This window comes from Crinia signifera, chromosome 9 (genome assembly GCF_055691185.1).
Source record: "Crinia signifera chromosome 9, ASM5569118v1, whole genome shotgun sequence".
Classification (NCBI taxonomy): domain Eukaryota; kingdom Metazoa; phylum Chordata; class Amphibia; order Anura; family Myobatrachidae; genus Crinia; species Crinia signifera.
Genome location: NC_139225.1, coordinates 13,995,148 through 14,209,707, shown reverse-complemented (window position 1 = coordinate 14,209,707; position 214,560 = coordinate 13,995,148). Strand labels below are relative to the sequence as shown.

The following is a 214,560-nucleotide window of genomic DNA, read 5'->3' as shown; positions in this document are numbered from 1 at the left end:
TAGTACTGTCAGCCCAAAATGTACCAATAACTGCAAAATATCCACTGTACTGTTCTATATTCCATCTTAAATAGAGTTTAAATGGATAGGACATGCAGATACTGCCCCTATAAACTGTCCTACTTAGTAAACATTATTGTTGTGCCTAGGGGCGCCCTCCTCCCTAAATCCGCCCCTGCAGGTGACCCCTCATTGTCCGGTCTGTCAGTGTCTCTTATGGTATTTATAGATGACCTTACTGTGCTCAGTACACAATGAGGCAGAAGAGACGCCTTTATTGTCCATTGAACAATTTATTATCTTTCCCATGTTTACCTGTCCTTCAGATACCTTCATGTTATCGGAAAAGGGCAGTTACGGGAACTGGTGATGACAGATGTTGACACTGTGTGTTTGTTATAAGGCTGCGCGTTTCACCAGACACATCAGTCAGCAGCCATGAGACCACTGTCCCAATTGTCGTTCTTCTTCGGGATAGTCACAGTGTTGTGTGTGGCAGACAAAGAGAACTGTCCAGGTGAGTGTTGTACACACATTGCAGGATAGTACATATCACACACACACACACACACACACACACACGGATAATATATATCAAGCACACACACTGCTGGATAATATATACTGTATCATGTGCACACACACATGGATAATACATATTGGGGGTTATTCTGTTCACTCGCAAAGGCAAATTCACTCTCATATGGACAAAACCATGTGCACTGCAGGTGGGCAGATGTAACATGTGCAGATAGAGTTAGATTTGGGTGAATTATTTTGTTTCTGTGCAGGAAAAATACTGGCTGCTGTAATTTTACGAAGCTGCTTTCATCTTTGCAGGGACTGGCAGTAGATTCGCCACGAGCCAGCCCCCGCTAGCCACCGGAAGGCTCCCCCCAGGTCCCCGTCCCCCCCCCCCCCAAATCACCCCCCTTCAATTGTAGAAGTTTAGTAAATGTCCCCCTTGTCTATGCTATGGTCACATGTATCCAGTACTAGTCACCAGCCCTTCAAAATGGCGGCACAACAGAACAGTAATATGAGTGTTGGCGGCTTGCGCGTCTCATGTGTAGCAACACTCGCTCTGACGGGCGCCATAACAATGTATGGCGGCATCATGCCACTACTTGCTGTGAGAGGGACGTTCAGCGAGCACCCACCGGCCCTCGTTGAGCACGTCGCAGAACGCTGTGGAAACAATTCTCTCTTTTTCTCCATTAGAAATAAAGATCCTTGAAGTTGGCGATACTGAAAGTCTTTCCGTCCTGCGAGGATGTCCCGGGAAACCCGGCACTCCAGGGTTCCCTGGACCAAGGGGCCCACCTGGAATGCCAGGTAACGCAACATTACCCTCTTCTTACCCTGACGCCCTGACCTCTGACTGATTGTGGCGCTAAGAATACAGCCCAATGAGTTGCCCACGTGGGGGCTGATTTATCAGAGAGTTTTATCCTAAGCAATGAGCGGCCAGTGCGCAGCAGCAATAGCGGCCAGTGCGCAACAGCAATAGCGGCCAGTGCGCAGCAGCAATAGCGGCCAGTGCGCAGAAGCAATAGCGGCCAGTGCGCAGCAGCAATAGCGGCCAGTGCGCAGCAGCAATAGCGGCCAGTGCGCAGAAGCAATAGCGGCCAGTGCGCAGCAGCAATAGCGGCCAGTGCGCAGCAGCAATAGCGGCCAGTGCGCAGCAGCAATAGCGGCCAGTGCGCAGCAGCAATAGCGGCCAGTGCGCAGAAGCAATAGCGGCCAGTGCGCAGCAGCAATAGCGGCCAGTGCGCAGCAGCAATAGCGGCCAGTGCGCAGCAGCAATAGCGGCCAGTGCGCAGCAGCAATAGCGGCCAGTGCGCAGCAGCAATAGCGGCCAGTGCGCAGAAGCAATAGCGGCCAGTGCGCAGCAGCAATAGCGGCCAGTGCGCAGCAGCAATAGCGGCCAGCGCGCAGCAGCAATAGCGGCCAGCGCGCAGCAGCACCTGATTCAGGGGCCACTATACGTCGGGTTACCACCCCCAGACGCCTACTTCTTGTCACTCACCATGCATACGGCTAGCGAAGGAAAACCGCAGCAGGGATTCGTTGCACACGCGCATTGCTTCCCAGATGCATTTGCAGATTATCGATTATTGTCCACTGTGTGAGGTCGCAGCTGTGCGTTCAGGTCTGAATCGGACTCATTGTGGCTAATGTACATTTACGTTTCCTCTTGTGATTCTCTTGTTATATGTACAAGGTCTGCCAGGATTTCGAGGAAGCCCCGGGCCCCCTGGAGAGAGAGGTAACTAATGACACTCCATCTAATTATAATGCTAGCGCAAGGGGAGGAGTTTGTAGTAGATAGATGCCATAGTGCTGCCTCCTCTCTGCTCTCCCACAACAAGGGGCTGTAAGTGACATCACAAGACCTGTTCTGTACCTGAGCAGACCCCAAGACATCGTATGTGTAACCATCGGGCCTGCCTATAAACATGAATTAGGCCCAGTGTCTGCTATTAGTGATGGATGTTCATGAGAATGCAGCCTAGTACCAGGAGCCAGAGCCCAGGCCTAGCTGATGTCTTCATGATATTGCTGCCTCTATTGTGTGTGAGCGACAGGCCCAATTCCCACAGAATCCCAGCCCATGCCCTCTTTGTGATACTGTGGCTGGCCCCACCCTCTCTGCGTGATACTGTCACTGGTCCCGCCCTCTCTGTGTGATACTGTGACTAGCCTCAACCTCTCTGCGTGATACTGTCACTGGTCCCACCCTCTCTGTAGAATGCTTTGATTGGCCCCACCCACTCTGTGTGATACTGTCACTGGCCCCACCCTCTTTGTGTATACTTTGACTGGCCCCACCCTCTCTGTGTGATGCTGTGACTGGCCCCACCCTTCTGTGATGCTGTGATTGTCCCCACCCTTCTATAAGGCTGTGATTGACCCCACCCCCTCTGTGTGATGCTGTGACTGGCCCCACCCCCTCTGTGTGATGCTGTTACTGGTCTCATCCCCTCTGTGTGATGTTGTGACTGGCATCACCCCCTCTGTGATAATGTGACTGCCCCCCCCCCTCTCTATGGTATGCTGTGATTGTCCCCACCCTTCTATAAGGCTGTTATTGACCCCACCCCCTCTGTGTGATACTATGACTGGCCACACCCTCTCTGTGGGATGCTGTGACTGGCATCACCCCCTCTGTGATAATGTGACTGCCCCCCCCCCTCTATGGTATGCTGTGACTGGCCCCAATCCTCTGTGGGACACTGTGACTGGCCTCATCCCCTCTGTGTGATGCTATGACTGTCCCCACCCTTCTGTGATGCTGTGACTGGCCCCACCCCCTCTGTGTGATACTATGACTGGCCACACCCTCTCTGTGGGATGCTGTGACTGGCCCCATGCCTCTGTGGAATGCTGCGACTGGCCCCATCCCCTCTGTGTGATGCTGTGACTGGCCCCATCCCCTCTGTGTGATGCTGTGACTGGCCTCAACCCCTCTGTGATATGCTGTGACTGGCCCCACCGCCACTTTGTGATGCTGTGATTGGCCTCACCCCCTCTCTGATATGCTGTGACTGGCCTCAACCCTCTCTATGTGATGCTGTGATGCCCCCCCCCCCTCCCCCCCACACACACACGCAGTATCCTCCTGGCAGTTATGATGCACCCTGAAGGCATCTGGTGACAGCTGATCTCTTACACATGGCAGCAGGAGTGCCATCATCACCGCCAAAAGTCAGGTTATGGTCAGTTGTCATGTTTATTCCCTACTGTTCTGCTGAATACAAGCGGCCGTCATCAGAGTTCATTCGGTACTTTGTATTTCAGGTGAACAAGGACGTCCTGGGGACAGAGGGAGTACAGGAGCCCCGGGATTACGAGGTAATTGGAAACTCCTATGCAATGCACAATTGTTACCAGCCAGCGGCTCTTTCTGTATGATAGCTGCTAGTAATGCACATTGTACTTATATAATGTCCTCATTCATTGCAATGTTACATTGGGGCTGGCAGAGAACAGTTTCCAGCTCTCCTCCTAGCACGCCAGCCTCCCAGTACCCTGATACTGGTATTACAGTGTTAAATCCTATTATTTTGTAAAACGATGGACAATAAGTCAGTTGCACTGGTTACGCAATGCTACACAAACCTGTCAACCTTTATTCCTAACTACGGGCATACCTAAGCACATCGCCGCGTAGCGTACCTTATCCGCATCCTTGGCGCTCTAGTTATACCCTTATGGTGGTATCTTTGGTAACAACAATTCACTCACTCAAACCTTAATATGTATATAAGGAAGAGGCTTCAATACATGTATTATGTAGTGTGATGTCGGAACGGACAGGGGGTGACGAAGACTACGGTTGAAACGCGTTGGGCGTGGCCTATGCGGTGGACGTGAGAATGTCATCCTGTGTGTTTGGTCGGAGATGGAGATAGAGACGGAGCGTGGAGACCGGCATATTCCAGCGTGAGAGGCTGTCTGAAACCGAGTATCCCCTGCGCCCGTGTCCTGTGAACTGGTCCGTTCCGACATCACACTACAAGCTTGGCAAGCTGTTATATCCTAACCCACATGTATGTGAGCTTATATTATCAGTAAAGGAACTGTATTTTACCTTGCTCATTGTGCGCTTCTCCATTCTTTTGCATATATATATATATATATATATATATATATACAGCTGATGAGTGATATTAGCACCCTAGGGTGAATCACTCGCACGGCACTTCCAGGGTTTGTGATGAAGGAAAAAGAAGCATTTATTGGTGCGACAGTTTTGGGGGGTGAGGCATAAATACATTGACTCATATACCAGGAGTGCTAGGTCGCCTATCTATCTATCTATCTATCTATCTATCTATCTATCTATCTATCTATCTATCTATCTATCTATCTATCTATCTATCTATCCTTATCTATCTTTATCTATCTATCCATCTATATCTATCCATCTCTATCTATCTATCTATCTATCTATCTATCTATCTATCTATCTATCTATCTATCTATCCTCTCCAAATGTATCAACATCAGCCGGGGTGCCCCCTTCCTGCTCTCTCCAAACTGGAGAGAGCAGGAAGGGGGTCTTGAAAAAGGTCCTGCACTGGACCGAAACGTCGACCTGTACCCACTGTAATGCACTAATGTACTGGTGAGATTAAACAAGCTTCGAGCAAGTCCGGTGAGTTTCTCCATTTTTCTCTGGGTATATATATATATATCTAGAGAGGGACAGAAGAAATGCGCTTCATAGTGCAGTATGTAAAAATAAAACACACTTTAATATTTTAGGGTCCACAGATAGAACAGCAGGGACTGTACCAAAAGGTAAAACACTGTGGGCTGGATACCACACAGAATGGATGCAATAAAAGCATAGGCAAGAGCTGCTCACGATACGCCCGGGATCATCATATATATATCAGGGAGCGTCCCTAACACTCCATCAGATAACAGTAATAACTTAGATGAGAGTGATGGATACGTTTAGATTAAAGGTCCAAACCAATAATCATATGAATTTAGTCCCTAGCGGACACAAAGGGGTAACAAAGTAACAGAATAGTAACACAGTTTAAATCACAGATGCAATATTACAATATCAACTATACAACCACACCAATACAAAAAGTAACAGTTATCGTCATCCATCGCAGCGTATCCTGGACCGGGAGACTGTAGTCAAGATTGAACACAGCATACTGAGCCCCTGGCCCAGGGAGCAGCATTTTAAAGGGAAATAACAATAGGATTCAGCAGGTCTTCCATTGGTCAGGGTGTCGGCTTTCACCTCTTCTGGTTGGTTTAATCCAGATGCACAGCTGTGTCTTTGTTTGCTCATCACCAGGACCAGGTCCTGGGGGTTCCGCTGTGCAGCTGGTTCGATCTGGTTATCATATGTCCCCTTTCCACGTGTTATTTCTATGGTTCATAACCTGCGAATGATACATGTTACTATTTCCCTTCAAACACCGGAACGCTGCGCATGAGGCGGCAACCACACTGATACAGGCACAGCTATTAGGCTGGGGGCGGTTGTGGCTAAATCCAAGAGGTGTGGCAATGTCCCGTGCACATCATGTAAGGAGAGTGGAGTGGTGGCAGCATCCCTGAACCCTCCACTGCCCCGTACACAGTAGGGATAGACGTCATAGAACGATGGTTCTCAACCATCAATTCTTTTGTTCTGATGGTAGTGGTTTTACCATACGATGGCAGGGTCCTGATGTTTGCCGCCAATGAATGGTAAACATGTAATTGTGTTGCGATGGTCCCGCCCCCACTGCCATCCCCATTTTCTATCTAGTTTTTTGATGCAATGGTCAGTAGCCATTGCATCTAAAGATTTGATGGCGGATGCCAAGCCATCATTTAGTGGTGGGCTTCCGATGTCCATCACTAGTACACAGCAGTGTAGGCTGGGGAGAGAGATTGTGGGGGGGGGGGGGGGGGGGGCAATCCTAGGCCATCATTGGATGCTATGCATTGCCTGTGTCATATACATTATTTAATCTTTTACAGGTATTCCAGGGATGCCAGGTCTTCCGGGAGTCCCAGGTAAATATATATATATATATTACATAGCATCTCTACACAAAGATGCTATATATTACATAGCATCTCTACACAGATGCTCTACACATAGCATCTGTACATAGAACTCTGGGTTGCATCCTAGTACATCTGGTAGATAAAACTCTGGGCTTCGTCCTCGTACATCTGGTACATAGAGCTCTGGGCTGCGTCCTAGTACATCTGGTACATAGAGCTCTGGGCTGTGTCCTAGTACATCTGGTGCATAGAGCTCTGGGCTGCATCCCGGTACATCTGGTGCATAGACCTCTAAGCTGCATCCTAGTACATCTGGTGCATAGAGCTCTGGGCTTCGTCCTCATACATCTGGTACATAGACCTCTGGGCTTCGTCCTCATACATCTGCTACATAGAGCTCTTGGCTGCATCCCGGTACATCTGGTGCATAGACCTCTAAGCTGCATCCTAGTACATCTGGTACATAGATCTCTGGGCTGCATCCTAGTACATCTGGTGCATAGACCTCTAAGCTGCATCCTAGTACATCTGGTACATAGATCTCTGGGCTGCATCCTAGTACATCTGGTACATAGAGCTCTGGGCTGCGTCCTAGTACATCTGGTGCATAGAGCTCTGGGCTGCATCCCGGTACATCTGGTGCATAGACCTCTAAGCTGCATCCTAGTACATCTGGTGCATAGAGCTCTGGGCTGCATCCTAGTACATCTGGTGCATAGAGCTCTGGGCTGCGTCCTAGTACATCTGGTGCATAGAGCTCTGGGCTGCATCCTAGTACATCTGGTACATAGAGCTGTGGGCTGCATCCTAGTACATCTGGTAGATAAAACTCTGGGCTTCGTCCTCGTACATCTGGTACATAGAGCTCTGGGCTGCGTCCTAGTACATCTGGTGCATAGAGCTCTGGGCTGCATCCCGGTACATCTGGTGCATAGACCTCTAAGCTGCATCCTAGTACATCTGGTACATAGATCTCTGGGCTGCATCCTAGTACATCTGGTACATAGAGCTCTGGGCTGCGTCCTAGTACATCTGGTGCATAGAGCTCTGGGCTGCATCCCGGTACATCTGGTGCATAGACCTCTAAGCTGCATCCTAGTACATCTGGTGCATAGAGCTCTGGGCTGCATCCTAGTACATCTGGTGCATAGAGCTCTGGGCTGCATCCTAGTACATCTGGTGCATAGAGCTCTGGGCTGCATCTTAGTACATCTAGTGCATAGAGCTGTGGGCTGCACCCTAGTACATCTGGTAGATAAAACTCTGGGCTTCGTCCTCGTACATCTGGTACATAGAGCTCTGGGCTGCGTCCTAGTACATCTGGTGCATAGAGCTCTGGGCTGCATCCCGGTACATCTGGTGCATAGAGCTCTGGGCTGCATCCTAGTACATCTGGTACATAGAGCTCTGGGCTGCACCCTAGTACATCTGGTGCATAGAGCTGTGGGCTGCATCCTAGTACAGGGGATGTTATCACTGATTATCATACAGCTAATAAAGTTGGTTATTAGGGTTTTATAAAAATGTTTAGAGAACATTTTACAGAATAATATAATATAATACTATATACTGCAGTAACTTTTTCTGCTCTATTTCCAGGTGCCAAGGGTGAAAGGGGAGTCTCGTGTCCTAAGGAATTTAGCGGTAAGTCTGTGGTAGGGCTGTCTCCGTTCTGGTGTAAGGATCAGCAACCGCACATCCCTCCGGGGGGATTTATTTCAGTACAGCCAGTAGCCAGTTGAAACCCCCAGAAACAGCTGCATTCATTATCTAGTGATTTGCAGGCTCAGCATACATGGCCAGCAATGAGCAGTGATTTGGTGACTCAGCATACATGGCCGGCAATGAGCAGTGATGTGGGGGCTCAGGGTACATGGCCGGCAATGAGCAGTAATTTGGTGACTCAGTATACATGGCCAGCAATGAGCAGTAATTTGGGGTCTCAGGGTACATGGCCGGCAATGAGCAGTAAATTGGGGTCTCAGGGTACATGGCCGGCAATGAGCAGTGATTTGGTGACTCAGCGTACATGGCCGGCAATGAGCAGTGATGTGGGGGCTCAGCGTACATGGCCGGCAATGAGCAGTGATTTGGTGACTCAGCGTACATGGCCGGCAATGAGCAGTGATGTGGGGGCTCAGGGTACATGGCCGGCAATGAGCAGTAATTTGGTGACTCAGTATACATGGCCGGCAATGAGCAGTGATTTGGTGACTCAGCGTACATGGCTGGCAATGAGCAGTAATTTGGGGTCTCAGGGTACATGGCCGGCAATGAGCAGTAATTTGGTGACTCAGTATACATGGCCGGCAATGAGCAGTAATTTGTGGTCTCAGGGTACATGGCCGGCAATGAGCAGTGATTTGGTGACTCAGCGTACATGGCCTGCAATGAGCAGTTATTTGTGGTCAACAGTTGTAGAACCACAAATTGTCCAGGCCTGATGCAGGATGTCTGATAATAATAGCGATGTTTTGTGACTGCACGGCTGAGAATGGATGATTATGTAAATCTTCCATTTGCATGCCTGCGGGGAATTGCGACATGCGAGGGGGGTGCGGCCGGCCGTGCGGGTGGCATCTGGTGGACTCGCAAGGCTGCGAAATTTGAAGCTTTGCAAGTCAACCAGAAAAATGTCCACGACTCCCAGAGCCACCCCTGTATATAGAGGCCGGCATTACAAGTCAGAACAATTTAACACGGTCTCAATGAACCCTTAATAAATACTAGAAAGTGTTCTGTTTATTCCCGGGAATATTCGCTGCTCTCTTTTCCATGCTCAGCGCGGTTACTATAATGTTACTCGATGCCAGAGGTGTAAGAGGCCATTGTTCCACGAGGGTGACATTTCTGCTTTATGTATAGGTGCTAAGAACTGTAAGCAGCTGAAAGACCAAGGTTTACACCTGACCGGATGGTATACGATATACCCAGATGGCAAACGGCCCTTGGTAGTCCTATGCGATATGGATACAGATGGAGGAGGCTGGATTGTAAGTCGCAATAGATGACATACCCGCCATACCGGATCTACGTGGCCACTTCTTATTCTCTCTAATGTTCTAAAATAAACTAAGGATTGTGTTACTCTAACATTACATTAACCCAGGGCTCACGTCAGGGCAGGGGGAAGATGGGGTCCACAACCCCCCCCCACACCCATAGAGGGAGAATATAACCCGCGGCTCACGTCAGGACAGCGGGAAGATGGGATCCAAAAACCCCCCCATAGAGGGTGAATATAACCCGGGGCTCACGTCAGGACAGCTGGAAGATAGAATAGCATTTTGCCAATTCTGTCATTGCAGGATCTGTCTGCAATTTTTAAAAAACTTTTACCTTTTTCAAGGGGATATAGCATACAGATGTTATTAGCGGTTCCACAAGTCACACGATATATACACGTGGCCTCCTTTTATCCCAATCCCACACAAAAGAACACAGGGGGTAGTGCACAGAGGCTTTCTGCTCCCTGATCTCACCTAGCCCATATTATGCAGCATTTCGGGGGGGGGGGGAATCCGAGATGTATACATTCAAATGATCATCAGCGCCATTTTCCTGCATTGGCTGAAGGGCACAATGAACCCTTTGGCTAGTGCAACATACATTTTTAAAAAAGGTTTCTCGTGGCCGCTTATATGGGAGAGGCAGTGGGTAACACCAGGGAGAGGGTGACTAGCAGTGGGTGACAGGGAGAGGCAGTGGGTAACACCAGGGTGAGGTTGACTAGCAGTGGGTGACAGGGAGAGGCAGTGGGTGACAGGGAGGAGAGGATGACTGGGAGAGGCAGTGGGTGACACCAGGTAAAGGGTGACAAGCAGTGGGTGACTGGGAGAGGCAGTGGGTGACAGGGAGAAGAGGATGACAGGGACAGGCAGTGGTTAACACCAGGGAAAGGGTGACTAGCAGTGGGTGACTGGGAGAGGCAGTGGGTGACATGGAGGAGAGGATGACAGGGAGAGGCAGTGGGTAACACCAGGGAAAGGGTGACAAGCAGTGGGTGACTGATAGAGGCAGTGGGTGACAGGGAGGAGAAGATGACAGGGAGAGGCAGTGGGTAACACCAACGAGAGGGTGACTAGCAGTGAGTGACAGGGAGGAGAGGGTGACAGGGAGAGACAGTGGGTAACACCAGGGAGAGGCAGTGAGTGACTAATATACAGTATAACATTTTAATTAGCTGGGCCCAGAACCGCAGTGCGGCTCCTCCTTGGGTTTATGTCGGAACTTTAATGAGTTTGTGATGTCAGAACACCGGCACCGACAGCAAGGTCCGCCTGAGGAAGCCGGGGTTGTAGCATTAGAGATGGGAGGGGAGGAATTGGGATGAGAGCTGTAGACCAAATGACCGCATCCCCTGTTGGGTAACCACTGTCTGATCTCAGGTCTTCCAGAGGCGCATGGACGGCTCGGAGAACTTCGACCGCGACTGGTCCAGCTACCAGAATGGGTTTGGCAGCCAGCTGGGGGAATTTTGGCTTGGAAATGAGAACATCAATCGCCTGACATCCTCGGGTGAGTAACAAGTAGTCCCCATCCTCTAATGGAGGTGACAAGCAAACTGGTCTTTCATAATGTACATTTAATGCCCACAGTATATCAGTATATGTGTTACATCTGCCCCACCTGCAGCGTGGGCTTTCCCAGTGGTGCGCTTTCTTGGTTTGCGTTCAAAAGCTTACTCAGGCCCTTAAGGTGCGTGGACATTGGGCCTGATTCAGGACAACTCGATAAGCATCAGTCATTCGCTGCTCAATGCCCTCTGCCGCCTGGCCGAACGTGTGAAACTGCAGTGGACCGATCACTAATGAATCAGGTCTAATGGACCTTATTCTGGTCTGTTCGCAGGTGGCTGATATGTTCACTGGGTGCACGCAGCCATTCTTGGGGGAATTGGGGGCAGAGGGCTGGCCATTAGCATATGGAAACGCCCAGCATTTTATGGCCATACCCATATGCTAATGGACCGATGACGCAGGGGGTGGGCAGCTGACATCACCAGATGCTGCCCGCCCACTTCCCTCCGAATGTGCATGCAGATCTCAGGTTGCTCTGAGCAATATGAGATCTGCGTGCACGTTCCACATCATTCGATGGTTGGCGACCATCGAATGATGTGGGTGTTACCCTGCGGGCTGCTAAGTTTATGTAAAACATCCATTCACAACCAAGTACAGCAAATTACAGGTTGAGTATTCCGTATCCAAAATACTCGGGACGAGAAGCATTTTGGATAACGGATTATCCTGTATTTTGGAATATTTTTATATTTAATTAGATATCGGGCATTTATGTTGTGTAAACACATGAAACACTTACAAATATATTTTATTTGTGCATGAAACAATCTCAGGAACTGGATTTGAACACCAAGTAATCATTTTCTTGCACATATTTAGAGCCTGTTACATATAATTTTTCCCAGTAGTGCCAGTTACAGATGTACCCAGAAGTGCCAGTAACAGATGTACCCAGAAGTGCCAGTAACAGATGTACCCAGTAGTGCCAGTTACATATCATGTCCTCAGTAGTGCCAGTTACATATTATTTCCCCAGTAGTGTCAGATACAGATGTACCCAGTAGTGCCAGTTACATATAATTTCCCCAGTAGTGCCAGTTACATATAATTTCCCCAGTAGTGCCAGATACAGATGTACCCAATAGTGCCAGATACAGATGTACCCAATAGTGCCGGATACAGATGTACCCAGTAGTGCCGGATACAGATGTACCCAGTAGTGCCGGATACAGATGTACCCAGTAGTGCCAGATACAGATGTACCTAGTAGTGCTAGTCACATATAATTTCCCCAGTAGTGCCAGTTACATATAATTTCCCCAGTAGTGCCAGTTACACATCATGTCCTCAGTAGTGCCAGTTACATATTACTGTATGTCCACAGTGCCAGTTACAGATGTACCCAGTAGTGCCAGTTACACATCATGTCCTCAGTAGTGCCAGTTACAGATGTACCCAGAAGTGCCAGTTACACATCATGTCTTCAGTAGTGCCAGTTACAGATGTACCCAGTAGTGCCAGTCACATATATTTTCCCGAGTCGTGCCAGTTACAGATGTACCCAGTAGTGCCAGTTACACATCATGTCCTCAGTAGTGCCAGTTACAGATGTACACAGTAGTGCCAGCCACATATAATTTCCCCAGTCGTGCCAGTTACAGATGTACCCAGTAGTGCCAGTTACACATCATGTCCTCAGTAGTGCCAATTACAGATGTACCCAGTAGTGCCAGTCACATATAATTTCCCCAGTAGTGCCAGTTACAGATGTACCCAGTAGTGCCAGTCACATATAATTTCCCCAGTAGTGCCAGTTACAGATGTACCCAGTAGTACCAGTTACACATCAAGTCCTAAGTAGTGCCAGTTACATATTATGTCCACAGTGCCAGTTACAGATGTACCCAGTACTGTCAGTTACACATCATGTCTTCAGTAGTGCCAGTTACAGATGTACCCAGTAGTGCCAGTTACAGATGTACCCAGTAGTGGCTGTCACATATTATTTCCCCAGTAGTGCCAGTCACATATAATTTCCCCAGTAGTGCCAGTTATAGATGTATTCAGTAGTGCCAGTTACAGATGTACCCAGTAGTGCCAGTCACATATTATTTCCCCAGTAGTGCCAGTTACAGATGTACCCAGTAGTGCCAGTCACATATAATTTCCCCAGTAGTGCCAGTTACATATAATTTCCCCAGTAGTGCCAGATACAGATGTACCCAATAGTGCCAGATACAGATGTACCCAATAGTGCCGGATACAGATGTACCCAGTAGTGCCGGATACAGATGTACCCAGTAGTGCCAGATACAGATGTACCCAGTAGTGCCAGATACAGATGTACCTAGTAGTGCTAGTCACATATAATTTCCCCAGTAGTGCCAGTTACAGATGTACCCAGTAGTGCCAGTCACATATAATTTCCCCAGTAGTGCCAGTTACATATAATTTCCCCAGTAGTGCCAGATACAGATGTACCCAATAGTGCCAGATACAGATGTACCCAATAGTGCCGGATACAGATGTACCCAGTAGTGCCGGATACAGATGTACCCAGTAGTGCCAGATACAGATGTACCCAGTAGTGCCAGATACAGATGTACCTAGTAGTGCTAGTCACATATAATTTCCCCAGTAGTGCCAGTTACATATAATTTCCCCAGTAGTGCCAGTTACACATCATGTCCTCATTAGTGCCAGTTACATATTACTGTTTGTCCACAGTGCAAGTTACAGATGTACCCAGAAGTGCCAGTAACAGATGTACCCAGTAGTGCCAGTTACATATCATGTCCTCAGTAGTGCCAGTTACATATAATTTCCCCAGTAGTGCCAGATACAGATGTACCCAGTAGTGCCAGTTACATATAATTTCCCCAGTAGTGCCGTTACATATAATTTCCCCAGTAGTGCCAGATACAGATGTACCCAATAGTGCTGGATACAGATGTACCCAGTAGTGCCGGATACAGATGTAGCCAGTAGTGCCGGATACAGATGTACCCAGTAGTGCCAGATACAGATGTACCCAGTAGTGCCAGATACAGATGTACCTAGTAGTGCTAGTCACATATAATTTCCCCAGTAGTGCCAGTTACATATAATTTCCCCAGTAGTGCCAGTTACACATCATGTCCTCAGTAGTGCCAGTTACATATTACTGTATGTCCACAGTGCCAGTTACAGATGTACCCAGTAGTGCCAGTTACACATCATGTCCTCAGTAGTGCCAGTTACAGATGTACCCAGAAGTGCCAGTTACACATCATGTCTTCAGTAGTGCCAGTTACAGATGTACCCAGTAGTGCCAGTCACATATATTTTCCCCAGTCATGCCAGTTACAGATGTACCCAGTAGTGCCAGTTACACATCATGTCCTCAGTAGTGCCAGTTACAGATGTACACAGTAGTGCCAGCCACATATAATTTCCCCAGTCGTGCCAGTTACAGATGTACCCAGTAGTGCCAGTTACACATCATGTCCTCAGTAGTGCCAATTACAGATGTACCCAGTAGTGCCAGTCACATATAATTTCCCCAGTAGTGCCAGTTACAGATGTACCCAGTAGTGCCAGTCACATATAATTTCCCCAGTAGTGCCAGTTACATATAATTTCCCCAGTAGTGCCAGATACAGATGTACCCAATAGTGCCAGATACAGATGTACCCAATAGTGCCGGATACAGATGTACCCAGTAGTGCCGGATACAGATGTACCCAGTAGTGCCGGATACAGATGTACCCAGTAGTGCCAGATACAGATGTACCCAGTAGTGCCAGATACAGATGTACCTAGTAGTGCTAGTCACATATAATTTCCCCAGTAGTGCCAGTTACATATAATTTCCCCAGTAGTGCCAGTTACACATCATGTCCTCATTAGTGCCAGTTACATATTACTGTTTGTCCACAGTGCAAGTTACAGATGTACCCAGAAGTGCCAGTAACAGATGTACCCAGTAGTGCCAGTTACATATCATGTCCTCAGTAGTGCCAGTTACATATAATTTCCCCAGTAGTGCCAGATACAGATGTACCCAGTAGTGCCAGTTACATATAATTTCCCCAGTAGTGCCGTTACATATAATTTCCCCAGTAGTGCCAGATACAGATGTACCCAATAGTGCTGGATACAGATGTACCCAGTAGTGCCGGATACAGATGTAGCCAGTAGTGCCGGATACAGATGTACCCAGTAGTGCCAGATACAGATGTACCCAGTAGTGCCAGATACAGATGTACCTAGTAGTGCTAGTCACATATAATTTCCCCAGTAGTGCCAGTTACATATAATTTCCCCAGTAGTGCCAGTTACACATCATGTCCTCAGTAGTGCCAGTTACATATTACTGTATGTCCACAGTGCCAGTTACAGATGTACCCAGTAGTGCCAGTTACACATCATGTCCTCAGTAGTGCCAGTTACAGATGTACCCAGAAGTGCCAGTTACACATCATGTCTTCAGTAGTGCCAGTTACAGATGTACCCAGTAGTGCCAGTCACATATATTTTCCCCAGTCGTGCCAGTTACAGATGTACCCAGTAGTGCCAGTTACACATCATGTCCTCAGTAGTGCCAGTTACAGATGTACACAGTAGTGCCAGCCACATATAATTTCCCCAGTCGTGCCAGTTACAGATGTACCCAGTAGTGCCAGTTACACATCATGTCCTCAGTAGTGCCAATTACAGATGTACCCAGTAGTGCCAGTCACATATAATTTCCCCAGTAGTGCCAGTTACAGATGTACCCAGTAGTGCCAGTCACATATAATTTCCCCAGTAGTGCCAGTTACAGATGTACCCAGTAGTACCAGTTACACATCAAGTCCTCAGTAGTGCCAGTTACATATTATGTCCACAGTGCCAGTTACAGATGTACCCAGTACTGTCAGTTACACATCATGTCCTCAGTAGTGCCAGTTACAGATGTACCCAGTAGTGCCAGTTACAGATGTACCCAGTAGTGGCTGTCACATATTATTTCCACAGTAGTGCCAGTCACATATAATTTCCCCAGTAGTGCCAGTTATAGATGTATCCAGTAGTGCCAGTTACAGATGTACCCAGTAGTGCCAGTCACATATTATTTCCCCAGTAGTGCCAGTTACAGATGTACCCAGTAGTGCCAGTCACATATAATTTCCCCAGTAGTGCCAGTTACAGATGTACCCAGTAGTGTCAGTTACAGATGTACCCAGTAGTGCCAGTTACAGATGTACCCAGTAGTGCCTGTTACATATAATTTCCCCAGTAGTGCCAGTTACAGATGTACCCAGTAGTGCCAGTTATAGATGTATCCAGTAGTGCCAGATACAGATGTACCCAGTAGTGCCGTTACATATAATTTCCCCAGTTGTGCCAGATACAGATGTACCCAATAGTGCCGGATACAGATGTACCCAGTAGTGCCGGATACAGATGTACCCAGTAGTGCCGGATACAGATGTACCCAGTAGTGCCAGATACAGATGTACCCAGTAGTGCCAGATACAGATGTACCAAGTAGTGCCAGATACACATGTACCCAGTAGTGCTAGTCACATATAATTTCCCCAGTAGTGCCAGTTACATATAATTTCCCCAGTAGTGCCAGTTACATATTACTGTATGTCCACAGTGCCAGTTACAGATGTACCCAGTAGTGCCAGTTACACATCATGTCCTCAGTAGTGCTAGTTACAGATGTATCCAGAAGTGCCAGTTACACATCATGTCTTCAGTAGTGCCAGTTACAGATGTACCCAGTAGTGCCAGTCACATATATTTTCCCCAGTCGTGCCAGTTACAGATGTACCCAGTAGTACCAGTTACATATCATGTCCTCAGTAGTGCCAGTTACAGATGTACCCAGTAGTGCCAGTCACATATAATTTCCCCAGTCGTGCCAGTTACAGATGTACCCAGTAGTGCCAGTTACACATCATGTCCTCAGTAGTGCCAATTACAGATGTACCCAGTAGTGCCAGTCACATATAATTTCCCCAGTAGTGCCAGTTACAGATGTACCCAGTAGTGCCAGTCACATATAATTTCCCCAGTAGTGCCAGTTACAGATGTACCCAGTAGTACCAGTTACACATCAAGTCCTCAGTAGTGCCAGTTACATATTATGTCCACAGTGCCAGTTACAGATGTACCCAGTACTGTCAGTTACACATCATGTCCTCAGTAGTGCCAGTTACAGATGTACCCAGTAGTGCCAGTTACAGATGTACCCAGTAGTGGCTGTCACATATTATTTCCCCAGTAGTGCCAGTCACATATAATTTCCCCAGTAGTGCCAGTTATAGATGTATCCAGTAGTGCCAGTTACAGATGTACCCAGTAGTGCCAGTCACATATTATTTCCCCAGTAGTGCCAGTTACAGATGTATCCAGTAGTGCCAGTTACAGATGTACCCAGTAGTGCCAGTCACATATAATTTCCCCAGTAGTGCCAGTTACAGATGTACCCAGTAGTGCCAGTTACAGATGTACCCAGTAGTGCCAGTCCCATATAATTTCCCCAGTAGTGCCAGTTACAGATGTACCCAGTAGTGACAGTCACATATAATTTCCCCAGTAGTGCCAGTTACAGATGTCCCCAGTAGTGACAGTCACATATCATTTCCCCAGTAGTGCCAGTTACAGATGTCCCCAGTAGTGCCAGTTACAGATGTACCCAGTAGGTTTTTAGCAAAAAAAAAAAAGTACATTATGGAGACTGGTGTTTTAGGAATAATTTGGATAACGGATATTTGGATAAGGGATATTCAACCTGTGCTCGCATATCGACAGCTGCTCCCTAGCTGCACATCCAGCCATGTTCTGGGTGGCAGCATATGGTTGTGACCTCACGCAGAGACCACGGCAACATGCACGGACCGGACAAGCCCATTGCTACTTAAACTGCAGTGCCATAGCGCGTACACATTAGCCAATATGCATGATAATATGGTTATCATGGATATCATTAACAATTACCGCATAATGGGGGTTATTCTAGTTCACTCTCTAATGGACAAAACCATGTGCACTGCAGGTGGGGCTGATGTAACATGTGCAAAGAGAGTTACATTTGGGTGTTAAGTTGTTTCTGTGCAGGGTAAATACTGGCTGCATTATTTTTACACTGCAATATAGATATCAGTTTGAAGTACACCCCCCACCCAAATCTAACTCTCTCTGCACATGTTACATCAGCCCCACCTGCAGTACACATGGTTTTGTCCATTAGAGAGTGAATGTGCCTTTGCGACTGAACCAGAATAACCCCCAATGTGTACACACCTTCAGTCTCATGCTAGCTTATGTAGGATCTATACTGCAGATATCAGTGTGCCGCCTTTGTCTCCTTCCATTACCAAGTAGAATGGGACAGGTGTGAGTCTACTGGTCTTTGCTGTGGACAATGGGTTACAATAAAGGGGACCTAGTCTCCTGCACGATTCCCCGCCCACTGCACCTGGTATTTTAGCGGCCAATCAGGGCAGCTAGCTGATGAATGAGGGGGCTGTCCTTCTGGACTTGTGAACCTCATAGGCATTGCTGGGCTGATAAGAGATCGTACTGACCACTAATCCGTAATCCCCCATAATTCCTGCAGGCTCGTACCTACTGCGATTCGATTTGGAAGACTTCGAAGGCAATCGGACCTATGCAATATACAAGGATTTCCAAGTGGAGGCAGAGTCTGAGCAATACGTCTTGCGCTACAGCTCATACGCCGGGGGAACAGCAGGTAACCTGGATTCCTATGCAGATTGTAATGAGGCCTGGGTCACCATTATTGCAGCAGGTGCATTGCATCCGGGCTCATGAGGACTAAGGGGCCACTGCTGCCGCCTACTGCTGTGTGGCATATAGGGAACTTGGGCTGGAGTGGAGTTGCGGGGCCCAACTGAAATTTTTGCACCTGGGCCACCCACTCACAAGTTCCGCTACTGGCTGGGTCATTAGTATCTGTAAGCAGACTGCATCTTCTGCACCAGAAACTGCACTTTCTGCATCTTCTGCACTAGAAATGCCTAGAGGTAGATCTTAATTGGGCCACCAAGGATAAATCAACAGATAGGGTCCCAAATCTCCAGTAAGTTATGGATGGTGGAGTTTTTGATTTCTGTATATTCTAAAACAGAAAAAAGAATAGTGCACACCTTTTTCTGAAAGGGGATAACAATTTATTATGCACTCACAATTTCCAGGTTTAAAAAAGCATATAATCACCAGCCGGTGATATACTTGTGGGAGGTTACACCCAGACCTTTCTTCACCGATCCTCAGGCTCCGGAAACCTTTCTTATCGGGATGAAATGGAGTGGTGTAGATTCCAGGATCCTCCAGCGAACATACAAGGGTGATTCTACCAGCCACGGGAACACCTGCTAAATGCATCCCTCATCAGAAGCATGGTGGGATTTAAATAGCAAAAAATGGCGCCAAGGAGCATTACACTCCAGGACGCCAATACAGGAAGCGGAAGTGAGCGGGGCTGCAATCAGAAGTGGGACGAGCGTCTTTTGCGTTCCACCGGATGATGTCCTTGCGTTCCATTAGCCGGACTGTCACTTCCGGTACATTGCATATACGTATTGCACATAGCCCGATGTTACAGATTATTTACATTTGCAACAGAAATTCACATCAAAAACAAATCTTCAGAGAATGATTCTCTTGTCCTTTTTCTTCTTCAGAAGCCAATTCTTTGCAGAATATTATAGGTCTGTTTTATTTTTATTGGTCCATATACAAAAGAAGCAAGAAAGGGGGAGGAGAACAAGGGGAATGGGCTGTCAATAATAATAAATAGCAATACATTTATTATACACAATTCTTAAACATTTAAAAAGGATATAACAAGCTGATAAAACATTTAAAAAAAGGAATTAAAATTAGATACTTATAAAAACCATTTGATCTCGAATTCACTATTTATACCATTTGGCACCAGAGTATTCAGTTTAAAAATCCATTTCATTTCGGACTGAGCTAGACGGGTTTCAATATTTTTATTACGCCATGTGGGTAAAATTACTTCAAGGCCACCAAAAGATTTAATACAACATTCTTTTGAATTGTGGACCTTCTTGAAGTGTGCTGGAACCGTGTGGGTTTCTAAACCCTTTCTTATGTTATACATGTGTTCAGCTAAACGTGTTTTTAAATTTCTGGTGGTCTTACCCACGTAAAATAAGCCACAGTCACATTGTAAAAAATAAATTACATTTTTGGAATTACATGTGATAAAATCATTTAGTTTAAAACTGGTGCCATTTAACTTCTAAGTGACACAACCAGGAGGGATATAGGCAAATGTAGACATAAATACTATCTATGGGGCAATAAACCCGGCGCCATGCTGGCTCGCGCGCCCCGAGCACAAAGACTACAATCCTATGTACATGCAGTGCGAAATCCCAGCGGTAAGATGGTCCACACTCTCCCCCAAATAGCTGAATCATTCCAGCATTGTTACTCTGCTCTCTATAACTTGAGATCAGAACACCCTAACCTGCCCATACAAGATCCAAAACTGTTAGTCAAGGACTATCTCCACGAAATCAACTTCCCCGAGTTATCTGTAGACGACCTAAACTCCCTAGAAAAACCCTTTACAATAGAGGAACTTGAGGCAGCCCTGACGTCTACCCCAACGGGAAAAAGCCCTGGTCCAGACGGCCTCCCTGTCTGTTACTATAAAACTTTTAAAACATCCCTATTGCCTTTATACCTAAAGGCATGCACTCAATCTCCATAGAGTCAGGTTTCTCTACTCAAACACTAGAGGCCCACATCTCTGTAATACCTAAGGAGGGCAAGGACCCCACTCAAGGCTCGAGTTATCGACCCATCTCCCTGCTTAATTGCGATGTGAAGCTATATGCCAAGATGCTGGCAAATCGATTGAGCCCTCTTCTTCCTGAAGTAATACATGGGGATCAGGTGGGCTTTGTGCCAGGCCGGGAGGCAAAGGATAATACCTCCAAAATTCTTGACCTTCTCCATGCCGCAAGGATTGGCACTGCCCACGTGGTCTTCCTGTCCACGGATGCTGAGAAGGCCTTCGATAGAGTCGACTGGCACTTCATAGAGGGGGTCCTTGGCCATCTGGGCCTGGGGCCCCACTTGCCTCCAGCGTATATTGGCATTATATAGCTCCCCATCGGCAAAAGTTAGAGTGAATGGCACCTTCTCCAATTCCTTCGGAATAAAAAACGGGACCAGACAAGGCTGTCCTCTCTCTCCACTTATCTTTGTGCTCTGCATGGAGGCATTAGAGCTAACCCAAATATTCATGGCATAAAAGCAGGAACTCAGGAATACAAATTGGCACTGTATGCTGATGATTTACTGGCCACCATATCTGACCCTGTCACATCCCTCCCAGTGCTCATGTCCGAATTCATAGAATCAACACCCTTTCAAACTTCAAGATCAACTACACAAAATCTATCGCGTTAAATATATCTACTCAGCCACGCATCATAGAAGGGTTGAGCGGATCTTTTTCTTTCATCTGGCATCCCACACACTTTAAATATCTGGGGGTCCTTCTGTCACGTGACATAGCAGACCTTTATAGACTTAACCTACTTCCACTACTCCATAAACTCAAAACTGATCTTAATAAGTGGACAAACCTCAACCTATCTTGGATGGGTAGAATAAATACCATAAAATTGAATGTGCTGCCCAAGGTCTTGTACCTACTTCAGGCACTGCCCAGAGGCCTTTTTTAAGGAACTTCAGGCTGCGACAAACCGATTTGTATGGGGATCAAAAGGACACAGATTAGCCAAGTCGATACTAAGTAGACGACGAGAGGATGGGGGGCTACAACTTCCACATTTTATAAGCTATTATCACGCAATACATCTGGCTAGAATTGTCGAAATGACGAGTTTCACGGCCGATAAACAATGGCCACAGATAATTAGCGCCACCACAAATACACACTCCCACATACTTCCTTGGCTTTTGAAAATCCCACACCTTAGACACCCCACACTAGACCCAACCCTGAAATGTTGGAAAAAGCATAGACACCTACGCACCTTCAGCCCTAAATTCTCTCTACCCATGCCCTTACTTTCTCACCCAGACATACCACCAAATGCTCTTACTGTAACATCTCTTGCTGCGTGGTCCAAGGCTGGCGTCTCGAGACTGGCACACCTGGTGAGCCCCACGGGTCTTCATTCCTTCACAGAGTTGACCCTCACATATGACCTACCCCCCAATAGTTTCTGGACCTATTTACAAATAAGACATCTCATAACTTTCTCACCACTACGCCCGATAGGATGGTCACCCACCCCTTTTGAAAATTTATGCTTAGCCGATTCCCTACCCAAACATTTGATCTCGCAACTATACCAGCTTTGTCTATCTAGCCTCTCTCTCCCGGCTCCCAAATTTATCAAAGACTGGCACAAAGACCTACAACATGAACTCTCAGAAGATCAGTGGTACAGTATATTCAGATACACATTTGCTAGCTCGCCCTCCATTTAGGTACTAGAAACCCAATATAAAATAATGTCCAGATGGTATCGTTGTCCTGAACAAGTACACAGAATGTTCCCATCTGTATCCACTCTATGCTGGAGATTTAAACAATCGACAGGTACTCCTCTTCACATCTGGTGGCAATGCAACCTGCTATCTGGCTTCTGGCAACAAGTCCACAAAATCACTCAGGAGCTCACGGATCACCCAGTCCCAGAGACCCCTGAATTTTGGCTACTTAGTTTGATGGAGATGCCACTATCCCAATACAAAAACTCGCTGCTACGCCACTTGGTGAACGCAGCGAGAGCTACCATTCCCTGCTTCTGGATGACATCCATCCAACCACCAATATGTCGATGGCTACAAAGAGTTGATTTTTATATGAACATGGAAGATATCACCTCCACCTTTCCAAACTCATCCACTAGGTTCACTACCACCTGGGCGGCTTGGCTTACCTTTAAGGAATCACCTCTATACAAAACTCATATGACACAGACCGACTCGCTCCAGGCTTGTGTGGCCACTATCGGCGCAGAGCCACGCTCCAGGCTTGTGTGGCCACTATCGGCGCAGAGCCACGCTCCAGGCTTGTGTGGCCACTATCGGCGCAGAGCCACGCTCTAGGCTTGTGTGGCCACTATCGGCGCAGAGCCACGCTCCAGGCTTGTGTGGCCACTATCGGCGCAGAGCCACGCTCCAGGCTTGTGTGGCCACTATCAGCGCATAGCCACGCTCCAGGCTTATGCAGCCATACAGTGCAGATGATTGGTGATCCCAGCTTGTGTGGCCAATGATGAACAGAGCTTTTAATGCTTCCCTACATACAGTGGCATAAGTTCGTCCCAGTTGCCAGGAGGCAAGATAAATATCAGTGCCCGCCCCCAAACACACACACCATCTTATATAAATATATGTATGCATGTATGTATGTTATGGATATTATGTTTAGAATAAAGAGTGTGACATTTATGGTCCTGCTAGGAGGAGGAGACAGCCACAGAAGCTATATCAACGGCTTTCAATTAACTGATTCAAATTGACAGTGGAGGAGAGGTGCCCCCTTGGGAGCAGGAGCCCAGCGGCGGATGACTCAATTGCCTCCCTGAGTTCTGCCTCTGCCTACATACACCCATGGAGAAGGTTAAGGAGGAGACAGATTTTTGTACTGTAGCTAATTGGTTCCATAACGGGACATGAAATCATTATGTACAGGGCAGGCATTCCCAACTACGGCCCTTAAGGTGCACTAATGGTGCCATTTTGAACTACACCCGATTTCTGAGTACACTACAATAGTCAATTCCCGGGTACATGCGGTGTAGTACAATACCTGCCTGTACATACTACTTGGCCTTGCGATATGGACTAAGCCTGCTTCTGCAACCAGCCCTGCAATGGTAGCTGGTCGCTGGAGCATGCTTCTGCGACCAGCGGCTTCCCCCGGCAGTGTCTCGTTTTCATCAGCGACCATCGGTGGTCTCTGATGAAAACGGGACACTCAACAATTTGGTCGCTCATCGATATATCGCTCAGCGACCAATTGCTCTGTATGTACGAAGCTTAAAACCTATACCGTTAGTGTGCCTTTAGGACTGTGGTTGGGAGTGCCTGGTATATGGTTTATCAGTTATATGGCAGCGGGCACCTGGCAACCACCCACATTGCAGCGTCTTTCTCACACATACACATTATAACCTATGGTATTGGGATACTATAATCAGTGGTGATGTGTACCGGTGCACAGTGCCACCTCACATCGCCACTAAATAAATAGGTTTTTGACTGTGAGCATTTATTACAAGTTTCTTATTTAATCTGAATTTCCTTTGTCTAGGGGATTCACTCGCAACGCAGAATAATCAGGCCTTTTCCACCAGGGACCGGAACAATGACAAGTCGTCTAAGGACTCGCAAAGTTGTGCGCAATATTATAAAAGCGGCTGGTGGTTTGAGTCCTGTCATTTGTCTAACCTGAACGGGGAGTACTTACAGGGGGTACACAAAACCAAGGGCAAAGGGGTCATCTGGTACCACTTCAGAGGCAACTATTATTCTCTCAAGTCATCGGAAATAAAGTTCCGGCCAGAATATTAAATCAAACAATAAAAACTATTCAGATATCTGGTATTAATTTGATGTGTGTGATCCGATAAATAAATATGTACTAAATGTAAAGTGTCCAAACAGGATTGTTATTAAATTATCCTACAACTATGAATGCAGAGCTGGGTTATCTAATAGGCAACCTAGGCCCAGGCCAAGGGCTCTGTGGGCACCGAGTGTGTGAGATTACATCTCTCTATGACTTTGCCTTCATTTGCTAGGTGAAGGGATGGCCATACATCTTAACTAGGGCCCCATATAGATTGGGGTATACAAAAGACTGAAGGGGTGAAACTTATTAGGATGAGAGATTTAGAAGCAGAGATTTGGTAAGAAATCTCCAGTTTTTTTAAAGTGGCAATCATTTACACTGCAAAATCAAACAGTTTTTTCAGTGTAAGTGATTGCCACTTTAAAAAAAAACTGGGGATTTCTTACCAAATCTGTCACTTTCTGAATTTAAATTTCCCCCAAGGTGCCCATATACTTGTGAGATTTGGAAACTTTCCATAAAAAGCGCATGTGCTATTGAAAGCCGTCCACCCCGTTTCTCATCTGCTGGTAATACTAGCGGTGGGGCCAGTGATGATGCGGACTCGTCCATCAGCGCTCTCCAATCATCGCTGCACTGTACACTGGACGGCTTTCAGCTCAAAGTCTCCCAGTGTGACACACACAGCTGATCGCACTGGCTGGCCGGATCCATCGGACACAACAGCTGATCGTACCGGCCGGATCCATCGGACATACACAGCTGATCACATTGGCCAGGTCCATCGGACACACACACAGCTGATCACATTGGCCGGGTCCATCGGCCACACACAGCTGATCACACTGGTCATGTCCATCGGACACATACACACAGCTGATCGCACTGGCTGGCCGGATCCATCAGACACAACAGCTGATTGCACCGGCCGGATCCATCGGACACAACAGCTGATCGTACCGGCCGGATCCATCGGACATACACAGCTGATCACATTGGCCAGGTCCATCGGACACATACACACAGCTGATCACATTGGTCATGTCCATCGGACACATACACACAGCTGATCGCACCGGCCGGATCCATCGGACATACACAGCTGATCACATTGGCCAGGTCCATCGGACATACACAGCTGATCACATTGGCCAGGTCCATCGGACACACACACACAGCTGATCACATTGGCCAGGTCCATCGGCCACACACAGCTGATCACACTGGTCATGTCCATCGGACACATACACACAGCTGATCACACCGGCCGGGTTTCTCAGGCACACACAGCTGATCACACTGGCTGGGTCTATCAGACACACACAGCTGATGAAACCGGCTGGGTCCATCAGACCCACACAGGTGATGACACCGGCCGGGTTCATCGGAAACACACAGCTGATCACACTGGCTGATCACACTGGCCGGGTCCATCGGACACACACAGCTGATCACACAGGCCGGGTTCATCGGACACACACAGCTGATCACACTGGCCGGATCCATCGGACTCACACAGGCCGGGTTCATCGGACACAAACAGCTGATCACACCGTCCGGATCCATCAGACACACACACAGCTGATCACACTGGCCAGTTCCATCGGACACATACACACAGCTGATCACACCATCCGGATCCATCGGGGGGACACAGCTGATCAGACTGGCCGGGTCCATCAGACACACGCAGCTGATCACATCTGTCGGGTCCATTGGATCGCATTTCCCATTATAATTATAGGAAATTCAATCTGCTTACTAAAAATATAAATTAAAGAGTTTGGAGCAGTTTTTCATGAAAATTTTTTCAAAAACCCTTTTACTACATTCAAGTGCTACTGAAATAATGCAAAAAAGGTGTGAGAACAGAAACACCCCTTTTCACATTATAATAGCACAAATAGTGTTAGTAAATGGGCCTGTTATAAATATCAGATTTTACTGTGAAACTGATTTTAAGATATCGATATGAGGGTATATATGGACTTCAGGAGGCCACACTAGCCCAGCCCCGAGCGTCTGGTTTGTCCTTACGCTGATGTCACATGGATATGACACACACTGTCCGCTTCTTAGTAGGTCTCTACATTATGCAGCAATGATATATATATATATATATATATATATATATATATATAGCAAGGTAAGTAGACAGTGGCACTCTGGTCCAAATAAAGAGATAAGGAAGCAGCCTTATTGTAATGCAACATTTCAGCATTTAATGGCTTTTTTCAAGAACAGCAAACATAATTACATTGTGCAAAAACTCACCCTTAAGTACTGCAGGATTTAAGGGACCGTGCCTGGTTACGTCAATAGCATGAGACCGTTGCTACAGACTGTAGCTTGTTACATGTAAGTATGCATCCTTCATGGTCTGGCGACACACATGCTATTAGGGTGGAGTGTGTAAGAACCCCCGTTGCGGATGCCCAACAGTCCCATTCTCCTCCTGCAAACTAAGGCTTCACCTTTAACAGCCACATTTGTGAGGGCGAATTAGGTCCGCCCTAACTCCGGTGCCACCAGGTCTTACAAGGGACAAGGCTGCTGCAGGGGGCTAAGCACCGCAAGGATTGGGTCTGGAATGGACTGACCACACACACCGCCTTATGGAGAGTACTTCCCCACAAATGCAACAATGCACAAGTTCTAACCAGGGATACAAGTCCCAAAGGACAATGGATGTAACAATACACAAGCTGTAACTTAATAACACAATCCTAATAAAGGGAAAGTGCACAACACTGAGGATTATGCTAACACTCCCAGGCCCTCACTGGGGAATGCAACAATGCACAAAGATGGAATAATAAGTGGTAACCAAAAAGATCCTGGACTTATCTGAAGCTGTTTGTAAGAGAGCAGCGGCCAAGGATCTCCAGCATCCTGCCATGTCCCCACCAGCTTCTGTGTCTCGCCAATCCCCTGCTTTGTGTGTCACCTCCTGTGTCCATTCAGTATCCTGCCCTGTCACTTCCGGTGTCCCAACAGCCCCCTGACCTGTGTCACCTCCAGCACTATGTCACCTCCAGCTTCTGTGTCACTCCAGCCCCCTACTCCATGTGTCACCTCCTGCTTCCCGCCAGCCTCCTGCCCAATCCCCACCAGCTTCTGTGTCTATCCAGCCCCCTGCTCCATGTTCCACCTCCTGCGTCTCTGCAACATCCTGCGCTCTCTGTCATGTCCAGCACTATGTCCCCATCAGCTTCCGTGTCCCCCCCAGCCTCCTGCTCCATGTGTCACCTCCTGCATCCATCCAGAATCCTGCCCTGTCGCCTCTGGTGTCTCTCCAGCCCCCTGCCCTCTGTCACCTCCAGCACTATGTCCCCACCAGCTTCCGTGTCTCTCCAGCCCCCTGCTTCGTGTTGCCTCCTGTGTCCTTCCAGCATCCTGTCCTGTGTCGCCTCCAGCACTGTGTCCCCACCAGCTTTTGTGTCACTGCAGCCTTCTGCTCCATGTGTCACCTCCTGCGTCTCTCCAGCATCCTGCTCTTTGTCCCCACTAGCTTCTGTGTCTCTCCAGCCCCTTGTGTCACTTCCTGCATCTCTCCAACATCCTGCCCTTTTTCACCTCCAGCACCATGTTCCCACCAGCTTCCATGATCCCCCAGCCTCCTGCTCCATGTATCACCTCCTGCGCCCATCCAGCATCCTGCCATGTTGCCTCTGGTGTCTCTCAAGCCCCCTGCTCCGTGTGTCACCTCCTGCGTCCCGCCAGCCTCCTGCCCAGTCCCCACCAGCTTCTGTGTCTATCCAGCCTTATGCTCCATGTGTCACCTACTGCGTCTTTCCAATATCCTGCCCTCTATCACGTCCAGCACTATGTTCCCACCCAGCCTCCTGCTCTGTGTGCCACCTCCTGCATCCCTCCAGCATCCTGCCCTGTCTCCAACAGCTTCTGTGTCTCTCCAGTCCCCTGCTCCATGTGTCACTTCCTGCGTCCATTCAGCATCCTGCCCTGTTGTTTCCAGTGTCCCTCCAGCCCCCTGCCCTGTGTCACCTCCAGAACCATATCCCCACCAGCTTCTGTGTCTCTCCAGGCCCCTGCTCCGTGTGTAACCTCCTGCATCCCTCCAGCATCCTGCCCTGTCCCTACCAGCTTCCGTGTCTCTCCAGCCCCCTGCTCTGCGTGTCACAGGGGCACATGTTCCTCTATTTGCTCTATGAAACCATCAGACAATAGAAATTATTACACGAACACCAGCAAGTTACCGCAAAATTGCCGTCACATGTACAGTCAGTCAAAGTGTAGTGACTGCTATTGTTAGGGAGACCCTGGGTAATAGGGGGAGGGGGGGGGGTACAAAGATTAGAGGCAGTGACTAATGGGGCTATGAAAAAGCGTGATGAAATGGAATAGAGGCAGTGGGGAACGGGGGTCTGGAACAGGGTGACAGGAATGGAAGAGAGAGGAATTGGGTAATGGATGGAAAAGGGTGACGGGAATGGAAGAGAGAGGTAATGGGGGATGGAAAAGGGTGACGGGAATAGAAGAGAGAGGTAGTGGGTAATGGGGGGATGGAAAAGGGTGATGGGAATGGAAGAGAGAGGCAGTGGGTAATGGGAGGATGGAAAAGGGTGACTGGATTGGGAAGGGAGGCGGTGGGTAATGGGGGGATGGAAAAGGGTGAAGGGAATAGGAGAGGCAGTGGGTAATGGGGGGATGTCCGCCCCCCTACAGACACATTAGCCCTGCGGTCAACAACATGAAGTCGTGGCCACATGCTGACGTGGTCCGGACCCACAGTTTGAGAGCCTTTGATCTATAGCAGTGGTACCCAACCCTGCTCATGTAACATGTGGATCTTTTTAAATGTGTCTGAATAATGAGTGCACCTGCTGGGTTACCCGGAATATGTGCACTGTTAGGGGTACTTGAGGACCAGGGTTGGAAGAAAGAAGAACCACTGATCTATAAAATGAGAAGCTGCAACGTAATGATGATGTTGATACTAGGCCGTGTCACTCTATCTATGTCATCATGACTGTACAGTACTTCACGCTGCGTAGGGAGGCGGTGACGGCGCCATGTTTTTGTAGACAGGCGCGTGGTTCCTTTCACTGATAATTATACGTAACTGGTCACCGGTAAGATGGCCGCCCCCTTAGCCAGGGGACAGCAGTTTTGCATTTTGTTTATCCCGTGCCGCTCCATCAGCCACCGTGCGGAGGGGCGGGCACAGTATATAAGGGAGCGCGCAGGCGCTTTGGCTTCCTCTTTGGCGTTGGCGAGGTGAGTGAGATGGCGGCGGCAGGGCGGTCGCGGCCTCTGGCTGGTGCTCGCTGGCAGCGCTTTCACGGCTCTCTCTCTTCTGTTTCCTCAGGTACAAGCCGCCATCATGGGCCGCAGACCCGCCCGCTGGTGAGTGATTCCCGGAGCCGCCGTGTGACTGTGAGGCCTCGTCATGCGGTCGGGCCCAGGTGTACTACATGTCCCAGCCTGCACCATGCTGGGAGATCAGGGCATTGTGGCATCTGTAGCTGTTGTCAGTATTGTGCCCTGGCCCCAGGGGGTGCATGTGGGGTTGTGGTCCGAGGGGGGAAATGGCGGCGTGTAGCAACGTGTTTATAGTGATGTATGGAAGCTGGGTCCCCTAGTGGGACACTGAGGCATCATGGTGGCGTGTACCGCGGCGTCTGACACTGCTGAGCTCTGCACATTGATCTATAGAGCTAATACGTCAAGATGTGGCCACTGGTTGGTCAGTGAGGCCCTGGGGCCCCTGAGGAAACATGGTGGTGGGTAGCAGTGTCTGTAGTGATAGTATGGGGGGAATGAGGCACCGCAGCCCCTGAGGGAGCACGGTGGTGGCTAGCAGTGGGTACTCCCCAACTGCCCCATATAGGGGGGGAGGCACTGACGCCCGTGAGGGAACACGGTGTTGGGCAGCAGCTTCTGGGGGGGGGGGGGGGTAGGAAACATGGTGGTGGGTAGCAGTGTCTGTAGTGATAGTATGGGGGAATGAGGCACCGCAGCCCCTGAGGGAGCACGGTGGTGGCTAGCAGTGGGTACTCCCCAACTGCCCCATATAGGGGGGAGGCACTGCCGCCCGTGAGGGAACATGGTGTTGGGCAGCAGCTTTTGGGGGGGGGGGGGGGGTATTGAGTGAGGCATTGGGACCTTTTAAAGGAACATGGTGGTGGGGCAGTAGTGAAGTTGGGGGGGCGCGCGCGCTGAGGCATCTGGTTGGTCAGTGAGCCACTGATCTGAAACTGCGTTTGGATGTCCGCTCCTACCCCAGTCTCTGTAATGTCAGTGAGGCTTGCCTGGCGCCCAGCAGATAGTTACTATGTTATCGTTTACTTATATGGTGCCACAAAGGTTCCGCAGCGCCTAACCATACACAAATGAGCAAAAACAGATAATGAATTACAGTACAAGACAATTTAGGACAAGTACATGGTTAATATGGATAGTTAGATCAGGGAACAGGACACTGAAGCAATCAGGGTGGCAGAGGTTTATATATTCTAAGGCACATGAGGATAGAGGGCCCTGCTTGTGAGAGCTTACATTATAAAGGGGAGGGGCAGACAGATGGGTGAGACGGTAGGGCAAGAAGTGAGCATAAAGAGAAGGTTGGGGTGAGATGGTCAGGTTTTATGCAGCAGGGTGGGATGAGGTTATATATGGCGGCAGGATGTTTTCCTGCGCCTTCCCACTGTTACAGGGAAATGGCTGATCGGTAACATTTAACCAATTGATATCTTCTGTATAGTTATCTGGCAGGTTGGACATAGAGGTTTAATATGCCCGACTTAAGCTGTGATAAGGCAAACATAGGGAATGTGTTCTAGAGAGGGCTGAGACAGAATTCTGTTACCCCGGGTCTCAGGGCAGGAATGATCCCTGCAAGCAGTATCAATGAGGTATAATTGTGTTTCCCTTTCAGGTTTGACTTGTAAATGTTTCCCTTTATAGTTACAGATACTGCAAGAATAAGCCCTACCCCAAGTCCCGCTTCTGTCGCGGTGTCCCAGGTAATGGTCTCCATCTGTTAATGTAAAATCTCCCATATACTTGTTTGCTCTGGTGTCACCCGATTACCACAGATCAGGCTGAGAAATCGGTCCAAATTGGATGTTTGAAATCTGATCCGATGCTCATTGAGTTGGAGGTTGGACCTGCTTGCGGATCTAACCTCTGGTTCAGACACTGTCCCCATGGCAGGAAATGGGGTTGCATGCGATGCATCCTGCCACCTGAAGACTGGATGGTGTTGCTGGCTAGCCCCTGGGGTTCTTTTATGGCAGTGTAATCGCTGTATTGGGAGTACCAGCCGCTGGTGGTCCTGCAGAGTCTACCCCAGTGATGTCCCACACCTCATATCTGTCATGCAGAATATTGTCTGTGGGGGGGCGGCTTTCTGTACATAAGGACATCTTGGGTTGGGTTGGCATGGAAGATGGAATGGGCACTATGCCTCCTGTAGCCTAACTGTTCCTTTTTTTTTTTCTAGACCCGAAAATCAGAATCTTCGACTTGGGTCGTAAGAAAGCCAAGGTGGATGAGTTCCCACTATGTGGTCACATGGTGTCAGATGAGTACGAGCAGCTGTCATCAGAAGGTAGGCTATGAGTCCTTATATTGGGTAGGACAATGAGCCCCTGTGGTATCGCCGCTGGTCCATGCTGTTCTGCTAAACATGTAATGGGTGCATTGTCTCTTGTCCCCGCACACGTTACAGAGCAGCGTGGATGGGATCGGGAGGGTATATACTGAGGGCACTATATATTCTGGGTTTGCAGCTACTTAAGCCGACCAGCTTTTGTTGTGATCAGAAGGTGGTGTGCAATGGCTGCATACAGCAATATCCCTGGTTGTGTATGTGCTTTGTGTCACCATACAAAGTGCTTTAAGGGACCTCGGAGACACTTGTGCATTCACCTTTTTGTTACCTAGCCCAACTAACTTCTGTTTCCTTAGCCCTGGAGGCTGCCCGTATCTGTGCCAACAAGTACATGGTGAAGAGCTGTGGCAAAGATGGCTTCCATATCAGAGTGCGTCTCCACCCATTCCACGTCATCCGCATCAACAAAATGTTATCCTGCGCTGGAGCTGATAGGTAATATTACATTCTACTGAGCTGGGGCTTATGGGTAGTAAGTTATACTGTGCTATGGCTTATAGGTAATGTTACATTATACTATGTTGGGCCTGATGGGTAATGTTACACAGATAAGTGGGTAGATCCTATTAACCACAATATTTTATTAAGGGTCTTATATAGTGCACACATATTCCTCAGCGCTTCACAGAATATTATCACCAGTTATTTATATAGCGCACACATATTCCGCAGCACTGCACAGAAAATATTATCACCAGTTATTTATATAGCGCACACATTCCGCAGCGCTGTACAGAGATTATTGTTACCAGTTATTTATATAGCGCACACATATTCCACAGTGCTGTAAAGAGAATATTATTACCAGTTATTATATAGTGCACACATATTCCACAGTGCTGTACAGAGAATATTATTACCTGTTATTATATAGCGCACACATATTCCACAGCGCTGTACAGAGAATATTACCTGTTATTATATAGCGCACACATATTCCACAGTGCTGTACAGAGAATATTATTACCTGTTATTATATAGCGCACACATTCCGCAGTGCTGTACAGAGAATATTATTACCAGTTATTTATATAGCGCACACATATTTTGCAGCGCTGTACAGAGAATATTATTACCAGTTATTATATAGTGCACACATATTCCGCAGCACTGTACAGAGAATATTATTACCAGTTATTTATATAGCGCACACATATTCTGCAGCGCTGTACAGAGAATATTATTACCAGTTATTATATAGTGCACACATATTCCGCAGCACTGTACAGAGAATATTATTACCAGTTATTTAGATAGCGCACACATATTCCACAGCGCTGTACAGAGACTATTATTACCAGTTATTTATATAGCGCACACATATTCCACAGCACTGTACAGAGAATATTACCAGTTATTATATAGCGCACACATATTCTGCAGCACTTTACAGAGTATAGTTGGACACTCACATCAGTCCCTGCTCCAGTGGCACTTGCAATCAATCTTCCCTACCACATGTACACACATGCTGATGTTCTAGGGTTAATTTGTTGGCAGCCAATTAGCCTACCAGTATATTTTTGGACTGGCAGGAAACGGGAGTACCCGGAGGAAACCCACGCCAGTACGGGGAGAATATAGACACTCTGCACAGTTAGGGCCATGGAGGGAATGGAACCCATGACCTCAGTGTTAGGCAGTAGTGCTAACCATTACATCATCTGTACTGCCGACAAATACTCAACTGCGAATTACAGCCCTGAACGCACTTTAGATTGAATTGGCATAAAAGTGATCTCTGGTACCCCTAAGGAATAGAGTGATTTTGTGCAAATTTAGGCTGAAATCCGCCTGTGAAAAATTGCGCACCTCACACCCTTCACAATTATAGGATTGACCCCTAAGGCCTCTGCCATTTGGTCACATGACATGTACCATTGGGTCTAAAACCTGCTGTTTTGAGCGGCTTTCAGCTCAGTCGCCCAGTGTGTATGGGCCTTTACTCTTGCCAATTTCTGAGTGGCAATGCCAACTGTAACACCCCTCTACTTGGACCTATGTTTGCTTGCTCATAAATAGAAATATTGTGCTTGCAGCCAATTAAGCCGACCGCCTTCTGCCGTAATCAGAATGTGGTGTGCAATGTCTGCATACAGAAACTTCCTTGGCTGTGTATGTGCTCTGCCCTCCATGCAGAGCGCTCTAAGGGGCCTGGGAGACAATGACACAACCTGCTAGGCATTGTCTAATGCATCTTCCCCCTTCACAGGCTCCAGACTGGCATGCGTGGCGCTTTTGGGAAGCCACAGGGCACCGTAGCTCGAGTCAACATTGGTCAGGTCATTATGTCCATCCGTACCAAGACTCAAAACAAGGAGCATGTGGTTGAGGCTCTCCGCAGAGCCAAGTTCAAGTTCCCAGGCCGTCAGAAGGTAAGTGCGCTGCTCTAACCTCTCCCTGCAGGGCTGTGGGGGTGCTTATTGCTTGCTGGCCCATGCTAATGTCCTTCTTCTCCTCAGATCCACATTTCTAAGAAGTGGGGATTTACAAAGTTCAATACTGAAGACTTTGAGGGCATGGTGGCTGAGAAACGTCTGATTCCTGATGGCTGTGGGGTGAAATACATCCCTAACCGGGGTCCCCTGGATAATTGGAGGGCGCTGCATGCAGTATGAAGCCTTTCCTTTTAACTGGCTCGTGTTTGTTTGAGATTTTGTCAATAAAGCTCTACGTACATCCTGTCACTGTTCATTGTGTTATTGCATCTACATAGTAGGAGGTAGGAGCAAATGTAATTTGTAATTAGTCATTTTGTTTCCCAAATCTGAAAATGGACAACAACTGTCGCTCGGACAATGCACTGTAGTTGGACTTATTTAAGTTAAACAATTTCACTGAATGTTTTTGTCCATTCTCCTAACTTTTGCTTATTGGCGTTGTGAAGAAATTCCGGTCCATCCAGGCTTGTTCAGTCAGTGGCACTGGAACTTGTGATCCACCTCCGCAGGAGATTGTAATCTAGTTACATGGTGATTGTCCATACTACCTATGACAGAGCTTCCCATTTTACAATTAGTAACGGTGATACTACTGGCTAGTGACAGACCGATATAGAAGTAGGAGGGTTCTGCTCCCACGCTTGTGATTCAGACCAATGGGGGAGAGACAGCATATCAGATTGTTACATCAGTGATTACGGTGACAGTCTAGCCTAGTGGTTCTCAACCTCAGTACTCAGAGCCCCACAAAGTTCACGTTTTCTAGGTCACCCAGCAGGTGCACTCATTACTCACTGACACATTTTTAAAAGATCCATGGGTGGAGCTAAATATTTCACTTCTGTGTGGGGCTCCTGAGGACCAAGGTTGAGAACCACTGGTCTAGCTCCTTAGAGCAGCATCACAGCTGCATTCAAAATGGATTCTGGGGGTGAGTCGTGTCTTAGGAAGCCATTGCAATAATCAATGCGTGACCTAATGAAAGCAAGGATTAGATTTTGCAGTGTCTTGTGTAGGGTATGGCCATTTAGATGCATGTAACATGATTTAGAAACAGATTGTGGGGAATAAAGGACAGATCAGAGGGTGATACCTAGGCAGGGAGCTTGTGGGGTAGGGTAGATTGTCGGGTTGTTAACTGATGGAAGTACCAGGTTGGTAACTACTCTTGGCTGGTGGGAATATAATCAACTCTGGTTTGGAAATGTTGCATTTGAGGTGGCGAGATGAAATGGCAGAGGCCAATAAAGGAGTAATAAAGAGGAGTAATAAAGATGGTTATCCTTCAGGGAAGCTTTGGTTTTCAGTATCCTCTATGCTGATGATCAAAAGTTGATTAGTTTGCCAAGAGGAGGGACAGATTTAGAAAAGTAGAGGCCCATACACACTAGAAGATTGTCTTTCCTATCTGACTGGTTGGTATGAATCTGGAAATTTCTGGGAGCTAATTATAATGAACCATTCGCTCGCAAATGCTGGAAAATGGACAAAAGCAGTCATCTGGAAAGATACACTTCTAGTGTGTATGAGCCCTGAGGTATGCCAACTGATAGGAGGTAGAATCAGAAGTGAACGCTAAAGGCCCCCATACACTATGCGATTTGGTTCAGATTTCATGAAATTGGGCCAAATCGCATGTCCAGACACCCGATACGCGGTCCCATGCGGATCGGAGTCGGACCGGCTGCGCATACGATTTGCTAAATCTTATGTGCAGCCAGGCAGGGGACGCCGGAGCAGGGAGCTGTGCTCTGGGAAGGTGGAGGGAGCAGGGTGGCTGGGACGCTGCGGGGCGGATGACAGGAACCGAGGCGGCAGTATCGGAGAGCAGGGCAGGGGGAGCCGGGAGCTGTCAGTGCTGGGGAAAAAAAGCCCATACAATGAACGGGCAGCCTGTGATTGGCTGAGCGCTCTTAGCCAGTCACAAATTGGCTGAGTGCGCTCAGCCAATCACAGGCTGCCCATTCATTGTATGGGCTTTTTTTTTTCTTTCTAAGCACTGACCGATCCCGCCTCCCCCTGCCCGGCTCTGTCACTGTCCCCCGCAGCGCCCCCTGCACGCTGCCTCTGCCCTTTAAGCAGCGCAGCTCAGCAGTGACCCTGCAGCTCAACATTTTGAATAGGCTTTGCTCTCGCCGCTACACCGGACCCTGCGGCGAGCGGCAGAATAGAAAAAATCCTATTCAAAAGAATGGGTGGCCGCTGATTTTGAATAGGATTTTTTTTTTCTATGCTCTCGCCGCCGCTGACTCGATCCCTGCGGCGCCCCCTGCCACGGACCCTCTCTATTTTCATCAGCTACCAGGGATTGTCACTGATGAAAAGGAGACTCTGCCGGGGGAGCCGCAGGGGGAAACAGCTGCACCTGCAACCATTAGGGGCTGAACACGGTAGCGTGCACCCGGCGATTTATTGCCGCAGCACAAAAATCATTGGCAATATGGGCGTTCACCGACTATATTGCATCGGGTGTACACAGCTTTAGATATAGCCATTTCCGGATCATTTACTATAGCCAGTGCTGTCTCAGTGGAGTGTTGGAAGTGAAATTCTGATTGAAGTGAGTCGAATAGGTTGTAGGAGTTAGTGCGTTAGGTGCGTCTCTAAAGTAGCTAGAGAGGCCAAGGAGCTGAGAGATGCAGAGGGGTTTTTTTTTTTCCGCTCAGAATGGGAGTACCATAATAAGTGCATGTGTCAACAGAAGGAAAGATAACAGAGTTACGTTTGGGATAAGCACAGGAGACTTTACTGACTTGTAAGGGTATAGGACAGTGGTTCCCAACCCTGGTCCTCAAGTACCCCCAACAGTGCACGTTTTCCAGGTCTCCACACAGAATCACAAGTGACATAATTAACTCCACCTGTGGATCTTTTAAAATGTTTTGGAATAATGAGTGCACCTGCCGGGTGACCTGGAAAACGTGCACTGTTGGTACATGAGCACCAGGGTTGGGAACCACTGGTATAGGATAAAGTGAGGTAGTGGAGTAGGAGGATGAGTGGCGATATTTCATCCTCACTTGTGGGGTCAAATGAGTAGAAAGTGGCAAAGGGCTCAGGAAAGGAAGTGAGCAGGTCACTGGGTGAGGAAGGGCATGCCATTTCATCTTGGATGTCATCAATATCGTCCTGGGTGGGGGGTGTTCTGTGGTGAGTGATCAGCAGGTGGGATTTTAGCTGTGAGTATCTGGTTAGTTGGTTGGTTCCATGTATTTTATCTTGCATGTTGTAAAGAGCCACTGATGACCGCTCTTCTGGTACCTTCAGGGGGTAGGATCAATAAGGAACTGGTTATACACAATGGCTGCCTCGCCTCTCTATATATCCACTGTTAAATGTAGCGGCAGTAGACAAATAACACAGCATGCAGTAAATACAGGCTATAGCTGGGCCAGTTTCCATGTTACGTTTATGTTCCTGGTGTGAGACTTTACAATGCAGAAGACACATTAGACCAGCTCAGTAAATAAACTCTTTTATTGGCATGGAGGACTGACGGGGTTGGTGCGGTGCTCACAGCTCTCTGTCCCAGGCTGGGTCCGTGCGGAGATTAACTTCCACCGGGAAGTGGTCACTCACCTCCAGGGCCTGAGAGGGGACAACATGTCATTGTATGGTGATGCTCAGGTACGCTTTACAATGCAGTCTCACACGTTACAGTCCAGACTTCATTACTACCTCAGTCACTTTACTGTAACCATCTAGAGCAGGCATTCCCAACCACGGTCCTCAAGGCACACCAATAGTGCAGGTTTTGTAGATATCCAGGCTTGAGCACAGGTGACTTAATTAGTATCTGAGGGATTCTGATTAAACCATCTGTGCTGAAGCCTGGATATCACTAAAACCTGCACTGTTGGTGTGCCTTGAGGACCGTGGTTGGGAATGCCTGATCTAGAGCAGTGGTTCTCAAAACTCGATCCTCAGGACCCCACACAATTCAGGTTTTCCAGGTGACCCGGCAGGTGCACTCCTTACTGACACATTTTAAAAGATCCACAGGTGGAGCTAATTATTTCACTTGATTCTGTGGAGATCTGCACTGTGTGGGGTCCTGAGGACCGACTTTGAGAACCTGTGATCTAGACTCTAGCATGGATATTCTTAAAAGTGGATTGTAATAGCAGAAACTCTTTACTAAAAAAAAACAGTTAATTTACTTAAAAGTGGACGTGCTCCTCAGAGGGGCGTTTTTATTTTTCCCCACTAGAAGACATCACAAATTTCTTATAAGATCTGTGATCCTTGGCCATCCCTTACTGTGCCAATGTCTCGGTAATTACCCCAGCAGCCATTGTGCAGAGCTGTATAAAGCAGCAGGGCTGCCACAAGGAATTTTGGGGCACGGGACTGATTTCCAGTCTGGGCATATGTCACAGTAATCATCCCAGCCGCCAGTGGGCACAGCTGTATAAAGCTCTGGCAGTATGCAACTGACCAAAGTGCAGCTGTGACATCCAGTACAAGACACGACCGTACACCCCATTATACATGTTTCAGGCTGTGCCCTTACCTCCTCCTCAGACAGTCCAAATTTCTTTTTGAAATTGAATGGTTTGGCAGAGCCTGGCACGATGGCTCTAAGGAATTCTTCTCCGTGTACCACAATTCTGGGGATGGACACAGTGGGGTCGGTATTCTTAGTAACAGTCCTAGGTTACACTTACGTGCACACGGCACGCACATACATGTACAAACACGCAGTCCCACCACTGTAGTTACCGGTCATAGGCACAGTGTGTCTTCTGGTTCACTGTTGTGTCATCTTTATCCCCGATCAGCCAGTGGAAAGTATTGCCGCTCCGCAGGTGAATGTTCCTCCATTGCTGTGCCGTCACATAGCCGCATGCTGCGTTCAGGTCTCCCAGGAGCATGACGCTCTAGCGGAACATACATGATAAGTCATGGTGGGCAAGAAACAGAAATGACTATAGGTCACCTACTACCAGTAACAATATGGAATAAATCCCCAGGAGAGGCCGGAGGCGGAGGAAAACCTGATTAATATCCGGGTCTGGTCCCCATCTCAGGCTTACTGACCGCTAGCCCTGACTGGGCGACATGCTCCGCAAGGGGTGATATTTCTACCAAACTGGGGTGGAAAAGGAGAAGTCTCCCATGGGGAAAATCAAAGTGCACGTGACATTTTCTAGTTTAAAGAAAAATGATAAACACTCCTGTGATTGGCCGTCACAGGACACACCTGTCAAATACCCTGGTGACATTTTATAGACTTACTTCAATTTTCCAGCGCTTCTTCACCTCCAGCATTACCTCCAGGAGTCGGGTAATTTCCTTGGCAGCCTCCCGCGGACAGGTGTGGTGAGACATCAGGACAAAGTCTTTGATTGCTGCAAGTAGTAAAAAATATGGCTACAGGTCGGCCTACTCCTGACAATATTCAGTGCCCTCATTGGCTACAGAGGACTGATATAGATAGATAGATAGATAGATAGATAGAGATAGATAGATATCCCTCACTTTAAATAGCCTTGTTAGTTGCCTATTGGCTAAGCGTTGCCTATGAGTCTGAACATCATACACACATGACACTACCGGTGTCTGATTTAGCTACACACAAGCCCACGCGCTGTAACCTGTCCTTGGCGAGTGGAAGCGGACTATGAAGGGTTCCCTTGCAAAGGCTTCTGGGTGCTCTGGATGATCCTCCACGTACTGATACCAGTCAATCACTTTCACCATGTCAGCTCTGCCATGGAACAAGAGGCACAATGACAGTGAATACACGTGCGGCGTCGGTATAGTGGTGACTGAAACGTTTGCTATGTGACTGATCTCATTAATATCTCATTTGCATCTCCCCATGATTATGACATTCTCACACCTCTAACTCTAAAAATACGTTAGTCCATCAAGTACAACCTTTCTGACTTGTAACTACTGACTTGAGTAAGTCATATCTATAGGATTCCCTGAGTGGACAAAAATGTATCCAGTTTTGATTTGAGACCTTTTACTAGCTAATGCTGGGTACACGCCAGCACGATCCTGCTCATGAGTGGGTCATCACAGGAACGTACGACCCGCTCATGAGCTGAAGGAGCCACCGGCCAGCACAAAAAAAACCCTGATGTGATTGCGATCTGATCGCAACCCGCACCCACTACAATGGTTGTTTCTGAGATCCTACCTGCAGTAGGTAGGATCTCAGAAAAGACCTAACGACCCGCGGGGCCGCGCATCGGATCGGGATCGCATCAAAAGGGCAGCGAAATGGACCAAAACATGGCCGACTTACATACAATCGGTCGAGATTGTATCTAAATTGGCTCGTTTTGGGCCATATCGTCCTGGTGTGTACCCCACATTAGTCGCCCTTTTCTGTACCTGCTCCAATTCATTTATGTCCTTTTAGGGTACTGAACACAGTATTCCAAGTGCGGTATCACCAATGCCAAGAGGCACTATCATATTGGCATCCCTTGAATCCATTCCCCTTTTAATGCATGCCAGTGTCCTGTTTGCTTTTTCTGCTGCACTTGCACTATTACCCAATTTATCATCTTTGATGACCCCTAAATCCTTCTCTGCAGCAGAATTCCCTATATTAACTCCATTTAGCCTATGAGTAGCTTGTTTATTTTTGTTCCTATAATGAATTCCTTTACATTTATCTACATTCAACTGCATTCTCCACCTTTCAGTTTTCACTTTGTATATCCACATCCTCTCTGGAGTTAATTTCCTTACTCAATTTTGTGTCACCTGCAAATATTGCAATCTTACTCACTATGTCACTACCTATATCATTAATGAATATATTAAACAAAGTGGTCCCAATATTGAACCTTGTGGGACTCCACTTTGGACCTTACCTCAGCTGGAATATATGCCATTTACCACCACTCTCTGTCCCGGATTGTGCAACCAGTTTTTAATCCAATTACAAATTTTATCTCCTAACCCTAAATTACCTAGTTTTATTAATAACCTTTTATGAGACACCTTGTCGAAAACTTTAGCAAAATCAAGAAGTATTACATCAATAGATTTCCCTAAGTCCAGCCCCCTACTGACTTCCTCATAGAAGCTAATTAAATTAGTCTGACATGACCTATTTTTGACAAACCCATGCTGAGCCTTACTTATCACCTTCTCCTGGTCTAATAAAATTTGAATACTATCTCTTATTATTCCTTCTAATATTTTATCCACAATGAATGTAAAGGATGGTCAATAATTTTCAGGGTTAGTTTTGCTATCTTTCTTCCATATTGGTACTACATTAGCTATGTGCCAGTCCCTTGTTCCCATCCCGTGTTTATTGATTCATTGAGTATCAGATATAATGGTAGTGCTATGAAAAACTCTGTTGTTTTAGTATCCTAGGGTGTATTTCGGACATTATTTTGGTTCGTTCTTTCTGACAAAATCCTTCTTAGATGGACAAAACCATGTGCACTGCAGGGGGGGCAGATGTAACATGTGCAGAGAATTAGATTTGGGATTAGATTTGGGTGAGAAATTTTGTTTCTGTGCAGGGAAAATACTGACTGCTTTATTTTTACACTGCAATATAGATCTCACTTTGAAGTAAAACCCCACCCAAATCTAATTCTCTCTGCACATGTTACATCTGCCCCACCTGCAGTGCACATGGTTTTGCCCATCTAAGAAGGATTTTGTCAGAAAGAATGAACCAAAATAAGGCCCTTCGTCCGGGCCAGGAGATTTGTTACTCTCTAGGTTCTGTAATTTATTTTTGACTATTTCCTCACTTAAATTTAGGAGCAATCAAGAGCCGAGCATTTAATCTGTGGGAGATCTTCTGAAGATTATTCCTTTGTAAATACCGAAGCAAAAAAAATTATTGAATAATTCCGCTTTCTCTTTTCCTACTTTTACCAGGGTACCCTGCTTATTTTTTAGTGGGCCAATATTCTCTTTGTTATTTCTGGTTGGACGTTCAATAAATTGATACAAATAGTGGTCATTTAGGGCATCCAATAAAACATTTCCCTTAGCGGTACTACTTGACGTATGTTTCCAATTTATTTCTGGGTAGTTAAAATCACCTATAATAATAATGTCCCTTAAGCTGGATGCTTTTCCCACCTGTAGCAAGAGGTCTTTTTCCTCCTCTGTATTTATGTTGGGTGGTTTATAACATGGTTCTACTATAAGTTTTTTAGCCCCTCTAATATTTCTACCCATACCGATTTTACTGACTCCATTGTGCTCTCGTACATGTCTTCCCTTATGTGTGGTTTTAAGGATGGTTTAACATATAAACATACCCCTCCTTCTACGTAATCTATTTTTTTCTAAACAGACTATAACCTTCTATGTTAACCCCTCACCCATGTGATTTGTCCCACCAAGTCCCCATACAAATCCCCTTCTTCTAATATGGCTCCTTTAGTGCAGGGTCACAGACAATATGGCCACCTCCATGGGAAGCCCCTGTGCCCAGATGCTGCTGTACCTGTAGATGAAGACAAACTGCTCCTTGTAGCTATTCTTCCCCAGTCTCTTGCTCTCCAGGTGCTGGTAGCGATGGCCGCTGTCGTATCTTTACACGATAAACAAGATGAACAATTACACAGGAAAAGCTTATGCTCTAGTAAGTGGCGGAGATAGGCTCCTGCAAAATGGTGGCTCAAACTATCAATGGGTTGGAGTGAGAGGTCCCATATTACATTTTTTGCTGCCATCAATGGTGAGAAAACTGATGGTCATTACTAGGCCTGACTGCTGCATGTATATGTGTGGCTGAATGGTATTTGGACTAAAGTTGATGGAGCTGACGTCTGGGGGAGGTGGGAGAGGAGAGAGGATGCGGTTATGATACTGCTGGATGTGCTACAGGTGGTGGAGCTGATGTCTGGGGGAGGTGGAAGAGGGGATGCGGTTATGATACCGCCACAGGTGATGGAGCTGATGTCTGGGGGAGGTGGGAGAGGAGAGGGGATGCGGTTATGATACCGCTACAGGTGATGGAGCTGATGTCTGGGGGAGGTGGGAGAGGAGAGAGGATGCGGTCATGATACTGCTGGATGTGCTACAGGTGGTGGAGCTGATGTCTGGGGGAGGTGGAAGAGGGGATGCGGTTATGATACCGCCACAGGTGATGGAGCTGATGTCTGGGGGAGGTGGGAGAGGAGAGGGGATGCGGTTATGATACCACCAATGGTGATGGAGCTGATGTTTGGGGGAGGTGAGAGAGGAGGGGGATGCAGTTCTGATACTGCTGCATGTACTACAGGTGATGGAGCTGATGTCTTGGGGATGTGGGAGAGGAGTGGGGATGTGATTATGATACAGTTGGATGTACTACAGATGATGGAGCTGATATCTGGGGGAGGAGGGAGAGGGGATGCAGTTCTTATACTGCTGCATGTACTACAGGTGATGGAGCTGATGTCTTGGGGAGGTGGGAGAGGAGTGGGGATGTGATTATGATACAGTTGGATGTACTACAGATGATGGAGCTTATGTCTAGCGAAGGTGGGAGAGGAGAGGGGATGCGGTTATGATACCGCCACAGGGGATGGAGCTGATGTCTGGCAGAGGTGGGAGTGGAAAGGGGATGTGGTTAGGATACCGCTGGATGTGCTACAGGTGATGGAGCTGATGTCAGGGGGAGGTGGGAGAGGAGAGAGGATGCGGTTGCGATACTGCTACAGGTGATGGAGCTGATGTCCGGGGGAGGTGGGAGAGGAGAGGGGATGTGATTAGGATACCGCTGGATGTGCTACAGGTGATGGAGCTGATGTCTGGGGGAGGTGGGAGAGGAGAGAGGATGCGGTTATGATGCTGCTGGGTGTGCTACAGGTGATGGAGCTGATGTCCGGGGGAGGTGGGAGAGGAGAGAGGATGCGGTTACGATACTGCTACAGGTGATGGAGCTGATGTCCGGGGGAGGTGGGAGAGGAGAGAGGATGCGGTTACGATACTGCTACAGGTGATGGAGCTGATGTCTGGGGGAAGTGGATGTGATTAGGATACCGCTGGATGTGCTACAGGTGATGGAGCTGATGTCTGGGGGAGGTGGGAGAGGAGAGAGGATGCGGTTATGATGCTGCTGGGTGTGCTACAGGTGATGGAGCTGATGTCCGGGGGAGGTGGGAGAGGAGAGAGGATGCGGTTACGATACTGCTACAGGTGATGGAGCTGATGTCCGGGGGAGGTGGGAGAGGAGAGAGGATGCGGTTACGATACTGCTACAGGTGATGGAGCTGATGTCTGGGGGAAGTGGATGTGATTAGGATACCGCTGGATGTGCTACAGGTGATGGAGCTGATGTCTGGGGGAGGTGGGAGAGGAGAGGGGATGCGGTTATGATACCGCTACAGGGGATGGAGCTGATGTCTGGGGGAGGTGGGAGAGGAGAGGGGAAGTGATTAGGATACCGCTGGATGTGCTACAGGTGATGGAGCTGATGTCTGGGGGAGGTGGGAGAGGAGAGGGGATGTGATTAGGATACCGCTGGATGTGCTACAGGTGATGGAGCTGATGTCTGGGGGAGGTGGGAGTGGAGAGGGGATGTGGTTACGATACCGTTGGATGTGGTTGCAGCCTGGGCTGATGAGTAACGTTACATCATGTGTATACCCGTATAAGTGTGAGGCATTACCCAGGGCAGAGATGGCATCAGAGTGCACTCTGGGAAGAAGGCGGCCTGGTCCGATGAGTAACGTTACATCATGTGTATGGCCAGGTGCGCATGTTACCCAGAGATGTTGTGGCGGTTTTTAACCGCAGGACTGCAACCCCTCCAGGTAAAATCCATCACTGTGCTCAGCCCATCTGTCAGACTGTACTGGCTTCACTGTGACTGACAGTGATTTCCTATTGGAAGTCCGGGTGCCGGATGACGTTCCGACAGTGATGATCCCGACACACAGGGGCTAATCTCCCTTGTGGGGGTCCATGACCCCCATAGAGGGAGAATATAACCTGTGGTGAGGGTAGCGAGCTACCGGGCCCGCAGGGTGGCAAGCGCAGCGAGCCCCCAAGGGGCTTCTTTGCACTTGCCCCCATTGGAGCACCGGCAGTCGGGATCCTGATGTCGGGGTACTGGCTGTCGAGATCCCCACCGTTGGAGCCCTATACCACACCCGGAAGTCCTTACAATGGCCCTGGCCATGGGCCACATTATCAGAAGACTATTGAGTGCAGGTTCCTCTGTGCTTATGACCACACACACACACACACACACACACACACACTGCTCCTGGTTATACTGCCAGTGCCGCATGTCACAGGACAGATCCCAACATTCTCTCCAAACCTGCGTCACCTGTTGATCTCAGCTACAAGAGCTTGGACGGCTTCTCCTTTTGAGTCTCGGACTTCTTGTATGACGCTGATGTCACAGCGAGATATAATCTGTGGGAGCAGCGAGTGCGTGGACAGCATTAATTCCTAGGCTACAGCAAACCACAAGTCCTCCATACTATTCCTACTTATACTTGTGGTTCTAGGTCAATGGTTCCCAAACGTTCTTGAGTCACAGAACCCTGGAGAATGAACATTGCTTATAAGGCGCTGCTTGGCCATAAACTTCTTATTGCTAAGTGAAGTCACTTGTGCTATGGGTCAGGTGTGTGGTGCTATGGGTCAGGTAGAGTGGCGTAGCTATAGAGGGTGCAGGGGATGCAATTGCTATGGGGCTCGGGGGACCCGGGCCCCTGCCGGCTATCCCCTGCACCCCCTTGTTTTTTTTTAATACTGCGGCTGCTCAGAGAGTTCAGCTCTCTGCACATGTTACATCTGCCTCCTGCAGTGTAGCATTGTGTTACCCAGGTCTCTTCACACATTAATTTTAGAACACATTGTAAACTCTTCACACATTAATCTGCCTCCCTGCAAATAAAAAAAAAAGGTCTTTCCCTGGTCTAGTATCTGCCCATGATAAATCTGCCCCCTTGCAAAGCAGCATGGTGTTGCCCAGACCTCTCTCCACATTACATCTGCCCCCTGCACTGCAGCATGGTGTTAGCCAGACCTCTCTGCACCTTACATCTGCCCCCCCCCCCCCCACCCCCTTCCCCCATCCTGCTTTTTACCTTTCCTTGCAAATCTGAATAAGTCGCTTTGTTCTCTCATTCGCTGGCTCCTCTATCTCTACTGAATGCAGGATAAGTTCACCACCCTCTCTTAGCAATTCATCTCCAACCTCATTTCAGTACCCTTCCTCTGTTACTCTGCCTCCTCGCAGAGTAATTCCCATCTACCCCTCCTGCATGGGATGTCCTCTGTAACCCATTTCCACCCCAAACACAATGTCTACCAGATTACCAGACACCCATGCTTGTAACTGTCCACTAAAGCCCACCAGCCCCATTACTCACTTCTTCTGTCCTTTGTCCTCACATCTTCCCAGATCACCTCACAATTGTGTGTCCCAACCAATTAGACTGCAAGCTCTTATGAGCCGGACCCACCGCCCTCTTTAGTCTCACCCTGCATATACTTCATATACATTAGATCCTTTCTTCTTAATTTCCTGGGCACTGGGACAATAACTGTCACTTATATCGCACAAAATTACCAGTTTCATGCCGTTTTCTTGCCGGTTTGACCCGGTATTTGTTGCGATGTGAAAGCGGTTACCAGTTACAGCTAACCAGTAACAACGCGGAAATACCAACTGGGTAAAAAGCAGAGTTCTTACCGGTTTGTTGCCGTGTAGCGACCCGTTTCCCATTCACACTATGCAGTGCTTGGAGCAGCACCAGCTCTAACTGCTAACTCCTCCCCCGCCCCGATGACGCTCCACCGCGCCCCCACATGACGTCAACGAACCTGCAATATTGCAGGTTCGCTTATGCGATCTGAACAGACCGCACATGCAGCGTCGCACCGGGACTGAACCGTTTCAACGTCCCGGTGCGACTCTGCATTTGCGGTCTGAAAGCGGTATTATCTGGTTGTATCCTTATAGCACTTATTATATATTGATACATTTTTGTACAATCTGAGAAGTACAATTCCAAAATCTGCACTAAACTAGACTTCTGTTTCCCTTTTGCTTCCTAAACGCCAGTGAGGTCCATTCCTGCCCATAATTCCTTACAGCTCCAGTATGGGGCAGATATTATTATTGCAGATACACAAGCACTGCTGAATAACTAGGGTTACCGACCTTCACCAACGCGTCCATGATCTTCTTGTTGGAAGCTTTCGCCTCACCGAAACTCTTGATGTTAAAAGCACAGATTTTGAAGGTGGCCTCAGACACTTGCAGGCCCAGCAATAATATAAGCAGAACAGTGATCTTCATTACACAGCTGTGGGAACAGCAGAGCTTGCAATCTGATATTTCATTTCCACGCTTTCCTCACTGGGTCCCATAAATATTAGCACTTACCTGTATGTCCTGATTACCTGGTCACCTGGGGAATTACAATAGGTTGTCCTTGCTTCCTGCTCAGGAGAATCACATGCCAACCTGACGTTCCATCACAGAGCACTCATCGAGAGCGAAGACCCAAAGTGATGTTAGAAATGTTGGGATAATAGCCTAAAATAGTAAAGTTCTCTCTAAGATCAGACGGGAGAAGACTATGTCCGCACCCGAGCAGCTAATGTGGACGTTACTGGCCTCCACGTTATGGAAGAGAGGAGTATTAATGAAGTCCTTGGGAAAGGGGTCTCTGGATGGAGGTCACGGTCAGTAGATGCTTTGAGAACATAGAAAGATCAGAAGAACCAAAGCCACATGGAACTCTTGGCACAAGGATGTCACGAATGTTCAGGTGGAGCAGAAGACTGGACAGTATGAGACTCTTGGCACAGACGATGCCACGAATGTTCAGGTGAAGCAGAAGACTGGACAGTATGAGACTCTGGATCACTGGACGATGAACAAGAACAGCTGGACCTGCATTCAGAACTAGGGTTATAAACACACACACACATCAGGCTGCTGTGTCAGTGCACAGTCAGCAATGAGCCGTCTCTGGAACAGGAGACAATGCACAATAGGTGCAGCCTCTGTCTGTATGGGAACAATATGCCTAAAGTATGTGCACTTCTGCTATACCATCCCATGATGAGCTTCTGCCACCGACTTCTGTCATAGACCATGTGAATGAATACACAGACACTGACCATTAAGGCCTTATACCTGTATAACAAGCTTTTATTTCCCAATCACAAAGGTTGTCATTGGGTGCTCAGTTACCATATTGTCCCACAGAATTGACCTGATCATACCAGACATCTCATGGTTCTTTCCCAGTCTTTCCTCTAGGACCGAATCGTCCTTATATAAGCAGGTTCTGGTGGATAAAGTCTTCTCCACTTGGTCACCGTGGGTGAAATGGAATAGGATGAGAAATACAGAAAGTGAGAGATTTGGTAAGAAATCTCCAGTTTTTTTTAAAGCGGCAATCATTTACACTGCAAAATCAAAACTGGTTTTGCAGGGTAAATGATTGCCGCTTTAAAAATATATATATGGAGATTTCTCACCAAATCTCTCACTTTCTAAATCTCTCATCCTATTAAATTTCCCCCTTATATCCATCCTCTTTCCCTAAGGTTTCCAATTGTATGCTTGGTATAATATGGAGGTTCTCACCCACGTTACCCATTTAATGCCCTTTTTTCCCCATTCTAATATACTGTATGTTTATAGTTAACATTTTGCAGTTCCTCTCCCTGGTTTCCTGGAGCAGTGGTTCTGTGTATTGCCTGGTATTGGATATTGGAATAACTTATGTCCCATAAGACTGTATTTATGAGCAGAGGATCCTGCACATCTCCAGCCCATGGTGTGTTCAGAGTCCTTCATGCACAACACAAACACTCTTATCAGCATCATCACAGGAATCTAGACTGTAAGCTCTCTGCCCCAGTCTGCTTCTGCTGCCATTTCTCCCACGTGTGCTTCCCAGTATCATGTTCCTGCATGTTCTGGGGAATAATGGTTTATTATATACATTATCTATGATGATTGAGGTATTGCTTATGTTCTTCCTATCTGTATTTTGGGGATGATTCAGGTTGGTTTGCAAAAGCAATGGACAGAACCATGCTGCGCTGCAGGTGGGGCAGATGAAACATGTGCAGAGAGAGTTAGATTAGGGACACACACGCACACTGTGTCCCAGCATAAAACTTTTAGTGACATGCACATAAATTGTCGATATAATAGTAGGACAGTCCGGTATATGACAGTTACAGGTTAGACACCCTGAGTGATATCATCCGAGAATTCCGAGACAGCTGTGTCAGAGGTAGAGATGTCTGAGTGAGGGATTTCTACATATAAGCTGAATCTCCAAATACAAAATCTTATGTCATACATCTTGGGGGTCAGAGGAGACAGTCCTACACCTCTGGGGTCAGGGGAGACAGTCATACTGTACATCCGAAGGTCAGAGAAGAAACACAGATAAGAGCAGCAAATGCAGCATCTTAGCAATAAGGAGGAGCGCTGGGCATCACACTGAGAAGAGCGGCAGCATCTCAGCAATATGGAGGAGCGCTCAGCAGCACACGGAGAAGAGCATCAGCATCTCAGCAATATGGAGGAGCGCTCAGCACATGGAGAAGAGCGTCAGCATCTCAGCAATATGGAGGAGCGCTGGTATCACACGGAGAGAGCAGCAGCATCTCAGCAATATGGAGGAGCGCTGGCATCACACGGAGAAGAGCGTCAGCATCTCAGCAATATGGAGGAGCGCTGGTATCACATGGAGAAGAGCGGCAGCATCTCAACAATATGGAGGAGCGCTGGTATCACACGGAGAAGAGCTGCAGCATCTCAGCAATAAAAAGAAGCGCTGGCATCACACGGAAAAGAGCTGCAGCATCTCAGTAATATGGAGGAGCGCTGGCATCACACGGAGAAGAGCTGCAGCATCTCAGTAATATGGAGGAGCGCTGGTATCACACGGAGAAGAGCGGCAGCATCTCAGCAATATGGAGGAGCACTGGTATCACATGGAGAAGAGCGGCAGCATCTCAGCAATATGGAGGAGCGCTGGCATCACATGGAGAAGAGTGGCAGCATCTCAGCAATATGGAGGAGCACTGGTATCACATGGAGAAGAGCGGCAGCATCTCAGCAATATGGAGGAGCACTGGTATCACATGGAGAAGAGCGGCAGCATCTCAGCAATATGGAGGAGCGCTGGTATCACACGGAGAAGAGTGACAGCATCTCAGCAATATGGAGGAGCGCTGGCATCACACGGAGAAGAGCAACAGCATCTCAGCAATATGGAGGAGCGCTGGCATCACACGGAGAAGAGCTGCAGCATCTCAGTAATATGGAGGAGCGCTGGGTATCATATGGAGAAGAGCAGCAGCATCTCAGCAATATGGAGGAGCGCTGGTATCACACGGAGAAGAGCTGCAGCATCTCAGCAATATGGAGGAGCGCTGGTATCACATGGAGAAGAGCGGCAGCATCTCAACAATATGGAGGAGCACTGGTATCACACGGAGAAGAGCGGCAGCATCTCAGCAATATGGAGGAGCCCTGGGCATCATATGGAGAAGAGTGACAGCATCTCAGCAATATGGAGGAGCGCTGGGCATCATATGGAGAAGAGTGACAGCATCTCAGCAATATGGAGGAGCGCTGGGCATCATATGGAGAAGAGCAGCAGCATCTCAGCAATATGGAGGAGCGCTGGGCATCATACGGAGAAGAGCAGCAGCATCTCAGCAATATGGAGGAGCGCTGGTATCACATGGAGAAGAGCGACAGCATCTCAGCAATATGGAGGAGTGCTGGTATCACACGGAGAAGACCTGCAGCATCTCAGCAATATGGAGGAGCGCTGGCATCACACGGAGAAGAGCGGCAGCATCTCAGCAATATGGAGGAGCGCTGGCATCACACGGAGAAGAGCGGCAGCATCTCAGCAATATGGAGGAGCGCTGGCATCACACGGAGAAGAGCGGCAGCATCTCAGCAATATGGAGAAGCGCTGGTATCACATGGAGAAGAGCTGCAGCATCTCAGCAATATAGAGAAGCACTGGTATCACACGGAGAAGAGCGGCAGCATCTCAGCAATATGGAGGAGCACTGGTATCACATGGAGAAGAGCTGCAGCATCTCAGCAATTTAGAGAAGCACTGGTATCACACGGAGAAGAGCGGCAGCATCTCAGCAATATAAAGGAGCGCTGGCATCATATGGAGAAGAGCAGCAGCATCTCAGCAATATGAAGGCGCGCTGGCATCACATGGAGAAGAGCGGCTGTATCTCAGCAATATGGAGGAGGCCACAGGAAGCAGCATTTAGATCCCTGGCAAAGTGATTCCTTTTTCAATCTCATTGTTCAATCTAAATGAAAGTTCTGGCCCCGCTGGCTGTCAGGAGACTGAGGACAATGGCGGTAAGTGACGGAAGCAGAGCCCTAGAGCATCCCAGCACCACATTCAGGCTAACCTCCACTGGGTAATGGTCACTGACTTTCAGCGCCTACAGGAATAGGAGCATAGGTTAATTACAGAGAAAGAGGCTGCATGTTACATTTATTATCACTTACTGTAACCATGTAGTATATTGGGGCACGCAGGTGGTGACATCGCAGTACGCCCATATCTCCCCTTCTATACACACAGCAACATAGGCCCAATGGTAGCATGCTAATGAGCACAGGTCCCACCCACAAACATAGCAGCAATTAATAAAGGCCCCACCCACAAAGATGGCAGCATGCTAATGAATGCAGGTCCCACCCACAAAGATAGCAGCAATGAATGAAGGCCCCGCCCACAAAGATGGCATCATGCTAATGAGCGCAGGTCCCACCCACAAAAAGATAGCCGCAATTAATAAAGGCCCCACCCACAAAGATGGCCGCATGCAAATTAATGCAGATCCCGCCCACAAAGATAGCAGCAATGAATGAAGGTCCCACCCACAAATACGGCAGCATGCTAATGAGTGCAGGTCCCACCCACAAAGAGAGCAGCAATGAATGAAGGCCCCACCCACAAAGATGGCAGCATGCTAATGAGTGCAGGTCCCACCCACAAAGATAGCAGGAATCAATGAAGGCCCCACCCACAAAGATAGCAGCATGCTAACATACCTCCCAACATGACCCTCTCCAGGAGGGACAGAATGCTCTGCTTCTGGACTTCCCTGGTAATGTATGATTGCCATCACCTGTGGTGAAACGCCTTTCTTATTAGTAAACCTTTTGAAAACAGGTGATGGCAATCATACATTAACAGGGAAGTCCAGAATCAGAGCAATGTGTCCCTCCTGGAGAGGGTCATGTTGGGAGGTATGTGCTAATGAGTGCAAGTCCCACCCACAAAGATGGCAGCATGCTAATGAATGCAGGCCCCACCCACAAATATGGTAGCATTCTAATGAATGCAGGCCCCACCCACAAAGATGGCTGCCTCATTATTATTCAGTGTATAACATACCTGCTCCTCACTGAGCCCCAGCTCCTTTGTAAAGTTGTAAATTCCAGCAAATGTCACCAAATCTGTTAATTCCTGACCGTAAACTACGATCCTGAAAATAATGAGAGGGAGGTTTATAATGTTCTATATCCAGCTGGTGATATTCTAACTGGTTATACCCGCTCATTCGCAGGGTGCTGTGGGCATGATATCAGTGCCCCAAATCACCCCTGTATCATTTATTATTTATTACCAGTTATATATAGCGCACACATATACCGCTGCTCTGTACAGAGGATATTAGAACAGTCACATCAGTCCCTGCCCCAGTGGAGCTTACAATCTATATTCCCTACCACATGTACACGCACACACAGACATTCTAGGGTTATTTTGTTAGGAGCCAATTGGCCTACCAGTATATTTGGAATGTGGGAGGAAACCGGAGTACCCGGAGGAAACCCACACAAGTATGGGGAGAATATACAAATTACGCACAGTTATAGGGCGTACACCTGGGAGCTTATTCTGGTCCATGTGCTCCCATGTCAAGTTGTATGGGAGCACACAAACACACACATATGTACATTCATACATGCACACATGGGGGGACACATTTAGACGCAGAGTGAGACACACACACACACATACATACATACACACACACACACACACACACACACATATGTACATACATACATGCACACATGTGGACACACATTCAGAGGCACAGTAAGAGACACACACATACATACATAAATACACACAGGTGCACACACACACACTTGTAAACGTTACACCTACTGTATTAGGCCTCTGTTCTTTCCTCCCACCTCTCACCTGTCATAGGGGCAGTTTGTGCTCTCTCTCACAGTTGTATCCGAGTTGTCACTGATCAGCCAATGGAAATCGGGGTCTGTGTATAAGCGAAGAGTTTTCCTTTTCTTCTTTGAGAGGTAACTGCAGCCGGCATTAAAATCCCCCAGAAAAATCACGTTCTGTTACAGAGGAAGATAGGTAGTCAGACGTGAGTGGTACCCGCACTGGTGTGTGAGCGTCATTCCCGCGCAGGACCGGTGTGTGATTGACACTGCCACGCAGGACCGGTATGTGAGCGACACTGCCACGCAGAACCGGTGTGTGAGCAACACTGCCGCGCAGGACCGGTGTGTGAGTGACACTGCCACGCAGGACCGGTGTGTGAGCGACACTGCCACGCAGGAAAGGTGTGTGAGTGATACTGCCGCACAGGAGCGGTGTGTGAGCGACACTGCCGCGCAGGACCAGTGTGTGAGTGACACTGCCACGCAGGACCGGTGTGTGAGCGACACTGCCGCGCAGAACCGGTGTGTGAGCAACACTGCCGCGCAGAACCGGTGTGTGAGCGACACTGCCGCGCAGGACCGGTGTGTGAGTGACACTGCCACGCAGGACCGGTGTGTGAGCGACACTGCCACGCAGGACCGGTGTGTGAGCGACACTGCCACGCAGGAAAGGTGTGTGAGTGATACTGCCGCGCAGGAACGGTGTGTGAGCGACACTGCCGCGCAGGAAAGGTGTGTGAGCGACAATGCTACGCAGGACCGGTGTGTGAGCGTCACTGCCGCGCAGGAATGGTGAGTGAACGACAATGCCGTGCCGGACCGGTGTGTGAGCGACACTGCCGCGCCGGACCGGTGTGTGAGCGGCACTGCCGCGCTGGAAAGATGTGTGAGCGACACTGCCGCGCAGGAAAGGTGTGTGAGTGACACTGCCATGCAGGACCGGTGTGTGAGCGACACTGCCACGCAGGAAAAGTGTGTGTGATACTGCCGCGCAGGACCGGTGTGTGAGCGACACTGCCATGCAGGAAAGGTGTGTGAGTGATACTGCCACGCAGGACCGGTGTGTGAGCGACACTGCCGCGCAGGACCGGTGTGTGAGCGTCACTGCCGCGCAGGAATGGTGAGTGAGCGACAATGCAGCGCAGGAATGGTGAGTGAGCGACAATGCAGCGCAGGACCGGTGTGTGAGCGACACTGCCACGCAAGAAAGGTGTGTGAGCGACAATGCCACGCAGGACCGGTGTGTGAGCGTCACTGCCGCGCAGGACCGGTGTGTGAGCGTCACTGCCGCACAGTAATGGTGAGTGAGCGACAATGCCACGCCGGACCGGTGTGTGAGCGACACTGCCGCGCAGGAAAGGTGTGTGAGCGACACTGCCGCGCAGGACCGGTGTGTGAGCGACACTGCCGCGCAGGACCGGTGTGTGAGCGACACTGCCGCGCAGGAAAGGTGTGTGAGCGACACTGCCGCGCAGGAAAGGTGTGTGAGCGACACTGCCGCGCAGGAAAGGTGTGTGAGCGACACTGCCGCGCAGGAAAGGAGTGTGAGCGACACTGCCGCGCAGGACCGGTGTGTGAGCGACACTGCCGCTCAGGACCGGTGTGTGAGTGACAATGCCGCGCAGGAAAGGTGTGTGAGTGATACTGCCACGCAGGACCGGTGTGTGAACGACACTGCCACGCAGGAAAGGTGTGTGAGTGATACTGCCGCGCAGGACCGGTGTGTGAGCGACACTGCCGCGCAGTAAAGGTGTGTGAGCGACAATGCCACGCAGGACCGGTGTGTGAGCGTCACTGCCGCGCAGGACCGGTGTGTGAGCGTCACTGCCGCGCAGTAATGGTGAGTGAGCGACAATGCCACGCCGGACCGGTGTGTGAGCGACACTGCCGCGCAGGAAAGGTGTGTGAGCGACACTGCCGCGCAGGACCGGTGTGTGAGCGACACTGCCGCGCAGGACCGGTGTGTGAGCGACACTGCCGCGCAGGAAAGGTGTGTGAGCGACACTGCCGCGCAGGAAAGGTGTGTGAGCGACACTGCCGCGCAGGAAAGGTGTGTGAGCGACACTGCCGCGCAGGAAAGGAGTGTGAGCGACACTGCCGCGCAGGACCGGTGTGTGAGCGACACTGCCGCTCAGGACCGGTGTGTGAGTGAAAATGCCGCGCAGGAAAGGTGTGTGAGTGATACTGCCACGCAGGACCGGTGTGTGAGCGACACTGCCACGCAGGAAAGGTGTGTGAGTGATACTGCCACGCAGGACCGGTGTGTGAGCGACACTGCCGCGCAGTAAAGGTGTGTGAGCGACAATGCCACGCAGGACCGATGTGTGAGCGTCACTGCCGCGCAGGAATGGTGAGTGAGCGACAATGCCGCGCAGATCAGACAGCTCAGCCAGGGGAAAACATAAAGGTGGTGCTGCACAGTGTGGGATATCACTCTGGCTGGGTGGTGTATTTCTGATCGCAGGGTTCTGCACGGGGCGGGATGTCACTCTGGCTGGGTGGTGTATTTCTGATCGCAGGGCTCTGCACGGGGCGGGATGTCACTCTGGCTGGGTGGTGTATACCTGATCACAGGGATATGAAAATTAGATGCTCAGCGATCATGTGTGAATAGCCCCGAGAGTACCAACCAACCAGCACCTGTAACATGGCAGGAGATGATTAGCTAGTACTATATCTCTCTCTACTTTATCTCTCTCCAAGGCTTAGCACATTTACACCCGTCTGCACAATTAGGAGGGTCCCAAATAAATATTATTATTTTTTACTACTACTAATATTTAGGAGATTTTGATTCATACAACTCAGTACAAGAAGAAGGAAATAGGGACATTGGCGTTACTGTACTTTGCAATACCAGCGACTTCGGACATCCAAAAATACATCGTAAAGCGCCTCAATCTCCAGCGCAGCTTTCTCCGGCTCCGTGTGCTGCGGGATGAGGACCAGGTCCTGCAGGTCTGGGGATGGCAGGGAGAGATGGATTACAGGTAAGTACACACCTGGTGGGATGGGTGGGGCCTCCTGTCTCATATATATCTCATGCCTGTCCGGGCTGTTACATACTTCCCAGCATGCCCCTCTCCAGGAGGGACACAATGCTCTGTTCCTGGACTTCCCTGGTAATGTATGATTGCCATCACCTGTGGTGACGCCTTTCTTATCAATTAACCTATTCAACACAGGTGCTGGCAATTATACATTAAGAAGAAAGCCCAGGAGCAGAGCAATGTGTCCCTCTTGGAGAGGGTCATGTTGGGAGGTATGCTGTTATGTGTTGGCATCTGGATGAGACTGGGTTGCATTTCTGGCGCAGAGAGCACCCCCAGCCCTGCACACACCATGACTATGGCAGGGCCAATACTACCCCCAGCCACTGACCTGCTGACCGCACCGTGAAGGAGACCACGTAAGGTTCCCGAGCGAACACATCCGGCCTGGACGGATCATTGTCCTCATATCGGTACTGATCCCTCACTGAGACTGCGTCCGATCTGCAGGGAAAGAGCAGACATGTTGTGCTGCTGGATTACTATTATATTATTATGGTGCCAGGTGTACTCAGTGCTGTGCATGGCATAGGTACAGCCCAATACTCTTACATATATAGCTGTATGTACGCCCTGTACCCCCACCATGCCATGCTGTGCCTGCTGCTATATGGTCACATACATGTATGTACGCCCATGCTGTGCCTGCTGCTATATGGTCACACACATGTATGTACGCCCTGTACCCCCACCATGTCATGCTGTACCCGCTGTTATATGGTCACACACATGTATGCATGCCCTGTACCCCCACCATGTCATGCTGTACCCGCTGTTATATGGTCACACACATGTATGTACGCCCTGTCCCCCCACCATGTCATGCTGTACCTGCTGCTATATGGTCACACACATGTATGCATGCCCTGTACCCCCACCATGTCATGCTGTACCCGCTGTTATATGGTCACACACATGTATGTACGCCCTCTACCCCCACCATGCCATGATGTACCCGCTGCTATATGGTCACACACATGTATGCATGCCCTGTACCCCCACCATGTCATGCTGTACCCGCTGTTATATGGTCACACACATGTATGTACGCCCTACACCTCCACGATTATTTATTTTATTTATTTACAGTTTCTTATATAGCGCGGCAGATTCCGTTGCGCTTTACAATTGGAATGAAGAATATCAATGACGCTGCATCTGCAGGTGCCTTACTGCCCTCACAGTATATGCTGAGACTCACTTGTACAAGAACACATATTGCTCGGTGTAGGACTTTCGGCCAAGTGGAGGACTGCTCACGGCCAGGAACCGGTCCTGCGGGCTATGTGGGGAAAGACAAGATTAACACTTCCACAAACTCTTTTATACGACCCACTCATCTACCTCTTCCAATCACATAGTCTCCTACCTGAACCTCTCCCACTCACATAGCCTCCACCCTTAACCTCTCCCACTCACATAGCCTCCTCCCTGAACCTCTCCCACACACACACATCCTCCTCCCTGATCCCCTCCCACACACATAGCCTCCTCCCTGGTCCCCTCCCACACACATAGCCTCCTCCCTGGTCCCCTCCCACACACATAGCCTCCTCCCTGGTCCCCTCCCACACACATTGCCTCCTCCGTGATCCGCTCCCACACACATAGCCTCCTCCGTGGTCCGCTCCCACACACATAGCCTCCTCCCTGGTCCCCTCCCACACACATAGCCTCCTCCCTGGTCCCCTCCCACACACATAGCCTCCTCCCTGGTCCCCTCCCACACACATTGCCTCCTCCGTGGTCCGCTCCCACACACATAGCCTCCTCAGTGGTCCACTCCCACACACATAGCCTCCTCCCTGGTCCCCTCCCACACACATAGCCTCCTCCCTGGTCCCCTCCCACACACATAGCCTCCTCCCTGGTCCCCTCCCACACACATTGCCTCCTCCGTGGTCCGCTCCCACACACATACCCTCCTCCATGGTCCGCTCCCACACACATAGCCTCCTCCGTGGTCCGCTCCCACACACATAGCCTCCTCCCTGGTCCCCTCCCACACACATAGCCTCCTCCCTGGTCCCCTCCCACACACATAGCCTCCTCCCTGGTCCCCTCCCACACACATAGCCTCCTCCATGGTCCGCTTCCACACACATAGCCTCCTCCCTGGTCCGCTTCCACACACATAGCCTCCTCCCTGGTCCGCTTCCACACACATAGCCTCCTCCCTGGTCCGCTTCCACACACATAGCCTCCTCCCTGGTCCCCTCCCACACACATAGCCTCCTCCATGGTCCCCTCCCACACACATAGCCTCCTCCCTGGTCCCCTCCCACACACATAGCCTCCTCCCTGGTCCCCTCCCACACACATAGCCTCCTCCCTGGTCCCCTCCCACACACATAGCCTCCTCCATGGTCCCCTCCCACACACATAGCCTCCTCCCTGGTCCCCTCCCACACACATAGCCTCCTCCCTGGTCCCCTCCCACACACATTGCCTCCTCCGTGGTCCGCTCCCACACACATAGCCTCCTCCGTGGTCTGCTCCCACACACATAGCCTCCTCCGTGGTCCGCTCCCACACACATAGCCTCCTCCTTGGTCCCCTCCCACACACATAGCCTCCTCCCTGGTCCCCTCCCGCACACATTGCGTACAAATCTGAATCCAGCTCAAGGTCTTTTGAAAGTAGCCTAATACCTGTGTCACATGATGAAACTATTTTGTGTGTCCAAGCATTTTTTATTCTATCAAAGAACATCAAAGGGACTTTGGGATTGTGGGCGGGTCCATGTGATGTCATGATGTCACACGGTAGTCACGCAATGCTCCTCTGGGAATGTTTGGGGCAAATAGGATATCGTTATGGGGCACTATGTGGGTGCCTTGTGGAAAATCTGCCTCTTCCATCCCATATAAAACCTTTTGATGATCCTTGTGTGCCCTGTAATGTTTCCCTTCCTAACCCCGCTGTACCCCATCACCTGTTCAGGGCTCCCAGGAGTTTGGATAAGGCCAGCCCCTTGGGATCCTGGACCTCTTGGAGGAGACAAATGTCACATCGCTGCACAATCTGGAGAGAGACAGAGGAATTTTGAAAAGTGAAAAAGCCCCCCCCAAAATAATCATCATCATTGGCCAAATAAAAGGACAATCTCCATGTCATTATGGGCCTTATTCTGGTCGGTGCGGCCGGATCCGATTATGCGGCCAGGACCGTGCGTGCGAAACCCCGCCTTCCATACGGATCGCCAACTCCGTCCGTACGCGGCAAGAAGCTGGCCGAACGGACCGTACGTGTATTTTACACAGAATACGCCTCCTCCATCTAAGGGAACCTCCCCCATCATTCGATGGTCGCAGACCATCGGCTGCAGGACCGAGTGCTCCACCAGCTCCCGCAACCTCAGACCACACGGACATTTCTCCGTGCAAAAGCAGGGATCTGGGTGGGCAACTGACATCCGGCGATGTCATATGTCCGCCCCCTACACGTGTGTCACGGCCGCATTACCATACGTACGCCCAGCGTTTGCATGGGAACGCCCATGAAACGCGGGGCGTATGCATATGGTAATGAGCCCAAATAGCCCTTCACGCCCCTCTCCACCCCCTGTTCGGAGTGTTCACATATCATGCGGGATTTGGCCGTACGCCCCGCTCGCACATGCGCAGAGACGCCTCTGCACATGCGCAGACACAAAACATCGGCGGGCCGAACGCACGCTGATATATCCGCACCGACCAGAATAAGGCCCTATGTGCACTGCCGTGTATCGTACTGCCATGTGCACACAATGGGTGAGATTTAATGGGATGCGATTCTTCTTAGTAAGGAACCGAAATTGCACATTATCGTATTTTAAAAAATGGCTATTTTTTGGGAAGAAATCAACTATTTAATGAGATAAAAATTCATGGCAAAAAAAATGCCATATGATGCAATTTTTAGTGATGAAAATATAACATTTTTAGTGATGAAAATGTGCGATTTTGAAGTCATTTTATTTTTAGAAAATACGGCATGGAATCCAATTTTTTTTTTAAAAATCCTACACGTATCAGCCCGGTGTCCACCGGCCAGGGACGACGGGGACAGCCCCGGGCTTCAGCTCTGGATGGGTGAAGCCTTGGGGGGGGGGGACCCCTTTATTGGGGGAGGGGGTCCCCACACCCAAGGTACCCCATCCAAGTCTTACCAGCCATGGTGCGCATGGTACGGCCGGGGGGCCTTATGTAAAAAGTGTCCCCTGGCTGTGGCATGACACCGGGGGCTGTTGGAGCCCAGTGCTGGTTCCAAAATTTGGGGGGACCCCCAGGTTTTTTTGTGTCCCCCCAGTTTTTTGTGTCGACCCCATTTTGGAACCAGGGATGGTCCAGGAGTCTGGGGCTGGTTTCAGAAATATGGGGCACTCCTACGCTTTTTGTTGAAGTGTGACCAAAAATCGCCAGTTCAGAATGTGCGAATCCGTGTGAAAAAATGAGTTTTAGCACAATTCGCATCTCATTAAGTTGCCAATTTCAGAAAAACTGCGAATTCTGACTTTTTTTTTTTTTTTTTTACAAAAAAATCGCAAAAAAAACAAACGAATACACATTCCATTAAATCTCAACCAATGTTTTACTGGTTATCCCAACAGTTCTTGTGCTCAAGAAATCCCCAGGAATAATTAGTACCATCTGTAGATCTATTGAGTTAGTTATACCCCTTTCACACTCACAGAGCTGGGTCATACCCGGGAATGTGTTCCCAGATGCTTCCAAGGACTCTACACGGGAATGTACCCTTTCACACTGCACTCAGACCTGGGATCGACCCGGGACAGCCCCATTCACACTGATCCCAGGAAATCCCTGCAAATACATTAGGTGTCATTAGAAATGGACTCCAGGGCTCTGAAAGATGACATCAGCATTTGTGAGCCCAAGAAAGCTCCAATCAGCAGCTTTTTTAAAGTCCCGTGTACCCAATCCCTGGTACGGGACCATTCACAATGACCTCATCCCGGGTCGATTCCAGAATCAACCCAGGTCAGGACCTGGGTAGAAATCCTAGGATGTTCATCCCGGGATATTCTTTCAAGACCCTTTCACACTGAGCTAAATACCGAGTTGATGCCCGTTCATGTGCAAAAACCCCGGATATTTTTGCAAGTGTGAGAGGGGTATTAATTAGAACATCTGGTCTCCAGCTAGCTAATCTGGAAAACATGCACTGCTACAATTCCATGAGGACTGGGGTTGAGAAACTCTGGCTTAACCAAGTCACTAGGAATAAACATAAAAGCAGTATGAGGCACAACTGCCTCATGCCTCAATTTAATTGGTAGTTTTACATTGTTAAGTTGCATTCTCATAACGAGTGGTTCTGAATGTAGTTGCGGCAAAGTCTCCTTGTGCTAATTACGTACATGTTCCGTGTTTGGTCTTCGCGTCTATCAGACCATTTATATCCTCTTCCCATTCCTTACCTTCACCAGAACGCTCAGGACCTCAGCATTGGCCGCCTTCTTCTCTGCAAAGTGTTGGGCATTGAATGCACAAATCCTAAAGGGCCACACGCAGGGCCACAGGATGTGGAAGAGGAGAAGGTGGAACCAGGGGGACATCTCTCCTGTAACACACAATGTCATGTTTTTTTTTTTTTTTTAAACAGTTTTTATTGAGATTTTTCAATTAAATGTTATATAAAAGGTAAACAGTGTGAGACATTTACACAGTATATGAAACAAAATATCGGTCAATGTACAATTTGTTCAATTCACAGGGTATCTATCAAGGCAGACCACAGCAGATCTTCAAACCAGAAATTCAGTCCGCTGTTCCACTCCGCAATGCTGTTGTATTTCTATTTCTATTACAGTTCGCCAATGTCTAGCTTTCTATCAGCTTAATTAAAGCACATGTGAGCAAATCTTTGGACCCTATAACTTGTTTTACTTTCCCTCTCAGTCCCATTAGTTGGAGGATAATCATTGTGATTGGTTTAAACGGTTTTCAACCAACATTTAGGGATCAGTTTGGTCTCACAAAACATCTAAATTGTAATCTATCAAATAATATTAAGAGATATAGCAAGGTAAATGGGGGGGGGGGGGGGGTAAGAAAGGGGAGGTTGGGGGGGGGGAAGACAACAGACAAAATCAGAATCTATTTTAAAATTCTATAACTATCTTTTTCCTTCTAGGCTATCTAGTCACACATTCTAATTACTCATCTCGTATGTCCAAAAATCTTATCTATCTCAGCACATACAGTCAAGTTAGTTAGTTATTTGTCTGAGGAGGTACCACGTGGTAGATTCAAATATTTTTTGAATTCGGTTTTGTGTTATCTGATCTAAGCTACTAATATACAGCTCCCATTTCTTATAGAAGCGTGGAGCTCCCTTCTCGAGATCAGTCCTTAGAGCCTGTCTTTCATAAAAGAGCGTATTTAGGATAGCTTTTTTTAACTCCATTATAGTAGGGGAGCCTCTATGTATCCAGTGCGTTAATATCAGCTTTTTAGCCATTGTCAGAATGATGTTGAGCACTGGAATAATCATTCTCTTATTGGGTCCAAGATCCCAGTCTTTAAAGTATAGAAACAAACATGCAGCCGGATGCTTCCGGATTCTAAGAGAATAGGTGGTATTAATAAAATTGATCACCTTGTCCCAGAAGAACCTAATTTTCCCACATTCCCAGAAATTGTGGAAATATGTAGCATCTGTTTTGTGGCATTTGTAGCAACATCCTGTGTCGCTGGGGACGAAGTGTGCCCTCTGCACAGGGGCCACATATGCCCTATTTAGGAATTTGGTGTGGGTCTCCTGCAAAGCAACCGACTGCAAATGTCTCATGGTAAGAGGAAGCTTTTTAAGTACAATGGACATAGGTGGGAGATCTGGTATATCTTTGGCCCATCTAGTTTGGAGTTGTTGATGATGTGTCTCTATCCCTGTCGCTATGAGGGCCGAGTAGAGGTATCTGATCCTATACCCCAGGACACACTCTGGTCTCAAGAGGCTCACAATGGGGTCTATCTCTCCATCTCTCTCCATGGGTGACACTTGAGATTGTGCGAAGTGTCTCGACTGGAGGTACATGTAAAACTGGCGGTGTGGTAGCTCAAATTTCTCCTGTATGACGGAGAATGGGAGTAGTGCTCCTCCTGGGTCAAATAGCTTACGGACATTTGTAATGCCCTTGTCCCTCCAGCCGAGAAACTCCGCATTCTCCAGACCTGGAATGAACTGGGGGTTTCCCCAAAACGTGGTGAATGGTGAAGAGGAAAAGCGTCTGCGAAGGGTCTTATTAATCTGCTTCCAGGACCTGTAAGTTGCTTTGAATAGAATAGAATCTCTGACCAATTTGGGTATTAATCTTAGCGGGGCGTGTAACAGTGCTGCTGGGGAGTATTGTTTAAAAATTTGTTTCTCCAAGGAGGGGATGGTGTATTCCGATCTAGTAGTGAACCAATCTGTAATGTAACGGAAGTGTGCTGCTTGGGAGAATGCTTGTATGTCAGGCATGCCAAATCCACCATCTGATTTACTGAGTTTGAGCCTATTGAATGGGATACGAGCCTTCTTCCCTGCCCAGGTGAATTTGAGGTACAGCGATTTAAATTTCTGCAGGTCCGAGTTACTGAGCTGCAGCGGCAACATCTGCAGGAGATATGAAAGCTTGGGAAAGGCTATGGTTTTGAGTACCGTGATTCTACCCGCCAAAGATAGTGGTAGGTCTATCCATCCAGTCAGCAGCTTAGCAATCGATGCAAAGGAGGGAGTAATATTAACATTATATAGGTCCTTTAGTTTCTTAGGGATCAGAACTCCCAAGTATTTGAGTGTGTGTGGACAGATAGTAAATTGTGATGTGAGGTGAGAGGTTGTAGGTATTGCGGGGGAGGCTGATAGGGGTAAAAGGCGGGATTTATCATAATTTACTCGAAATCCTGAAAATTGGGAGAAATGGTGAATAATTTGTTGAATGGCCGGGATGGAGGTATTGGGTCTGGATATAAATAATAATATATCATCTGCGAACAGACTCAGCTTGATCTCGGAGGAGTCCATCCGCACTCCGACAAAGTCCTTCGAGGTTCTCAATGCTATCGCCAAGGGCTCAACTGCCAGTGCGAATAAGAGGGGGGACAGGGGGCATCCCTGTCTAGTGCCCCTGAACAGTGGTATTGGGTTGGACATGTAATTGTTAGTTAAAACCCGGGAGGACGATCCAGAATAAAGTAATTTAATTGTGCGGATGAACTCCCCCGGGAGCCCAAACCGCTCCAGAGTAAAGAATAAGTGGTCCCATGTGACGAGGTCAAAAGCCTTCTCGGCGTCTAGTGAGAGTAGGGCATGAGGCTCTAAAGTCCCCGAAGACTCCACCCACTGCATGGCTATTAGGGCTTTACGTACATTAAGGACCGAGTGCCTGCCCCATACAAAGCCCGTTTGATCTGAATGAACCAGGGAGGGGAGTTTGAATTTGAGTCTGTCCGCTAAAATTTTTGTAAAGATTTTATAATCTGTGTTGAGAAGTGAGATCGGGCGGTAGGATCCCGGGAGGAGCGGGTCTCTACCGGGTTTATGTATAATTTTGAGAATGGCCGAATTAAAATATAAGGGTGGGGGGGTGCCTTGTAGAATGGTGTTATAAAGGGCCGAAAGGGGTTTAATAATCTTGGGGGCCAGCAATTTATAGTACTCATTTGAGAGACCATCCGGTCCCGGTGATTTGCCTGTCTTAAGCATCTTTATCGTAGCCAGGACCTCTTCCTCTGTGATAGGCGTTATTAGGGTATTTGAGGCATCCACATCCAGTGTGGGGTGAGGGAGGGGTTCCCAGAATGTTGTCCTGTGTTGCTCATCTACCAAGGGGGGGGAATATAGGGACTCATAGAAGCCATGTAAGGTTTCAGTGATTAATTGTCCCGAATGGACTACTTTGCCATCCGCCCTGCGAAGAGCCTGAACAGCTGAGGGAGGGTGCTGGCCTCTCAATAAGTTAGACATCAGGCGATTAGACCTGTTGCCATATCTATGAAACCTGGCCTGTGTGAGAAACGTGATTTTAGATTCTAGTTGTATCAGTAGGGCATCAAAGAGGGATTTTTGTTCATTATATATGGTTTTATTCGATAGGGTGGGGGAAGTTTGAAAGTTCTGGTATGCCTCGGTGAGGCATGTCTGGGCGTCCATGTAAAGTTTTTGGGAATCTTTTCTATGTTTGGAAGTGTAAGATATAATGTTGCCTCTTATTACTGGTTTGGAGGCTTGCCAGAAAGTAGAGGGGGATGTCTCCCCTACTACTTGGTTGTGATGTGTATAGTCCATCCAGGACGCCTCCAACATATTACGAAACGATTGAGTCTCTGTTAACTGGGATGGGAATCTCCATTGTCTAATTGGTCCTCTATCAACAGATGTCGCCACCGCCACCCAGCAAACGCCATGATCTGAGATTGTGATAGGTTCTAACGCTGATCCCTCTACTTTCGGGAATAGAGAGGAGGACATTAAAATGTAATCAATTCTAGAGAGGGTTCCATGCGCCGCTGAGAGGCATGTATACTCCCTCTCAATGGGGTGGCATGCCCTCCATACATCAATCAGCTGTAACTGTGTGAGAAGGTACTGAATACCATATTTAGGGTTGGTGCGTCTGGTAGAAGATGTAGTGTTTCTGTCTAAAACCGCAGATGCAACTAGATTGAAATCCCCTGCCAAGATTATATTTTGATGAGCATAAGGGAGTAATTTGGCAGCTATAGTGATGAAGAATTGGCTTTGGTTTGCATTAGGTGCATATATATTAGCTATGGTGTAACGGGTGCTATATATAGTGGCATCAAGTATACTGTACCGGCCTTCAGGATCTGTTTGTTCTGAATGAGTAATTACTGGGATATTACGTCTGATCAATGTGACCACCCCTCTAGCCTTGGAGTTATATGGGGCAGAGGATAGAACAGCCCAGCCCAGGGTGTTTAACTTTAAGATCTCTGCAGGTACCAAATGGGCCTCCTGTATTAAAGCTATTTCAAGGCCTAACTTGGATAAGTATAGCAATATTTTTTTTCGCTTAGCTGGGGAGTGGAAGCCCCCCACATTAATTGTACCTACCCTGAGAGATGTCATTTATTGGGCAAGAGGATTGGTAACTTACAGGTCCTGGAATTTGAGATGAGCTTTGTGTTGAACCACAGTAGTCTAGTAGCAATCATGATAAATCTAAGGATAGAAAATATGACATTAGACAGATTCTGACACATAGGGGGAATAAACATGAGGGAAGAAGGGGGAATTAGTAGTGATTCTGCAATGGCTAGGCGGCCGGAAAAGGGCCTTCCCGACATCCCAGAACACCATACACAAACAAATAAACAAACAACAATTGAATGAGTAACTGAGTAACTTCCGGAAAATGGCATGTGTGGCAAGATCAGGCAGTCGCCCCAAGGATCCGAGCCAGCGGTCCGTGGGTCTCCCCTGCCTCGCATAAATGGTATATTATGGTACCCGTAAGGGCCCAGTATGAGAATTGCCTGCCATTCCAGACCCGATTAGGGAGCAGTATAACAACTAACTAATATTTTAAACCTAACATAGTAATCCTTTTTCTATTCTAAAGTGAGTTTTCCAACATCAAAAGAGGTGTCGGACGGGAAGAAGGCAGGAGGAGGGGGGGGGGGGATCCCCTGTCCCCCATCTCCCACCACCCCAGCCCCGACGCAGATTTATTAAGGTCTACAGGTATCTAATTCTAGCTTGTAACTAAATGCAGTAATGAATATCAAAGACAACTATATCTCCTTAGCCAATATTTTCATTCGGTTGGTTGGTCTTGAGTAAACAGGGGCGAGGAGGCCACTACATTGTCCTCGTCTTGTAGGAAAAGTTCAGCATCCCTCACATTGGAGAAGTCCTTAAATGATGATCCAGAGAAAAGACGTAGGCGAGCTGGGTACATCAGGGCGAATTTACGACTGCTCCTCGCCAAGCGTGAGCAGAGAGGGGCGAATTCCTTTCTCGCCCTGGCCACCTCAGCGGAGTAGTCCTGAAATATAAAAAGTCTAGTATCGTTCCAAGTGAGGTCCCTCTTGCGGCGAGAGGCAGACCACAGCGCCTCCTTGTGAATATAATTCAGACAGCGGAATATCACTGGTCGTGGGCGGGCGTCTGTAGAGGATCTCTGTGGGCCAATTCTGTGCGCTCTTTCCACTATCATCCCTGAGCATCCCTCTGAAATTTCCAGGAGCTCCGGGAGTGTGGTTTGTATAAAGACAAAGAGGGCTGTGCCCTTTAGGGATTCAGGCAGGCCAACCACCCGTAAGTTGTTCCTACGGGAACGGTTTTCCAAGTCGTCTATTTTGGCTTGCAGCTGATACTGCGTTTTCTGCATGGCTGCTGTTTTGTCTTTAAGTTCGGCAACGTCTTGGAAGACACCGCCCACTATCTGTTCGGTGTGGGATAGCCGTTTAGTGACTTGCTTGTACTGTGACTTGATATCCTGGATCGCCTGTGTGACCTTGTTCGCGTGAGCCTCCATTATGGGGCTGATAGAGTCCTGAATGGCTTTCACCATATCAGAATATGTTATTGGGCCCTCCTGGGAATGGCGGGGTGGGGGTGCGGGTGGGTTGGCGTCTTCTAAGGGGGGAGCAAGTGTGTCTGAGTCCGCATCAGGGAGAGGGTCAGCACTTACAGTTTGTGAGCCAAGTACCAGCGATTCTGCGATCTCAGCACCTCTTCTCCCTCTGCCAGATGTCTGTGGCTGCTTGTTCTGCGTCTGTAGAGCTGGGGTGGCCACCATCTTGTCTTTATTGCTACGGCTGGATGAGCGGTGTCTGGGGGTGTCCTCAGTAGACTGTGCCTTCTCCATTCTGTTGCAGGTCAGGGTGGTGAGGGAGTTATATATGTACCTCAATCTGCTGCTGGGAGGTTGATGGTATGCTGCAGCGTGTCAGTCTGCAGCAGCTATGGGATATTCCCCTGTCAGCGTCTCTTATGTGGTTTAACCTCTCCTGCCCTGGAAAGCTTCCACCCCTAGGGATATTTGTTATCTCTCCCTCCGCACTGAGAGTAGCGGGGGAGGCTGCGGGCTGAGTGCAGGGAGCGCCTGTGGGCTTTTTCTGAGCTGTGTGTGGGGACGATACCCCTATGCAGCCGCCGCGCGACAGGTCACGTGGTCGCGAGCGGCCGTGTTTAATGGCGGCCGCCTGGCGTGTAGCCGGGTGATCAGTGCGCCGGACGGCTGGAGCGGGATTCGGCCGCAGGGTGAGTGTGCCGGAGGGTGCCGCAGGGTCTTGGCGGGGTGTCAGGCTGGTTTCTGTGGGGGAATCGGGTCCGGTCCGGCTGGTTGGAGGCTGGGGCTCACGGAGCTCTAAGCCTGTGCGGCTTGTCCCTCCAGCGCCGGAACCGGAAGACACACAATGTCATGTTATCTGTACTGAGCAGTATGTCATTATCTGGGGGCAGCAGCCACAATGCCGGTACTGGTAGCTCAGATACACAGGGGAAATGGGTGGAGAAACAGATGCCAGGAACATGCAGGAACTGAGCACAGGCTAGTGTCCTGACCTTTGGGGCTAAATCTACTAAGTGGCGGTTTTGGTGTCATTCAGAAACATCAGCATACTGTGTACCTGCCTACTCTTCCGGAATGCCTGAGAGCCTCTGAAAATCAGGTGGTGCTCCTGACCCCCTGAGAATGTGGGAAAGTCTCCCAGATCCCAGCCCCAACAGCCCTTTAGAGAGGGGGAGCGGCTGCTAGGGTGCAAATGACCACCCAGGATGATGTCTTGTGAGTGTATTTCACGTCTGGTGCAAGACATCATAATCCTCTATAAAGGGCTAAGGGTCAGATGTATCAAGCTTCAGATGATAAAGTGGAGAGTGATAAACAACCAGCCAATCAGCTCCTACCTGTCATTTTTCAAGCCCAGCCTGTAATGATTAAAATGATGCCAGTAGCATAATCATATTCACATTACAGCACATGTAGTGCCCCTTATTAAAGTAATGCTGCACAGTAGTACCCCTTATACCTGTATGCCACACAGTAGTACCCCTTATAACCTGTATGCCACCCAGTAGTACCCCTTATAACCTGTATGCCACCCAGTAGTACCCCTTATAACCTTTATGCCACACAGTAGTACCCCTTATAACCTGTATGCCACACAGTAGTACCCCTTATACATGTATGCCACACAGTAGTACCCCTTATACCTGTATGCCACACAGTAGTACCCCTTATACACAATATCCACACACTTATACACATATCTGTCTGTCCCTCCTGCAGCTTCTTCACTTCTATACTGACAGATTAAAGATTAACTTTCTTTTTAATAAATTGAATGAAGCTGGATCTGTGCGGCATAACACCATACAAGGCCATGAAGACACCACACTTCCCAGTCTGCCCAGTACAGGCCATGGATGTTGAAGCCTTGGATTGCCACAGATGAATTTTGGAGTATGGGGCTGGGGGGAGACCTGGATCACCGCTGTTAGTGGGAGGGACTTGGAGATGCAAAATATCAGGGTGGGGCTTATCTACTTACCCACCTGTAGCTTATACACCTGCTCATCTGACTCGCCCACCTGTAGCTTATTATCTCACCCACCTGTAGTTTATATACTCGCTCACCTGCAGCATATACACCCGCCCATCTGACTCGCCCACCTGTAGCGTATACACTCGCCCACCTGTAGCGTATAGACCCGCCCACTTGCAGCTTATACACCCGCCCACCTACAGCGTAGACACTCACCTGTACTCATCACTGATGCCATGTAACAATATACTTCCCCCACACTGATGGCTCTGGCACATACACTGACACTTACTGCTGACTGATAAGCGTCTGTCCCTCGCACACTCACACTCAGGACTTATCAGCTGTGCTTCCATAATCTCCCGCAGCCCAGACTCGCACACATGTCTCCTGACAATGGGGCTCATTCCGTGGCTTATATCAAACACCTCATTTCTGGAGGTATGGGGGGAGTGTGCCTCACACTGGCCGGACAGCCCCTCGACACAATCAAGGTGAGTGCAGCAGGCGTGTGTATACAGCAATAGGGAGAGAGCGTTATATACATTGATTGTATATAAATGATTGTAAGCTCAGGAGCACAGCAGTGTTGGAATGTAATAATTACAGTAGTTAGCAGCCGATACGGATGATAGGTTGACACCATATGACTGACATGTGAAAAGGTTGACATTAGTTTTTCACAATTTTATTCATTTTTTAACTTTTTTACATTTACATGGAGACCACCAAGAGCTGTAATAAGCTGGGTGAGCGCAGCGAGGCACCTGGCCGGAAGCAGGGCAAGCGCAGCGAGGCACCTGGCCGGAAGCAGGGCGAGCGCAGTGAGGCACCTGACCGGAAGCAGGGTGAGCACAGCGAGGCACCTGGCCGGAAGCAGGGTGAGCGCAGCGAGGCACCTGGCCAAAAGCACGCAGATATCTCATGTTGACCTTTTCACATGTCGGACAGTTCTGTGTCAATATTTTCCCCTCGACCTTTTGGGGTGGGCCTAGACACTGCCGACCCCAGGTTTAGGGTGCAGGGCTGGCACAGAGCACACTGCTGCCCTGTTACAGTGCTGTGGGAATACAGATGATGGCATGATGTCACTGGTTTAGGGTGCAGGGCTGTCACAGAGCACACTGCCGCCCTGTTATGGTGTTGTGGGAATACAGATCATGGGCATGATGTCACAGGTTTAGGGTTCAGGACTGGCACAGAGCACACTGTAATCCCACATCACGATAACAGGGCGGCAGTGTGCTCTGTGCCAGCCCTGAATCCTAAACCTGTGACATCATGCCCATCCTCTGTAATCTCACAGCACCATAACATGGCGGCAGATGATGGGCATGACGTCATAGGTTTAGGGTGCAGGGCTGGCACAGAGAACACTGCCGCCCTGTTACGATGCTGTGCTGTGGGAATACAGATGATGGGCAGGACATCACAGGTTTAGGGTGCGGGGCTGGCACAGAGCACACTGCTGCCCTGTTACAGTGATGTGGGAATACAGATGATGGACATGACGTCACAGGTTTAGGGTGCTGTTGCAGTGCTGTGAGTAGAGATGATGGACATGACGTCACAGGTTTAGGGTGCTGTTGCAGTGCTGTGGCAATACAGATAATGGGCATGACGTCACAGGTTTAGGGTGCTGTCACAGTGCTGTGAGTACAGATGATGGACAGGACGTCACAGGGTTAGGGTGCTGTTACACTGCTGTGAGTACAGATGATAGACATGACATCACAGGTTTAGGGTGCTGTTACACTGCGGTGAGTACAGATGATGGACATGACGTCACAGGTTTAGGGTGCTGTTACAGTGCTGTGAGTACAGATGATGGACATGACGTCACAGGTTTAGGGTGCTGTTGCAGTGCTGTGAGTAGAGATGATGGGCATGACCAGCTGGCATTATCTCTGACTTCTATATGTCTCTAGGTCAATCTGCAGATCCAGGCCCGGCCCCCGCTAGGACAGACCCCCCGGTACAGAAACACTCTGGACTGCTTCCAAAAGATTGTCTCCCACCAGGTGATTATAGTGACAGTCCCACAGATAACGCTTCCGTACAAAGGGCCTGATTCAGACCCAGCTCGCAGCCCGAGCGATTATGGAATGATCGAGCACACCGGCATTTTCTGGGCATGCCATCTAAAAAGGGGTTGGGAATATTTGGTCTACAGCATGATGGTCGACAGTCATTACATCGACACCATTAGGTCGACATGGGAAAATGCCGACATGGGTCTGAGTCGACATGGAAAAGGTCGACATGGTTATAGGTCGAAAGGTCATTGGGTAGACAGTGTCTAGGTCGACAGGCAAAAGGTCGACAAGGGGTTTTTCACTGTTTTTGACCCGAATGTCAACATGGACACATATTAAAGAGCACCACATCCACTCGCTGCGCTCGCAATGCTTTGGGCAGTTATTCTCCCACCACGCCCTAGTTGATGGTAGGACATGAAATAGCGCCTGTCGGCACATGTCGGCTCAAAAAAATATTGAAAAACCCCATATCGACCTTTTGACTGTCGACCAAGACACTGTCGAACTAATGATCTGTCGACCATGATCTGTTGACCATGTCAACCTTTTCCCATGTCGACCTAGACCCATGTCAACTTAATGGTGTCGACCTAATGACTGTCGACCATCATGCTGTAGACCAAATGACTGCATCCCTATACGGGAAAACACACTGCACAGGAGGGGGATATACAGGACACACACACACACACACACACACTGCACAGAAGGGTGATATACAGGACACACACACACACACACACACACACACTGCACAGGAGGGTGATATACAGGACACACACACACACACACACACACACACACACTGCACAGGAGGGGGATATACAGGACACACACACACACACACACTGCACCGGAGGGTGATATACAGGACACACACACACACACACACACACACACACACACACTGCACAGGAGGGTGATATACAGGACACACACACACACACTGCACAGGAGGGGGATATATAGGACACACACACACACACACACACACACACACTGCACAGGATGGGGATATACAGGACAGACACACACACACACACACACACACACACACACTGCACCGGAGGGTGATATACAGGACACACACACACACACACACACTGCACAGGAGGGGGATATATAGGACACACACACACACACTGCACAGGAGGGTGATATACAGGACACACACACACACACACACACACACACTGCACAGGAGGGGATTGGTACGACCTCATCTGGAATACTGTGTCCAGTTCTGGAGGCCATATCTTCAGAAGGATATAAATACATTGGAGAGTGTACAAAGAAGGGCAACTAAAATGGTGCATGGCCTACATAACAAAAGGTACCAGGAAAGACTAAAAGATCTTAATATGTATACTTTAGAGCAGAGAAGGGAAAGGGGGGACATGATAGAAATCTTCAAATATATCAAGGGTTTTAACATAGTACAGGAGGGAAATTTTCTTCAAAGGAAAAGAAGTAATAGAACACGAGGACATGCACTGACACTGGAGGGAGGTAGGTTCAGGGGAAATGTTAGAAAGAATTACTTCACAGAAAGGGTAGTGGATAAGTGGAATAGCCTCCCATCAGAGGTGGTAGAGGCTAAGACAGTAGAACAATTTAAACATGCTTGGGATAGGCATATGAATATCCTTACAAAGAAATAAGGATTAAAAAGGGTTGAGTTTACCTGAAGGGTAAAAAAGGGGCAGACTAGATGGGCCAAATGGTTCTTATCTGCCGTCAAATTCTATGTTTCTATGTTTCTATATATAGAGCACACACACACACACACACACACACACACACACACACACACACACACACACACACACACACTGCACAGGAGGGTGATATACAGGACACACACACACTGCACAGGAGGGGGATATATAGCACACACACACACACACACACACACACACACACACACACACACTGCACAGGAGGGTGATATACAGGACACACACACACACACACACACACACACACACACTGCACAGGAGGGGGATATATAGAACACACACACACACACACACACACTGCACAGGAGGGGAATATATAGAACACACAAACTACACAGGAGGGGGATATACTGGACACACACTGCACAGGAGGGGGATATACAGGGCACACACACTGCACAGGAGGGATATACAGGGCACACACACTGCACAGGAGGGGATATACTGGACACACACTGCACAGGAGGGGGATATACAGGACACACACACACTGCACAGGATGGTGATATACTGGATACACACTGCACAGGACGGATATACAGGGCACACACTGCACAGGAAGGATATACAGGGCACACACACTGCACAGGAGGGGGATATACAGGACACACACACTGCACAGGATGGTGCTATACTGAACACACACTGCACAGGACGGATATACAGGGCACACACTGCACAGGATGATGATATACAGGGCACACACACACACACACACACACACACACACTGCACAGGATGATGATATACAGGGCATACACACTGCATAGGAGGGGGATATACACAGGGGTTAAAGTGAGGGGGAACGGGGTGTAAGTGAGTTCCACCACCTCTAATGGTGAGGTGGAACATTTTAACCTCCACATTGGCCCTGTACAGTAATTCTCACAGAAAAGCATTCGCATACCTCCCAACTGTCCCGCTACACGCGGGAACGTCACGATTTTTGGGGACGTTCCCGCGTCCCTCCCGTGGTCGTCGGTGTCCCGCTGCGGGGGGGGGGGGGGGGGGGGCAGTTGGGAGTCCCCCCAATCTGACCGAATAGACCCTGTGCGCATGCGCACAGCGTTTATTCGCGACCGAAAATGGGGGCATGGCCCTCATTTGCATAGACCATGCCCCCTTTTCGGGCGCTCGTGCAAGTGTCCCTATTCTGCTATGAAGAAAGTTGGGAGGTATACATTTTAGTTTGTAGGGGGATGCCAAAAACCCTACCCATGGCCCTGTCTCTGGCTAATGGGGGTAGGGGAAGAGGGGTAAAGGTGGCATAGAGAAATGAGTTCCCCCACCTATGCATGATCACTTTAAGCCCTGGATATACATGGGCACACACTGCACAGGAGGGATATACAGGGCACACACTGCACAGGAGGGATATACAGGGCACACACTGCACAGGATGGGGATATACTGGACACACACTGCACAGGATGGGGATATACTGGACACACACTGCACAGGACGGATATACAGGGCACACACACACTGCACAGGATGGGGATATACTGGACACACACTGCACAGGACGGATATACAGGGCACACACATACGGCACAGGATGGGGATATACAGGGCACACAGACTCACCGCAGCACACCGCTGGCTTACATCCGCACTGTGACTTCTCCTTTTATATGTTCCGTGTGTGACTCACTGGAAGTGGAACATGCACCCCCCTCGGCCTTATCCAAAACTGTAGTGGCTGCCAGACATTCATACACAGCTGCCAGGCAGGGCGGGATCTCAGGCAATCCAGGAAGAGAAGAGAAATGAATACAGCAACACATACGATGGGAACAATATATGACTGAATAATAACTATTATCCTCTATCTGTATTTATATGGTCACACAAGGGTCCTGCAGCAAGTTACAGAATACATGAACCAGAACAGTGATTACAGTGCAGGACAGGTGCAGGACAGGGATTGCAGTGCAGGACAGGTGCAGGACAGGGATTGCAGTGCAGGACAGGTGCAGGACAGGGATTGCAGTGCAGGACAGGTGCAGGACAGGGATTGCAGTGCAGGACAGGGATTGCAGTGCAGGACAGGAATTACCGTGCAGGAAAGGGATTACCGTGCAGGAAAGGGATTACCGTGCAGGACAGGCGCAGGACAGGGATTACAGTGATGGACAGTGATTACAGTGCAGGACAGGTATTACCGTGCAGGACAGGGATTACAGTGCAGGACAGGTATTACCGTGCAGGACAGGGATTACAATGCAGGACAGGGATTACAGTGCTGGACAGGGATTACAGTGCAGGACAGGAATTACGATGCAGGACATGGATTACAGTGCTGGACAGGGATTACGATGCTGGACAGGGATTACGATGCTGGACAGGGATTACAGTGCTGGACAGGGATTACAATGCAGGACAGGGATTACAGTGCTGGACAGGGATTACAGTGCTGGAGAGGGATTACAGTGCAGGACAGGAATTACAATGCAGGACATGGATTACAATGCTGGACAGGGATTACAGTGCAGGACAGGAATTACGATGCAGGTCATGGATTACAATGCAGGACATGGATTACAGTGCAGGACAGGAATTACGATGCAGGACATGGATTACAGTGCTGGACAGGGATTACGATGCTGGACAGGGATTACGATGCTGGACAGGGATTACGATGCTGGACAGGGATTACAGTGCTGGACAGGGATTACAATGCAGGACAGGGATTACAGTGCTGGACAGGGATTACAGTGCTGGAGAGGGATTACAGTGCAGGACAGGAATTACAATGCAGGACATGGATTACAATGCTGGACAGGGATTACAGTGCAGGACAGGAATTACGATGCAGGTCATGGATTACAATGCAGGACATGGATTACAGTGCAGGACAGGAATTACGATGCAGGACATGGATTACAGTGCTGGACAGGGATTACGATGCAGGACAGGGATTACGATGCTGGACAGGGATTACAGTGCTGGACAGGGATTACGATGCAGGACAGGGATTACGATGCAGGACAGGGATTACGATGCAGGACAGGGATTACGATGCAGGACAGGGCAATGCTTCTGCTACACAGAGTATTGGACGAGTTATACCCAGATAAAAACTATTATATATATAATTAGCTGGGACATAATGAACTTTGTTTCTTCCTCTTCTTAGGGCCTTTGGGGTCTCTATAAAGGGATGGGAGCCCCACTGGCTGGGGTCACCCCTATAATGGCAATCACATTTTTTGGCTTCAGTTTGGGGAAGAAGCTCCAACAGAATCATCCACAGGAATTGCTGAGGTGAGATACAGTATAAATGTGTGGCACGGACAGCATGAAGTGCATGTGAACTCTCCAGACCAGCAGCAGGAGGATTAGATCCAGTCCAGCTTTTCCCAAATAGATGATCAAGGTTTGGCTGATTAGCAGCACCTGTGGGATTCTGTTGAATCTGTGTCCAGGGCGGAGGATAAATAGGATAGAGATGGCAATAATAAAATGCGCTTTCACCCCACATTCTCTCTTCAGACTCTCTCACCTCCCCTCTCTTTCTATCCCAGGCTCACACTCAATCTCTCACTCACTCTCTCTATCCCTGACACACTGTCTTCCACACCCCTCTGTCGTTCCCTCACTTTCCCAGACATCCTCATTCTCTGTGTTCATTTGTCTCTCTCGTTCACCCTGTCTCTCTCTCTCTCTCTACCACTCTCATTTCCTAAATTTCCCTGACCCCCCCCCCCACTGACTCTTTCTCTCTCACACACATTTTATCTTTCTCTCTCTCTCTCCCTCCCTGATACTCTATCTCTCTCCTTGGGCCAGATTCTCTAAGCTTCAAAAGTGATAAAATGGGGAGTGATAAACAGCCAGCCAATCAGCTCCTGCCTGACATTTTTCAAACACAGTCTGTGACATGGCAGGTAGGAGCTGATTGGCTGGCTGTTTATCACTCTCCATTTTATCACTTTTGAAGCTTAGTGCATCTGGTCTTTAGTCTCTCATTCTAATGGTTATGGTATTTTAAATCTACAATGTCTAGGTCTACAGTCATATGGTCGACAGGGTCCAAAGGTCGACAGTGAAAAGATCCACTGGGTTCAAAGGTTGACAATGAAAAGTTTGACACGGAAAAGGTCAAGGTTATAGAGCAGAAGCAGACAAACTAATGTGATCATGGTTGGGCTGATTAGCAGCACCTGTGCTCTCCTGATACAAGTGTTTCCAGGGCAGGAGGTAATTGCTCCTGAGGGTGTAATAGCTGCCCAAGTGATAGGCCGGTGGTGCGGGCTACAGTAGGGACCACTGGGACATACTGAAGAGTTTGTAGCCTATCAGATTACTGGGAAATGATGACCACTAGGGCAAGAGGAACAAAATACTATCTGTAGTACATGAATATTGACCTAGGCCACAAGATGGCCGCCTCCTCTGTTTATCTGTGTAAGTTTTATTACAATCACCTGTAACCGATTACCACACGTGCTCCAGGCCCCACCAGGTGTTTGCGGCAGGAATGATATCGGGCCTCTGCGGTGCCGTAATAGTGACGCCAGCTGAGAGGATCAAGTGCTTGCTGCAGGTGAGAACAGAAGTCACATTGCAATGTATGATATGCGCCAGGTCCTGTACCAGCGCGATCCCCCGCAGCACGGCGAAACGCGTGACAGGAGGAAGGAACCGAAATCCAAATAAGCTCCTCTGGGAAACTCAGCATCTGCTACTTTGACACTCCAAGGGCCACAAGGTATTTTGTGCAGGAGTGGTCAACAACATCGAGATCAACCCCAAAAGAGTGAGGTCACAAGTCAGTACAAGTAAAAGGTCACTCACCATGTTTGGGGACAGGTGCCTCGGTCCTCTGCCGCTTCGTTTGCCATGCTTGTAGTCAGGTGCCTCGCTCCTCTGTCGTTTCGCTCACCATGCTTGGGGCCAGGTGCTTTGGTCTTCAAAGCAGCCACTGTGATGCCCCCAATATTGGGGATCCCCACACCTTAATATCACCTCTCTGTCTTGTCTTCAGGCGCAGGCTAACAGCCCAAGGAAACCCTTTTCTGGGCCAGGAGATTGTGCCCAGCAGCTGTACAGGACGCAGGGTATACGGGGTGTGTACCGGGGCACAGCGCTTACTATTATCAGAGGTAATGCCCTATGTTCTGCTGTCAGTATAGAGTAATAATGATATATTTACCCACTGACCACGTGTCTGTGCCCATCAGATGTCCCGGCCACTGGCATGTACTTTATGAGCTATGAGTGGATGAAGGAGAGAACATCACAAGGGAACAGGTGGGTGCGACATTGCTTGTACAATTGCGCTGTGCCATTGTGACACCTATTGGTGCTGGGGTAGTATAGGCCGGCTTACTTCTGTTCAGGGGCCGTATAGGTGCAGGGAGAAATAGGGGATGATCACCTAGCATATGGCGGTCCAGGCTACCACAGATGCTCACCCAGCGTATGGCGGTCTCGGCTACCACAGATGCTCACCCAGCGTATGGCAGTCCGGGCTACCACAGATGCTCACCCAGCGTATGGCGGTCCGGGCTACCACAGATGCTCACCCAGCGCATGGCGGTCCGGGCTACCACAGATGCTCACCCAGCATATGGCAGTCCGGGCTACCACAGACTCACCCAGCATATTGCGGTCCCAGCTACCACAGATGCTCACCCAGCGTATGGCAGTCCCAGCTGCCACAGATGCTCACCCAGCGTATGGCAGTCTCGGCTACTACAGATGCTCACCTAGTGTATGGCGGTCTCGGCTACCACAGATGCTCACCCAGCGTATGGCAATCCCAGCTACTACAGATGCTCACCCAGGGTATGGCGGTCTCGGCTACCACAGATGCTCACCCAGCATATGGCGGTCCCAGCTACTACAGATGCTCACCCAGGGTATGGCGGTCTCGGCTACCACAGATGCTCACCCAGCGTATGGCGGTCTCGGCTACTACAGATGCTCACCTAGTGTATGGCGGTCTCGGCTACCACAGATGCTCACCCAGCGTATGGCAGTCCCAGCTACTACAGATGCTCACCCAGGGTATGGCGGTCTCGGCTACCACAGATGCTCATCCAGCGTATGGCAGTCCGGGCTACCACAGATGCTCACCTAGTGTATGGCAGTCCGGGCTACCACAGATGCTCACACAGCATATGGCGGTCCTCTAGTACATATGCCCCCTTGATGTACGGGCCTCAGAGGTGGGGGAACATACTGTACAACCACCCCCCTCCCAAACTCTCCAGCCTGCATTATAATAAAACCTTTCCACTCTTGTTTTTATGGAACTTCCCCAATCTACCCCATAGATGACGCCATCTTGGCCCACATAGCACCCATGCACTAATACAGGTGTGCGTGCTCAGCCAATAAGCCCCATTGTGGAAGTGTATTCTGCAGGATCCTGATGTCACTTTCCTCTGCCAGTGATCTTAGTGCTGCGTGGATTCTGCTGTCTGGCGGTGTGGCTGGTGTGTGTAACTGGATGGTGGCCATTCCCATGGACGTCCTGAAGTCCCGCTTCCAGACAGGTATATAACTCACACATTCCAATGTCACTCTGCTGTACAGCGCCACTCTTCTAACCTCTGCTACATTCCCTGATGCTTACACATTATATCACTGCTCCAATGTCACTCTGCTGTACAGCGCCACTCTTCTAACCTCTGCTACATTCCCTGATGCTCACACATTATATCACCGCTCCAATGTCACTCTGCTGTACAGCGCCACTCTTCTAACCTCTGCTACATTCCCTGATGCTCACACATTATATCCCTGCTCCAATGTCACTCTGCTGTACAGCGCCACTCTTCTAACCTCTGCTACATTCCCTGATGCTCACACATTATATCCCTGCTCCAATGTCACTCTGCTGTACAGCGCCACTCTTCTAACCTCTGCTACATTCCCTGATGCTCACACATTATATCGCTGCTCCAATGTCACTCTGCTGTACCGCGCCACTCTTCTAACCTCTGCTACATTCCCTGATGCTCACACATTATATCCCTGCTCCAATGTCACTTTGCTGTACAGCGCCACTCTTCTAACCTCTGCTACATTCCCTGATGCTCACACATTATATCACCGCTCCAATGTCACTCTGCTGTACAGCGCCACTCTTCTAACCTCTGCTACATTCCCTGATGCTCACACATTATATCACTGCTCCAATGTCACTCTGCTGTACAGCGCCACTCTTCTAACCTCTGCTACATTCCCTGATGCTCACACATTATATCACTGCTCCAATGTCACTCTGCTGTACAGCGCCACTCTTCTAACCTCTGCTACATTCCCTGATGCTCACACATTATATCACTGCTCCAATGTCACTCTGCTGTACAGCGCCACTCTTCTAACCTCTGCTACATTCCCTGATGCTCACACATATTATATCACTACACCAATGTCACTCTGCTGTACAGCGCCACTCTTCTAACCTCTGCTACATTCCCTGATGCTCACACATTATATCGCCGCTCCAATGTCACTCTGCTGTACAGCGCCACTCTTCTAACCTCTGCTACATTCCCTGATGCTCACACATTATATCGCTGCTCCAATGTCACTCTGCTGTACAGCGCCACTCTTCTAACCTCTGCTACATTCCCTGATGCTCACACATTATATCACTGCTCCAATGTCACTCTGCTGTACAGCGCCACTCTTCTAACCTCTGCTACATTCCCTGATGCTCACACATTATATCACTGCTCCAATGTCACTCTGCTGTACAGCGCCACTCTTCTAACCTCTGCTACATTCCCTGATGCTCACACATTATATCGCCGCTCCAATGTCACTCTGCTGTACAGCGCCACTCTTCTAACCTCTGCTACATTCCCTGATGCTCACACATTATATCACTACACCAATGTCACTCTGCTGTACAGCGCCACTCTTCTAACCTCTGCTACATTCCCTGATGCTTACACATTATATCACTGCTCCAATGTCACTCTGCTGTACAGCGCCACTCTTCTAACCTCTGCTACATTCCCTGATGCTCACACATTATATCACCGCTCCAATGTCACTCTGCTGTACAGCGCCACTCCTCTAACCTCTGCTACATTCCCTGATGCTCACACATTATATCGCCGCTCCAATGTCACTCTGCTGTACAGCGCCACTCTTCTAACCTCTGCTACATTCCCTGATGCTCACACATTATATCACTGCTCCAATGTCACTCTGCTGTACAGCGCCACTCTTCTAACCTCTGCTACATTCCCTGATGCTCACACATTATATCACTGCTCCAATGTCACTCTGCTGTACAGCGCCACTCTTCTAACCTCTGCTACATTCCTTGATGCTCACACATTATATCACTGCTCCAGTGTCACTCTGCTGTACAGCGCCACTCTTCTAACCTCTGCTACATTCCCTGATGCTCACACATTATATCACCGCTCCAGTGTCACTCTGCTGTACAGCGCCACTCTTCTAACCTCTGCTACATTCCTTGATGCTCACACATTATATCACCGCTCCAATGTCACTCTGCTGTACAGCGCCACTCTTCTAACCACTGCTACATTCCCTGATGCTCACACATTATATCACCGCTCCAGTGTCACTCTGCTGTACAGCGCCACTCTTCTAACCTCTGCTACATTCCCTGATGCTTTCACATTATGGGCCTGATTTTGGTTCACTGGCAAAAGCAAATTCTCTCTAATGGACAAAACCATGCTGCACTGCAGGTGGGGCAGATGTAACATGTGCAGAGAGAGATAGATTTGGGTGGGGATTGTACTTCAAACTGATAGATAGATAGATAGAGAGACAATTTTTAGATAGATAGATAACAGATATTAGATAGATATGAGAGACAGAAAATGGGGTGTTTGGATGAAGATCCACAAACGGGTCTGCGCTATTGTTTGAGCGGCCGGATAAAAGATTTTGGAATTATGTGGGGATTGCTGGGAGGCAAAGTTTATGGAGATTTCTGCTGCGGGAAGTGGTAATGTTGGAAGAGATAAAGTATGAGATGTAGAATAGATAAGTTGGGTGATAGAGAATAAAGGATGAAATAGAGAGGATAAATAAACTAATACGGTACTCTTTACCTAGCACGGCGCCCACGATTTTGATCGTGGGCATCGCAGGTAAAAAAATCGCGGGCATCGCGGCCATTGAATGCACTAAAAATCGGGTGCGACGCGACCGACGCGATGCCCGCGATTTCCCATAGGGAACAATGTTAAATGTCTCAATTTACCCGATTTTCATGTTCAATGCCTCAATTTACCCGATTTTTCCATAGGAAACAATGTTAAATGGCCCACAGAGGCCAATTAGCCACCCTGAAGTGTGAAATGGCCCCCACAATTGTTAACGCCACCCCACGATCAACTTCAACCCGAAGCGTGGCAAGCGCAGCGAGCCCGCGAGGGGCGGCGTTACGCGTCCTACGACATTTTCATACCCCCACTATCCACGTCGGCGTGGAGTTGAGAATAGAATAGTGTGGCGAGCGCAGCGAGCCACCGAGCCCGAAGCGTGGCGAGCGCATCGAGCCCCGCGAGGGGACGCGGATACCTTCACAGGTAAACGCGTCCCTTCGCGGGCTTCACAGGTATCCGCGTCCGCTCGCCACGCTTCGGGCTCGGTGGCTCGCTGCGCTCGCCACACTATTCTATTCTCAACTCCACGCCAACGTGGATAGTGGGGGTATGAAAAGGTCGTAGGACGCGTACCGCTGCCCCTCGCGGGCTCGTGCGCTCGCCACGCTTCGGGTTCACGTTGATCGTGGGGTGGCGTTAACAATTGGGGGGGCCATTTCACACTTTAGGGTGCCTATTTGACCTCTGTGGGCCATTTAACATTGTTTCCTATGGAAAAATCGGGTCAATTGAGACATTTAACATTGTTCCCTATGGGAAATCGCGGGCATCGCGTCGCACCCGATTTTTTAGTGCATTCAATGCCCGCGATGGCCGCCGTGATAAGTAAAGAGTACCACTAATACAAATAAAAAATAAATACAATAAAAAGCAAAAATAAATAAAATAAAAATACGGATAAAATAAGAAAATATAAAATAAAATAAATTAAAGCGGCATGTTTACAATTCCTTTGTAGGAATAAGTGTGGAATGTATCAGTCCAGAGAATCTATCTCACCCTATCTATTCCTACCTGGAGTCTGTTTTCATAGATACTCCAAGCGGCAGTGGGCGGCACGGGTCTTGCGCTTTTGCACGCCGGGCTTATGTCGGGTTCTTGGTAATGGCAGAGCGGTGGTTTGCGGCTTGTGGACCTTGGCAGTGGCTATTTCTTCTTGATGCCTTCCTGAGTTTCCATCCAACGCGTTTCACATCGGGTAGATTTCCCGGTGGCTAGATCGCCCATACAAACATAGCGCTGTAGTGCAGGCGATTTCCCGGTGGTTAGATTGTCCATATACACATAGCAATGTAGTGCAGGCGATTTCCCGGTGGTTAGATCGCCCATACACACATAGCACTGTAGTGCAGGCGATTTCCCAGTGACTAGATCACCCATACACACATAGCGCTGTAGTGCAGGCGATTTCCCAGTGGTTAAATTGTCCATATTCACATAGCAATGTAGTGCAGGCGATTTCCCGGTGGTTAGATTGGCCGTACACATAGCGCTGTAGTGCAGGTGATTTCCCGGTGGTTAGATCGCCCGTACACACATAGCGCTGCAGTGCAGGAGAATTCCTGGTGGTTAGATTGCCCATACACACATAGCGATGTAGTGCAGGTGATTTCCTGGTAGTTAGATCGCCCATACATACATAGCGATGTAGTGCAGGTGATTTCCCGGTGGTTAGATCGCCCATACATACATAGCGCTGTAGTACAGGGGATTTCCTGGTGGTTAGATCGCCCATACACACATAGCACTGTAGTGCAGGCGATTTCCCAGTGACTAGATCACCCATACACACATAGCGCTGTAGTGCAGGCGATTTCCTGGTGGTTAGATTGCCCATACACACATAGCGCTGTAGTGCAGGTGATTTCCCGGTGGTTAGATCACCCATACACACATAGCAATGTAGTGCGGGTGATTTCCTGGTAGTTAGATCGCCCATACACACATAGCGCTGTAGTGCATTCGCTTTCCCGGTGGTTAGATCGCCCATACACACATAGCGCTGTAGTGCAGGCGATTTCCCGGTGGTTAGATTGCCCATACACACATAGCGCTGTAGTGCAGGTGATTTCCCGGTGGTTAGATCGCCCGTACACACATAGCGATGTAGTGCAGGTGATTTCCCGGTGGTTAGATCGCCCATACACACATAGCGCTGTAGTACCAAGCCGTCTGTGCTCAGTGTATATGAACATGCAGGCGATATATCTGGATTTTGCCTGCATGTGCTAAAGGTTTGAGCGGGCGATGTACACACCGAGCAATTTGTGCTTAATATCTAAGTGATCTAGTCAGAACACTGAGATAATAGCCAGAAGTTGCCCCGTGTGTATGCCCCAATAGACAGACAGCTATAGCACCCTATGGTCTGCACACTGTAGGAAATAAGCCTGCGCCAGTGCTGCTGCTATATTACTATAGTACATATGTCTCTATACTAGCACCCAGCTATCCCTTGTACTGACCGGCTCCTGCTGCCTCTTTTCAGCTCCTTATGGCCAATACAGTAGTGTGCTGGACGTCCTGAGAGAGGTCCTGAGAGAGGAGGGAGCCCGCGGTCTCTATAAGGGGTTTACAGCAGCCATGTTACGAGCCTTCCCGGCCAACGCGGTAAGTGCTGGGTCTGAGGAAGAAACAAAGGTCTTTTGGCAGCACAGTGGGTGTAATGGTCAGTATTGCTGCCTCACAGCACTGAGGTCATGGGTTCCATTCCCACGACGGTCCTACCTGTGTGGAGTTTGTATATTCTTCCCATTCTTGTGTGGGTTTCCTCCGGGTACTCCAATTGTCTGCCACAATCCAGAAATATACTGGTAGGTTAAGAGTGTGTATATATGTGTGCTTATTAGATTATTTTTTTTATTTAGTCTTATTGTGGTCACATTCTCTCATGCACCCTGTTTAACCTATAGTGCATAGCTTATGTTAACCAGTTCCCTAGATGATTAGTGACAGATGTGTTGGTAACTGCTCACATATAAAAGCATAGTCTGCTGTGAGCCTTAGACCAGATAGCATGCCTGGAATCAAACATTGATGTGATAGCTATGTGTATTGCAGGGTTGCCTACCCTCCCGGAATGGCCGGGAGGGTCCCGAAAATCGGATCACCCTCCCGGCCCCCCGGAAAGGTGGCCGCTCCCCCCCCCCCCCTGATTGCGGCATTAAAATGACCTTATGTCTGAGATCTCCGGGGGAGGGGGTGGGGCTAAAGTGTCATAATCACGTAATTTAGCCCCGCCCCCTCCACGGAGATAGACAAATGGAGTAACTTTCCTGCATGGGGCGGGGTTTAATGATGTCACATTTAAGCCCCGCCCCCGATCTCGTGCTGAAAGTCTCATCTCCGGTCTTCTCCCGGAGAGGAGCTTGTAAAAGTCGGCAACCCTGGTGTATTGTAGCCATTTTGAGCGATATTGTTAGGACCTGCAGAAAAGTGGGGTCCCGTGAAGGGGGCTGCAGGCTTAAATGCATTGATCAATTCATGAACCAAATCTCCACTATTTATTATCAGTTAATTTAGTGTGTGCAGAGCCCCTACAATGTATATATAAATATATATATCTCAGGGTTGCCGACCCTCCCGGAATTTCCGGGAGTCTCCCGAAAATCGGGTACCCCCTCCTGGCCCCCCGGAAGGGTGGGCAACCCTCCCGGATTCAGGGGGGACCCCCGGATTGCGGCATTAAAATGCCGCAATCCTCGGGTCTCAAAGGAGGGGGCGGAGCTAAAACGGCACAATCGCGTCATTTTAGCCCCGCCCCCTCCACGGAGATATGTGAATTTGATGCTTTAACAGCATGGGGCGGGGCTTAGTGATGTCACTCGTAAGCCCCGCCCCCTGAGCGGCTTCTGAAACTTTCCTCTTCGGGCTTCTCCCGGAGAGGAGAATCTTAAAGTCGGCAACCCTGATATATCTCCTGCTAGTCATGCAATCAGGACTCTCCTTCTAGTTATTCACCCAGTACTCTCACACAATGGCCCCCTCCTTCTAGTCATTCATCCAGGACACTCACATAATGGTCCTCTCCTTCTAGTCATTCACCCAGTTCTCTCACACAATGGTCGCTGGCATATCCTCTTTTTTTTTCTGTATACATATTTAGGGGAGGGACTACCCCATGCCAGCTGCTGCTAACTGTGCATCACACACCTTTTCTCTTTGTTTCTTTCCTTCTAGGCCTGTTTCCTGGGTTTTGAAGTGTCCATGACATTCTTAAATTGGCTGATCCCGGACGATGTATGATGTCCTGAACTCAGAACGCTCTGTGACCAATGTGACTTTTCAGCCAGTTATATCTTTGTCTTACACATACTTGCCGACTTTTGCTGGCTGCCTTCCGAGAGAGGGCAGCCAGCTCTGTTATACAGGGGGGCGGGGCTATCGCCGGGAGCGTAAAAGAGCCAGATTGGGGGCGGAGCCACAGACGGGCTTTCCTGTTGGGGGGTGTGCCTACAGTGATTGCATCATTTTAGCCACGCCCCCCGCCATGCAATGCTGGTATTTCAGGTATTGCACGGCGGGGGGCGGGGTTAAAATGACGCAATCGAGTCATTTTACTCACGACCCCCCCTCCCGCCGAGGGGCGGATCGCGGGGGATTGGGGTTAATGCGGGAGGGTTGCCCCCCTTTCCAGGGGGCCGGGAGGGGGACCCGATTTCCGGAACCCGCCCGGCCATTCCGGGAGGGTAGGCAACCCTGGTCTTACATCTACGAGTGGGCCGTAAAAGGGTTACTGTGTGTAACATAACACTGGGATCAGAGAAGGACACCCTGGGTATCTGGCCTCCAAATTTTCTAATATTTGCTGATATTCTAATTTACATAATTGCTCCAAGTGGTTTATACAGATGGAAACGCTCTTATTAAAGTGGCTCCTGGGGATTCTAGGGTCATGCGCCATCCCCCGCCTGTCTGTCAGAGTTCAACAGAATGGGGCACACGCCAACGAGACACAAGTGAGCCCCATTCTCCTGGAAGCCCTGCAGCCGTCTCCTGCTCCCTGCCTGTCTCCCTGAGGCGGAGACGGGCAGGGAAGTACCCTGTCCCCGCTGCCTTACGGAGTGGGACGCCCAAGCGAGTGAGATGTTGGCGCGTCCCTGCCATCCCCTAGAGCATCACCATGGTGAGCTGGCGGCATGGCTGAGAGTGGCTTCATCTGTAAGTGTGCTGTAACCCGCAGCAACTAATCACATTCTAATGTCATGTGCAAGTGTCTGATGGATACTGGCTACTCATGTGTACACACAACATTTATAAAGAGATATATATAAACACACACACACACATAGACAGATATACATAGCTCTGTCTATATATATATCTCTTTATAGATGCGTGTTACACACACACACACACACACACACACACACACATACATGACAGTGAGGTGCGGGGAGGTCAGTGGCTGGGGAGGCACCCACTAGTATCCATGGACGTGCGGTGAGGTAAATGGCTCAAGAGTCCCTGGCAAGTACCAGAGCCAGATATGCACACAATATATGAGCCATGTGGTACATGCCGGCATTATACACATGTGCAGCAGTGTGTATTGCTGGAGATTTACTGAGTTTTGATAAGAGATTTGCAGAAAAGGTAGCCAGGTGAGGCAGTGCCTCACCTGCCATAGACTTTTTACTCCATCGTTTTGACTATAAAAATGATTAGAATAATAAAAATAAGAATATTTCTATAAATTATTTATATTTTTGACATAATTTATCAATTCAAAGTGCCGGCATATGCGGTAGTATGACAGAAAAGGCTGTGCCTCACCCCACCGCAGTATCATACACAGAGTTACACTCACATGACAGTGAGGTGCGGGGAGGTCAGTGACTGGGGAGGCACCGGCTAGTATCATACACAGAGTTAAGGCCCCCATACACTAGCCGATTTTGGTCAGATTTCGACCAGATCAGTCGGATCTGGCCGAAATCGGACCAAAATCGGCTAGTTTAGATGTCCCCTCAGATCCGATGCGCGGTCCCGTGCGCATCGGATCTGCGTCGGGTGGTCGGACCTGCTGCACGTCCGACCACCCGACTTGGGACCTAGTGGGGCGGCGCGGCGGTGGAGGGAGCAGGGGGGGCTGGGGACACAGGCGGCATAGAGCCGGGCAGGGGGAGCCGTCAGACTCAGTACTGAATAATAAAAAAAAGCCCATACAATGAATGGGCGGCCTGTGATTGGCTGAGCGCTCTCTCAGCCAGTCAGCAATTGGCTGAGAGAGCGCTTAGCCAATCACAGGCTGCCCATTCATTGTATAGGCTTTTTTTTCTAGCACTGACAGCTCCCGACTCCCTCTGCCCGGCTCTATGCCGCCTGTGTCCCCCGCAGCGTCCCCAGCCCCCCCTGCTCCCACCAGCAGCCCTGCTCTGTAGCCCCCCCTGCTCCCCGGGTTTTTTACATGTGATAAATCGAAACGAGCAGCTGGGGAAGCTCAGGGGGGAAGTCGGGGGCGACTTGTCCTAAGGACAAGTCGCCCTAGTGTATGGGGGCCTTTACACACACATGACAGTGAGGTGCGGGCAGGTCAGTGCCTGGGGAGGCACCGGCTAGTATCATACACAGAGTTACACACACATACATGGCGGTGAGGTGCAGGGAGGTCAGTGGCTGAGGAGGCAATGGCTAGTATCATACACACACATAGATGGCAGTGAGGTCAGTGGCTGGGGAGGCACCGGCTAGTATCATACACAGAGTTACACACACATACATGGCAGTGAGGTGCGGGGAGGTCAGTGGCTGGGGAGGCACTAGGGTGACCAACTCATCCCTTTAATCCGGGACACATATTAATTACACAGGTTTTGTGGCTGGCTTTCACCTGGTTTTAAACTGCCACACCTCAAGACTCCATTTCACCTGGTTTTAAACTGCCACAGAACCAGTGTAATTAATATGTGTCCCGAATTAAAGGGATGAGTTGGTCACCCTAGGAGGCACCGACTAGAATCATACACACAGTTACTCACATACTGTATATTACATAGCAACCACTCACATTATCATTTTCTATAGAGCAATGATAGACAGCATCTGATTGGTTGCCACTGACAACATCCAATTACCGACATAAATTATCAGGTGCATTTCGAGATGTTTTGCCTTTGTTTCCCCCCACTGGTTTGGGGGGGGGGGGGGGGGAATGCGAGGAGAATAAAGAAGATTTTTGCTGATTTTGAGTTTTTCTATGGTCACATGACCAACCATAAGAATCAGCCCACAGAGGATGAAGAGACATCACTAGGATTGGGGTGACTAGCAGGGGGACTGGGGACAACGGCACTATCAGGGGGACTGGGGACAACGGCACTATCAGGGGGACTGGGGACAACGGCACTAGGAGGGGGACTGGGGACAACGGCACTAGGAGGGTGATGGAAAATCGATCATGTGCCGATGTATCGATTTCCTTATATATGCATTACCTTATTTGACCTCAGTGTGAAGACCCCTTAGAGCTCCGTGAGAGTGTAACCTTATATGATATGAGCAGTAACGAGGACCACAGATACAAGGTTTAACTCTAATTTAATAATGACAAAAGCAACATTTTTATACATAACATACGGTGCTGGTTCAATTACATGATTGGTCAATATTTGGTGCAGAGGTAGGGAAATAACAGCATCTAGGTGGGGTGGCTTATACGTCGCCTTATAGGGGAGTGTGTAGCATTCGTTAGTTATGAGAAATCACAGAATGTCCAGTTTCTGAGGGAAGTTACAAAGTACGTGATAGCAAGCGAGTACTGGAAACAAGCCAGAACATAACTTTTTGAGATAAGCAGGAACAGAAACTATAAGACAGAGAAACAAGATGGCTGATTAACCCTTTAATCCCCTCTTAGAATCAATGTCCTTTTTAGACAATTTGATTCTTGTAGATGGCATCTTGTTTGGTACGGTGAACTTTGACATATTCACCATAATCTTCTGGTGAGGGAGGGCTTTTGGCGAGATTAGTGTACATAGCAGGTGTTACATTATCCAGGTACTTGGAACCAATCTTCTTGCATATGGGAAAGACACAATATCCTACTATCATAAGTACAATAATTACAATGAGGATAAATATGCCTATTTGTGTTAGTGCGTGTTTCCAATCGTTTAACCATCCAAACCAGCTACTCCAGGGGTCCGTGACACCTGAGTTCTTCTTGAGTTCGATGGATAAATCTTCTAGATGTTTAATAGCTAGGGTAGTTTTCCCATTAGGACCTGTGTTGTCTGGGATATAAGTACAGCATCCATCAACCTTACCTATGTACACACAGGTTCCTCCTTTCTCGGCAAGCATCATATCTAAAGCCATACGATTCTGAAAAGTCATTTGAGAAGTGGCTTCTAACTGTTCAGCAATACCTTTCAAAGCATCTCTAGTATCATTAACAAAGCGCTGCTGATTATAATATATATAATTTATCCAGTTCACGTTCTTATTGATTGTCACTTGGGGAATTAGAGACTCAAAGCCAGCAGCGACTTCATCTCGAGCCTTAAATTCATCTGGAACTCCCCGAGGGACACCAATAGTATCGATATATATGTGTGGATCGAAACTTTCCTTGGGGGCATCTCTCTTAGCTCTAGAGTGTGTGTTTGTGTTGCCTGTGGGAGGAGGTTGAGGAAGGTTGGCTGGGAGGATGTGAATGGGCATGATAATCTTTGCCAGGGCACATTCTCCTTTCCAAGGGCTATTTAATTTTGTCCTCAATTTCATATCTCCACAGATAAAATAGATATCGCCTAATGATTTCTTCATGGTGGGTATGCTGATATTTCTTCGTTTAGCACAATACCCGTCAGGAAATAATTTCAATTGTACAACATTTTGATCAGTACTATTAGAGAAATAACAAGTGTAATTACCGGGGTAAATAGTTATGGTACTACCAGGGTTGGTATTCTTTGTTATAATGGGGTATTCCTTTTTCCATTGTTCACATTTGGCCTCTTCCACTATGGTATCAGTGTATAAACTAAAAAAGCACTTATCCTGATCGGGAGGTATGCGTATGGGTACAGTACCTAAATGGGGTCTGGACTTTCCACATACATAGCAATCAGTTTGATTAACCTTGCGGGCATTATACTTCATCCATTCTAACCAATAGTTTACGTCAGATGATCCAGTCTCTATGGATATAGTGTCTTCGTAAGTGGGGTTGTTAATGGCTAACATTTCATTAAAAGTAGTGACATGTGGTTTAAGGAATGATGGTGGTGTTTTAGGTTTTACAGTGGCTTTGAGGGCGGTGTATTCTGGGTTATCATACATGTCTTTTAAATGGAATCTTCCCCTTGGGCCCCCGCCTTCTCCTGATTGATATTTACCCATGACATATAGTCCGGCATCGCCGGGGGCTGGGTTTTCTAGGTTAATGATAAATTGGCTATTGCAAGTGCCCTTTTTTCGTAGGGACATACGGGTTAGTAAGGATCGACCATGGGACCATTTCTGGAGGCCAACATCGGGGCGATACCCCCAGTCTTGGCTGCTCTCAAAGACAGTGGTATCTGCTCTAGTGTTCCACCCAACAGCCCCCCATGAGTCGCAGGAATCTCCCCAGTGAGTGCTGGTGACACAGATATACACGTGACTTACTGCGTGTGGTGCGTGGTGGACATTACACAGCCATGGCAGCGGTGGTTTTCCCCGATTCCTGCCTTGATTGTTTGAGCAAGGTACAATATCACAATAAGAAAATATAAAAGTAGCGACAGTCGTGCTAGAAGAATTATACCAGAAGGTAAAGCGTCCATCATTTTGGGTTATATCAACTTCAGCAAAACAATTATAAAGAACAAGCCCGAGTAAAGTCACTAGGGCTAAGGTGGGGGGAGTCATATCCTGTAGCGTCGTCCTCGGCTTCAGAATGTTGTACCCCTGATTCCTCGTCACCTCCAGCCGGCAGGTCTTCTCCAGGTTGGAGGTCAGAGTCACTGACTCCCGTTAGTACCTCGTCCTGTTGGAGGTCAGGGCTGTCTGCCCCCGTTATCACCTCTCTCGTCCCGTCTGTGTAATTCTCTGGATCAGCGTCGGGATCAGTGTCGATCTGCGGTGGGAGTGGAATTTTCTTCACTCTGGATGCATGGATCCACGTTGGTCCTTCGTCTGTGAGGACAGCCGTCCTGGTGACTGCGACCACTTCCGTCTCTGGTCCGTAGGTGAAGTCTCCAGGGTGCTTGTTTCTCGGCAGTACCTTCACCACGACCTTGTCTCCAACCCTGAATGGGTGAGTGGGTAACTGTGGATGAGAAGGATTCTTAAAGATAACATTTTGCTCTAACTCATTAAGTTTCTCTATTAGGGATCTAATGTACTCTTCTCTTATTACGTCTAGATCTCCCTCAGTTGTAACCAGTGGTTTCTTTGCCCAGGGTGTGGGAAAAGGCCTACCCATTAGTATTTCGAAGGGGGAGTATCCTAGAGTCTTTTGTGGCGTCATTCTTATTTCAGCCAATACAATGGGGAGGATTTGTTTCCATTTAGCGAATGTACCTCCCGTGGCTTTACGTAATTTGTCTTTGACGGTGCGGTTCATGCGTTCCACGATACCGGAACTTTGAGGGTGATATGGAATGTGAAACCTCCATTCTATTTGTAAAGCTTTGACCAATTCTGCAGTAATTTTGGCCGTAAAGGCTGAGCCTTTATCACTATTGATTTGGAGCGGGCATCCCCATCGCGGAATGATTTCACGCGTGAGTATGCGGGCTACGGTTTTTGCGTCTTCTGACTTTGTGGGGTATGCCTCGGGCCATCGTGAGAACATGTCGACAATGACGAGGGCATATTCCTGTTTGCCTGCATTGTTAATGTGTGTAAAGTCTATTTGCAGGTGAGTGAATGGAGTGGTTGGGTATTCTAAGTGTTGGTGTCTTGCTTTGTCGGGGTTATTTGGGTTGTTTCTGAGACATATTATACACCTACTGATGTATTGTTTAATAAGTTCTTTCACATTTGTGATGTAGAAATCGTTTGAGAGGAGTAGGGTGGTTGTGACTATACTATGGTGTCCCACTCCGTGGTAATGTGCTATGAACAGTGAAGCACTGGTTTGGGGAATGCATGGTTTCCCCTCTTTGCAGATTAATCCAGTCCGTGGATTCTTCTGCAAAATTGGATATGTCCAGTCTGAAAGATCAGAGTTAGAGGCAGCCGCCTGTAATTCTGTGAGTAAATAGGTATCATCTAGTGATGGTGGTGAGATGATAGCAAGAATGAGGTTGTAAGTTTCTGTAGTGGCAGCTCGTTTAGCAGCGGCGTCAGCTAAGGCGTTGCCTCTGCTGATGTCGTCTTTTCCTCCAGTGTGAGCTTTACAATGGAGAATGGCGAGTTGTGATGGCAAGGTAATTGCGTGCAACAGGTCAGTGATGAGTTGGGCATGGGATATGCCTTTTCCATCAGCACCTGTGAATCCTCGGCGTTGCCAGATCATACCATGGTCATGGATAACACCGTAGGCGTATTTGGAGTCCGTGTAGATTGTTACAGGTTTGCCTGAATATAGGTGACATGCTCTGGTGAGTGCAATGAGCTCTGCAGCCTGTGCTGATTGTAAGGGAACTGCCTTTGCCTCAAGAGTGATATCAGGAAGCTTAACCACCGCATAGCCTGCTTGGTATGTGTTGTCATTTGGTCGACTGCAAGAACCGTCGACAAAGATCGTGTCAGCGTTCGGGACAGGTATAGTGTACATGTCTGTTCTGGGCGAAGTTTCTGAGTCAATAGTCAATGCACAATCGTGCTGAGGAGGTGCCTCGTCGTCAGGGCCTCTTAATCCTAAAAGGGCATTGAGTACGGGGACCGGACCTTCAGAGTTTGTTGCATACTTAATGGTGAGAGAAGGGTTACTAAGTAGGAGTACTTCATAACCACTGAGTCTTTGAGCTGACATATGTTGTGTGTGTAGGCCATTGAGAATGGAAAGGACGTTATGTGTGGTATGTAACACAGTAGGGTGTCCTAGTGTTAGTGTGGTAGACATCTCAACAACCATTGCACAGGCAGCCAGGGCTCGAAGACAAGCTGGCATTCCTTGCACAGTGACAGGCATTACTTTTGAAAAAAATGCGACAGGGCGCATTTTGCCTCCGTGAAGTTGGGTGAGCACACCCGCCATAGTCGTACATGTGTCCCTTGCAAATAAATGGAATGTTAACAGATAATCCGGGAGGCCGAGCGCGGGACTCTTTACCAACATTTCTCTTAACTTCGCAAATGCAGAAAACATTACATCCGACCATTCTATAACCTTGGGTTTGTCCTTGAGTGTACATCGTCTCAAGATGTTATCATAGTAGGAACAATCAGAAATCCACTGTCTGCAGTAATTTACCATACCCAAGAAAGACAGCATATCCTTCTGGGTAGTTGGGGTGACCAGGCCCAATACAGACTGTATGCGTTGTGGACTGATTTTCCTTTCTCCCTTGGAGAGTACAAAACCCAGATAATTGACATTCATTTTGCACCATTGCAGTTTTGCTCTTGACACCTTGTGTCCACATTCTGATAACCAGTTTAACAATGAAATTCCATCTAACCGGCTGGCCTCCTCGGTGGTACTACAGAGAAGCAGATCATCTGCATACTGTAGCAGGACAGAACCATGGGGGGGGTGCCAGGGAGCCAATGTGGCTTGGAGGACTATGCTATAGACCACTGGAGAGTCAATATAGCCTTGGGGTAAACGACACCAGGTTAATTGTTTACCCTCAAATGAAAAAGCAAATAGTAATTGGGTCTCTGTGTCTATAGGAATGCTAAAAAATGCGTTTTTCAAATCGATGACACTAAAGTGGGTTGCGTTTGCAGGGATTGCTGAGATGAGTGAGTTTACATCTGGTACTATAGGTGCAATAGGGACAATGAGGTCATTTACTTTTCTCAAGTCCTGTACGAATCTGACAGCACCGTCAGCCTTAGCAACGGGGTTGATGGGTGTCGAGTAAGGTGAGATGACGTATCGGAGTATGCCTTGTTCAAGGAATTCTTGTATCATGGGTCTAAGACCTTCTATCTTCTCAGATGAAAGTGGGTACTGTCTACAGAACACTGGCTGTGTGTCTGGTTTGAGTTTGGCTTTGTAGGGTGTGCATGGTACGAAACCAGTGTCATAAGGGCCAGTGGCCCAAATTCTATCATCAATTTGATCAAGTGAGTTGTCCAGAGTATTTTGTAGTGACACAAAGTGTGGGGAGGTGACTTGGAGCCCACTCCCTTGTGGAGAGGGTGAGATGGAGATGTGGAATTTACTAAACAAGTCACGGCCTAGTAAGTTAACAGGACATTCTGGGATGATCCTGAATTGGTGTATCCCTAAGTGTTTTCCCTTGTCAGAACGTATGATAACTGGGTCAGTCAGGTAAGTGTCTGTGGGTATCCCGTTGATTCCCATTGAAGGAGTAGTCTTTTGCAGTTCACCATCATAGTTAAGAGAACACAAAACACTGGTGGTGGCCCCGCTGTCCACTAGAAAAGACAGTTTTTTATCATCTACATACAATGTGATGAGGGGTGAATCTTCCCAATGAGTAGTGAACTGTGCAAAAGATGGGACACCCTCCTCCGGGCCCCGTCAATGGGTAGGGTCAGACCAGTCCATTCTGAATCGCACATGGTCTTGAACTGGTGTAGAACCTGGTCGGGACAGTCCTTGTTGGGGCCTTTGTGTGTAAGGTTGTTGTGGTTTCTGGGAAGGGAATGGACAGTTCCTAGCCCAGTGTGTGTTTTGGCCACAGTTAAAACAAGTTGTCTGTTTAGGGACTGTGCCAGTGTTATTATAATCCCTGTTATATGGTGGTGTACGGAACGGTTGACCTTGAGGGGGCCTGTGAGGTCTCCTGTGGTTGTTCTGTGGGAGTCCCCTATTTGATCCATTGGGTGGGCCCCTATTGTTGTTCTGGAAGTTGTGAGTAGAAGTGACAGGAGTCTTCTTCATGTCAAAACATCCTGCTGATTCTTTTTCATACAAGTGATCACTAAATTGAGTGATGTTGTCAGAGGTCCAGGTAGAGACACTCTGTTTGACAGTGGTGATAATAGATGGGTGTAAGTTATTAATGAATGTGGAGATGAGGAGTGTATCCATTCCAGGGTCTAAACCAGCCTCCTCAGACCAACATTTCTTGAATCTTTTCCAAAATTCAGTGACCGTCTCAGTTGCCTTGTGTTTACAGGCCACTGCGACGGGCAGGGAAGACTTGGTTTTAAATACTTTTGTCATTTCTGTACTTATTTCTTCCCACATGGTTTTTACGCTGTCTGTATTGTTTAAAGGATAATCCTTAGTGGACATTTTAGCTGGACAGTCGACGATGGTTTTTACGTTTTTCCAATCCCATTTGGAGTTGTGGTCAGTGACGTTGTCAATAATTAATATGATGTCATCATGTGTATAGTTACGGCCTGTACAAGCCTTTTTGAGGTATGCTACAGTGCCAGTGGGACTGACATGAGGTTTGGGACAATGTTTAATTATCTTATTTAATTCCTCAAGGTCCATAGCCTTGATGAGGAGTTGGTCTCCTATGGTCATGAAGGGGGCAAGAAAACCGGAGGCAGAGGCTCCGGAGGCAGAATCATCGTCTCCGGAGGTTCTGTTATCAGTTCCTTCCATTTTGGTGATTTTTCTACTGGCCCTACTAATACTACTTAGTGACTGTGGATTTATAATGGAATCATCAGCTGATTTTCTGGTCTTTTGTTGTTGTTTATGTTTAAGCATCTCTGTGGCATCTTTTATTAATTCCTGCAATTCCTCCTCAGTAGGTTCTGTTTTAGGGGTTTCGTCGTCAGTGTCAGATTCTTCTCCTAGTTGTTGGTTTACAGGGGGTATGACGTTATTAACAGGGGGTACTTGTCCTGGAGGTATTGTACCAGACCCCGGTACACCAGGATTGGGGGGTGGTGCACTGGGGTATAGAACCTGGTGACTAATGGCCATCAGGTCAGTATCTGTCAATGAGGGATAGACTGGGCTATAAGGGGGTGGTGATAATATTTTAACAACCTTCTTAATTCTCTTTTCCTCTTTGTCATGTAAAGATTTAGATATGAGTTTTATTTGTCTTTGTTTCTTGGTGATTGTGGTGTCATGCCAGAAGGGGGCAATGGTGAGCCATTGTTCACCTCCTGCAGACATGTATTTCATGTCCCAAGACGGATCAGCATCATACCATGGCCAGGCTTGTTTGTCTCCAAGACACAATCCCTTAACCATTTCCATGTAATAGGGGTAGTTGCCGCCATCTCTGGGAAATGCATCTTCGCTCCCACAATTTTCAGTCCATCCCGCTAGATTATCTATCCATGGGTTGATTAAAAAAAATTAGTGGGTGAGTTACGGGCTACGTAATCTTTACATGTCTCGTTAGGTAGGGGAGGTGGATATGTTACAGTCTTTTTACTTTGTTTTGAACCCATGTTTATTGTGAGTTTGTTTCTGATGTTTCTGTGAAAATAGTTTCCACTTCTTTATCTGTTGTTGGTGACTATAATCTTCACTGAAGTCTAAGAAATATAGTATTTGACTACTTTCGGGTAGTTGGTGAATCTGCTCTATTGATTTGGGACAGATAACTGGATAATTGAAGAGATTAATTGGTATATCCGTCACAAAGAAAGGGTATGGTTGATCAATGTATTTTTGTATAACGTCCGTGCGCAGATGGCAACCTAATACAAGGACCGCCTCTACAACAGTACCGTTAGAAAAGGACGTGAGTGTAGATTTGAACCTTATAAGTTCACTATTGGCAGATACTAATTTCGGCCAATAATCGTCTCTTTCAGGGTTGTGGTACCAAAGCACTATACTACACTGACAATCTTCACAAGTTCCTATTTGTGGGTGTCTAGGATGTGACATATGTGACTATGATATGAGAGCGTGAAAAATTCAAAGTGTGCAGACCAGGGGCACCGTCACAGAAAGGCAGGTACAACCTGTTGCAGCAGGCTGTGAGGGTTGGTCTTTGTCTGCTCACTTTTCAGAATTATGTATTCACTTTAGACATCTCATATAGTTTTAAATGTATAATAATTTTGTTAGTAGGGACCACAGACTGTCTACGTGACAGTGGATAGAGTCTAGTGGTTCTGATTATGAGAACTGTATATGAAGCCTCACGTTGCGTTACTCCAAGAAGGAGAGCATAAAGTCCGCAAGTCTGTTGGCATACAGTAATCAAATGGGACAAATGGTGAGATTAGTGTGCGTGAACTTACCAGCCGCACGGTTTACAAAGAAATACAGATATCACAAGTGTGTATACTTACCAATCACACAAGGATATTGAAATAAGAAAAACTTATACTTCAAACTAAACATAGTAAGGAAATTTGGCCAATGAAATAGTGGGTGTTCAAAATGAGGTTCTATTTGGATAAAGACCCGTGGTCTCTTCGTACTCCAAGTACGGTATCTGATCCTAGATCAGTGTGTACACAAAACAAAGATAGAAGATTTTAACTTCTATGAACTGACATCCGATATCCCCCGGGGATAGAGTCATAGGTTCAGGATCGAGTTTGTCCGTAACCTCACAGCGGTCTCAGAGTAGACTTTTGGAGTCTGCTGACAACCGTGTAGGAATGAACTTCGAATCCCGCGGCCGAGCCCCCATCTGATGGAAAATCGATCATGTGCCGATGTATCGATTTCCTTATATATGCATTACCTTATTTGACCTCAGTGTGAAGACCCCTTAGAGCTCCGTGAGAGTGTAACCTTATATGATATGAGCAGTAACGAGGACCACAGATACAAGGTTTAACTCTAATTTAATAATGACAAAAGCAACATTTTTATACATAACATACGGTGCTGGTTCAATTACATGATTGGTCAATATTTGGTGCAGAGGTAGGGAAATAACAGCATCTAGGTGGGGTGGCTTATACGTCGCCTTATAGGGGAGTGTGTAGCATTCGTTAGTTATGAGAAATCACAGAATGTCCAGTTTCTGAGGGAAGTTACAAAGTACGTGATAGCAAGCGAGTACTGGAAACAAGCCAGAACATAACTTCTTGAGATAAGCAGGAACAGAAACTATAAGACAGAGAAACAAGATGGCTGATTAACCCTTCAGAGGGGGACTGGGGACAACGGCACTAGGAGGGGGACTGGGGACAACGGCACTAGGAGGGGGACTGGGGACAACGGCACTATCAGGGGGACTTGGGACAACGGCACTAGGAGGGGGACTGGGGACAGGAGCACTAGCAGGGGGAATGGGCGCAGGGGCACCAGCAGGGGTACTGGGGACAACGGCACTATCAGGGGGACTGGGGACAACGGCACTATCAGGGGGACTGGGGACAACGGCACTATCAGGGGGACTTGGGACAACGGCACTATCAGGGGGACTTGGGACAACGGCACTATCAGGGGGACTGGGGACAACGGCACTAGGAGGGGGACTGGGGACAACGGCACTATCAGGGGGACTGGGGACAACGGCACTATCAGGGGGACTTGGGACAACGGCACTAGGAGGGGGACTGGGGACAGGAGCACTAGCAGGGGGAATGGGTGCAGGGGCACCAGCAGGGGTACTGGGGACAACGGCACTATCAGGGGGACTGGGGACAACGGCACTAGGAGGGGGACTGGGGACAACGGCACTAGGAGGGGGATTGGGGACAACGGCACTAGGAGGGGGACTGGGGACAACGGCACTAGGAGGGGGACTGGGGACAACGGCACTAGGAGGGGGACTGGGAACAACGGCATTAGCAGTGGGACTGGGGACAGGACCACTAGCAGGGGAATGGGCACAGGGGCACTAGCAGGGGGACTGGGGCAGGGGCACTAGCAGGGGGCAGGAGCACTAGCGGGATACTGGGGACAGGGGCACTAGCAGGGGGACAGGGGCATTAGCAGGGGGACTGGGGGCAGGGGCACTAGCAGTGGGACAGGAGCACTAGCAGGGGGACTGGGGGCAGGTGCACTAGCAGTGGGACAGGAGCACTAGCAGGGGGACTGGGGGCAGGTGCACTATCAGGGAGACTAGGTGCAGGGGCACTAGCTGGGGGCAGGGGGCATTGACAGGGAGACAGAGTAGGAGCACTGGGGCAGCAAGGGCACTGAGGGCAGAGCAGGGTGCAATGGAGGGCTGCTGGGCTGGTGGCCGCCATGTTGCCGTCAGACGGCCGGTCTACTGAGCACCATCTAGTGAGCAGCGGGGAGGCTGCAGCCGGGTGGTGACATATATAACAGGCGCCGGCAGGGAGGAGGACGAGGAGACGGGCACAGCATTTTGCAGGCAGGGTGCCATCATCTGCAGCTGCTCCCCACACAGGTAGGTGGCGCCCCCCCATGCTGCTGTGTGCCCCGGGCCTGCTCCTTTCACAGGGCGGAGGGAGGTGCAGCATGTGCCAGGGCTAGGCCAAAGCCACGGGCTTGCCTGAGAAGCTGCCCTGACAGATGTACAATAACGCCGCGACCTGCGGCATACAATGCTCCGCACCGATCCCTGATACAGGATGAGGCCTGGTACTGTGTACAGCTGTAATAGTCCTCATCTGTCCGTATTACCAGTACTGTATGTCCCCTATATGATAATATCCACATCCTATACACCCCCTCCTCCTATCCCCTGTATCCTCCTCCTATATACACCCCCTGTATCCTCCTCCTATATACACCCCTGTATCCTCATCCTATATACACCCCCTGTATCCTCATCCTATATACACCCCCTGTATCCTCCTCCTATATACACCCCCTGTATCCTCCTCCTATATACACCCCCTGTATCCTCATCCTATATACACCCCCTGTATCCTCATCCTATATACACCCCCTGTATCCTCATCCTATATACACCCCCTGTATCCTCATCCTATATACACCCCCTGTATCCTCATCCTATATACATCCCCTGTATCCTCATCCTATATACATCCCCTGTATCCTCATCCTATATACATCCCCTGTATCCACATCCTATATACACCCATACCTCCCAAAATCACCCTCTCCAGGAGGGACATAATGCTCTGTTTCTGGACTTCTCCCTTAATTAATGATTGCAATTACCTGTGTTGAAGCACCTTTCTTATCAATTAACCTGTGTAAAACAGGTCATGGCAGTCATACATTTTGAGGTAAGTCCAGAAACAGAGAAATGTGTCCCTCCTGGAGAGGGTAATGTTGGGAGGCATGTACACCCCCTGTATCCTCCTCCTATATACACCCCCTGTATCCTCCTCCTATATACACCCCCTGTATCCTCATCGGAATGGGATCATTCGTCAGAATGAACTTAGTTCTACAGTCATTAGGTCGACCCCACTAGGTCGACTGGCAGGAAGGTCGACCTGACTTAAGGTTGACATGGGCCAAGGTCGACATGACTTAAGTTCGAATTTGCATAAAGGTCGACATGATGAAGGTCGACTGGTCATAAGGTCGACATGGGGTTTTCACTGTTTTTTGATCTGAATGTCGACACAGTCGACATGGACACAGTTGGCAATGAGAATCGGACGCTCGCAATGCTTCGGGCACGGTGCCTCGCTGCGCTCGGCACACTATTTTATTCTCCCAACACGCCCTAGTGGATGGTAGGGCATGAAATACCGTCTGTCGGCTCAAAAAACAGTGAAAACCCCATGTCGACCTTATGACCAGTCGACCTTCCTCATGTCGACCTTTATGCAAATTTGACCTTAAGTCATGTCGACCTTGGCCCATGTCGACCTTAAGTCAGGTCGACCTTCCTGCCAGTCGACCTAGTGGGGTCGACCTAATGACTGTAGACCTAAGTTCATTCTAATAGATGACCGCATCCTCCTCATCCTATATACGCCCCCTGTATCCACATCCTATATACGCCCCCTGTATCCACATCCTATATACGCCCCCTGTATCCTCCTCCTATATACGCCCCCTGTATCCACATCCTATATACGCCCCGTGTATCCACATCGTATATACGCCCCGTGTATCCACATCGTATATACGCCCCGTGTATCCACATCCTATATACGCCCCCTGTATCCACATCCTATATACGCCCCTGTATCCTCCTCCTATATACACCCCCTGTATCCTCCTCCTATATACACCCCCTGTATCCTCATCCTATATACACCCCCTGTATCCTCATCCTATATACACCCCCTGTATCCTCCTCCTATATACACCCCCTGTATCCTCCTCCTATGTACGCCTGCCGTGTCCTCCTCCTATGTACGTCCTTTGTGTCCTCCTCCTATGTACGTCCTTTGTGTCTTCCTCCTATGTACGCCCCCTGTGTCCTCTTATGTACGCCCCCTATGTCCTCCTCCTATGTACGCCTGCCGTGTCCTCCTCCTATGTACGTCCTTTGTGTCCTCCTCCTATGTACGTCCTTTGTGTCCTCCTCCTATGTACGTCCTTTGTGTCCTCCTATGTACGTCCTTTGTGTCCTCCTCCTATGTACGCCCCCGTGTCCTCGTCCTATGTACGCCCCCGTGTCCTCGTCCTATGTACGCCCCCGTGTCCTCGTCCTATGTACGTCTCCCCGTGTCCTCGTCCTATGTACGCCCCCCGTGTCCTCCTCCTAGGTACGCCCCCCGTGTCCTCCTCCTAGGTACGCCCCCCGTGTCCCCCTCCTAGGTACGCCCCCCGTGTCCCACTCCTAGGTACGCCCCCCGTGTCCCACTCCTAGGTACGCCCCCCGTGTCCACCTCCTAGGTACGCCCCCCGTGTCCACCTCCTAGGTACGCCCCCCGTGTCCACCTCCTAGGTACGCCCCCCGTGTCCTCCTCCTAGGTACGCCCCCCGTGTCCTCCTCCTAGGTACGCCCCCCGTGTCCTCCTCCTAGGTACGCCCCCCCGTGTCCTCCTCCTAGGTACGCCCCCCGTGTCCTCCTCCTAGGTACGCCCCCCGTATCCTCCTCCTAGGTACGCCCCCCGTGTCCTCCTCCTAGGTACGCCCCCCGTGTCCTCCTCCTAGGTACGCCCCCCGTGTCCTCCTCCTAGGTACGCCCCCCGTGTCCTCCTCCTAGGTACGCCCCCTGTGTCCTCCTCTTATGTACCTCGTATGTGTCCTCCTCCTATGCACGCCCCCTGTATCCTCTTTCCATATACGCCCCCCTGTGTCCTCTTTCCATATACGACCCCCTGTGTCCTCTTTCCATATACGCCCCCCCCCCTGTGTCCTCTTTCCATATACGCCCCCCCCTGTGTCCTCTTTCCATATACGCCCCCCCGGTGTCATCTTTCCATATACGCCCCCCGCTGTGTCCTCTTTCCATATACGCCCCCCGCTGTGTCCTCTTTCCATGTACGCCCCCCCCCCCTGTGTCCTCTTTCCATGTACCCCCCCCCCCTGTGTCCTCTTTCCATGTACGCCCCCCCCTGTGTCCTCTTTCCATATACCCCCCCCCCTGTGTCCTCTTTCCATATACGCCCCCCTGTGTCTCTATATCCACTTCTATATGTAATCCCTGTCAGAGCCCGTGTAGTACCCAGTGCATGGGGGAGGGCACTTAATTCTGACCCTTGCTTTGCTGATTGGCTGTACCCGGCCTCTGACATAGAAGCGCTACCATAAACGTAAAATGTAACGTACTGAATGTAAAATAGCCGCAGATAGCAAATCTAATCCCAAAAATTCTATATATAGTTATATAAATGGGAAACGGTTAAGGAAGGAAAATATTGTCCCACGAAAAAAGAAAGCGGAATTATTCAATGCATTTTTGCTTTGGTATTTACAAGGGAAGAATCTTCAGAGCAGTAGTAGCCAACTCCAGTCCTCGAGAGCTATAAGTTCACATTTTCCAGACAACCCAGCTGCTGCACAGGTGCACTCATTACTGACTGACCCATTTTAAAAGATCCACAGGTGGAGCTAATTACTTCACTTGTGATTCTGTGAGGAGATCTGGAAAACATTAACTGTTGGTTGCTCTCGAGGACTGGAGTTGGTTACCCCAGCTTCAGAGGATCTCCCACAGATTAAATGCTCGGCTCTTGATTGCTCCCAACCTGTATGTTTGAGTGAGGAAATAGTAAAAAATAGATTACAGAACTTAAATAGCGCTACCATTATATCTGATATTCAAGGAATCAATCAACTCGGGGACAGTACCAAGGGACTGGCGCATAGCTAACGTAGTACCAGGTAGCAAAACTAACCCTGAAAATTATAGACCGGTCAGCCTTACATCCATTGTGGGGAAAATATTAGAAGGAATAATAAGAGATAGTAATCAAAATATCTTAGAACAGCAGAAGGTAATAAGTAAGGCTCAGACTAATTTAATTAGCTTCTATGAGGAAGTCAGTAGGGGGTGGACTCGGAAATCTGTTTATGTAATACTTCTTGATTTCACTAAAGCTTTTGACACCGTGCTGCCTCATAAAAGGTTATTAATATGACTAGGTAATTTAGGGTTAGGGAATACAATTTTAATTTGTATTAAAACTGGTTGCACAATTGGGGACAGAGAGTGGTGGTAAATGGCATATATTCCAGCTGGGGTAAGGTCCAAAGTGGAGTCCCACAAGGTTCAAAATTGGGACCCACCTTGTTTAATCTATTCATTAATGATATTAGTAGTGACATAGTGAATAAGATTGCAATATATTCAGATGACGCGAAGTTGAGTAAGGAAATTAACTCTGGAGAGGATGTGGATACACTACAAAAATGAACAAGCTACTTAACACTACAAAAATGAACAAGCTACTTAATGGAGTTAATATAGGGAATCCTGCTGTAGAGGACTAGGGGGTCATAGATGACAAATTGGGTAATAGTGTACACTGCTCAAGTGCAGCAGCAAAAGCAAACCGGACACTGGCTTGCATTAAAAGGAGTATGGATTCAAGGGATGCCAATGTGATAGTGCCTCTTTACAAGGCATTGGTGAGACCACACTTGGAATACTGTGTTCAGTTCTGGGCACCGCACCTTAAAAAGGACATAAATGAATTGGAACAGGTACAGAGAAGGGCGACTAAGCTAGTAAAAGGTCTCCAATCACTAGACTACAAAGATAGGTTAACCAGGCTGAATATGTTATCACTGGAGAAACGGAGGTTGAGAGGTGATATGATTAGTATGTTCACATACAGGATTGGGAATCATATGGAACTGGGAGATGATTGGTCTCTAACAAGCCTATACTTAGGACACGCGGGCATGTACTGAGGCTCGAGGAAAATAAATTCCGTACTGATGTAAGAAGAGGATTCTTCACCATTAGAGCAGTAACATTCTGGAACTCATTGCCGGTGGGGGTGGTTACAGCAACTACTGTTAATGAATTTAAATCAAAACTGAATATATTTTTGTCCACTAAGGGAATCCTATAGATATGACTTACTCCAGTCAGAAGTTATAAGTCAGATACAGTAGGCTGAACCAGTGGTGCAAGTAGAATTTTTTTCTTGGTGGTACTGATAGCCTCCACCAAAAATGGGCATGGTCATGTGTCATCAGGGGGCGTGGTCACACAAAGCTAGAGGAGTGACTAAATGACAATAGAGGCGTGGACACAGGAGACAGGGGAATGAGAAACTGGGAATGACTGGGGGTGGGTTGGCTCTTGCTTGGGGGAGAGCCGGGCAGCTTGTGCTTACAATAGTGGAGCCTGCTCTTCATGCTGTCGGCTCTGCTGATGCCTGTCAGTGTGACAGGCTAAATCAGCAGTAGCCGGTAGCTGCATACAGAACCAATCATAACGCTGGGTGGGCGGGCTGCGGATGCATTATATTTAGACTTAAAATGAAAATAGAAATGACAGTGGATCAGGGGTAAGTGGTACTGCGTACCTGCAACATATTTCTTACAGGTACTCCGTACCACACCGTACCCCCTTACTTGCAACACTGGGCTGAACTCGATGGACACTAACGTCTTTTTTTCAACCTTAATTATTATGTTACCCTGTACTTGCCTTACTAGATATGTAATAGATATTATTCATTCAGATATAAGTTTTAGGCTACAGAGTTATTCCTATGTGTACATGATAATGAGCATCACTATAACATGTATATTTGTATTTCAGGTAGCCGCTAGCCTATGTTGGGAAGATGCCCCTTATGGTGAACTGGCCGTTCCCTGCCAAGTCCTACCTATTCAGACATATTACCAGTACCGTGATCACTGGCCTTGTTGGCACGTACAGCTGGGTGTGGACCAGTAAGTATTTATGGGCTGTATCTTTGCTACACAGATACGGGCCACTGCAGGGTTGTGTGATAGAAGGCGCCGCTTTCTCCTGCGCGGAACAAGCGTTGTGCGCATCTGTCCTGACCCTTCGGTATCCTAATAGCTGTCATCATTATCAGCCCTATCCCTGGTGCTAATTATCAATCTACTGGTACCCACAACTGTGCGCTGACTCTCCCTACATGTCCTGTTACCCCTCCAGCCAGAAGTGCAGATGTGCATATGTCTCCGTATCGCCCGGCGTACATTCAGCTCTGCCTTGGCCCCAATACATCACACAGAAGGTTCATGCCTTGTTCCTCCATTGGCAGATTATGGTCTGATTTCTTATTTTCAATCAATACCTGCATTAGGAAAATGTTTTACCGAATAAGTCTCAGGTTTGGGTCTCTCTCCCATTTGCTGTTCTCCATCTATCCCTAATTTATGCAGGAGATGGCTAAGCCCACAATTCTCATCCTCAACCCCCAAGTGCTCCTATAACAGGTCATGTTTTCAGGAGTTCTGTGCTATTCATTGCTGACCAAATGAAATAGCTCTCCTCTTCATGATTAAGGACCCGCACAAAAACATGGCCTGTTGGGGGTCCTTGGGGACTGGAGATGAGGCTTCGTGTCTGGGTTAAAGGACACTTTTTTTTTGTTTTGTGTGTGCATTATTTTCTGTGTAATGGGAGACTCATGGGGTGAAATGTAACCAGTTTGATTTTGAAGTGTAAATGATTGCCGCTTTAAAAAAATGGAGATTTATTACCAAATCTCTCATTTTCTGAATCTCTCATGCTATTAAATCTCACCCACAGTCTCCAATATTTTGTTTGTCAGAGATGGGGCTGTTTGTTGTAGGTTGTTCTCTGCTGATGGTTTTCCCTTGGAAACAGCACAATAATCACTTTCATTTAAACTTATTTCCATTCTTTTCATTTTGTACTTCTGTTATTTTATTTACCTTACTAAAACAAAGAAATTATTGTATATCCAGGCCTCCCGTGTGTGTGTGTCCATGCCTCCCATGTGTGTGTCCGTGCGTGTGTCCAGGCCTCCCGTGTGTGTGTGTCCAGGCCTCCTGTGTGTGTGTGTGTGTGTGTGCACGCAGGCCTATCCACTGCCAGCTTGTGTCACCACGTGTGTGTGTGTGCGTGCAGGCCTCTCTGCTGCCAGCATGTGTCACCATGTAGCGTCTGTAGGATAATGCCGTGTGTGTGTACTCACGCCTATCCGCTGCCAGCATGTCACCACGTGTGAGTGTGTGTGTGTGTGTGTGTGCAGGCCTCTCTGCTGCCAGCATGTGTCACCATGTAGTGTCTGTAGGATAATGCCCTGTGTGTGTGTGTGCGCACGCACGCCTATCCGCTGCCAGCCTATGTCACCACGTGTGTGTGTGTGTGTGTGCAGGCCTCTCTGCTGTCAGCCCTGTGTCACCACGTAGCATCTGTAGGATAATGGCCTCCTGTTATTGCAGAGTACATGAACAATCTGAGTGTGCACAACAAAGAGATTTTATATGAGCTGATTGAGAAACGTGAGTCGGACACACCTCTGATCACCATCTCCAACCACCAGTCCTGCATGGATGACCCTCACTTATGGGGTAAGCACCCTTGTGTCTCTCCTACCACATCCTATGTGTTGGCACAAGCCTGGAATACCTGACGCTGAGTGATTACTGCTCTAGAAAGGGCTGAGCCCTATTATGTGAGGAGGCAGCGTGAGTCTTCAGTAAGTGATCTGTGATGATTAACCACCACAGTAATCACCAGAACCGACAGTTTGTGTTCTATATACAAAGTAATTTCAGCTTCCCCTCACCTTCCTCCCCCTGGTCCATTCCTATCTTACAGGGATCCTGAAACTCCGGCACTTGTGGAATTTGCGCAAAATGAGGTGGTGAGTAGTCCCTAACTGGGTGTGAAAGGGTTACGTATACCATCCATGCTGTGCTGTCTCCTGAGCAATGTCTGTCTTTCCCTTAGGACCCCGACAGCTGCTGACATCTGCTTTACACAAGAGTTTTACTCTTGGTTCTTCAGTATGGGGAAGTGTATACCTGTGTGTCGTGGTGAGTACCGGCCACTGACTCGTGCTCAGTAATATATACGCCTGTGTGTTGTGAGTACTGGCCTCTGACTTATCCTCAGGGGAGGGGCGCTCAGTAATACACACCTGTGTGTCGTGGTGAGTACTGGCATCCGACTCATCCTCAGGGGAGGGGCGCTCAGTAATATACACCCTTGTGTTGTGGTGGAGTACCGGCCTCTGACTTATCCTCAGGGGAGGGGCACTCAGTAATATACACCTGTGTGTAGTGGTGAGTACCGGCCACTGACTCATCCTCAGGGGAGGGGCGCTCAGTAATATACACCCTTGTGTTGTGGTGGAGTACCGGCCTCTGACTTATCCTCAGGGGAGGGGCACTCAGTAATATACACCTGTGTGTAGTGGTGAGTACCTGCCACTGACTCATCCTCAGGGGAGGGGCGCTCAGTAATATACACCTGTGTGTCGTGGTGAGTACCGGCCTCTGACTTATCCTCAGGGGAGGGGCACTCAGTAATACACGCCTGTGTGTAGTGGTGAGTACCGGCCTCTGACTCATCCTCAGGGGAGGGGCGCTCAGTAATATACACCTGTGTGTCGTGGTGAGTACCGGCCTCCGACTCATCCTCAGGGGAGGGGCGCTCAGTAATATACACCTGTGTGTCGTGGTGAGTACCGGCCTCCGACTCATCCTCAGGGGAGGGGCGCTCAGTAATATACACCTGTGTGTCGTGGTGAGTACTGGCCTCCGACTCATCCTCAGGGGAGGGGCACTCAGTAATACACGCCTGTGTGTCGTGGTGAGTACCGGCCACTGACTCATCCTCAGGGGAGGGGTGCTCAGTAATATACACCTGTGTGTCGTGCTGAGTACCGGCTACAGACTCATCCTCAGGGGAGGGGCGCTCAGTAATACACGCCTGTGTGTAGTGGTGAGTACCGGCCACTGACTTATCTCAGGGGAGGGGCGCTCAGTAATATACACCTGTGTGTCGTGGTGAGTACCGGCCTCTGACTTATCCTCAGGGGAGGGGCGCTCAGTAATATACACCTGTGTGTCGTGGTGAGTACTGGCCTCTGACTTATCCTCAGGGGAGGGGCGCTCAGTAATATACACCTGTGTGTAGTGGTGAGTACCGGCCTCCGACTCATCCTCAGGGGAGGGGCGCTCAGTTATATACACCTGTGTGTCGTGGTGAGTACCGACCACTGACTCATCCTCAGGGGAGGGGAGCTCAGTAATATACACCTGTGTGTCATGGTGAGTACTCGTCACCAACTCATCCTCAGGGGAAGGGTGCTCAGTAATACACGCCTGTGTGTAGTGGTGAGTACTCGTCACCAACTCATCCTCAGGGGAGGGGTGCTCAGTAATACACGCCTGTGTGTAGTGGTGAGTACCGGCCTCTGACTTATCCTCAGGGGAGGGGCGCTCCGTAATATACACCTGTGTGTCGTGGTGAGTACTGGCCTCCGACTCATCCTCAGGGGAGGGGCGCTCAGTAATATACACCTGTGTGTCGTGGTGAGTACTGGCCTCCGACTCATCCTCAGGGGAGGGGAGCTCAGTAATATACACCTGTGTGTCGTGCTGAGTACCGGCTACAGACTCATCCTCAGGGGAAGGGTGCTCAGTAATACACGCCTGTGTGTAGTGGTGAGTACTCGTCACCAACTCATCCTCAGGGGAGGGGTGCTCAGTAATACACGCCTGTGTGTAGTGGTGAGTACCGGCCACTGACTTATCCTCAGGGGAGGGGCGCTCCGTAATATACACCTGTGTGTCGTGGTGAGTACTGGCCTCCGACTCATCCTCAGGGGAGGGGCGCTCAGTAATATACACCTGTGTGTTGTGAGTACTGGCCACTGACTCATCCTCAGGGGAGGGGCGCTCAGTAATATACACCTGTGTGTCGTGGTGAGTACTCATCGTCAGGAACAATCCAGTATTTGTACAAATACTGAACTGTTCATACACAATCCGTCCACCTATAAGATTGACAATTCCAATATAGAAAAATACTTCTGATCACCCTTTAGGCTATTTAGGATGGGATTTCTCAGTATGTTATAGGATTGAGTAATATTTGGATAAGTCGTTGAAGGTCTCTCTCTGTGTCTAGGGGACGGAGTGTATCAGAAAGGCATGGACTTTGTCTTGGAGAAGCTGAACGATGGAGAATGGGTGCACGTGTTTCCTGAAGGTGATCTCACTAATACATCGTACAGTAATAATAATTATTTTATTTGTATAGGACTCTTTCTTCAATAACTCAAGGCGCTTAACAGAATGAATGTAATACAGTACAGGAACAACGAAGTACAGAAAAGCTTTTCATAAACAATACTTAAGGGAATGAAGGAAACGCTTGAGAAAACAGGAAAGTCTTGTCTGTTTTTGAAGCATTGTAGAGTGGGGGCCTCTCGAACTGTGCGGTGAAGTGAGTTCCATCAAGTCGGAGCGGCATGGCTAAAAGCGCAGCTAATAAGCAGATCTTCAGATGGGATTAAGTGTTTGATTCTCGCTATGTTCCTCAGATGGAAGAATGAGGATTTGATTGTGGCTGATATCCGATGTTTAAATGTCAAGCCACCATCCAGCGCCACGCCAAGATTCCGCACATGATCATAGTTCTGTAATCCTGTACCGCCAATTGTCAGTCCAGTTGGGTGGCTGTGCTGCATTCTTGTCCTTTTTTTGATGTTGAGGTCCAATCATAAGGACCTCTGTTTTTTACCGGGATTCAGTCTCAGCCAACTGGCACTCATCCTTTCCTGGACCGTAGCATTTCCCAGGGTGCTCTGCAGCATCATAGACATGTGTTTCCTGAAGCTGATGTCACTGATACATTGTTTCCCAACACTGGTCCTCTAAAGATCCTTAATCTTGGTTCTTCAGGACAACAAGTCCTGTTCTGAGGCCCATCTCCAGCTTATGGGTGGATATATGTTTTTATTACATGCGGTAAGTAAATGACAGTCGTGGTCTTATACAACTCTCTTGTTTCTCCTTAGGAAAAGTTAACATGACCCAAGACTTTGTGAGGTTGAAGTGGGGTGAGTGCTGGCGGGGTGTCTGCTAAATGTGACTGTGTGATAAAAACTCAATACAGTCTTACACCCGACTTTCTCTCTAGGCATTGGACGCTTAATATCGGAGTGCACCCGGAATCCCATCATCCTTCCTCTCTGGCATGTGGGTGAGTGCTCACTCACACTTACCACTCATGTAATGTACTAGAGTGCTTATGCTTATTGAAGCTACTACACACTGGAGGTGATTCTGGTTGGTTTGCAAAAGCAGAACCATGCTTGGACAAAAACATGTGCATGTAATGTGTTACATTTGGGTGAGTTATTTTGTTTCTGTGCAGAGTAAATACTGGCTGCTTTATTCTTACACTGCAAGTTAGATTCCGGTTTGAACAAACCCCACCCAAATGTAACTCTCTCTGCACCTTTTACATCTGCCCCACCTGCAGTTTACCGAGCTTAATCATATTCCAGAACCCCCACATAACCTCCAGTAGCTGTCATATCTAAATATATCCCATAAGGACCGTCTTGTAATCTGGCGGGACTGCCATGCTATGGAATCCTCAGCCCTGAGTAATATGGCCACCTGTAGGCTATATGTAACCTCGTGTAGGAATGTTACCTCAGCCCTGAGTAATATGGCCACCTGTAGGCTGTATGTAACCTCGTGTAGGAACGTTACCTCAGCCCTGAGTAATATGGCCACCTGTAGGCTATATGTAACCTCTTGTAGGAACGTTATCTCAGCCCTGAGTAATATGGCCACCTGTAGGCTATATGTAACCTCGTGTAGGAACGTTACCTCAGCCCTGAGTAATATGGCCACCTGTAGGCTATATGTAACCTCGTGTGGGAACGTTACCTCAGCCCTGAGTAATATGGCCACCTGTAGGCTATATGTAACCTCGTGTGGGAACGTTACCTCAGCCCTGAGTAATATGGCCACCTGTAGGTTATATGTAACCTCTTGTGGGAACGTTACCTCAGCCCTGAGTAATATGGCCACCTGTAGGCTGTATGTAACCTCGTGTAGGAATGTTACCTCAGCCCTGAGTAATATGGCCACCTGTAGGCTATATGTAACCTCGTGTAGGAACGTTATCTCAGCCCTGAGTAATATGGCCACCTGTAGGCTGTATGTAACCTCGTGTAGGAACGTTATCTCAGCCCTGAGTAATATGGCCACCTGTAGGCTATATGTAACCTCGTGTAGGAACGTTATCTCAGCCCTGAGTAATATGGCCACCTGTAGGCTATATGTAACCTCGTGTAGGAACATTACCTCAGCCCTGAGTAATATGGCCACCTGTAGGCTGTATGTAACCTCGTGTGGGAACGTTACCTCAGCCCTGAGTAATATGGCCACCTGTAGGTTATATGTAACCTCTTGTGGGAACGTTACCTCAGCCCTGAGTAATATGGCCACCTGTAGGCTGTATGTAACCTCGTGTAGGAATGTTACCTCAGCCCTGAGTAATATGGCCACCTGTAGGCTATATGTAACCTCGTGTAGGAACGTTATCTCAGCCCTGAGTAATATGGCCACCTGTAGGCTGTATGTAACCTCGTGTAGGAACGTTATCTCAGCCCTGAGTAATATGGCCACCTGTAGGCTGTATGTAACCTCGTGTAGGAACGTTATCTCAGCCCTGAGTAATATGGCCACCTGTAGGCTATATGTAACCTCGTGTAGGAACATTACCTCAGCCCTGAGTAATATGGCCACCTGTAGGCTGTATGTAACCTCGTGTAGGAACGTTATCTCAGCCCTGAGTAATATGGCCACCTGTAGGCTATATGTAACCTCGTGTAGGAACGTTACTTCAGCCCTGAGTAATATGACCACCTGTAGGCTATATGTAACCTCGTGTAGGAACGTTACCTCAGCCCTGAGTAATATGGCCACCTGTAGGCTATATGTAACCTCGTGTAGGAACGTTATCTCAGGCCTGAGTAATATGGCCACCTGTAGGCTATATGTAACCTCGTGTAGGAACGTTACCTCAGCCCTGAGTAATATGGCCACCTGTAGGCTATATGTAACCTCGTGTAGGAACGTTATCTCAGCCCTGAGTAATATGGCCACCTGTAGGCTATATGTAACCTCGTGTAGGAACGTTATCTCAGCCCTGAGTAATATGGCCACCTGTAGGCTATATGTAACCTCGTGTTGGAACGTTATCTCAGCCCTGAGTAATATGGCCACCTGTAGGCTATATGTAACCTCGTGTAGGAACATTACCTCAGCCCTGAGTAATATGGCCACCTGTAGGCTGTATGTAACCTCGTGTAGGAACGTTATCTCAGCCCTGAGTAATATGGCCACCTGTAGGCTATATGTAACCTCGTGTAGGAACATTACCTCAGCCCTGAGAAATATGGCCACCTGTAGGCTGTATGTAACCTCGTGTAGGAACGTTATCTCCGCCCTGAGTAATATGGCCACCTGTAGGCTGTATGTAACCTCGTGTAGGAACGTTACCTCAGCCCTGAGTAATATGGCCACCTGTAGGCTATATGTAACCTCAAGTAGGTGGTAATTCTACTTTTCTTATACAGGAATGAATGACGTGCTTCCAAATGACCCCCCCTATGTTCCCCGCTGGGGACAGGTGAGTAAAAGCACTAGGAGACCTCCTATAAAGGGTTCCTTCTTACTACTGTTTTTGAATAGCCTTAAAGTCAAGGCTGTATTGATAACCCCTTTTTAAGGTCTAACCCCTGATGAAGTCTATTGTGAGACAAAACGCATTGGGTATTGCTTCTTATATGGTTATCCTCTTCAAGTACAACTTTTGTTAAAGAACAAGAAGAGACCACTGAGATAGAAGGATTGTCTGCACCAGTGTTTTCATGGACTTTTTATTTCTCGCGCTCTCTCTCGCCACCGTGCTGGAAGGGAGACATCACTGATGTCTCTCGCTCTCTCCCTCACTCAGTCTCTCTCTTTTCCCCCACTCTCTTTCTGCCCCTCGCTCTCCCTCCCTCCCTCCCCGAGAGGGTCACTGTTCTGGTGGGGAGACCTCTGAATGATGTATTTTTTCTCTGTCTCTCTCTGTCTGCAGAAGGTCACTGTGCTGGTGGGGAGACCGTTCACTGTTGCCTCGGTGGTGGAGAAGCTGAGGGCCGAGGACAGGACACCGGTAAGACTGTATTGTCCATTACCGGCATTTGTTTATTGCCTAATGAGCCTCCTAGAGTGTTACTCATCTGTAGTCAAAGTCTTACAGAGTAACCGGTATGCTGCAAAGTGCACACCCACAACATCTGCCACACCCACATCATCTGCCACCCTCGCTGTTTGTGTAGAGTTTTTGTAACTTTTTGATCTATTCCTGGCTCATCTGTTAAATATTTCCCCTTCGCTCTTCTCTTCCACCCTTCTGCCTGGGGGGGGGGGGGGGGGGGGGGTGTCTGTGTGTCCTGAGGTGGGGTTGGGGTGCTGTTACTCATGGGCCGCCAATATGTCATCATATGATTTTGTCCCTGCAGGTGGAGATGAGGAAAGTAGTCACGGACTATGTCCAGGAAGAGTTCCACAAGCTGAAGTCTCAGGCGGAGAGTTTGCACCAGTCTTTCCAGGAGCAGAGATGACACCTGGCAGGTGGTATCCGCATTATAGACCCACTGATGCCAACATTCGTCCACACACACACCAGAAGCCTTCAATCCTGGTACATGAACTCCTGCATATACCTGGGTGCATGTGCCACAGTCTGCTGCTAAATGAGAGAGAGAGAGAGAGAGTGTGACCTGTACAGGGGACTCCTGCTGCTCTCTCCGCTCACCAGGACTCTCTGTAATAGCCAGGAAACCACACTCCAGTGTCCTGTACAGGGGACTCCTGCTGCTCCCTCCGCTCACCAGGACACTCAGAAATAGCCAGGAAACCACACTCCAGTGTCCTGTACAGTGGACTCCTGCTGCTCTCTCCACTCACCATTGGTTTTAATCTGGATTTGATTGTAATGATGCTGAATCAAGTCTCCATTATCCAGTTAAGGGCTGGCAGAGGTCTCCACAAAGCGCTCTGCTCATTCCAGCCCGAGACGGTTTTTATTTATAGTAATGACATGGGTCAGACGTCTGTTTTGGGCATTACCCCTTATTTGTTTTGTGGGCAGACTAATATTATTTTTATCCTATCACTGAATGTTTTATACTGATGATTTTTTGCAACTGTCTTTACAATAAAGATAGACTTTTTTCCTATGCAGTGTTGCGACGATTGTAATACACACTGTAGGGTCATTACGACAGGGTGACTGAGGCGCCTGGGGTGGCGGATGGATACACAGAGTATGGGGTGACACTGTGTTACATGCTGTAGCGTCATTGTATTGGGGTTACTGGGGTGGCGGATGGATACACAGAGTATGGGGTGACACTGTGTTACATGCTGTAGCGTCATTGTTATCGGGTTACTGGGGTCGCGGATGGATACACAGAGAGTATGTGTCGTGACACTGTTACATGCTGCAGATCAGCACATGCTGTAGCGTCATTATGTCAGGGTGACTGAGGCGCCTGGGGTGACGGATGGATACACAGAGTTTGGGGGTTACACTGTGTTACATGCTGTAGCGTCATTGTGTCAGGGTTACTGGGGTGGCAGATGGATACACAGATTATGGCGGTAACACTGTGTTACATGCTGCAGATCAGCACATGCTGTAACGTTATTATGTCAGGGTTACTGGGGTGGCGGTCGGATACACACAGAGTATGGGGGTGACACTTTGTTACACGCTACAGATCAGCACATGCTGTAGCGTCATTATGTCAGGGTGACTGGGGTGGCAGATGGATACACAGAGTATGGCGGTGACACTGTGTTACATGCTGCAGATCAGCACATGCTGTAGTGTCATTACGTCAGGGTTACTGAGGTGCCTGGGGTGGTGGATGGATACATAAAGAGTATGGGGGTGACACTGTGTTACATGCTGTAGTGTCATTGTGTCAGGGTTACTGGGGTGGCAGATGGATACACAGATTATGGCGGTAACACTGTGTTACATGCTGCAGATCAGCACATGCTGTAACGTCATTACGTTGGGGTTACTGGGGTGGCGGTCGGATACACACAGAGTATGGGGGTGACACTTTGTTACACGCTACAGATCAGCATATGCTGTAGTGTCATTATGTCAGGGTGACTGGGGTGGCAGATGGATACACAGAGTATGGCGGTGACACTGTGTTACAGATCAGCACATGCTGTAACGTCATTACGTTGGGGTTACTGGGGTGGCAGTCGGATACACACAGAGTATGGCGGTGACACTGTGTTAAATGCTGCAGATCAGCACATGCTGTAACGTCATTACGTTGGGGTTACTGGGGTGGCGGTCGGATACACACAGAGTATGGCGGTGACACTTTGTTACACGCTACAGATCAGCACATGCTGTAACGTCATTACGTTGGGGTTACTAGGGTGGCGGTCGGATACACACAGAGTATGGCGGTGACACTTTGTTACACGCTACAGATCAGCACATGCTGTAACGTCATTACGTTGGGGTTACTGGGGTGGCAGATGGATACACAGAGTATGGCGGTGACACTGTGTTAAATGCTGCAGATCAGCACATGCTGTAACGTCATTACGTTGGGGTTACTGGGGTGGCGGTCGGATACACACAGAGTATGGCGGTGACACTGTGTTAAATGCTGCAGATCAGCACATGCTGTAACGTCATTACGTTGGGGTTACTGGGGTGGCAGATGGATACACAGAGTATGGCGGTGACACTGTGTTACATGCTGCAGATCAGCACATGCTGTAAAGTCGTTATGTCTGGGGTGATGAATGAATACGTGTGTGCGGGTTAATCTGACCTTATTATGGATATGATCCTTCGCTGCGTACTATGAGGTCAGCATTACCTGGGACCGGACTGGGTCTTCACCTGTGCAAGTTACTAAAGGGAAAATATTGCTGATATCTCTTTTCTTTGACTCTCAGGATAGTTTGGGGTAAGGGGGATATAATTACTAACAGACGGAATAACACCATTAGGATACTAGCTACCAATGCCACCAATACTATAGAAGAAGACTGAGAGCAGCAGATAACTAACAACAGAATCCTGTAGAAATGAATTTTGTAATTTAATCGTCAATAAATAAAGACAACAGATCACATGCACAGGAATGGTGCCCGGGGATAGCAGACATTTAGGGAAACTTGCTGAGCTGGTATAGGTCCCATTCCTGACCAGGAATTAATCATCGACCAAATTTGCTCGTTTCTGAATAAAGATCAAGGTGGAGCACACAAGTACGAATCAATAGACCATTGTGTCAAAATTCTGTAGATTTTCCATATTCACATGGATAATTTACCATCATTCGTGTGAGCAAAGTTGTCCGATAATTTAGCTCAAAATACAAATTGCAAATAGACCAGCTACTGGGCGCCGAGTGTGAAGAAGCATCGCAGGGATCAGTCCAATCTGTGCGATCAGTCCGATTAGTCAAATCTGAGTGATCAGTCAGATCCGTGCGATCAATCCGATCCGTGCGATCAGTACGATTAGTCAGATCTGTGCGATCAGTCAAATCTGTGTGATCAGTCAGATCCGTGCTATCAGTCCGATTAGTTAAATCTGTGTGATCAGTCAGATCCGTGCGATTATTCCAATCTGTGCGATCAGTTCGATTAGTCAAATCTATGTGATCAGTCCGATCCGTGCAATCAGTCCGATTAGTCAAAAATGTGCGATCAGTCCGATTAGTCAGACCCGTGCAATCAGTCAGTTCTGTGCGATCATAAAGCAGCGCTCTCAATGATAAACAGCCATGTGAATCAAATATAAAAATATTTTTAATAAACAATATTAAATTAAATAGAATGGAATAGAATGGCAATTTCCAGAACCTGTGCAAAGATGGTAGGACCCGAGATGAATTAATATAACCTGCACTGATCATAGGCGAATCTAGGGGGTGGTCCGGGGGTGCACTGGACCACCCATTAGGCCATTTTATAGCTGAGGGATGGGGCTTTCCAACGAGCCCAGCCCCGTGTCTCTAGCCCCCTGGGAACCGGAGATACTGCCAGGCAAAGCTGGAACTTTTCCCTATAGGATAACATGGGACCCGCTAATTCCGACCCCCACCCAGTTCAACGGCTGCCAGTTCCCCCTTCGGCATCACTGAAGTTCGAGGTTGATCTCCGTCGAACCCAAATCGCTGGGCCTTCAATCTGATACCAGGCTGGATCCATATGGGTTAATTGGGTCCAGGGATATTGAGGTTAAACCGTTTTTTTTTTCCATTTCTTAAATGAGTGTAGTAATGTGTGGCTTAATGTGTAAGGGGCATTATGTGTGCAGCATCATGTGTAAGGGACATTATGTGTGCAGCATCATGTGTAATGGGTACTATGGTGTGCGGCATCATGTGTAATGGGTACTATGGTGTGCGGCATCATGTGTAATGGGTACTATGGTGCCATCAAGCAAGAACTCCCTAGCAATGAGCACGTAGGTAAGCAGCACTTATGTGGCAAATATATAATGGGCATTACGGTTTGATATATAGTATGTAATGAGCATCATGATGTGTGGCACAATGTGTAATGGGCATTATGGTGTGTGGCCTTATGTGTAATTGGCATTACGGTGTGTGGCTTTATGTGTAATGGGTATTACGGAGTTTGCTAAAATGTGTAATGGGCATTACTGTGTATGGTCTAAAGTGTAATACCACACCACTTTTTGTGATGCCACACCTCCTTCCCATGAGGCCACACCCCCTTTTTGCAACGCGGCTACGCCGCGCAAAGGTCCCCCTGCTATTGTGTCTAGATCTGGCACCACCCATTACCATAATTCTAGATTCGCCTATGGCACTGATCCAATTTAGCAGCCCCAGAATGGCATGCAGAAGTTCCGGGTGTCGCTGGAGGGATCGGCCCTGGATGGTGGTGAATAGGACCAATCTTAAACCTCAACCAGTACTGCAAACAAATTTTCCCGATAGATGTAGCCAAGTGCATCCAGTGAGTGTGGTCAGGTAGGCAGATGAATGAGCAGGTATTGGTCCACAGTGGCACCAACGCGTTTCACTGGTCAGATTGCCAGCTTTATCAAGGACAAAGCTGGCAATCTGACCAACGAAAGGCGTTTTAAACCAATACCTGCTCATTCTTCTGACCCCACTCACTGGATGCCCTTGGCTACATCTACCAGGATAATTTACTATCATATGTGATCTGGGGATGGCCATCGACCATTGATGATTTGAAATCATCGATGGTTTATGGCCCATGTCGAATATTGTTGCAATTCAAACATAATAGATGACCATCGATATGTAAAACTATCGATGGTCACCCATTGCATAGTTTTACCCTATCGATGGCCAGTTGCACTTTTGCCATCGATGGCAAAGGCACCGATGGCCATACATAATGTGATCCCTCCCCTGGGCAGCTGCTGGGTGAGATGACGGGGTATCGCAGAATGCATACTTTGCCCTAGTGCAGTGGTTCTCAAACTCAGTCCTCAGGACCCCACACAGGTCACGGTTTTCAGGTCACCCGACAGGTGCACTCATTACTGACACATTTTAAAAGATCCACAGGTGGAGCTACTTATTTCACTTGATTCTGTGAGGAGACCTGCAAAACATGCAGTGTGTGGGGTCCTGGGATGTGGGACCATTTGTAGACAACAAGTAGATAGACAGCCATTAGGACGACACCATTAGTTCGACAACTCAATAGGTCGACATGCTTTTAGGTCGACGTGTCATTAGGTCGACATGTCATTAGGTCGACATGTCATTAGGTCGACATGTCATTAGGTCGACACCGCCATTAGGTTGACAGTCAAACGGTCGACATGGTTTTTTCACTGTTTTTTGGCTGAAATGTCGACACAGTCGACATGGACACAGTTTGAAGTGAACCGCAGCCCCCTCGCTTCACTCGCAATGCTTCGGGCACACTATTTTATTCTCCCACCATGCCCTAGTGGATAGTAGGGCATGAAATACCGCCTGTCGGCACATGTCGGCTCAAAAAACAATGAAAAAAACCATGTCGACCTTTTGACTGTCGACCTTTTGACTGTCGACCTAATGGCAGTGTCGACCTAATGACATGTCGACCTAATGGTATGTCGACCTAATGACATGTCGACCTAATGGTATGTCGACCTAAAAGCATGTCGACCTATTGAGTTGTCGAACTAATGGTGTCGACCTAATGGCGGTCTATCTACTTGTTGTCTACAAATAGTCCGGATACCGGGTCTTGAGGACCGAGTTTGATAACCTGTGCCCTAGGGCAGTGGTTCTAAACCTCGGTTCTCAAGGACCCCCAACAGTGCACGTTTTCGAGGTCTCCACTCAGAATCACAGGTGAAATAATTAGCTCCACCTGTGATATTTCAAAATGAGTTAGTGCATAATAAGTGCACCTGCCAGGTGACATGGGAATCATGCACTGTTGGGGGTCCTTGAGGACCGAGGTTGAGAACCACTGCCCTAGGGTATATAGAGCCTTGGGGGAGTGTTGCCGTAGGGCGCATGTCACTCTGAGCCGCCCTGTACCGAGATGAGGTGGATGACGTTACGTTTTGCGCATGTCTGTACCGCTGGAGGGGAGGGGTGACATTCTTTTCATCCAATCACCATAACCTGTGTGCTCCGCCCCGAAGACGCTCCCTGTGTGATTGACAACCGCGGCACCCTATGTGCTTCGTTCTTGTCACCTGATCGCCGGCTAGTCATGTGATGCTGTTCCCTGTGTCAGAGAGGAAAGAAGATGGCAGCAGAGATGTGTCTGTACATGGTTCCAGTTCTCCTTATATCGGTGCTGCCGTGGTCTGTGACCCCGTCACAGCAAGTGCCCGTCCTGCTGTGGTCCAGCGAGAGGTGAGGGTGCCGTGTCATCAGTGTCACGGGGGGTGGGGGTTCCATTGGACGCACAGATGGCGTAGTGGTCGGTAGTACTGCTTCACCATAGTCATGTGTTCTATTCCCACCATGTCTATGTGTGGCTTGCCTGTACCCCCAGAGTCTGCTGGTGCAGGGACAGGTGTGACTGACATACTCACAATGCTGCGGTATATGTGTGTGTGTGCATGTGATTGGAAAGGGTACGGATTGTTGGGTAGACAGCAAGTTCGTCGACACCGTTATGTCGATATGCAGGAATGTTGACATGACTTAGGTTGACCCAAGCATTAGGTCGACATGGGGAAGGTTGACAATCAAAAAGTCGACATGGGGTTTTTTACAATTTTTTTACCCCTGAATTTCGTCACAGTCGACATGGACACTGAAACTTAGCACCGCTTGCCCTCGCATGGCTCGCTGCGCTCAGCACATTATTTTATTCTCCCACCATGCCCTAGTGGGTGGTAGGGCATGAAATGCCACCTGTCGGCACATGACGGCTCCTAAAAAATGAAAAACCCCATGTTGACCTTTTGACTGACGACATAATGCTTGTGTTGACCTAACCCATGTTGACCTAATGGTGTCAACCTAATACTTGTAGACCTAGTGACCATATCCCATGGAGAGTGTAAAGTGTAAGATCCGCTGGTGCAGGGACCGTTGTGACTGACACACTCTATGTACATCGCTGTGGTATATGTGTGTGTGTGTGTGTCCATGTTATGGGGAATATAGAGTGTAAGCTCTACTGGTGCAGGTACCGGTGTGACTGACGTACTCTGTACAGCGATGCGATGTGTTCCTGTGATGGGGAATATAGAGTGTAAGCTCTGCTGGTACAGGGACCGGTGTGACTGACGTACTCTCTGTACAGCGCTGCGGTATATGTGTGTGTCCATGTGATGGGGAATATAGAGTGTAAGCTCTGCTGGTGCAGGGACCGGTGTGACTGACATACTCTCTGTACAGCGCTGCGGTATATGTGTGTGCTCATGTGATGGGGAATATAGAGTGTAAGCTCTGCTGGTGCAGGAACCGGTGTGACTGACGTACTCTGTACAGCGCTGCGGTATATGTGTGTGACCATGTGATGAGGAATATAGAGTGTAAGCTCTGCTGGTGCAGGGACCGGTGTGACTGACGTACTCTCTGTACAGCGCTGCGGTATATGTGTGTGTCCATGTGATGGGGAATATAGAGTGTAAGCTCTGCTGGTGCAGGGACCGGTGTGACTGACGTACTCTCTGTACAGCGCTGCGGTATATGTGTGTGTCTGTGAGATTTGGAATATAGTATAACCGCTACTGATGTGACTAAGTTAGCGCTAGAACATCAAGTATGTTTTATTTTTTACGTTATGTGGCCACACTAAGATAATACGTGTGTGTGTGTGTGTGTACTGGTGGTACTGTGATAATTACATATAGGATAGTGACCTCTGAATGACAGCTATTGGCTATAGAATACCTAGGTCTTGGGTGTATAGGATGCAATATAAAGCTGTGTTGTATTGTCTGTCACAGCACTTCCTGTTTCAGCTTCCCCATAGCTGTTCCTGGAAGAAGGACGTGCTCCGGGTGCAAGGACGGGTGGTTGGCCAGCTTCCCTGTAGCTGCTCCGGGTGCAGGGACGGGTGGTTGGCCAGCTTCCCTGTAGCTGCTCCGGGTGCAGGGACGGGTGGTTGGCCAGCTTCCCTGTAGCTGCTGATAAGTTGGGAATAAATCCACTGTTAAGTTCGAGGATAAATAAATGACACGTAATTACATATTTATCCAAAATAATATATTATACAATATTGCTTAATTCCAGACAGACAGAACAGAACAGCACAGCACAGCATCCAGCAACAGGGAGTGTGGAGGAGTGTCGGGGGCAGGGCCCCAGCACTTCCCACCCTGCTGTCGTCACATCATCTAATTTATACTTTTTAAACTTCATATGGCCACAAATAGTATGGGGGTGCTTTCATATATGGTGATAATGCTAACTACCTTTGACAGCAACAACTGGTGATCCTCATAATAGCTTGTTGATTGGTCTTTGATTGACAGGAACAGGTGATAGTAGCTTGCAATAGCTTATGTCCCATTGATATGTCTTGCTGGCTTTTCACACGAAATGTTTGTACATTGATGCAACAATTAATATAATCAAAATCCATTTTATCACTGCTCCGGGTGCAGGGACGGGTGGTTGGCCAGCTTCCCTGTAGCTGCTCCGGGTGCAGGGACGGGTGGTTGGCCAGCTTCCCTGTAGCTGCTCCGGGTGCAGGGACGGGTGGTTGGCCAGCTTCCCTGTAGCTGCTCCGGGTGCAGGGACGGGTGGTTGGCCAGCTTCCCTGTAGCTGCTCCGGGTGCAGGGACGGGTGGTTGGCCAGCTTCCCTGTAGCTGCTCCGGGTGCAGGGACGGGTGGTTGGCCAGCTTCCCTGTAGCTGCTCCGGGTGCAGGGACGGGTGGTTGGCCAGCTTCCCTGTAGCTGCTCCGGGTGCAGGGATGGGTGGTTGGCCAGCTTTCCTGTAGCTGCTCCGGGTGCAGGGACGGGTGGTTGGCCAGCTTCCCTGTAGCTGCTCCGGGTGCAGGGACTGGTAGAAGGTTATTGGGTAGCTGTTGGTAGGAGGTTGGGTAGCTGTTCCTGGCAGAGGGTCGTACTCCCGTTCACCCATCTTACATGGGCTGCCTGACATTGTGGGGTGATCCCCCTAGGGTCTGCTTGCTCCGCAAGTCTGGGACCTGTGGCTCCACAACAAGACTAGAGCGCTAAAACAACAAGTTACAAAACACACTGCGCCTAGGGCTGCAACAAAGGTGCAAATCAGAAGATGAGTCCCTAGACACCTAGGCATATACACAGAAATAGGGGAGAGAGACCCTGCGCCTTCTATCTACAGAAGGGTCAAAAAGATATAAAATACAAGCGTGAAATCCTCCAGTTCACGGGAGTGTGTACAAATCGTCCTGGTGGATGGTGGCAGGTTTTCCTCAGAAGAAGATGAGTATGGGGAAATAAAGGAAAACGGAGAAGGCCACGTAATGTAGTACGTTGGTTCAGTCAGCTGGAGGTGTATCCTGTGTGTATGGATTCCTTTGTATGTATGGTGCGCTGATGTAGATCTTTATGGTGTCCCCTTCTATGTGAAGGGGACATGTGTGTCATAGAATAACTTGCTTACATGTATCCGCAGATCACGGTTTCTTTATGTGGTCTCATGAAATATGTTTATTTATAAAATAACAACAATGGCTGGGAGCCGTAGCACATACATATAAAGGGCAGAATGGAACCTGGGCAGGCTCTCCGATGGTAGTTCTTAAGTGGAGAAGTAGATGACTCAAGGGCAGCCTGGATTAAACCTCAGGAGGTTCATTCTCCCCATGTTCAGTCCTGGGCAGGGCTCTGTATTGTATGACCCATCTAGTGACTGTATGGGGCTGTACTGGTACTGTACCTGCGTCCCCATAACTTTGCTTGTTAGGGGTAGACAGACTCTCCATAGTTACATAATATAAGGGGGTAATCCAGACTGCAGCAAATTTATTTATTTATTTATTTATTTATTAACAGTTTCTTATATAGCGCAGCATATTCCGTTGCGCTTTACAATAGCAGACAGTGAAACAAAACAGGGTATTTACAGACAGTCAAAATGTAGGAGGGCCCTGCTCGCAAGCTTACAATCTATAGGGAAATAGGCATTGATACATAAGGATAGATACTGTATTCTTTATTGCATCGATTCCACCAGAACGCAAGGTTCTATGACTGGTTTTGGAATTTGATAAGCTTGCCTGAAGAGATGAGTCTTCAGGGAACGCTTATAGGTTTGGAGACTGGAGGAGAGTCTTATTGTGCTTGGGAGGGCATTCCACAGAGTGGGTGCAGCCCGAAGAAAGTCCTGCAGTCGGGAATGGGAGCGGGTAATGAATGTGGATGAGAGACGCAGATCTTGGGAGGAGCGTAGAGGTCGTGTTGGATGATATTTTGAGATAAGAGAGGATATGTATGTTGGTGTAGTTTGGTTTATGGCTTTGTGTGTAAGTAAAAGAATTTTGTATTGAATACAGTAGAATACAGGTAACCAATGAAGTGACTGACAGAGTAGCTTTGCAGACGATGAACGTCTGGCTAGGAAGATTAGCCTTGCAGCTGCATTCATTATGGACTGTAGTGGTGAGAGTCTGTATTGGGGAAGGCCAATAAGGAGACTATTGCAATAATCAATGCGTGAGATGATGAGAGCATGGATTAGAGTTTTTGCAGTGTCTTGTGTAAGGTAAGGGCGAATTTTAAATATGTTTTTTAGGTGCATGTGGCATGATTTTGAGACAGATTGAATGTGGGGTACAAAGGAAAGTTCTGAGTCAAGGATAACACCTAGGCAGCGAGCTTGAGAGGTAGGAGTGATTGTCATCTTCTCAACAGCGATAGAGATATCAGGTTGGTAACTACTATTTATTGGCGGAAATATAATTAATTCTGTTTTTGAGATATTAAGTTTGAGGTGCCGAGATGACATCCAGGATGAAACAGCAGAAAGGCATTCAGAGACACGGCTCAATACAGATGGGGACAGGTCCGGGGAGGATAGGTAGAGCTGAGTATCATCCGCATACAGATGATACTGAAATCCAAAGGAGCTGATTAGTTTGCCAAGAGATGAGGTATAGATTGAGAAAAGCAAGGGACCTAAAACTGAACCCTGAGGTACTCCAACTGAAAGAGGTAGCGAAGAGGAGGTAGAATCAGAGAAACGAACACTAAAGGAGCGGTTAGAGAGGTAGGATGAGAACCAAGAGAGGGCTGTGTCTTTAAGACCTATGGATTGTAGTGTTTGTATGAGAAGTGTGTGGTCAACAGTGTCAAAAGCAGCAGAGAGATCTAGAAGAATTAGTAGTGAGTAGTGGCCTTTAGACTTAGCAGTGACCAGATCACTACGAGCTTGGTTTATGTATGCGGCCCTGTGTTATTTGGTACAATCATCCGTTACTTGTGTACGTTTCCCCTTTTTTACACATGATAAAACCTGGAAAGGCACCAAGTATATTCTTTGCAGGACACTTAGCTGAATAACTTGTCCAGCCATCCAGCATTACATCGAGGCTATACTTTTCACCAGGGTTTATAAATGCCTCTATTGTCCTTTCCTGTATAACCACTGATGTGTGATGTTCCGTGAGTCATGTGACACGTGACCATGTGCTGGTTATAGCCCGGGCACCCCTTCCCTGCGATCATATCATTGTACGAGGTAATAGTTCCAGGTCCGGTGCTGTGTACTGCTATTCCCAGCATTTGCTCTCCGTGTTGTGTGACTTGTTCCGCGAGTCATGTGACACGTGATTATGTGTTGGTTACAGCCCGGGGCACCCCTTCCCTGCCATCCTGTTACATGGTGTCACTGGTATTCCTGGTGTTTGCACTCTGTGGTTATTGGCTATCTATCTTCTCATGTTTCCACATCTGTCTCCTGACAGTTCCCTATGGACGGCCCAGCCCAGCACCCATGGAGGCCATGTGACCACCGACCTTCAGTTGGGTCATTACTTGGACAGTGCGTTGTCCAGTGGCCCCAAGAACGTTCTGCTCTTCCTCCAGGAGAAGGTAATCCCTGCCATTTTCTGAGATCCTGAATGATGATTTACTTCCACTGATGTATACATGTTACTGTAAAGGTGCCCACACACTATGCGATTTTAGGCCGATTTCACCCAATTTAGGAACTTTGGGCCGATTCTGTGGCTGGGAAATGCCTTCTGATGGTAGAACGTATGGCTGCTTCTATGCTTATTGCAGTTCCTCGTGTTCTCGCATTCACCCTGCACAGTGTATGACTGGCATCTGCTCCACGTAACCTGTGTAACCCACATGGATGCTAGACCCCGCATGACGCCTATACTCTGGAATGGCCTATACTCTGGAATGACCTAACACGCCTGCATTATTTCCCCAGCTGAGCGTTGAAGACTTCACAGCATTTGGAGGGGTCTATGGAAACAAGCAGGACAGCGCCTTCCCGAATCTCGAGGTCAGTTGTGTCTGCGCTCGTGGATCTGTTTTTAGGCCTTTGCATTTTGTGTTACTCCACACTGGCATCGTGGTGGCATGTAACTACTGCATATCGCACTATAAACGCCATTATCTGTTCCTATTACAGAGTATTATGGAGTCGTCGCCCTCTTCCTTGGTGCTGCCCTCGGTGGACTGGTACGCCGCTAACATCCTTCCCACTTACCTGAAGGAGAAACTGGGTGTGAGCCCCCTTCACGTGGATCAGTCCACACTGTTAGAGCTGAGACTGAATGAGACGATCCCGTCGTTGCTGGTTGTGAGGCTGCCCTATACCAACAGGTGACTGATCTCTGCCTCATATCCTGATCTGTGCTATAGCTATAGATTACAAATGGTGACCAGCGTGTGAGGCTTCCCTACAGGTGCCTCCTATCCCGACCTGCTGCTGTCACTGCTCCATGTCATACCTATAGGTTACATATGGTGACCAGCGTGTGAGGCTGCCCTACAGGTACCTCCTATCCCGCCCTGCTGCTGTCACTGCTCCATGTTATACCTATAGGTTACATATGGTGACCAGCGTGTGAGGCTGCCCTACAGGTGCCTCCTATCCCGCCCTGCTGCTGTCACTGCTCCATGTTATACCTATAGGTTACATATGGTGACCAGCGTGTGAGGCTGCCCTACAGGTGCCTCCTATCCCGCCCTGCTGCTGTCACTGCTCCATGTTATACCTATAGGTTACATATGGTGATCAGCGTGTGAGGCTGCCCTACAGGTGCCTCCTATCCCGCCCTCCTGCTGTCACTGCTCCATGTTATACCTATAGGTTACATATGGTGACCAGCGTGTGAGGCTGCACTACAGGTGCCTCCTATCCCGCCCTCCTGCTGTCACTGCTCCATGTTATACCTATAGGTTACATATGGTGACCAGCGTGAGAGGCTTCCATACAGGTGCCTCCTATCCCGCCCTCCTGCTGTCACTGCTCCATGTTATACCTGTAGGTTACATATGGTGATCAGCGTGTGAGGCTGCCCTACAGGTGCCTCCTATCCCGCCCTCCTGCTGTCACTGCTCCATGTTATACCTATAGGTTACATATGGTGACCAGCGTGTGAGGCTGCACTACAGGTGCCTCTTATCCCGCCCTGCTGCGGTCACTGCTCCATGTTATACATATAGGTTACAGATGGACACCAGCGTGTGAGGCTGCCCTACAGGTGCCTCCTATCCTGCCCTGCTGCTGTCACTGCTCCATGTTATACCTATAGGTTACATATGGTGACCAGCGTGTGAGGCTTCCCTACAGGTGCCTCCTATCCCACCCTGCTGCTGTTACTGCTCCATGTTTTACCTATAGGTTACATATGGTGACCAGCGTGTGAGGCTGCCCTACAGGTGCCTCCTATTCCACCCGCCCTACTGCTTATAGTGGTAGTCACAGGGTCCACAGGGGTCCGATATAGGAGAACTGCAGAATGCTAATTTGGCATTATGATGACGATTCTATAATGTACCGTCTGTAATAAGAGATGACTGATCACCTGCTGCTCATTATAACGCACTTTTCTCTGCAGGGGCCACTGGAGTACTTTACTATGGGTATAGAGGTGTGGTTAGTGGGAGCTGGGCAATTCCAAATTTATATCTGTAACCCATCAGCCCCCAGTTATAAAAAATGTTCCCTAGGAAGCTGGTCATGCTGGACATTGCTCCAGCTTTCCAGTTATTTAATTATTTAACTTTCTTTTAAATTTTTCTTACACCAGAACCCTCCCCCACTCAATCAAGAGTGTGGGTGTCGAGCACCCCTGAATTTTCAGGCTACAGTCGGTCATGACTACTTACAAAAGGAACCTGACTTGACTCATGGGTGCCTGCAGCACCTCACCAAGGGGGCTGTCTTACCCACGTCCCAACTGAAGTCCCCTAACTGTAAGTAAGCTCTGTGTTGCGGGGTTCCCCTTATCTCCCTCCCTCCCGTTTGCTGGCTCCACTGATCACAGCATTACCCGCCCTGCTGCTACAGGGGCTTAAACCCTGCATCTTACTACCGGTAACCTGTCTCCTGCGTGTACGTGTAAATGCGGGGACAGCAGGCAGAGGCGCTGGCATCCGATGGGTTCTAATTAAGACTACCCGCTTGCTAACCCCGCGGCGATTCCCTGCTTCATCCCGATGTGATAGCGGGACTTCTGTACGTACTTCTATCCGCAGTATAACCTATTCCCGGAGTGGACATAAGGGATGCTGACTTTCTAAGTCGCCAGGATATTTGTTGCAGTGTGTAGTCTCTACACCCAGCGGTCGTTCCGGCGTGGAATAGAGGATGGAGATCTCCTGGCATCAAGGCACTATCCTCAACTATCGAGGCATGTGCCATGTACCAGGTATCTGGCTGCAGTTGCGATGGCTGCTCCTGCATCTTCCTGCTGGTCCAGGATGATATATCTCTTCCTTCACCTCCTCGGTTGGGTTCTCCACTAGCTCAAACGAGAATCTGTTATGGTAATTCTAGTGGGGCTTCACTGGCCGCGGAGGAAGAAGTTCTTGGCCCGGCAACAGCTTCAGACGGCAGAAGACCCATGTCTTCTGCCCCTAGGTCCAGATTTTCTTTAGTATGGTTTATTCGTTCATCAATCTTTACAGCTTCCCTTAAGTCTGCTGCCCTACAAAGTGGAGGACTTCTGTGTCCTCACATCCCCATGCAGAAGATGAACTCTACTTTGGAAGAACGTCCTTCATAGAACTATACTAATCGATTGGGTGACAAACAAAACACACACACATAATGTGGTGAGTTTAAAATAAGTCTGGCTCCCATTGATTCTCCTAGGGTTTATATAATCAAAAACATACATGCATATACAGTTTCCATACGTCATATAGATTACAAACTTCATTGGAAAGGCTGAATCTCATTCTAAACTGTCCTGCCCCCCACCCCCTCCCATCTTGGTGTCTTTCTGTACCAGGACATTCCTGTCCTCTGAAAGCTACTTTATGGTGAAGATCTTAATTTACTAACATGAGAACAAAGACTATAGAGTGTCAGCATTTATTATAATTTGTAAACTAGGGGAAAGTTCAAAGCAGGCAACATGGCGTCTCTTATGCTTATTGTATTGCTGTCTCTTTCACCCACAATGGCTCGTATTCAATGCGGTCGGCTGGGGGTTGAACGGCGGGGATCGCAGAAAACAAGCGATCCTCGCTGTTTAACCCCCACGCCGGCCAATCACCATGTTCAGCGCCACGTATTCCCCCAAACAGCGAGGCTCACGGCTAATGCAGGGAGCCCGCTGCATTTAGTCTCGCTGTTTCAGTGGCCGTATATGCCAGTTTCCCCTCACTCCAAAAATGGAGCGAGGGGGATACAGCGTATGCAGGGGGGTCAGTTGAATACTGACCCTGCCCGCTGTCACCGCTCACTCCCACCATTGAATACACTCCAATGTGGTGGGCTGGAGATCCTATGCGGTGTTTAGTTCACAGCTGTTCCTTTTGCAGCTTCTGTCTGTAATGCTGCGTTCTCATTGCCGCCCCTGCAAAATCCCGGGTTTTTCTTGCCGGATTTTTGGGGGGACACAGAGCTTGTCAGCTCAACAGACCCCCTTCACACTGCACCTCAGACCCGGGAATTTCCCATGTCTACCCCTTTCAAACTGCTTTCCATGGTCTGCCTTCCAACAAGTGTGTGGAATGTAATAGCAGCTTTGATTGGGTGTTGGGAAATTTGTACAAATTGCTGTGATAGGCTGTTTAAAAGCAGCTTTTATTGGCTGGCTAAAGATGTCATATATCACATGATTACATCCCCCAATGAGCTAGTTTTTGTGTGAAAAACCCGGGTCTGTGCTGTTCACACTGCCATACACCCCTGTATTACCCAGGAAAAACCCTGCAAAAAACCCGGGTGTAATTCCAGCGGCATAACACCCGGGAATTTCACAAAGACCCTTTCACACTGAAACAGGACACGGGAATTTTCAGCTTGCCCCGGGAAATACCCGGGTTTTTGTGGCAGTGAGAACGGGGTATCAGCAGGTTTAGCTATGGGTCTCAGGCGGAGAACCCTTAATGTCCTTATTTAATCTATCTTCAATTTGTTCAATAGCAATTAGCCCGGTTGCTGGATGAGGAATTTTAATTGTTGGAGTCCAATCTCCTTTTTCGTTCCCCATTGTGATCCGGGGAGCCTACGGTTGCAGAAGGTTGCCTTGACTTACTTTCCTTGTGATTCTCTGGGTTTAGGCCACACCGTGACGGGTCTCGAATCCAGAAACCCTGTCCTGCCATTAACCGTATTTACTTTTTCACAAAGATCAGGCGGAATCGCATAATCAGGATAAGGAGGTTTTTTCGTAAGTGGTTTCAGTGTTTTGCGTGATTCCGCCACTCATGGTTCTTTCTTTACATGATGTTTTCGGGTGGTCTTCTACAGGGCCGTTTACCCGTGCCTTGTGGAGAGATGTGAAGGGTATCATTAGGTGGACGGTTTGTCTCTTTGTCCTTTATGATGCTGTACGTTGCGGCTGTTCATTTTCAATAAAGCATTGGCTCGGTGGATTCAGCTGGCCATCCAGCACAGTTATGTCGTTGTCCATAGACAGCCGGCACCTTGGTTCACATGTTTGTGAAGTTCTATAAGTTTGTTTTTGTAGGTTCCTCAGAGCTGTCCCTCCCATGGGGCTAAACTTTGAAACCTCCCCATTGTACAGTACTCCAGTGACCCCTGCTGGATGAAAGAGAAAATAGGATTGTGGTACCTACCGGTAAATCCATTTCTCTGACTCCGCAGGGGCCACCGGACGCCCTCTCTGCTCTTTGTCACCTGCCAGTTTTGTTCCTTTTGACATGCCTGTGTTTCTTGTTCCTCTCAATTCCCATCTCCTCTTGGTCTACATTTTCCTAAATGGGGGAGGAGCCTTACACTAACTTGGAAGTGCCCAGTTCCCACTAACCACACCCCTATACCCATTGTAAAGTACTCCGGTGGCCCCTGCGAATTCAGAAAAACTGATCTGTCTGGTCACGTTCTAGTACTAACTTTTATTTTATTTTTTCTTCTTAGTGCTGGCTTAATGGCTGCTAAAGATATGCTCCGGGCTAATGGTAAGTACATACGCGTGTGTGGTACACGTGGTATTGTGCTGCAGGCCACGTACACAACATGGGGAAACTAGCACAATGTCCTATCACGCCAGCAATCGCAGTGTGTCCAGTTTACTGCTTCCCAAATGTCCCAGGAGAACCCTGCTTGGGTACAGGTGACAATTATTATATGATCTGTGCAGAAGAGGGTATATACCTAAAACCTGAACGGTAGGGGTGACTTGTCGGGGGGCTCCGGTGCCACCAGATCCTGAATATAGGGCTCAGGCACCTCACTTGGAGAAGGCGGTTCTCCCACTTAGGAAGGGAGATGCTATGAAAACACTTTACTTTGGGGACAGGGAATGGGCTGTATTAGAGGGTACCAGAGGTCACTACATAGACTATACGGTACTTGTGTACTAGCACAGCGCCCACGATATTCAGTCGTATGGCATTGTATTCAATTTAAAATTGTATACCATTGTATATGTCATACAATGGCATACAATGCAATGAGATGTGATTTTAAATTGTATATACAATCTTTAATTGTATAAGCACCTTAATAGGTGCTTACAATGTTAAATGCACCGCCACTGACACTATCAACACCAACCCCAAGCCTGGCGAGCGCAGCGGTACGCGTCCTCCGACCTTTTTCATACCCCCACTATCCACGTCGGTGTGGAGTCGATTTTATATAGTGTGGCGAGCCACCGAAGCGTGGCGAGCGGCCACGCATTACTTCACATATATTCCGCGACCCCTCACGGGGCTCGCTGCGCTCGACACGCTCCGAGCTCGGTGGCTCGCTGCGCTCGCCACACTATATAAAGTCAACTCCACGCTGACGTGGATAGTGGGGGTATGAAAAGGTCAGAGGACGCGTACCGCCGCCCCTCGCGGGCTCGCTGCGCTCGCCACGCTTCGGGTTGGCGTTGATAGCACGGGTGGCGTGGGGGTGCTTTTAACATTGTAAGCACCTATTACGGTGCTTATACAATTATTTATCTTATAGGGGGCAAATTTAACATTAAAAACACCCATTAGGGTGCTTATACAATTTAAAATCTTAAACCATTGTATATGCCATACAATGTCATACAATTCGATGGCATACAATTTAAAATTGTATAACATCTGCTAACATTGTATCGCATCGCATACCATCGTATGCCTTATGCGATGCGATGGGCGCCGTGCTAGGAAACAAGTACCGACTATACAGTGCCCACGCTCGACAGGGGCATCAGTAGCCATGGCAGAGCTGGTTACCGTAGGGTTAATGCTGCCAGATTACAGGTACTGTACAATAAGAGATGTTCGGTGGTCTCCAGTGTTATGGAAGATTGGTGGATGTTCTGCAGGTCGTTATCGGTGTCTTTTTTTTTTTCTCTCTCTCTCTGCAGATGAAGTTATTGGGCAGGTACTGAGCACACTGAAGGCAGAAGGAGTCCCATACACAGCGCTTCTCACCGCCCTGAGACCCTCCCGGGTATGTTCAGTCACACTGTTGGGCTATGGTGATCATGTCTACCCTTTTTAACAGTTAGTTGTTTGTTTAGTCTTGTGCCAGCCTGGTATTAACAGGGCGCCGGACTGTGGGGATCTCTGTGGTGCAGGAGTCTCCCTCTGCAGGCTGTGCTGGTTTTACCAGGGTGCCGGGCTGAGGGGATATTAGTGGTGCAGGAGTCTCTATCGGTAGGGTGAGGTGGTATTACTAGGGGGCTGGACTGTGGGCATATCCGTGGTGACTGTGGTGCAGGAGTCTCCCTCTGTACGGTAGGTGGTATTACCAGGGGCCAGGCTGTGGGGCTATCTGTGGTGTAGTAGTTTCCCTCTGTAGGGTGAGGTGGTATTACCAGGGGGCCAGGCTGTGGGGCTATCTGTGGTGCAGGAGTCTCCCTCTGTAGGGTGAGGTGGTATTACCAGGGGGCCAGGCTGTGGGACTATCTGTGGTGTAGTAGTTTCCCTCTGTAGGGTGAGGTGGTATTACCAGGGGGCCAGGCTGTGGGGCTATCTGTGGTGTAGTAGTTTCCATCTGCAGGCTGAGGTGGTATTACCAGGAGGCCGGGCTGTGGGGCTATCTGTGGTTTAGTAGTTTCCCTCTGTAGGGTGAGGTGGTATTACCAGGGGGCCAGGCTGTGGGGATATCCATGGTGACTGTGGTGCAGGAGTCTCCCTCTGCAGGCTGAGGTGGTGATACCAGGGGGCTGGGCTGTGGGGATATCCGTGGTGACTGTGGTGCAGGAGTCTCCCTCTGCAGGCTGAGGTGGTATTACCAGGGGGCTGAGCTAAGGGGCAGCGATGCTGCAAGGGAACAGTCTGCGTTATATTTGTTTGCCTATTATTTCTTATTTCTGTCCCCTTTAGGTGAACAGAGAGTCAGACTTTGCTGTGGGCAGTCTCGGGCGCCAGCTCTTGGCAACACCAACTCCAGCTCCTATTCCCACCTACCCTCCCGTTGCCTTCCTCAATGGAACACAGAGTAGTCCCTGTATTCTCTTCTGGGCCTCAAACGTATCTCTGCTTATGGATCAGACCTTTGTGGACCTCACTAATAGGACATTCAACAGGACGGACACCGCATTCACTGCTGAGTCCAGCTGCAACTCAACTGATGCAGTGTAAGCTATACTCAGATGCTAGTAACTCCTCGTGCTCTGTCGCACTGCGCTGTCTTTGTTAGTAATGCCTCGTGGTGCTCTGCTGCACTGTATATGTTTGTAGCTCCTCGTTGTGCTGTTGCACTGCGCTGTCTGTTAGGGACACCTCGTTGTGCTTTGTCACGCTGTGCTGTCTGTTAGTATTGCCTCGTGGTGCTATGGTGCGCTTTCCGTGTTGGCAGCACCTCGTTGTGCTCTGTCTCGCTGCGCTGTCTATGCTAATAGCGCCTAGTTGTGCTCTGCCGCACGGCACTGTCTGTTAGTAACGCCTCGTTGTGCTTTCTCGCTGCGCTGTCTGTTATAATGCCTCGTTGTGCTGTCTCGCTGCGCTGTCTGTTATAATGCCTCGTTGTGCTCTGTCGCGCTGCGAATACTAAGAGCACAAAATGAGGAGTTACTAACAGCACAACGTGACAGCACAACATGGCGTTTTTAGCATAGACAGCGCATCGCAACAGCACAATGAGGTGTTACTAACATAGACAGCGCAGCGCAACCGCACAATAAGGCATTGCTAGCATAGATAGTGCAGCGCGACAGAGCACAACGAGGCGATACCAACACTGACAGTGCAGCAGAGCACCACCCTCCTCCAGCCCCTGTACCATCATCCCTCCTCCTCCTCCTCCAGCCCCTGTACCATCATCCCTCCTCCTCCTCCTCCAGCCCCTGTACCATCATCCCTCCTCCTCCTCCTCCAGCCCCTGTACCATCATCCCTCCTCCTCCTCCTCCTCCAGCCCCTGTACCATCATCCCTCCTCGTCCTCCTCCTCCTCCAGCCCCTGTACCATCATCCCTCCTCGTCCTCCTCCTCCTCCAGCCCCTGTACCATCATCCCTCCTCGTCCTCCTCCTCCTCCAGCCCCTGTACCATCATCCCTCCTCGTCCTCCTCCAGCCCCTGTACCATCATCCCTCCTCGTCCTCCTCCTCCTCCTCCAGCCCCTGTACCATCATCCCTCCTCGTCCTCCTCCTCCTCCTCCAGCCCCTGTACCATCATCCCTCCTCGTCCTCCTCCTCCTCCAGCCCCTGTACCATCATCCCTCCTCGTCCTCCTCCACCTCCAGCCCCTGTACCATCATCCCTCCTCGTCCTCCTCCTCCTCCAGCCCCTGTACCATCATCCCTCCTCGTCCTCCTCCACCTCCAGCCCCTGTAGATTGTAAGCTTGCGAGCAGGGCCCTCCTACATTTTGACTGTCTGTAAATACCCTGTTTTGTTGTATCACTGTCTGCTATTGTAAAGCGCAACGAAATATGCTGCGCTATATAAGAAACTGTTAATAAATAAATAAATAAATACCATCATCCCTCCTCCCCCTCCTCCTCCTCCAGCCCCTGTACCATCATCCCTTAGGTCTTAGAGACCTTAACTAGAGCTCTGCATCATGTGTCAATACTTTTGGCCATGTTAGAAATTTGAAATGTAAGATTGAAGTATTTGTTTATAGTTTAACTGCAGACATTTGGTCCATGTTGATGTGGTGTTATCAGTGCACCGCACCCGTTATATAGCTGTTGTATGTAAAGGATTATGTATAGTAATATTGTTGTGTCTGTGTCTCACAGCCTGGTCCTGGATTACGGGAATGACCTGGAAATGCGGTAAGTGACGGCTCCTTCTATAACTGCATAGCCCTTTATAGTACATGAAGCGTGGTCCGTGGTCAGGCTGCTGGATAGGTGGTGGGCGCTGTGTCTCTCTGTATAATACGGGGAGCGTGGCCCGTGGTCAGGCTGCTGGATAGGTGGTGGGCGCTGCGTCTCTCTGTATAATACGGGGAGCGTGGCCCGTGGTCAGGCTGCTGGATAGGTGGTGGGCGCTGTGTCTCTCTGTATAATACGGGGAGCGTGGCCCGTGGTCAGGCTGCTGGATAGGTTGTGGGCGCTGTGTCTCTCTGTATAATACGGGGAGCGTGGCCTGTATTTAGGCTGCTGGATAGGTTGTGGGCGGTGTGTCTCTCTGTATAATACGGGGAGCGTGGCCCGTGGTCAGGCTGCTGGATAGGTGGTGGGCGCTGTGTTTCTGTATAATACGGGGAGCGTGGCCCGTGGTCAGGCTGCTGGATAGGTTGTGGGCGGTGTGTCTCTCTGTATAATACGGGGAGCGTGGCCCGTGGTCAGGCTGCTGGATAGGTGGTGGGCGCTGTGTCTCTCTGTATAATACGGGGAGCGTGGCCCGTGGTCAGGCTGCTGGATAGGTGGTGGGCGCTGTGTCTCTCTGTATAATACGGGGAGCGTGGCCCGTGGTCAGGCTGCTGGATAGGTGGTGGGCGCTGTGTTTCTGTATAATACGGGGAGCGTGGCCCGTGGTCAGGCTGCTGGATAGGTGGTGGGCGCTGTGTTTCTGTATAATACGGGGAGCGTGGCCCGTGGTCAGGCTGCTGGATAGGTGGTGGGCGCTGCGTCTCTCTGTATAATACGGGGAGCGTGGCCCGTGGTCAGGCTGCTGGATAGGTGGTGGGCGCTGTGTCTCTCTGTATAATACGGGGAGCGTGGCACGTGGTCAGGCTGCTGGATAGGTGGTGGGCGGTGTGTCTCTCTGTATAAAACGGGGAGCGTGGCCCGTGGTCAGGCTGCTGGGTAGGTGGTGGGTGCTGCGTCTCTCTGTATAATACGGGGATCGTGGCCCCCTGGCTAGGTGGTGGGCTCTGTGTAGCTGTATAATACGGGGAGCATGGCCCGTGGTCAGGCTGCTGGATAGGTGGTGGGCGCTGTGTCTCTCTGTATAATACTGGGAGCGTGGCCCGTGGTCAGGCTGCTGGATAGGTGGTGGGCGCTGTGTTTCTGTATAATACGGGGAGCGTGGCCCGTGGTCAGGCTGCTGGATAGGTGGTGGGCGCTGTGTTTCTGTATAATACGGGGAGCGTGGCCCGTGGTCAGGCTGCTGGATAGGTGGTGAGCGCTGCGTCTCTCTGTATAATACGGGGAGCGTGGCCCGTGGTCAGGCTGCTGGATAGGTGGTGGGCGCTGTGTCTCTCTGTATAATACGGGGAGCATGGCCCGTGGTCAGGCTGCTGGATAGGTGGTGGGCGCTGCGTCTCTCTGTATAATACGGGGATCGTGGCCTGTGGTCAGGCTGCTGGATAGGTGGTGGGCTCTGTGTAGCTGTATAATACGGGGAGCATGGCCCATGGTCAGGCTGCTGGATAGGTGGTGGGCGCTGCGTCTCTCTGTATAATACGGGGAGCGTGGCCTGTGGTCAGGCTGCTGGATAGGTGGTGGGCGCTGTGTTTCTGTATAATACGGGGAGCGTGGCCCGTGGTCAGGCTGCTGGATAGGTGGTGGGCGCTGTGTTTCTGTATAATACGGGGAGCGTGGCCCGTGGTCAGGCGGCTGGATAGGTGGTGGGCGCTGCGTCTCTCTGTATAATACGGGGAGCGTGGCCCGTGGTCAGGCTGCTGGATAGGTGGTGGGCGCTGTGTCTCTCTGTATAATACGGGGAGCGTGGCACGTGGTCAGGCTGCTGGATAGGTGGTGGGCGGTGTGTCTCTCTGTATAAAACGGGGAGCGTGGCCCGTGGTCAGGCTGCTGGGTAGGTGGTGGGTGCTGCGTCTCTCTGTATAATACGGGGATCGTGGCCCCCTGGCTAGGTGGTGGGCTCTGTGTAGCTGTATAATACGGGGAGCATGGCCCGTGGTCAGGCTGCTGGATAGGTGGTGGGCGCTGTGTCTCTCTGTATAATACTGGGAGCGTGGCCCGTGGTCAGGCTGCTGGATAGGTGGTGGGCGCTGTGTTTCTGTATAATACGGGGAGCGTGGCCCGTGGTCAGGCTGCTGGATAGGTGGTGGGCGCTGTGTCTCTCTGTATAATACGGGGAGCATGGCCCGTGGTCAGGCTGCTGGATAGGTGGTGGGCGCTGCGTCTCTCTGTATAATACGGGGATCGTGGCCTGTGGTCAGGCTGCTGGATAGGTGGTGGGCTCTGTGTAGCTGTATAATACGGGGAGCATGGCCCATGGTCAGGCTGCTGGATAGGTGGTGGGCGCTGCGTCTCTCTGTATAATACGGGGAGCGTGGCCTGTGGTCAGGCTGCTGGATAGGTGATGGGCTCTGTGTAGCTGTATAATACGGGGAGCGTGGCCCGTGGTCAGGCTGCTGGCTAGGTGATGGGCTCTGTGTAGCTGTATAATACGGGGAGCAGGCCCGTGGTCAGGCTGCTGGCTAGGTGATGGGCTCTGTGTAGCTGTATAATACGGGGAGCGTGGCCCGTGGTTAGGCTGCTGGATAGGTGGTGGGCGATGTGTCTCTCTGTATAATACGGGGAGCATGGCCCGTGGTCAGGCTGCTGGATAGGTGATGGGCTCTGTGTAGCTGTATAATACGGGGAGCATGGCCCGTGGTCAGGCTGCTGGATAGGTGACCAGCGTTGTTTCCTGCTGAGCACTCTCTTTCTTGGCCATTTATATGTATCTTAGTAATTCTGGGATTTTGCTAAGGGATATGCAGAGATTGATGCCAGTCTTGTACCCAGCCTATGGTACCAGCAGAGACCCTAATGCCCTTACCACTCTCTCCTATTCAGATTCCATCTCCATAGCCGCTGGTATCCGGTGTCGGCACGATGGTGGTTAACTCTGAACCGGGTGGAGGTCCGTAATGCCACCAGTAACACAACCTTCCTGGCTCCACAAGTGAGCACTCCCAGGAACTACTCCTACCACTGTCAGTATGTCAGCAGCCTGCCGTCCCACGGCGCTCTCCTGATCAGCAACACTACCGGCTCCAAGTGGCAGCTTCACATCACAGACTTCCAGGTGGGTGGCACTTACCGTAGGGTGTAAGTATAATGTGGAGGTGCCATAGAGCTTTTACACCTGTGCTTGTCTACTGCCAGTTGGTGGTGGTCTGCATGGGTATGGTAGACAGCAGGTAGGTCGACATCGATTAGGTGGACATGAGGAAGGTCAACCGTCAAAGGTCAACCGTCAAAAGGCAGACATGGGGTTTAAAAAAAAAAAAATTGTCCCGAATGTCGACATAGGCACTAAAACTTACCACCGCGTCCCCTCGCATAGCTCTCTTCGCTCGCCATGCTTCGGGCACGGTGCCTCGGTGCACGCGGCACACTATTTTATTCTCCCACCACGCCCTAGTGCAGGGCTGGGCAACACCGGCCCTCCAGATGTTAATGAACTACACATCCCAGGATGCCTTGCATCAGTTTCAGCATGGTCACATAGCAGAACTAATGCAAAGCATCCTGGGATGTGTAGTTCATTAACATCTGGAGGGCCAGTGTTGCCCAGCCCTGCCCTAGTGGATGGTAGGGCATGAAATACCGCCTGTCGGCACATGTCGGCTCCAAAAAAAAGGGAAAAACCATATGTTGACCTTTTGACTGTCGACCCAATGCTTGTGTCGATCTAATGACCCTGTCGACCTACTTGCTGGTGACCCAATGTCCGGATCTGGGTTTCTTACAAGAAAATAAGGATCAAAAAGGGTTGAGATTACCTGAAGGATAAAAAAGGGGCAGACTAGGTGGGCCAAACGGTTCTTATCTGCCGTCAAATTCTATGTCTCTATGTTTTAAGTTGACATGGCTTAGGTAGATAGGGTCGGAAAGGTCGAAACGAGCATTGGGTCGACATGGGGAAGATTAACAGTCAAACGGGTTGACATGAGGTTTTTCATGTTTTTTTTTCCCCCCCTCCCCCCCTTAATTTCGACTTAATTCGACATGGTATCAGTATGCCGCGTCCCCTGGCGTGGCTCGCTACACTCAGCACACTATTATATTCTCCCTGTATTCCCTAGTGGATGGTTGAGTGTGAGATACCGCCAGACGACTCAAAACGTGAAAAACCTCACGTCGTCCGTATCCCTTCTGCGTTACCGTTAGTGTCATGTGCTGCCCCCTAGCACTAGGTTCAGGAGCTTGATTCCTGACCGTGGCCCTATCTGTGGAATTTTTATTTTAATACCAGGATTGTCTTGTGCTCCCAATTCCTAGCTGACCAACTTTAAAGCTCCCAACTACTAGTGCGATATGGGCACTTTTCATGTGATTCCGGGGAATTGCTGCGTGTCACATCACATGCCCTTTTCCCGGCGATTGTGATGCCAAGCGTTCCCTTGCGCATCGCAGTCGCAGATCTCACAGGCTGCCACGAGGATCTAATCGGATCGCGCAGCCGTGACTGGGATCGCAAATGAAACGGGAGCTGCCCAGTGCCGCATATAATACCTCACGCAAGTGTTTGGCTGCCCTCACAGCTGCAGTCTGCTCCTGTAACAGACTACTTCCTTACTGGCTGTGTTATGCTGGGAGCGGGACCAATCAGAAGCTGCCATCGTGGAGGGTTTGGCTTCCGACCTCTCCCCCCCACCCCACTCACTTTACTTGAAAGGATTGGTTGCTCAGATGGTAATGCAATATAATAATGTAATATCCAACGTTGGACTATGGGGCTCATTCAGAGGTGTGCACCATAGCACAGTCACTGCGTCTTTGCATATTTTAGCATAGCTGCTGCGTACAAACGCCATAGGAGGAGACTGGTGTAAATAATTGCCAACTTCTCTGATCCTCTGCTGTGTCTGATTACCTGCTTTCGTACCCCTCTGCGTGACCCTCGGTTTACTCAGGGTGCCCGGCCAATTACGCTGCTGGTAGACGCAGCCACTGTTGCTAACGTTGATTCGAACTGTCAGCATAATGCGGCTTTGGGGCTCTGCTAGCGACATCGCAGCCTCGGATCTAAATAAATCAGACCCTTTTTACACCGTTGGAATAACGCAGAATTCCAGCTCTGTATAAAAGTAGTTCCTGGGTAATGGTACACTGGTCCCATTTACAGCATATTGGGAACTGGGTCCTCTCCATGCATCTGAAGAACAATTAGCACCCACATGCATTATAAACGGGCTCTGACCTGGGGTTTGGTGTAAAATGGGCATCAGTTTGCTGTAATTCCTAAAGTCTCCTGCAGGTGGAGCTGTTTCATGCCTTCTTCTTTCTCTCCCCACAGATCCAGGGTTTCAATGTGACTGGCCTGAAGTTTTCTTACGCCAGTGACTGTGCCGGATTCTTCACCCCCGGCATATGGATGGGTCTCATCACCACTTTGCTCTTTGTCTTCATCCTGACCTATGGGCTGCATATGGTGATGAATCTTAAAACCATGGATCGATTTGATGACCCCAAGGGACCATCGATAGCTGTACCCCAGTCTGATTAATGGCAGGCTCCTGTTCTCCATATCCTTACATCCACCCCTATCCCCACCTCCCAGCTTCATTCCACATTCTATTTTATTTCTGTTATGTAAATGAAGTGCTGCAGACCGGTACATAGGAGCCCATACGTGAGAGCTGCCACCTCAGTGCTCTCGGAGCTAGTGCCACCACCAAATCCTACTGACCGTTACCTCGACCACACAATGTCCGCTCGTCCTATTTGATGCAGAGAACATATTGGGGTGTCACCCTGCCTCTGTAAGAAGTACATATAATTATTGATGGCCGTGATGTATGATATCTGTCTCCAGCACCATTTGTACAACCGGTGGCTCTCAAGCTGTTGTGAAACTACATATCCCAGCATGCCCTGCCACACTTCTAGCATTTCCTAATAGCAATACTGTGGCATGCTGGGACTTGTAGTTTCGAAGCAGCTAGAGAGCCACTAGTTGGCCAGGCCTTATGTACATGAGCCAGGCTGGGCAATCTGAGGCTCTTCATGTGGCCGATAGCTTGGCAGGGTATGCTGGGACTTGTAGTGTCTGTAGAAGGCAGCGCCTGGGTGTATAATCTCCATAGAAGGTGTACATAATATCATGTGAAGAACTTTTATTTGTGTTTGTTGTTTGTTTAATGCTAGTGACTGCAGCTGCTGTTAGCACGCTGGGACTTGTAGTTCATGGAGTGCTGCTAAGCCTCTAGTTACGTGACTGTGTTGGATAAAGTACGGGTGTCTGGCAGTATCTTTTCTGTGAAATGTGGTTTCTTCCATGAAAATACAAATTCCTCTGTAACTATTCACTGTATAACTTATGAGAAATAAAGTGTCGTTGTGTTGGTGTTTATAATGCAGCGTTTCGTGGTTCTTATTCCAGCTCCTTCCATATCGGGGTCCTGCTATTAGTGTGGCGAGATGCCTTCGGGGTGGCCGCGCCTGTAGCGCAGCGAGGTGCCTGTAGTGCAGCCGTGCCTGTAGTGCGGCGAGATGCCGTGTCAGTAAATGATGGCGTAGTCTCAAACTGCAGCTCAGCCCATGTGATAAGTTTCTATGTTCTGGGTGTAGATGATCAGGTTGACAGACAGTACGTCGATCTAGAAATGGTCGTTTGGAGCCGGTGCCTCGCTCTGCTACCTCTGCACAGCAGCACACGTAACTATTCCCTCTAAAGACCCATACACACTGCACATACACACCACACACTACATATATACATACACACTACATATACACACCACACACACTGCATAAAAACACACACACTGGGCCACTTTGAGCTCAGTTTTGTCGTTTGAGCTGCTTTCAGCTCCAAAGCCGCCAGTGTGTATGTAGTGTGTGTATATATTTAGTGTGTAAGGGGTAACGATGAGCGCTGATGCACACTCCCACATAATCGCTGGTAGCCGCCACTCATCTGCTGGTATTAACGATGGGGTGGATGGTTTACCAGAACATCCTGCTATGGAATGTTGTCCACTCCCTGTGAAAATCGCTGGCAAGGGGGAAACGCGCCCAGTGTATATGGACCTTTAGTCCTTGTGGATGGTAAATAATAAAGAGAAAACGTGTGTTTTATTATGTCATACCGGCCATTTGAACATGCCGACCTCTCGTCCAGGAGCTGTCTCACTGTACATGTAGAGTAATATAACCCCCTCCCCCCTCTCTAAATCAGGATTTCAGTTGTAGTGTCCGATGTAGCCACAGCTAATGTTCCCCTGGCGGCTACTGAGGAGGGTTCTGCTATTTCCCTGGGTTCACGGGGTGAGGTGGAGGGCCGCACCATAAGGCAATGTGACCCCTTAGGGCCCTATAACAAAGGCAGCAGCACATGGCTGGTGCTGGGTGCAGCAGCTGTCGCTGACAGATATGAAGGTGGACATTGTGGATTAGTTTAACCTCTATGAGCTGCACTGCTGGGACTGGCAACCCAGGAAAATTTCCGTTACTTGTGTATTATCACGGCGCCGGTGCGCGCTACATCGTTGGCGTAGTCAGAGCTACGTAGTCAGCGTAGTGTAAGAACTGCTGAAGGGACACTACGCTGAATAGGACCGTATATAAACTACTTAACGGGTGCCAAGAACTGCCAAAACTACACAAATATCGCTTACACTACGCTGGAGGTACTGCCGCCGCGGTGCTGATGGGACACTACGCTGAATAGGACCGTATATAAACTACTTAACGGGTGCCATGATAATACACAAGTTCCAATTTCCCTTACACTAGACTAGATGGTAGGTGTGCACCATCTGGCAGCAAGGTTGCTCTCCTTCCCTCCACCGCGCCCTTCTCCATCACAAACATGCCTCTGCCCACAAGTCTAAGATTTTCTGGTCCATGACTGCATCCAGGACCTTTTATCATCAATCTCTACATACAGTATCCCCAGCAGTCAAGCTCCAGATGTGTGGAATTGGTTTGGGTTTACCAGAAGCTGCAATGGAGACCTTCATGTAGAGACATACCGGAGTATATGTGTGGTATGACGTCTGTATAGAGGGTAAATGTGTGGTATGCGGTCAGTGTATAGGGTATATGTGTGGTATGACACCCTTCAGCATCCTGCCATGCCCTTGGTTGCCCTGGCAACTGTTGCTGGCCCCAAAGCGGAAGTGGGCGGGGCCTGGCGCCCCCCAGCCATGCCCAGGCTTACCCTGGCAACTGTTGCTGGGCCCCAAAGTGGAAGTGGGCGGGGCCTGGTGCCCTCCAGCCCCCTGCCATGCCCAGGCTTGCCCTGGCAACTGTTGCTGGGCCCCAAAGCGGAAGTGGGCAGGGCCTGGCGCCCTCCAGCCCCCTGCCATGCCCAGGCTTGCCCTGGCAACTGTTGCTGGGCCCCAAAGCGGAAGTAGGCGGGGTCTGGCACCCTCCAGCCCCCTGCCATGCCCAGGCTTGCCCTGGCAACTGTTGCTGGGCCTGAAAGCGGAAGTGGGCGGGGCCTGGCGCCCTCCAGCCTCCTGCCATGCCCAGGCTTGCCCTGGCAACTGTTGCTGGGCCCCAAAGCGGAAGTGGGCGGGGCCTGGCACCCTCCAGCCCCCTGCCATGCTCAGGCTTGCCCTGGCAACTGTTGCTGGGCCCCAAAGCGGAAGTGGGCGGGGCCTGGAGCCATCCAGCCCCCTGTCATGCCCAGGGTTGCCCTGGCAACTGTTGCTGGTCTCCAAAGCGGAAGAGGGTGGGGCCTTGCGCCCTTAAGCTCCCTTCCATGCCCATGGTTGCCCTGGCAACTGTTGCTGACCCCTAAAGCGGAAGTGGGTGGGTCCTGGCGCCATTAAGCCCCCTGCCATGCCCAGGCTTGCTGTTGCTCGCCCCCAGAGCGGAAGTGGGCGGGGCCAGGCGCCCTCCAGCCCCCTGCCATGCCCAGCCATGCCCAGGCTTGCCCTGGCAACTGTTACTGGGCCCCAAAGAGAAAGTGGGCGGGGCCTGGTGCCCTCCAGCCCCCTGCAATGCCCAGGCTTGCCCTGGCAACTGTTGCTGGGCCCCAAAGTGGAAGTGGGCGGGGCCTGGCGCCCTCCAGCCCCCTGCCATGTCCAGCCATGCCCAGGCTTGCCCTGGCAACTGTTGCTGGGCCCCAAAGCGGAAGTGGGCGGGGCCTGGCGCCCTCCAGCCCCCTGCCATGCGCAGGGTTGCCCTGGCAACTGTTGCTGGCCCCCAAAGCGGAAGTGGGCGGGTCCAGGCCCCCTTAAGCCCCCTGCCATGCCCAGGGTTGCCCTGGCAACTGTTGCTGGCCCCCAAAGCGGAAGTGGGCGGGTCCAGGCCCCCTTAAGCCCCCTGCCATGCCCAGGGTTGCCCTGGCAACTGTTGCTGGCCCCCAAAGCGGAAGTGGGCGGGTCCAGGCCCCCTTAAGCCCCTTGCCATGCCCAGGGTTGCCCTGGCAACTGTTGCTGGCCCCCAAAGCGGAAGTGGGCGGGTCCAGGCCCCCTTAAGCCCCCTGCCATGCCCAGGGTTGCCCTGGCAACTGTTGCTGGCCCCCAAAGCGGAAGTGGGCGGGTCCAGGCCCCCTTAAAGCCCCCTGCCATGCCCAGGGTTGCCCTGGCAACTGTTGCTGGCCCCCAAAGCGGAAGTGGGCGGGTCCAGGCCCCCTTAAGCCCCCTGCCATGCCCAGGGTTGCCCTGGCAACTGTTGCTGGCCCCCAAAGCGGAAGTGGGCGGGTCCAGGCCCCCCTAAGCCCCCTGCCATGCCCAGGGTTGCCCTGGCAACTGTTGCTGGCCCCCAAAGCGGAAGTGGGCGGGTCCAGGCCCCCTTAAAGCCCCCTGCCATGCCCAGGGTTGCCCTGGCAACTGTTGCTGGCCCCCAAAGCGGAAGTGGACGGGTCCAGGCCCCCTTAAGCCCCCAGCCATGCCCAGGGTTGCCCTGGCAACTGTTGCTGGCCCCCAAAGCGGAAGTGGACGGGTCCAGGACCCCTTAAGCCCCCAGCCATGCCCAGGGTTGCCCTGGCAACTGTTGCTGGCCCCCAAAGCGGAAGTGGGCGGGTCCAGGCCCCCCTAAGCCCCCTGCCATGCCCAGGGTTGCCCTGGCAACTGTTGCTGGCCCCCAAAGCGGAAGTGGGCGGGTCCAGGCCCCCTTAAGCCCCCTGCCATGCCCAGGGTTGCCCTGGCATTCGTTGCTGGCCCCCAAAGCGGAAGTGGGCGGGTCCAGGCCCCCTTAAGCCCCCTGCCATGCCCAGGGTTGCCCTGGCAACCGTTGCTGGCCCCCAAAGCGGAAGTGGGAGGGTCCAGGCCCCCTTAAAGCCCCCTGCCATGCCCAGGGTTGCCCTGGCAACTGTTGCTGGCCCCCAAAGCGGAAGTGGGCGGGTCCAGGCCCCCTTAAAGCCCCCTGCCATGCCCAGGGTTGCCCTGGCAACTGTTTCTGGCCCCCAAAGCGGAAGTGGGCGGGTCCAGGCCCCCTTAAAGCCCCCTGCCATGCCCAGGGTTGCCCTGGCAACTGTTGCTGGCCCCCAAAGCGGAAGTGGGCGGGTCCAGGCCCCCTTAAAGCCCCCTGCCATGCCCAGGGTTGCCCTGGCAACTGTTGCTGGCCCCCAAAGCGGAAGTGGGCGGGTCCAGGCCCCCTTAAAGCCCCCTGCCATGCCCAGGGTTGCCCTGGCAACTGTTGCTGGCCCCCAAAGCGGAAGTGGGCGGGTCCAGGCCCCCTTAAAGCCCCCTGCCATGCCCAGGGTTGCCCTGGCAACTGTTGCTGGCCCCCAAAGCTTAAGTGGGCGGGTCCAGGCCCCCTTAAAGTCCCCTGCCATGCCCAGGGTTGCCCTGGCAACTGTTGCTGGCCCCCAAAGCGGAAGTGGGCGGGTCCAGGCCCCCTTAAGCCCCCTGCCATGCCCAGGGTTGCCCTGGCAACTGTTGCTGGTCCCCAAAGCGTAAGTGGGCGGGTCCAGGCCCCCTTAAGCCCCCTGCCATGCCAAAGGTTGCCCTGGCAACTGTTGCTGGCCCCCAAAGCGGAAGTGGGCGGGTCCAGGCCCCCTTGAGCCTCCTGCCATGCCCAGGGTTGCCCTGGCAACTGTTGCTGGCCCCCAAAGCGGAAGTGGGCGGGTCCAGGCCCCCTTAAGCCGCCTGCCATGCCAAGGGTTGCCCTGGCAACTGTTGCTGGCCCCCAAAGCGGAAGTGGGCGGGTCCAGGCCGCCTTAAGCCCCCTGCCATGCCCAGGGTTGCCCTGGCAACTGTTGCTGGCCCCCAAAGCGGAAGTGGGCGGGTCCAGGCCCCCTTAAGCCCCCTGCCATGCCAAGGGTTGCCCTGGCAACTGTTGCTGGCCCCCAAAGCGGAAGTGGGCGGGTCCAGGCCCCCTTAATCCCCCTGCCATGCCCAGGGTTGCCCTGGCAACTGTTGCTGGCCCCCAAAGCGGAAGTGGGCGGGTCCAGGCCCCCTTAAGCCCCCTGCCATGCCCAGGGTTGCCCTGGCAACTGTTGCTGGCCCCCAAAGCGGAAGTGGGCGCGTCCAGGCCCCCTTAAGCCCCCTGTCATGCCAAGGGTTGCCCTGGCAACTGTTGCTGGCCCCAAAAGCGGAAGTGGGCGGGTCCAGGCCCCCTTAAAGCCCCCTGCCATGCCCAGGGTTGCCCTGGCAACTGTTGCTGGCCCCAAAGCGGAAGTGGGCGGGTCCTGTCCCCTTAAGCCCCCTGCCATGCCCAGGGTTGCCCTGGCAACTGTTGCTGGCCCCCAAAGCGGAAGTGGGCGGGTCCAGGCCCCCTTAAGCCCCCTGCCATGCCCAGGGTTGCCCTGGCAACTGTTGCTGGCCCCCAAAGCGGAAGTGGGCGGGTCCAGGCCCCCTTAAGCCCCCTGCCATGCCCAGGGTTGCCCTGGCAACTGTTGCTGGCCCCAAAAGCGGAAGTGGGCGGGTCCAGGCCCCCATGAGCCCCCTGCCATGCCCAGGGTTGCCCTGGCAACTGTTGCTGGCCCCCAAAGCGGAAGTGGGCGGGTCCAGGCCCCCTTGAGCCCCCTGCCATGCCCAGGGTTGCCCTGGCAACTGTTGCTGGCCCCCAAAGCGGAAGTGGGCGGGTCCAGGCCCCCTTAAGCCCCCTGCCATGCCCAGGGTTGCCCTGGCAACTGTTGCTGGCCCCCAAAGCGGAAGTGGGCGGGTCCAGGCCCCCTTGAGCCCATGCCATGCCCAGGGTTGCCCTGGCAACTGTTGCTTGCCCCCAAAGCGGAAGTGGGCGGGTCCAGGCCCCCTTAAGCCCCCTGCCATGACCAGGGTTGCCCTGGCAACTGTTGCTTGCCCCCAAAGCGGAAGTGGGCGGGTCCAGGCCCCCTTAAGCCCCCCTGCCATGCCCAGGGTTGCCCTGGCAACTGTTGCTTTCCCCCAAAGCGGAAGTGGGCGGGTCCAGGCCCCCTTAACCCCCTGCCATGCCCAGGGTTGCCCTGGCAACTGTTGCTGGCCCCCAAAGCGGAAGTGGGCGGATCCAGGCCTCCTTAAGCCCCCTGCCATGCCCAGGGTTGCCCTGGCAAATGTTGCTGGCCCCCAAAGCGGAAGTGGGCGGGTCCAGGCCCCCTTAAGCCCCCTGCCATGCCCAGGGTTGCCCTGGCAACTGTTGCTTGCCCCCAAAAGCGAAAGTGGGCGGGTCCAGGCCCCCTTAAGCCCCCTGTCATGCCAAGGGTTGCCCTGGCAACTGTTGCTGGCCCCAAAAGCGGAAGTGGGCGGGTCCAGGCCCCCTTAAAGCCCCCTGCCATGCCCAGGGTTGCCCTGGCAACTGTTGCTGGCCCCAAAGCGGAAGTGGGCGGGTCCTGTCCCCTTAAGCCCCCTGCCATGCCCAGGGTTGCCCTGGCAACTGTTGCTGGCCCCCAAAGCGGAAGTGGGCGGGTCCAGGCCCCCTTAAGCCCCCTGCCATGCCCAGGGTTGCCCTGGCAACTGTTGCTGGCCCCCAAAGCGGAAGTGGGCGGGTCCAGGCCCCCTTAAGCCCCCTGTCATGCCAAGGGTTGCCCTGGCAACTGTTGCTGGCCCCAAAAGCGGAAGTGGGCGGGTCCAGGCCCCCTTAAAGCCCCCTGCCATGCCCAGGGTTGCCCTGGCAACTGTTGCTGGCACCAAAGCGGAAGTGGGCGGGTCCTGTCCCCTTAAGCCCCCTGCCATGCCCAGGGTTGCCCTGGCAACTGTTGCTGGCCCCCAAAGCGGAAGTGGGCGGGTCCAGGCCCCCTTAAGCCCCCTGCCATGCCCAGGGTTGCCCTGGCAACTGTTGCTGGCCCCCAAAGCGGAAGTGGGCGGGTCCAGGCCCCCTTGAGCCTCCTGCCATGCCCAGGGTTGCCCTGGCAACTGTTGATGGCCCCCAAAGCGGAAGTGGGCGGGTCCAGGCCCCCTTAAGCCCCCTGCCATGCCCAGGGTTGCCCTGGCAACTGTTGCTGGCCCCCAAAGCGGAAGTGGGCGGGTCCAGGCCCCCTTGAGCCCCCTGCCATGCCCAGGGTTGCCCTGGCAACTGTTGCTGGCCCCCAAAGCAAAAGTGGGCGGGTCCAGGCCCCCTTGAGCCTCCTGCCATGCCCAGGGTTGCCCTGGCAACTGTTGCTGGCCCCCAAGCGGAAGTAGGCGGGTCCAGGCCCCCTTAAAGCCCCCTGCCATGCCCAGGGTTGCCCTGGCAACTGTTGCTGGCCCCCAAAGCGGAAGTGGGCGGGTCCAGGCCCCCTTAAGCCCCCTGCCATGCCCAGGGTTGCCCTGGCAACTGTTGCTGGCCCCCAAAGCGGAAGTGGGCGGGTCCAGGCCCCCTTAAGCCCCCTGCCATGCCCAGGGTTGCCCTGGCAACTGTTGCTGGCCCCCAAAGCGGAAGTGGGCGGGTTCAGGCCCCCTTAAGCCCCCTGCTATGCCCAGGGTTGCCCTGGCAACTGTTGCTGGCCCCCAAAGCGGAAGTGGGCGGGTCCAGGCCCCCTTAAGCCCCCTGCCATGCCCAGGGTTGCCCTGGCAACTGTTGCTGGCCCCCAAAGCGGAAGTGGGCGGGTCCAGGCCCCCTTAAGCCCCCTGCCATGACCAGGGTTGCCCTGGCAACTGTTGCTTGCCCCCAAAGCGGAAGTGGGCGGGTCCAGAACCCCTTAAAGCCCCCTGCCATGCCCAGGGTTGCCCTGGCAACTGTTGCTGGCCCCCAAAGCGGAAGTGGGCGGGTCCAGGCCCCCTTAAGCCCCCTGCCATGCCCAGGGTTGCCCTGGCAACTGTTTCTGGCCCCCAAAGCGGAAGTGGGCGGGTCCAGGCCCCCTTAAGCCCCCTGCCATGCCCAGGGTTGCCCTGGCAACTGTTGCTGGCCCCCAAAGCGGAAGTGGGCGGGTCCAGGCCCCCTTGAGCCCCCTGCCATGCCCAGGGTTGCCCTGGCAACTGTTGCTGGCCCCCAAAGCGGAAGTGGGCGGGTCCAGATCCCCTTAAGCCCCCTGCCATGCCCAGGGTTGCCCTGGCAACTGTTGCTGGCCCCCAAAGCGGAAGTGGGCGGGTCCAGGCCCCCTTAAGCCCCCTGCCATGCCCAGGGTTGCCCTGGCAACTGTTGCTGGCCCCCAAAGCGGAAGTGGGCGGGTCCAGGCCCCCTTAAGCCCCCTGCCATGCCCAGGGTTGCCCTGGCAACTGTTGCTGGCCCCCAAAGCGGAAGTGGGCGGGTCCAGGCCCCCTTAAGCCCCCTGCCATGCCCAGGGTTGCCCTGGCAACTGTTGCTGGCCCCCAAAGCGGAAGTGGGCGGGTCCAGGCCCCCTTAAGCCCCCTGCCATGCCCAGGGTTGCCCTGGCAACTGTTGCTGGCCCCCAATGCGGAAGTGGGCGGGTCCAGGCCCCCTTAAGCCCCCTGCCATGCCCAGGGTTGCCCTGGCAACTGTTGCTGGCCCCCAAAGCGGAAGTGGGCGGGTCCAGGCCCCCTTAAGCCCCCTGCCATGCCCAGGGTTGCCCTGGCAACTGTTGCTGGCCCCCAAAGCGGAAGTGGGCGGGTCCAGGCCCCCTTGAGCCCATGCCATGCCCAGGGTTGCCCTGGCAACTGTTGCTGGCCCCCAAAGCGGAAGTGGGCGGGTCCAGGCCCCGTTAAGCCCCCTGCCATGACCAGGGTTGCCCTGGCAACTGTTGCTTGCCCCCAAAGCGGAAGTGGGCGGGTCCAGGCCCCCTTAAGCCCCCCTGCCATGCCCAGGGTTGCCCTGGCAACTGTTGCTTTCCCCCAAAGCGGAAGTGGGCGGGTCCAGGCCCCCTTAAGCCCCCTGCCATGCCCAGGGTTGCCCTGGCAACTGTTGCTGGCCCCCAAAGCGGAAGTGGGCGGATCCAGGCCTCCTTAAGCCCCCTGCCATGCCCAGGGTTGCCCTGGCAACTGTTGCTGGCCCCCAAAGCGGAAGTGGGCGGATCCAGGCCTCCTTAAGCCCCCTGCCATGCCCAGGGTTGCCCTGGCAACTGTTGCTGGCCCCCAAAGCGGAAGTGGGCGGGTCCAGGCCCCCTTAAGCCCCCTGCCATGCCCAGGGTTGCCCTGGCAACTGTTGCTTGCCCCCAAAAGCGAAAGTGGGCGGGTCCAGGCCCCCTTAAGCCCCCTGTCATGCCAAGGGTTGCCCTGGCAACTGTTGCTAGCCCCAAAAGCGGAAGTGGGCGGGTCCAGGCCCCCTTAAAGCCCCCTGCCATGCCCAGGGTTGCCCTGGCAACTGTTGCTGGCCCCAAAGCGGAAGTGGGCGGGTCCTGTCCCCTTAAGCCCCCTGCCATGCCCAGGGTTGCCCTGGCAACTGTTGCTGGCCCCAAAGCGGAAGTGGGCGGGTCCTGTCCCCTTAAGCCCCCTGCCATGCCCAGGGTTGCCCTGGCAACTGTTGCTGGCCCCCAAAGCGGAAGTGGGCGGGTCCAGGCCCCCTTAAGCCCCCTGCCATGCCCAGGGTTGCCCTGGCAACTGTTGCTGGCCCCCAAAGCGGAAGTGGGCGGGTCCAGGCCCCCTTAAGCCCCCTGCCATGCCCAGGGTTGCCCTGGCAACTGTTGCTGGCCCCAAAAGCGGAAGTGGGCGGGTCCAGGCCCCCATGAGCCCCCTGCCATGCCCAGGGTTGCCCTGGCAACTGTTGCTGGCCCCCAAAGCGGAAGTGGGCGGGTCCAGGCCCCCTTGAGCCCCCTGCCATGCCCAGGGTTGCCCTGGCAACTGTTGCTGGCCCCCAAAGCGGAAGTGGGCGGGTCCAGGCCCCCTTAAGCCCCCTGCCATGCCCAGGGTTGCCCTGGCAACTGTTGCTGGCCCCCAAAGCGGAAGTGGGCGGGTCCAGGCCCCCTTGAGCCCATGCCATGCCCAGGGTTGCCCTGGCAACTGTTGCTTGCCCCCAAAGCGGAAGTGGGCGGGTCCAGGCCCCCTTAAGCCCCCTGCCATGACCAGGGTTGCCCTGGCAACTGTTGCTTGCCCCCAAAGCGGAAGTGGGCGGGTCCAGGCCCCCTTAAGCCCCCCTGCCATGCCCAGGGTTGCCCTGGCAACTGTTGCTTTCCCCCAAAGCGGAAGTGGGCGGGTCCAGGCCCCCTTAACCCCCTGCCATGCCCAGGGTTGCCCTGGCAACTGTTGCTGGCCCCCAAAGCGGAAGTGGGCGGATCCAGGCCTCCTTAAGCCCCCTGCCATGCCCAGGGTTGCCCTGGCAAATGTTGCTGGCCCCCAAAGCGGAAGTGGGCGGGTCCAGGCCCCCTTAAGCCCCCTGCCATGCCCAGGGTTGCCCTGGCAACTGTTGCTTGCCCCCAAAAGCGAAAGTGGGCGGGTCCAGGCCCCCTTAAGCCCCCTGTCATGCCAAGGGTTGCCCTGGCAACTGTTGCTGGCCCCAAAAGCGGAAGTGGGCGGGTCCAGGCCCCCTTAAAGCCCCCTGCCATGCCCAGGGTTGCCCTGGCAACTGTTGCTGGCCCCAAAGCGGAAGTGGGCGGGTCCTGTCCCCTTAAGCCCCCTGCCATGCCCAGGGTTGCCCTGGCAACTGTTGCTGGCCCCCAAAGCGGAAGTGGGCGGGTCCAGGCCCCCTTAAGCCCCCTGCCATGCCCAGGGTTGCCCTGGCAACTGTTGCTGGCCCCCAAAGCGGAAGTGGGCGGGTCCAGGCCCCCTTAAGCCCCCTGTCATGCCAAGGGTTGCCCTGGCAACTGTTGCTGGCCCCAAAAGCGGAAGTGGGCGGGTCCAGGCCCCCTTAAAGCCCCCTGCCATGCCCAGGGTTGCCCTGGCAACTGTTGCTGGCACCAAAGCGGAAGTGGGCGGGTCCTGTCCCCTTAAGCCCCCTGCCATGCCCAGGGTTGCCCTGGCAACTGTTGCTGGCCCCCAAAGCGGAAGTGGGCGGGTCCAGGCCCCCTTAAGCCCCCTGCCATGCCCAGGGTTGCCCTGGCAACTGTTGCTGGCCCCCAAAGCGGAAGTGGGCGGGTCCAGGCCCCCTTGAGCCTCCTGCCATGCCCAGGGTTGCCCTGGCAACTGTTGATGGCCCCCAAAGCGGAAGTGGGCGGGTCCAGGCCCCCTTAAGCCCCCTGCCATGCCCAGGGTTGCCCTGGCAACTGTTGCTGGCCCCCAAAGCGGAAGTGGGCGGGTCCAGGCCCCCTTGAGCCCCCTGCCATGCCCAGGGTTGCCCTGGCAACTGTTGCTGGCCCCCAAAGCAAAAGTGGGCGGGTCCAGGCCCCCTTGAGCCTCCTGCCATGCCCAGGGTTGCCCTGGCAACTGTTGCTGGCCCCCAAGCGGAAGTAGGCGGGTCCAGGCCCCCTTAAAGCCCCCTGCCATGCCCAGGGTTGCCCTGGCAACTGTTGCTGGCCCCCAAAGCGGAAGTGGGCGGGTCCAGGCCCCCTTAAGCCCCCTGCCATGCCCAGGGTTGCCCTGGCAACTGTTGCTGGCCCCCAAAGCGGAAGTGGGCGGGTCCAGGCCCCCTTAAGCCCCCTGCCATGCCCAGGGTTGCCCTGGCAACTGTTGCTGGCCCCCAAAGCGGAAGTGGGCGGGTTCAGGCCCCCTTAAGCCCCCTGCCATGCCCAGGGTTGCCCTGGCAACTGTTGCTGGCCCCCAAAGCGGAAGTGGGCGGGTCCAGGCCCCCTTAAGCCCCCTGCCATGCCCAGGGTTGCCCTGGCAACTGTTGCTGGCCCCCAAAGCGGAAGTGGGCGGGTCCAGGCCCCCTTAAGCCCCCTGCCATGACCAGGGTTGCCCTGGCAACTGTTGCTTGCCCCCAAAGCGGAAGTGGGCGGGTCCAGAACCCCTTAAAGCCCCCTGCCATGCCCAGGGTTGCCCTGGCAACTGTTGCTGGCCCCCAAAGCGGAAGTGGGCGGGTCCAGGCCCCCTTAAGCCCCCTGCCATGCCCAGGGTTGCCCTGGCAACTGTTTCTGGCCCCCAAAGCGGAAGTGGGCGGGTCCAGGCCCCCTTAAGCCCCCTGCCATGCCCAGGGTTGCCCTGGCAACTGTTGCTGGCCCCCAAAGCGGAAGTGGGCGGGTCCAGGCCCCCTTGAGCCCCCTGCCATGCCCAGGGTTGCCCTGGCAACTGTTGCTGGCCCCCAAAGCGGAAGTGGGCGGGTCCAGATCCCCTTAAGCCCCCTGCCATGCCCAGGGTTGCCCTGGCAACTGTTGCTGGCCCCCAAAGCGGAAGTGGGCGGGTCCAGGCCCCCTTAAGCCCCCTGCCATGCCCAGGGTTGCCCTGGCAACTGTTGCTGGCCCCCAAAGCGGAAGTGGGCGGGTCCAGGCCCCCTTAAGCCCCCTGCCATGCCCAGGGTTGCCCTGGTAACTGTTGCTGGCCCCCAAAGCGGAAGTGGGCGGGTCCAGGCCCCCTTAAGCCCCCTGCCATGCCCAGGGTTGCCCTGGCAACTGTTGCTGGCCCCCAAAGCGGAAGTGGGCGGGTCCAGGCCCCCTTAAGCCCCCTGCCATGCCCAGGGTTGCCCTGGCAACTGTTGCTGGCCCCCAATGCGGAAGTGGGCGGGTCCAGGCCCCCTTAAGCCCCCTGCCATGCCCAGGGTTGCCCTGGCAACTGTTGCTGGCCCCCAAAGCGGAAGTGGGCGGGTCCAGGCCCCCTTAAGCCCCCTGCCATGCCCAGGGTTGCCCTGGCAACTGTTGCTGGCCCCCAAAGCGGAAGTGGGCGGGTCCAGGCCCCCTTGAGCCCATGCCATGCCCAGGGTTGCCCTGGCAACTGTTGCTGGCCCCCAAAGCGGAAGTGGGCGGGTCCAGGCCCCCATAAGCCCCCTGCCATGCCCAGGGTTGCCCTGGCAACTGTTGCTGGCCCCCAAAGCGGAAGTGGGCGGGTCCAGGCCCCCTTAAAGACCCCTTCCATGCCCAGGGTTGCCCTGGCAACTGTTGCTGGCCCCCAAAGCGGAAGTGGGCGGATCCAGGCCTCCTTAAGCCCCCTGCCATGCCCAGGGTTGCCCTGGCAACTGTTGCTGGCCCCCAAAGCGGAAGTGGGCGGATCCAGGCCTCCTTAAGCCCCCTGCCATGCCCAGGGTTGCCCTGGCAAATGTTGCTGGCCCCCAAAGCGGAAGTGGGCGGGTCCAGGCCCCCTTAAGCCCCCTGCCATGCCCAGGGTTGCCCTGGCAACTGTTGCTTGCCCCCAAAAGCGAAAGTGGGCGGGTCCAGGCCCCCTTAAGCCCCCTGTCATGCCAAGGGTTGCCCTGGCAACTGTTGCTAGCCCCAAAAGCGGAAGTGGGCGGGTCCAGGCCCCCTTAAAGCCCCCTGCCATGCCCAGGGTTGCCCTGGCAACTGTTGCTGGCCCCAAAGCGGAAGTGGGCGGGTCCTGTCCCCTTAAGCCCCCTGCCATGCCCAGGGTTGCCCTGGCAACTGTTGCTGGCCCCCAAAGCGGAAGTGGGCGGGTCCAGGCCCCCTTAAGCCCCCTGCCATGCCCAGGGTTGCCCTGGCAACTGTTGCTGGCCCCCAAAGCGGAAGTGGGCGGGTCCAGGCCCCCTTAAGCCCCCTGCCATGCCCAGGGTTGCCCTGGCAACTGTTGCTGGCCCCAAAAGCGGAAGTGGGCGGGTCCAGGCCCCCTTGAGCCCCCTGCCATGCCCAGGGTTGCCCTGGCAACTGTTGCTGGCCCCCAAAGCGGAAGTGGGCGGGTCCAGGCCCCCTTGAGCCCCCTGCCATGCCCAGGGTTGCCCTGGCAACTGTTGCTGGCCCCCAAAGCGGAAGTGGGCGGGTCCAGGCCCCCTTAAGCCCCCTGCCATGCCCAGGGTTGCCCTGGCAACTGTTGCTGGCCCCCAAAGCGGAAGTGGGCGGGTCCAGGCCCCCTTGAGCCCATGCCATGCCCAGGGTTGCCCTGGCAACTGTTGCTTGCCCCCAAAGCGGAAGTGGGCGGGTCCAGGCCCCCTTGAGCCCATGCCATGCCCAGGGTTGCCCTGGCAACTGTTGCTTGCCCCCAAAGCGGAAGTGGGCGGATCCAGGCCCCCTTAAGCCCCCTGCCATGACCAGGGTTGCCCTGGCAACTGTTGCTTGCCCCCAAAGCGGAAGTGGGCGGGTCCAGGCCCCCTTAAGCCCCCCTGCCATGCCCAGGGTTGCCCTGGCAACTGTTGCTTTCCCCCAAAGCGGAAGTGGGCGGGTCCAGGCCCCCTTAAGCCCCCTGCCATGCCCAGGGTTGCCCTGGCAACTGTTGCTGGCCCCCAAAGCGGAAGTGGGCGGGATCCAGGCCCCCTTAAGCCCCCTGCCATGCCCAGGGTTGCCCTGGCAACTGTTGCTGGCCCCCAAAGCGGAAGTGGGCGGATCCAGGCCTCCTTAAGCCCCCTGCCATGCCCAGGGTTGCCCTGGCAAATGTTGCTGGCCCCCAAAGCGGAAGTGGGCGGGTCCAGGCCCCCTTAAAGCCCCCTGCCATGCCCAGGGTTGCCCTGGCAACTGTTGCTGGCCCCAAAGCGGAAGTGGGCGGGTCCTGTCCCCTTAAGCCCCCTGCCATGCCCAGGGTTGCCCTGGCAACTGTTGCTGGCCCCCAAAGCGGAAGTTGGGCGGGTCCAGGCCCCCTTAAGCCCCCTGCCATGCCCAGGGTTGCCCTGGCAACTGTTGCTGGCCCCCAAAGCGGAAGTGGGCGGGTCCAGGCCCCCTTAAGCCCCCTGCCATGCCCAGGGTTGCCCTGGCAACTGTTGCTGGCCCCCAAAGCGGAAGTGGGCGGGTCCAGGCCCCCTTGAGCCCCCTGCCATGCCCAGGGTTGCCCTGGCAACTGTTGCTGGCCCCCAAAGCGGAAGTGGGCGGGTCCAGGCCCCCTTGAGCCCCCTGCCATGCCCAGGGTTGCCCTGGCAACTGTTCCTGGCCCCCAAAGCGGAAGTGGGCGGGTCCAGGCCCCCTTGAGCCCCCTGCCATGCCCAGGGTTGCCCTGGCAACTGTTGCTGGCCCCCAAAGCGGAAGTGGGCGGGTCCAGGCCCCCTTAAAGCCCCCTGCCATGCCCAGGGTTGCCCTGGCAACTGTTGCTGGCCCCCAAAGCGGAAGTGGGCGGGTCCAGGCCCCCTTAAAGCCCCTGCCATGCCCAGGGTTGCCCTGGCAACTGTTGCTGGCCCCCAAAGCGGAAGTGGGCGGGTCCAGGCCCCCTTAAAGCCCCCTGCCATGCCCAGGGTTGCCCTGGCAACTGTTGCTGGCCCCCAAAGCGGAAGTGGGCGGGTCCAGGCCCCCTTAAGCCCCCTGCCATGCCCAGGGTTGCCCTGGCAACTGTTGCTGGCCCCCATAGCGGAAGTGGGCGGGTCCAGGCCCCCTTAAGCCCCCTGCCATGCCCAGGGTTGCCCTGGCAACTGTTGCTGGCCCCCAAAGCGGAAGTGGGCGGGTCCAGGCCCCCTTAAGCCCCCTGCCATGCCCAGGGTTGCCCTGGCAACTGTTGCTGGCCCCCAAAGCGGAAGTGGGCGGGTCCAGGCCCCCTTGAGACCCCTGCCATGCCCAGGGTTGCCCTGGCAACTGTTGCTGGCCCCCAAAGCGGAAGTGGGCGGGTCCAGGCCCCCTTGAGCCCCCTGCCATGCCCAGGGTTGCCCTGGCAACTGTTGCTGGCCCCCAAAGCGGAAGTGGGCGGGTCCAGGCCCCCTTGAGCCCCCTGCCATGCCCAGGGTTGCCCTGGCAACTGTTGCTGGCCCCCAAAGCGGAAGTGGGCGGGTCCAGGCCCCCTTAAAGCCCCCTGCCATGCCCAGGGTTGCCCTGGCAACTGTTGCTGGCCCCCAAAGCGGAAGTGGGCGGGTCCAGGCCCCCTTAAAGCCCCCTGCCATGCCCAGGGTTGCCCTGGCAACTGTTGCTGGCCCCCAAAGCGGAAGTGGGCGGGTCCAGGCCCCCTTAAGCCCCCTGCCATGCCCAGGGTTGCCCTGGCAACTGTTGCTGGCCCCCAAAGCGGAAGTGGGCGGGTCCAGGCCCCCTTAAGCCCCCTGCCATGCCCAGGGTTGCCCTGGCAACTGTTGCTGGCCCCCAAAGCGGAAGTGGGCGGGTCCAGGCCCCCTTAAGCCCCCTGCCATGCCCAGGGTTGCCCTGGCAACTGTTGCTGGCCCCCAAAGCGGAAGTGGGCGGGTCCAGGCCCCCTTAAGCCCCCTGCCATGCCCAGGGTTGCCCTGGCAACTGTTGCTGGCCCCCAAAGCGGAAGTGGGCGGGTCCAGGCCCCCTTAAGCCCCCTGCCATGCCCAGGGTTGCCCTGGCAACTGTTGCTGGCCCCCAAAGCGGAAGTGGGCGGGTCCAGGCCCCCTTAAGCCCCCTGCCATGCCCAGGGTTGCCCTGGCAACTGTTGCTGGCCCCCAAAGCTAAAGTGGGCGGGTCCAGGCCCCCCTAAGCCCCCTGCCATGCCCAGGGTTGCCCTGGCAACTGTTGCTGGCCCCCAAAGCGGAAGTGGGCGGGTCCAGGCCCCCTTAAAGCCCCTGCCATGCCCAGGGTTGCCCTGGCAACTGTTGCTGGCCCCCAAAGCGGAAGTGGGCGGGTCCAGGCCCCCTTAAGCCCCCTGCCATGCCCAGGGTTGCCCTGGCAACTGTTGCTGGCCCCCAAAGCGGAAGTGGGCGGGTCCAGGCCCCCTTAAGCCCCCTGCCATGCCCAGGGTTGCCCTGGCAACTGTTGCTGGCCCCCAAAGCGGAAGTGGGCGGGTCCAGGCCCCCTTAAGCCCCCTGCCATGCCCAGGGTTGCCCTGGCAACTGTTGCTGGCCCCCAAAGCGGAAGTGGGCGGGTCCAGGCCCCCTTAAAGCCCCCTGCCATGCCCAGGGTTGCCCTGGCAACTGTTGCTGGCCCCCAAAGCGGAAGTGGGCGGGTCCAGGCCCCCTTAAAGCCCCCTGCCATGCCCAGGGTTGCCCTGGCAACTGTTGCTGGCCCCTAAAGCGGAAGTGGGCGGGTCCAGGCCCCCTTAAGCCCCCTGCCATGCCCAGGGTTGCCCTGGCAACTGTTGCTGGCCCCCAAAGCGGAAGTGGGCGGGTCCAGGCCCCCTTAAGCCCCCTGCCATGCCCAGGGTTGCCCTGGCAACTGTTGCTGGCCCCCAAAGCGGAAGTGGGCGGGTCCAGGCCCCCTTAAGCCCCCTGCCATGCCCAGGGTTGCCCTGGCAACTGTTGCTGGCCCCCAAAGCGGAAGTGGGCGGGTCCAGGCCCCCTGCCATGCCCAGGGTTGCCCTGGCAACTGTTGCTGGCCCCCAAAGCGGAAGTGGGCGGGTCCAGGCCCCCTTGAGCCCCCTGCCATGCCCAGGGTTGCCCTGGCAACTGTTGCTGGCCCCCAAAGCGGAAGTGGGCGGGTCCAGGCTCCCTTAAGCCCCCTGCCATGCCCAGGGTTGCCCTGGCAACTGTTCCTGGCCCCCAAAGCGGAAGTGGGCGGGTCCAGGCCCCCTTAAAGCCCCCTGCCATGCCCAGGGTTGCCCTGGCAACTGTTGCTGGCCCCCAAAGCGGAAGTGGGCGGGTCCAGGCTCCCTTAAGCCCCCTGCCATGCCCAGGGTTGCCCTGGCAACCGTTGCTTGCCCCCAAAGCGGAAGTGGGCGGGTCCAGGCCCCCTTAAGCCCCCTGCCATGCCCAGGGTTGCCCTGGCAAATGTTGCTGGCCCCCAAAGCGGAAGTGGGCGGGTACAGGCCCCCTTAAGCCCCCTGCCATGCCCAGGGTTGCCCTGGCAACTGTTGCTTGCCCCCAAAAGCGAAAGTGGGCGGGTCCAGGCCCCCTAAAAGCCCCCTGCCATGCCCAGGGTATCCCTGGCAACTGTTGCTGGCCCTCAAAGCGGAAGTGGGCAGGTCCAGGCCCCCTTAAGCCCCCTGCCATGCCCAGGGTTGCCCTGGCAACTGTTGCTGACCCCCGTAGCGGAAGTGGGCGGGTCCAGGCCTCCTTAAGCCCCCTGCCATGCCCAGGGTTGCCCTGACAACTGTTGCTGGCCCCCAAAGCTAGAGTGGGCGGGTCCAGGCCCCCCTAAGCCCCCTGCCATGCCCAGGGTTGCCCTGGCAACTGTTGCTGGCCCCCAAAGCGGAAGTGGGCGGGTCCAGGCCTCCTTAAGCCCCCTGCCATGCCCAGGGTTGCCCTGACAACTGTTGCTGGCCCCCAAAGCTAGAGTGGGCGGGTCCAGGCCCCCCTAAGCCCCCTGCCATGCCCAGGGTTGCCCTGGCAACTGTTGCTGGCCCCCAAAGCGGAAGTGGGCGGATCCAGGCCTCCTTAAGTCCCCTGCCATGCCCAGGGTTGCCCTGGCAACTGTTGCTGGCCCCCAAAGCGGAAGTGGGCAGGTCCAGGCCCCCTTAAGCCCCCTGCCATGCCCAGGGTTGCCCTGGCAACTGTTGCTGGCCCCCAAAGCGGAAGTGGGCGGGTCCAGGCCCCCTTAAGCCCCCTGCCATGCCCAGGGTTGCCCTGACAACTGTTGCTGGCCCCCAAAGCTAGAGTGGGCGGGTCCAGGCCCCCCTAAGCCCCCTGCCATGCCCAGGGTTGCCCTGGCAACTGTTGCTGGCCCCCAAAGCGGAAGTGGGCGGATCCAGGCCTCCTTAAGTCCCCTGCCATGCCCAGGGTTGCCCTGGCAACTGTTGCTGGCCCCCAAAGCGGAAGTGGGCGGGTCCAGGCCCCCTTAAGCCCCCTGCCATGCCCAGGGTTGCCCTGGCAACTGTTGCTGGCCCCCAAAGCGGAAGTGGGCGGGTCCAGGCCCCCTTAAAGCCCCCTGCCATGCCCAGGGTTGCCCTGGCAACTGTTGCTGGCCCCCAAAGCGGAAGTGGGTGGGTCCAGGCCCCCTTAAGCCCCCTGCCATGCCCAGGGTTTCCCTGGCAACTGTTGCTGGCCCCCAAAGCGGAAGTGGGCGGATCCAGGCCTCCTTAAGCCCCCTGCCATGCCCAGGGTTGCCCTGGCAACTGTTGCTGGCCCCCAAAGCGGAAGTGGGCGGGTCCAGGCCCCCTTCAGCCCCCTGCCATGCCCAGGGTTGCCCTGACAACTGTTGCTGGCCCCCAAAGCTAGAGAGGGCGGGTCCAGGCCCCCCTAAGCCCCCTGCCATGCCCAGGGTTGCCCTGACAACTGTTGCTGGCCCCCAAAGCGGAAGTGGGCGGATCCAGGCCTCCTTAAGTCCCCTGCCATGCCCAGGGTTGCCCTGGCAACTGTTGCTGGCCGCCAAAGCGGAAGTGGGCGGGTCCAGGCCCCCTTAAGCCCCCTGCCATGCCCAGGGTTGCCCTGGCATTTGTTGCTGGCCCCCAAAGCGGAAGTGGGCGGGTCCAGGCCCCCTTAAAGCCCCCTGCCATGCCCAGGGTTGCCCTGGCAACTGTTGCTGGCCCCCAAAGCGGAAGTGGGTGGGTCCAGGCCCCCTTAAGCCCCCTGCCATGCCCAGGGTTGCCCTGGCAACTGTTGCTGGCCCCCAAAGCGGAAGTGGGCGGGTCCAGGCCCCCTTGAGCCCCCTGCCATGCCCAGGGTTGCCCTGACAACTGTTGCTGGCCCCCAAAGCTAGAGTGGGCGGGTCCAGGCCCCCCTAAGCCCCCTGCCATGCCCAGGGTTGCCCTGGCAACTGTTGCTGGCCCCCAAAGCGGAAGTGGACGGGTCCAGGCCCCCTTAAAGCCCCCTGCCATGCCCAGGGTTGCATGGCAACTGTTGCTGGCCCCCAAAGCGGAAGTGGGCGGGTCCAGGACCCCTTAAGCCCCCTGCCATGCCCAGGGTTGCCCTGGCAACTGTTGCTGGCCCCCAAAGCGGAAGTGGGCGGGTCCAGGCCCCCTTAAGCCCCCTGCCATGCCCAGGGTTGCCCTGGCAAATGTTGCTGGCCCCCAAAGCGGAAGTGGGCGGGTCCAGGCCCCCTTAAGCCCCCTGCCATGCCCAGGGTTGCCCTGGCAACTGTTGCTTGCCCCCAAAAGCGAAAGTGGGCGGGTCCAGGCCCCCTAAAAGCCCCCTGCCATGCCCAGGGTATCCCTGGCAACTGTTGCTGGCCCCCAAAGTGGAAGTGGGCAGGTCCAGGCCCCCTTAAGCCCCCTGCCATGCCCAGGGTTGCCCTGGCAACTGTTGCTGGCCCCCAAAGCGGAAGTGGGCGGGTCCAGGCCCCCTTAAGCCCCCTGCCATGCCCAGGGTTGCCCTGACAACTGTTGCTGGCCCCCAAAGCTAGAGTGGGCGGGTCCAGGCCCCCCTAAGCCCCCTGCCATGCCCAGGGTTTCCCTGGCAACTGTTGCTGGCCCCCAAAGCGGAAGTGGGCGGATCCAGGCCTCCTTAAGCCCCCTGCCATGCCCAGGGTTGCCCTGGCAACTGTTGCTGGCCCCCAAAGCGGAAGTGGGCGGGTCCAGGCCCCCTTAAGCCCCCTGCCATGCCCAGGGTTGCCCTGACAACTGTTGCTGGCCCCCAAAGCTAGAGTGGGCGGGTCCAGGCCCCCCTAAGCCCCCTGCCATGCCCAGGGTTGCCCTGGCAACTGTTGCTGGCCCCCAAAGCGGAAGTGGGCGGATCCAGGCCTCCTTAAGTCCCCTGCCATGCCCAGGGTTGCCCTGGCAACTGTTGCTGGCCCCCAAAGCGGAAGTGGGCGGGTCCAGGCCCCCTTAAGCCCCCTGCCATGCCCAGGGTTGCCCTGGCAACTGTTGCTGGCCCCCAAAGCGGAAGTGGGCGGGTCCAGGCCCCCTTAAGCCCCCTGCCATGCCCAGGGTTGCCCTGACAACTGTTGCTGGCCCCCAAAGCTAGAGTGGGCGGGTCCAGGCCCCCCTAAGCCCCCTGCCATGCCCAGGGTTGCCCTGGCAACTGTTGCTGGCCCCCAAAGCGGAAGTGGGCGGATCCAGGCCTCCTTAAGTCCCCTGCCATGCCCAGGGTTGCCCTGGCAACTGTTGCTGGCCCCCAAAGCGGAAGTGGGCGGATCCAGGCCTCCTTAAGTCCCCTGCCATGCCCAGGGTTGCCCTGGCAACTGTTGCTGGCCCCCAAAGCGGAAGTGGGCGGGTCCAGGCCCCCTTAAGCCCCCTGCCATGCCCAGGGTTGCCCTGGCATTTGTTGCTGGCCCCCAAAGCGGAAGTGGGCGGGTCCAGGCCCCCTTAAAGCCCCCTGCCATGCCCAGGGTTGCCCTGGCAACTGTTGCTGGCCCCCAAAGCGGAAGTGGGTGGGTCCAGGCCCCCTTAAGCCCCCTGCCATGCCCAGGGTTGCCCTGGCAACTGTTGCTGGCCCCCAAAGCGGAAGTGGGCGGGTCCAGGCCCCCTTGAGCCCCCTGCCATGCCCAGGGTTGCCCTGGCAACTGTTGCTGGCCCCCAAAGCGGAAGTGGGCGGGTCCAGGCTCCCTTAAGCCCCCTGCCATGCCCAGGGTTGCCCTGGCAACTGTTGCTGGCCCCCAAAGCGGAAGTGGGCGGGTCCAGGCCTCCTTAAGCCCCCTGCCATGCCCAGGGTTGCCCTGGCAACTGTTGCTGGCCCCCAAAGCGGAAGTGGGCGGGTCCAGGCCCCCTTAAGCCCCCTGCCATGCCCAGGGTTGCCCTGGCAACTGTTGCTGGCCCCCAAAGCGGAAGTGGGCGGGTCCAGGCCCCTTAAAGCCCCCTGCCATGCCCAGGGTTGCCCTGGCAACTGTTGCTGGCCCCCAAAGCGGAAGTGGGCGGGTCCAGGCCCCCTTAAGCCCCCTGCCATGCCCAGGGTTGCCCTGGCAACTTTTGCTGGCCCCCAAAGCGGAAGTGGGCGGTTCCAGGCCCCCTTGAGCCCCCTGCCATGCTTAGGGTTGCCCTGGCAACTGTTGCTGGCCCCAAAGCGGAAGTGGGCGGGTCCAGGCCCCCTTGAGCCTCCTGCCATGCCCAGGGTTGCCCTGGCAACTGTTGCTGGCCCCCAAAGCGGAAGTGGGCGGGTCCAGGCCCCTTTAAAGCCCCCTGACATGCCCAGGAATGCCCTGGCAACTGTTGCTGGCCCCCAAAGCGGAAGTGGGCGGGTCCAGGCCCCCTTAAGCCCCCTGCCATGCCAAGGGTTGCCCTGGCAACTGTTGCTGGCCCCCAAAGCGGAAGTGGGCGGGTCCAGGCCCCCTTAAGCCCCCTGCCATGCCCAGGGTTGCCCTGGCAACTGTAGCTGGCCCCAAAGCGGAAGTGGGCGGGTCCAGGCCCCCTTAAGCCCCCTGCCATGCCCAGGGTTGCCCTGGCAACTGTTGCTGGCCCCCAAAGCTAGAGTGGGCGGGTCCAGGCCCCCCTAAGCCCCCTGCCATGCCCAGGGTTGCCCTGGCAACTGTTGCTGGCCCCCAAAGCGGAAGTGGGCGGATCCAGGCCTCCTTAAGCCCCCTGCCATGCCCAGGGTTGCCCTGGCAACTGTTGCTGGCCCCCAAAGCGGAAGTGGGCGGGTCCAGGCCCCCTTAAGCCCCCTGCCATGCCCAGGGTTGCCCTGGCAACTGTTGCTTGCCCCCAAAAGCGGAAGTGGGCGGGTCCAGGCACCCTTAAGCCTCCTGCCATGCTAATGGTTGCCCTGGCAACTGTTGCTGGCCCCCAAAGCGGAAGTGGGCGGGTCCAGGCCCCCTTAAAATCCCCTGCCATGCCCAGGGTTGCCCTGGCAACTGTTGCTGGCCCCCAAAGCGGAAGTGGGCGGGTCCAGGCCCCCTTAAAGCCCCCTGCCATGCCCAGGGTTGCCCTGGCAACTGTTGCTGGCCCCCAAAGCGGAAGTGGGCGGGTCCAGGCCCCCTTACGCCCCCTGCCATGCCCAGGGTTGCCCTGGCAGCTGTTGCTGGCCCCCAAAGCGGAAGTGGGCGGGTCCAGGCTCCCTTAAAGCCCCCTGCCATGCCCAGGGTTGCCCTGGCAGCTGTTGCTGGCCCCCAAAGCGGAAGTGGGCGGGTCCAGGCCCCCTTAAGCCCCCTGCCATGCCCAGGGTTGCCCTGGCAACTGTTGCTGGCCCCCAAAGCGGAAGTGGGCGGGTCCAGGCCCCCTTACGCCCCCTGCCATGCCCAGGGTTGCCCTGGCAACTGTTGCTGGCCAACAAAGCGGAAGTGGGCGGGTCCAGGCCCCCTTAAGCCCCCTGCCATGCCCAGGGTTGCCCTGGCAACTGTCGCTGGCCCCCAAAGCGGAAGTGGGCGGGTCCAGGCCCCCTTAAGCCCCCTGCCATGCCCAGGGTTGCCCTGGCAACTGTCGCTGGCCCCCAAAGCGGAAGTGGGCGGGTCCAGGCCCCCTTAAGCCCCCTGCCATGCCCAGGGTTGCCCTGGCAACTGTTGCTGGCCCCCAAAGCGGAAGTGGGCGGGTCCAGGCCCCCTTAAGCCCCCTGCCATGCCCAGGGTTGCCCTGGCAACTGTTGCTGGCCCCCAAAGCGGAAGTGGGCGGGTCCAGGCCCCTTAAAGCCCCCTGCCATGCCCAGGGTTGCCCTGGCAACTGTTGCTGGCCCCCAAAGCGGAAGTGGGCGGGTCCAGGCCCCCTTAAGCCCCCTGCCATGCCCAGGGTTGCCCTGGCAACTGTTGATGGCCCCCAAAGCGGAAATGGGCGGGTCCAGGCCCCCTTAAAGCCCCCTGCCATGCCCAGGGTTGCCCTGGCAACTGTTGCTGGCCCCCAAAGCGGAAATGGGCGGGTCCAGGCCCCCTTAAGCCCCCTGCCATGCCCAGGGTTGCCCTGGCAACTGTTGCTGGCCCCCAAAGCGGAAGTGGGCGGGTCCAGGCCCCCTTAAGCCCCCTGCCATGCCCAGGGTTGCCCTGGCAACTTTTGCTGGCCCCCAAAGCGGAAGTGGGCGGGTCCAGGCCCCCTTGAGCCCCCTGCCATGCCCAGGGTTGCCCTGGCAACTGTTGCTGGCCCCAAAGCGGAAGTGGGCGGGTCCAGGCCCCCTTAAAGCCCCCTGCCATGCCCAGGGTTGCCCTGGCAACTGTTGCTGGCCCCCAAAGCGGAAGTGGGCGGGTCCAGGCCCCCTTAAGCCCCCTGCCATGCCAAGGGTTGCCCTGGCAACTGTTGCTGGCCCCCAAAGCGGAAGTGGGCGGGTCCAGGCCCCCTTAAATCCCCTGCCATGCCCAGGGTTGCCCTGGCAACTGTTGCTGGCCCCCAAAGCGGAAGTGGGCGGGTCCAGGCCCCCTTAAGCCCCCTGCCATGCCCAGGGTTGCCCTGGCAACTGTTGCTGGCCCCCAAAGCGGAAGTGGGCGGGTCCAGGCCCCCTTAAGCCCCCTGCCATGCCCAGGGTTGCCCTGGCAACTGTTGCTGGCCCCCAAAGCTAGAGTGGGCGGGTCCAGGCCCCCCTAAGCCCCCTGCCATGCCTAGGGTTGCCCTGGCAACTGTTGCTGGCCCCCAAAGCGGAAGTGGGCGGGTCCAGGCCCCCTTAAGCCCCCTGCCATGCCCAGGGCTTCCCTGGCAACTGTTGCTTGCCCCAAAGCGGAAGTGGGCGGGTCCAGGCCCCCTTAAGCCCCCCTGCCATGCCCTGGGTTGCCCTGGCAACTGTTGCTTGCCCCCAAAGCGGAAGTGGGCGGGTCCAGGCCCCCTTAAGCCCCCTGCCATGCCCAGGGTTGCCCTGGCAACTGTTGCTGGCCCCCAAAGCGGAAGTGGGCGGATCCAGGCCTCCTTAAGCCCCCTGCCATGCCCAGTGTTGCCCTGGCAACTGCTGCTGGCCTCCAAAGCGGAAGTGGGCGGGTCCAGGCCCCCTTAAGCCCCCTGCCATGCCCAGGGTTACCCTGGCTACTGTTGCTGGCCCCCAAAGCGGAAGTGGGCGGGTCCAGGCCCCCTTACGCCCCCTGCCATGCCCACGGTTGCCCTGGCAACTGTTGCTGGCCCCCAAAGCGGAAGTGGGCGGGTCCAGGCCCCCTTACGCCCCCTGCCATGCCCAGGGTTGCCCTGGCAACTGTTGCTGGCCCCAAAAGCGGAAGTGGGCGGGTCCAGGCCCCCTTAAAGCCCCCTGCCATGCCCAGGGTTGCCCTGGCAACTGTTGCTGGCCCCAAAGCGGAAGTGGGCGGGTCCAGGCCCCCTTAAGCCCCCTGCCATGCCCAGGGTTACACTGGCAACTGTTGCTGGCCCCCAAAGCGGAAGTGGGCGGGTCCAGGCCCCCTTAAAGCCCCCTGCCATGCCCAGGGTTGCCCTGGCAACTGTTGCTGGCCCCCAAAGCGGAAGTGGGCGGGTCCAGGCCCCCTTAAGCCCCTTGCCATGCCCAGGGTTGCCCTGGCAACTGTTGCTGGCCCCCAAAGCGGAAGTGGGCGGGTCCAGGCCCCCTTAAGCCCCCTGCCATGCCCAGGGTTGCCCTGGCAACTGTTGCTGGCCCCCAAAGCGGAAGTGGGCGGGTCCAGGCCTGCTTAAGCCCCCTGCCATGCCCAGGGTTGCCCTGGCAACTGTTGCTGGCCCCCAAAGCGGAAGTGGGCGGGTCCAGGCCCCCTTAAGCCCCCTGCCATGCCCAGGGTTGCCCTGGCAACTGTTGCTTGCCCCCAAAAGCGGAAGTGGGCGGGTCCAGGCCCCCTTAAGCCCCCTGCCATGCTTGGTTGCCCTGGCAACTGTTTGCTGGCCCCAAAAGCGGAAGTGGGCGGGTCCAGGCCCCCTTAAAGCCTCCTGCCATGCCCAGGGTTGCCCTGGCAACTGTTGCTGGCCCCAAAGCGGAAGTGGGCGGGTCCTGGTGCCCTTAAGCCCCCTGCCATGCCCAGGGTTGCTCTGGCAACTGTTGCTGGCCCCCAAAGCGGAAGTGGGCAGGTCCAGGCCCCCTTAAAGCCCCCTGCCATGCCCAGGGTTGCCCTGGCAACTGTTGCTGGCCCCCAAAGCGGAAGTGGGCGGGTCCAGGCCCCTTAAGCCCCCTGCCATGCCCAGGGTTGCCCTGGCTACTGTTGCTGGCCCCAAAGCGGAAGTGGGCGGGTCCAGGCCCCCTTAAGCCCCCTGCCATGCTAAGGGTTGCCCTGGCAACTGTTGCTGGCCCCCAAAAGCGGAAGTGGGCGGGTCCAGGCCCCCTTGAAGCCCCCTGCCATGCCCAGGGTTGCCCTGGCAACTGTTGCTGGCCCCAAAGCGGAAGTGGGCGGGTCCAGGCCCCCTTGAGCCCCCTGCCATGCCCAGGGTTGCCCTGGCAACTGTTGCTGGCCCCCAAAGCGGAAGTGGGCGGGTCCAGGCCCCCTTGAGCCCCCTGCCATGCCCAGGGTTGCCCTGGCAACTGTTGCTGGCCCCTAAAGCGGAAGTGGGCGGGTCCAGGCCCCCTTAAGCCCCCTGCCATGCCCAGGGTTGCCCTGGCAACTGTTGCTGGCCCCCAAAGCGGAAGTGGGCGGGTCCAGCCCCCCTTAAGCCCCCTGCCATGCCCAGGGTTGCCCTGGCAACTGTTGCTGGCCCCAAAGCGGAATTGGGCGGGTCCAGGCCCCCTTAAAGCCCCCTGCCATGCCCAGGGTTGCCCTGGCAACTGTTGCTGATCCCCAAATCGGAAGTGGGCGGGTCCAGGCCCCCTTAAGCCCCCAGCCATGCCCAGGGTTGCCCTGGCAACTGTTGCTGGCCCCCAAAGCGGAAGTGGGCGGGTCCAGGCCCCCTTAAGCCCCCTGCCATGCCCAGGGTTGCCCTGGCAACTGTTGCTGGCCCCCAAAGCGGAAGTGGGCGGGTCCAGGCCCCCTTAAGCCTCCTGCCATGCCCATGGTTGCCCTGGCAACTGTTGCTGGCCCCCAAAGCGGAAGTGGGCGGGTCCAGGCCCCCTTAAGCCCCCTGCCATGCCCAGGGTTGCCCTGGCAACTGTTGCTGGCCCCCAAAGCGGAAGTGGGCGGGTCCAGGCCCCCTTAAAGCCCCCTGCCATGCCCAGGGTTGCCCTGGCAACTGTTGCTGGCCCCCAAAGCGGAAGTGGGCGGGTCCAGGCCCCCTTAAGCCCCCTGCCATGCCCAGGGTTACCCTGGCAACTGTTGCTGGCCCCAAAGCGGAAGTGGGCGAGTCCAGGCCCCCTTAAAGCCCCCTGCCATGCCCAGGGTTGCCCTGGCAACTGTTGCTGGCCCCCAAAGCAGAAGTGGGCGGGTCCAGGCCCCCTTAAGCCCCTTGCCATGCCCAGGGTTGCCCTGGCAACTGTTGCTGGCCCCCAAAGCCGGAAGTGGGCGGGTCCAGGCCCCCTTAAGCCCCCTGCCATGCCCAGGGTTGCCCTGGCAACTGTTGCTGGCCCCCAAAGCGGAAGTGGGCGGGTCCAGGCCTGCTTAAGTCCCCTGCCATGCCCAGGGTTGCCCTGGCAACTGTTGCTGGCCCCCAAAGCGGAAGTGGGCGGGTCCAGGCCCCCTTAAGCCCCTTGCCATGCCCAGGGTTGCCCTGGCAACTGTTGCTGGCCCCCAAAGCGGAAGTGGCGGGTCCAGGCCCCCTTGAGCCCCCTGCCATGCCCAGGGTTGCCCTGGCAACTGTTGCTGGCCCCCAAAGCGGAGTGGGCGGGTCCAGGCCCCCTTGTGCCCCCTGCCATGCCCAGGGTTGCCCTGGGCAACTGTTGCTGGCCCCCAAAGCGGAAGTGGGCGGGTCCAGCCCCCCTTAAGCCCCCTGCCATGCCCAGGGTTGCCCTGGCAACTGTTGCTGGCCCCCAAAGCGGAATTGGGCGGGTCCAGGCCCCCTTAAAGCCCCCTGCCATGCCCAGGGTTGCCCTGGCAACTGTTGCTGGCCCCCAAATCGGAAGTGGGCGGGTCCAGGCCCCCTTAAGCCTCCTGCCATGCCCAGAATTGCCCTGGCAACTGTTGCTGGCCCCCAAAGCGGAAGTGGGCGGGTCCAGGCCCCCTTAAAGCCCACTGCCATGCCCAGGGTTGCCCTGGCAACTGTTGCTGGCCCCCAAAGCGGAAGTGGGCGGGTCCAGGCCCCCTTAAGCCCCCTGCCATGCCCAGGGTTGCCCTGGCAACTGTTGCTGGCCCCCAAAGCGGAAGTGGGCGGGTCCAGGCCCCCTTAAAGCCCCCTGCCATGCCCAGGGTTGCCCTGGCAACTGTTGCTGGCCCCCAAAGCGGAAGTGGGCGGGTCCCAGGCCCCCTTAAGCCCCCTGCCATGCCCAGGGTTGCCCTGGCAACTGTTGCTGGCCCCCAAAGCGGAAGTGGGCGGGTCCAGGCCCCCTTAAGCCCCCTGCCATGCCCAGGGTTGCCCTGGCAACTGTTGCTGGCCCCCAAAGAGGAAGTGGGCGGGTCCAAGGCCCCCTTAAGCCCCCTGCCATGCCCAGGTTGCCCTGGCAACTGTTGCTGGCCCCCAAAGCGGAAGTGGGCGGGTCCAGGCCCCCTTAAAGCCCCCTGCCATGCCCAGGGTTGCCCTGGCAACTGTTGCTGGCCCCCAAAGCGGAAGTGGGCGGGTCCAGGCCCCCTTAAGCCCCCTGCCATGCCCAGGGTTACCCTGGCAACTGTTGCTGGCCCCCAAAGCGGAAGTGGGCGGGTCCAGGCCCCCTTAAAGCCCCCTGCCATGCCCAGGGTTGCCCTGGCAACTGTTGCTGGCCCCCAAAGCAGAAGTGGGCGGGTCCAGGCCCCCTTAAGCCCCTTGCCATGCCCAGGGTTGCCCTGGCAACTGTTGCTGGCCCCCAAAGCGGAAGTGGGCGGGTCCAGGCCCCCTTAAGCCCCCTGCCATGCCCAGGGTTGCCCTGGCAACTGTTGCTGGCCCCCAAAGCGGAAGTGGGCGGGTCCAGGCCTGCTTAAGTCCCCTGCCATGCCCAGGGGTTGCCCTGGCAACTGTTGCTGGCCCCCAAAGCGGAAGTGGGCTGGTCCAGGCCCCCTTAAGCCCCTTGCCATGCCCAGGGTTGCCCTGGCAACTGTTGCTGGCCCCCAAAGCGGAAGTGGGGGGTCCAGGGCCCCCTTGAGCCCCCTGCCATGCCCAGGGTTGCCCTGGCAACTGTTGCTGGCCCCCAAAGCGGAAGTGGCGGGTCCAGGCCCCCTTAAGCCCCCTGCCATGCCCAGGGTTGCCCTGGCAACTGTTGCTGGCCCCCAAAGCGGAAGTGGGCGGGTCCAGCCCCCCTTAAGCCCCCTGCCATGCCCAGGGTTGCCCTGGCAACTGTTGCTGGCCCCAAAGCGGAAGTGGGCGGGTCCTGGTGCCCTTAAGCCCCCTGCCATGCCCAGGGTTGCTCTGGCAACTGTTGCTGGCCCCCAAAGCGGAAGTGGGCAGGTCCAGGCCCCCTTAAGCCCCCTGCCATGCCCAGGGTTGCCCTGGCAACTGTTGCTGGCCCCCAAAGCGAAGTGGGCGGGTCCAGGCCCCCTTAAGCCCCCTGCCATGCCCAGGGTTGCCCTGGCAACTGTTGCTGGCCCCAAAAGCGGAAGTGGGCGGGTCCAGGCCCCCTTAAGCCCCTGCCATGCTAAGGGGTTGCCCTGGCAACTGTTGCTGGCCCCAAAAGCGGAAGTGGGCGGGTCCAGGCCCCCTTGAGCCCCCTGCCATGCCCAGGGTTGCCCTGGCAACTGTTGCTGGCCCCAAAGCGGAAGTGGGCGGGTCCAGGCCCCCTTGAGCCCCCTGCCATGCCCAGGGTTGCCCTGGCAACTGTTGCTGGCCCCCAAAGCGGAAGTGGGCGGGTCCAGGCCCCCTTGAGCCCCCTGCCATGCCCAGGGTTGCCCTGGCAACTGTTGCTGGCCCCTAAAGCGGAAGTGGGCGGGTCCAGGCCCCCTTAAGCCCCTGCCATGCCCAGGGTTGCCCTGGCAACTGTTGCTGGCCCCCAAAGCGGAAGTGGGCGGGTCCAGCCCCCCTTAAGCCCCCTGCCATGCCCAGGGTTGCCCTGGCAACTGTTGCTGGCCCCAAAGCGGAATTGGGCGGGTCCAGGCCCCCTTAAAGCCCCCTGCCATGCCAGGGTTGCCCTGGCAACTGTTGCTGATCCCCAATCGGAAGTGGGCGGGTCCAGGCCCCCTTAAGCCCCCAGCCATGCCCAGGGTTGCCCTGGCAACTGTTGCTGGCCCCAAAGCGGAAGTGGGCGGGTCCAGGCCCCCTTAAGCCCCCTGCCATGCCCAGGGTTGCCCTGGCAACTGTTGCTGGCCCCCAAAGCGGAAGTGGGCGGGTCCAGGCCCCCTTAAGCCTCCTGCCATGCCCATGGTTGCCCTGGCAACTGTTGCTGGCCCCCAAAGCGGAAGTGGGCGGGTCCAGGCCCCCTTAAGCCCCCTGCCATGCCCAGGGTTTGCCCTGGCAACTGTTGCTGGCCCCCAAAGCGGAAGTGGGCGGGTCCAGGCCCCCTTAAAGCCCCCTGCCATGCCCAGGGTTGCCCTGGCAACTGTTGCTGGCCCCCAAAGCGGAAGTGGGCGGGTCCAGGCCCCCTTAAGCCCCCTGCCATGCCCAGGGTTACCCTGGCAACTGTTGCTGGCCCCCAAAGCGGAAGTGGGCGAGTCCAGGCCCCCTTAAAGCCCCCTGCCATGCCCAGGGTTGCCCTGGCAACTGTTGCTGGCCCCCAAAGCAGAAGTGGGCGGGTCCAGGCCCCCTTAAGCCCCTTGCCATGCCCAGGGTTGCCCTGGCAACTGTTGCTGGCCCCCAAAGCGGAAGTGGGCGGGTCCAGGCCCCCTTAAGCCCCCTGCCATGCCCAGGGTTGCCCTGGCAACTGTTGCTGGCCCCCAAAGCGGAAGTGGGCGGGTCCAGGCCTGCTTAAGTCCCCTGCCATGCCCAGGGTTGCCCTGGCAACTGTTGCTGGCCCCCAAAGCGGAAGTGGGCGGGTCCAGGCCCCCTTAAGCCCCTTGCCATGCCCAGGGTTGCCCTGGCAACTGTTGCTGGCCCCCAAAGCGGAAGTGGGCGGGTCCAGGCCCCTTGAGCCCCCTGCCATGCCCAGGGTTGCCCTGGCAACTGTTGCTGGCCCCCAAAGCGGAAGTGGGCGGGTCCAGGCCCCCTTGTGCCCCCTGCCATGCCCAGGGTTGCCCTGGCAACTGTTGCTGGCCCCCAAAGCGGAAGTGGGCGGGTCCAGCCCCCCTTAAGCCCCCTGCCATGCCCAGGGTTGCCCTGGCAACTGTTGCTGGCCCCCAAAGCGGAATTGGGCGGGTCCAGGCCCCCTTAAAGCCCCCTGCCATGCCCAGGGTTGCCCTGGCAACTGTTGCTGGCCCCCAAATCGGAAGTGGGCGGGTCCAGGCCCCCTTAAGCCTCCTGCCATGCCCAGAATTGCCCTGGCAACTGTTGCTGGCCCCCAAAGCGGAAGTGGGCGGGTCCAGGCCCCCTTAAAGCCCACTGCCATGCCCAGGGTTGCCCTGGCAACTGTTGCTGGCCCCCAAAGCGGAAGTGGGCGGGTCCAGGCCCCCTTAAGCCCCCTGCCATGCCCAGGGTTGCCCTGGCAACTGTTGCTGGCCCCCAAAGCGGAAGTGGGCGGGTCCAGGCCCCCTTAAAGCCCCCTGCCATGCCCAGGGTTGCCCTGGCAACTGTTGCTGGCCCCCAAAGCGGAAGTGGGCGGGTCCAGGGCCCCCTTAAGCCCCCTGCCATGCCCAGGGTTGCCCTGGCAACTGTTGCTGGCCCCCAAAGCGGAAGTGGGCGGGTCCAGGCCCCCTTAAGCCCCCTGCCATGCCCAGGGTTGCCCTGGCAACTGTTGCTGGCCCCCAAAGAGGAAGTGGGCGGGTCCAGGCCCCCTTAAGCCCCCTGCCATGCCCAGGGTTGCCCTGGCAACTGTTGCTGGCCCCCAAAGCGGAAGTGGGCGGGTCCAGGCCCCCTTAAAGCCCCCTGCCATGCCCAGGGTTGCCCTGGCAACTGTTGCTGGCCCCCAAAGCGGAAGTGGGCGGGTCCAGGCCCCCTTAAGCCCCCTGCCATGCCCAGGGTTACCCTGGCAACTGTTGCTGGCCCCCAAAGCGGAAGTGGGCGGGTCCAGGCCCCCTTAAAGCCCCCTGCCATGCCCAGGGTTGCCCTGGCAACTGTTGCTGGCCCCCAAAGCAGAAGTGGGCGGGTCCAGGCCCCCTTAAGCCCCTTGCCATGCCCAGGGTTGCCCTGGCAACTGTTGCTGGCCCCCAAAGCGGAAGTGGGCGGGTCCAGGCCCCCTTAAGCCCCCTGCCATGCCCAGGGTTGCCCTGGCAACTGTTGCTGGCCCCCAAAGCGGAAGTGGGCGGGTCCAGGCCTGCTTAAGTCCCCTGCCATGCCCAGGGTTGCCCTGGCAACTGTTGCTGGCCCCCAAAGCGGAAGTGGGCGGGTCCAGGCCCCCTTAAGCCCCTTGCCATGCCCAGGGTTGCCCTGGCAACTGTTGCTGGCCCCCAAAGCGGAAGTGGGCGGGTCCAGGCCCCCTTGAGCCCCCTGCCATGCCCAGGGTTGCCCTGGCAACTGTTGCTGGCCCCCAAAGCGGAAGTGGGCGGGTCCAGGCCCCCTTAAGCCCCCTGCCATGCCCAGGGTTGCCCTGGCAACTGTTGCTGGCCCCCAAAGCGGAAGTGGGCGGGTCCAGCCCCCCTTAAGCCCCCTGCCATGCCCAGGGTTGCCCTGGCAACTGTTGCTGGCCCCCAAAGCGGAATTGGGCGGGTCCAGGCCCCCTTAAAGCCCCCTGACATGCCCAGGGTTGCCCTGGCAACTGTTGCTGGCCCCCAAATCGGAAGTGGGCGGGTCCAGGCCCCCTTAAGCCTCCTGCCATGCCCAGAATTGCCCTGGCAACTGTTGCTGGCCCCCAAAGCGGAAGTGGGCGGGTCCAGGCCCCCTTAAAGCCACTGCCATGCCCAGGGTTGCCCTGGCAACTGTTGCTGGCCCCCAAAGCGGAAGTGGGCGGGTCCAGGCCCCCTTAAGCCCCCTGCCATGCCCAGGGTTGCCCTGGCAACTGTTGCTGGCCCCCAAAGCGGAAGTGGGCGGGTCCAGGCCCCCTTAAAGCCCCCTGCCATGCCCAGGGTTGCCCTGGCAACTGTTGCTGGCCCCCAAAGCGGAAGTGGGCGGGTCCAGGCCCCCTTAAGCCCCCTGCCATGCCCAGGGTTGCCCTGGCAACTGTTGCTGGCCCCCAAAGCGGAAGTGGGCGGGTCCAGGCCCCCTTAAGCCCCCTGCCATGCCCAGGGTTGCCCTGGCAACTGTTGCTGGCCCCCAAAGAGGAAGTGGGCGGGTCCAGGCCCCCTTAAGCCCCCTGCCATGCCCAGGGTTGCCCCTGCCAACTGTTGCTGGCCCCCAAAGCGGAAGTGGGCGGGTCCAGGCCCCCTTAAGCCCCCTGCCATGCCCAGGGTTGCCCTGGCAACTGTTGCTGGCCCCAAAGCGGAAGTGGGCGGGTCCAGGCCCCCTTAAAGCCCCCTGCCATGCCCAGGGTTGCCCTGGCAACTGTTGCTGGCCCCCAAAGCGGAAGTGGGCGGGTCCAGGCCCCCTTAAAGCCCCCTGCCATGCCCAGGGTTGCCCTGGCAACTGTTGCTGGCCCCCAAAGCGGAAGTGGGCGGGTCCAGGCCCCCTAAAGCCGCCTGCCATGCCCAGGGTTGCCCTGGCAACTGTTGCTGGCCCCCAAAGCGGAAGTGGGCGGGTCCAGGCCCCTTAAGCCCCCTGCCATGCCCAGGGTTGCCCTGGCAACTGTTGCTGGCCCCCAAAGCGGAAGTGGGCGGGTCCAGCCCCCTTAAGCCCCCTGCCATGCCCAGGGTTGCCCTGGCAACTGTTGCTGGCCCCCAAAGCGGAAGTGGGCGGGTCCAGGCCCCCTTAAAGCCCCCTGCCATGCCCAGGGTTGCCCTGGCAACTGTTGCTGGCCCCCAAAGCGGAAGTGGGCGGGTCCAGGCCCCCTTTAGCCCCCTGCCATGCCCAGGGTTGCCCTGGCAACTGTTGCTGGCCCCCAAAGCGGAAGTGGGCGGGTCCGGGCCCCCTTAAGCCCCCTGCCATGCCAAGGGTTGCCCTGGCAACTGTTGCTGGCCCCCAAAGCGGAAGTGGGCGGGTCCGGGCCCCCTTAAGCCCCCTGCCATGCCCAGGTTGCCCTGGCAACTGTTGCTGGCCCCCAAAGCGGAAGTGGGCGGGTCCAGGCCCCCTTAAGCTTCCTGCCATGCCCAGGGTTGCCCTGGCAACTGTTGCTGGCCCCCAAAGCGGAAGTGGGCGGGTCCAGGCCCCCTTAAGCCCCCTGCCATGCCCAGGGTTGCCCTGGCAACTGTTGCTGGCCCCCAAAGCGGAAGTGGGCGGGTCCAGGCCCCCTTAAAGCCCCCTGCCATGCCCAGGGTTGCCCTGGCAACTGTTGCTGGCCCCCAAAGCGGAAGTGGGCGGGTCCAGGCCCCCATAAGCCCCCTGCCATGCCCAGGGTTGCCCTGGCAACTGTTGCTGGCCCCCAAAGCGGAAGTGGACGGGTCCAGGCCCCCTTAAAGACCCCTTCCATGCCCAGGGTTGCCCTGGCAACTGTTGCTGGCCCCCAAAGCGGAAGTGGGCGGGTCCAGGCCCCCTTGAGCCTCCTGCCATGCCCAGGGTTGCCCTGGCAACTGTTGCTGGCCCCCAAAGCGGAAGTGGGCGGGTCCAGGCCCCCTTAAGCCCCCTGCCATGCCCAGGGTTGCCCTGGCAACTGTTGCTGGCCCCTCAAAGCGGAAGTGGGCGGGTCCAGGCCCCCTTAAGCCCCCTGCCATGCCCAGGGTTGCCCTGGCAACTGTTGCTGGCCCCCAAAGCGGAAGTGGGCGGGTCCAGGCCCCCTTAAGCCCCCTGCCATGCCCAGGGTTGCCCTGGCAACTGTTGCTGGCCCCCAAAGCGGAAGTGGGCGGGTCCAGGCCCCCTTAAGCCCCTGCCATGCCCAGGGTTGCCCTGGCAACTGTTGCTGGCCCCCAAAGCGGAAGTGGGCGGGTCCAGGCCCCCTTAAGCCCCCTGCCATGCCCAGGGTTGCCCTGGCAACTGTTGCTGGCCCCCAAAGCGGAAGTGGGCGGGTCCAGGCCCCCTTAAGCCCCGTGCCATGCCCAGGGTTGCCCTGGCAACTGTTGCTGGCCCCCAAAGCTAGAGTGGGCGGGTCCAGGCCCCCCTAAGCCCCCTGCCATGCCCAGGGTTGCCCTGGCAACTGTTGCTGGCCCCCAAAGCGGAAGTGGGCGGATCCAGGCCTCCTTAAGCCCCCTGCCATGCCCAGGGTTGCCCTGGCAACTGTTGCTGGCCCCCAAAGCGGAAGTGGGCGGGTCCAGGCCCCCTTAAGCCCCCTGCCATGCCCAGGGTTGCCCTGGCAACTGTTGCTTGCCCCCAAAAGCGGAAGTGGGCGGGTCCAGGCCCCCTTAAGCCCCCTGCCATGCTAATGGTTGCCCTGGCAACTATTGCTGGCCCCCAAAGCGGAAGTGGGCGGGTCCAGGCCCCCTTAAGCCCCCTGCCATGCCCAGGGTTGCCCTGGCAACTGTTGCTGGCCCCCAAAGCGGAAGTGGGCGGGTCCAGGCCCCCTTAAAATCCCCTGCCATGCCCAGGGTTGCCCTGGCAACTGTTGCTGGCCCCCAAAGCGGAAGTGGGCGGGTCCAGGCCCCCTTAAAGCCCCCTGCCATGCCCAGGGTTGCCCTGGCAACTGTTGCTGGCCCCCAAAGCGAAAGTGGGCGGGTCCAGGCCCCCTTAAAGCCCCCTGCCATGCCCAGGGTTGCCCTGGCAACTGTTGCTGGCCCCCAAAGCGGAAGTGGGCGGGTCCAATCCCCCTTAAGCCCCCTGCCATGCTCAGGGTTGCCCTGGCAACTGTTGCTGGCCCCCAAAGCGGAAGTGGGCGGGTCCAGGCCCCCTTAAGCCCCCTGCCATGCCCAGGGTTGCCCTGGCAACTGTTGCTGGCCCCCAAAGCGGAAGTGGGCGGGTCCAGGCCCCCTTAAAGCCCCCTGCCATGCCCAGGGTTGCCCTGGCAACTGTTGCTGGCCCCCAAAGCGGAAGTGGGCGGTTCCAGGCCCCCTTAAGCCCCCTGCCATGCCCAGGGTTGCCCTGGCAACTGTTGCTGGCCCCCAAAGCGGAAGTGGGCGGGTCCAGGCCCCCTTAAGCCCCCTGCCATGCCCAGGGTTGCCCTGGCAACTGTTGCTGGCCCCCAAAGCTAGAGTGGGCGGGTCCAGGCCCCCCTAAGCCCCCTGCCATGCCCAGGGTTGCCCTGGCAACTGTTGCTGGCCCCCAAAGCGGAAGTGGGCGGGTCCAGGCCCCCTTAAAGCCCCCTGCCATGCCCAGGGTTGCCCTGGCAACTGTTGCTGGCCCCCAAAGCGGAAGTGGGCGGGTCCAGGCCCCCTTAAGCCCCCTGCCATGCCCAGGGTTGCCCTGGCAACTGTTGCTGGCCCCCAAAGCGGAAGTGGGCGGGTCCAGGCCCCCTTAAGCCCCCTGCCATGCCCAGGGTTGCCCTGGCAACTGTTGCTGGTCCCCAAAGCGGAAGTGGGCGGATCCAGGCTTCCTTAAGCCCCCTGCCATGCCCAGGGTTGCCCTGGCAACTGTTGCTGGCCCCCAAAGCGGAAGTGGGCGGGTCCAGGCCCCCTTAAGCCCCTTGCCATGCCCAGGGTTGCCCTGGCAACTGTTGCTGGCCCCCAAAGCGGAAGTGGGCGGGTCCAGGCCCCCTTGAGCCCCCTGCCATGCCCAGGGTTGCCCTGGCAACTGTTGCTGGCCCCCAAAGCGGAAGTGGGCGGGTCCAGGCCCCCTTGAGCCCCCTGCCATGCCCAGGGTTGCCCTGGCAACTGTTGCTGGCCCCCAAAGCGGAAGTGGGCGGGTCCAGGCCCCCTTAAGCCCCCTGCCATGCCCAGGGTTGCCCTGGCAACTGTTGCTGGCCCCCAAAGCGGAAGTGGGCGGGTCCAGGCCCCCTTAAGCCCCCTGCCATGCCCAGGGTTGCCCTGGCAACTGTTGCTGGCCCCCAAAGCGGAAGTGGGCGGGTCCAGGCCCCCTTAAGCCCCCTGCCATGCCCAGGGTTGCCCTGGCAACTGTTGCTGGCCCCCAAAGCTAGAGTGGGCGGGTCCAGGCCCCCCTAAGCACCATGCCATGCCCAGGGTTGCCCTGGCAACTGTTGCTGGCCCCCAAAGCGGAAGTGGGTGGATCCAGGCCTCCTTAAGCCCCCTGCCATGCCCAGGGTTGCCCTGGCAACTGTTGCTGGCCCCCAAAGCGGAAGTGGGCGGGTCCAGGCCCCCTTAAGCCCCCTGCCATGCCCAGGGTTGCCCTGGCAACTGTTGCTGGCCCCCAAAGCGGAAGTGGGCGGGTCCAGGCCCCCTTAAAGCCCCCTGCCATGCCCAGGGTTGCCCTGGCAACTGTTGCTGGCCCCCAAAGAGGAAGTGGGCGGGTCCAGGCCCCCTTGAGCCCCCTGCCATGCCCAGGGTTGCCCTGGCAACTGTTGCTGGCCCCCAAAGCGGAAGTGGGCGGGTCCAGGCACCCTTGAGCCTCCTGCCATGCCCAGGGTTGCCCTGGCAACTGTTGCTGGCCCCCAAAGCGGAAGTGAGCGGGTCCAGGCCCCCTTAAAGCCCCCTGCCATGCCCAGGGTTGCCCTGGCAACTGTTGCTGGCCCCCAAAGCGGAAGTGGGCGGGTCCAGGCCCCCTTAAAGCCCCCTGCCTTGCCCAGGGTTGCCCTGGCAACTGTTGCTGGCCCCCAAAGCGGAAGTGGGCGGGTCCAGGCCCCCTTAAAGCCCCCTGCCATGCCCAGGGTTGCCCTGGCAACTGTTGCTGGCCCCCAAAGCGGAAGTGGGCGGGTCCAGGCCCCCTTAAGCCCCCTGCCATGCCCAGGGTTGCCCTGGCAACTGTTGCTGGCCCCCAAAGCGGAAGTGGGCAGGTCCAGGCCCCCTTAAGCCCCCTGCCATGCCCAGGGTTGCCCTGGCAACTGTTGCTGGCCCCCAAAGAGGAAGTGGGCGGGTCCAGGCCCCCTTAAGCCCCCTGCCATGCCCAGGGTTGCCCTGGCAACTGTTGCTTGCCCCCAAAGCGGAAGTGGGCGGGTCCAGGCCCCCTTAAGCCCCCTGCCATGCCCAGGGTTGCCCTGGCAACTGTTGCTGGCCCCCAAAGCGGAAGTGGGCGGGTCCAGGCCCCCTTAAAGCCCCCTGCCATGCCCAGGGTTGCCCTGGCAACTGTTGCTGGCCCCCAAAGCGGAAGTGGGCGGGTCCAGGCCCCCTTAAAGCCCCCTGCCATGCCCAGGGTTGCCCTGGCAACTGTTGCTGGCCCCCAAAGCGGAAGTGGGCGGGTCCCAGCCCCCTTAAGCCCCGGGCCATGCCCAGGGTTGCTGGCCCCCAAAGCGGAAGTGGGCGGGTCCAGGCCCCCTTAAGCCCCCTGCCATGCCCAGGGTTGCCCTGGCAACTGTTGCTGGCCCCCAAAGCGGAAGTGGGCGGGTCCAGGCCCCCTTAAAGCCCCCTGCCATGCCCAGGGTTGCCCTGGAAACTGTTGCTGGCCCCCAAAGCGGAAGTGGGCGGGTCCAGACCCCCTTAAAGCCCCCTGCCATGCCCAGGGTTGCCCTGGCAACTGTTGCTGGCCCCCAAAGCGGAAGTGGGCGGGTCCAGGCCCCCTTAAAGCCCCCTGCCATGCCCAGGGTTGCCCTGGCAACTGTTGCTGGCCCCCAAAGCGGAAGTGGGCGGGTTCAGGCCCCCTTAAGCCCCCTGCCATGCCCAGGGTTGCCCTTGCAACTGTTGCTGGCCCCCAAAGCGGAAGTGGGCGGGTCCAGGCCCCCTTAAGCCCCCTGCCATGCCCAGGGTTGCCCTGGCAACTGTTGCTGGCCCCACAAGCGGAAGTGGGCGGGTCCAGGCCCCCTTAAGCACCATGCCATGCCCAGGGTTGCCCTGGCAACTGTTGCTGGCCCCCAAAGCTAGAGTGGGCGGGTCCAGGCCCCCCTAAGCACCATGCCATGCCCAGGGTTGCCCTGGCAACTGTTGCTGGCCCCCAAAGCGGAAGTGGGCGGATCCAGGCCTCCTTAAGCCCCCTGCCATGCCCAGGGTTGCCCTGGCAACTGTTGCTGGCCCCCAAAGCGGAAGTGGGCGGGTCCAGGCCCCCTTAAGCCCCCTGCCATGCCCAGGGTTGCCCTGGCAACTGTTGCTGGCCCCCAAAGCGGAAGTGGGCGGGTCCAGGCCCCCTTAAAGCCCCCTGCCATGCCCAGGGTTGCCCTGGCAACTGTTGCTGGCCCCCAAAGAGGAAGTGGGCGGGTCCAGGCCCCCTTGAGCCCCCTGCCATGCCCAGGGTTGCCCTGGCAACTGTTGCTGGCCCCCAAAGCGGAAGTGGGCGGGTCCAGGCACCCTTGAGCCTCCTGCCATGCCCAGGGTTGCCCTGGCAACTGTTGCTGGCCCCCAAAGCGGAAGTGGGCGGGTCCAGGCCCCCTTAAAGCCCCCTGCCATGCCCAGGGTTGCCCTGGCAACTGTTGCTGGCCCCCAAAGCGGAAGTGGGCGGGTCCAGGCCCCCTTAAAGCCCCCTGCCATGCCCAGGGTTGCCCTGGCAACTGTTGCTTGCCCCCAAAGCGGAAGTGGGCGGGTCCAGGCCCCCTTAAAGCCCCCTGCCATGCCCAGGGTTGCCCTGGCAACTGTTGCTGGCCCCCAAAGCGGAAGTGGGCGGGTCCAGGCCCCCTTAAGCCCCCTGCCATGCCCAGGGTTGCCCTGGCAACTGTTGCTGGCCCCCAAAGTGGAAGTGGGCGGGTCCAGGCCCCCTTAAGCCCCCTGCCATGCCCAGGGTTGCCCTGGCAACTGTTGCTGGCCCCCAAAGCGGAAGTGGGCGGGTCCAGGCCCCCTTAAAGCCCCCTGCCATGCCCAGGGTTGCCCTGGCAACTGTTGCTGGCCCCCAAAGAGGAAGTGGGCGGGTCCAGGCCCCCTTGAGCCCCCTGCCATGCCCAGGGTTGCCCTGGCAACTGTTGCTGGCCCCCAAAGCGGAAGTGGGCGGGTCCAGGCACCCTTGAGCCTCCTGCCATGCCCAGGGTTGCCCTGGCAACTGTTGCTGGCCCCCAAAGCGGAAGTGGGCGGGTCCAGGCCCCCTTAAAGCCCCCTGCCATGCCCAGGGTTGCCCTGGCAACTGTTGCTGGCCCCCAAAGCGGAAGTGGGCGGGTCCAGGCCCCCTTAAAGCCCCCTGCCATGCCCAGGGTTGCCCTGGCAACTGTTGCTGGCCCCCAAAGCGGAAGTGGGCGGGTCCAGGCCCCCTTAAAGCCCCCTGCCATGCCCAGGGTTGCCCTGGCAACTGTTGCTGGCCCCCAAAGCGGAAGTGGGCGGGTCCAGGCCCCCTTAAGCCCCCTGCCATGCCCAGGGTTGCCCTGGCAACTGTTGCTGGCCCCCAAAGCGGAAGTGGGCGGGTCCAGGCCCCCTTAAGCCCCCTGCCATGCCCAGGGTTGCCCTGGCAACTGTTGCTGGCCCCCAAAGCGGAAGTGGGCGGGTCCAGGCCCCCTTAAAGCCCCCTGCCATGCCCAGGGTTGCCCTGGCAACTGTTGCTGGCCCCCAAAGCGGAAGTGGGCGGGTCCAGGCCCCCTTAAGCCCCCTGCCATGCCCAGGGTTGCCCTGGCAACTGTTGCTGGCCCCCAAAGCGGAAGTGGGCGGGTCCAGGCCCCCTTAAGCCACCTGCCATGCCCAGGGTTGCCCTGGCAACTGTTGCTGGCCCCCAAAGCGGAAGTGGGCGGGTCCAGGCCCCCTTAAGCCCCCTGCCATGCCCAGGGTTGCCCTGGCAACTGTTGCTGGCCCCCAAAGCGGAAGTGGGCGGGTCCAGGCTTCCTTAAGCCCCCTGCCATGCCCAGGGTTGCCCTGGCAACTGTTGCTGGCCCCCAAAGCGGAAGTGGGCGGGTCCAGGCCCCCTTAAGCCCCTTGCCATGCCCAGGGTTGCCCTGGCAACTGTTGCTGGCCCCCAAAGCGGAAGTGGGCGGGTCCAGGCCCCCATAAGCCCCCTGCCATGCCCAGGGTTGCCCTGGCAACTGTTGCTGGCCCCCAAAGCGGAAGTGGGCGGGTCCAGGCCCCCTTAAAGACCCCTTCCATGCCCAGGGTTGCCCTGGCAACTGTTGCTGGCCCCCAAAGCGGAAGTGGGCGGGTCCAGGCCCCCTTAAGCCCCCTGCCATGCCCAGGGTTGCCCTGGCAACTGTTGCTGGCCCCCAAAGTGGAAGTGGGCGGGTCCAGGCCCCCTTAAAGCCCCCTGCCATGCCCAGGGTTGCCCTGGCAACTGTTGCTGGCCCCCAAAGCGGAAGTGAGCGGGTCCAGGCCCCCTTAAGCCCCCTGCCATGCCCAGGGTTGCCCTGGCAACTGTTGCTGGCCCCCAAAGCGGAAGTGGGCGGGTCCAGGCCCCCTTAAAGCCCCCTGCCATGCCCAGGGTTGCCCTGGCAACTGTTGCTGGCCCCCAAAGCGGAAGTGGGCGGGTCCAGGCCCCCTTAAGCCCCCTGCCATGCCCAGGGTTGCCCTGGCAACTGTTGCTGGCCCCCAAAGCGGAAGTGGGCGGGTCCAGGCCCCCTTAAAGCCCCCTGCCATGCCCAGGGTTGCCCTGGCAACTGTTGCTGGCCCCCAAAGCGGAAGTGGGCGGGTCCAGGCCCCCTTAAGCCCCCTGCCATGCCCAGGGTTGCCCTGGCAACTGTTGCTGGCCCCCAAAGCGGAAGTGGGCGGGTCCAGGCCCCCTTAAGCCCCCTGCCATGCCCAGGGTTGCCCTGGCAACTGTTGCTGGCCCCCAAAGCGGAAGTGGGCGGGTCCAGGCCCCCTTGAGCCCCCTGCCATGCCCAGGGATGCCCTGGCAACTGTTGCTGGCCCCCAAAGCGGAAGTGGGCGGGTCCAGGCCCCCTTGAGCCTCCTGCCATGCCCAGGGTTGCCCTGGCAACTGTTGCTGGCCCCCAAAGCGGAAGTGGGCGGGTCCAGGCCCCCTTGAGCCTCCTGCCATGCCCAGGGTTGCCCTGGCAACTGTTGCTGGCCCCCAAAGCGGAAGTGGGCGGGTCCAGGCCCCCTTAAAGCCCCCTGCCATGCCCAGGGTTGCCCTGGCAACTGTTGCTGGCCCCCAAAGCGGAAGTGGGCGGGTCCAGGCCCCCTTAAAGCCCCCTGCCATGCCCAGGGTTGCCCTGGCAACTGTTGCTGGCCCCCAAAGCGGAAGTGGGCGGGTCCAGGCCCCCTTAAGCCCCCTGCCATGCCCAGGGTTGCCCTGGCAACTGTTGCTGGCCCCCAAAGCGGAAGTGGGCGGGTCCAGGCCCCCTTAAGCCCCCTGCCATGCCCAGGGTTGCCCTGGCAACTGTTGCTGGCCCCCAAAGCGGAAGTGGGCGGGTCCAGGCCCCCTTAAGCCCCCTGCCATGCCCAGGGTTGCCCTGGCAACTGTTGCTGGCCCCCAAAGCTAGAGTGGGCGGGTCCAGGCCCCCCTAAGCCCCCTGCCATGCCCAGGGTTGCCCTGGCAACTGTTGCTGGCCCCCAAAGCGGAAGTGGGCGGGTCCAGGCCCCCTTAAGCCCCCTGCCATGCCCAGGGTTGCCCTGGCAACTGTTGCTTGCCCCCAAAGCGGAAGTGGGCGGGTCCAGGCCCCCATTAAGCCCCCTGCCATGCCCAGGGTTGCCCTGGCAACTGTTGCTGGCCCCCAAAGCGGAAGTGGGCGGGTCCAGGCCCCCTTAAGCACCCTGCCATGCCCAGGGTTGCCCTGGCAACTGTTGCTGGCCCCCAAAGCGGAAGTGGGCGGATCCAGGCCTCCTTAAGCCCCCTGCCATGCCCAGTGTTGCCCTGGCAACTGTTGCTGGCCCCCAAAGCGGAAGTGGGCGGGTCCAGGCCCCCTTAAGCCCCCTGCAATGGCCAGGGTTACCCTGGCAACTGTTGCTGGCCCCCAAAGCGGAAGTGGGCGGGTCCAGGCCCCCTTACGCCCCCTGCCATTCCCAGGGTTGCCCTGGCAACTGTTGCTGGCCCCCAAAGCGGAAGTGGGCGGGTCCAGGCACCCTTAAGCCCCCTGCCATGCCCAGGGTTGCCCTGGCAACTGTTGCTGGCCCCCAAAGCGGAAGTGGGCGGGTCCAGGCCCCCTTAAAGCACCATGCCATGCCCAGGGTTGCCCTGGCAACTGTTGCTGGCCCCCAAAGCGGAAGTGGGCGGGTCCAGGCCCCCTTAAGCCCCCTGCCATGCCCAGGGTTACCCTGGCAACTGTTGCTGGCCCCCAAAGCGGAAGTGGGCGGGTCCAGGCCCCCTTACGCCCCCTGCCATGCCCAGGGTTGCCCTGGCAACTGTTGCTGGCCCCCAAAGCGGAAGTGGGCGGGTCCAGGCCCCCTTAAGCCCCTTGCCATGCCCAGGGTTGCCCTGCCAACTGTTGCTGGCCCCCAAAGCGGAAGTGGGCGGGTCCAGGCCCCCTTAAGCCCCCTGCCATGCCCAGGGTTGCCCTGGCAACTGTTGCTGGCCCCCAAAGCGGAAGTGGGCTGGTCCAGGCCTCCTTAAGCCCCCTGCCATGCCCAGGGTTGCCCTGGCAACTGTTGCTGGCCCCCAAATCGGAAGTGGGCGGGTCCAGGCCCCCTTAAGCCCCCTGCCATGCCCAGGGTTGCCCTGGCAACTGTTGCTGGCCCCCAAAGCGGAAGTGGGCGGGTCCAGGCCTCCTTAAGCCCCCTGCCATGCCCAGGGTTGCCCTGGCAACTGTTGCTGGCCCCCAAAGCGGAAGTGGGCGGGTCCAGACCCCCTTAAAGCCCCCTGCCATGCCCAGGGTTGCCCTGGCAACTGTTGCTGGCCCCCAAAGCGGAAGTGGGCGGGTCCAGGCCCCCTTAAAGCCCCCTGCCATGCCCAGGGTTGCCCTGGCAACTGTTGCTGGCCCCCAAAGCGGAAGTGGGCGGGTCCAGGCCCCCTTAAGCCCCCTGCCATGCCCAGGGTTGCCCTTGCAACTGTTGCTGGCCCCCAAAGCGGAAGTGGGCGGGTCCAGGCCCCCTTAAGCCCCCTACCATGCCCAGGGTTGCCCTGGCAACTGTTGCTGGCCCCACAAGCGGAAGTGGGCGGGTCCAGGCCCCCTTAAGCACCATGCCATGCCCAGGGTTGCCCTGGCAACTGTTGCTGGCCCCCAAAGCTAGAGTGGGCGGGTCCAGGCCCCCCTAAGCACCATGCCATGCCCAGGGTTGCCCTGGCAACTGTTGCTGGCCCCCAAAGCGGAAGTGGGCGGATCCAGGCCTCCTTAAGCCCCCTGCCATGCCCAGGGTTGCCCTGGCAACTGTTGCTGGCCCCCAAAGCGGAAGTGGGCGGGTCCAGGCCCCCTTAAGCCCCCTGCCATGCCCAGGGTTGCCCTGGCAACTGTTGCTGGCCCCCAAAGCGGAAGTGGGCGGGTCCAGGCCCCCTTAAAGCCCCCTGCCATGCCCAGGGTTGCCCTGGCAACTGTTGCTGGCCCCCAAAGAGGAAGTGGGCGGGTCCAGGCCCCCTTGAGCCCCCTGCCATGCCCAGGGTTGCCCTGGCAACTGTTGCTGGCCCCCAAAGCGGAAGTGGGCGGGTCCAGGCACCCTTGAGCCTCCTGCCATGCCCAGGGTTGCCCTGGCAACTGTTGCTGGCCCCCAAAGCGGAAGTGGGCGGGTCCAGGCCCCCTTAAAGCCCCCTGCCATGCCCAGGGTTGCCCTGGCAACTGTTGCTGGCCCCCAAAGTTGAAGTGGGCGGGTCCAGGCCCCCTTAAAGCCCCCTGCCATGCCCAGGGTTGCCCTGGCAACTGTTGCTGGCCCCCAAAGCGGAAGTGGGCGGGTCCCGGCCCCCTTAAGCCCCGGGCCATGCCCAGGGTTGCCCTGGCAACTGTTGCTGGCCCCCAAAGCGGAAGTGGGCGGGTCCAGGCCCCCTTAAGCCCCCTGCCATGCCCAGGGTTGCCCTGGCAACTGTTGCTGGCCCCCAAAGCGGAAGTGGGCGGGTCCAGGCCCCCTTAAGCCCCCTGCCATGCCCAGGGTTGCCCTGGCAACTGTTGCTGGTCCCCAAAGCGGAAGTGGGCGGATCCAGGCTTCCTTAAGCCCCCTGCCATGCCCAGGGTTGCCCTGGCAACTGTTGCTGGCCCCCAAAGCGGAAGTGGGCGGGTCCAGGCCCCCTTAAGCCCCTTGCCATGCCCAGGGTTGCCCTGGCAACTGTTGCTGGCCCCCAAAGCGGAAGTGAGCGGGTCCAGGCCCCCTTGAGCCCCCTGCCATGCCCAGGGTTGCCCTGGCAACTGTTGCTGGCCCCCAAAGCGGAAGTGGGCGGGTCCAGGCCCCCTTGAGCCCCCTGCCATGCCCAGGGTTGCCCTGGCAACTGTTGCTGGCCCCCAAAGCGGAAGTGGGCGGGTCCAGGCCCCCTTAAGCCCCCTGCCATGCCCAGGGTTGCCCTGGCAACTGTTGCTGGCCCCCAAAGCGGAAGTGGGCGGGTCCAGGCCCCCTTAAGCCCCCTGCCATGCCCAGGGTTGCCCTGGCAACTGTTGCTGGCCCCCAAAGCGGAAGTGGGCGGGTCCAGGCCCCCTTAAGCCCCCTGCCATGCCCAGGGTTGCCCTGGCAACTGTTGCTGGCCCCCAAAGCTAGAGTGGGCGGGTCCAGGCCCCCCTAAGCACCATGCCATGCCCAGGGTTGCCCTGGCAACTGTTGCTGGCCCCCAAAGCGGAAGTGGGTGGATCCAGGCCTCCTTAAGCCCCCTGCCATGCCCAGGGTTGCCCTGGCAACTGTTGCTGGCCCCCAAAGCGGAAGTGGGCGGGTCCAGGCCCCCTTAAGCCCCCTGCCATGCCCAGGGTTGCCCTGGCAACTGTTGCTGGCCCCCAAAGCGGAAGTGGGCGGGTCCAGGCCCCCTTAAAGCCCCCTGCCATGCCCAGGGTTGCCCTGGCAACTGTTGCTGGCCCCCAAAGAGGAAGTGGGCGGGTCCAGGCCCCCTTGAGCCCCCTGCCATGCCCAGGGTTGCCCTGGCAACTGTTGCTGGCCCCCAAAGCGGAAGTGGGCGGGTCCAGGCACCCTTGAGCCTCCTGCCATGCCCAGGGTTGCCCTGGCAACTGTTGCTGGCCCCCAAAGCGGAAGTGAGCGGGTCCAGGCCCCCTTAAAGCCCCCTGCCATGCCCAGGGTTGCCCTGGCAACTGTTGCTGGCCCCCAAAGCGGAAGTGGGCGGGTCCAGGCCCCCTTAAAGCCCCCTGCCTTGCCCAGGGTTGCCCTGGCAACTGTTGCTGGCCCCCAAAGCGGAAGTGGGCGGGTCCAGGCCCCCTTAAAGCCCCCTGCCATGCCCAGGGTTGCCCTGGCAACTGTTGCTGGCCCCCAAAGCGGAAGTGGGCGGGTCCAGGCCCCCTTAAGCCCCCTGCCATGCCCAGGGTTGCCCTGGCAACTGTTGCTGGCCCCCAAAGCGGAAGTGGGCAGGTCCAGGCCCCCTTAAGCCCCCTGCCATGCCCAGGGTTGCCCTGGCAACTGTTGCTGGCCCCCAAAGAGGAAGTGGGCGGGTCCAGGCCCCCTTAAGCCCCCTGCCATGCCCAGGGTTGCCCTGGCAACTGTTGCTTGCCCCCAAAGCGGAAGTGGGCGGGTCCAGGCCCCCTTAAGCCCCCTGCCATGCCCAGGGTTGCCCTGGCAACTGTTGCTGGCCCCCAAAGCGGAAGTGGGCGGGTCCAGGCCCCCTTAAAGCCCCCTGCCATGCCCAGGGTTGCCCTGGCAACTGTTGCTGGCCCCCAAAGCGGAAGTGGGCGGGTCCAGGCCCCCTTAAAGCCCCCTGCCATGCCCAGGGTTGCCCTGGCAACTGTTGCTGGCCCCCAAAGCGGAAGTGGGCGGGTCCCAGCCCCCTTAAGCCCCGGGCCATGCCCAGGGTTGCTGGCCCCCAAAGCGGAAGTGGGCGGGTCCAGGCCCCCTTAAGCCCCCTGCCATGCCCAGGGTTGCCCTGGCAACTGTTGCTGGCCCCCAAAGCGGAAGTGGGCGGGTCCAGGCCCCCTTAAAGCCCCCTGCCATGCCCAGGGTTGCCCTGGAAACTGTTGCTGGCCCCCAAAGCGGAAGTGGGCGGGTCCAGACCCCCTTAAAGCCCCCTGCCATGCCCAGGGTTGCCCTGGCAACTGTTGCTGGCCCCCAAAGCGGAAGTGGGCGGGTCCAGGCCCCCTTAAAGCCCCCTGCCATGCCCAGGGTTGCCCTGGCAACTGTTGCTGGCCCCCAAAGCGGAAGTGGGCGGGTTCAGGCCCCCTTAAGCCCCCTGCCATGCCCAGGGTTGCCCTTGCAACTGTTGCTGGCCCCCAAAGCGGAAGTGGGCGGGTCCAGGCCCCCTTAAGCCCCCTGCCATGCCCAGGGTTGCCCTGGCAACTGTTGCTGGCCCCACAAGCGGAAGTGGGCGGGTCCAGGCCCCCTTAAGCACCATGCCATGCCCAGGGTTGCCCTGGCAACTGTTGCTGGCCCCCAAAGCTAGAGTGGGCGGGTCCAGGCCCCCCTAAGCACCATGCCATGCCCAGGGTTGCCCTGGCAACTGTTGCTGGCCCCCAAAGCGGAAGTGGGCGGATCCAGGCCTCCTTAAGCCCCCTGCCATGCCCAGGGTTGCCCTGGCAACTGTTGCTGGCCCCCAAAGCGGAAGTGGGCGGGTCCAGGCCCCCTTAAGCCCCCTGCCATGCCCAGGGTTGCCCTGGCAACTGTTGCTGGCCCCCAAAGCGGAAGTGGGCGGGTCCAGGCCCCCTTAAAGCCCCCTGCCATGCCCAGGGTTGCCCTGGCAACTGTTGCTGGCCCCCAAAGAGGAAGTGGGCGGGTCCAGGCCCCCTTGAGCCCCCTGCCATGCCCAGGGTTGCCCTGGCAACTGTTGCTGGCCCCCAAAGCGGAAGTGGGCGGGTCCAGGCACCCTTGAGCCTCCTGCCATGCCCAGGGTTGCCCTGGCAACTGTTGCTGGCCCCCAAAGCGGAAGTGGGCGGGTCCAGGCCCCCTTAAAGCCCCCTGCCATGCCCAGGGTTGCCCTGGCAACTGTTGCTGGCCCCCAAAGCGGAAGTGGGCGGGTCCAGGCCCCCTTAAAGCCCCCTGCCATGCCCAGGGTTGCCCTGGCAACTGTTGCTGGCCCCCAAAGCGGAAGTGGGCGGGTCCAGGCCCCCTTAAAGCCCCCTGCCATGCCCAGGGTTGCCCTGGCAACTGTTGCTGGCCCCCAAAGCGGAAGTGGGCGGGTCCAGGCCCCCTTAAGCCCCCTGCCATGCCCAGGGTTGCCCTGGCAACTGTTGCTGGCCCCCAAAGCGGAAGTGGGCGGGTCCAGGCCCCCTTAAGCCCCCTGCCATGCCCAGGGTTGCCCTGGCAACTGTTGCTGGCCCCCAAAGCGGAAGTGGGCGGGTCCAGGCCCCCTTAAAGCCCCCTGCCATGCCCAGGGTTGCCCTGGCAACTGTTGCTGGCCCCCAAAGAGGAAGTGGGCGGGTCCAGGCCCCCTTGAGCCCCCTGCCATGCCCAGGGTTGCCCTGGCAACTGTTGCTGGCCCCCAAAGCGGAAGTGGGCGGGTCCAGGCACCCTTGAGCCTCCTGCCATGCCCAGGGTTGCCCTGGCAACTGTTGCTGGCCCCCAAAGCGGAAGTGGGCGGGTCCAGGCCCCCTTAAAGCCCCCTGCCATGCCCAGGGTTGCCCTGGCAACTGTTGCTGGCCCCCAAAGCGGAAGTGGGCGGGTCCAGGCCCCCTTAAAGCCCCCTGCCATGCCCAGGGTTGCCCTGGCAACTGTTGCTGGCCCCCAAAGCGGAAGTGGGCGGGTCCAGGCCCCCTTAAAGCCCCCTGCCATGCCCAGGGTTGCCCTGGCAACTGTTGCTGGCCCCCAAAGCGGAAGTGGGCGGGTCCAGGCCCCCTTAAGCCCCCTGCCATGCCCAGGGTTGCCCTGGCAACTGTTGCTGGCCCCCAAAGCGGAAGTGGGCGGGTCCAGGCCCCCTTAAAGCCCCCTGCCATGCCCAGGGTTGCCCTGGCAACTGTTGCTGGCCCCCAAAGCGGAAGTGGGCGGGTCCAGGCCCCCTTAAGCCCCCTGCCATGCCCAGGGTTGCCCTGGCAACTGTTGCTGGCCCCAAAGCGGAAGTGGGCGGGTCCAGGCCCCCTTAAGCCACCTGCCATGCCCAGGGTTGCCCTGGCAACTGTTGCTGGCCCCCAAAGCGGAAGTGGGCGGGTCCAGGCCCCCTTAAGCCCCCTGCCATGCCCAGGGTTGCCCTGGCAACTGTTGCTGGCCCCCAAAGCGGAAGTGGGCGGGTCCAGGCCTCCTTAAGCCCCCTGCCATGCCCAGGGTTGCCCTGGCAACTGTTGCTGGCCCCCAAAGCGGAAGTGGGCGGGTCCAGGCCCCCTTAAGCCCCTTGCCATGCCCAGGGTTGCCCTGGCAACTGTTGCTGGCCCCCAAAGCGGAAGTGGGCGGGTCCAGGCCCCCATAAGCCCCCTGCCATGCCCAGGGTTGCCCTGGCAACTGTTGCTGGCCCCCAAAGCGGAAGTGGGCGGGTCCAGGCCCCCTTAAAGACCCCTTCCATGCCCAGGGTTGCCCTGGCAACTGTTGCTGGCCCCCAAAGCGGAAGTGGGCGGGTCCAGGCCCCCTTAAGCCCCCTGCCATGCCCAGGGTTGCCCTGGCAACTGTTGCTGGCCCCCAAAGTGGAAGTGGGCGGGTCCAGGCCCCCTTAAAGCCCCCTGCCATGCCCAGGGTTGCCCTGGCAACTGTTGCTGGCCCCCAAAGCGGAAGTGAGCGGGTCCAGGCCCCCTTAAGCCCCCTGCCATGCCCAGGGTTGCCCTGGCAACTGTTGCTGGCCCCCAAAGCGGAAGTGGGCGGGTCCAGGCCCCCTTAAAGCCCCCTGCCATGCCCAGGGTTGCCCTGGCAACTGTTGCTGGCCCCCAAAGCGGAAGTGGGCGGGTCCAGGCCCCCTTAAGCCCCCTGCCATGCCCAGGGTTGCCCTGGCAACTGTTGCTGGCCCCCAAAGCGGAAGTGGGCGGGTCCAGGCCCCCTTAAAGCCCCCTGCCATGCCCAGGGTTGCCCTGGCAACTGTTGCTGGCCCCCAAAGCGGAAGTGGGCGGGTCCAGGCCCCCTTAAGCCCCCTGCCATGCCCAGGGTTGCCCTGGCAACTGTTGCTGGCCCCCAAAGCGGAAGTGGGCGGGTCCAGGCCCCCTTAAGCCCCCTGCCATGCCCAGGGTTGCCCTGGCAACTGTTGCTGGCCCCCAAAGCGGAAGTGGGCGGGTCCAGGCCCCCTTGAGCCCCCTGCCATGCCCAGGGATGCCCTGGCAACTGTTGCTGGCCCCCAAAGCGGAAGTGGGCGGGTCCAGGCCCCCTTGAGCCTCCTGCCATGCCCAGGGTTGCCCTGGCAACTGTTGCTGGCCCCCAAAGCGGAAGTGGGCGGGTCCAGGCCCCCCTTGAGCCTCCTGCCATGCCCAGGGTTGCCCTGGCAACTGTTGCTGGCCCCCAAAGCGGAAGTGGGCGGGTCCAGGCCCCCTTAAAGCCCCCTGCCATGCCCAGGGTTGCCCTGGCAACTGTTGCTGGCCCCCAAAGCGGAAGTGGGCGGGTCCAGGCCCCCTTAAAGCCCCCTGCCATGCCCAGGGTTGCCCTGGCAACTGTTGCTGGCCCCCAAAGCGGAAGTGGGCGGGTCCAGGCCCCCTTAAGCCCCCTGCCATGCCCAGGGTTGCCCTGGCAACTGTTGCTGGCCCCCAAAGCGGAAGTGGGCGGGTCCAGGCCCCCTTAAGCCCCCTGCCATGCCCAGGGTTGCCCTGGCAACTGTTGCTGGCCCCCAAAGCGGAAGTGGGCGGGTCCAGGCCCCCTTAAGCCCCCTGCCATGCCCAGGGTTGCCCTGGCAACTGTTGCTGGCCCCCAAAGCTAGAGTGGGCGGGTCCAGGCCCCCCTAAGCCCCCTGCCATGCCCAGGGTTGCCCTGGCAACTGTTGCTGGCCCCCAAAGCGGAAGTGGGCGGGTCCAGGCCCCCTTAAAGACCCCTTCCATGCCCAGGGTTGCCCTGGCAACTGTTGCTGGCCCCCAAAGCGGAAGTGGGCGGGTCCAGGCCCCCTTAAGCCCCCTGCCATGCCCAGGGTTGCCCTGGCAACTGTTGCTGGCCCCCAAAGTGGAAGTGGGCGGGTCCAGGCCCCCTTAAAGCCCCCTGCCATGCCCAGGGTTGCCCTGGCAACTGTTGCTGGCCCCCAAAGCGGAAGTGAGCGGGTCCAGGCCCCCTTAAGCCCCCTGCCATGCCCAGGGTTGCCCTGGCAACTGTTGCTGGCCCCCAAAGCGGAAGTGGGCGGGTCCAGGCCCCCTTAAAGCCCCCTGCCATGCCCAGGGTTGCCCTGGCAACTGTTGCTGGCCCCCAAAGCGGAAGTGGGCGGGTCCAGGCCCCCTTAAGCCCCCTGCCATGCCCAGGGTTGCCCTGGCAACTGTTGCTGGCCCCCAAAGCGGAAGTGGGCGGGTCCAGGCCCCCTTAAAGCCCCCTGCCATGCCCAGGGTTGCCCTGGCAACTGTTGCTGGCCCCCAAAGCGGAAGTGGGCGGGTCCAGGCCCCCTTAAGCCCCTGCCATGCCCAGGGTTGCCCTGGCAACTGTTGCTGGCCCCCAAAGCGGAAGTGGGCGGGTCCAGGCCCCCTTAAGCCCCCTGCCATGCCCAGGGTTGCCCTGGCAACTGTTGCTGGCCCCCAAAGCGGAAGTGGGCGGGTCCAGGCCCCCTTGAGCCCCCTGCCATGCCCAGGGATGCCCTGGCAACTGTTGCTGGCCCCCAAAGCGGAAGTGGGCGGGTCCAGGCCCCCTTGAGCCTCCTGCCATGCCCAGGGTTGCCCTGGCAACTGTTGCTGGCCCCCAAAGCGGAAGTGGGCGGGTCCAGGCCCCCTTGAGCCTCCTGCCATGCCCAGGGTTGCCCTGGCAACTGTTGCTGGCCCCCAAAGCGGAAGTGGGCGGGTCCAGGCCCCCTTAAAGCCCCCTGCCATGCCCAGGGTTGCCCTGGCAACTGTTGCTGGCCCCCAAAGCGGAAGTGGGCGGGTCCAGGCCCCCTTAAAGCCCCCTGCCATGCCCAGGGTTGCCCTGGCAACTGTTGCTGGCCCCCAAAGCGGAAGTGGGCGGGTCCAGGCCCCCTTAAGCCCCCTGCCATGCCCAGGGTTGCCCTGGCAACTGTTGCTGGCCCCCAAAGCGGAAGTGGGCGGGTCCAGGCCCCCTTAAGCCCCCTGCCATGCCCAGGGTTGCCCTGGCAACTGTTGCTGGCCCCCAAAGCGGAAGTGGGCGGGTCCAGGCCCCCTTAAGCCCCCTGCCATGCCCAGGGTTGCCCTGGCAACTGTTGCTGGCCCCCAAAGCTAGAGTGGGCGGGTCCAGGCCCCCCTAAGCCCCCTGCCATGCCCAGGGTTGCCCTGGCAACTGTTGCTGGCCCCCAAAGCGGAAGTGGGCGGGTCCAGGCCCCCTTAAGCCCCCTGCCATGCCCAGGGTTGCCCTGGCAACTGTTGCTTGCCCCCAAAGCGGAAGTGGGCGGGTCCAGGCCCCCATTAAGCCCCCTGCCATGCCCAGGGTTGCCCTGGCAACTGTTGCTGGCCCCCAAAGCGGAAGTGGGCGGGTCCAGGCCCCCTTAAGCACCCTGCCATGCCCAGGGTTGCCCTGGCAACTGTTGCTGGCCCCCAAAGCGGAAGTGGGCGGATCCAGGCCTCCTTAAGCCCCCTGCCATGCCCAGTGTTGCCCTGTCAACTGTTGCTGGCCCCCAAAGCGGAAGTGGGCGGGTCCAGGCCCCCTTAAGCCCCCTGCAATGGCCAGGGTTACCCTGGCAACTGTTGCTGGCCCCCAAAGCGGAAGTGGGCGGGTCCAGGCCCCCTTACGCCCCCTGCCATTCCCAGGGTTGCCCTGGCAACTGTTGCTGGCCCCCAAAGCGGAAGTGGGCGGGTCCAGGCACCCTTAAGCCCCCTGCCATGCCCAGGGTTGCCCTGGCAACTGTTGCTGGCCCCCAAAGCGGAAGTGGGCGGGTCCAGGCCCCCTTAAAGCACCATGCCATGCCCAGGGTTGCCCTGGCAACTGTTGCTGGCCCCCAAAGCGGAAGTGGGCGGGTCCAGGCCCCCTTAAGCCCCCTGCCATGCCCAGGGTTACCCTGGCAACTGTTGCTGGCCCCCAAAGCGGAAGTGGGCGGGTCCAGGCCCCCTTACGCCCCCTGCCATGCCCAGGGTTGCCCTGGCAACTGTTGCTGGCCCCCAAAGCGGAAGTGGGCGGGTCCAGGCCCCCTTAAGCCCCTTGCCATGCCCAGGGTTGCCCTGCCAACTGTTGCTGGCCCCCAAAGCGGAAGTGGGCGGGTCCAGGCCCCCTTAAGCCCCCTGCCATGCCCAGGGTTGCCCTGGCAACTGTTGCTGGCCCCCAAAGCGGAAGTGGGCGGGTCCAGGCCTCCTTAAGCCCCCTGCCATGCCCAGGGTTGCCCTGGCAACTGTTGCTGGCCCCCAAATCGGAAGTGGGCGGGTCCAGGCCCCCTTAAGCCCCCTGCCATGCCCAGGGTTGCCCTGGCAACTGTTGCTGGCCCCCAAAGCGGAAGTGGGCGGGTCCAGGCCTCCTTAAGCCCCCTGCCATGCCCAGGGTTGCCCTGGCAACTGTTGCTGGCCCCCAAAGCGGAAGTGGGCGGGTCCAGACCCCCTTAAAGCCCCCTGCCATGCCCAGGGTTGCCCTGGCAACTGTTGCTGGCCCCCAAAGCGGAAGTGGGCGGGTCCAGGCCCCCTTAAAGCCCCCTGCCATGCCCAGGGTTGCCCTGGCAACTGTTGCTGGCCCCCAAAGCGGAAGTGGGCGGGTCCAGGCCCCCTTAAGCCCCCTGCCATGCCCAGGGTTGCCCTTGCAACTGTTGCTGGCCCCCAAAGCGGAAGTGGGCGGGTCCAGGCCCCCTTAAGCCCCCTACCATGCCCAGGGTTGCCCTGGCAACTGTTGCTGGCCCCACAAGCGGAAGTGGGCGGGTCCAGGCCCCCTTAAGCACCATGCCATGCCCAGGGTTGCCCTGGCAACTGTTGCTGGCCCCCAAAGCTAGAGTGGGCGGGTCCAGGCCCCCCTAAGCACCATGCCATGCCCAGGGTTGCCCTGGCAACTGTTGCTGGCCCCCAAAGCGGAAGTGGGCGGATCCAGGCCTCCTTAAGCCCCCTGCCATGCCCAGGGTTGCCCTGGCAACTGTTGCTGGCCCCCAAAGCGGAAGTGGGCGGGTCCAGGCCCCCTTAAGCCCCCTGCCATGCCCAGGGTTGCCCTGGCAACTGTTGCTGGCCCCCAAAGCGGAAGTGGGCGGGTCCAGGCCCCCTTAAAGCCCCCTGCCATGCCCAGGGTTGCCCTGGCAACTGTTGCTGGCCCCCAAAGAGGAAGTGGGCGGGTCCAGGCCCCCTTGAGCCCCCTGCCATGCCCAGGGTTGCCCTGGCAACTGTTGCTGGCCCCCAAAGCGGAAGTGGGCGGGTCCAGGCACCCTTGAGCCTCCTGCCATGCCCAGGGTTGCCCTGGCAACTGTTGCTGGCCCCCAAAGCGGAAGTGGGCGGGTCCAGGCCCCCTTAAAGCCCCCTGCCATGCCCAGGGTTGCCCTGGCAACTGTTGCTGGCCCCCAAAGTTGAAGTGGGCGGGTCCAGGCCCCCTTAAAGCCCCCTGCCATGCCCAGGGTTGCCCTGGCAACTGTTGCTGGCCCCCAAAGCGGAAGTGGGCGGGTCCCGGCCCCCTTAAGCCCCGGGCCATGCCCAGGGTTGCCCTGGCAACTGTTGCTGGCCCCCAAAGCGGAAGTGGGCGGGTCCAGGCCCCCTTAAGCCCCCTGCCATGCCCAGGGTTGCCCTGGCAACTGTTGCTGGCCCCCAAAGCGGAAGTGGGCGGGTCCAGGCCCCCTTAAAGCCCCCTGCCATGCCCAGGGTTGCCCTGGCAACTGTTGCTGGCCCCCAAAGCGGAAGTGGGCGGGTCCAGGCCCCCTTAAGCCCCCTGCCATGCCCAGGGTTGCCCTGGCAACTGTTGCTGGCCCCCAAAGCGGAAGTGGGCGGGTCCAGGCCCCCTTAAGCCACCTGCCATGCCCAGGGTTGCCCTGGCAACTGTTGCTGGCCCCCAAAGCGGAAGTGGGCGGGTCCAGGCCCCCTTAAGCCCCCTGCCATGCCCAGGGTTGCCCTGGCAACTGTTGCTGGCCCCCAAAGCGGAAGTGGGCGGGTCCAGGCCTCCTTAAGCCCCCTGCCATGCCCAGGGTTGCCCTGGCAACTGTTGCTGGCCCCCAAAGCGGAAGTGGGCGGGTCCAGGCCCCCTTAAGCCCCTTGCCATGCCCAGGGTTGCCCTGGCAACTGTTGCTGGCCCCCAAAGCGGAAGTGGGCGGGTCCAGGCCCCCATAAGCCCCCTGCCATGCCCAGGGTTGCCCTGGCAACTGTTGCTGGCCCCCAAAGCGGAAGTGGGCGGGTCCAGGCCCCCTTAAAGACCCCTTCCATGCCCAGGGTTGCCCTGGCAACTGTTGCTGGCCCCCAAAGCGGAAGTGGGCGGGTCCAGGCCCCCTTAAGCCCCCTGCCATGCCCAGGGTTGCCCTGGCAACTGTTGCTGGCCCCCAAAGTGGAAGTGGGCGGGTCCAGGCCCCCTTAAAGCCCCCTGCCATGCCCAGGGTTGCCCTGGCAACTGTTGCTGGCCCCCAAAGCGGAAGTGAGCGGGTCCAGGCCCCCTTAAGCCCCCTGCCATGCCCAGGGTTGCCCTGGCAACTGTTGCTGGCCCCCAAAGCGGAAGTGGGCGGGTCCAGGCCCCCTTAAAGCCCCCTGCCATGCCCAGGGTTGCCCTGGCAACTGTTGCTGGCCCCCAAAGCGGAAGTGGGCGGGTCCAGGCCCCCTTAAGCCCCCTGCCATGCCCAGGGTTGCCCTGGCAACTGTTGCTGGCCCCCAAAGCGGAAGTGGGCGGGTCCAGGCCCCCTTAAAGCCCCCTGCCATGCCCAGGGTTGCCCTGGCAACTGTTGCTGGCCCCCAAAGCGGAAGTGGGCGGGTCCAGGCCCCCTTAAGCCCCCTGCCATGCCCAGGGTTGCCCTGGCAACTGTTGCTGGCCCCCAAAGCGGAAGTGGGCGGGTCCAGGCCCCCTTAAGCCCCCTGCCATGCCCAGGGTTGCCCTGGCAACTGTTGCTGGCCCCCAAAGCGGAAGTGGGCGGGTCCAGGCCCCCTTGAGCCCCCTGCCATGCCCAGGGATGCCCTGGCAACTGTTGCTGGCCCCCAAAGCGGAAGTGGGCGGGTCCAGGCCCCCTTGAGCCTCCTGCCATGCCCAGGGTTGCCCTGGCAACTGTTGCTGGCCCCCAAAGCGGAAGTTGGCGGGTCCAGGCCCCCTTGAGCCTCCTGCCATGCCCAGGGTTGCCCTGGCAACTGTTGCTGGCCCCCAAAGCGGAAGTGGGCGGGTCCAGGCCCCCTTAAAGCCCCCTGCCATGCCCAGGGTTGCCCTGGCAACTGTTGCTGGCCCCCAAAGCGGAAGTGGGCGGGTCCAGGCCCCCTTAAAATCCCCTGCCATGCCCAGGGTTGCCCTGGCAACTGTTGCTGGCCCCCAAAGAGGAAGTGGGCGGGTCCAGGCCCCCTTGAGCCCCCTGCCATGCCCAGGGTTGCCCTGGCAACTGTTGCTGGCCCCCAAAGCGGAAGTGGGCGGGTCCAGGCACCCTTGAGCCTCCTGCCATGCCCAGGGTTGCCCTGGCAACTGTTGCTGGCCCCCAAAGCGGAAGTGGGCGGGTCCAGGCCCCCTTAAAGCCCCCTGCCATGCCCAGGGTTGCCCTGGCAACTGTTGCTGGCCCCCAAAGCGGAAGTGGGCGGGTCCAGGCCCCCTTAAAGCCCCCTGCCATGCCCAGGGTTGCCCTGGCAACTGTTGCTGGCCCCCAAAGCGGAAGTGGGCGGGTCCAGGCCCCCTTAAAGCCCCCTGCCATGCCCAGGGTTGCCCTGGCAACTGTTGCTGGCCCCCAAAGCGGAAGTGGGCGGGTCCAGGCCCCCTTAAGCCCCCTGCCATGCCCAGGGTTGCCCTGGCAACTGTTGCTGGCCCCCAAAGCGGAAGTGGGCGGGTCCAGGCCCCCTTAAGCCCCCTGCCATGCCCAGGGTTGCCCTGGCAACTGTTGCTGGCCCCCAAAGAGGAAGTGGGCGGGTCCAGGCCCCCTTAAGCCCCCTGCCATGCCCAGGGTTGCCCTGGCAACTGTTGCTTGCCCCCAAAGCGGAAGTGGGCGGGTCCAGGCCCCCTTAAGCCCCCTGCCATGCCCAGGGTTGCCCTGGCAACTGTTGCTGGCCCCCAAAGCGGAAGTGGGCGGGTCCAGGCCCCCTTAAAGCCCCCTGCCATGCCCAGGGTTGCCCTGGCAACTGTTGCTGGCCCCCAAAGTTGAAGTGGGCGGGTCCAGGCCCCCTTAAAGCCCCCTGCCATGCCCAGGGTTGCCCTGGCAACTGTTGCTGGCACCCAAAGCGGAAGTGGGCGGGTCCCGGCCCCCTTAAGCCCCGGGCCATGCCCAGGGTTGCCCTGGCAACTGTTGCTGGCCCCCAAAGCGGAAGTGGGCGGGTCCAGGCCCCCTTAAGCCCCCTGCCATGCCCAGGGTTGCCCTGGCAACTGTTGCTGGCCCCCAAAGCGGAAGTGGGCGGGTCCAGGCCCCCTTAAAGCCCCCTGCCATGCCCAGGGTTGCCCTGGCAACTGTTGCTGGCCCCCAAAGCGGAAGTGGGCGGGTCCAGGCCCCCTTAAGCCCCCTGCCATGCCCAGGGTTGCCCTGGCAACTGTTGCTGGCCCCCAAAGCGGAAGTGGGCGGGTCCAGGCCCCCTTAAGCCACCTGCCATGCCCAGGGTTGCCCTGGCAACTGTTGCTGGCCCCCAAAGCGGAAGTGGGCGGGTCCAGGCCCCCTTAAGCCCCCTGCCATGCCCAGGGTTGCCCTGGCAACTGTTGCTGGCCCCCAAAGCGGAAGTGGGCGGGTCCAGGCCTCCTTAAGCCCCCTGCCATGCCCAGGGTTGCCCTGGCAACTGTTGCTGGCCCCCAAAGCGGAAGTGGGCGGGTCCAGGCCCCCTTAAGCCCCTTGCCATGCCCAGGGTTGCCCTGGCAACTGTTGCTGGCCCCCAAAGCGGAAGTGGGCGGGTCCAGGCCCCCATAAGCCCCCTGCCATGCCCAGGGTTGCCCTGGCAACTGTTGCTGGCCCCCAAAGCGGAAGTGGGCGGGTCCAGGCCCCCTTAAAGACCCCTTCCATGCCCAGGGTTGCCCTGGCAACTGTTGCTGGCCCCCAAAGCGGAAGTGGGCGGGTCCAGGCCCCCTTAAGCCCCCTGCCATGCCCAGGGTTGCCCTGGCAACTGTTGCTGGCCCCCAAAGTGGAAGTGGGCGGGTCCAGGCCCCCTTAAAGCCCCCTGCCATGCCCAGGGTTGCCCTGGCAACTGTTGCTGGCCCCCAAAGCGGAAGTGAGCGGGTCCAGGCCCCCTTAAGCCCCCTGCCATGCCCAGGGTTGCCCTGGCAACTGTTGCTGGCCCCCAAAGCGGAAGTGGGCGGGTCCAGGCCCCCTTAAAGCCCCCTGCCATGCCCAGGGTTGCCCTGGCAACTGTTGCTGGCCCCCAAAGCGGAAGTGGGCGGGTCCAGGCCCCCTTAAGCCCCCTGCCATGCCCAGGGTTGCCCTGGCAACTGTTGCTGGCCCCCAAAGCGGAAGTGGGCGGGTCCAGGCCCCCTTAAAGCCCCCTGCCATGCCCAGGGTTGCCCTGGCAACTGTTGCTGGCCCCCAAAGCGGAAGTGGGCGGGTCCAGGCCCCCTTAAGCCCCCTGCCATGCCCAGGGTTGCCCTGGCAACTGTTGCTGGCCCCCAAAGCGGAAGTGGGCGGGTCCAGGCCCCCTTAAGCCCCCTGCCATGCCCAGGGTTGCCCTGGCAACTGTTGCTGGCCCCCAAAGCGGAAGTGGGCGGGTCCAGGCCCCCTTGAGCCCCCTGCCATGCCCAGGGATGCCCTGGCAACTGTTGCTGGCCCCCAAAGCGGAAGTGGGCGGGTCCAGGCCCCCTTGAGCCTCCTGCCATGCCCAGGGTTGCCCTGGCAACTGTTGCTGGCCCCCAAAGCGGAAGTGGGCGGGTCCAGGCCCCCTTGAGCCTCCTGCCATGCCCAGGGTTGCCCTGGCAACTGTTGCTGGCCCCCAAAGCGGAAGTGGGCGGGTCCAGGCCCCCTTAAAGCCCCCTGCCATGCCCAGGGTTGCCCTGGCAACTGTTGCTGGCCCCCAAAGCGGAAGTGGGCGGGTCCAGGCCCCCTTAAAGCCCCCTGCCATGCCCAGGGTTGCCCTGGCAACTGTTGCTGGCCCCCAAAGCGGAAGTGGGCGGGTCCAGGCCCCCTTAAGCCCCCTGCCATGCCCAGGGTTGCCCTGGCAACTGTTGCTGGCCCCCAAAGCGGAAGTGGGCGGGTCCAGGCCCCCTTAAGCCCCCTGCCATGCCCAGGGTTGCCCTGGCAACTGTTGCTGGCCCCCAAAGCGGAAGTGGGAGGGTCCAGGCCCCCTTAAGCCCCCTGCCATGCCCAGGGTTGCCCTGGCAACTGTTGCTGGCCCCCAAAGCTAGAGTGGGCGGGTCCAGGCCCCCCTAAGCCCCCTGCCATGCCCAGGGTTGCCCTGGCAACTGTTGCTGGCCCCCAAAGCGGAAGTGGGCGGGTCCAGGCCCCCTTAAGCCCCCTGCCATGCCCAGGGTTGCCCTGGCAACTGTTGCTTGCCCCCAAAGCGGAAGTGGGCGGGTCCAGGCCCCCTTAAGCCCCCTGCCATGCCCAGGGTTGCCCTGGCAACTGTTGCTGGCCCCCAAAGCGGAAGTGGGCGGGTCCAGGCCCCCTTAAGCACCCTGCCATGCCCAGGGTTGCCCTGGCAACTGTTGCTGGCCCCCAAAGCGGAAGTGGGCGGATCCAGGCCTCCTTAAGCCCCCTGCCATGCCCAGTGTTGCCCTGGCAACTGTTGCTGGCCCCCAAAGCGGAAGTGGGCGGGTCCAGGCCCCCTTAAGCCCCCTGCAATGGCCAGGGTTACCCTGGCAACTGTTGCTGGCCCCCAAAGCGGAAGTGGGCGGGTCCAGGCCCCCTTACGCCCCCTGCCATTCCCAGGGTTGCCCTGGCAACTGTTGCTGGCCCCCAAAGCGGAAGTGGGCGGGTCCAGGCCCCCTTAAGCCCCCTGCCATGCCCAGGGTTGCCCTGGCAACTGTTGCTGGCCCCCAAAGCGGAAGTGGGCGGGTCCAGGCCCCCTTAAAGCACCATGCCATGCCCAGGGTTGCCCTGGCAACTGTTGCTGGCCCCCAAAGCGGAAGTGGGCGGGTCCAGGCCCCCTTAAGCCCCCTGCCATGCCCAGGGTTACCCTGGCAACTGTTGCTGGCCCCCAAAGCGGAAGTGGGCGGGTCCAGGCCCCCTTACGCCCCCTGCCATGCCCAGGGTTGCCCTGGCAACTGTTGCTGGCCCCCAAAGCGGAAGTGGGCGGGTCCAGGCCCCCTTAAGCCCCTTGCCATGCCCAGGGTTGCCCTGCCAACTGTTGCTGGCCCCCAAAGCGGAAGTGGGCGGGTCCAGGCCCCCTTAAGCCCCCTGCCATGCCCAGGGTTGCCCTGGCAACTGTTGCTGGCCCCCAAAGCGGAAGTGGGCGGGTCCAGGCCTCCTTAAGCCCCCTGCCATGCCCAGGGTTGCCCTGGCAACTGTTGCTGGCCCCCAAAGCGGAAGTGGGCGGGTCCAGGCCCCCTTAAAGCCCCCTGCCATGCCCAGGGTTGCCCTGGCAACTGTTGCTGGCCCCCAAAGCGGAAGTGGGCGGGTCCAGGCCCCCTTAAGCCCCCTGCCATGCCCAGGGTTGCCCTGGCAACTGTTTCTGGCCCCCAAAGCGGAAGTGGGCGGGTCCAGGCCCCCTTAAAGCCCCCTGCCATGCCCAGGGTTGCCCTGGCAACTGTTGCTGGCCCCCAAAGCGGAAGTGGGCGGGTCCAGGCCCCCTTAAAGCCCCCTGCCATGCCCAGGGTTGCCCTGGCAACTGTTGCTGGCCCCCAAAGTTGAAGTGGGCGGGTCCAGGCCCCTTTAAAGCCCCCTGCCATGCCCAGGGTTGCCCTGGCAACTGTTGCTGGCCCCCAAAGCGGAAGTGGGCGGGTCCCGGCCCCCTTAAGCCCCGGGCCATGCCCAGGGTTGCCCTGGCAACTGTTGCTGGCCCCCAAAGCGGAAGTGGGCGGGTCCAGGCCCCCTTAAGCCCCCTGCCATGCCCAGGGTTGCCCTGGCAACTGTTGCTGGCCCCCAAAGCGGAAGTGGGCGGGTCCAGGCCCCCTTAAAGCCCCCTGCCATGCCCAGGGTTGCCCTGGCAACTGTTGCTGGCCCCCAAAGCGGAAGTGGGCGGGTCCAGGCCCCCTTAAGCCCCCTGCCATGCCCAGGGTTGCCCTGGCAACTGTTGCTGGCCCCCAAAGCGGAAGTGGGCGGGTCCAGGCCCCCTTAAGCCACCTGCCATGCCCAGGGTTGCCCTGGCAACTGTTGCTGGCCCCCAAAGCGGAAGTGGGCGGGTCCAGGCCCCCTTAAGCCCCCTGCCATGCCCAGGGTTGCCCTGGCAACTGTTGCTGGCCCCCAAAGCGGAAGTGGGCGGGTCCAGGCCTCCTTAAGCCCCCTGCCATGCCCAGGGTTGCCCTGGCAACTGTTGCTGGCCCCCAAAGCGGAAGTGGGCGGGTCCAGGCCCCCTTAAGCCCCTTGCCATGCCCAGGGTTGCCCTGGCAACTGTTGCTGGCCCCAAAGCGGAAGTGGGCGGGTCCAGGCCCCCATAAGCCCCCTGCCATGCCCAGGGTTGCCCTGGCAACTGTTGCTGGCCCCCAAAGAGGAAGTGGGCGGGTCCAGGCCCCCTTGAGCCCCCTGCCATGCCCAGGGTTGCCCTGGCAACTGTTGCTGGCCCCCAAAGCGGAAGTGAGCGGGTCCAGGCACCCTTGAGCCTCCTGCCATGCCCAGGGTTGCCCTGGCAACTGTTGCTGGCCCCCAAAGTGGAAGTGGGCGGGTCCAGGCCCCCTTAAGCCCCCTGCCATGCCCAGGGTTGCCCTGGCAACTGTTGCTGGCCCCCAAAGCGGAAGTGGGCGGGTCCAGGCCTCCTTAAGCCCCCTGCCATGCCCAGGGTTGCCCTGGCAACTGTTGCTGGCCCCCAAAGCGGAAGTGGGCGGGTCCAGGCCCCCTTAAGCCCCTTGCCATGCCCAGGGTTGCCCTGGCAACTGTTGCTGGCCCCCAAAGCGGAAGTGGGCGGGTCCAGGCCCCCATAAGCCCCCTGCCATGCCCAGGGTTGCCCTGGCAACTGTTGCTGGCCCCCAAAGCGGAAGTGGGCGGGTCCAGGCCCCCTTAAAGACCCCTTCCATGCCCAGGGTTGCCCTGGCAACTGTTGCTGGCCCCCAAAGCGGAAGTGGGCGGGTCCAGGCCCCCTTAAGCCCCCTGCCATGCCCAGGGTTGCCCTGGCAACTGTTGCTGGCCCCCAAAGTGGAAGTGGGCGGGTCCAGGCCCCCTTAAAGCCCCCTGCCATGCCCAGGGTTGCCCTGGCAACTGTTGCTGGCCCCCAAAGCGGAAGTGAGCGGGTCCAGGCCCCCTTAAGCCCCCTGCCATGCCCAGGGTTGCCCTGGCAACTGTTGCTGGCCCCCAAAGCGGAAGTGGGCGGGTCCAGGCCCCCTTAAAGCCCCCTGCCATGCCCAGGGTTGCCCTGGCAACTGTTGCTGGCCCCCAAAGCGGAAGTGGGCGGGTCCAGGCCCCCTTAAGCCCCCTGCCATGCCCAGGGTTGCCCTGGCAACTGTTGCTGGCCCCCAAAGCGGAAGTGGGCGGGTCCAGGCCCCCTTAAAGCCCCCTGCCATGCCCAGGGTTGCCCTGGCAACTGTTGCTGGCCCCCAAAGCGGAAGTGGGCGGGTCCAGGCCCCCTTAAGCCCCCTGCCATGCCCAGGGTTGCCCTGGCAACTGTTGCTGGCCCCCAAAGCGGAAGTGGGCGGGTCCAGGCCCCCTTGAGCCCCCTGCCATGCCCAGGGATGCCCTGGCAACTGTTGCTGGCCCCCAAAGCGGAAGTGGGCGGGTCCAGGCCCCCTTGAGCCTCCTGCCATGCCCAGGGTTGCCCTGGCAACTGTTGCTGGCCCCCAAAGCGGAAGTTGGCGGGTCCAGGCCCCCTTGAGCCTCCTGCCATGCCCAGGGTTGCCCTGGCAACTGTTGCTGGCCCCCAAAGCGGAAGTGGGCGGGTCCAGGCCCCCTTAAAGCCCCCTGCCATGCCCAGGGTTGCCCTGGCAACTGTTGCTGGCCCCCAAAGCGGAAGTGGGCGGGTCCAGGCCCCCTTAAAATCCCCTGCCATGCCCAGGGTTGCCCTGGCAACTGTTGCTGGCCCCCAAAGAGGAAGTGGGCGGGTCCAGGCCCCCTTGAGCCCCCTGCCATGCCCAGGGTTGCCCTGGCAACTGTTGCTGGCCCCCAAAGCGGAAGTGGGCGGGTCCAGGCACCCTTGAGCCTCCTGCCATGCCCAGGGTTGCCCTGGCAACTGTTGCTGGCCCCCAAAGCGGAAGTGGGCGGGTCCAGGCCCCCTTAAAGCCCCCTGCCATGCCCAGGGTTGCCCTGGCAACTGTTGCTGGCCCCCAAAGCGGAAGTGGGCGGGTCCAGGCCCCCTTAAAGCCCCCTGCCATGCCCAGGGTTGCCCTGGCAACTGTTGCTGGCCCCCAAAGCGGAAGTGGGCGGGTCCAGGCCCCCTTAAAGCCCCCTGCCATGCCCAGGGTTGCCCTGGCAACTGTTGCTGGCCCCCAAAGCGGAAGTGGGCGGGTCCAGGCCCCCTTAAGCCCCCTGCCATGCCCAGGGTTGCCCTGGCAACTGTTGCTGGCCCCCAAAGCGGAAGTGGGCGGGTCCAGGCCCCCTTAAGCCCCCTGCCATGCCCAGGGTTGCCCTGGCAACTGTTGCTGGCCCCCAAAGAGGAAGTGGGCGGGTCCAGGCCCCCTTAAGCCCCCTGCCATGCCCAGGGTTGCCCTGGCAACTGTTGCTTGCCCCCAAAGCGGAAGTGGGCGGGTCCAGGCCCCCTTAAGCCCCCTGCCATGCCCAGGGTTGCCCTGGCAACTGTTGCTGGCCCCCAAAGCGGAAGTGGGCGGGTCCAGGCCCCCTTAAAGCCCCCTGCCATGCCCAGGGTTGCCCTGGCAACTGTTGCTGGCCCCCAAAGTTGAAGTGGGCGGGTCCAGGCCCCCTTAAAGCCCCCTGCCATGCCCAGGGTTGCCCTGGCAACTGTTGCTGGCACCCAAAGCGGAAGTGGGCGGGTCCCGGCCCCCTTAAGCCCCGGGCCATGCCCAGGGTTGCCCTGGCAACTGTTGCTGGCCCCCAAAGCGGAAGTGGGCGGGTCCAGGCCCCCTTAAGCCCCCTGCCATGCCCAGGGTTGCCCTGGCAACTGTTGCTGGCCCCCAAAGCGGAAGTGGGCGGGTCCAGGCCCCCTTAAAGCCCCCTGCCATGCCCAGGGTTGCCCTGGCAACTGTTGCTGGCCCCCAAAGCGGAAGTGGGCGGGTCCAGGCCCCCTTAAGCCCCCTGCCATGCCCAGGGTTGCCCTGGCAACTGTTGCTGGCCCCCAAAGCGGAAGTGGGCGGGTCCAGGCCCCCTTAAGCAACCTGCCATGCCCAGGGTTGCCCTGGCAACTGTTGCTGGCCCCCAAAGCGGAAGTGGGCGGGTCCAGGCCCCCTTAAGCCCCCTGCCATGCCCAGGGTTGCCCTGGCAACTGTTGCTGGCCCCCAAAGCGGAAGTGGGCGGGTCCAGGCCTCCTTAAGCCCCCTGCCATGCCCAGGGTTGCCCTGGCAACTGTTGCTGGCCCCCAAAGCGGAAGTGGGCGGGTCCAGGCCCCCTTAAGCCCCTTGCCATGCCCAGGGTTGCCCTGGCAACTGTTGCTGGCCCCCAAAGCGGAAGTGGGCGGGTCCAGGCCCCCATAAGCCCCCTGCCATGCCCAGGGTTGCCCTGGCAACTGTTGCTGGCCCCCAAAGCGGAAGTGGGCGGGTCCAGGCCCCCTTAAAGACCCCTTCCATGCCCAGGGTTGCCCTGGCAACTGTTGCTGGCCCCCAAAGCGGAAGTGGGCGGGTCCAGGCCCCCTTAAGCCCCCTGCCATGCCCAGGGTTGCCCTGGCAACTGTTGCTGGCCCCCAAAGTGGAAGTGGGCGGGTCCAGGCCCCCTTAAAGCCCCCTGCCATGCCCAGGGTTGCCCTGGCAACTGTTGCTGGCCCCCAAAGCGGAAGTGAGCGGGTCCAGGCCCCCTTAAGCCCCCTGCCATGCCCAGGGTTGCCCTGGCAACTGTTGCTGGCCCCCAAAGCGGAAGTGGGCGGGTCCAGGCCCCCTTAAAGCCCCCTGCCATGCCCAGGGTTGCCCTGGCAACTGTTGCTGGCCCCCAAAGCGGAAGTGGGCGGGTCCAGGCCCCCTTAAGCCCCCTGCCATGCCCAGGGTTGCCCTGGCAACTGTTGCTGGCCCCCAAAGCGGAAGTGGGCGGGTCCAGGCCCCCTTAAAGCCCCCTGCCATGCCCAGGGTTGCCCTGGCAACTGTTGCTGGCCCCCAAAGCGGAAGTGGGCGGGTCCAGGCCCCCTTAAGCCCCCTGCCATGCCCAGGGTTGCCCTGGCAACTGTTGCTGGCCCCCAAAGCGGAAGTGGGCGGGTCCAGGCCCCCTTAAAGCCCCCTGCCATGCCCAGGGTTGCCCTGGCAACTGTTGCTGGCCCCCAAAGTTGAAGTGGGCGGGTCCAGGCCCCCTTAAAGCCCCCTGCCATGCCCAGGGTTGCCCTGGCAACTGTTGCTGGCACCCAAAGCGGAAGTGGGCGGGTCCCGGCCCCCTTAAGCCCCGGGCCATGCCCAGGGTTGCCCTGGCAACTGTTGCTGGCCCCCAAAGCGGAAGTGGGCGGGTCCAGGCCCCCTTAAGCCCCCTGCCATGCCCAGGGTTGCCCTGGCAACTGTTGCTGGCCCCCAAAGCGGAAGTGGGCGGGTCCAGGCCCCCTTAAAGCCCCCTGCCATGCCCAGGGTTGCCCTGGCAACTGTTGCTGGCCCCCAAAGCGGAAGTGGGCGGGTCCAGGCCCCCTTAAGCCCCCTGCCATGCCCAGGGTTGCCCTGGCAACTGTTGCTGGCCCCCAAAGCGGAAGTGGGCGGGTCCAGGCCCCCTTAAGCAACCTGCCATGCCCAGGGTTGCCCTGGCAACTGTTGCTGGCCCCCAAAGCGGAAGTGGGCGGGTCCAGGCCCCCTTAAGCCCCCTGCCATGCCCAGGGTTGCCCTGGCAACTGTTGCTGGCCCCCAAAGCGGAAGTGGGCGGGTCCAGGCCTCCTTAAGCCCCCTGCCATGCCCAGGGTTGCCCTGGCAACTGTTGCTGGCCCCCAAAGCGGAAGTGGGCGGGTCCAGGCCCCCCTTAAGCCCCTTGCCATGCCCAGGGTTGCCCTGGCAACTGTTGCTGGCCCCCAAAGCGGAAGTGGGCGGGTCCAGGCCCCCATAAGCCCCCTGCCATGCCCAGGGTTGCCCTGGCAACTGTTGCTGGCCCCCAAAGCGGAAGTGGGCGGGTCCAGGCCCCCTTAAAGACCCCTTCCATGCCCAGGGTTGCCCTGGCAACTGTTGCTGGCCCCCAAAGCGGAAGTGGGCGGGTCCAGGCCCCCTTAAGCCCCCTGCCATGCCCAGGGTTGCCCTGGCAACTGTTGCTGGCCCCCAAAGTGGAAGTGGGCGGGTCCAGGCCCCCTTAAAGCCCCCTGCCATGCCCAGGGTTGCCCTGGCAACTGTTGCTGGCCCCCAAAGCGGAAGTGAGCGGGTCCAGGCCCCCTTAAGCCCCCTGCCATGCCCAGGGTTGCCCTGGCAACTGTTGCTGGCCCCCAAAGCGGAAGTGGGCGGGTCCAGGCCCCCTTAAAGCCCCCTGCCATGCCCAGGGTTGCCCTGGCAACTGTTGCTGGCCCCCAAAGCGGAAGTGGGCGGGTCCAGGCCCCCTTAAGCCCCCTGCCATGCCCAGGGTTGCCCTGGCAACTGTTGCTGGCCCCCAAAGCGGAAGTGGGCGGGTCCAGGCCCCCTTAAAGCCCCCTGCCATGCCCAGGGTTGCCCTGGCAACTGTTGCTGGCCCCCAAAGCGGAAGTGGGCGGGTCCAGGCCCCCTTAAGCCCCCTGCCATGCCCAGGGTTGCCCTGGCAACTGTTGCTGGCCCCCAAAGCGGAAGTGGGCGGGTCCAGGCCCCCTTAAGCCCCCTGCCATGCCCAGGGTTGCCCTGGCAACTGTTGCTGGCCCCCAAAGCGGAAGTGGGCGGGTCCAGGCCCCCTTGAGCCCCCTGCCATGCCCAGGGATGCCCTGGCAACTGTTGCTGGCCCCCAAAGCGGAAGTGGGCGGGTCCAGGCCCCCTTGAGCCTCCTGCCATGCCCAGGGTTGCCCTGGCAACTGTTGCTGGCCCCCAAAGCGGAAGTGGGCGGGTCCAGGCCCCCTTGAGCCTCCTGCCATGCCCAGGGTTGCCCTGGCAACTGTTGCTGGCCCCCAAAGCGGAAGTGGGCGGGTCCCGGCCCCCTTAAGCCCCGGGCCATGCCCAGGGTTGCCCTGGCAACTGTTGCTGGCCCCCAAAGCGGAAGTGGGCGGGTCCAGGCCCCCTTAAGCCCCCTGCCATGCCCAGGGTTGCCCTGGCAACTGTTGCTGGCCCCCAAAGCGGAAGTGGGCGGGTCCAGGCCCCCTTAAAGCCCCCTGCCATGCCCAGGGTTGCCCTGGCAACTGTTGCTGGCCCCCAAAGCGGAAGTGGGCGGGTCCAGGCCCCCTTAAGCCCCCTGCCATGCCCAGGGTTGCCCTGGCAACTGTTGCTGGCCCCCAAAGCGGAAGTGGGCGGGTCCAGGCCCCCTTAAGCCACCTGCCATGCCCAGGGTTGCCCTGGCAACTGTTGCTGGCCCCCAAAGCGGAAGTGGGCGGGTCCAGGCCCCCTTAAGCCCCCTGCCATGCCCAGGGTTGCCCTGGCAACTGTTGCTGGCCCCCAAAGCGGAAGTGGGCGGGTCCAGGCCTCCTTAAGCCCCCTGCCATGCCCAGGGTTGCCCTGGCAACTGTTGCTGGCCCCCAAAGCGGAAGTGGGCGGGTCCAGGCCCCCTTAAGCCCCTTGCCATGCCCAGGGTTGCCCTGGCAACTGTTGCTGGCCCCCAAAGCGGAAGTGGGCGGGTCCAGGCCCCCATAAGCCCCCTGCCATGCCAGGGTTGCCCTGGCAACTGTTGCTGGCCCCCAAAGCGGAAGTGGGCGGGTCCAGGCCCCCTTAAAGACCCCTTCCATGCCCAGGGTTGCCCTGGCAACTGTTGCTGGCCCCCAAAGCGGAAGTGGGCGGGTCCAGGCCCCCTTAAGCCCCCTGCCATGCCCAGGGTTGCCCTGGCAACTGTTGCTGGCCCCCAAAGTGGAAGTGGGCGGGTCCAGGCCCCCTTAAAGCCCCCTGCCATGCCCAGGGTTGCCCTGGCAACTGTTGCTGGCCCCCAAAGCGGAAGTGAGCGGGTCCAGGCCCCCTTAAGCCCCCTGCCATGCCCAGGGTTGCCCTGGCAACTGTTGCTGGCCCCCAAAGCGGAAGTGGGCGGGTCCAGGCCCCCTTAAAGCCCCCTGCCATGCCCAGGGTTGCCCTGGCAACTGTTGCTGGCCCCCAAAGCGGAAGTGGGCGGGTCCAGGCCCCCTTAAGCCCCCTGCCATGCCCAGGGTTGCCCTGGCAACTGTTGCTGGCCCCCAAAGCGGAAGTGGGCGGGTCCAGGCCCCCTTAAAGCCCCCTGCCATGCCCAGGGTTGCCCTGGCAACTGTTGCTGGCCCCCAAAGCGGAAGTGGGCGGGTCCAGGCCCCCTTAAGCCCCCTGCCATGCCCAGGGTTGCCCTGGCAACTGTTGCTGGCCCCCAAAGCGGAAGTGGGCGGGTCCAGGCCCCCTTAAGCCCCCTGCCATGCCCAGGGTTGCCCTGGCAACTGTTGCTGGCCCCCAAAGCGGAAGTGGGCGGGTCCAGGCCCCCTTGAGCCCCCTGCCATGCCCAGGGATGCCCTGGCAACTGTTGCTGGCCCCCAAAGCGGAAGTGGGCGGGTCCAGGCCCCCTTGAGCCTCCTGCCATGCCCAGGGTTGCCCTGGCAACTGTTGCTGGCCCCCAAAGCGGAAGTGGGCGGGTCCAGGCCCCCTTAAAATCCCCTGCCATGCCCAGGGTTGCCCTGGCAACTGTTGCTGGCCCCCAAAGAGGAAGTGGGCGGGTCCAGGCCCCCTTGAGCCCCCTGCCATGCCCAGGGTTGCCCTGGCAACTGTTGCTGGCCCCCAAAGCGGAAGCGGGCGGGTCCAGGCACCCTTGAGCCTCCTGCCATGCCCAGGGTTGCCCTGGCAACTGTTGCTGGCCCCCAAAGCGGAAGTGGGCGGGTCCAGGCCCCCTTAAAGCCCCCTGCCATGCCCAGGGTTGCCCTGGCAACTGTTGCTGGCCCCCAAAGCGGAAGTGGGCGGGTCCAGGCCCCCTTAAAGCCCCCTGCCATGCCCAGGGTTGCCCTGGCAACTGTTGCTGGCCCCCAAAGCGGAAGTGGGCGGGTCCAGGCCCCCTTAAAGCCCCCTGCCATGCCCAGGGTTGCCCTGGCAACTGTTGCTGGCCCCCAAAGCGGAAGTGGGCGGGTCCAGGCCCCCTTAAGCCCCCTGCCATGCCCAGGGTTGCCCTGGCAACTGTTGCTGGCCCCCAAAGCGGAAGTGGGCGGGTCCAGGCCCCCTTAAGCCCCCTGCCATGCCCAGGGTTGCCCTGGCAACTGTTGCTGGCCCCCAAAGAGGAAGTGGGCGGGTCCAGGCCCCCTTAAGCCCCCTGCCATGCCCAGGGTTGCCCTGGCAACTGTTGCTTGCCCCCAAAGCGGAAGTGGGCGGGTCCAGGCCCCCTTAAGCCCCCTGCCATGCCCAGGGTTGCCCTGGCAACTGTTGCTGGCCCCCAAAGCGGAAGTGGGCGGGTCCAGGCCCCCTTAAAGCCCCCTGCCATGCCCAGGGTTGCCCTGGCAACTGTTGCTGGCCCCCAAAGTTGAAGTGGGCGGGTCCAGGCCCCCTTAAAGCCCCCTGCCATGCCCAGGGTTGCCCTGGCAACTGTTGCTGGCACCCAAAGCGGAAGTGGGCGGGTCCCGGCCCCCTTAAGCCCCGGGCCATGCCCAGGGTTGCCCTGGCAACTGTTGCTGGCCCCCAAAGCGGAAGTGGGCGGGTCCAGGCCCCCTTAAGCCCCCTGCCATGCCCAGGGTTGCCCTGGCAACTGTTGCTGGCCCCCAAAGCGGAAGTGGGCGGGTCCAGGCCCCCTTAAAGCCCCCTGCCATGCCCAGGGTTGCCCTGGCAACTGTTGCTGGCCCCCAAAGCGGAAGTGGGCGGGTCCAGGCCCCCTTAAGCCCCCTGCCATGCCCAGGGTTGCCCTGGCAACTGTTGCTGGCCCCCAAAGCGGAAGTGGGCGGGTCCAGGCCCCCTTAAGCCACCTGCCATGCCCAGGGTTGCCCTGGCAACTGTTGCTGGCCCCCAAAGCGGAAGTGGGCGGGTCCAGGCCCCCTTAAGCCCCCTGCCATGCCCAGGGTTGCCCTGGCAACTGTTGCTGGCCCCCAAAGCGGAAGTGGGCGGGTCCAGGCCTCCTTAAGCCCCCTGCCATGCCCAGGGTTGCCCTGGCAACTGTTGCTGGCCCCAAAGCGGAAGTGGGCGGGTCCAGGCCCCCTTAAGCCCCTTGCCATGCCCAGGGTTGCCCTGGCAACTGTTGCTGGCCCCCAAAGCGGAAGTGGGCGGGTCCAGGCCCCCATAAGCCCCCTGCCATGCCCAGGGTTGCCCTGGCAACTGTTGCTGGCCCCCAAAGCGGAAGTGGGCGGGTCCAGGCCCCCTTAAAGACCCCTTCCATGCCCAGGGTTGCCCTGGCAACTGTTGCTGGCCCCCAAAGCGGAAGTGGGCGGGTCCAGGCCCCCTTAAGCCCCCTGCCATGCCCAGGGTTGCCCTGGCAACTGTTGCTGGCCCCCAAAGTGGAAGTGGGCGGGTCCAGGCCCCCTTAAAGCCCCCTGCCATGCCCAGGGTTGCCCTGGCAACTGTTGCTGGCCCCCAAAGCGGAAGTGAGCGGGTCCAGGCCCCCTTAAGCCCCCTGCCATGCCCAGGGTTGCCCTGGCAACTGTTGCTGGCCCCCAAAGCGGAAGTGGGCGGGTCCAGGCCCCCTTAAAGCCCCCTGCCATGCCCAGGGTTGCCCTGGCAACTGTTGCTGGCCCCCAAAGCGGAAGTGGGCGGGTCCAGGCCCCCTTAAGCCCCCTGCCATGCCCAGGGTTGCCCTGGCAACTGTTGCTGGCCCCCAAAGCGGA

At 54.9% G+C, this 214,560-nt stretch overlaps 6 protein-coding genes and 2 non-coding genes across 14 annotated transcripts; 6 read left to right on the top strand and 2 right to left on the bottom strand.

Annotated features, from left to right (window-relative positions):
- Nucleotides 1-360: 360 nt before the first annotated feature.
- On the top strand, nucleotides 361-24,676 carry LOC146037138 (ficolin-1-B-like). The gene is made up of 10 exons (XM_083161086.1): nucleotides 361-517; nucleotides 1,222-1,335; nucleotides 2,225-2,269; nucleotides 3,802-3,855; nucleotides 6,502-6,537; nucleotides 8,131-8,175; nucleotides 9,397-9,524; nucleotides 10,920-11,049; nucleotides 18,649-18,783; nucleotides 24,391-24,676. The coding sequence occupies exons 1-10, from the start codon at nucleotides 439-441 to the stop codon at nucleotides 24,648-24,650; spliced, it is 1,026 nt and encodes a 341-aa protein (XP_083017212.1). The 5' UTR covers nucleotides 361-438; the 3' UTR covers nucleotides 24,651-24,676.
- Nucleotides 24,677-29,872: 5,196 nt separating this feature from the next.
- Nucleotides 29,873-34,971, top strand: RPL10 (ribosomal protein L10). 2 transcript variants are annotated; one of them, XM_083161083.1, is made up of 6 exons: nucleotides 29,880-30,018; nucleotides 31,579-31,637; nucleotides 32,117-32,224; nucleotides 32,584-32,722; nucleotides 34,500-34,662; nucleotides 34,750-34,971. In XM_083161083.1, exons 1-6 carry the CDS (start codon nucleotides 29,996-29,998, stop codon nucleotides 34,903-34,905), a joined length of 648 nt encoding a protein of 215 aa, XP_083017209.1. In that variant the 5' UTR covers nucleotides 29,880-29,995; the 3' UTR covers nucleotides 34,906-34,971. The 2 variants fall into 2 exon arrangements, with proteins under 2 accessions (XP_083017211.1, XP_083017209.1); XM_083161085.1 differs by lacking the exon at nucleotides 34,750-34,971 and having other exon boundaries at nucleotides 29,873-30,018; nucleotides 32,584-32,721; nucleotides 34,510-34,658.
- On the top strand, nucleotides 32,400-32,534 carry LOC146040023 (small nucleolar RNA SNORA70). The gene has a single exon (XR_014463195.1). It is a non-coding gene; the product is annotated as a small nucleolar RNA SNORA70 (small nucleolar RNA).
- Nucleotides 34,321-34,454, top strand: LOC146040022 (small nucleolar RNA SNORA70). Its single transcript, XR_014463194.1, has one exon. It is a non-coding gene; the product is annotated as a small nucleolar RNA SNORA70 (small nucleolar RNA).
- Nucleotides 34,972-38,192: 3,221 nt separating the features above from the next.
- On the bottom strand, nucleotides 38,193-48,709 carry LOC146037135 (deoxyribonuclease gamma-like). 2 transcript variants are annotated; one of them, XM_083161082.1, is made up of 9 exons: nucleotides 48,065-48,709; nucleotides 47,840-47,984; nucleotides 45,992-46,080; nucleotides 43,175-43,261; nucleotides 40,326-40,438; nucleotides 39,967-40,079; nucleotides 39,451-39,608; nucleotides 39,242-39,338; nucleotides 38,193-38,316 (listed from the first exon to the last, which is right to left on the bottom strand). In XM_083161082.1, exons 2-9 carry the CDS (start codon nucleotides 47,975-47,977, stop codon nucleotides 38,242-38,244), a joined length of 870 nt encoding a protein of 289 aa, XP_083017208.1. In that variant the 5' UTR covers nucleotides 47,978-47,984; nucleotides 48,065-48,709; the 3' UTR covers nucleotides 38,193-38,241. The 2 variants fall into 2 exon arrangements, with proteins under 2 accessions (XP_083017208.1, XP_083017207.1); XM_083161081.1 differs by having other exon boundaries at nucleotides 47,840-48,709.
- A 108-nt stretch (nucleotides 48,710-48,817) lies between these two features.
- On the bottom strand, nucleotides 48,818-75,990 carry LOC146037132 (deoxyribonuclease-1-like 1). 2 transcript variants are annotated; one of them, XM_083161076.1, is made up of 10 exons: nucleotides 75,826-75,990; nucleotides 67,064-67,128; nucleotides 62,378-62,520; nucleotides 59,891-59,979; nucleotides 58,157-58,237; nucleotides 57,287-57,399; nucleotides 56,753-56,865; nucleotides 53,922-54,079; nucleotides 53,103-53,193; nucleotides 48,818-52,140 (listed from the first exon to the last, which is right to left on the bottom strand). In XM_083161076.1, exons 3-10 carry the CDS (start codon nucleotides 62,513-62,515, stop codon nucleotides 52,003-52,005), a joined length of 921 nt encoding a protein of 306 aa, XP_083017202.1. In that variant the 5' UTR covers nucleotides 62,516-62,520; nucleotides 67,064-67,128; nucleotides 75,826-75,990; the 3' UTR covers nucleotides 48,818-52,002. The 2 variants fall into 2 exon arrangements, with proteins under 2 accessions (XP_083017202.1, XP_083017201.1); XM_083161075.1 differs by lacking the exon at nucleotides 67,064-67,128 and having other exon boundaries at nucleotides 75,826-75,989.
- On the top strand, nucleotides 70,817-116,831 carry TAFAZZIN (tafazzin, phospholipid-lysophospholipid transacylase). Of its 4 annotated transcripts, none has more exons than XM_083161078.1 (11): nucleotides 101,461-101,678; nucleotides 107,388-107,517; nucleotides 109,009-109,137; nucleotides 109,388-109,433; nucleotides 109,520-109,605; nucleotides 111,707-111,787; nucleotides 112,599-112,640; nucleotides 112,721-112,783; nucleotides 115,179-115,231; nucleotides 115,685-115,762; nucleotides 116,112-116,831. In XM_083161078.1, the coding sequence occupies exons 2-11, from the start codon at nucleotides 107,409-107,411 to the stop codon at nucleotides 116,211-116,213; spliced, it is 789 nt and encodes a 262-aa protein (XP_083017204.1). In that variant the 5' UTR covers nucleotides 101,461-101,678; nucleotides 107,388-107,408; the 3' UTR covers nucleotides 116,214-116,831. The 4 variants fall into 4 exon arrangements, with proteins under 4 accessions (XP_083017203.1, XP_083017204.1, XP_083017205.1 ...); XM_083161079.1 differs by lacking the exon at nucleotides 101,461-101,678 and adding an exon at nucleotides 101,706-101,858 and having other exon boundaries at nucleotides 107,384-107,517; XM_083161080.1 differs by lacking the exon at nucleotides 101,461-101,678 and adding an exon at nucleotides 101,706-101,868 and having other exon boundaries at nucleotides 107,384-107,517.
- Nucleotides 116,832-122,348: 5,517 nt separating this feature from the next.
- On the top strand, nucleotides 122,349-144,340 carry ATP6AP1 (ATPase H+ transporting accessory protein 1). The gene is made up of 10 exons (XM_083161068.1): nucleotides 122,349-122,510; nucleotides 128,010-128,136; nucleotides 128,486-128,560; nucleotides 128,690-128,883; nucleotides 133,622-133,662; nucleotides 135,054-135,139; nucleotides 136,018-136,271; nucleotides 137,878-137,913; nucleotides 140,833-141,064; nucleotides 143,282-144,340. The coding sequence occupies exons 1-10, from the start codon at nucleotides 122,401-122,403 to the stop codon at nucleotides 143,489-143,491; spliced, it is 1,365 nt and encodes a 454-aa protein (XP_083017194.1). The 5' UTR covers nucleotides 122,349-122,400; the 3' UTR covers nucleotides 143,492-144,340.
- Nucleotides 144,341-214,560: the final 70,220 nt, after the last annotated feature.

Excerpts from the sequence above, each read along its gene's own strand:
- TAFAZZIN (XM_083161077.1), top strand. The coding sequence starts at position 70,844 with ATGTCTCCTGACAATGGGGCTCATTCCGTGGCTTATATCAAACACCTC. Across the intron at positions 78,788-79,228 it reads GGATCAAGTGCTTGCTGCAG|GCGCAGGCTAACAGCCCAAG; the intron begins GTGAGAACAGAA and ends TCTTGTCTTCAG. Across the intron at positions 79,495-80,640 it reads AGAACATCACAAGGGAACAG|TGATCTTAGTGCTGCGTGGA; the intron begins GTGGGTGCGACA and ends TTCCTCTGCCAG.
- LOC146037138 (XM_083161086.1), top strand. The coding sequence starts at position 439 with ATGAGACCACTGTCCCAATTGTCGTTCTTCTTCGGGATAGTCACAGTG. Across the intron at positions 518-1,221 it reads AGACAAAGAGAACTGTCCAG|AAATAAAGATCCTTGAAGTT; the intron begins GTGAGTGTTGTA and ends TTTCTCCATTAG. Across the intron at positions 2,270-3,801 it reads CGGGCCCCCTGGAGAGAGAG|GTGAACAAGGACGTCCTGGG; the intron begins GTAACTAATGAC and ends TTTGTATTTCAG.
- LOC146037135 (XM_083161081.1), bottom strand. The coding sequence starts at position 47,977 with ATGAAGATCACTGTTCTGCTTATATTATTGCTGGGCCTGCAAGTGTCT. Across the intron at positions 46,081-47,839 it reads TCATGGACGCGTTGGTGAAG|ATTATATCTCGCTGTGACAT; the intron begins GTCGGTAACCCT and ends CTGCTCCCACAG. Across the intron at positions 39,339-39,450 it reads ACACACTGTGCCTATGACCG|AATTGTGGTACACGGAGAAG; the intron begins GTAACTACAGTG and ends GTCCATCCCCAG.
- RPL10 (XM_083161083.1), top strand. The coding sequence starts at position 29,996 with ATGGGCCGCAGACCCGCCCGCTG. Across the intron at positions 30,019-31,578 it reads GGCCGCAGACCCGCCCGCTG|TTACAGATACTGCAAGAATA; the intron begins GTGAGTGATTCC and ends TTCCCTTTATAG. Across the intron at positions 32,723-34,499 it reads TCCTGCGCTGGAGCTGATAG|GCTCCAGACTGGCATGCGTG; the intron begins GTAATATTACAT and ends CCCCCTTCACAG.
- ATP6AP1 (XM_083161068.1), top strand. The coding sequence starts at position 122,401 with ATGGCAGCAGAGATGTGTCTGTACATGGTTCCAGTTCTCCTTATATCG. Across the intron at positions 135,140-136,017 it reads CCGCCCTGAGACCCTCCCGG|GTGAACAGAGAGTCAGACTT; the intron begins GTATGTTCAGTC and ends TGTCCCCTTTAG. Across the intron at positions 137,914-140,832 it reads GGGAATGACCTGGAAATGCG|ATTCCATCTCCATAGCCGCT; the intron begins GTAAGTGACGGC and ends TCTCCTATTCAG.
- LOC146037132 (XM_083161076.1), bottom strand. The coding sequence starts at position 62,515 with ATGTCCCCCTGGTTCCACCTTCTCCTCTTCCACATCCTGTGGCCCTGC. Across the intron at positions 58,238-59,890 it reads CTCCTGGGAGCCCTGAACAG|CCCGCAGGACCGGTTCCTGG; the intron begins GTGATGGGGTAC and ends TTCCCCACATAG. Across the intron at positions 56,866-57,286 it reads CTTCACGGTGCGGTCAGCAG|ACCTGCAGGACCTGGTCCTC; the intron begins GTCAGTGGCTGG and ends TGCCATCCCCAG.